At 40.6% G+C, this 246,277-nt stretch overlaps 2 protein-coding genes and 1 non-coding gene across 6 annotated transcripts in view; 1 reads left to right on the forward strand and 2 right to left on the reverse strand.

Annotated features, from left to right (window-relative positions):
- LOC121283481 (coronin-6-like) overlaps positions 1–36,616 on the reverse strand; it is a 304,125-nt gene extending 267,509 nt beyond the window's left edge. Inside the window, exon 1 of the mRNA XM_041198102.1 lies at positions 36,481–36,616. The gene's annotated coding sequence lies outside the window, so the exon portion shown is untranslated. The remainder of the gene's footprint in view (positions 1–36,480) is intronic.
- A 28,106-nt stretch (positions 36,617–64,722) lies between these two features.
- On the reverse strand, positions 64,723–243,293 carry ssh2a (slingshot protein phosphatase 2a). Of its 4 annotated transcripts, none has more exons than XM_041198101.1 (15): positions 243,047–243,293; positions 189,360–189,403; positions 121,634–121,737; positions 118,265–118,329; positions 109,879–109,997; positions 98,961–99,026; positions 97,191–97,256; positions 95,804–95,998; positions 88,879–88,972; positions 87,144–87,272; positions 84,949–84,995; positions 82,130–82,276; positions 79,590–79,790; positions 71,313–72,171; positions 64,723–70,232 (listed from the first exon to the last, which is right to left on the reverse strand). In XM_041198101.1, exons 1-15 carry the CDS (start codon positions 243,107–243,109, stop codon positions 68,130–68,132), a joined length of 4,302 nt encoding a protein of 1,433 aa, XP_041054035.1. In that variant the 5' UTR covers positions 243,110–243,293; the 3' UTR covers positions 64,723–68,129. The 4 variants fall into 4 exon arrangements, with proteins under 4 accessions (XP_041054035.1, XP_041054034.1, XP_041054032.1 ...); XM_041198100.1 differs by having other exon boundaries at positions 98,961–99,029; XM_041198098.1 differs by lacking the exons at positions 189,360–189,403; positions 243,047–243,293 and adding an exon at positions 148,721–149,681.
- Positions 191,175–191,290, forward strand: LOC121283660. Its single transcript, XR_005944309.1, has one exon. It is a non-coding gene; the product is annotated as a U5 spliceosomal RNA (small nuclear RNA).
- Positions 243,294–246,277: the final 2,984 nt, after the last annotated feature.

Here is a 246,277-nt window from a genome sequence, read left to right on the forward strand (position 1 = left end):
ATGTGCTCAAGTCTCTGGAGTGGAGCCTACGATCTACTGACTCAGAAAGGAGAGTGATAGCACCGAGCCACAGCTGATATCTTTACCTTAAAACTATTTCAAAATAGAACACCAGTTGCACTATTGCACCAGAGTTACAATTTTACACAAGGTTTGGAAAGACGAAGGGGTGGGGTGTGGTTGGTGAAAGGGGAGCCTTTCTGTTCCTCTGTTGCCTAACCCATTGCGTAGTCCAAGTACAGGAGCAATAGGATCATTTTCTCAGCATGGCTGTGCCTGCCAGGGTTACAGAGACAGACAGGACTGTGAGCAAATGGCGCAGTATAATCATCTCAAAATTAAACTTAGGGGAGTGAAATCAGAAAGCACTTCTTCACACAAAGGGTGGTAGAAATCTGTAACTCTCCAAAAGGCTGCGAAACTATTATCTGAAACTTACAGGGCTGAGATTTTTGTCGGGTAAAGATATCAAGGGACATGGAGCAAAAATAGGTTAACAGCATTGAGTTTCAGATCTGCCACAATCTAATTGAATGACAAAACAAACCCATGCATCTGAATGACTTCAGTCTAAGGGGTTAATGTCTCAAAAGCACCAGATAGAGTAAGGAGAAGGAAGATGAATATCATGCAAATCAAACCAGAAACTACAATCAACACCATAGAATGCATGATTTACCAAAACTCCAATCAGGGGAGTCAGTGTAGACTCGTGACCATAATCACAAAGGTCAAGCTTTGGGAAAAAACAACCACGATTTTATCTAGTAAAGACTGAAACGGAATAGTGAGAAGAAACAGAAGGGCTCTCGTATCTACAAGATGATGATCATCAATGGAATGGACCAACTACCCAGACAATCAGGAAGACAACCTAAACAGAGAGCCAATAATCTTTGACGATTCACATGCTGCTCTACCAACTTCTAGAGAGAACATGGAGCACTTGAATCCTCTGAAAGAGCTGAGAACAAGGTTGGGGAGATTGGTGAAACCACCACCAATGGTTATTTCTGTGAACTAGAGATGAAAAAAAGAGACTTTGGGCAGGGGTGAATGTAGAATAATGTAAATAATGTACTTAATGGACTCAGAGACTTGGGGGGAGATGTAATGTAAAGAGTTAATGTTAAATATGTAAATAGACAGTCTAAATCAGTGATGTAAGATCTCATAACAATAGAGTATGGTGAGAGATAGTTCTATATGAAGCCTTGTACTGTACATGGTTAGTAAAATGAGCAATAAAAGGTAAAGTTTACTAACAGCCTTGCCCCCGACAGTCTCCGTCAACTCTGACTAAGGACAACTATGTCTAAGACCCACAACAACAATAACAGAATGACGAGCTCCTGTTACCAGTTTAGTTTAGTTCATTTCAAAAATCTTGAGGGAGGCCAAGCAACTATTTACATTTTTAAATGCGTTGATTGAAACAAGCTTAAGCCCTTCAAAATAACAGCCAACAGAAATGAGAAACTTGCCTACATGCTGGAACTCAGTAGAATTCAGTTGCATGTACAGGGCTACAGAGCTTTGCAATGCATCTGCAAAAAAGAATTGGCTTAGCACCCACACTACTGCATCCATTGCTCCACAACGCCAAGAATCCATTGAACATCAAGGTGCTGGAATAGTCATTAAGATCATTTTGGATGAGGAAGTCTATTCATCCTAACTTGATTGATCAATTCAGAGCAATTGTAATGCCCCCCCCCCCCAACTTCCATCAATATAGCATTCAAGTACTTATTTTGGGGGTTTTTCGCTTCCACTACTCCATCTGGGAGCTTATTCCCCAAGTTAATCTATCTGCATTTGAAGAAGAATTTCCTTATATTTGTTCCACAAGTACCCTTCTCTAGATTGAACCTGAGTCACCTGAATAACATGTGCTGTGGATAAAGGGGAACCAATGTACTGTACTTAGATTTCCAGAAGGCATTTGATAAGTGCCACATCAAAGGTTATTGCAGAAAATAAAAGCTCATGGTGTAGGGTGTAACATATTGGCATGGATAGAAGATTGGCTGCCTAACAGGAAGCAGAGAGTTAGCATAAATGGATAATTTTCTGGTTGGCAGGATGTAACGAGTGGTGTGCCACAGGAATCAGTGCTGGGACCTCAACTGTTTACAATTTATATAAATGACCTGGATGATGGGATTGAAGGTTGCCAAATTTGCTGATACACAAAAGATAGGTAGGAAAGTAAGTTGCAATGAGGAGAAAAGGAGGCTACAAAAAGATATAGATAGGTTAAGTGAGCAGTCAAAGATCTGGCATGGAGTATAATGTGGCAAAATGTGAAATTGTCCATTTTGGCAGGAAAAATAAAAGAGAAGCTTATTATCTAAATGGTGAGAGAATGCAGAGCTCTGAGGTGCAGAGAGTTCTCAGTGTCCTAGTGCATGAATCACAAAAGGCAAGTATGCAGGTACAGCAAGTAATTAGGAAAGCTAACAGAATGTTATTTATTATGAGTGGAATTGAATACAAAAGTAGGGAGGTTATGCTTCAATTGTACAGGGCACTAGTGAAACTACATTTGGAGTAGTTTGTATAGTATTGGTCGCTTTATTTAAGGAAGGATGTAAATCAAAGCAGTTCAGAGAAGATTTACCAGGCTAATACTTGGAATGGGTGGGTTGTCTTATGAGGAAAGGTTGGACAGACTAGGCTTGTATCCACGGGAGTTTAGAAGAGTAAGAGGTGACTTGATTGAAACATAGATCCAGAGGGGTCTTGACAGGGTGGATGTGGAGAGGATGTTTCCTCTTGTGGAAAAATCTAGAACTAGGAGTCACTGTTTAAAAATAAGGGGTCGCTCATTTAAAACAGAGATGAGGTGAAATTTTTTTCACCCAGAGTGTCATGAGTCTTTGGAATGCTCTTCCTGAAGAGGTGGTGGAAGCAGAGTCTTCCATAGATAGATTCTTGGTAAGCATGGGGAGGTTGTGGGGGGGGGTGGTGGTGGGGAGGTGGTGGTGGTGGTGATAGGTTGGGTGCAGATTTCAGGTTACTATCAGATCTTATTAAATAGCAGAGCAGGCTAGAGGGGCTGAATGGCCTACTCCTGCTCCTTGTTCGTATGCTTGTATTCTTCATCCTTTGTTTACAGTAATATTGAAGGTTCTAAGCCCTTAACAATCTTACATAATCACTCAGATGACTCCTTTACAGGCCCCAATTTCTCCAGCCTTATTCTTCATAACTCATCCCCCCTGACTTAGCTGTGAAGCTCTTCTCTGCCCTCTCTCCATCACTTCATCTCTCTTGTTTCTTGGCGACCAAGAGCTGGATTGGGTATTCAAAGGGCAGTCTGACTAGAGTGTGATAAATTTTGATCATTACATTGTTGGACTGATGTTCTATCATTTTGGCTGTGAAATGCATTGATACTATTTTGTTGATTGCTGTTGTACATTTGTTAGATAGATTTAGTCGAGTCTTCCAGGTTCCTTTCAATGGTGATGTTCAGCAAGGATTGACCTCTGTAGGTAATCACATTAATACTTATAATCATCATGTGATGGGTATTATTGAATGGATTCCCAACATCAATGACTTCCATAAATAATGTTTTTATGACTATGAAGAATAAAACTACTTGCAACTCAATTTTGCAAATGAATATCTAGGCTCAGTCAAAGTCAGTGATTGCAATCTTTATGTAATTATGTTTGTCTATAACCTGGCACTTCTAGACTACTCAATACTGGGTCAGTATCTACATCATGGCAAAATTCATTATAACAGTGAAGTAACCCTAATGGAACAAAAAAATGATCTTTTCCCATTCTATAAGTATATTCTTAGGAGAAGATATGGAATGGGAAATGTTTAATCCACTGATATTACAATTTAAATAAAACTTTGTAAAAACATTTAATACAAATCTATCCTGATACAGCGTACCTTGCAAAATCATTTCATTTGCAGGATTTGCCAAGTGCTCATAAGCCATGTGCCAGCATCTCTTAAAGTGTAACAATATCATCTCCCACTTGGGATAGCACAAAAAAGAAAGCACCATTGTTTCAGTCAGCTGTCCAGCACAGCCAAGAAACGCTGCTGCAAGGAAACAGTGAAGAAAAGCCCTACAAATGTTGGAAATACAAAGCAGGTCCATAAATAGTGGAGCAAACACAAGTTAACTTTCCAGGTGTCGACCCTTCATTAGAGTTGAAGGTCCCAAAACTGGCTAATTTCCTGTAAGGGCGATATTGGTGATGAACAGTGTCAATCAGGCTAACATGTGGCCTTGTAATGGGATTATGCCAAAATTTACTGCAGAACCAAATTAGATTAAGCATGAGTTTAGCACTGAATCAAAAGTGGTGCAACCAATGGCTATTTCTACAATATAAGATGGAAACAGCCTCCCATTTCTCTGTGTTTCTTGTGCTCTGTGCAACTGGGAATTTCCTGTCTTTTATACATTACATCATTGCTTATTTGTATCCAAAGTAAACAGTTACATTTAGGGATATGCTCTAAAGAGCTAGTTAAAACAATCCAATGTTTAGAAAACCAAAGCACTAATGCCAATCGTAGGAACAGGCATTGGCCATTCAGCCCCTCAAGCCTGCTCTGACATTCAATTAAATCATGACTAATCTGTACCTTAACTCCACATCACCAATACTCTTTCCTAACAAAATCTACCAGTCTCAGGCTTGAAAGTTCCTATTATCACATAATCCGTTTCTTTTGAGGGAGAGAACTGCAGATTTCTACCTACCCTTTGTGTGCACGAGTGCTTTCATACCTTGACTCTGGATTGTGACCATTCTAACTTTATGACATGTCCTCCCCATCCGTCGGAGGTAAGAACCTACATTTATCTTATCAAATTGCGGTAACACTTAAACACTTCAATCAGGTCAGCCTTTCTTCTTCTATACTCAATGGAATTCAAGCCGCTTAGCGGTCACCATAATTCAACACTCTAAAGCCAGGCTACTATTCTGGTGAATCTATGCTGCAAACCTTCCAAAGTCATTATTTCCTTCCTGTGTTGCGGTGTCCAAAACTAAACACATTACTTCAGATGGAATCTGACCATGGCTCTACACAACTGAAGCATAATTTCCTCCAATTGTAATCCAGCCCCCTGGAGATAAAAGTCAACATTCAACTAGCATTTTTGATTTTTTTTTGTACCTGTCTACCAGCTTTAAATGATTGGTATACTTGGATTCTCAAATCTGTACAGTTCCTAGTTCCTAACCATTTAGAATATACGCCGATTTACCTTTCTTACATCCAAACCTCACACTCAATGGATGGACCAACTACTTTCTTTCCCCTGCCTGTCATTTTTCATATGTAAATGCCATCTGCCATAGTTCAACCCACTGACTGTCCCTGCATAACTTCCTGCTCCAATCTACACCACTTAATGTTCCTTCTAATTTAGTGTCATCTGCAAACTTGGATATACAAATCTCTATTCCTTCATCCAAATCATTAATAAATATGGTGAAAGACTGAAGCCCCTAAACAGGTCACTGGATAACACCACTTACCACATCCTGCCAAACGGAGTACATACCCTTTATCAGCATGTGCTGACAAGTGTGCATGTGCCTCTACATATGCTAGTATCAAGAGCAATTGAACATATGTTTAAAAAGCCAAGAACCCTATAACCTCACATTATAAAGTAAAATAGTTTCCTCCTTTTTAGATTGACAACCTGTCAACTATTGTTAATAGCATTGAACAGTGTACAATTCCAAAAAAAAGTTTGAAATATTCAGAGTTGTTAAAATATAAAAACAGAATGCTGAAATATAAAGGTAGGATATTCCTTTTACAGCTTGTTTCACTGTCTCGGGTTGATTGTTGCTAATTCTGAATTCTTACAGGGCAATTGTTGTTGCACGCATCAATCCTATTTCCTGTGGAATTCTGCAAGGTACATCTATATCCCAATAAATTATTAATTTAAAGATATTATGCTCATTTAGAATATTTTTTTACAAAATTGGGTTCCTGAGCTGCACGGTTGAACAGTGACAACTGTTTGGAGCATTCGACAAGCCCATTTAGTCTGAGAACTGTTGGACCCATTATGCCAGTGTGTTATTAAATATTATTCCATATACGTCCATGGTAATAATTAGTGAAATTCTGCTACCTGCCAAAGCTCTCAAGTAAAGCTTGAGCTCAAACATCTGCCAATATGTCATGTGGACAGCAGAGAAATATAAGCTCAGAGGCCATTGTTCTAAAAGTTCAGCAGCTTTACTTTAGGTTAAGACAGTTATATGTTCTCCCCAATCACTATTACAATCTTATAAAACATTTAGGCTACCAGCATATACAAAATGGTAGCAATGCCTCCAAATGCCACGTTTTAACAAATCTCACTATTTCAGAGTGAAAAAAATATTGCTTTGTATTTTCTTTGCCAGTTATGCAAGATAACATCAAACTGCTTTCAGAGCCATGCATATTTCAATAATGCGATAATACACTGTCAACATGACTGTACTTGCTATAAACATGTATTCTAAAGTTTTCTAGATGAAAATGTTTATCAACACCATTGTGAATGATTGGCGATAATCATGGGGCATTTTAATCTGCGTATAGACTGGGAAAATCAGATGAGCGTAGGTAGCCTAGATGAGAATTCATATAATGTTTTCAGGATAGTTCTTTAGAATGATCCATTCTGTCACCAACCAGAGAACAGGCTATACTAGACCTGGTATTGTGCAATGAGATAGAATTAATTGATGACCTCATAGTGAAGGAGCCCCTAGGTAGCAGCGATCATAATATGACTGAGCTTTACATTCAGTTTGAGGGAGGGAAGAGTACTTTAGACTAGTGTTTTAAACTCAAGTAAGAGCAATTATAAGGGCATGAAAGCACAGCTAGCTAAAGTGAACTGGCCGATTAGGTTAAGGGATAGATCAATAGAGAAGCAGAATACAGAGAATAGATACATTCCAATGAGAAAGACAAGTTCCAAATGGTTAACTAAAAAAAAAATAAGTAACATCTCCAAAATAGCTGTAAATCAGGAAACAGAAGGGAGGAAAGTACCTGGGAAAACTACAATTACCAGGGAAATGGTACTGAGAAAATTGGAGGAGCTATGGGCTGATAGGTCCTGGGTCCTGATGGACTTAATCTTAAAAAAAGTGGCTAGTGAGATAGTTAATGCATTGATTTTAATTTTCCAAAATTCATTAGATTCAGGGAAGATTCCATTAGATTGGAAAATGTAACTCCTTTATTCAAAAAGGGAGGGAGACAGAAAGCAGGAAACTACAGGCCAATTAGCGTAACATCAGTTATAGGTAAAATGTTAGAAGCGATTATTAAAGACATTATAGCAGGCTACTTGGAAAAATTCAAGGTAATCAGGCAGAATCAAAATGTTTTTGAGAAAGGGAATCATGTTTAAGCAATTTCAGAAAAAAAAGATTTTGAAGGTTTTCATCTTGCACTCATTAGGACACTTTGCAAAAATACCAATAAAAGGGGAAAACAACAATTTATACCATATGAGAATAGAATGCTGATTGGTTGGCAAGTGGACTTTGGTAGAGGCATTGCCATAGAGAATGCAACAATTGATGGCGACTGATAGTTAACTGCTGAACATTGTTTGAAATTTAAGCCAGGCAGCTTGACCTTGATTGTTCAAGGCATTGCCCTGAGGAATGAGTCAGCGATTGGCTGTCACTTATTTTGTTTAGCTGAAACAGGCGCAATGTGTGTGTATATGTTCTTTCTGTCTGCAAAGAACAGGGCTCGTGTATTAATATATGTAGCTTCCAGTACACACAAATGTGCTGCACTGCAAGCCTGACTGAGAATCTTAAATTGGTTGTCAACGAAACTTTTAGCACACTGAGAGTTATTTAGCAAATGTTCTCCAATTGTGGAATCACATTTAACGTTGGACACTATGTTTTGAGTTTTGCAAGCAAGGGCTAGTTGGGCATGGTCTGTTCCTTGCCCATTGTGAACAGCGGCTGGAACGTGCTGGTTGATACAATCCACCAGTCTTAGGGATGTACGGCCCTACATAACTAGCATCACACTGGCACTGAAATTCTTATACCACATTACTCATTTCTCGCTGTATATCGCACAAACTCATGAACTTTCAGCCCTGAAAAGTGCCCAGTCTGCCTCAGATTACCCTGGAAGGTCAAGGTATCTCAAAAATTTGAGCGACAGGTAAAGCTAGCCATTTCACACCGCCACAATGTAGCAGCAACACGAGCGGGTATTCGCCACTAACAGGATGCTGCTGTCAAGCCAAAAAGGTGTTCTGCCTATTACACAAATGAGTAAATGCCTCTACCAATCAGAGTCCACTTGCCAACCAATCAGCACTCTCCCCTCATTCAGCAACACAAACACTCTACCACCAAACAACTACAAAGGGGAACCAGTGGATGCAGTGTATTTAAGTTGCTAGAAGGCATTTGATAAGGTGCCACATCAAGGGTTATGGCAAAAAATAAAAGCCCATGGTGTGGGGGGGGGGTAACATAATGGCATGGATAGTCGATTGGCTAACTAACAGGGAACAGAGGGTAGGGGTCTTTTTCTGGTTGGTAAGATGTGACGAGCGGTGTGCCACAGGGATCAGTGCTGGGGCCTCAACTTTATACAATTTATACAAATGGCTTGGATGAAAGGACTGAAAGTATGTTGTTAAATTTGCTGATGAGACAAAGGTAGGTGGGGGATGGTAAGATGTGAAGAGAATACAAGGAGGCTACAAAGGGATATTGATGGGTTAAGTTGAGTGGTCAAAGATCTGGCAAATGGAATATAATGTGGGAAAATGTGAAACTGACAGTCTGACTGGAAAAATAATAAAAGAAGCATATTATCTAAATGGTGAGAGATGTAGAGCTATGAGATGCAGAGGGATCAGGGTGTCCTAGTGCATGAATTGCAAAAGGCTAGTATATAGGTACAGCAGTGACTAGGAAAGCTAATAGCATGTTATCATTTATTGTGAAAGGAGTTGAATACAAAATCAGGGAGGTTATGTTTCAGTTATACAGGGCATTGGTGAGACCACACCTGGAATACTGTGTACAGTATTGGTCTTCTTATTTAAGGAAGGATGTAAGTGCGTTGGGAGCAGTTCAGGGAAGGGTTACTAAACTAATACCTGGAGTTAGGTGTCATATGAGGAAAGGTTGGGCAGGTTCAGCTTGTATAACCTGGAGTTTAAAAGAGTAAGAGGCGACTTGATGGAAACATATAAAATCCCGAGGAGTCTTGACAGTGTTGATGTGGAGAGGGTGCTTCCTTTTGTGGGAGAATCTAGTACTGGGACCACTGTTTAAAAATAAGAGGTTGCTCATTTAGGACAGGGATGAGGAGAAATATTTCTCTCAGAAAGTTGAGAGTCTTTGGAACTCTCTTACTCTCTTGCTTAAAAGGCAATGGAAGCAGAGCCTTTGAAGATTAAAGATAGATTCTAGATAAGCAAGGGGGTGAAAGGTTATCGGGAGTAGGCGGGAATGTGGAGTTGAGGTTGTAATCAGATCAGCCAGACCAGGCTCAAGAGGCCGATTGGCCTACTCCTGCTCCTGATTTGTATGTTCGATTACATATGCAGTCTGATTTTGGGCGAAGTTCAAAAGCTTACTGTTGATGCACTTTATCACAGAAAGTGTTCTTAAGTTTGTGAACTCTTCATTAGCCATCATTAGGTCTGTGCAAGTTCAAGGTGCTGGCAGAGTGCTAATAAACAAAGCTGCTGGTCAAGGTTCTTTTTTCAATGCAGCAACTCTTCATTTAAAAGTTGCCAACACTTTTACATAGTCACTTGGAGAGGTACAATGCTGACTGGAAAGCTAGTCTCAACGTACAGTTTCAGCAAGTTAATTCAAGTATAGTGCTTATGCAAAGTCACAGGTCTGAAATGTTAAGTGCTACTAGACCTGCTGAGTATTTACAGCATGTCCTGCTTCAATTCAAATATAGGTTTATTTGCACCATCAATGTTCTGTATTTCAAAACAAAATGTTCATGATTTTTCCTGTTATTATTATACCAAGCATAGTTAGCCCATCAGCGCCACTCTGGCTCAAGGGCCAGTTGGCAGCAGTGATCAAACAAGCATTAATACAGCAATTGATTTTAATGGTGGTAGCGCTATTGGCACAGAGCTTGCTGCAAAGATGATGCTGAATTCACTGGAGCTCACCATGATTAATGTGTAAATCGTCCAGCAACTTGTGGTGAAGAAGATACCCTGTGAATTCCAAATCTCTGAAAGTTGCCTCCCCAAAGAAACAGCTCACCACTAAACTCCCATGATTTCAGGGAGGGTCTCAAGAGGCAAATGACCTAGGATATTATGATCTGGTGCAATGAATGGTGCAAGTCCCCTATGCCTGTGGTTTTTACTCCAAAATACAGTCTGTAAAATATAGCTGCACCATTACTGTGGTGACATAAGATCACATGAGAACAGAGCATGGAGAGACATGGTTCTATGTAGAGCTTAATGTAGAAACCACGTTCTAAATAGATAGCAAACTCTCTCGTTTATTTAACATTACGCTAACAGTATCACCTACAGCCTTATCAGTAAAGTCCAGGATCATGACTACCACATACCAGACCAAAACCACCAATGGTGGCAATGGTTAAAAACAATGAAAGGAGCATCCAGTGAAGAGCCCAGCAACTGGAAGGAGCAACGATTGGAGGACAAGGACATCACGAGAAAAATCTTCAAATGTACTCCAGAACAAGCAACAGTAAAAAGGAAGGGGGGAAAAGTCCTACCTTTACCAGAGTGCATCAACCATGTGGGAGGCTCAGATCAGGCTGAGAAGTGGCAGAACTGGTGCTGCAGGTTCACCAGGTACAGGCCAGCATTGGGACAAGCAGAAAAGACTAGCAAGGAACAGGTCAGTACTTTACTATATGCCAAAGTCGTGCAGACGCTGTAATTGTCGGACAGGGCGTAAACAGAGGCACAGCATCATATGAAGCAGTTACTAAAGCCTTCAATCCTTACCTTAATCTTCAGGAAAACCACCATCATAGAATAATAGAATAGAATCAGAGGAATGGGTTAGAGCACAGGAGCAGGCCAATCATGTCTATGCTGGCTCCCTGAAGGAACAATCCACCTGGTGCCACTCCCCGCAGCCCTGCACATTCATTCTTTTCAGATAATAATCCAATTCCCTCTTGAATGCCTCAATTGCACTGCCTCTACCAGAGAACAAGGTGCACTCAAAGACTGAGGGAGAGCATAGATTCCTTTATTAATGAGCTACATGGATTAGCAGAAAATTGTGAAAGTGGAGCCTTGAAAGACGAATTGATTACAGGTTGCATTGTTGTGAGAGTCTCAGAAGAGACACTTTCCAATTTTTTGCAGTCGTGGGCAGACTTGACCCTATCGAAAGCAGTACAGATAGTGAGACAGGCAGAAGACAGAAAGCAAAATAAAACTTTTATTCGTGGTGAAAAAGAAATCGCGTGGAGAATACAAGCTGATACAGTTCAGTTTATAGCATTAAGAAATTGCAGCGTACCTAACCCCAAACAGAAAGAGGAGAGATTGGTAGCCACCATCATTCAGCGTTGTTATTGTGAGAGGAAGGGGCTGCATCAACGTGAAGATTGCTGTGCCAAAAATACGGAGTGCCATTTATGCAAGGAGAGAGGCCACTTTAATCAGTTTGCCTCAGCAAACAGCTTTTAACCAAGCAATTAAAAGGAAAAATAGACAAGATCATGCACCATTCAGGAAATTGAAAACATTCGAGAAATTGAAGAAAAAGAACCAGAATTACCATTTTGGGAGGTCACCGGATCAAATGGAAACTATAGGAGCGCAGATAGTATGGTCAATGGACATGAGCACCGAAACAGGAATTTCAATTCTTTCAGACAGAGAGAAGTGGTCAAGACCAGAAATACTCCAGCCGTTAACCGTGAGACTCCATGGTCCAGGGTGGATTCAGCTGAAAGTCAAGGGATAGTTGGCTGCTCGACTTCAGTATAAAGGAAAATAAATCACAGAAACCTTGTATGTGATTCACAATCAAGAATGCTCACTATTAAACAGGAAGGCTTGCACAGATTTACAACTGCTCTTTAAAGGAGGTTAATTGAAAAATCTAGAGGGACCAGGTGACTATATACAAGGCAAACAGCAAATGACAGCAGATGTATTGTCACACCTTCCTGTTGGGAAACCTGAACAAAAGGGCATAAATCTTGCTGAGGAGGTCTTGTCATACAGCTCACTCAGAGGAAAATTCTTACCAGCTAGACATGGAAGCTGCACAAAATACAGCAAGCACAGAAAATACTGCAAAAATGGATGGCCACAATATGTTCCTAACAATATCATCCTAAAACAGTATCACAGAATCACACAGTGCAGAAGAGGCCCTTCGGCCCATCGAGTCTGCATCGACACATGAGAAACAACTGACCTACCTACCTAATCCCACTTACCAGCACTCGGCCCATAGCCTTGAATGTTGTGACGTGCCAAGTGCTCATCCAGGTACTTTTTAAAGGATGTGAGGCAACCCGCCTCCACCACCCTCCCAGGCAGCGCATTCCAGACCATCACCACCTTCTGGGTAAAAAGGTTTTTCCTCACATCCCCCCTAAACCTCCTGCCCCTCACCTTGAACTTATGCCCCCTTGTGACTGACCCTTCAACTAAGGGGGACAGCTGCTCCCTACCCACCCTGTCCATGCCCCTCATAATCTTGTACACCTCGATCAGGTCGCCCCTCAGTCTTCTCTGCTCCAATGAAAACATCCCAAGTCTATCCAGCCTCTCTTCATAACTTAAATGTTTTATCCCAGGCAACATCCTGGTGATTCTCCTCTGCACCTTCTCCAGTGCAATCACATCCTTCCTATAATGTGGCGACCAGAACTGCACACAGTACTCCAGCTGTGGCCTCACCAAGGTTCTATACAACTCCAACATGACCTCCCTACTTATGTAATCTATGTCTTGATTCACAAAGGCAAGTGTCCCATATGCCTTTTTCACCACCCCACTAACATGCCCCTCTGCCTTCAGAGATCTATGGGCACACATGGTCCCTTTGTTCCTCAGAACTTCCTTGTGCCATGCTGTTCATTGAATACTTCCTTGTCAAATTACTCCTTCAAAGTACTTCAAGCAACACAGACATCTCAGTAATGTGGATGATTTATTAATCTACGATGAGAGGTTGGTCATACCAAGAGTCCTCAGCCTCGAAATCTTTCAAAAAATATACCAGGGACATGGGCAGTACAAAGTGCTGTACTATGCCATGAAATTCAGTTTGGTGGCCAGGAATCTCAAAATGACTAGAGGATATGATTTCGAGCTGCATCACCTGTGCAATCCATCAATAGGAGCACAGGGAACCTTTGATGGTGTCATCATTTCCATCCAGACCCTGGGAACATCTTGGAATAGACCTATTCAAGCTCGAGGGGAAGACATTCCTCATATATGTTGACTGTTACATCAGGTGGATTGAGATTAAAAATTTTCATGGAACAACCTCAGAAGGAGGCATCAATTCACTGAAAGAAATTTTTGCCACACATTGCATTCTAAATCTTGCCGTTTCAGACAATGGTCCACAGTTTGTGAATGAAGGATTCAAGAAATTTACAGAAGGCTATGGGACTTGTCCACACAACTAATTCGCCCAGGTACCCACAAGCAAATGGGGGAGCGGTCGAGCAAGGAGGAAGAATGGTTAAAGCTTTGTTGAAAAAGCATGGTGACCTTAACTTAGCACTGTTGAGCTACTATTCCATGCCATCACAGAATGGATCAGCTCTCAGAACTACTGATGTGAAGAAGATTACACACACAACCTCTTGTTAACGCATGTCTGAAAATCTCTGACATAAAGAGAGTAAGGGAGGAGGGAGATGATATCGTGCGAATCAGGCAAAGAATTACAACCACCACCATAGAGTGCAGAAATTGCCAGAACTCCAACCAGGTGAACCAGTCTGGATTAGAGGCCAAAATAGAATTGGCCAAGTACTGGAAAAGACAAGAGGTCCAAGATCTTATCTTGTTGAGACAGAGAACGGATAGTGAGGAGAAATAAAAACATACTCATATCAACAAGACCACCACCATCAATGGACTAACTATCCATATGATCAGAAAGACAACCTGAACATAGAACCAATAGTCTCCGAAGTTTCACAAGCTATTCAACGGAGTTCAAGGGAGAGCAGGGAGAACCCAAACCCTGTGCAACCTCAGAGAGAGGTCCAAGCAAGGTCAGGGAGATTAATGAAACCACAAAGCTTATCTCCATGAACCAGAGATGAAAGCAGAGACTTATGGGGAGATGTAGTATAAAAGGGTTAATGTTGAACATGTAAGCATATAGTCTATATCATCAGTGATGTCAGATCACATGAGAACAGAGCACAGCAAAAGATAGTTCTATGTAGATCTTAGTGTAGAGACTACCTTGTAAATAGTTAGCATAATGTGAAATAAAATCTAGAGTTTGCTAACAGTGTATCACCTTCAGCCTTATCAGTGAATCGAGGACCACAACTACCACTTACCAGACCAAAACCAAGAATAACAAATTAGATCAGTACAACTCTGCAGGATGTTCTGGGCCATGTTAATATGCATCATTTATTAGTTCTGAGGAAAAAAGGTCTACATCTGAAATATTATCCTGTCTTTTTCAGATACTGAAAGCTGTACAGAGTATTTCCAACATTTTGTTTTTATTTCATGGTTTACAGTATCAAGGAACAAAGGCAACCTGCACCACTGGTATTCTGCTTATTATTCTCTGCATTGTGTTAGTGGCAAATTCACATGATTTTAAACAGAATTGTACTCCAGTTCTCATTCCCCACTTGTTTTTTTCCCCCCACTGTATTTGATTCTGTAATTTGTTTTATAAGTTCTGCTGGTATCCCCTTTTAGGTTGGCACGTTCCATGTAATTTGCCCAAAAGAGAACCTCTTTATTGTCACACACTTCGAATAGGTTGCTGCCTCCAATGTCAATAAAAATTCGGATCATTCAGAAAGGGCCATTAATTCTAAGCACATTCAAAGAGAAACGACAGGTCAGGCTAATGTCTGTGACCTATTTTAGTCCGATTATGCTGTAGATATTTGCGGACAATGATTCCTCCTGAATTTCCTGTAAGGATTTTAATAGTTGTTTTTCTGTAAGTGGCCCTTTGTTCTCATTATTGAAAAGATGAGCTGGCAACCCAATGACACATCAAAACTATCGTGGTCAGCTGTGACTCAGAATGCTACCAACCCACTTGCCCCTTCCTCCCTGGCTGATCGGTTGAAGCTGTTGTTCACTTCCTTCCCCCCTCTCCTACGGCTTATCCAGTTCCCTAAAAATCCACATCATACCATTTTACTAGTGGATGTTAACAAACAAAACCAAGCTGTCCCCATAAAGTTTATGTCATACTGCAATGGCCTATTTACTGACTGTCCCATTTCTAAATGTGCTTAAATTTATGACAGTTTAGGTGGCTTTTTTTTTAAGTACACTGAATTCACAGGTAAAATCACTAGGAAAGGGATACTGCAATTTCAAACAAACTTTTCCTTATCACCATCACCTAGAGTCATCTAACAACTCTCACATACTGGCTAAACTAGACTGTCAATACTGCTAAATGCTGCAGGTATGTGATAAGGATTTTGTTGACTCTTGGCAGTGTCCCTCTTGGGCAAATGAAGTGGACAGCGCAGCAGTACAATGTAATATGGAGTAAGAGACAGCTCAGTTTAATGTTGCCTATACCAGTAGATATCTATCAATCTCCCTGGAGGAAGAAAAGCTTAAATTATGTTTCCCTGGTAAGAGGAAGTCTAGAACTTTAACTTCATAAAGTCAAATATACTAATGCCTGCACAAAAAAAAACATGCTTTTCTGCTAAAATTCTAAACCTTAAAATGGTTATAAAAATGCAACAAACTGTAACAACTCTGAAATCATTAAGTATATTTTGAACCAGATTATTTTTACAAAACATCTAATTAGTTGAGCAAAATGAGAGAAATTTAGCTGAACACAATAGTAACCTTTAGTATGCTAAGTTATTGTGTTTGTACAGCACAATAAAAGCATTACAGAAGGTAGGGTTCATTGACAAGGTTAGCAAGCAGTGAGATGATAGTCTGCTTGGTCACAGCACCACAGCTATACCAGAGAGGCAATACCCAAAAAGCACCCACAATCCTGCTCAGCAAAAACCTGTGGTTGACCTGAACCCACGTTTACTTAACATTACAATCACGTTCTGTGACTAAAGGACACAACTTCCCCATGTTAACCAAATCCAGCATTGTGCTATTCTTATAAAATCGTATATCATCCTACTTGTTGTGAACAATACTACAGGACACCTACCAGTAAGGATTCACAAAGTAACAGTGTGGCACCACCTTCTCAAAAGCCTGGACTGCCTGAATACATTGTACAAATAATTTAGTATGTAACACAAACACAAAACTGTACCCTGCAACAACTCAAATGTTCCCTATCTGATTGAAAATATCCCTCAGGTTAGATCTGAACTGTAGCCCAGTTTTCCCATACCCCTCGTCAGACCAAAGACCCTATCTTGTGTTTAGATCCTACCAGCAGTCCGTGTGAAATAACTGAACTCTTTCTCTCCATTACACAAACTAAACAAACCAGGGCTAAGCAGGCACACGAGGGATATGGACAGCGAAAGCGAGAGGAAAATGAGGAAGAAATAACAAAAAGCAAAAGCTAAATACAATTGAGTTTACCACGATTGACTGTGGATGTGGGTTGTACATTTGCAGATTGAAATTGTTTGAATCCTTAGGCATCACAAAAAAAACCCCATTCAATACAGAGTGCTTTTTTTTTTTGCCAATTCATCCCCTTCTCCCACCCTGAAAGCATTGTTTTCTTTAAACTGGAACATGATTCTGAAGCATCAGCCATCATTCTGTGTTTTAGCCTGTGGCAATTTATTCACTCTGCAAGTCTCCACGCAGAAGCTTCTCAATTCCATTGCTCACACAAACACATTCAGGAAGGTGGTTACGCCAAGCAGAAAGATAGAAATAGAGGAGCAGAAGTAGGCCATTCAGCCCTCACATTTGTTCTGCCATTTATTTAAATCAACACTATTTACCCAACTTGCCTCAAATCTCTTGACATTATAAAGTCCTACTGACCTCCATAATGAAATTTGCAAAGAATCTTTTGAGGGAAGGATTCCAGATTTCCATTATCCTTTGCATTCTGATTTCACTCCTGAATGACCATCAGAGGAAGTAGTTTTATTTTATTCATTCATGGGATATGGGCATCGCTGGCTGGACCAGCAACTATTACCCATCCCTAATTGCCCGTAAGAAGGTGGTGGTGAGCTGCCTTCTTGAAACATTGTAGTCCATGTGGTGTAGGTCCACCCACAGAGCTGTTAGGGAGGGAGTTCCAGGATATTGACCCAGTGACAGTGAAGGAATGGTGATATATTTCCAAGTCAGGATGCTGAGTGGCTTGGAGGGGAACTTCCAGGTGGTGGTGTTTCCTTGTGCCTGCTGCCCTTGTCCTTCTAGATAGAAGTGGTCATGGGTTTGGAAGGTGCTGTTTCAGGAAGATTGGTGAATACCTGCAGTGCATCTTGTAGATGATGCATGCTGCTGCTACTGTGCGTCGATGATAGATGGATTGTGCGTCGATGGTGGAGGGAGTGAATGTCTATGGATGGTGTGCCAATCAAGCGGGCTACTTTGTCCTGGAGGGTGTCAAGGTTCTTGAGTGCCGTTTTTTTGTTTTAACTTCCCTAAACTACTAACCCTTTGGTAACCCATCTCTTCACTTTAAGGGTGGTAAAACCTCATTATAAATGCATGTATACAAACAGGCCCCAAGACTTGCTGACTCCATCTCACAAAACTCTAAATTGAAACCAGACCCAGGTTTCACCTTTCTTAACACACATAGCTTTAACCTTAATTTATCATTTTTTTTTATATCTTGTTCCTAACACCCACAAATACAAATATAACTTACTTAAAACTATCTCTAGTTCCTAACAAAATGCATATTACCCTATTGGAACAGCTTTGAAAAATTACTTATAGCTGCAAACTACTCACCTATTTCTTTTAATACTCCCCCAGTGGAAACCATCAGTTCATTGTAGCTTTGTCTATAATCAGTCCCAATATTTTCTCCATTGCTTTTCTTCTTGTATTAAGTCCACTAAGTTACCCCCTTGACTTAATTTGACATTCCCTTGTCTCATTAATGATTGATTTTCTGGTCCCTAACTCAGAGTATGTGTAGCGACTGTAGCTTGAAGACTTATTATACTGTGTAGTGTCACATGACAGCATGGGCAAACCAGCCCTAAGCACCGGGGGCCTTAGGGGTGGAGTTTGTGTCTGGTCGTGGATCTTGAGGGAAGCATGTAACTGCTGTTGAAGCCCTGTAATGAAAGCAGTTTGGAAAATCAAGTCCATAAAAACAGGCGACGAAGATAAATTAGTTCTGGAGCTGTCCCTCGCCCAGTGAAAGCGAGTATTTTGTTTTAAACAGAAGAAAGGGAAAACATACTCATCAAGTATGCCAGTTTTTGGCAGGATCAACCCCTTTGACTCATCCACAGAGGATGGGAGTCAATATACTTTCTCCGAGTAAACAAAATAACAGTGGAGGAAAAAAGGAAAGTGTCTAAGCATCTAAGGGAGTAAAACTTATAATTTCATCCGTAGTTTGGTGGCCCTGAACGCTCCTGATTTGAAGGCCTTCGGCGATTTGGTATGCCTCATAAAGAGTCATTATCAACCCAAACCCTCCATACCTCATGCAGAGGTTCAAATTTAATTCGCGAGTGAGGGCCCCGGGGGAGACCTTAGCAACATACGTAGTGAAGTTGAAACAGCTAACTGAACATTGTGACTTTGGGGAGACCCTAAACAATATGTTAAGGAATTGTTTGGTCTGCAGTGTGCACAATGATGCCATTCAACAAAGGTGATTAGCTGAAGTAAATATTGATTCTAAAAGAGCATTGCAAATAGCACTGGGCGGCATTCTCAGGTCTTACAGGGTGTACAAACTGGCCTTGTTTCCCAGTCGGGGTAGGAACAGACTGTCAGGCGTGGTGCGAACAGCAGGGAGTCAGTCACAAAGCAGGAGACAGCCTCTGCTACCCGAAAATTTTAAAAATATGCAGGGAGACAGCTCAGCAGCAAATCTGAAAATGAATCGTTACCGATGTGGAAGTAACCATATCCCTGAAATTTGCTGTTTTAAAGAGGTGGAGTGCCATAAAAGAGGGAACATACTAAAGCAATGTAAAGCAAGATTAAGATAGGCTGCCAGGCAGCAAACTAAACTGATCGAAGTACATAATGTGGAAGAACCAGAAACCACTAATTCCGATGTTTATTCTCTATTTAAATGTGAAAGTAGGGAAAGCAGAGCCAATCACTGTTATAATGGAAAACTTTTGATTATGGAAGTGGATACCAGTGCATCAACCACTATAGTGGGGGAGCACACATTCAAATATCTAAACAAGGGCACACAACAATTGAATATGGAGCAGACTTCAGCCAAATTGAAAACGTATACTGGTGAAGCCATGCGAGCGAAAGGTATTACCACTCTAACTGTTTATTACAAGCACCAGACAAAGCACAGCTCCCTGTGATTGTACTGGAAGATGAAGGACCAAGCCTTCTAGGTCATGGTTGATTAAAAGAAATTAAACTAAATTGGTTTGAAATTTTCCAGCTGAGAGGTGGAGAACTGCCAGAGCTGTTAAAGAAATATGACAATGTTTTCTGAGAGGAACTGGTGAAAATCAAGGGCCTGCAGGCTAAGATCTATGTTGACTCTGAAGCAACTCCTCATTTTTTTAAAGCCAGGCCTGTCCCTAATGCCGAGAGAGAAGGTTGACACTGAATTGAACTGCTTAGAGAAGCTGGGTATTATTCAGCTGCTTTCAGAACAGCAGCATCCATAGTCCCTGTCTTGAAACTGGATCAGACCATCTGTATTTATGGGGATTGCACTCTTCAAACTTATTAGTACGCTACAGCCTGACAAAAGAATTGGTGCTAACTTGCGATGTCTCCCAGGAGCCAGTCCCCGATGAATTGAAGCCATTCGTCACTCAAAAGAATGAATTGAGTAGCCTGATGGTATCCTATTATGTGGTGCACGAGTCGTTGTTCCTTCACAAGGAAGGGAACCACTCTTAACTCAGTTGCATACTGCGCATCCTGGAATTTTCAAAATGAAAATGCTTGCAAGGAGCTGTATCTGGTGGCCAGATACTGACAGCGATGTAGAAAAAATGGTTAGACACTGTCTCCGGTGCCAGCAACTGCAGGAGTTGGGTATTGCAGCCCTACTGCACCTATGGGAATGGCCTGGTCAACCCTGGGTGAGACTGCATATAGATTATGTAGGTCCATTTCTAGGGACCATGTTTCTACTAATAATTGATGCACACTCCAAATGATTAGACACGTACGAAGTTAGATTTCCAACATCGGGGCAACTATAGAAAGGTTACACCAAAGTTTTTCTATACATGGATTGCGAGAGGTCATTGTCTCAGACAACGGTACTGCATTTACTAATGCTGAATTTCAAAGATTCATGAGCCTAAATGGTATCAAACACTTAAAGACAGCACCTGATCAATTGTCATCTAATGGATTGGGCGGAAGCACAGTCCAAACTTTTAAAGTTGGGATGAAAAATTATTGGGAGGATCATTGGAGACTAAATTTCACATTTCCTGTTTCACTATAGAACGACCACTCCACACTGCTACAGGTTCAACACCTTCAGAATTACTTATGAAATGCCGCCTTCATACGAGATTAAGCCTGGTACTTCCCAACTTGGAGGGGAAGGTAGAGAACAGCCAAGGGAATCAAAAAGTGACTCATGATTTGCATTGTCAAGAGCGAGAATTTACTGTTGGTGAAACAGTATTTGTACGAAATGTCGGTGGTGGATTAAGCTGGTTGTAATAGTTTCTGTGACCAGACCGTTGTCATACTGCGTAGAAGTGGATCACCCGAAAACACGTGAGAAGACAGGAGATACCCTAACAAACCAATGCTTCGCCTGTAAACCATTGTAGAACCTATGATCTCTGTTGTGATTGATCAACCAAGGGTAGACATACCAGAAGTCTCTGTTGGAGTGGATAACACTGAACTGCCTGGGCCTAAGGAGGTACCTGATGTTGCTGCAGTTCCAGAAAATGAAGATTCAATAAGAGATTCTAAAGTCGTGGAGCTATGATGTCCCACCTGGATCATAAGAACATACGAACATAAGAAAGGAGACCATTTGGCCTCTCAAGCTTGCTCCACCAATCGATAAGATCATGGCCTCTTGTGTTTTGATTTCCACATTCCCATCCTATTCCCGATAATCTTTGATTCCCTTGCCTAACAAGAATCTATCTACCTCTGACTTAAAAATATTCAATGACCCCCACCTCCATTGGCAGAGAGTTCCAATGTCGCATAACCCTTAGAGAAAACATTTTTCCTCATCTCTGTCCTAAAAGAATGACCCCTAATTGTAAAACAGTGCCCCCCTAGTTCTGGCCTCACCCATAAGAGGAAACATCCTTTTGATGTCCACCTTGTCAAGGCCGTTCAGGATTTTGTATATTTCAATCAAATCACCCCTCACTCTTTTAAACTCCAGTGGAAACAAACCCAGTCTGCCCAACCTTTCCTCATAAGACAACCCACTCATTCCAGGTATCAATCTAGTAAACCTCCGCTGAACCGCCTCCGACACATTTACACCCTTCCTTAAATAAGGAGACCAAAACTGCACACAGTATTCGAGATGGGGTCTCATCAATGCCCTGTATAACTGAAGCATAACATCCTTACTTTTATTTTCAATTCCTCTCATAATAAAGGATAGCCTTCTTAATTACTTGCTGTATCTGCATACTAACATTTTGTGACTCATGTACTAGAACACCTAGGTCCCTCTGCACCTCAGAATTATGCAGCCGTTCTCCATTTATGTAATACTCCGCTTTTATGTTCTTCCTGCCAAAGTGAACAACTTCACATTTTCAAAACTTAACATTCCAAATGGTTAGACGCATACGAAGTTAGATCACTGACGTCAGGTGTGACTATAGAAAGGATGCGCCAAAGCTCTTCTATACATGGATTGTCAGAAGTCATTGTCTCAGACAGCGGTACTGCATTTACTTGTGCTGAATTTTGAAGATTCGTGAGCCTAAGTGGTATCAAACATACAAAGACTCATCTTTGCATCATCTGTCGTCTAACGGGCTGACCGAAAGCGCAGTACAAACAAGATCAGGAAACCACCCGAGAGACTGAACTTATAATTTCATAACCCGTGTATATATTTGTAATGTCGTGAATGTAGCTATTCTTGTAAATACAAATTGCAAAAAAAAAGGGGAGGAATGTAATAACTGTAGCTTTAAGGAATGTAGCGAATATACAATAAAGACTTATTGTACTGTGTAGTATCACGTGGCAGTGTGAACGAATCAGCCCTAAGCGCGGTGAACCTGAGAGGTGAAGTTTGTGTCCAGTTATGGATCTTGATAGGTCTGTCCTCTCATATCATTGACCAAATGGCCATTCTTCACATGCAAGTCTGCACAATGAATGTTGGCAAACTATTCCACTCAGTGGGCATCACAGAAGAGCTCAATCCTGTCCATAATCAACGTCCACACATGCACCTCGTAACACGCACATGAAGACCGCAGCCTCTTAATTTCCCCATCACTTGCACAGGAGCATTGACACCTATTATGATTCACCAACTGTTGTCTCAGCTGAGTTCAGCTAATTTAGTTCAACCAATGATCTTCCTGACAATGTACATATCACCTTAATCTACTGGGTCATTGTTTGCTGTACTTTCCCTCCAGAATCAACCTACATGTAATGTTCAGTTGCAGCGCACCTATTCTCATGTCTATCAACAATGCCACTCACTACAGAAAGGTCAGATATTCTTCTCTCCTGTATTAAAAAGATACCATAAAGTTCACTGTTTGCACAGGAACAAGTTTAGATTACAACACTGAAATTTTGGACCTCTCATGCTGTTCCAAAACAATCAGCTGCAAGAACCTCCAAGGTGTAAGAGGGGAATACTCTAATCTCAATCGGATCTGCGTGGCACAAAATTAATCCCATTCATCAACCGAATGATATTCTCTCATGTGAAGTCTTAGGGAAAGGTGTGTTGACGCTTAAGATTTTAACGCAATTAATGCAAAAGGTATTTTCCCCAACTTTGAATTTATGTAACCTTTTCTCCAGCTGCTTTTAGCTTTTGTCTAATCGATAATTTGACTCTGTCTCCACTAAAAACATAAATATTAGATGCTGCAGAATATTTTCCACTTACCAGATTCTTGCGAAAGGTCCCACTAAGGATCTTCACGCAAACTCACAGACCTGCCATTGTCACATACGTTTCTTGATTCTCCTAAATCCAAAGCATCTCAATTTATCAAACCTGATCCAGAATCAGTGTTGCACCAGCATCATGTCAGGCATGATGTCATCCCATTGCTGATAGGGTGTCTTGAATTGCTGCTATCAAAATGGAGGGCATGCCAATTGGGTAAAACTTAGCATCGTTGTTCTCATTTGAAAGCTTAACATGCCTGTACCAAATCCTGCTGTGTGTTATTTTAACAAGGGCATTAACTCACTTAAAAGTAATGCATTAATCTTAAACAAATTAATACCAGCATTAAAGTAACAGAGTGAATTGTGGTGTGAGTGCATTTGGCATTCAAGATCACCAATTGTAATTTCTGCACATTTGTTCCAAGTATGGAAATGTCCACAATTCGAGTAACTGTGCTGAAATCACAGCTTTTTTCCCCAAATTGTTACAATAGGAATTTTGGTGTGAAGAAGCCCATTTATGAAGAAAATCTCCTTTCAAATCTTTTTTGAGTTCTATTGTAGTGATCGACTTATTGATGAATACGGCTCTCGAATTTCTGTAATAACATAAAAAGTCTATGATTTGACAGGTACTCTTAAGAAACTGATCAGAAATAGACACAGTGATCATCAGCAAAACGGGCCGGCAATCTGCAGATATCATTAAATAAAATTGCAGGTTTGAATTATATTAACCATGAGTCCCAGGTCTTTTAACAGAATCACACACACATAAAAGCAGTAAGCTGCTAAATAATAAACTGGAGTAGTTCAATTACCCATCTGCAAGAAGAACGCTGCATGTTAAGCAATTGCCATTGTGTAATTTTTTTTAAATAGTTGATGAAATAGCTGCGTGGATAAAATTCACAAGCAGGCAAAGTAGTACCAAGTATTTATAGCACAGAAACAGGTCACTTGGCCCATGTTCCATGCAAGCCTCCTCCCACCCTTCTTCATCTAACCCCATCGACACATCCATTTACCGGTATTCCTCTCTCTCCCATGTGCTTATCTAACGTACCATTAAATGCATCTATGCTATTCACCTTAACTACTCCATGTGGTAGTAAGTGCCATACTGTAACCACTCTTTTGAGTTAAGAGGTTCCTCCTGAATCCCCTATAAGTCTTAAGAGTGCCCACCTTATTTTTTTTATCACCTCTAGCTCTGGTTTTCCCGCAGTTAGAAACATCTTCCCTATGCCTAGCCTATCAAACCCTTGCATCAATTTGAAGACCTCCATCGGTTCATCCCTCTGTCTTTTTCCTAGGGAAAAGAACCCAGGCCATTCCATCTTTCCTGATAATTCTGTTCTGGTATTATTCTACTAAATCTTTTTTTACACCTTCTCCACTCCTCCACATCCATTGTATAAGTTGGAGAACTGAGCTTTTCACAGTAGCCCAGTATGGTATAACAAGATTCTATGCAGGTGTAACATTTGAGGTCAATTTTTCAGGGGTGGGCATATTATACACCATCCCCAGTAGAAAGGTCAGCGATAATATGTTTGAGGTGGCCTTAACAAGGTGAGAGTGGGACTTCTGCCCCTCAGGGACAGAAAGTGTAGTCCTAGTGGCACCGGAATGCAGTAATGGCCACTGCTGGGACCATAAGGGAATCCTGAGAAGATCATGGAGACTGGACTTGTAGGGAAAGGATCGGGGACCCTGCAAGGGTTGGTGGGTGGCTGGTGGGTGGTTGGTGGGTTGGGGGTGGTTTCAGGGGTTGCGGGTGGGGTGGAATTCAAGAAAGCAGGGCAGGAGACACAAAGTGGGATTCCATATTTGGGGGGGTGGGGGGGTACCCCCAATGGACATACCACCTTCTTTCCTTCCTTTTATTCTAGCTGGGAAAGTAGCAGACAGGCTGCTTTCCATCCGCTTTCCCCAACTGACCTTATTATGGTGGCGAAGACAGGAAGAGGTTTCTAAGAGGCCATTAATTGGCAACTTAAGGGCCTTAAAAGGCTTACAGATAGGTTGGCTGGCTGGCACTTCATCCACCCACTGTGAATTTTTTTTCATTTATTCTTTGATGGGATGCGCGTGTCACTGACGAGGCCAGAGTTTGTTGCCCATCCCTAATTGCCCTTGTATTAAATGGTTTGCTAGACCATTGCAGAGGGCAGTTCTGGAGTCACATGCAAGCCAGGGCAGATAAGGAATGCAGATTTCCTTCCCTAAAGGGCATGAGTGAACCAGATGGGTTTTTACGTCAATCGATGATAGTCTCATGGTCACCATTACTGAAACCAGCTTTACATTCCAGATAATTGAAGTCAAACCCCACCAGCTGCTGAGGTGGGATTTGAACCCATATTCCCAGAGCGTTTACCTGGGCCTCTGGGTTACTAGTCCAGTGACTTCGCCACTGTGCCACCATCTCCCCAGCTCAGGGGTGGGTGGGAATGCAGTGAGCTAACCACCTATTTTACTTTACGTGATACACCCCCCTCCCCGACCTTCATATATACCAGCAGAGGGAGTGTAAAATTCCCCTCATTATTTCAATTCTATCTCTCGCGGAATGAACCCCAGTGTTTTGCTTGCTAGGTCCTATTTCCTTTTCACTATTATAGATGAGCTAAAAGTGATGTAATGCCAATAAAAAATGTCAACAGAACACCGGGAGGGTTCTACATGTATAAAAAGGGAATTATTAATATTAGCAAAATGTGAGGAAAAACTAACTCATTTTGCTGTTTGGTTCATTAATAATGAAACTGCTAAACTATCCAATGAAAAAGTGAGTATTTTAGTCTGGGTCAAACCTGAAATTTGTGAGTTTAACAGAAAAAAAACAAAAAATTTGAAGTATCACCATGTTAATTAAAGAAAGAAAGGTACAAAGGAACCTTCTACCCAATAGGATGAGCATAAAATTAAAAAAACTTGCATTTATTTAGCACCTTTCAACACCAAAGGACATCACAAAGTGCATTACAGCCAATGGATTAGTCATTGTTGTAAAGATAGGAATCACACCAGCCAACTTACACACAGCAAGTTCCCCCAGACAGCAGGGTGATAGATAATGTCCTTGGCCTAACCATCTTCAGCTGCTTCATCAATGATCTTCCTTCCATCGTAAGATCAGAAGTGAGGATGTTCGCTGACGATTGCACAATGTTCAGCACCATTTTTGTCTCCTCAGATACTGAAGCAGTCCATGTCCAAATGTAGCAAGGCATGGACAATATCCAAGTTTGGGCTGGCGAGTGACAAGTAACATTCGGGCCACACAAGCACCGTTTCCAACAAGAGGGAATCCAACAATCACCCATTGACATTCAATGGCATTACCATTGCTGAACCCCTACTTAGCATATTGTTGCTGTGTTAGCAAAAATGTAACATCATTTATGTACTTCTTAAAATCTACAACTTTCTTTCATGTCCATACTTAGTGCCTGGTAGTATTCAACAACAACTTGCATTTATATAGAGCCTTTAACATAGTAAAATGCCCACAGAAGAGTTCTCAAACAAAACATGACACTGAACCACATAAGGAGATTGGTATAATATGCCTAAGGGATAGCGGCCTGTCATCACTAGAAGGGAAGTGGGCCATGTCATCCAGTCTCAGTTTCACTTTGGCCTCTGAGCAGAACACAGCACAACTCTGATGTTTTCAAGCTTTCCATCCATGTATAGATATTATGCTCCCAGTCTAAATAAATGAACCCACAATGAGTTTACTCAATCCCTTATATCGTTATAAAAATACAACATGTACACAATGCTGGTGAAACAACATTGCAGCAAGATTAAGTATAGGTACAACATGGTGAGTAGCCTTAGATTGTGCTACATGGCATGAGACGACCCTTGACATTTTGGTCAGGCTGCAAACAAGTTCACAGCGTCAGAGAGTGTTGAAATCGCTGCACGGTAACTGCATAGAAAAGCTTTGAAGACACGGTGCTGAGATAGTGCCCAAGTAAGGAGCTGGTAAGCAGACGGATCCCTTGTGGTAGGATTGCAGTGCAGTTCAACCAGTGGGACAGCGTGTCGAGAGGACCAGCGCCAGGTTCGCTCAGTGGGAAAGGTGAGTGACCAAGGTGTGGGCCAGATTGACAGCGAGCAACAAGACAGCCAAACAAAAAAAAAACGAACAAACAAAGCCATCATAACAAGCAGGACCAAGAAAGTTGTGATTATTACAGGTGGCTCCGGGAGTTGCTGAACAATAAGTTAAATAGAACAAGGAGGAAGGTCAAAGGGATATTGTCAAAACATCCGCAGAATTCCCCAGATTGAATTGGGATGCAGCTGACCTACTATCCAAATTCAAAATGTTTAAATAGCGTACAGAGCTGTGGATTCTTGATTCAGGAGTGTCTGAACCAGAAAAGCAAGCCATCAAAATTCATCTAGTAATTGGGAATGAAGGTCTACACAGGCTGCTCATGTCAGGATTAACAGCAGAAGAACTAAAGGATCCTCAAAAGATATGGACTACATTGGAAGACCAGTTCAGTATCAAGTTAAATTTCCATATTCATCAACTAGAGTTCATGTTCTTTGGACAACAGCCGACAGAATCCATATACTTCATCAGCAGATGCAGAGAAAAGGACATATATTAGGATTTTTCAGAAGCAGAGCTAGTAGACAGAATTGTTGAGTTGGTGATCGCACCCACTCCCATGGAAGTATTCCCGAAAAATCTGCTAGACAAGCCCAAAAGTTATAGCATTGAAGAGCTACTCAAGGATGGCACAAGTATAAGGTGGTCCTCGCGGGTTGACGAAGTTTACGGGCCCTACGCAGAACCCCAATTGCTGATGCACTCACTAGAGCACCTAAAGTTAGTAAGAGATGTGGAAGGTGTGGCCTCCTGCAGCTTTCCATCAATACTGCAAGGCATGTGGCAGAAAGGACCATCGGCAGCAGCAGTGCACTAGAGCAATGCAGCTACAAAGAGCCGTGCATTGATCCAAACTGACCATACACAATAGGTACATTCAAGCAATAAGAACGACCATCTGATATCCCATAAGAAACACAAACTTGAGGTGATTGACAAACCAGAGAATAACCATGATGTTCATGACGAGACAGAGCGGTCAACGTGGGTTTCACAGCAAGCGCATGGAAAATAGGGCAGATAACCAAAAGCTTGGTCAAAGCTGGGTTTTAAGGAACATTGTAAAAGGAGAAAGGGAAGGATGGTAAAGAGGCGGAGAGGTTTAGAGGGGGAATCGGGGCCCAGGCAGCTGAAGACACGACTGCCAATGGTGGAGTGATAAAAATCAGGCATGCTCAAGAGGCCAGAATTGGAAGAGCATAGCCATCTTGGAGAGTTGTAGGGCTGGAGAAGATAACAGAGATAGGGAAGAGTGAGGCCACAAAGGAATCTGAAACCAAATTTTTAAAATTGAGTCATTGATTAAGCAGATATCAAGGTACGTCAGCAAGCGCATGGGTGATGGTGAATGGAACTTGGTACAAGTAAGAACATGGGTAGAGTTTTGGTTGACCTCAATTTTGGGGAGGGTAAAACATGGGAGAGCAGCCAAGAGGGCCTTAAATAGTCAAGTTCAGAGATAACAACAGACATGGATTCAGTTATCATCGTTGTCAATCTTAGAGGGGGCGGTTCATGATCTGGTCTTACAGATGCTGGAGGCAAGGCTGTGGGTAATCACTACATTTTTCATTGAATATTATGCTAACTATGAACAATACAGACTCAACACCAGCCTCCAGCTTTTTAAAATTTGTTCATGGGATGTGGGCATCATTGGCTAGGCATTTATTGCCCATCCCTAAATTCCCTTGAGAAGGAAACTGCAACAGTCCATGTGGTGTAGGTACGCTCACACTGCTGTTAGGGAGGGGGTTCCAGGATTTTGATCCAGCAACAATGAAGGAACAGCGATATAGTTGCAAGTCAAGATGATGTGTGGCTTGGAGGGAAACTTGGAGGTGATGGTGTTCCCATGCATCTGCTGCCCTTGTCCTTCTAGGTGATAGAGGTCACAGGTTTAGAAGGTGCTATCGAAGGAGCTTTGTTGAGTTGCTGCAGTGCATCTTGCAGATGGTACACACTTGCCACTGTGCACCAGTGCTGAAGCGAGCGAATGTTTCAGGTGGTGAATGCGGTGCCAATCAAGCATGCTGCTTTCTCCTGGATAGTGTCGAGCTTTTTGAATGTTATGGGAGCCGCACTCATCCAGGCAAGTGGAGAATATTCCATCACACTCCTGACTTACACCTTGTAGATGGTGGGCAGGCTTTGGGGAATCAGGAGGTGGCCTACTCTTCACAGAATTCTGAGCCCCCGACCTGCTCTTAAAGCCACAGTGTTTATATGGCTGGTCCAGTCAGTTTCTGGTCAATGGTAACCCCAGGATGTTGATAGTGGGAGATTCATCATAGGTATTGCCATCGAATGTCAGGGGAGATGGTTAGCTTCTCTCTTGTTGGACATGGTCATTACCTGGCACTAGTGTGGTGCGAATATTATTTGCCACTTATCATCCCAAGCCTGGATATTGTCCAGGTCTTGCTGCATATGGACATGGACTGCTTCAGTATCTGAGGAGTCACACACGGTACTGAACATTGTTGGCAGATGACTGCACATCCCCAATTCTGACTTCATGAAGGAGACATGTTCATTGATGAAGGAGCTGAAGATGGTTGGGCCTAGGACACGACCCTAAGGAACTCCTGCAGCGATGTCCCAGAACTGAGAAGATTGACCTCCATCAGACACAACCATCTTGGTTTGCCTCCAACCAGCGGGGAGTTTCCCCCCTGATTTCCATTGATTCCAGTTTTACTAGGGCTCCTTGATGCCACACTTGGTCAAATGCTGCCTTGATGTCGCTCTCACATCACCTCTGGAGTTCAACTCGTTTGTCCATGTTTGGATCAAGGCTGTGATAAAGTCAGGAGCTGTGTGGCCCTGGCGGAACCCAAACTGTGCATCAGTGAGAAGGTTATTGCTGAGTAAGTGTTGCTTGATAGCACTGTCAATGACACCTTCCATCATCTTGCTGATGATCGAGAGTAGACTGATGGGGCAGTAATTAGCTGGGTTAGATTTGTCCTGCTTTTTGTGGACAGGACATAATTGGGCAATCTTCCACATAGCCGGGTAGATGCCAGTGTTGCAGCTGTACTGAAACAGCTTGGCTAGGGGCACGGCAAGTTCTGGAGCACAAGTCTTCAGTACTATTGCCGAAATATTGTCAGGACCCATAGCATTTGCAGTATCCAGTGCCTTCAACCATTTTTTGATATCATGCGGAGTGAATCAAATTGGCTGAAGACTGGCATCTGGGATGCTGGGACCTCAGGAGGGGGCAGAGATGGATCATCCACTCGGCACTTCCAGCTGAAGATGGCAAGAACTCACTCTCTCGCCACGCTCTGTTGTCATGTGATCTTACATCACTGATGATGTAGACTATGTTTACATATTTAACATTAATTCTTTATACTACAGATGAGGGTTTCAGCAGCAAGATGAACTAAGGTAGGGGCAAAGTCAGGCAATGTTACGGAGTTGAAAACGGGTAGTTTTTGTCATGGCACTGATATATTGTTGGAAGGTCCTCTCTGGGTCCAATAGGACACAATGATTGTGAACAGTCTGATTTAGTCTCAGACAGTTGCCAGGAGGGATAGAATTGTTGGCTAGGGAATAGAATCTGTTTCAGGGACTGAAGACACTGGCTTCAGTCTTTCCGATATTTAATTGGAGGAAATTTCTACCAATCCAGTACTGGATGTCAGATAAACAGGCTGACAATTTCAAGGCAGTGGAGGGTTCAATGGAGGTGGTGGGTATTGTTAGTGTATGGAAAGTGACGCTGTTTACAGATGATGTCACCAAGGGGGCCAGCAGGTACATACAAAATAGAAGTGGGGGGGGGGTGGGTGCCAAGGATAGATCCTTGGGGACACCGCAGGTAACTGTATAGGAGTGAGAAGTCAGAGCAGGTGATTCTCAGGGTACAACTAGATAGAAAATAATGGAACCGGGTGAGTGAAGTCCCATCCAGCTGGATAATGGTGGTGTGAACAAGATGGTGTGGTAAACCATTTCACAGGCAGCAGATGGGTAAAGAAGGATAAGTAGGGATATTTTACCTTTGTCACAGCCACACAGGATCCCATTTGACTGAAGGAGCTGCTTTGATACAGTAGCAGGCGCAGAACCTGAAGAGGGATTCAAACATGGAGTTGCAAGGAAAAATGGGAGGCAACAACACGTTCAAGGCTTTAAGAGGAAAGGGAGGTTGGGTCACTAGTTTGCAAAGATGGATATTAATAAACAATCATATTCAAGTATCCTTTAAATTGCACAGTCGCTTAGATCTCCCACTGGATGTTCAGAGCTGGGACAGAGTTTACACTCTCAGTGACAAATTGCCATGCTTGTGGTCATATTTGGCAGCTTCTGTCTTTCATAGAAAATGACTGTAATGCTCCATTATAAAGGTTACCAGTAGATATAAGACACGATCAGATAAAACCCTTGGGAAAGAATTAGGCTACACACTAGGAAATATTTTGTTTCGTAGTCTCATTGTCATCCAGAACAGATCAGTGAAGCATGTGGAAGTACAAATTCATCGTAGTCCCTCAAAAGGAAGCTGGGCAAGATCCTGAGAGTTAAGGATAATTCCATTAATACAGGCAAGTTGCAGGTTATCTGGGACTACAAGGATTTCAGTTTCTCTGATTTACTGCAGCTTTGCGTGATCACTGGGAATTCTCCAGAGTATTTCCTAAATTGGCCTCAAGTTTTTTTTGGCATCTCTCAAGAATTGCCAAGATTGATGACGGGGGGCAATTAGGGTTGATTATGAGGGGAGGTTTGTTAATGGCATTAAACCAAGCTTTTCCCTGTTTTGTGCAGCATTAATCTAATGTTGTGAACTCCACAGCTACATTAATATTCTTGTTAAGTTCTTCCATAGATTTTTTTTGTAACTCCAAATGACTATTTTTTGCCAGTACTTCATGACTAGCTATTTTTGCATTACTGCCAACAGATACAAAAGCCCTGGGATCAGATGTTTAAAATCCATGCATTCTGACAATTCCACTTGCATGGTGTAAATTGGAATGAAATGGGCATTCCTCTCATATTTTGCAACCCCATCATGTCACCACCCCCTACTAAATTTGGGGAAGGGGGTGTCAGGGAACCATACAGCAAAACTACAAATAGCAGATGTACCACTGCCAATAATTTGACACCATAAGACCATAAGACATAGGAGCAGAAGTTAGGCCATTCGGCCCATCGAGTCTGCTCCACCATTTAATCATGGCTGATAAGTTTCTCAACCCCATTCTCACGCCTTCTCCCCGTAACCTTTGATCCCCTTACCAATCAAGAACATATCTATCTCGGTCTTAAATACACTCAATGACCCGGCCTCCACAGCCTTCTGTGGCAATGAATTCCATAGATTCACCACTCTCTGGCTAAAGAAGTTTCTCCTCATCTCTGTTCTAAAAGGTCTTCCCTTTACTCTGAGGTTGTGCCCTCGGGTCCTAGTCTCTCCTACTAATGGAAACATCTTCCCCACGTCCACTCTATCCAGGCCTTTCAGTATTCTGTAAGTTTCAATCAGATCCCCCCTCATCCTTCTAAACTCCATCGAGTATAGACTGAGAGTCCTCAAACATTCCTCATATGTTAAGCCTTTCATTCCAGGGATCGTTCTCGTGAACCTCCTCTGGACCCACTCCAGGGCCAGCACATCCTTCCTGAGATACGGGGCCCAAAATTGCTCACAATATTTTAAATGTGGTCTGACCAGAGCCTTATAAAGCCTCAGCAGCACATCCCTGATTTTATATTCTAGTCCTCTCGAAATAAATGCCAACATTGCATTTGCCTTCCTAACTACCGACTCAACCTGCAAGTTAACCTTAAGAGAATCCTGGACTAGGACTCCCAAGTCCCTTTGCACTCCAGATTTCTGAATTCTCTCCCCATTTAGAAAATAGACACCTTCCCCAACAAATGCTTGGCTTTTTGATGCAGGAAGATAAGGAGTGCCATCAAATGACAAGAGGTGGTTTTTAAATTTTGACCTGATGGCAGGGAGCCGTGGACACAGGCAGCAACGTCAAATATTCAGGTGCACACCGCATTTGATTTTCCTACTGTTTAAATCGTTGACGGGGAAATTGTGCACTTTGCCCAATACACACCATCAGGACAATGCTCAGTGCTCTTAGCAAACCATCAAAAATTTACCCCACAGATTCAACTCAGTTAGTAGCACTCTTGAGTCAAGCAGTGTTGGTTTACACCCCAACCTAGGTCCAGAGCACTTTATCTAGGCTGTTACAGATGGAATACAAGACTGGAGCACAAGAACAAGTAAGTCTTGCTACAAATGTATAATTTTTGGTGAAAGCACACCTAGAGTTTCTGTGACAAAAGCATAAACGCTGGTAAAACTCAGCAGGTCTAACAGCATCAGTGGAGAGAAAAACAGAGTTAATGTTTCGAGTCCATATAATATACGGACTGGAAACGTTAACTCTGTTTCTCTCTCACCACAGATGCTGTTAGACCTGCTGCATTTTACCAGCACTTTCTGTTTTTGTTTCAAATTTCCAGCATCCACAGTATTTTGTTTTTATCTTAAGAGTTACTGTGTGCAGTTTCGGTCTCTATTTCTATGGAAGGATATAGTTAGTTACCTTGGAAGTAGCACAGCAAAAGTTCACTAGATTAATCCTTGTGATAAGGGGTTGTGTTATGATGAGAGGCTGAGTAAACTGGGCCCATATCCTCTGGAGTTTAGAATGAGAGGTGCTCTCATAGAAACATGCAAGATTCTGAAAGGGCTTGACAGAGTAGACACAGAGAGGTTGTTGGCTGGGGAATCTGGAACATGGGGGCATAGTCTTGGGATAAAGGGTCAATCATTTAAGTCGAGATGAGGAAACATTTGTTCAGAGGACTGCGAATGTTTGGAATTCTCTACCCCAGAGGGTTGTGGATGCTCCATTGTTAAGTATATTCAAGACTGGGATAGATAAGATTTTTTGATCTCTCAAGGAATCAAGGGTATCGGGGACGGGCAGGAAAGTTGGGCCGATGGAGAATATCAGCCCATGATATTGAACGGCAGGAGCAGCCTTGAGGGGCCAGATGGTCTGCTCCTGCTCCTATTTCACACGTTTATATGAATCCTTCGTAGGAGGCAATTAAACCAAGACCTCGTCTGCCTGTTCTAGAGGTTCAAGCAGTTATTAAAGATCTACTGCATTATTCACAAACTCCACACTCTTCTCAGCCACTTGCATTTGTATTGATGAAAGCTCATAGGCCTGAAACATTAACTCTGCCTCTCTCTCTCTCTCCATGCTGCTTGACCTGATGAATATTTCCAGCATTTCTTTTTTTAAATTTCAGATTTCACGCCCTTTTGCTTTTTGTTTCCAGATATAATGCAACTTGTCACTCATGTCATTGTCCTTTCTGGCATAATGCTGTGTGCAAAATGGCTGCTGTATCTGCTGGCATAACAGTAATTGCATTTCAAAGTTCGTGACTGCATGGGTACATTTCTCAAGAGGTGTTTGATAAATGGAAGTCCCTTTCCCACCCACCTCTGCCTGGATGTAGCTATTCCAAGTCTGGTAAACAGGACGAACAAGAAGCTTTAACCATCACACTTTTAGAAAGTTGTATGCGCCAGAACAATCTGCAAACCGTGACATTGCAAATCCCCCTCACCCAGTCACTCTGAGGAAGGGTAACCTTGTTTCACCGAGAGAAGAGTCGGGATTGGACCCTTGACCTTGGTGACCAAGGATAAAGAAAAACTGTACTGATTGCAAGTTACTATCAAGCAGATCATTCATCCTCCCTCCTGATTTACAGGTGACAGGGGGAAACAGCAGCACTCGCGCGAACATCTAATTGACCCTCATTTCCCATTAAAACTCATTTCAAGAGATGTACCAGGATTTAATACGAATATTTACATTATTATTATTTTTTTTAAATGAAGGTGAGGAGCCAAACTAAATACTGAGTGAATCCCATAAAACGCTGAACTGATCTAAAGGTTACGCCAATGTTTTTTAAAAAAAAACTACATTTTGGCGCAGCGCTGGCGACTGGGAGTTCACGAACATGGAAGTCAGTCACCTGCCAAGGTTAAGATCCCCCTGTTTGTTCCTCCAACATAAGAGGGGGAAGGCTGGAGGCTGGGGGCTGGGGATGGGTGCAGTGTCTCAATTCATTTTGCGAGATCAGAAAGAAACTGTCCTATTCTCCACCTCCCACCCCCACCCACCCCCACCACCAGCCCACCACCCCAGATTTGACACAGTTGCCGCTCAAAGCGACTGACAGCTGGGGCTCAACTTGCTGTCTGCTCTGTTATTGAAGGCGACAGCACCCACCAAACCATAACATGAAGCGGCTACGTGACAAACTCTAGAGAGAAATGTCCCCACCCCCCCACCCCACCACCCACCCTGAAATAACAGACTGCAGATTCCACCCACCCACCTCAGTGTTGGTAATCAATTCATTAAACAATAACTATGCTCACTGAAGCTCCTTCTATTTTTTTTATCACTTTAGGTAAAAGCCCCTCGCCCGCCCCAGTGTAGAGATGAGAGGTCAGCTTCCAAATATAGATTAAAAAAAAATCATTCCAGTGCAGGTCCTGTGATCGCACAGACCCGGGACACCAGTTCTAGAGCAATACATCGGTAAATGAAAACACCGAAACAATACGACGCTGAGCCTCGGATTTTGAAATCAACATAAATTGACAGGTTTAGACCTCTGCCCCGAATAGAATGGGCTGCAGGGTGAGATATTTATGTCTGCTATTTCAAATGGTAACTGAATGAATATCGAGAGGGGAGAGGGGGCTTAAAAACAGAAGGTGGAGGGGCAGGGGGGGGGGGAAGAAGAGAAAAAAAAAAGAGAGAGAGAGAGAGAGAGAGGTTGCACTTACCAAAGTGAGAAGGAGAAGTAGCGATCTGTAGAAATGCAAGGAAGGGTTTGGTCCAGGAACTGTAACCCAGTCGCAGATAGAGAGGGGGGAGAGAGAGAGAGAGAGAGAGAGAGACACAGAGTGCACGGAAAGTGACGAAGAGGCTCGGCTGAAATGTGTCGGGGAATAAAATATGCAGAGGGCGTGAGAGAGCCCCGAGTGCTGTCTGTCTGTGTATGTGAGAGAGAGAAAGAGAGAGAGAGGCTGCTGAAGAGGTAGAGTAGCTGATCCGAATTGCTACTTCATGAGGTTAACATTCCTTTAATAAACAAACAAACAATGAGCACTCCCACCCGAATCAAACTTCCCCACCCCCCCCACCCCCACCCCCCGAAATATTGGTTTAACACAGCATCAAGAAGAAGGGGAAACGGGAAGGTTATGGGGCGGATGAGCCGCTCCTCAGAGACTGCAGGGATACTGCGCAGCTTCTGCTGTTGGTCTCAGAGAAAGGAGACGCTCAGTTGGGCAGGAGCAGGGATAAAATCAGGGGCTTCTCGTTTGCATTAAGCGTCCACGCTTGAGCAGGGAGGGAGGCAGTTGTGAATTCTAATCAGCAATTTTACTGTTTCCAACCCATGGGTGTGGAAACTGAGGCGGAATTTTCAAAGTGCAATGTCCCTTGCATTGAGATGTTGATGCTGAAATTGGGTTCCAAAAGCTGATTGAAGTGTGAGAGGCTGAAGCCGTGTCAGTCGCCCGCTGTGTGTGAAGCAACGCCTGTCCTTAACGAGTCGGATTTGGGGTTTTTTCTAAGTTCATCTTGAACGCACAGTTGGCAAGGGAGACGATGCAGCAGCTACACCACCCATCACTGGACTATGGAAACAGCCAGCCATTAAATTTAATGGAGCCGCGGACTGGTCAGTGTGTCGATCGTATTCAAGGCCGAATGTGCAAATTTCACCCCTTTGTTTTGTTTCAATTTATAATCCATAAATATCAACAATTCAAAACTTTGACCAGTGAGGAAATCTGCACCAATCCAAACAAAGGAAACCAGCAAATCACCTGCTCTTTTTCCAATTGGAATCCAATGCTCGAAATCAGGTTTCAAATATATAAAGTACCACATTTCATTATCCGATTATTGAAGTTACCTATGGCATTAACTTTTGTGGTTTTTCATTTCCTTTGCTAATATTTTTCCTCTTCATTCTCTCCCTGAAGCCTGGAGCTAATATTTTGGCCATAGAACTGTCATTCTTTCATTGTATGGGGTTAACTGATTCCACCAGTGTCTACAATTTTCACTCTGAGGGTGTGCAGAGTGAGGGATTCCCCAGTATGATTCGATTCTGTTGTCTTTCTGGTGATGGGTACCATGCCCACACTGGGGTTGTCATCTCTGCTAGGGTACATTCCTGGTGGATTTCATCACATGACAGCTGCCTCAAAACACCCCACTCTCACACTCCTCCACCATTGGTCCCTCCACAGGGCACACTGCTTATCCATTTGGAAGGGGGCACTCTCTTGGTTACTCAATTGGATTAATTTTGACTGTTGAAACATCCCTTTTCTGCCATCTTCATTTTTCTTTGCTGCCTGACCACTGGACCACCCCCAGCCCCCACTTTCCCCAGTCACATACCCCAGGTATAAACCCTCCGCCCAGCACTGACAAACCAGAAAAGCCCCTCCTAATGCTTCCATATCCCAGCCCATCTCCAGATTCAGGAAGTGATATATACATCACACATTTTTATCTATAACCTAGACATTATACATATCTAAATGACACACATTCTTCACATTTTGAAGTGTTGTACCTTGCTGCATAAAAGGAATCAAGTAATATCTGTAATGAGGCTATGCTCCTTTCTTTTTGAACATATGATTTTTCTACTTACTGGAAAATTTGCAATTTGAAATGAGAGAGAACAAACTGCTTAAAAATGCAAGGCCACCTTCCAAGGTGAAGGTGAAAAACAAATGATCCTCAAGGAAGTGTGAAGAGAGAGACATTTCCCCTAATTCAGAGGCCCATCAAAACTTATCACCTAAGGAAGGGACATTAAAATGTGAAGTGTTGGATATTGAAACAATGGCTGCCACAGACAGACCCACCTAAAACCCCTTGGAAATACACAATGGGTGAAGTATTTCAGGCCAGTGACTGCAGAGAGATTGCAAGAAAGCTTTCAGCACTTGAAGCAAGCTGAGGGCTGCTGTTCTCTCACTTTTGGAACAAGTGTATTATCCAGTTCGGAAGCCAACATTACTAAAAATCTAGCAGCGAAACGAGATCTCATAATAATTGCAACATCTTCTATATCTGACCACATCTGCAAAACCAGCTTATCCAAATCAGCCCCAACTTTTAAGAATCTACACCTCAAGGACAGTCAAAGGACACTTAACCATATATTATTTTTAACATTTTTTTTATTAGACTCTAACTTCCCTTATTTCTGATACCTATGTGTGACATTGTGTTTTGATTATTTTTCTTGGGTTTAGTGGTTAATTAAATTTGCTTTTTCTTTGACTCAAGAAAAGTTTGTTTGATTGACTCCTTATTGCTCATAGCTTAAGTAGTTAAATACATTTGGATTTGGAAAAGGCATATCTTCATGAAAAAGAAACTTAACCCCTTATTGTGACCAACCAAGGAGGCTTATTAAAGGGGAACCAGTTCATCTCTTCTCACCTGGTTGTAGTATAGCTTTAAAAGGACTAACCAAAGTTCCAAATCACAAGTTAAGTATCATACCATGGAAAAATGCAGAAGGGATAAAGCAACCTGCAACAAGTCACTCTGTGGGCTTACCAGTCATAACAGTGAATGGTGTGATATTGAACCATACAGGTCAGAAAGGTTTGATCTGTCCTGAGTTAGCTGTTGTTAGTCGGAGCAGTGACGGAAATGCTGCAGTTGGACTAAGTCTGAGCTTGGGAAGGGGAAAAAAATATCCAGGTTTCCTATTCCAGACAATTATCTAGTGAACCTCATTGGAAACTGTACATTGTGTAAACGGATTGGGTTTTGCTGTCAAGCCAAGAACCCCTCTTATCTAAAACAAAAACAGAATTACCTGGAAAAACTCAGCAGGTCTGGCAGCATCGGCGGAGAAGAAAAGAGTTGACGTTTCGAGTCCTCATGACCCTTCGACAGAACTTGCGTTCGAGTCCAAGAAAAAGTTGAAATATAAGCTGGTTTAAGGTGTGTGTGTGGGGGGCGGAGAGATAGAGAGACAAAGAGGTGGAGGGGGGGTGGGGGTGTGTGGTTGTAGGGACAAACAAGCAGTGATAGAAGCAGATCATCAAAAGATGTCAACGACAATAGTACAATAGAACACATAGGTGTTAAAATTAAAGTTGGTGATATTATCTAAATGAATGTGCTAATTAAGAATGGATGGTAGGGCACTCAAGGTATAGCTCTAGTGGGGTTTTTTTTATATATAATGGAAATAGGTGGGAAAAGGAAAATCTTTATAATTTATTGGAAAAAAAAAGGGAAGGGGGAAACAGAAAGGGGGTGGAGATGGGGGAGGGAGCTTACGACCTAAAGTTGTTGAATTCAATATTCAGTCCAGAAGGCTGTAAAGTCCCTAGTCGGAAGATGAGGTGTTGTCCCCTCTTATCTGTTGTTATTAGGGGGAGGAGAAGTTTACACTCTTCCCAGAATCTCTTAGGCCATGGCAGAGGAAGGAAAGAAGAAACACAAAAAAGGGAAGGAAGAAGGACTTGCATTTATACAGCATGTTTCATGATGTAAGGACATTCCAAAGCGGTTTTGCAGCATGAAATGCTTTAGAAGTGTAATCACTGTTACCGTGTAGGAAGGACTCTGGACTTGGGCCCTGCCTATCCAGGAAAAGTTCCTCATGTTTTCTTTGTTCCCAACAACCATCATGGAGTTTCAGGGAGAGGTACATCTTTATTCATTACCCCCAGCCTGACACTGTTATTGTCATTTCATTCAGAATAATTAACTTAAAAGGTTTAATATAATCAATGGAAGATTCCAACTCTCGTCACCTCACTACCAAGCGACTGGCACCTCTTACAATGCAGATAATGTGGAAGCATATTTGAATACAGTGTTTAAATGCAATATTTAAATCCACATAATTAATATAATATTTAGTCAGTGCGATAGAAGATATACCCCTCTTTGAATAGTGGTATATGTAGTTTATTTCATTAGTAAATAAAATGATCATAGTACATTCATTGCTGTTACTAATGGACTGTGTAGTGTTCAAAGTCAGAGTGAATTGCTTGTTTCATTACTGCCTACTTCATATCCTCCATATCTTTTTAATTTTGAATTCATAGGAACATAATATAAGAAATAGCAGCAGGAATAGGCTCTTTGTCTCATTCAATATGATTATGATTGATCTTCTTCCTCAATTTCACCTTTCCACACTATCTACATATATCTTGATTTTCTTACTACTGCAAAATCTCTTTCACTCTCCCATGAATATACTCAATGACTAAACACCCATAGCCCTCTGGATTAGAGAATTCCAAAGATTCACCACCCTCTGAGTGAAGAAATTTATCCTCATCCCAGTCCGACATGACCAAAGTCTTATTCTGAGACTGTGACCCCTAGTTTTAGACTGCTGAGCCAAGGGAAACATCCGGCTCCTAGCATCTACCCTGTAAAACCCTTTAGGAATTTTATATGGTTCAATGAGATCACCTCTCTTTTCCTTCAACTCGGGACTATAGACCTCGTCAGCTCAATTTCCCTTCACCCTCATCCCAAGAATCGGTCTAGTAAACCTTTGTTGGACTCCCTCTCTAAGGCGAGCCTATCCTTTCTTAGGTAAGGAGACCAAAACTGCACACAATGCTCCAGGTGTGGTCTCACCAAGTCCCTATATCATTGCATTAAGATGTTGACTGGAGGTTTGTGGCTCTTGCTGGTGGTGGGAGGGGCGTTTGATTAGGCGGGATGGTAGCGTACTGGAACCCAGCCACCTCACTGCCTCCACCAGAATTAAGTTCTGGGCGGGAAGGCCCATTGTTGACCTTTGCACCCCACTGCAAATCAGGTCCTCGAGTGGCAAATCAATGACCATTTAAGGGCCTCATACCGCTGCCACTGGTATTGACTCAGCTGCAGGTGAGCCTGTCAACATGTGACATGCACGACGGGTAAAATTATGCGGCCAGCTTCTCACCTCGGGGTGGGGGAGGAGTGCCCCTTGATCAAAGGCACTCAGCGCCTGATCAAGGGACTCAACACTGGGAAGGGAGGCACGCTGACAGCCAGCTCCCTGCCCTCGCTGCCAATCCCCCTGCACCCTCTCCCCAGGACACCGGCTCCGTGAAACCCCCACCTCCCCCCCACATCCCACATTACATATCTGTGGCCTGAGTCACTCCACGGTCCTGGGACTCTGGTGCCTATCATTCCGGCGGCAGCAGCAGCAGCTGCAGCCTCCCCAGTGGTGCTGCTGATCGCAGGAAGTGCTGACCTCTGATTGGCCGGCAGCTCTCGGTAGGCGAGGCTTCTGCCCCAGGGTCTTGATTCCACAGGAAGGCCCATCGCTGTGCTGACCGCTGCCTGATTGGCTTGTGGTTTGTTGGGCCTTCCCAAAAAGAGGTAGCGTGGGTCTCTCGCCGGCTCTCTGGCCAGCAGGTGAGGCCCAAACCACCTAAACAAGATTCCACCTGTCTTTACTCTTACTCTCAATCCCTTTGTAATAAAGACAAACACACCATTTTCTTTCCTAATTGCTTGCCATACTTTTAGTTTAACTTCCTGTAATTCATGTACAAGGACACCCTGATCTCTTTGGATACCAACACTTTCCAGTCTCTGACTTTTTAGAAACTATTCTGCTTTTCTATTTTTCCATATCATATTCCATCTGCCACATCCTTGCCCACTCACTCAACCTGTCTATGTCTCCTTGCAACATCTTTGAGTTAGCCTCCCATCATTAGCAAATTTGAATACATGACACTTGGTCCCTTCATCCTGGTACCTAGCTAAGGGTCAAGCACCGAACTATGAAGGAATTGTTTAGTTCACTGGCACAATCCTCTGTGTGTGAGTATTGTACTTCTGCAAAATATTGTGCAATTTTCATTATTTTCCTTAATACCTGTTCTTATTAATGGTGCAAGTTGTTTGGGAATGGAAAACGCAAACCTGGTATATGATCTGAAATTGAATAGCAAAATTAGAACAAGAAATCATATATTCAACTAATCAAAGTTAAATATAGAATGTCAAGAAATTCTTCTTTAAACAGAGTGATCAAAGTGTGCAACAGTCTTCTCATAAGAGTAGTGGACCAATTGGACTATGGAAAGGGTGAGAGAGGGGAGGTGTAGAATTTAAGATCTTTCAGGATGAATGAACCAAGATGGGACATATAACCTTTCTCATCTTTAACCATCTTGTGATTACCCTGATCTAATGCCATAAAATCGTAAACTGTCCCCACTTCGTGGCAGACAGCTGCTCTGAAAAGTTTGAACATGATAGCAGAAAATTATACCAAGCCATATAGGAAATTTCCAAAAAGGTGAATAGTATTAAACTACCTTTACATATCATAAAATTAAACTATGCTTGAGAGTGTGTCTATCACTGGAATTTAGGGATTCAGGTAAATAATGATTACTGAGGATTAATACAGATTTTTCAAGTTGTATTGAAGTACCAAGGGAATTCCTATGATTGTTTTGACCTTGTATCGAAAATTATGGCTAACTCTGAAGTTGAATTTCAGCTTTGAAATGTTGTTCCACTATGTATCCCCTGTTATGGTAATTTTTTTTAATGAACGTGAGCTTCCCATATCCTCTTCCTTCCCTCAGCTTCATTAAAATTATAAATTGCACTGTGCATATTACCAAAACTTAATTTTAAAAGTTATGTGAGAGGCTAGCTCCAAGTAGGCCAGTGTATGCCTTGCTGAGCTGAAAATGGCAAGCAGGATTATCACTGTAACATACTTAGTACTTGCTAATCAAACCAAGGACACTTGGCTCAGGACCTCATGTAGACTTGCTCCAAACATGGACAAAAGAGCTGAATTCCAGAGGTGAGATAAGAATGACTGCCCTTGACATCAAGGCAGCATTCGAGTGAGTGTAGCAACAGGGAGCTTTAGCATAACTGACGTCAATGGAAATCAGGGGGTAAGTTTGGCTTTAGCCAGCAGAAAGCTAGGTACAAAGAAAGATGTCATAGCTGTTGGAGGCCAATAATCTCAGCCCCAGAACATGGCTGCAAGAGTTCCTTAGGATATTGCCCTAGGACCAACCATCTTCAATGAGCGTCCATCCAGCATAAGGTCAAAAATGAGAATGTCCACTGGTGTTTGCATAATGTTTAGTACCATTCAAAAATACAGAAACTGAAGCAGCCCGTTATATATGCATTGATACATAACAAGTAACATTTGCACCACACAAGTGCCAGGAAATACCTTCTCCAACAAGAGGGAATCTAATCATTTCTTTTTGACATTCAATGGCATTACCAGCACTGAATTCTCTATTGTCAACATCCTGGGAATTTTCATTGGCCAGAACTGAACTGGACCAGCCATACAAATACTGTGGCTGCAAGAGCAACTCAGAGGTATCTAAGGCAAAGCAGCCCCTTTGATCGGCACCTCGTTCACCAGGTTAAACATTCACTCCCTCCAGCATAGTGCAGAGTGGAGCAGTGATTATCATATACAAAGTTCACTGCAGCAACTGACCAAGTCTTCTTGGACAGCACTGCCTAAACCTGTAATCTCCGTCACCTAGAAGAACGAGGGCAGCAGGCGCATGGGAACATTACTGCCTGCAAGATCACCTCCAAGTCACACAACATCCTGGCTTGGAATGATATCGCCGTTCCTTCACTGTCACTGAGTCAAAATCCTGGAACTCCCTCCCTGACAACACTGTGGGTGACTACACCGCGTGGACTGCAGCAGTCCAAGAAGATGGCTCATCACCACCTTCTCAAAGGCCAGCAACACTCACATCCCACGGATGAATAAGATAAACAGGATGGATAAGTGTAGAGAAAGGAATGCAGAAAATGTCAGATTTGCAGTTATGAAAGAAATGCTGGGTAGCAGTCAGGAAGTCTGTAAAGTGTACTGGCAATTGTATAGATGCATGAACTGCTGAAAGGTTGCGTTTGGGGAGGGGTAGCTACCCTTGACTACACTGTCGCAACAATTAAATAGGATGTGAGACCTACAGAACAGTGTCAGCTTGGTCAAAAATTGCAGTGGGAAAACCAGATCTACTTAATTCTAATTTTTGTGAAATGAAGTATTGGAAAAAACACAAGCTGATTGCCGGCAGCACAATATCCCATGTTCTGGAGGGAAATAAGGAGAAGCAATAATGGAAAGAGTTGTGCATCTGAACTGGATTCCACACGAAGGTGTTCTGTACTATCTATCATCGAGATAAGAATACTCAATCACATTTGATCGCCCAGAACTAGTTAAGCTTCAAAATTGAAAGGGACTAAATTTCAGAATAGGAGAAGGGTTGGAATACAGTGCAATAGAACTCAATGACCGCACTGTAAAGAAAATGTCAAAGAGAATTTGCAATCAGATTAAGGCAGTTCAAGGTAAGAAATGGATATAGTTGGAACTACAAGATGCGAATGACGCTGGGAGGTTGCAGTGACTGCCCACCTTGGTAGCTGACCTTCTCATTGAATTGTTGTAGTCTTTGTGGAGATGGTACTCCCACAATACCTTTAGGCGAGGGATTTCAAGATATTGTCCCAGTGATAATGAAGAAGTGATGATAAATGCTGAAGTCAAAATGAGGGGAACTTGGATTTGATGGTGTTACTACACCGTTACTTCCTCGATTATAAAAATGGCAGGACAGAGATGTGGCATTGAAGAAGACTTACTGAGTTGCTGCAGTGTATCCTGTAGATCATACATACTACAGGTACAGTGCATTGGTGATGGAAGGGGTGGATATTGAGTCCAAAGGTAGGGAGGGAAATCAAGCCATTTGCTCTTTTCTGGATGGCGTTGGGTTTCTTGACCATTTTTCCAGTTGTTCTACTCCAGGCAAGTGGTAAAAATCTACCATGGTCCTGACTCAAGCCTTGTGGATGGTGGAAAATGACAGCTATGAATGGTTGGGTGGTGAAGTCACTCACCACATATAGCCAGCCTTTGTCCCGCTCTTGTAAGCACAATGTTGATAGGGCTTGTCCAGTTCAGCCTCTGGTTAGTGGTGAGTCTCAAGATGTTGATGGAGGAGAATCCAGCAGTGACAGGGCTTCTTACCAAGAGAATTGCTCCACTGTATTAGATGCAATGCTGACAAAATAATTGTTCTTTATTAAATGCCCTTGACCTTTTTGGAAATTGCTGACCAAAAGTCAGAAACTATCACAGAGGTCTTACTTGAATGCCTTGATAATCATGTCTTTGATGGCGTGTATGTGCAGAACAATTTGGCAGTGATAGTGCTAGTTCAGTGCTAGGCAGAAAAGCAGCATTTTGCCAGCATCTTTGAGATAAATAGCCAGACATTATTACATGCCATTGACGCATTCAAAAGGTTAAATTAGCTGTCGGAGGTGCTATTAATGTGAATGGGTTCAATCATTTTCACATATTTAGAGGTAAATTTTGCAATCTGTAATGTGATTCAACTAAAGATGGCAAGAATGTGCTACAGTTATAGTCTTACTACTAAACAAAATTGAACATATTATAAGAACTAGATGAATTGCATATATTCATGTTTCACAGCTCATTCTGCATGGAATAAATTTGAGCACTTCAGGCTCATTTTCTTACTGCTTCAAATAAGGAAAAGAGACAAACTGAAGACAGAGCTACACAAAAAAGAACATTGACAGGACTGCAGTCTCCAAAATCCATCACAGGATTTTGAAATTAATATGTGGTGTCATTTTATAATTTTTTTCTGCTTTCAGAGTTACTATAAAAGCAATAAAGTACATCTATTTATGTCCAACAGCTACTAAGATGCACAGTACAAAATATCAAGACAGTGAAGATGAACCTAGGCACAAAGATTCCAGAAGCAAAAACTACAGCTTTAAAAAATGGAGCTATTAAAAGTCAACTGACAAGTGTCTCTTCTGTCTCAAATAGAAAACATGCTGACTTCACCCATCTTGATAAACTGCACAAGAACTCAATTATTTGCCATTCTTGCAACAAGGACAAAGAAATAATGGAGACAGAGAGCATTTTATTGCTGAGGTAATGAGACACTGCAAATACATTACTGGCTGCTAACTATTATTGTGTGAGGAACAAAAATTGTGCAAAAAATTTAAACTTGCTTTACAGATGGTTTAAAAAATACCAGTTATGTCTTCAGAGAGAAAGTGGAGTTAATTGTCTTAGGAGCTTCTGCCATTAATTAACAATGTAAGGATAATACAGCCTTCTATGGCTGAGTGTGAGCATGGCTTTAGCCACACGAACCTAATTTATCACCACAACATGGCCTATGCTGCAATCGGGTTCTATCTTCCCTGACACTTCTCGAACTCGAATGACTCTCATACCTGGAATCCTGAATACTTGGCTTTGACATTATAGGGGATGATTTTAAACTAATTTGGCAGGTGGGACGCCCGCAGGATTGGGTGGAATGCTGAATTTACACCCCACTCAATATTACTCATTCACGTCAATGAAAAGTAAAATGGGATGGGTTGTAAAACTAACATTGCATCCCATCAGTTCCCCGACTGGCAGCATAGAACTAAAATTAAAGTTAAAATTGCCCCAAGTGGGCAGGGTGCCAAAGCAGTGTTTCCAGCCTGGGAAGTGAGATTAAAATTGCCTCCCAGAATTCGGAAGTTACATTCAGACTGGTTATCACAGACCCTGTGGAGGTTCATTTGAACAGTAGCTGTGTGCCTTGTATACAGTTTGTTTTTGTAGATAACGTTTTCTCATAATTTCCTGCCGTATTGTGTAATATTGATTGTATAGTTTATTTTGTAATATGTAGGTGAAGTTAATAAAATGTATGTACGTGTAAGAGCCATGCTGTCAATTTGGAATTGTTTCATTGTGAGTTGCTTGAGATGGGCCAACAATCCATTGTGATATTTTCTTGCCCGTCAGAGTTTTCTTCCACTTCCAATTTTGCCACTAAGCTGCTGGATATCTGTCAGGTAAACTATGAATCATGTAATAACTTCAATGGGTTGCTCCATTTAATTTATAAGACAGTGTTATAGAACGCACAGAATAAAACATATATAAAACTGCTTTCAAGGTTCGTTTCTGGGCTTAAAATATATCATATTTGGTGAAAACAAAGTGTTGTCAATGTCATCTGGCTCCAGATTGTATCAGATCATTGAAAAATGTCCCAGCCTGTCAGTCAATGTGCATCATATGTAGAGTTGGACCTCATTGGTGGGTATTAACCTGTTTTCACCAATAGCAAGAAAACAGGTTGTAGTGGTGTGTATTATAATGAACAGTGACAGTACTGAATGTGGCAGTTTGAACTGAAGTGCAAACAACTGAAGTGCTGTTATATAAAGTGAGTTGAATGTGGGATGATTAGTTTTCACCTCACTAAGTGTTACAGGAGAATCTCAGACCTTGTATAGAGAATCGTACAGCACAGGAATGAGACCATTTGACCCATCATGCCAATGCCATCTTTTCGAAAGAACTACCCAAATTATCTCACTGCCCTGTTCTTTCCTCAGAGCCTTATAAATTTCTGTCTTTTCAGTATAAAGCCCTCAGTTACTATGCAGCGCTTAAGTTCAATTCAAGGATTAGGCTTCCAGGGGAGACAATAGCTGACTACGTTGCCATTTTAAAGGCATTAATTGAACATTGAAATTTGGAACATCCATATGTTGAGAGACCAACTGATGTGCAGGATTGGAGATGATGCTGTTCAAAGGCATTTGCTAGCCAAAGCTAATCTAGACTTCAGTAAGGCATTAGGATTAGTTCTGTCGAAGGGTCATGAGGACTCGAAACGTCAACTCTTTTCTTCTCCGCCGATGCTGCCAGACCTGCTGAGTTTTTCCAGGTAATTCTGTTTTTGATTAGGATTAGCCACAGCCATGGAGAGCGCTGTTAGAAATTCAGGAGCTCTAAGAGATACACAAAATGGCACCGTCCATTTAATAGAGCGGGACAGACCAGCGAAAACCCAGGACCCTGCAGAAAGGCGGGAAATGGCCCCTATGTACAGATCAATAAAAAACAGCTGTACCACAGTGACAAGCCACAAAATGAATGAGAGAAATGCATCCAGGCATCCAGTGGGCGATCGACAATTCAAACAAGACAAATGCTTTTTCTGCCACCCTTATGGTCGCACACTGCAGCATTGCAGAGATAGGCTGACACAGCCCTTTAAAGGCAAAGGGAGGAATCATGAAATATGTCTCGTGGAAGAACCAGAGGAAATAGAATCAGACATCCATTCATTATATAGAACCGATCCAACCCAAGTGGAAAGGATGTTTCCTCTGGTGGGTGAGTCCAGAACTGTTTTAAAATTAGGGACAGAGATGAGGAAAACAATTTTCTCTCGGGGGGGTTGTGTGACTTTGGAACTTTCTGCCTCAGAAGGTGGTGGAGGTGGAGGTGGGGGGGTCATTGAATATTTTTAAAGCGGAGGTTGGTAGATTCTTGTTAGGCAAGGGAATCAAAGGTTATTGTGGATAAATGGAGATGCAGAATTCAAAATACAGACAGATCAGCCATGATCTTATTGAATGGTAGAGCAGGCTCGAGGGGCCAAATGGCCTACTTCCATTCCTATTTCTTAGGTTTGTACATCCGTATGTATGAAACCTGTGATTCTTGAACCCTCCCAAATTCCCGACTCTCTGGCCTCCCCCATACAATTCTGGCTAACTGTTCCGACAGCAGCTGGTGAGGTCCAGAAACTAAACCCTGGAAATAGCTTCTGGGGGTGGAATCCCTGATTCTGTGAAACTCCCTGTCACTCCGGGAGGATTGGGAGTTCTAAAGACACAGTCTGCTTTCACTTGCTGTGCACAAATTAGCTGCCACATTTCTTACAACAGTGGCTTCGCCTCAAAAACAACGGACTGTTATGTTCTTTGGGACACCCTAGGCACTATATAAATGCAAGGTGTTTCTTCCCGTCCTCGTTCAAGGGATTCTAGTTATTCCAAATATGGATAAAGTGTCCATTGCATCTACACTGTTAACAGAGACCGTGCAAGATAACAGACTTAGTGAAAACAAAAGAAAAAAACTAGTCAATATAAAATCATTGTTGCTTGGACAGAGATTTAAAGCAACCGAGCTGAAAAGAGAATGTACATTTCTTCAAACTCTTAAATTCCAGCAAATGGTTGATACTGGAAGGCTTTGTGGAATGAGCTTCAGCTGCATCAGTAAGTAGAAAACCAAGTGCAAAATTGGGAGACCCAACATGGAGCAAAGTCAATGGCACTAAATAAATTATTAGAAATTTGGTGGCTCAGATAAAATGTTTGCACAGAGCTTATTAAGAAATGTTTTCCCAGAAAGTTGTTAATAATGTTCCAGATAAGACCAGTGGAAGAGACTCATTGGACAGCGCCACCTCCTGATGCTAATGCACATTACATTAAAATTTCACATCTCCTCCAAAGGCACCTGTCTAACATGATTTGAGGGGTTGCAAAGCAGCCAGATTGGTTAAAGGAGGGATAGCTTAAAATATATTAGTTTACAGGAGATACCCAGCATCTGTGGAACCATATCCTAGCATAAGTCAGCACTTCCAGGAGAGAAGGTGTAATTTATTTTTGAAACCGTGCGTATGAGAACTTTGGTTTTTTGCAAAGTGCCTTATGGAAAGAGTCAAGTTCCATCCTTCCTCAAGCTGATCAAATGATTGATCCTTTGAAAGACAGAAAGAGTTTATTTGCAAAGTCCCATCATATAATGGACTCTTTTCTCATTTTCATTTAGCAGAACCCATCTGCTGCACCGATTTGTTTATTTTTTCCATTTCCCGCACCAGATTTCCCAAGGCTTCTTAAGGATTGCAAGTGAGTGCCAAATGTGTAATATTTTGGCTTATTTGTGCCCATTAGGGACTGGATTGAGGCTGCCCAGACTCATTTTAGCACAGGAGCCTTAGAGACAACAAGTCGAAGGAATTTTGATCTCATGAGTCTCCAGGTCAGATTTGAACCAAGATCCTGAAGGTAAAATGCCAGTGTGAGTACACGGTGCCACTCCAAATCCCATGGATTTGCTGACAAATGTCAAAATATAGTAACTTATTGATACACTCATTATTGGTTGTGACAAATGCAGTTATGTGTCACCTAGAGTAAGGCCTGGAGAAGCAAACAATCCATAGCATTAATATAGAATCCAAAGTATCCTCTACTATTATGTCTTTGAACTGCCTTGATTGACAGTTAAGTTGGAGGCCTTTGGATGGGGGCTGTGGGGAGAGGGGAAGATAAATGGCAGGTTTTCTTCAAATGTTTAGCTTAGTTTTGTTTCCATCTGAAAAAAAGTCTGGAATATTACCTCACCCATGCCTAAACCTCACATCTGGAACCATACAAATGATTTGCAGGTTATTGGATTATGCAAGGAATATGGTTTAATTTTAAAGGTTCATATACTTATCTTCCTGCTTTTGTTACTTCAAGGCAATTGCAATGCACTCCTTGCCATCTCCCACATTCAACTCTCTGTAAATCTGAATTCATCCAAAACTCTGCTGCTAGTCCAACTCACGTCGAGTTCCATTTACCCATCACCTCACTAACCTATATTGGCACCCGTTCAAGTAACACCTCCATTTTAAAATTCTCATCCTTGTTTTCAAATCCCTCCATGTCCTCACCCCTCTCCATCTCTGTAATCTCCTTTAGCCCCACAGCTCTCCGACATATCTATGTTCATCTAATACTGACCTCTTGAGCTCCCTGATTTTATTTCCTCCAGCACTGGCGGCTGTGTCTTCAGCTGCCTAGGCTGTAATCCCTGAAGTCCTCTCCCTAAACTTCCCGGCTTCTCCTTTCTCCACTAAGATGTTCTGTGAAGACAACCTTTTCGGTCAAGAATTTGGCCATTTGCCCTAAAATGCCTTCCATGCCTTGGTGTCAAATATCGCTTTACATGCTCCGGTGAAATACATTGGGACATGTTGTTATGTTAAATGTACTATATAAATAAGTTGTTGTTGTTTTTGATTCAACTGTTGTTCTATATGTATTAATGCTATCAAATATCCTGATGTGTTTCCTTTGCCTCGATGAAATTACTTTACTTGTAAATAAATGCAACTAACATGCTTTAACATAAATACTACTTTCAGGCAACATGGTATATTCCATCATTTAGAATGGATAGAAGGATGCGTCAACCCAACCCCCATGAACACTGGTTTTTAACCTTGCGGTAAAGGGCTCATTAATAAGCGTTCAGCATATTCTCCTGGTCACAATAGACATACAGTTCTAAGTCTAAGATCATTGGAGGCATGTGTCTGCTTGTCAAAGCTGCCTTTCCCTTCTGAATCCAAGTAAAAGATGTTAGATGTTAGCTTGAATTGTCAAATAATCTATGATGGAAAATTCCTTTTCCTCTTGTGAAAATCACAGCTCAAAGCAACTATTTTTAAAGGGCGTTCTGGTAGCATCTGTGAAGGGAAAGACAGGGTTAATATTTCAGATTGATAACTCTGTTTCACACATGCAGCCATACTTGATGACTATTTCCAGCAGTTTCTGCTCTTATTCCAGATTTCCAACATCTGCAGTATTTTGCCACAGGATGTGGCCACATGAGTAATGGCAATTAATTGTTCACTAATATCCATAATACTACTGCTAATAATACTTGCACAGTTCCAGACATTTTTTAGTTGGCTACGTACCATTTTTTCAGGAGGAAATAAACAACGGCCAAAGTGACCCTCTATCTGACTAACCTGACCTCTACTTAATGACTCACTGCTCAATCAACACTACTTCTCACCACTAGCACGGCTGAGATCATAATTTTATTTTCACTTGCTAATTTTTTATCCCCTCTCTCCCTTAAATTTAAAGCATTGATTGCCAGGATACCTCCATCCAAGTGACCATTATTCATGAAGGAGCCTTATCAGTGAGCTATTTAATCACAGAGACCATCACCACCATGCACAACCCTGTCCTTGCATCTTGCACTTCCAGAGAGGCTCACAAAGCAACACGCAGTAGCAGGAATTCTGCCTGGTTTTTCCTCCCTTAACAACTGCAGTATACCTATCAGTGCCTCATCTGATAGTAGCTAAATAGGCACTAACCAGGGATCAACCCTGGGAATGTATGGTCCAAACAGTTTGGTTAAGCCCTGAATAAACTTACAGAGCCATTTGGGAGAGGCTAAATTGATTGCTTATAATGACCACACTCCATCATTCATCTTTGAAACTATAAACTATGTGCTATAAACCATTAATAAAAATGGGACTGCTAGCATGCCCTTAAATTATCCCCAAATAATTTCTGTCTTGTGAAAAGTTCAACCTCCTCACAAGTACTTTGGAAAATCGGAATATAATTTTAATATTCAGCAGCAATTAAATGTCACAAAAACATTCAATCCTGATATCAAAGTACTTTTGGATTGTGCCTTATGTGAATGAAATTATTTTTCTTAACTGGCATTTAGAATGACATAAATACCATCCAGGTTTAATTAAATTAAATCATTCTGCTGCAGGAAAGTTAGGTAAATTCATAATAAATTGCCCATGCCATTGACAACTGTGATGAATATAAAATTTAAAAAAAATATGATAGCAATAGAATTAGGAGAGAGACTCCATTAATTTGCTCCACATGACCATCCAGTGGTCAGTGCCTGGAACTGCATTGTGACAGTTGACATAGCAAAATTGAATGGAAAATGTTGGCATAGAAATTTAAAATGATAAATGTTGATAGAAAAACATGACTTAAAATCACGATAGCAGAAAGTAAGATTTGTAACAGCAAACGTTTGCCTTACAAGATTTTTATTAGCATATATTTACATATCAAAATATTTCCTTTAAATTTAACCTAATGGCACTTTATTCTTGATTTCAATGACAATTGCTCCATTGAGTAGCCTGAGAAGACTGAGCATTCATCACTGCAGTATACCTGAAGTAGAACTCCAGATAAATATGAATAGTTCACACTCACAGAACTCCTTGTCTAAGTATGGGAAACGTCGATTGCTTTATCATTAGAAATCTAACGTGCAACACCAAACTTGAAGGGTGCCTTTGCCTCACTATCATCCAGTTCACAATTCACAATAGCTAGCACAGTCTGTAATTATTCTATAGAAACATCCCCAGAATTTCAGACTGTAAATAAGCTACCCACTTTAAAAATAAATATAAAGTGAAGGGGCGCACAAGTTATTTTTGTTTGATGTAACCTGACAGATTCTAAAATCGTTTGATTCAGCCTAACTCCTCCTCATGTGAATTCCCAATCATAATTACTCCACCACTGGTGGCTGTGCCTAGGGCCCAAGCTCTGGAATTTTCTCTCTACACCTCTCCACCTCACTTTCCTCCTTTAAGACACTTCTTAAAACCTACCTTTTTGACCAAGTTTTTGGTCATGTGACCTCATATCTCCTTATGTGGCTCACTGTCATTCTTTGTTTTATAATGCTCCTGTGAAGCGCCTTGGGATGTTTCATTATATTAAAGGCGTCACATAAATATCAGTTGTTATTATTGATGGGCTAAGTGTGTGTGAATGCAGTCTTCCTGTACCAGCTGAGGCTCAGTTGGTAGCACTTTCATCTCTGAGTCACAAGACTGTAGGTTCAAGTCCCACTCCAAACATGAACGCCAAATTCCAGGCTGGCATTCCAGTGCAGTACCGAGGAAATGCTACACTATCAGAGGTGCTCTCTTTTGGGTGAGACGTTACACAAAAGATCCCATGGCATGATCTTGAAGAAGAACAGGTGAGTTTTCACTGGTCCTCTGGCCAATATTAATCTCTCAATCAACATTACAGAAACAGGTTACCTAGTCATTATCACATTGCTATTATGGGAGCTTGCTGTGCACACACTGGCTGTTGTATTTCCTACATTACAACAGGGACAACATTTCAAAAGTATGTCATTGGCTGTAATACACCTTGGGACATCCTGAGGTCATGAAAGGTGCTATATAAATGCAAGTCTGCCTTTCTTTTCTCAATTAACATCATAAAAATAGATTATCTGATCATTATCGTTATCATGTCACTGGACTAGTATTCCAGAGACCCAGGGTAATGCTCTGGGGACATGGGTTCTAATCGCACCATAGCAAATGGTGAAATTTGAAATAAAAATCTGGAATCAAAAAAGTCTGATGATGACCATGAAACCATTGCTGATTGTCATAAAAACCCATCTGGTTCATTAATGCCCCTTGAGGGAAGTAAATCTGCTGTCCTTACCTGGCCTGGCCTACATGTGACTCCAGACCCACAGCAAATGTGGTTGACTGTTGCCCCTTGAACAAGGTCAATTAGGGATGGGCAATAAATGCTGCCCTAGCCAATGATGCCCACATCCCACAAACAAAGAAGTAATAAGTATTACTGTTGTGGGAGTTTGCTTTGCACAAATTGGCTGCTGTGTTTCCTGTATTACAACATTAATTATACTTCAAGAAGGACTTCATTAGCTGTGAAGTGTTTTGGGAAGTCCTAATGTCATGAAATGTGCAAGTCTTTTTTAATCTCAGATTGGCTTACTTTCCTTGGTGTCACAAAGCTATTAAGGCATTTAATATTTTTGGAAAACATTTTTCTTGTCAAATAGAGGTTTAGTCTGCAGATGTGTCTTTATCGGATTAAAGCCTGCTAGTCTGGGTGCTTTGATGGGTACTAGTTTTGATATGTAAGAGAGATATAGTGCATTTGCATTTTTTGAATAGAGCATTCAAGAAATGGGGTGAAAACTGACGCCTATCTAGCAGATACCAAGCAATATGTTTACATTACTAATAAAATTGGTACTATGAAAGGGGTTTTATTGTTAGGGAGGTTTAGTTCAGAGGTTGTTGATCTAATGAGAATTAACATTCAAAGGGCAGTGATAGGTAGATCTTTAGCAGTTTTCAGGTGTGCAGAGCAGAGGCAATGTGAGATCAAAAGGCAGCTGCAAGCTTCTAACTGGCTCCACAGGAACCAAAGTAAAAAGAACCTCATTTTGAATTCGTAAGGTGGAAATGCCTTATCTAGTGTCTGGTAAGTCTATGGGTTGCCGTTGCCTTAATGGGAATTAGTTAAAAGTTATGATGGTAGTTTGTAGCTATGTGTATATATATTTTAGCCATGTGAGTTCTGCAGGCAGCTGTTAGTATTTCTTACTTAATAGATAGACTCTAGGGAAATATTAAATAAATTACCATAACAGTGTTTCATAAGCTTACAAATGGAGAAACGTTTATTGAAACCCTAATATGCTATTCTCCTGAAGCGTTTTAACTAGGATATTAGCACATTTTTAAAAACGGGTTTACAGCTTAGTAGAGAAGCTATGCATAATGTTTTTTAAACATGGATTTTTTTAGTATCTTAACAGAAACATGTGATCTAATTGATATACGGTATTTACAAATTACTGGCTCAGATAATGGATGAAAAGTTTATAATTACTTTCATTAATTTTCCACTTGCGGTTTAATTCATCTTAACTATATATATCAGTGGTGCTGTCAAGATGTCCAACATGCACTGCTGGAAAAACATCATCCCCTTTGTTCCAAACTTAATTTAATCCTAAAACACACAGTGCAAGCAGCATGAGAGCAACTTTATTTTTCACATTCTCTTTCACATATCAAGTCAACCAAATGGATCTGGCAGTTGTGAGTTTGCTTTTGGGGTGGTGTCAGTGAATTAAAGTACAAATTAAAGCAAGCCACCTCGCAGAAATGTGTTTACAAGCGAGGATGACTGATATGCTACAACCCCACTCGGTTGTAATTGTTCCTCCTTATTACATGCTTTTCATGTTCACCCATCCTGCAAGAGAGAATCAAGGGTTTTGCTGACAAAGAACAAAGTTTATTTAATATTGAAGAACACACCCTATTTCAAGGACAGTTTGCTACTGCTATTGAGAACGGGCATACTTTACCTCCTGTACAAAATCAGACATCTCAGACCAAGAGAGCAAATATAAGCAGATTGTGCAAGGATCAAATATAATGCATAAGCTTTATAGATTCTTAATAGGAAAATGTATTCCTATCGGTTAGATATTAAAGAATGTGAATTTTCAGGTACAGTCCCTACACCTAATGACTAGGCCTTCAAAAGATAAGCTCAGACCTACAAAAAAAAAACTGGCCTACAGTATCACCATTTTTCAAATATTGGAGGTGCTATATATTACTGTTTATTAACAAGACCTTGTACCTTTGTTCTGATTGGATTAGCAGTTCTACCATCCAGAATTGCTCATTTTCACTGTATCTGTACTTCAATCAGGTCAATTGTGTTTCCAGGACCATTTCAGCATGACAAAACTCATCAAGCACAAGGGTAACTGCTAATGTATTAAACATAAACAGACTCAGTTTTAAAGATAGCCTGAAAAGGGACTAAGCATTTTGAAATTGCTTTTCAGCTAAGAAAGCAATTAAATATGCTCTTGAATGTTAAGCACTGTGTTGTTCTTCACCTGCTGATTTAACTTGTTTCTGGTTATATTTATTCCTTCATAAACAATTCAAAGTTTAACCTGAAATAAATGATCAAACATTATCAGAGAGATTAGGATAATACAACAGACATTCCGTTAAAGTTCTAGTTGAAACCAAGTAATATACGAGAAGCCAATTCACCTTGAGGGCATTCACTACAGGCATAAGGATAGGTTTTGCTTCATTGGAGTGCTGCTTATTGGAGTTGTCTCTTATGATGAATCCAAGTAATTATTGTTGGAAGATGGCTTGAGTTAAAACTGTGTCCATGTGCAGAATTGAGCGAGGGAAGAATAAGGTTTGGCCATAATGTCTCCGGCAATCAATATTCATTCAAACGTTCACATGTGGATAATGAATTATGTACACGAGTATCAGATGTTTTATTTTGGATTGTATAGAATGTGTTCCGAGTTTAATTTGCATGATTAAATTAAGTTTATCTCTTGCATAAAATCAGTGATCCATCTTGTGAAATCATTTTCCATCAGTTGCCAGTGCAGCTCTCCAGCCAGTCAGAATTCTTGCTACTTCTATTGTGTGCACGCTCTTTGTTAAATTGAAATTGCTGCATCCCCACCGCGCCCTTCCCTCCCCCAAACCCCTTCCATATTGGCAGATGATGTGACACATATTTCTGACTTCTATTGAAAGATACTATCAGACTAATCTGGATATCTCTATTTTGCTTCAGCACTTTTAAGAAAACTACCCAGTAAATTGCACGGGTAACTTTGAGGTTTATTGGAGGAATGCCCTGTAAATTGCTGGAAATATGCTCAGAATGGAGTTTAATCTTGCTATGATTCCCAATCTAGAGCTCAACTGTTGAATTGAAGGCTGGGAAGTAGTGAGAGAGCAAGTTTTTCAGTAAGTCAGACAAAAGCCATAAAGCCTTTCACCTAATCAGGTTGTGTTTTTTTCAAGATAATTTCACGAGGAAATCTTTTAAATAGAGAGTTTTATTTATTAGTGTTAAAAACCATTGGGAGTCTCAGATGACAGAATAGCCGGAAGGTGACATAAACATTTCACAGTTTATCCATTTGTTAGGACACCTGTAAGTAGAATTTAGGGAGCTGGGAAACAGATTAAAAAACAAGACCTCAAAGGTAGTAATCTCTGGATTACTTCCGGTGCCATGTGCTAGTGAGTATAGAAATAGGGATGAGTGGCTGGAGAGATGGTGCAGGAGTGGGGGGCGGGGGGGGGGCTTTAGATTTCTGGGACATTGGGACCATTTCTGGGGGCGGTGGGACCTGTACAAGGTGGACGGGTTGCACCTGAACCGGAATGGGAACAACATCCTTGCGGGAAGGATTGCTAGTGCTGTTGGAGAGAGTTTAAACTAACTTGGTAGGGGGATGGGATCCTGAGAGGAGGTTCAGCAGGGGGAGATGCACAGCCAAAATTAGAAGAGAGAGCAAGTGAGTCTGGAAGGCGTAGAAATTAGAGGCCAGTTAAGGCACAAGGGAGTTTGACAAGGTTGGATGGTATTTATTTTAATGCAATGAGTCTGATGAATAAGGCAGATGAGTTGAGGGCATAAATTAGCACATGGAAGTATGATGTCATTGCTGTCACAGAGACATGGTTGAGAGAGGAGCAGGATTGGCAGCTCAATATTCCAGGATATAGGGTCTTCAGGCGAGACAGGGAAAGGGGTAAAAGAGGAGGGAATATTGAAATATTGATCAAGGAATCAATTTCAGCAGTAAGAAGGGATGACATCTTAGAAGGCTCCTCAAATGAAGCCATATGGGTAGAACTGAAAAACAAAAAAGGAACAATCACATTGCTGGGAGTGCACTATAGGCCTCTGAACAGTTAGAGAGAAATAGAAGAGCAGATATACGAGCAAATTTCAGAGAAGTGTAAAAATAATAGAGTAGTAATAGTGGGGGATTTCAACTTCCCCAACATTAACTGGGTTAGTCATAGTGTGATAGGTTTAGAGGGAGCAGAATTCTTAAAATGCATCCAGGAGAGCTTTTTAAGTCAGTGCGTAGAAGGTTCTGGACCTAATTTTAGGGAATGAAGCCGGGCAACTGATAGAGGTATCAGTGGGAGAGCATTTTGCAGATAGTGATCATAACTCCGTTAGATTCAAGGTTGTTATGGAAAATGACAAGGATGAGCCAGAAATCAGAGTTCTAAATTGGGGGAAGGCCGATTTTAATAAGGTCAGATATGATTTGGCCAGGGTGGACTGGGAGCAGTTATTTTTAGGTAAATCTGCGTCAGAGCAGTGGGACTTATTCAAGAAGGAAATAGGGAGAGTACAGGGCCAACATATTCCAGTAAAGACAAAGGTGGGACCAACAAATCCAGGGAACCCTGGATGTTGAAGAATATACAGGATTGGTTAAAGAGAAAAGGGGAGGCTTATGGCAGATACTGATGGCTCAAAACAGCGGAAGCCCTAGAGAGGTATAGAATGTGTAGGGGTTAATTTAAAAAGGAAATTAGGAGAGCAAAAGGGGATATGAAAAAACATTGGCAGGTAAAATAAAGGAAAATCCAAAGTTATTTTACAAGTACGCTAAGAGTTAGAGGATAACTAGGGAAAGAGTAGGGCCTATAGTGGTAATTTGTGTATGGAGCCGGAAGATGTTTGTAAATGAATACTTTGTGTTGGTGCTCACAAGTGAGACGATGTGGGTATGGAAATCAGGCAGAAGGACTGTGATATAATTGAAGAAATTAGCATAGAAAGGGAGGAGGTTTTCATTGGTCTGGCAGGCTTAAAAGTAGATAAATCTCCAGGCCCAGATGAAACGTATCCCAGGCTGTTGAGTGAGGCAAGGGACGAGGTAGCAGGGGCGCTGGCAATAATTCTCAATACCTCTCTGGCTACAGGAGAGGTGCCAGAGGACTGGAGGGCAGCCAATGTGGTACCGTTATTCAAGAAGGGAGGAAGGGATAAACCAGGGAACTACAGGCCAGTCAGTCTAACCTCAGTGGCAGGGAAACTATTGAAAGCAATTCTGAGGAACAAAGTTAACTTGGAGAGGCAGGGATTAATCAAGGACAGTCAGCATGGCTTTGTTAAGGGGAGCTCATGTCTGACCAATTTGATTGAATTTTCCGAAGAGGTGACCAGGTGTGTAGATGAGGGCAATGCGTTTGATGTAGTCTACTTGGACTTCAGCAAGGCTTTTGATAAGGTCCCATATGGGAGACTGATAACAAAGGTAAGAGTCCATGGAATCCAAGACAATTGGCAAATTGGCTAAGTGGCAGGAAGCAGAGGGTGATGGTCGAGGGGTGTTTTTATGACTGGATGCTTGTGTCCAGTGGGGTTCCACAGGGATCAGTGTTGGGTCCCTTGCTGTTTGTGGTATATATAAATGATTATAAAAAAATATAATATATAATCTTGAACGTAGGAGGGTTGATCAGTAAGTTCGTGGATGACATGAAAATTGGTGGGGTGGTAAATAGGAGGATAGCCTTAGATTACAAGAGAATATAAATGGGCTGGTCAGATGGGCTGATCAATGGCAAATGGAAGTTAATCCGGATAAGTGGTAGGTGATGTACTTGGGCAGGACAAACAAGGCATGGGAATACACAATGACTGGTAGGACCCGAGGATCAGAGGGACCTTGGTGTGCATGTCCACCGGTCCCTTAAGGTGGCGGGACAGGTAGATAAGGTGGTTTAGAAGGCATAGGGGATACTTGCGTTTATTAGCCAAGGCAAAGAACATAAGAGCAGGGAGATTATGCTGGAACCGTATAAAACGCTGGTTAGGCCACAGCTAGAGTATTGCGTGCTTATAGGAAGGATGTGATTGTACTAGACACTGCAGAGGAGATTTACCAGGATGTTGCCTGGGCTGGAGAGTTTTAGTTATGAAGAAAGATTGGATAAACTGGGGTTATTTTCCCTGGAGCAGAGGAGATTAAAGGGCACAGATTATGAGGGGAATAGATGGGGTAGATAGGAAGGAACTTTTCAGGAAGGAAATTATATAGCACATAATTATATCAAAAACAGATATGCATATTTCATTACAAATTGAATATTCTGTTGATGTGGATCAATAACCCGGAACATAGATTTAAGGTAAGGAGCAGGAGGTTTAGAGGGGATGAGAGGAAGAATTTTTTCACCCAGAGGCTGGTGGGAATCTGGAACTCACTGCGTGAAAGGGTGGTAGAAACCCTCAACATTTAAGTAGTATTTGGATGTGCACTTGCGATGCCATGGCATACAAGGCTGTGGGCCTAGTGCTGGAAAATGGGATTAGAATAGGTAGGTACTTGTTTAACTGGCGCAGGCTCGATGGGTCGATGGGCCTTTTTCTGTGCTATAGACCTCTGACTCTATGGCTGTAAGGCCACTGTAAAGTGAAGCCAGGTTGTCTATAAATCCATGTTTCAGAGCCACAAATGCCCCCCAAGATACTTACATCAGGAAATTGGGAAGTTTGACACTAGGAGAGGGGTGAACTCTTCATACCTATGCCTCACCTCAGACTGGTATATCAGAGGCAATTTCTCTTTAAATTATACTAAAATACAGGGTTTAACTCACCTCTGGAAAAGGCTGTTACAAGCAGAGTAACATTTTTAGCAAACTTCAGTATGACTGATCATAACAATGTAGGAACAGAATAGACAATTTAGCCCCTTCAGCCTGTTCTGTCATTCAATGGGATCATGGCTGATCGACAATCTTATTTCACATAGCTGCCTTTGCCCCATATCCTTTAATGCCTTTGGTTAATAAAATCTATTAAGCTCAAAATTTAAAATTAACAATTGACCTTGCATCAATTGTTGATTGTGGAAGAGAGTTCCTAGCTTCTACCACCCTCTGGGTGTATAATGTTTTCTAATTTCACTCTTGAAATGTCTGGCTCTAGTTTTTAGATTATAGCCCTTAATCCTCGACTCCTCAACCAATGGAAATAGTTTCTCTATCTACTGTCTTTCCCCTTTATTTCTTGAAAACATCAATCAAATTGTCCCTTAACCTTCCAAATTCCAGAAAATCTAACTCTAGTTTGCATAATCGCTCCATGTAATTTAACCCTAGGATTCTAGGTATCATTCTGGTAAACACATGCTGCGCTCTCTCCAAGGACCAAAATATCCCACCTGAGGCATCCTGCAGAGAATTGCTCACATCACTCCATGAGTGGTCTAATCAGAGCTTAGTATAGCTGTAGCACAACTTGTGCTCCCTTGTATTCTAGTCATAGTTATTATGGCATTGGAGGCAGCCATTTAAATCCATGCCAGCTCTCTGTACAGCAATCCAATCAGTTCCATTCCCCTGCCCTTTCTCTGTAGTTCTGCAAGTTTCTCTCAAGTGCCCGTCCAATTTCCATTTGAAATCATTCATTGTCTCCGCTTCCACAACCCTCATAGGCAGCAAATTCAAGGTCATTATCACCTGTTGTTAAAAAGTTCTTCCTTATATCCCCCCTTGTATCACTTACTCAAACTTTAAATGTGTTCCCTAGTCCTTTTACCCAGCTAATGGGAACAGCTTTCCTTCATATGCGTTATATAAACCTTTCATAATCTTATACACTATTAAATATCTCCCCACAATTTCCTTTGCTGCAAAGGCAACCTCAGTTTCTCCAAACTAAACTTACAGCTAAATTTCCTCATCCCTGCAACCAATCTGGTAAATCTCCTCTGCATCGTCTCAAGGACCCTCACACTCTTCCTAAAGTCTGGTGACCGGAACTGGACACAATATTCTAGCTGTGGCCTAACTATAAAGTTCAGCATGACTTCCCCATTTATGTACTCAATACCTCTGTGGAGTCCAAGATCCTTCATGTTTTGCTAACTAATGTGTCGTTATGTCCCGCTACCTGTTAAGATCTGAGTCCCCAGGTCCCTCTTTTCTTGTTAAATCTCTAGAACTGCGCCATTTAGTTTTCCTTATCCCTTCTGCCAAAAAGGAGTGCCTTGCACTTCTCCGTATTAAATTCCATCTGCTGCTTCGCTGCCCATTCTGCTAGCCGATCTATGTCCTGTTGCAGTCAATTGGTGTCATGCTGATACTTTGCCACACCTTCAAGTTTGGTATCTCTGAGAAATATCTAGTCCTCTAAATATAAAGAGCAGTATTGAATAAAGCTTTCAGATTATTTTCTGTACACATTCATGACAGTTTCATGATTTTTAACCGATCTTTGTATGTGGAACCCCAGGTCTCTTTTGATCTCCAGTGTTTCTAGCTTTTCATCATTTAAAAAGTACTCTGTTCCATCCTTTTTAGGTCCAAGGGATGACCTCACAGTTGCCTACGCTCAAATCCATTTGCCACAATTTTGCCCATTCACTTAATTTGAATCCAACAATGGTTTCAGAGCAGTAGTTAGTTGGTGGAGCTGCTTTGTGGAATGAAACATTCTAGTGTTGCGACAGGAGACCAACATTGCTCAGAGACTACCAAGAGGCCTCGATGCCAAAATTGCCAGTTTCCAGCAGTTCATCATCAGAGAAAGGCAAAAACATGAGTTGGATGGATAAGGATGGAGTGGACTTATGGATTAATATGTGTGGAATATGTGGTCCAGTGGCCTAGGTAAAGAACACAGCTTATTAGCGCGGGATGAGATCAAGAGATGGCTATGAAGAAATAATATCCACTTTGCAGTTATATCAGGGAATCTAACGTCCATAGTCCAGCCTTTGGATGTAGAACCATAGAAAAGTTACGGCACAGAAAGAGGTCATTTGGCCCCTTGTGTCTGCACCAGCTGAAAAAGAAAAAATAGCTGGCCATTCTATTGCCACATTCCAGCACCTGGTCCATAGCCTTACAGCACTTCAGGTGCTGATCCAGGTATCTTTTAAGAGTTGAGGGTTTCTGCCTCCACCACTAAGCCAGGCAGTGAATTCCCATCATATTTGCAGTGACCACCTAAGTTTGATCAATGAAGGAGGAACACAAGGTGAAAAGGGGTGACAACGAGTAGATGATCAGGCAATGAAGAGCAGAGTACACAAATTGGGCGGTTGCAAAATTGTAGGGAATTTCGCAGCCATGAAGCAGATGACTGAATGAGGTTGTTAATGGGTGGAGGTTGGTAATGAAAGCAAATTTATTACAGAATAGGCAAAGGAGCTTTTCTAGGAATTTGTGTAGGGTGGAGCTCAGGAGGCTACTGAGTGTTGTAGAGCTTCAGCTTGGAGGTGACAAAAACCGTGTAGGTAGAGTATGCATAGTTGCATCAATATTATGGTGGAAATGGGTAGTTTTTGTCATGGAGTTTGAAGCTTAATGCAATCAGGATGCAAAGATTGTGCAGCTTGAATGAGCCAACAGGAAGATGGACAAAATAACAGCTAAGGTGTAGTGCTTCTGATGAGAGCCAAATAGGATAGCTTCAACCTTGCATATGAAACTTAATTAAGTTTTAAGCATCTATTAATCTTCACCCAGAGTGACATGTGAAAGTGTTAATTTGGAGATATGGAGTTATATGCTACCAGCATTTTATCTTTTAAATTTAATTAACAGTCTATATAAGCAAAAAAGAAATTCATCCTCCAAAATAAAAATTTATTAATTTTGTAACAAGAACATTGTACTTCATACAACAGTGCATTACTTCACATTAAGCAACTTAGCACACTTGCAATAAAAAAATTATTGTACAGTGGAACATCCCATCATGAAAAATAGCATACAGTGACAATCTAACATGAAGTGTAGGACCAGTGACAGAAACTGCAAATTGTCAAGTAGACTGATTAAGCCTCATGAAGTTAAGTTATGAAGTGAAAACTACAGTCTGTGCAACAGAGCCTGTGGAACAAAATAAATTGTCAAGTGTTTCTACTTGATCTATTGTAAATGGTTTGTTCAGATTTATTTGAAGGCACTGTCATGACTTGTGCCATAACAAATACTCCGTACTATGATAGACTTGAAAGATGGTGCCATACGGCGGAAGATAACGTACTAGATTTTTTTAAAAAGCTAGGTATTGTGGTACTCATACTACTGTATTACAAAAACAGACTTAAAAATGAAGTTGTATCCATACAGCACATGCAGTCACATAATTTACATTTTTGTTTGAACAAACAATGGTGTAAAAATCAGTTTCACTAGTATGAACCAAATGTGAAACCTGAATGCCAAGGCAACAGACGGCACACACACAGCATGTAGGGTACAGCTATAAGTTAAGAAAATGTACAGCTCAAATATTCACAATGTAAACAATATAATAACCACATTTTAAAAAGACCACATATAAAAATGCCCTTTAAAAGTTGTTGAACTGCAGTGGTTTGAAAAACAAATTCCAATAGCAGGCTCCAGACTCATGACATCTGTATTCAAACTGAGCATCAATGTGCTGTCTGGTCCTCCTAGCAGATAATTTCACATCATGTTCCAGGCAAAATTCATTTGGTTATCAGTCTAATATCTTCCTTTAATTTACAACGGAAGCCATAATTAGACAAAAATGGATATACAGCAGTACTAGGAGCTTGTGGAGATTGGAGTTTTTAAAAACAAGTCAGTAAAAATTGTAAACGCCCTGGTTAATTTGCTACGCTTTGAAAGCAGTGATTAATTGCATGATTTCGGGTTAGGACAGACAGGAATCTTGATCAGGGATCTTGAAATCAAACCAAACAGACTCAACAACAGCCCAGCAGTCTAAATGAGTGCGCAAACCCATCCTAACCGGCTCTACGTGCTACAGGTTGCTATGACTTGAGTTGGGTTCAGTACTAAGGTGAGACACTAGATGAAATGGGACTGCCGGCAAGGTAGAGTGACCAAAAAAAATGGCATAATCAAGCTGCTCGGCCTGAATGGTCATCTGCTCATAAAAAAATATGTAAGTGATAATGGTTAAAGGCAGCACAGCCTTCACCCACTCTCCCAACTGGGAGGAACTGGCAGCAATGTACTCAAGGAAAGGGAACATGAACAGAGAAAACTGTATTTCGCATATCTTTTTAAAAAAAAAGCATGCGATGTAGATTTCCAAAAACACAAAAGTGGCTCTCTTAAGTATAGAGAACAAATAATGCTAGTTTATAACTGGAACCCAAAATTCCATTGTTTTACTCTTTTATCATGATTTAAACATAATTTTTAATGAATGTTCCAAATATCTTGTGTTTTAGACATTACAGCTTTTTCCACAATTATTTCTCAAAGTGATTGAGATTTGTTGAATCTATTATAATGCTTCTGCTTAGTTTTTGTGCCAGTTACACAGCATTTTAAATTATTAAAAAGATACACTTATCCAGGATATCCCAGTTAAACCCAAGAGCACATTAATAATGACTACGATAAAATGTAACTAGTAGTTCTGCAGGAAGTTGTGTTTGTTGTCTAAAATTGGATAAACAATTTAATGTATGGAATATGAGCAGTGCTTACAGCTTTTATTACACCAAGTATAACTGTGCAATTTTTAAGAGGCGGGGCAGAACAAGACTACATGAGAATGCAGGAAAACAGTCATATTTGCAAACTTTATGTACATGGGAGAAAACCATTATTACAAAAATACTACTGATATTCTCAACTTATTTTCCACAAGTTTCCAGTACAACTTCTAGCCTAGGTATCGCAGTACTATCGGATGAAGCAATGTTAAATTATTCCTAGTAGTACGAGTGTCTATTGACCCAAGTAAAATGCTGACGTTCCTGCTGCTGTAACCAAATTGAAGTAAAAATAGATGGCATATTGTAATTAAAATAGTTCCAGTTTAAAATAAGAATTGTTGGCTTTATCAAATGTACTCCCAGGCAGGGTTGGGGGGTGGTGGGGGGGGGGGGGGTGGTGTTGGTGGACAGGTGAAATGTTGAATATTATACATGTAACAGGGATGAAGACAGCAAATTTAGATTCACCCCTTCAACAAAATACAAATACCATACCAGCAATTTATAAAACTAAAAAAAATTACAAGTTTTCTCTCTTTAAAGGAGAAATCACATTAGAAGTGATTCCCTATTAAAGTTGGTTACACGGGATGAATTCAAGTCCTTCCATTGGACCAACAGATGGCACTTTAGGGGTAGAATACACAAAAAGAATATAAAGAAAAGGCATTTGTTACAAAGATTCCCCTTTAAACTGATGTGGAAGGTCTTATCAAAAGCCCACTGCAGTGTTCAAGTAATAATTCACATTAACCCTGAATGTAGACCACCTTAAAATGAACACACAAACTAACACAAAAACCATTTGTAAACCCATTTCATTGTGATGGAAAATGAGAAGAGTTCAGCAGGTCAAAAATATTGCAGCTAACAGTCTCTGTACAGCCCTGCGAAGAGAGTTATCTCAATTTTACTTTCAGCAAGCTTGGGGATGATTAAGGGATAGTGCAATCTGGATTCTGTTTTATACCGTGTTTCACTATAACACAAGGGCTCAACAGCCATTTTTCACAAAACTACACAAGTATTTTTGAGGGGGAAGAAAAGAGAAACCCAGAATTGTATCAGTAAAGGTATTGATACTATAAAATCATAATGGTCAGTATTTTCTCTGAGCAGGAGGATTAGGTTAGGTACATAATGTATGGCAGGAAAGAATGTTATTTAAAAGCAAAAGGTGACATCACATTTGTAAAATAAAAAGTACAGAACTTATCACATAGAGCAGTTTTTCCCTGATTTCAATTAGAGGTATGTTAAACAACATGTTGATTAACTGCAAGCTTGTTCCGTGTTAGCTGGTGTGCTCTTTTAAATAAGATCTTGTAGTTAAAGGGTTTGGTTTCACACAATTTTAAGTCGAAACCAGCTACAGAAATAAAAAAAAAAAGCCAGAAGTCCAAGGTCTACATGCAGTCATTGAGAAAATAAAACCCACATTTAACAGTATATAGAAAACAAATTGTAAAGTGCATGTTCCTTTGAAAAACATCTGCCTCTCATAGGGAAGCCTAGCTTTTGGGCTTAGGGTCACATGGTATTATATAAAGGATTGGTTGTGCGTTTTTTCTCATTAGCCGTTTTTAATCGCTTTAACGAATGATTTCTATGATGGTGCTGTCGAGGTGCTATAGCTGTCAGTGGGGTGGGACAGGGTGCATCTGTGTCAGAAGGGGAGGAAGGATTTATCTGTGGAAGATTCTCTTCTGTATTTGCCAGTGGATCCTCTTGAGTTGGCTCAACTGCTTTGGCGTATTGAATTAAAGGCTTCTCTACAGGCTTGCTTTGTACAATACTTTTTGATGTTTTAAGTTGCTCTGCAAAACACATTGTGGGCTGATGACTTTGCTGGAGAATAGAGATGGAAACACATTTCTTTTTGCTGGGCTCATCTTCCACAGCATACTCAGTTCTATATTCACTTCGCACAGCCCCCGGTGTGTTCTGGATAGAGTCAGAAAATGCTTCGCAAGTCCCAGAACTATCCAAGCCTTTTTTAAATAAATCATCCCTTGAAAGCTCCAGGTAACCCAGTTTAGCAATAGATGCTGAACGTTTCATCTGTGATGGAGTTGTGAGGCCTGCCTGCCTTATCTTAGCTTCAATTTCCTTTGATCGCTGATTACTAACCCCCAGGGTACTGTTAAGATAAGTTATGCCGTCATTGCTGGAGCCATAGCTAAGATCATGATTTGAAAAATTTAACATCCCCTGCATTTCTCTGATGCTTTCATCAAATCTGCTGAAACTCAACTCTAAATCCTCATGACTCAGCAGAGTAACGCAGCAACCTTCTGCTCTTTGCAAAGATGTCATTTTGGTGTCAGCTTCCTGAAGCCCCGAATATTCCTTACCAAGGATCTCTGCATCAGTATCTGTACTCGACTCCGTGACGCCTTCAAGGTGTAGTACAGGTGTTTGACACTCTGAGTCTTTTAATGGCAAACGTGTTGCGTCACTGACAAATAAAGCAATTTCATACTCTGAGAAGCTGTCAAGCTCTTCTGAAGGACTACTAGATTTGAAGGTCTTTCCTTCAATTTCTTTGTTGTGGGATTGGGCCAAACCTACAGCATCCAATAATGGTAATAGTTGTGGCTGGCTTGGAGCATCAGTGGTTTTTACTTGTATTATTTCAAGATCATTTGCGGACTGTATGATAGCCTTATCTTCCTTTCCTGAAGATTCATCTTCAATGATGATCGTTTCTTCTCCTGCCAAGGAAAAGATATCATTGTCTTCTTGAGATGTTGATGGCTTAAATACATGGGTGTATTCAATGATTTCAATTTTCTTTGGAAGCTGGGTATAAGAATCCAGTTCCTCAGAGCTTTCAAAAGAGTGAAGTGTCCTATGTTCCACAGCACTCAAAGAGCCCGGTTCAGCTTGTTCCATTTCCAGCCTTGATCTTAATGGATGTTCTATCTCACGCACCTGCGAGTCTGAGACCGGTTCTTGATTTTGAGATACACTAAGCTCGAATAGCAAATATTGGTCTTCAGCAATCCTTTCTTTTCCTTTATCCTTGAATAAAGATAATTCAGGAGAAATAACCTCACTCTTATTTGTCACCACAAATTCACCAGCTGCAGCTCCATCAATTCTGGAATTTTTACGGATTGGTAATGTTACCAATGATTGATGCTCTTGCTCTTGTTTTAAACGTTCTTCAAACTCCTGGGTTGCACGTTTTACTGAGCCAGGACACCATTTTGGCACCTGTTCTTGACCTGTGCTTCCATCCTGTGCAGACTCTTTAATGGCTGTCTCCTGGTACTCCTCATAGCTCTTGGCTGTTAAATGCACCTGATGACATGTATTGTCCTTGGCTTCAGGCAAATCACTGGCTTTTTTGTAATCATTTTCAGCAACTAAAGAGCTGTTTGCAGAAAGGTTTTTTGCAGTGTTGCCGCTTTCAGGAAGCCAGTGGAAATCTGCTGGTAGTTCATGAACTGTATTCCTCTTTGGTGTTTGGGTCTGGTTAGTGGCGACGCTTTCCATCTTGCTTTGGCACAAGCCTGAACTCTGGCAGGACTCTATTCCTGTCACTATTTCTTTCACAGAAATAACATTTAATGACTGAGACCTCGTTAAGGAAGACTTCTTGCTGGATGATTTTGATATCAGATTTTCCTGTGGAAAGGAGAAAACAAAATGAGCACAACCATATATATTTTATTGATCTCCACGTAAGTGAGCAAATCCCCAGAGAAGTAAACACCTTTGATGATACATGGAAAGGGATAATTTTCAAAAAAACTTTACTCTTTACCACAAAACATGCAACAATAAATTACCCGATGAATTACAAAATACTCAAGTAAAAAAATTAGTATCTATCTTGAAATTTCAAGTTCTCTTTCTCACTGCTCCACCCATTAACATTATAAACATTATCCCAGATGGAAGAAAAACAGAATTCTTCTTTCCCAAGCACTCTTCAGAGTTGAATGGTGGAAAATTGATCAGTATTAAAGCTCACAAGATTAAGTTGTCATCAGTAGGAACTAGGACGGTACCATACATGAATGTCTATTAATTTATTTTTGATGGCCCTATTTCTGTGCTCATGGCAAGATATGAGAGTGCTATCGTATGGAGCAGCTTTCCGTAGTTGCCATCTATTGGCAACATTAAGCGCTCTAAGGAGTGCAGCCTTTAACAAAAATTGTTCTTTGTTCACTGTTTCCAACGTGGTCCAAACTCCAACCTGACTAAGTTACTGCCAACTGCACCAATGTTGTATTTTTCATGTCCTAAATTTTTGCACTCTTAGAACTTACACCATTGTCAAACGTGGGCAGTTTTATCCTCTAGGCTTACAACCAATAGGAACATCGCCTAAAGTAATTTCATACATGTGGCAGAGAGAAAGAGAGACTTGCAATTCAGCAGTCTGGGGTGGATTCAAACCCCATTTCTAGGAAATGGGATGGTAGTGCTCCAGCCCAACAAACGTCGCCAACATATTTGGCAACTAACCACACTGGAAACAGAACTAAGTCAGAACAAAAATATAATGGAAGACAGGTGCAATGTGAACAAAGATGATAATGCTTGAGGACAAACATAATGCATAGAAATTAAATATGTTACATTTTATTGAAATAGCACCTGAAGCCGAAATATTTTAAAGGTCTATGGGACATTTTGCTCAGTTCATCAGCAGTTACTTTCAATAAATTGCATTGGCAAAAAGTGTAGTATTGTTACCTTATTAGATGCTGCATCATTATCCATACATTTATCTCTTGCATGAGCCACGTTATCCAACGAAATATGTTCCTGGCCATTTGCAATATGCTGCTCTTTCTCAAGGGTTTCCTGTGGAGCCACTTTTGTGGCACAGTATTTCCCTCCACCAAGCTCCTCAGTTTTTGAATGTGATTGGGCTCGAGCCCCATTCTCCTGTGAAAGCTCAATGAATTTTTCTCTGGCACTGAAGAAGTCAATTCGATCAGTACTTAAGTTGCAAATTCCAGCATCTACATTTGATGGTGAGACTGGAGAAACCAGTTCCTGTGAAGCTTTATGATCTTCTAGCAGGGGTGTAATTTCAAGTAATGGCGCTGAAATGTTGTTTGAATTTAAACTAAAATCTTTTTCTGATTCATCTACTTCTAAATCAAACACCACCAAGGAATGATCAGGTGAAGAAAAAAGTCCATTCAGTGACAAAACTTCTGCTGGTTGGTTAGAGTGGCAGCCTTGGAGGGGAAGAGTATCTGAGCTGCAACCTGCACAACTCTTGGAGGTCACTGATACTGGCATTGTTGCAGAAGAGATGTCGTTGTGCATGTCATCGGGGTTACATTTTAAAGGTATTTCATTCTCTGCACTGATTCCAAAAGTTAACTCATTTTTTTCCTCATGGACTCCAGGTAAAATTGTATCTAGGACATCTGAAAATTGGGGCTGACATAGATGTTCAGTAAGTGGATCAGTTGGCATTTCTGTAGTGGAAGTACTGTCCCTTCTGTTTAAGTCAACAGTAGATTTAGTATTACGCTCACGGTGATCAGAAAGGTCACTATCAGAGTGTGATCGCCATAGCTTATTGTGCCGCTGCTTGCTGCATTTAAAAGATAATAAACAAGAGAATAGTTTCAATAAAAGTGCTTCTACTGTGGCAAAATATTCTAGGTATTTTACAACATGTGGTTATATAGTGCCCAACCACAGTGAAATCCTCAAACATTCCACCAAATTAGTTTTCAGATGCAGTCACTGTTGTACAGACTAAGTACAGCTTTCCCCAGCAATATCTAACCTCAGCCTCTCGGAAATGTCCCAAAACAATGGACCATACAATAATTACTTAGAAATGTTGAAACTCTTGTTACTTATATAAATGCATCTTCCGTTTGAGCACAAGATTCCTCAAATAACAAAAAAGAAGCACCCATTGATTTATTTTTAGTAGATGGAGGTAGGAATGCTTAAGTTTGCTAACAACTGAATATACAGAGAGTGGGTCAGTTTAATTTTCATTGTTTGAAGCATAGCACCACCAATAATGCAGTACTCCTCGAAAACTACGCTGGAGTGTCAGTCTAGATTATGCACTCAAATCCTATACTAGGGGCTTGTACCGGCAACCTTCTAATCCAGAGTAAGATGAGAGTTCAAGCCATTGATTCAAGTTGACAATGGAGTAAAGCAAAATAGTTTCAAGAATCAATCCAAAGTGCAACTAAATCCCATTGCCCTGAACCTTTTTTTTGTGTGGGTACAATGTCATGTCGTCTGCAGCAACCAGACAGGCTGAGTTGATGCCAGATTTACAGAATCAACATATTTTTCCCCCTCTACTGCTCCCCATCATTTGTTTTCTATTTAGCTGGAGACCCTTGGGGACAGTCCCTGGCAAGTGACAAGTTTGGTGGGTTGGGGGGGGGGGGGTTGACAAGATAGTAAATACAACTTAGTTCAAAGTGAGGAAACAAAACAAGCAACTCAAAACGATTAGGTTTATTTGCAAAAAGAAAAGAAAAATGGACTCCCCAAATCTAATTTTGGAGGAGGAGCAGGAACAATCTTTTGATTAGCCATTAAAAAAATTATAGTATTTGCATAAAATTCTGCAGGATGAAGGACTGATTTATTATACAAGCCTCATTAGAAGGCCGAAATGATCCAAAGCATTTCTAACGCACTACTAAGCGTTGACTTCTTTACAGAATACCTGTTGATGCTAAGAAAATAAAGCAACCAGATCATCCATATAAGTCCCGCATCTGTAGATGGAAAGATGTAAATAGATTATATTAACCCTAAAATATACTACTTTTTGGGCACACTTCTTGTTAATTTTGTAAAGAATGTATAAGCAGTTACTGTAGTCATACAAATGAGACTGCCTTTGTGCATAAAAACACAGCTATCAGTATTAATGTGAACAATGGGAAAACAAGAAAATATTACTGCTGCTATTGCTGGCCCAGAAAGAGTTCAAAAAGGCACTTACCATGTGGAGCTGGCAGCTTCACATTCCTTTTCCCATGCCACAACAATGTCCCAGCTGTGCTTTTAAGAGCCCAATTTAAATAAGCCAAGTGTCCTGCCTGACTCCCTATCTGTCAATGTATAAAAAGCAATAGGTGCATACAAAGTGTTGGATATGTTTTCCTTATATTTAACTCTAACCACCAACCACCACTCCACACCCTCTCTCACCTGTCATGGGGGGATTAATAGAGGCTGAAGTGTTCAGAGGGGAATATGACAAATGTTATTATAAGCAGACGATATCACAAGTTTTCAAGTGCAGAAATCCGGTGACACTCCTACTTAGAAACACTGAAGTACTGCATAAATGGGCAAGTATAAACAGGAACAAACTGAAGCGCAGATATCTGATAAACATCAATCCAATATCACATCTCTTATATTCACACCTGTATTGCAAAGAACAATCGCCTAGATTTGTAAGTGACCAGAGTGACTTTTTGGCACTTCATTATCTTTGGTGTTTCACAATGTAGCCAAATGTGAATTTCTCTACGTAACATTTCTGACTTTTAACAGTAGATACTATAATTACATTCTAGTGTATACTAGCAAAGAATGGTAAGCAGGAAACTAAAAGCTTACAATCCTGTAGATATTGCTAAAACAAATCCATAAAAAAAACACATATTGCTCAAAAATATCAAGCCTTCTTTTCCTGTTTGATATTTCTTCAATTGTACTATTACACTGTTGTTGCCACAGTTCCAAATAAGTCGCATCAAAAACCTAAATGATTATAAAATATAATTTTCTAATCTAACATGTTTGTTTAATAGTACTGTAGCCCTGTTCATTGAAGTACTTGTATAATTGCAGGTTGTTTGTATTAGTATCATCTTTCCTGTTATACAATAGTGACTATTTTGGGATATGAAATGATATTTATGTGATGGAGACAAGTGAATTCAAATACTCAGCAGGAAAACAAAGTTCAGTGGTTTGTAATCTAATATGTTAATCACAAGCCCTCCCTGTGATGATGCAACATAGTTAAAATTCTTCTGTAATGAAACATGGTTCTAGACAAATAAAAACACCTCAACAACAAACCAAAACAATCTTTTGGACTACTCTCATGTAGTTAGAAAATACAGCCCAGAATTCAAATGAGAAATGGAAGCATCAGAAGTGCAAAATACAAAATTGCATCGAGAAATGGTGGCTCAGCAAGCTAGATGATTATTCTGATCCATGTACAAAAGCAATTAAAGGTCATTTCATCTCCCTTCTAAACTTGCATTAAGCTCGGCCCCGGAAACAAAAACGGAATTAGAGTCCAAACTCCCTTTCATGACTATGCTTTGCTGCTGCACAGCCCTTAGCCATGATGCATCATTTACCTCAAACCTTTGTTTCATCTTTTTCCACCTTCAAAATGCCTCAAAATTTAACACTTTTGTACATGTTCTTTCTGTCTGCAAAGAACAGGGCCCTATGTATTAATATATGTAGCTTCCAGTACATGAAAATGCACCATACTGCGGCCCGCCTGACAATCTTAAATTGGTAATAAAAACAGAATTACCTGGAAAAACTCAGCAGGTCTGGCAGCATCGGCGGAGAAGAAAAGAGTTGACGTTTCGAGTCCTCATGACCCTTCGACAGAACTTGAGTGAATCCAAGAAAGGGGTGAAATATAAGCTGGTTTAAGGTGTGTGTGTCGGGGGAGAGAAGTGGAGGGGGTTGGTGTGGTTACAACCACACCAACCCCCTCCACTTCTCTCCCCCCACCCAAACCCCCCCCACACACACACCTTAAACCAGCTTATATTTCACCCCTTTCTTGGATTCACTCAAGTTCTGTCGAAGGGTCATGAGGACTCGAAACGTCAACTCTTTTCTTCTCCGCCGATGCTGCCAGACCTGCTGAGTTTTTCCAGGTAATTCTGTTTTTATTTTGGATTTCCAGCATCCGCAGTTTTTTTGTTTTTAATCTTAAATTGGTCATCAGCGTAATTCTTAGCACACTGAGGATTATTTAGCAAATGTTGTCCAATCGCAGAATCCATCTAATGTTGGACACTGTTTTGAATTACTCTGATAACCAATTTAAGATTGTCAGTCAGGCTCGCGGTGTGGCACATTTGCATATAATGGAAGCTACATATAATAATACACAGGGCCTTGTTCTCTGCAGGCAGAAAGAACATGTACACACAGTGCACCTGTTTCAGCTAAACAAAATAAGTGACAACCATTCAATGACTCATTTCTCAGGGCAATGCCTTGAACAGTCAGGGTCAAGCTGTCTAGTTTAAATTTCAAACAATGCTTGGCTGTTAACTGTCAGTCACCATCATGGTGCATTCTCCATGGCAACACCTCTACCAAAGTCCAATTGCTAGTCAATCAGCACTCACTTCACATACAGTATACATTGAATATTGGTATTTTTGCAACTAGTCCTGATAAGTGCTAGATGAAATGCTTCGACATGTCTCTTTTTTCAGCAATACTCAAATTCTTTACTACAGGATTATTCGGCTTTTCCATTGTTCCTACCATATTAGACAACTTCATATTTTCCCACATTATATTCCCATCTGCCAAATTTTGCCAACTCATTTAGCCTATCTATCATATCTTTGCCAACTCTGTATCCTCCTCGCAACTTGTTTTCCAACATATTTTTGTATCATCAGGAAATTTGGCTATAATAGTTGGTCTCTTCATCCAAGTCATTAATACAGATCGTAAATAGTTGAAGTTCCAGCACTGATCCCTGTGGCACTCCACTAGTTATAGTTTGGCAACCTGAAAATTACCCATCTCTCTCAACTCTGGCTAGCTAACAGGAAACTATCTCTATTCATGATAATACATCATTCCCAACACCATCTATTTTATATAACCCAACATCCAGAATTGAATTGGCAGCTCCAGACACATTATCTAACACCTTTTTGCACTTCATATTGTTTCTGATACAACTTCAGCCTGTAATTGTATTCATTATTTTTTAGCATAAATACCTATTACCTTATATTATTTAACAAGGTGTCAGAATGCTGCAGCAGTCCACAGGGATAATTGGTGTTATACAGTACAAGTAAGCCAATAGAAATGCCATTTACTGTTTTGGAAAAACAAGAATAATTTTTAGCTGTTAACACAGGTGTTCTGTAGGATACTATGGATGAGCACAACTACAGTATTTTACCATTTCTCTATTTGTAAGGGGGCTACAAATAATGTTTACTCACAATCTCCATTTACAGTCAAAAAGCAGTAACTCAACTCTCAAAATCTTCTATTTCAACAATAATGTACCATAATTATGAAACCATATTGAGCTCAAGATTTACAGTTTATATTCCACTGCCAATTAGATAATGCAGATCTTAAGGTCATAAGTTTACTACTTGTACTGTAGACAGAAGCTGGTCTTTTAATCATAAGATATAAAGAATGACTTAGTCTGGGCATACTGTAACTGTCAAGATAAAAATAAAAATTAGGGTTTCAAATCTTAACTTTGATTGCTCGTGATGATATTTAATTATTAGTTTTTCCAATTCAGGCAAAATAAACAGCTATCCATTCTGTCAGCTTGACCCTTTGGTTGGATATTGAATCATTATAACCTTAACACTATAAGGTGATGTGAAAATATACCCAAGATGGATGACTTATTTTCCCTTTGTTAATTGATGGGAATGTTCTGACAATTCTTGGATTGCCTACAGTTTCATGTGAGGATTGAGTATAGGAAACGGAATGCTGTATAGTATAATTTTTGATAGTTAATAAAAAGTGCTTAAACTTCCAAGCATTGAATTTACATCATTTTCTTCAGTTTATAAAAAACAGGCATTTCCTGTTCTATTAGCACAAAAATATAAACTGTGAATCAAGATACAAAAACACAGTAGAATTAGAACACACCAAAGTGCAAAACAGTTTCTCCTATGTTATTCTTCCAAGCTTTCATGGAATTAATGAAGGAAAATTTGGACTAACATTTATCATTTAACAATTAAACTCCATGTAATTTTTCTCACCCATGATATGGAAAAGGTTGAAGTGTTTATAGTATGAAGTTAATTAAATTAAGATATTTTCAGGTAGATTAACAAGTATTTTTGAATATATTAATGTAGCACAAGCTTGACCCGATTATTGACTTAGAAGCAATATGAGTTCATTTGCACGGGGCTTGATTCACCTAAAGATACATTAAGATGAAAACCTGTATGAACCCTTCTTCAGAATCTGTCCTGGAACTAGAAATCAATAGCCCATTGTACAGGTCAGTGAAGCCAGTTCAGTGAGCATGGATCACTATCTCCTAATCCAAATAAATGCTGCAAAGCCTACTGTGCCAATACGAACAAATCTCACCCTTACAAAATTTTGCCACTGCAAAAGCACTTGGTTTGTCTTCAGCGACAAAGAGAGTGTTAAAAAAAATGGCGCATTAGTTTCATCATTAGGCTTACTTAGTACATTGATACAAAACATATAAATAACAAAGAGATTGGTTTGGGGGGGCGGGGGGGGAGAGACAAAAATCACACATAACCGCATATGTTTTGTGCAATGCTCCACATTACTTCTATTATACAAAACAAGTGACAGGATGGAATACTGATATCTATTTCAAGCTACTCTTCTCCAGGCACAACCCAAGCTTCTAAGAACAGAATCTAGTAGGTTTGTGTACTTCTAGGTGATGCTCTTAGTATGAAAATAATACATGTCCACTTGAACTGTCATCTTTAAACTGGGCCACAATACACCAATGGAGGTCAGCATGATGCCTACTAAATAACATTAGTCCTAACCCAAATTCCTGCAATAACCAAAGTTGCAAAATGGATAATATTTAATGTTTAGGAAGGTTAATTAAAATAGATTTACACAAAAGATGATTTTGAGGCACTAATGATTAAATAATTATATCAGGGGTAACAGTGGCAACAATGCTCATGTGATTTAGTCAATATGAAAGAAATGAGAAAAATATGAAGTGGATAGTAGTAAAGTGTTTGGTTCAAATATTCCAATAACAAATTAAGACAAGTATTCAGGTATGTGCGTTTCCTGGAGGGGAAAAAACCCAGAAAATTTCAGACAAGCCAAATGAGTGTCAGCTAATTTTTTTTCAGCCAGTTGCTACAAGACTTAATATATTATTGTTATATAAATTGGGTGGAGTGTGAATGAAGAAAATGGGCCTAGGGAGCAAACTAATTTTAAAATGAACCAAATTCAAAATTTTCTCCACTTCTATTGTTTAGAACTGTCTTTCCTAGAAGATCTTAAAACAGCTTCATGTTCCACTACACAGCAATCTTCCATTTAAAATACAAATGGTCAATTATACTGTATACATTCAGTAACAGAAAGCCTGTGTGTTTTAATCAGAGGTCTTGGGTAGTAGATCACAAATCACATCTTTTTACAACATAATATTTTCCACGAATAAAACAAAAATGCAAGAACACGTTGAGTACTGCAGGGCACAATGAGAATGGAGGCTGGAGTTCACGGAACTTGCCCTTATTTGTGGTTTGCTCTGAAGGAATTTAATCATTACAATCTTGTATTTCTATTTTCGGAAAGGTCACTCCAATAAAACCAGTCAGAATGGGAGACCCTGGTTCAAATCATAATTTGGTTTGACATTTCCACTCACAGTGAGTTGGTAATCTCACACCTGGTTTGTCTGGTTGAGGACCGTGCAGACACAAGGTGCGCAGCTGACTAGGAGAGAGGGAAAATTGGCAGTGGCTCTACCTTGGGTTGCACTGCAGCACCTGGTTCTAGAGCATCATCAGTGGAAGTCGTGGAGATGTACATGGCTGCCCTGCCTGCCGTTCTATCAGACCCAATCCAGTGTGTGTGTGTGCACCAGGAGGTAAATAGAGGAAAGAAAATATGAATCAAGAAAGTAAAGACAGAGACAAGACATAGCACACATCTGATATTGCAAATTAAGGCTAACCGAAAAAGAATTATCCAAGATATTGCACCCACCTAGCTAGCAAGATACCCTGGTACTCTTCCAGTTGTCTCATGAAGCTGATGTTAGGTTTTGTAACAGTCCGTTTCTCCTTCACATAACTGTAAGCTTTGTCCAAGTTCCAGCCGTACTCTTTCATTGCATATGCAATCACTGTGGACGCAGACCTGCTGATGCCCATTTTACAGTGAACAAGACATTTGGAACCATTTTTTCTGATGGAAAAAGAAATACATGTTCAGGATCAAAATTTTCCTAAGTTAAGTTTGAGATGTTGAGTCTTAGGAATATGGCATTTATAGGAAGCCTTCAAAACTTAACTTACCAATTTATGCAAAAACGCATGTCCACCCTGTACAACAATGGGAATTTAACAGTAAACCCAAACATGTTCCATACCTTCAGATTTAAAGCTTGTTTAAATACAGGCATATTTTAAATTTGGTATAGTATTTTTCATAGCATGATTAACTATATTAATTCATATTTAAATCTTATTTTGAAATATCTTGGAGGTTTGACATTTTTTTTAAAATTTAAATGCACATCCAGATAACTACAAGCAAGTCTGATAAAGATGCATACCCAGTCACAATCTGTTCCTGATAATTGTAGTTAGTACAACACGTCTGGCTAAATGTAGAACTCACCATACATAAAATAATTAGTGCATTAGAATTTTTAATTCATGACATGAAATGGATCTGCATTCATCTTTAAAATTCCAATTTATCTTAAAAAAATGATTTCAGAATAAAAACTATTCATCTAGAATGGCTTGCTGCTTACATTGGAAACTAAATATTATTTCAAGATTTCTCAACATTTAGTTTCCTTTCCAAATAATGATTTCTAAAAATCTTAAGACACTTTTAAGTCCAAAGTTTTGTGCCAAATGGCCTGGGTTCTAATGTTCCAAACCAGGAAGGACCTTGAGGAACAACATATTTTAAGACAACACATGATATTAGATTTTAAAAGTTTGAGCACTGGAAGGACCTAAGTTCTGCTAATATTGCAGTTTCCCATCTGGTTTATATGAAAAGGGAGAGATATAAAAAGTATATCATTCATATGAATTCAATTATGTGTTCATTACTAGACTGTATTTAATAATCTGTACAGATTAGCTACAACTTCCCTTCATGGCAAGGCATCAAATGATAAAATGATTTCCCCAAATTATAACATTTTTCACTAGAAATCCATAATATGGGAACCAGCCAAATTATCGATTGCAGCAAGATGGTTCTGTTAGATTCTACATTTCCTATAACAACTTTGTAATTTAAAGATGTTTAAGTTCTCAATTCCACATCAACCCACAACAGTTCTTCCATCCCTGGTTTATGCGGGCAACGTTTGTTTACTCAATATCCACTTCATGATTATGTTTGCTGAAACTACACCGTTGACACCTTTGTGAACACAAATATGCAGAAGCACAGATGAATAGGCAGCAACAGTCTTGGTACTTTAACATCAGAGTCTGGATCTGCTTATTAATTTTCTGAATACAATGGAAAGTAATTTGTCCAAAACTACATTCTCAGAGTCATTTGGACAAATATCATATTTATGATTCATATTTATTATTCAATTATTATTTGCTTTGAAATGATCAATTACTCAGAATCAAAGATCAACAACAGCCAACAAAACATTAAATGACATGAAATTCTGCACATTAAACTCCAGGATTTCTACGAAATGATACATCACATCACTTGGAAATGCATGTGATTCTAGTGTCAAATTCAACACAAAACTCAAATATTGGTATGATGCCTTCAAAACATCATTCAGTACCAAAGGTTTTGAGTTGGCAACTCCCAAAAATGTACTTTTTAAGTGAGGTGGCACTATGGTAGGTGTCTTTATAGAGGTTGCAATTTTATCTCAGGAATCCAAAGTTAAACAAAAAGAGCAACACATTATTGAAGTCCCTGAACATTTTGGTACAACTATTTCAAAAAAAAAAGCAGCAATAAATGTCTACAATTGGAAAACTTCACATTTAATTTTCTTTCCAAGCTTTCATTACCTCAAGTTATTACAACTTGAATCATGGCGACTTGAACCAGAATCCCAACTGATCACATTTACAGTATGGAATGTTTCAGAACTAACATATACTTGGACCATTACAATTTTTACTGCAACACGGTGGTCAAATGGGCTCCTTCGGTATTGTACAATTCTACGATCAGTATGATCTCAAAGACCTTTTCAGGCTTCTTTTAAAACAAAATGATTTGAAAGCCAGACTGAGCATTCCAACATGTGTTTTCATATCATGTAATAAAAGTAAATACGTGCTACATGATAAATAAAATAAAGCTAAATTTATGCAATTACATTGGGTGGGGGGAATCAAAACTAAGAAAACTGTGTATGAACTGGTCATTCTGTAAACTGAAGCTTGATTGGGAGGAGTCAGGCCATCTGTTTCCACCGGACAATGCATATACAATGTACAGGTTTTAAAATTTAAAACAAGCACTATATTGATAAGAACCACCAACACCAGAGAGATTTCTATTTAATTACGTACTTTGCCTTAGAGATGAATTTGTATGTATCATTCCAATATGCAAGAAGATCTGTAGCTTCCTCATCATATACCCTGATATTATGGTACTCAAATATTCCTGGGAAGAAGTTATCAATTTCGCGGGTGATGTTCAAGATGTACCGAATCCTAAATAGAAAAAAGAAATTACCATGTTAGGATCGGCTATTGCCATAAAAAAATGTTTAAATTAAATGCAACTTCCACTATAAGGTCTACTGAAATTTTAAAAGTTAATTTTTTTATGAATGAGAACATAAATATATTTTGCAGGTTTTCATCTTGTAAGAGAATTTTCTCAGATGGTCATAGCACAATGCAGTACCAAAACAAACATGATTGGCCTGCAGGGGGAGATATAGACATTATGATAAAGTACAGGAGGAATTAATGGGTTAGATATAACCATTGTAATAAAAAACAGGATTAATTAATGTGAAAGTTATTGAATATGAAACGAATACTGTTTGCAAATGAAAAACTTTCAGCCATCAACTTTATAGGGGAATATAATAAACAAATGTTTGCTTGCAAAAAACTAAACCTGCCCCACATATATAAATAATATTTGTTCCATATTTATTCAAATGATATAAATATCAATGATGACAAAATGTATTCCAACACTGAAACTTGAGGAAGTCAAAATGAAAAGTGCGTGAGCTTCTGGCCCCATTGAGGACAATGCCATCAGATGAAGCATCAAGTGAAAACAATGTGTTTCCGCACTGGCAGGATAAATGAAAGCAACAGAAGAATGAACAAGCTAGGCTGTTCTTGCATACATTCTGAAAGCCAGCTCAATGGAAACATCCTCAGCAGTCTCTTGTCCTTTCTTTTAATTGGTGAATACAGCTAATTATATTCCTTTTAATGTTTACACAATAAAACAACTTCAACATAACGATTGCAGTCTGCAGGTGAAAAATTAGAACTTCTCTGACAAGTATAACATCTGCTTTAAAAAAGCTACCAATAAGCTTCTCCATTGCTACAACACAAAAGGAAATATAAATAAAAAAAATTAATAGGTTATCATTAGTGAAGGTAGGTTTAAAATATGTTTGCAGCTCTTAAAATCAGCATGTTTCCATGAAGGAAAATAAAATTCAAGGATGACGTGCAAGGCTAGGGGAGAAGACCTGGGAGTCGCACTAAGTAAATTTCTACTTCAGAAAGCCAGCACAGACATGACAGGCAGAATGGCCTCTGTGCTGCAACTATTCTGTGACTGTGGAAAGACCCAATAATGCTTTACGTGGCCTCGCCAGAACGCTCACCCAGCTGCCTGCCAAAGACTTTCAAATTTGAATCTCTTGGACTTAACAGAACAGAAATGAAGAGTTTATCAAGCGCGGTGACAAGGCTGAGAGAGTAATGGTTTTAATGGGGAAAAGGGCATCAAAAGTGGTGGAGAAAATGTGATATCAGTAGCCACAGAAATGTCATAATTAAATGTGGACCAAAGGCAAGATTATTAGGAATTTGAAAGTGCAGTGGTAATTGACTTCGGAACATAGGAAAAGAAGTAGGCCATTCAGCCTGTCAAGCCTGCTCCACCATTCAATTAGATCATGGCGGATCATCTACCTCAACACTACTTTCCTGGGCCATCTCCATATCCTTTGATATCGTGAGTCTCCAGAAATCTATCGAATTCTGTTTTGAACATGCTCAATTGAGCATCCATAGCCCTCTGGGGTAGGGAATTCCAAAGAACCACCACCTCCGAGTGAAAAAATTCCCCCTCATCTCAGTCTTAAATGGCCTACCCCTTATCCTAAGACTATGTTCCCGGTTTTAAATTCACCTGCCAGGGGAAATATTGTCTACATTCACCCTGCCACGCCCTGTAAGGATTTTGTAAGTTTCAATGAGCTCACCCCTCATTCTTCGAAACTCTGGAAAATACAGGCTCAGTTTCCTCAGCTTCTCATAAAACAATCCCGCCATCCCAGGGATTGATCTGGTGAATCTCTTCTGCACTCCCTCGCTGGCAAGAATACCCCTCCTTAAATAAGGGGACCAAAACTGTACACAATGCTTCCAGGTGAGGTCTCGCCAAGGCTCTATACAACCGCAGCAATACATCTTCACTCCTGTTCTCAAATCCCCTTGCAATGAATGCTAACATAACATTTGCCTTCCCAATTGCTTGCTGCACCTGCATGCTAACTTTTAGTCAGCTGTGAACAAGGACACCCAGGTCCCTTTGGACACACACACTTCCCAATCTCTCACCATTTAAGAAATATTTAAGAGTTGAGGAAGTATTATTTTTCCAGGGACAGTCACAGAAAGGAGTGGGTTTGGGAAGGTGAAGAGGAGCACGGGTAGAGTGCGATACAAGAAAAATAATGAGATATTGTGTCAGCAGTTACAATGGGAATCGTGTGGTCACATGAGATGGCAAGACTTAGGGATTAGGGAAAGGAACCAAAAGTGCTTCAAAATTTATTTTTCCTCAGGATGCATATTACTATCTGGTTTTCTCAAATATTTCTTAAGCAAATTCTGAAATGCTCTAGATTACTGGGAATCAAATTAAATAGTTTTCATACAGAGAACATAGCCTAAAACTAATATTGGGAAAAATACTTTATATAAAGGTCAAGAATTTGACACTTGGGGCTATCCATACAAAAACTTGTTAAGCACATTTTAAAATGAGCAGATTACAACAGCGAAGGAAATGCAGTTCTTCAACAGACTAAATCTTCTGCTCTTTACATAATGCTGGTCAACAGTTAGGGTTGATAGCTTGGCAAAACTTATGAGCATGTTTCATTAGAGGGCCTTACCCTCGGCTCTGCAAATCTTCCAAATTGGATGCATTCCACTCCGAGCCCTGCAAACAGAGATAAGCTGGCTAAGGTTCAGGTGTAACAGAATAGTCCAAACAGACTCTATTGATATTCAGCACAGAAACAAAGCAGCTCAGGTACAGGTGGAAGTTAAGTTTTTCTACAACACCACCCCCCAAACACATGCACTGATGCACTTACAAGCATTTGCATTTGAACAAAAGGGAAGCTAAGCTTCCGACAAACTTGTACCCAGGTATATCAAAGTCTAGAATAATTAGGTTGGCATATTAGAAGTTTGCTGTATTGGCAGTTTTTTTTAGTTTCTTCCAGGCAAAAAAAAAACCCAAATAATTAAATTAGTGATCTTGGCTAACATTACAGAGGGGTGCTGGCATGAAGTTGATATTGTGCGGGATGATGTAATACTATCAACTACTAATACGAGTCTTGTTTCCTTAAGTTTTACCGCTAAAGTGCAAAGTTTGACACACAAGAAAAGCTGGCTTGATGGGAAGCCACAAAATAACAGTGACGTTGAAGAATGCAGAGATGTCTGTGACTCATTCAGTCACCGTCCCACATGAAAGAGTACTTGCACAGGTGATTCACCAGGGGAGAGAGGAAGGAAGGAAATGCAATAATAGAAGAAGAGTAGGACATCTAACCCCAGCCAAGCAGAAAAGGGCATCCATTGGTTTGAGGTTATTTTCTGAATGAACTGACAACTATGTGGTCTCAAAAGGTCACAGATTAAGATGAATTTACTGAGATTCTTTGAAGTAATGTTTATATCTTCCCAGTAAAACAAATTTTCTTTGACTTTAAGGGCAGCTGACTATTGTCTATCCTTATAAGGCTGGCTGCAGTTCAACATAAGCAGGCAGCAGCTGGCCTCATGTTGTGAAACTTTACTACAGGAAACCTAGTCAGGATAACTTTAAAAAGAAATACTCCCAAAGGAGATAAATCACAGCAGAGATAAGTCGCAAAGAAAATGCATTTATGAAACTTTATAACTTACTGCATTCACAACTAATGCAAAGCGGATAAACAGTCAGTAGTCAGCCGAGACATAGGAAAAAAAGCCATACGTTCACATAGCGCCTTCTCACATGCTTGGGATGTCTTAAAGAACTTCACATCCAATGTAATACTTTTATCATTATTGCTATTAGCACATCTTGAGATTCCTCTGGAATTACTCTGACAATGTTCTAGATTTGACATAAAAGGATGAAAATGTAGCCACTTTAAGTTCTGTCCTTAAAGACCCTCCAGCCAAGTTGGTAGGACAATGTGCTACACCATAAAGTGGCAACCCAACAATTTGTATTTTTATGGTGCCTTTAATGTAGCAAAAATTCCAAGGTGCTTCACAGGAGCATCAAATAAAATTTGACAAAAGTGCCATCATCCTTCTATCTACATGCAGCAAATCAAATCCATTGGAGATTGGGTAGAATCAAATGGTGCGCTTTGGCTGATGGTTGAAGAAGTCAGAGAGATGCAGGTTTGGCTACAATTACTGATATGGTTATTAGGTAACGCAGGTTGTCCTTTCTGTTGCCAAACCACTTAGCCGCTGAGGCACAAGGAGACAGGTTAGGGCAGGTGGTCAAAAGTTTGGTTTTAAAGAAGCATCTTTAAGGTGGAATTTTAGGGAATTCCTGAACCTAAGCTATAGGGCAGCTGAAGGCAGTGATTAAAATCAAGGATGTATACAGAAATAGAGAAGGGAGGCAAGGCCATAGAGGGATGTGAAAACAAGGATGTGAATTTTAAAATTGAGGCATTGCTGGACCAGGAGCCAACACAGGTTAGCATGGGGTTATGGGTGAATAGAACTTGGTGCAAATTAGAGTACAGGCAGCAGAGTTTTGGGTGAGCGCAAGTTTATATACCTAATACTTCCTATGGTCTCAGGCTACCACAGGGAAAGAGGATCAGTGAAAGGGAGCAAGACTTCTAACTGTGCTTTAAATAGGAAACTGAACTAATCACATTTGGGTGAAGGTAGTTGAAAACCAAAGCTATTTAGAAGCCAGCACAAGGGAGGCCAATTGTGATTTCCCTCTCTTCTGCTCTCCTTAATTCCCCATCACTCATCAGTTAACAATGATTTCTGCTACCATGCTCATACCCACACGAAATAGTGAACAGAGGACAAATATCAATTATAATGATCATACCAGGTAGACATGCTCAAATATCTCGGTTGGATTGTCCATCTGCCTCAAGATTACAATCATCTCATTATCAATGTACTCTTTAAATTCTCTCAGGTTACAGACCATTTGCATCTCCAATTCTGTGCGAATCTGTAATCAGCATAACAATTAATTATTGAGACCTATACATTTTACATAAGACAAAAACCAATCAGCAGTTAACGCAAGGTCAGAAAATTGTTTACTACTAAGCAGACTAATGAAACATCAGTTTTAATGGGTAACCAATCTATTTTAAAAAAGTTTGCAACCACTTTTTTCTAGACTCATATTTCAGAATGAGTGTTATTAAATGGAAATTGTACATCAGCTCTGGAGGGTGAAATTGAATACAACCTCCAAATAGTTAAAAATAGGCAAGTTAGAGACAGGCAAGCGTACAATGTCAGTAAGAATCTTCTACAAAGTAAAGAAGCATAACGCATTTCTGAAATTAGAGCCAGAATTTTACCTTCGGCGTGCAGGTGCGCACCTGACACACCGGAACGTAATATGACGCACAATGACGTCAGGCATGTGTCCCGATGTCATCATGCACTCGCACGACATTTCGCTCAGCGGGCACTTACTCGCCAGTGTTGGCTCCATGTCAGCCAATAATTGAAAGGCCTATTTAGGCCATTAATGGGCTAATTAACTTGAGATTTACTCTGCCCGTCCAACCTAATGGCTGGCGGGCAGGCAAAAAGGCCAAGCGGCCTTTACATTTTTTAGGAAACCTCATCCACGATCGGGATGAGGTTTCCTAAAGCTAGTTAAATAAAACGTTTATTTAGAGAATAAAAACATGTCCCATCTCATGTGACATAGTCACACGAGGGGACATGTTCCATTCAATTTTTATTGTATTTATTAATTTTTTTAAAAAGCTCTTCAATCTCCGAGGCAGCTCCGTGCCTCAGGGAGATTGATGCGCTCTTTCGCACGCATGTGTGGGCAAGGCCCGGCTCTTCCTCCTTCACCCGCACGCACAGGCAGCGCTCAACATTGCCGCTCACAGTCCACGTAGGGCAGGCCTTAATTGGCCCACCCGCGTGTAATCGCGGTGCGGAGCTGATCACGGGCAGCAGTCAGCTCCCCGACCGGCCCCACCAAGGGCAAAATTCAGCGCCAGGAATTCCAATCTATTGGACCTTCATCACCATACACCTCAAATTGCAAAATATTTGGGTTTTGAGAAGTTATCTTTCCAATTTGTTTGCATTGTATTAACCATACCATACATTCCTATAGACAGATGTTTAATTAGTAATGGGTTGAAAGGTTATGGGGAGAGGGCAGGAAATTGGAGTTGAGTCCAAAATTAGATCAGTCATGATCGTAATGAATGGCAGGGCAGGCTCGAGGAGCTGAATTGCCTACTCCTGCTCCTAGTTCTTATGTTCTTATACTCAATCAATGAATGAATGTTTCAGTTCAGAACCTATTTTGAATTCTGAATTACCTGGAAAAACTCAGCAGGTCCGGCAGCATCGGCGGAGAAGAAAAGAGTTGACGTTTCGAGTCCTCATGACCCTTCTGTCGAAGGGTCATGAGGACTCGAAACGTCAACTCTTTTCTTCTCCGCCGATGCTGCCGGACCTGCTGAGTTTTTCCAGGTAATTCTGTTTTTGTTTTGGATTTCCAGCATCCGCAGTTTTTTTGTTTTTATCTATTTTGAATTCTGTTGATTTTCTTCAATAAAGGGTATACCTACCTCTTTTGACGTGACATTCTCCAAATCCATCTGCATCATTACCTCCCGAAGTTTTGTCTTGATTAGCCTTTCTGTCCGTTCTCGCTCTGTGGGTCTGTAAATGGCACAAATACTATAATTATAGTATTACTGGAAAGAAACATGATAAAACATACAAGTCAGCTTTCAATTTGAAGGTCATATTTTCCAGTCAACCTCAAATAACAGTTGCTCCACAATACCATCTTTTTTTAAGAACACATGATTATTTGTTATTATAATTAACAAATTACAGGATCCTGAAAGGGCAGGCAAAGTGCAAAGAGTTCCAGGGCAGGACAATTTTCACATGTACACATGAACTCTCATCATTTAACAGCAAAGCTCAATTGCAAACAATCTTCATAACCTTCATTTTATCAACAAAAAAATGCTCCTTGGAAATTCCTTTTAAAAATTCAATTAATCAAAACACTAAAATGTATTAGTTAAAAACAATTTCCCAAGTTGGAGTCTTTAAGATTACAGAAAGTATATGGGCCTTTATTACTGCGAAGAGGTTTCAAGCAAATCTATATTTCCAGTCTGTCACTCAGGTGAAGTTTGTTGAAATTAGTAAATCCAAAAGGTGTGGATAATTTGCATCAGATGAATATCCAATTGAGGTAAAAATTACTCATATAATGGTCTGCTAATTAACTGAATTTTATATTTAAAGTAACAACTTGCATTTACATGGCATCTTCAATGCAGAAAAGCATCCCAAGGTACAAATTTGCAAGGTAAACAAAGACACCAAACCAAAGATCGAAATATTAGCAACAGCTTGGTTGAAGAAAGGATTTTAAGGAGGATATGGAGGTAGAAAAGCAAAGGAGTCAAGGAGAGTCAATTCCAAAACAAGAACCCTAGGCAATGAAAACATAGTTGTCAGTGGTAGGGTCAGGGAGGGAGAATAGAGCAAAAAGCTAAAATCAGAGTAACAAGCGTTTGTGGGAAGGAGGTTGTAGAGTTGGAAATTAGAGAGATTGTGAGGGATAGGATCATGGAAGGGCTGAAACACAAAGAGGAATTTTAAACTCCAGATTTTGAGGTACAGGGGTAATGTAACTTTGGCAAGGGCAAGGATGATGGGCGAGTGCCATCTGGTGTAGAGTAGGGCATGGAGAATTCAGGCCAGTTCAGAGAACATTGGAATCTTTGATTCAGGAGGTGACAAGGCACAGATGAGCTTTTCAGCAGCAGATGGGTTGAGGTAGCAGAAAATGTTACAGATGTCAAAGTAAGTAGTCTGCTTCTTATTACACTCCTGTGAAGTAGCTTGGGATGTTTGCCTGCATGATATAAATACAAATTGATGTTGCATACTTATCTGGTCCCTGGACAGAGTAACCACAATGGTTTAGCGCTTCAAAAAAGTTACTTCATACGAACATATGAAATAGGAGCAGAAGTAGACCATTCGGCCCCTCAAGCCTGCTCCACCATTCAATAAGATCATGGCTGATCTGTTTGCGTTTTGAATACCTTATTCTCATCTACCCCTGATAAACTTTGATTTCCTTGCCTAACAAGAATCTAACTAACTGTCTTAAAAATATTCAATGACCCCGCCTCCATCACCTTCTGAGGCTGTGTTCCCCAAAGTTGCACAGCCCTCAGAAAAAATTCCACATCTGTCCTTAAAGGGCAACCCCTAATTTTAAAAGTATCCCCATTTCTGGACTCACCCACAAGGGGAAATATCCCTTCCACATCCACCTTGTCAAGACTGTTCAGGATCTTGTACGTTTCAATCAAGTCACCCCCTCCAGAGGAAACAAGCCCATTCTGCCCAACCTTTCCTCATAAGACAACCCATTCATTCCAGGTATCAATCTAGTAAGCCTCCTTTGAACCGCCTTCGACACATTTACATCCTTCCTTAAATAAGGAGACCAAAACTGTACACATCATTCAAGATCTGGTTTCACCAAAGCCCTGTATAACTGAAGTATAACATTCTTACTTTTCTGTTCAATTCCTCTCCTAATAAAGGATAACATTTCATTAGCCTTCTTAATTACTTGCCGTATCTGCATACTAACTTCTTGTGACTCATGCACCAGAATACCTTGACCCCCCTCTGCACCTCGGAATTTTGCAGCCATTCTCCATTTAACATTCTGCTTGTTTATTCTTCCTGCCTAAGTGAACAACTTCAAATTTTCCCGTCATATACTCCATCTGCCAGTTTTTTTCTCATTCGCTCAACCTATATCCATCTGCAACGTCATTATACCCTCTTCACAACATACTTTCCCCACCAATCCATGTGTCTATGCAAATTTAGCTACCATGCCTTTGCTCCCCTCTTCCAAGTCATTGATATAAATTGTAAAACATTGAGCCCCAGCACAGACCCCGACAGTGTATCACTAGCATTTTAACTATTATTCACACACATGGATGAAAGGTAGCGGGTGAGATTTAGCATGAGTCCAGAGGCCTCTTCGATGCACAGTTATACTAAAATATTTAAGGACTTGACAGGTTTGACCTATGTCATTTTCCAATTTTTCCACCATTTTACCACTGAATCATTCATTGAGCACTAGTTTTAATTGGATATCTCTCTTATAATCATAGTACTGAACTTGAATACTGATGAAAAAAGACATTTTGTCAAAGCATTTTGTCTTGCACTCATCAGGACAAATCGCAAGAATACCAATGTCAGGGGAAACAACAACTTTATACTGTATGAGAAGAGAGTGCTGATTGGTTGGCAAGTGGACTCCGATTGGTACAGGCATGCTAGTGTGACACTAGATAGGTAGGCAGTACCTTCCAAAGACTGGCAGATTGTATCAAACAGCATGTCCCTTCCGCTGTTCACAATGGGCAAGGTAAAGACCATATCCAACCAGCCTGTGCTTGCAAACTTAAAACAGTGTCCAACATTAGATGTGATTCCTTGATTGGGCAACATTTGCTAACTAATCCTCAGCATGCTAACAATTATGCTGACAACCAATTAAAAAAAAATCAGCCGGGCTCGCAATGTGGTGCATTTGCATGTACTGGAAGCTACATATATTAATACACAAGGCCCTGTTCTCTGCAGACGGAAAGAACAGGTACACACATTGCGCCTGTTTCAGCTAAACAAGAGTGATAGCCATTCGCTAGTTCATTCCTCAGGGCAATGCCTTGACCAGAGTCAAGCTGAGTTAAAATTTCAAACAATGCTTGACAAGTACCTGTCAGTCACCATTAACTGATGCATTCTGCATGGCAATGTCTTTACCAATCAGAGTGCACTTGCCAACCAATCAGCACTCTCTTCTCATGCAGTATTAAGTTGTTGCTTCCTTTGACATTGGTATTCTTGTGAATTTCCTGATGAGTGCAAGACGAAAACCTTCAACAGGATATCTGTTTTAAACTGCCCATATTTACGGTTGTCAACTGTGATTAAATGTATTCCCACATGACTTGCCTCCACACTCCAGCTATTAGTCAGCCAGCACATCCATCCTTGCGATGCACTGTCTTCCCTTGCCAATTCGAAAGCAAAAAGACTTCATTACCCAATTGAATGATGCTTGACTAACAGCATTTTACCCCCATCTTCAATAATTTTATATCTGGTAAAGAGAAATGTTCAAAGAAAATGACAAAATTAATGTCCCAATTATTTTTCTTCAGGGCTGCACATAGCAGTGTCGTGGAGATGGGCCTTCAATTCCTGGAGTCTCCAGGCCAATCCAGGAGGGTTGGCAACCCTACCCATATTCCCAACTATCGATGTCACATCTGTTCACCTTCCATAGAAAGGTTGTACCATCAGCTTCCTAATAAGGAAGCAGCTAGATGGTGTCTGCATGTCATGCTATCTGCAGTGCCCAAATTCTTATCACGGTTAGTAAAAATAGTATTCCTAATCAGCAAAGACTGTCACAGCTGAGAGCCTATTTTCTGGACCATTAATATCAGAATGGTCAGCTGCAAGACATGAAAGTTTTTGATTATTAAAAATGACCTGATAAAACAATATGTTGAAGCAAAAATTAATGCATCTAAAATAAATGGAGAAGAAAAAAAACTTCAACTAGCAATGTTTTGTCTTCTTCCCAGCTATTTAGTTTAGGTTTACTAAAATTACTTTAATAGCCATTTTGTAAAATATTAACAAGCCTAACAGAAAAAATTAAGACACAGATGCTTAACGGATATTGGTGGTATCACATGGCTGTATTTTATTTCTATTTGGTCAGATTGCTGTACAAGGTGTCGGTGGACACGTAGGCGAAGGACAGGACATTTTTTTTGGATATACAGTGGGAAGCAGTTTTTACTTTTAAAACTAAATGGCCAATGCCTATTATAGAATTCTTTTCCTTCCAGGATTTCCCCCAGACGCATTGTATGTTGGCCTGGTGCGTCGAATGGGAATGCTACTAGGAAACCAAAGCAAGCACAACTTGTAGTTTAAAGTAGCAGATGACGAATTCAAAACAATTGGTTGAGCTTGCACTGTTATGATCCTGGACCTGACACCTCCAGGTTTTTGGTACGATCCGATTAGGGGCTAACAGCTTTTTGTTTAGACTAGACAAAGTTCAAGATCCAAGACACTTGCTAAGAGAATAAAGCCACAAGATTCCATGGGTTTTGAACAAACAGAAATCAACTTTACTATACAAGGTCAGAAAGATAAAATAGTTTGCAATATTTATCTTATACTCAAAAATATTCAGGGTTAAAATGAAGTGCGTGTGAATTAAGAGGCAAACTGTGGTCAAACACTACACCATAAATGACAGATGCGACCAAGACAGATTCCATGAATTTCTCAACAACCCACCAGAGATCAGTAAACACTGAGTCAATCAATCTCGTTGAAATTCCGTCTCTCTCACGAGGGATTCCAGTCTTCACCTTTTGACAATCTCGCCTTGGAATGCTCTCCAAATGTCACTCCAACTTGTATGGCCTCAGTGATGGCTCAGCTCGCAGGGTATCAACCTTGTCTCCCGAGACTCCGTTCTCCTGGATTCCCAAGTCTCCATTCCAGAACCAACTCTCAAGCACAACAGTTCCTTGGCCACACAAAGCAGAACATCACTGCTCCAAAGGGTTACCTTTGCCCCAACATCCAAAGCATGGAGTCACCAACCTTCTGCTGCCTTTACGTTCAGTGCTTCTCCCAAGACCCCATTATTTAAAAAAGCCCTTTTTCTGCTTGAAGCCTTTCTCTTCTTAACTGGGATTCTTCTATGGGACTTCTCTCTGTCCCTCCGATGGTTCCTCTCCACTGTCTCGGGGCCACACCGGCTCCCATGATTGAATTCTCACGCTGTTATTCCACGCAGGTGCATTGCTGTCAGGATGGCCAAGCCCTTTAGCCGCAGGAGAAATCCAGAATTGGGCAGGCGCAGCTAGACACACTGCCACACAATGCACATGTGCTGAAACTCATGGCCTGCTGGGGGTTTTAGTCCTCAGCTTCCATGCAGGAACACCTCCCACCCTAGCCCACAAGAAAGCCAGGTCAGCTTCATGACTGCATCCATTGGTAACTGGCCAATGATTACTTCTGCATTCCAGAATTAGTTACGGGGGAGAAAAATCTGCTACAAATCAAACACTGAAAATGCTGGAAATGGACAGCATATTCATCAACATCTGAAACAGAAAGCTAAGTAAACTGGCTTCTGATGGTGCCTTATGCCTGTATAACAACCACTGTATTTCAACATGATTCATGATATGTGCACTTTGTGATGTTTTGAACAGTCAAGATATATGGCTTTAGAAAAGAAATTTTTTTTAAGCAACGCTCGATTTTAAAAATAGCCATTTTTGTAGAAGCTTCTCCCCTTGCACTCATCAGGACAATTCATAAGTCAGTGTCAGGGGAAACAACATATTTACACTGTATGAGAAGAGTGCACTGATTGGTTGGCAAGTAGAGTCTGATTAATAGAGGTGTTGCTATGGAGAATGCACCAGTGGATGGTGACCGACAGTTAACTGTCAAGCATTATTTGAAAGTTAAACCAGGCAGTTGGACTCTGATTGGTCAAGACATTGCCCCGGGGAATGAACCAGCAAATGGCGTAATTTGTACACGTTCTGTCTGAAAAGAACAAGGCCCTGTGTATTAATATATATAGCTTCCAGTACATGCAAATCCATCACACTGCGAACCCAACTGACAATCTTAAACTGCCAGTTGCAGTGCTAATTTTTCCTATGTAGTTCTAAATGTACCCATATTTTGTCTAAATATTTGCAAGTAATGCAATAATTGCAAATAAAAATGTAATTGGTTTGACTTTGGGAAGACAAATAATATGCCTCATGTATTCAAAAAAAATTGTACAAAATAGTTTCTGTTATCATATTTCATTCTTCCCTTTTATCTCAATGAAAATACATAATGATTGTAGCCCCCTCATGGTACATTCCAGTTCAAAATAAACTCCATAAGTAATCTGCATGGACTAAAATTGAAATTTAATAAACAAATCATTTTCAGTCTCATCAGTGCTAAAGATTTCTCCTTTTGATGATAGAATTTTCAGGATAGAATTGCACCGATATAAATGTCTAAATGTGAAAATCAAACTTCCTCTCTACTGGAGCAATTAAGTGATAATAGAAATGATGTTGATTCAAATTCTTTAATATGGGCTGCCTCAATTGACGTTGACGTTGACAGCACTGAATGAGGCAAGAGATTCACTGTGCTGGTTTTGGCTGGAAAAATCCAAAACTAAATCCACTGCCATGTTCTAGGAATAAGTAACAGGATTGGCCACTTAGCCCCTGAAGCTTGTTCTATCATTCGGTGGGGTCACGTTTCAATGTCAAGTAGATGTTAACTTATCCCCATAACACAAAGGTTTTTTACAGGATGCTGCAGCCTCAAAAAATAGAGTAATAGGAAAATACATACACATCAGTAAAGAGGACAGGTGAATCAGAGCGATGAGACTGCACATCCTGCATAGCATTCCACTCATTAATGAAGGCCTGGTTAGAATTGATGCGGCTCTCATAATAACTAATCCACGTTAGGTACAGACTCCCAGGGTAGTAGTTGTGTGTCCTGGCAATCTCACAGGCTTTGTGTAAACTCTGCAAAGCTGACCTGAAAATAAAAGTAATTCTCACAATTGGTGTCACAGATCAAGAGTTCTTCTAAAGGCTATTCTGTTTTTAGGAAATTAGGCTTTTTTTGACAGCAAGGATAACGACTCATTTGGCTATACGTCTACCAAAACAAGTACACCAAGTCCCATTTTAAGTTGCCCAGTTTTAAATCATTCCACTGAATAAAATAGGGCTGGTAAGCACACATAGCACTGGGATTTCTGTTTCAGTGCCATTTCACACAGTAGAGTCGGTGGCCAGATTGGTGACATTTTGGAGCTGCTCACCAACCCTCCCGCTCACTGATCCTCCCATTCACTGCATCTCTCCCGTTCATCGACCTCATCCTACTCCCAGCTTCCTTCCCGACCCTCCCACTATAGCTCCTCTTGCTCGCTTCCTCCCTCTTGTGGCCGCTTTCCGAAGCCCTAGCTCACAGCCAAGGTTCAGGAGAGGGAAACAGCTAGCGAGAGGGAACAGAAAGGCTGGCAAGCAGATGGTAAGTAGAAAGAGTACATTTTAAAATTTATTTTAGAAGTTATTTACAAATATAGGAATATACAGTATTTCAACCTGTAGGTTATATTGGCATTTTTTTTTTTTAAACGCAATTAGTTCCACAGAAGCCAACTACAGCTTTTACGTTGATTGTAATGGGAAAATTTGATTCAATTAACATTGTTCCATTTAAAGTTGCACGTTTCAGGAACGCAACTATAATGCTGAACGAGGAATTACTGCACACTTACATCATGTTAGAATGAATACTGCACTTTTACATTTGCTTCTGATGCCAGATGAAAAACACACTTAGGAAACATGAAGTTTCTGGATGCAACATTGAAGAAAAATGCACAATGGGCTATAACTGTTTCAAACCAGTCAGAACATAGCTAAAATTCACAAACAATATGAACTTCTGGTCTTCACTTGCTTATGGGATTTTTTCAACCAAACTATCAGAGTTTGCTAGCTTTTGCTGTGCTTATCTTCTTCACAATATCTCTTTCTGTAGTCACACAAAATTATGCAACTGTTTTAATACCATTTGCATGTTATTTGAAAACAAGGTCATCTTTTAGCTGAAACAGGAATGGGGCTTTAAACTTCATTAATAAACTGGCGCTGGAGAAAACCTGCAAATAAGTAACAAAGAAACCTGCAAATAGTAATGTTCAGGAATTTCTTACCACATTGCTTGTACAGAAACAGGCTTGAAGATGTGAATTCTGTTCACTGTTGATACGCTGAATCCTCTTGAGAAGGAAAGAAAAGCAGAGAAAAAAAAAACATTTGAAGTTGCTATCAGCAATGCTTACAGAAATAAACAGTGCGGTGGCACTGGGCACCACAATATGCAGGAAGCTCTGGAATGCAATCATGAGGAAAATTCAAGAGGGCTGGGCACTTCTGTAGTGGATAATAATCAAGAAAGTTACCCTGAGTTACAAATTTAGATAGAAATTTAAAGGAGAGAAAGCAAGAGAAGAAAAAAAGTGAGAGGGTGAGAGAAAGAACACAAAAAGAGCAGAGGGGGAAATAATGAAATGGATTTTGGGGAAAACCACACGCATAGAATGCTTTTTAAAAAACTTCATAAAATGACCATTTATATTTACCATGACTACATAGCAGATGACTTTCATTTATCTGGTGTACACAAGGAGGTAAAACGACTGATTAAACGTCAGGGTAGCAGAACAAAAATGTTAGAACAAAGCAGTTAAGTTGTTTATTGTTGAAAATGGTCCTGATAAATTCTGTTGGCAGCAATTATGTCATAAACGCAATATGGCAATGTGACAGTTCTTGCATTGTTATGGACAATGGGCTTCCGTTGATGGAAGATTACGAAGTGAATGCTGGTCACATGATACAGTTCCTGAACTACTACTGGTCAGTTAACGACACAATCACAGAGCTCACAACACAGAAGCAGGCCATTTGGCCAAACTGATCTATGCTAGTGTTTATGCTCCAGATAAGTCTCCTCCCATCCCTCTTCCTTTAACTCTATCATCATTTGCTTCCATTCATTTCTTTTATGTACTTATCTAGCTTGCCCTTAAACGTATCTATGGTATTCGGCTCAATGCTAACTGTGGTAGCAAGTTCTGCATTCTTACGAAAGCTTTGAATAAAGAAGTTTCTCTTTAATTCCCCATTAAATACTATATTTATCAGCCCTAGTTTTTGTCTTTCTGCATGAAGTGGAAGCATCTCTGTATCTATTTTATCATATACTCCTTCAGAAGTTTAAAATTGCCCCTCAGTCTTCTCTTTTCTGCAGAAGAGTCCAAGCTTGGTTGACCTTTCCAGAAAAGGATATCCTCCTCTGGCCTGGTATCATCCTTATGAATCATTTTTTGAATCTTCCCCCGTTTCTCTGCATCCTTTTTGTAATATGGAGACCAGAAATGTGCACAGTATCTCCAAGTGTGCTCTGACCAAGAGTGTTTATTAACTAAATATTATTGGTAGAAAATATACTGAATCAATAAGACTTCAAGAAAGTTAATTCTGTAAATAATTGAAACTTGAGCATAAAGCTAGTAATGACCACTTATTTCAACTGTGGTAAAAGTAAATTCCCCTCACCCCCAATGGTGGTTTTATTTCTAAGAATTCCACTGCTCTAGAGAGAGAGCCTGGGCAGTTATACAAGGAGGCTGTGACAGAGGAGGGCGGTGATTAAAAACAAAGGAGCTAAAACCAAGTCTGTCCTCATCCAAAATCCACTTAAGCAAACTTCAATCAAGGGTGGTTGGTTGGGCAGAAATCCAGGCTGATTTTTCTTGTCAATTTTTCTTAGGTTCCTTTAATACCAGCAATAACAAATGCTTTTCCTTTGTGTTGTCTTGAAGGCAGTAGCTTGGAACAATTTTACTACTTGGCACGTAGTACTGAATTCCCAAGGTTTTATTATTTGAGATTAAATGTTAGGTACCTAGTGTACTTACCCATCGCCATCCAAATGGATCAATGTGTCACTCCATAATGGAAGAACCAGGCCCATTGTGCAAGTACTGCTGCAAAGATAATGTAATCTAAAATTAGTATTGTTTTGTATACTTTGTTGCACAGTGTTTTATACAGATGTTTTCAGCATAAACCATTACAGAGAAGGCATAATCAATATAAATCATTCAACTACATATAAATTGGAACTGGAGTAGACCACTTGGACCTATAAGCCTGAAGTACAGTCTGTACTCAGTTTATGTACACTTGGAAAAAAAAATGAAAAATGTATTTTAACTTACAAGTATTAAACAGTCTTTCTTGCGAAAAAAAAGCAATAAATTTGGTAATGGGCTGAAACATCTTGCACAGTGTTAGTCACAATAAGTGATTGTCGCAGAAGAATGAGTCCAAAGCTAGTCTTTTACCTCAAGCTGCTTTATTCTCAAGGCAGCTCATGAGTGCAGCAGACTCTTCAAATCCCTTCCACATTGGAGTGTTACAGCTGTACCCATTTAAGGGGAACCAATGCCCATCACCTGTCTTAACAAGCAGTTGTCTGAACAATGTAATTGCCAGTCAACAAGATGATTGTTATTGGACCTTGACAATGTAATTACTGATACATTGACACATGGTACATGTTCTCCTCTTTCCCCATCCCGAATCATCTTCCTTCTCCTCCCTCGCCCTCCTCCCAAGCAGATATAGATTTTGCTTAAGTTGAGGAGGGAGGAACAGATTTGAAGCTCTGAATTGAAAAGTTCTTTATTGTGTTTTTCTCAAATCCTCTGTTCTTTCCCTCCCATTCTTTCTAAACACCTCAGTATATATGAAAAGGATAAATCAACATTGGTTATTCATCTTCAATAAAGCAAAAAGGTTCATTAAGACCCAGAGTCAGTTATCAGGTTTGCTGCATTCTTAATAATACAGCTGACCCACAGCTGATAAGTAGGATTAAGTTATACAACGTGCAGTTTTTTTCCCCCCAAACACTTTGGTTGCAATACCAAATCATGTTCCTCATCTTCAAGAACATTCAACCATGTATATAGCTAAAATCAGCCTGAAGTTTGAAGTATGCAGATGTGGCAATCTCTGACCCTCTAAATATATTACGGGAATACCAAGTTCCTGACTTGAGCATACAATTGCCATTCGTCACTGGATCAAAAATCTAGAAATTAATTACCTAATGTGGGAACACTTCACAGGAACTGCAGCAATTAAAAGGGTGGTGGTTTACCATCATCTCTTAGGGCAACTAAGGACAAATAATAAATGTGCCCTAGCCAGCATCACCCACATCTGTGAACATATTAAGGATTTTAAAAAGTATATAGGTTTCAGTTTTTATTTTTTTTAAGGACTACTGTATCTGTTTACTTTTGATTCTTGTGGTTTTTAATGAATTATCCACACTCTTGCCAGTTTTACTTCTGTTAAAGCAACAAGCATATAGCCAAAGTTAAGCTGGGGGCTTTACACGCAGCAAAATAATTCCTGTGAGCCGCACTGAAGTTACATAAATGGGTATGAACTTTGGTCTGCAAAAATCATGGCAGTACATAACATTCAAGGCTATGGGCCAAGCGCTGGTAAATGGGGTTAGGTAGGTAGCTCAGGTGTTTCTCACGTGTCAGTGCAGACTCGATGGGCCGAAGGGCCTCTTCTACATTGTGTGATTTTGTGATACGTCAAACTCAAGTCTTCAGACTCATCCTGGATTCCTGAGTGTTTCATTTCAGCAAAAAAAACCACTGAGGACAGATAATTTGTCGGGCTCAGGAAATAATATATAGAAGTACAGTAGAAAAAACACGGATCAGATTCAGCCAACCCTCATCATCCCAGTAGTATCAATACTAGTGGCAGCAGCAGACATATTTTGTGGCAGAAACACAACTAATGATGAGAACTATGAGCTTGGTACCTGACTGTCACAGTGGTATGGTTGGATCCTCAAATATATATTTTTAAATCTTCAAGGTGAAATCAATTATACACAAGGTTAAATATTTGTCTTGCAGAATGAGCACAGTTGGTGAGCTTAAGCATGTAAAAAAATAATTTAAGGCAGGCAAACAATATTGCTGTTCCTTCACTGTCACTGGTTCAAAATCCTGGAACTTGCTTCCTAACAGCACTGTGCATGTTTCTACAACACATGGACTGCAGCGGTGCAAGACGACAGCACGCCACTGTAAGGAACATATCTTTTTATTTCTGTTGGACTGTGGATTAGAATTACAATGGCTGCAGGATGAAAGACATGTCCACTGTATATATATCTCATCCTGTTCCAATGTTGCAGTCCTGGAACAGAGCATGCCATGAAAGACAGGATGGTGCCAGAAAAGAGTCCTGGACCAACGGAGCTGCCTGACAATAGCATTTTAATTGGCTCCTGACCAGGAGACCAGGGTTTTGTGTGGCAAAAGTGCAGCAGAAAGCTCCTGGCCTGCAAAGAGAAAACATCTAAAATCTCTCTTCCTCATATCTCTAACCTACTCTCTATCTGAGGAAACCCCTGTAAAGAGGAAAAGGAGAAAACCACTGTTGAAGACATTGAAAAGCAAGTTCTCAACCAGTGAACTAAATACTGAAAGCGCTGGAAGACCACCTCGCATCATCAACAAGAATTCAAAGAAATTTGGAAGATTTCGATCAAAATCAACCCATTGAATCCTGTACTCAGAATTGGTGCGAGTGAAGTTTTATCCCACCCTTAAAATTCATGTTTTGTATGTCTTGTGTGTGTCTTTGTGTGTCTATGGATTTAAGAAGGGGGTAGAGTTTAAGTTATAGCGTTCGAAGTTAGCAGTTCATATTTCTTTCTTTTGTGAATAAAGACAATTTGTTCAATAAACAGTTATTTACTTATTAAGGTTACAAACCTGGTGCTCATACTCTATTAACTTAAATTAAACAGTTAGGTAGAATTGGGGCAATCTGGTGGTTTGGTCAAACTTTTCACATTTGTCATGGCTCGGGGAACGGCGGGGCTTGATATTAGTCTGCTATCCAAGTCGTGACAAAGTTTGGGGGCTCGGGTCCGGGATATTTTGGAACAAAGGGCAACGATGTTTTGGGTGTAGATTTAGCAAGTAATAAAAGCTGAAAGGGAACACCAGGTTTGTACTATCAAAAATAAGATAGCACTGGAAACTGCTAAAGTTTTCCTGCAAGTGGAAGAGATGTCCCTGATGATTTTACAAGGGTTCCCAAAAGCCAGGTTAATTGAATTAGCAAGTAAATTAAGAGTAGGATTACCTGCCAAAGCTAGGAAGGCAGAGATAATAGAAGAGATGGCACAGCATTTGAAATTGGAAGGAATACCTGAAACACCAAATTCTCCAAGGTGCGGTTCATTGGAAATGGGATCAAATTCAGTTGCAAATAAAAAAATTGGAACTAGAGGCATAGAAAAGGAAAAAAAAAAGAGCATTTCTAAGGGAACACGCAGAAAGGCAGGAGAGAGAAAGAAAACAAGAAAGGGAATTAGAAATAGTGAGGTTAGAAAAGGGGGAAAAGAGAAAAAGAGACAGAGAATTCCAGCTTAGAATGCTGGCAGTTAAAAAATGAGACACCAGTAAATGAGCCAGGACTTATTTCCAGATCAGAGCCCAGTGAGATGATGTTTAAATTTGTGCAGGCTCTTCCGAAGTTTGAGGAAAAGGTGATGAAGCATTCTTTATTTCATTTGAGAAGATAGCTAAACAGATGAACTGGGCATTATGCATGCAGAGAAAATTGACAGATAGACCGAAGGAAATTTATGCTTCACTGACAGAGGAGGTTTCTAGAGATTATGATGTTGTGAAAAAGGCCATGTTGAGTGCATATGAGTTGGTCCCTGAAGCATACAGACAAAAGTTTTGAAATTTAAGGAAACAGTCTGGGCAAACTTACATTGAATTTAAAAGGATTAAGCAAAATAGTTTTGACAGATGGATACGAGCACTAGGAGTTGAAACTAACTATGAAGTTCTCAGAGACACCATTCTCTTGGAAGAATTTAAAAACTCCCTACCTTCTGTGACAAGAACCCATGTTGAAGTCCAAAGGGTTGCAACTGCTAGACAGGCAGCAGTAATGGCTGACGATTATGAGCTGATCCATAAAACTAAACCTTTTTCCATCATCCCCATAAATTTGAAAATAATAGAAAGTGGGAGAGTGAAAGGAAGGCAAGTAGCCAGGCTAAAGAATGGATAGCTGGGAATACCTTGAGATCTCCTCCCCAGATCAGGAAGGAAGGTACTGAGGGTGGAGGTGAAATTCGAAGGCCTAAATGTTTCCACTGTAATAAAGTGGGCCACATTCAATCAGAATGCTGGAAGTTGTGAGGGAAGCCCACGGGACTTATTGGAGTTCGTAAGAGTAAATCCGAAAAGGGAACTCAAAAACAAAATACCACAGATCAAATTGTAGCTTCAACTACAAGGGTCTGGAGGTAACCACTGCTGTGAATGCAGGTGAAGTGAATAAGGTAGATGAGAGGTATAAAGGGTTTTTGTCTAAAGGCAGGATAACCCCTTTTTCATCCAATGATGCAGCTAAACCCATAACTATGTTAAGGGGCACAGGAGCTACTCAAACTGTTTTGCTGGAGAAGGACGTAGTTTTCTCTCCAGAGAGCCCAATGAAAGCTAGAGTATTGGTAAACGGGATAAGTGGAGAGTATAACCTGGTTCCACTGTACAGAATGCAATTGGAATGTGATTTATTGTCTGGATCTGTGGTTGTAGGTGTGGTTAAGAAATTACCAGTGTATGGAGTTGAGTTACTCCTGGGGAATGATTTGGCAGGAGTGAAGGTTGTAGCTTCACCCATAATTACAGAAAGTCAGAGAGAGACTAAAGAGATGAAGCAGTTACAATAACAGGTTCCTGGTATTTTTCCATCGTGTCTGGTGACCAGAGCAATGGCTAAACAAAATCCACCGCCAGAGGTCAAAGTAATACCACGAGCAGATGTTAGAGTAGCCAAAACATTCTTTAAGGATGAGTATAATTCAACGTAAGTGTTTGAGGCTCAGAAAACAAATCCAGAGTTAAACAAGTTAGCACAGTCAGCTCACACTGAATCTGAGGCGGAAGGAGTTCTGGAGTGTTATTACATTAAAAACGGAGTTCAGATGAGGAAGTGGAGACACCCTCGCAGACTACAGATGAGAATGGACGGTTGTTCATCAGATAGTGGTACTGCCCAAAAACTATAAGGCGATATTGCGAGTAGCACATGAAATCCCTATGCAGGACACGTAGGAATACGGAAAACCCAAGCATAAATAAACAGACATTTTGCCTGGCCAAGGCTTCATAAGAACATAGTGCAATTTTGTAAAACGTGTCATACATGTCAGGTAGTAGGTAAACCTCAACATGTAATCAAACCAGCACCTTTAATACCCATAGCAGTTTTTGAAGAACGAGTCAGTCGGGGATTAGTAGAATGTGTAGGACCAATACCCAAAACGAAAGCAGGACATCAGTATACCCTTACAATAATGGATATGACAACTCAATTTCCAGAAGGTATTCCTTTAAGGCCAATCACATCTAAGGTGCTAGTGAAAAAGTTAACTCAGTTTTTCACTCGTTATGGCCTACCATTTGAAATAAAATCTGACTAATGTTCTAACTTTATGTCAAAAATTTTCCAGGACATAATTAGTAATTTGGGTACAAACAACTAAAGTCTACCACCTATCACCCACAGACACAGGGAACTTTAGAGAGACAGCATCAGATTCTCAAAACCATGATAAGACTTATTGCCATGAACACCCAAAGGATTGGGACAAAAGATTAGTTTTCTTACAATTTGCTACTAGAGATTCTCCAAATGAATCTACTGGATTTAGTCCATTTGAATTGATCTATGGTCATGAAATAAGAGGCCCATTAAAAGTGATTAAGGAAAAGTTCCTAAAGCAGAAAGACAAATCCTCCATGTAGGACTATAATTTCCATGTTCCTAGAAAGACTTACAGGAGCATGTAAAGTAGCACGAGAGAACTTGAAAATTTCCAAAGCCAAAATGAAAGAATGGGCAGACAAACATGCTACAACTAGAATGTTCCAAAGAGGAGATAAATATTGGTATTATTACTTTTGCAGGGTGAACCCCTGAAAGCAAGATTCATGGCCCCTATAAGATAGTTAGGGAAGTTAGTAAAGTAACTTATCTGATTGATACTCCTGAACGTAGGAAGAAGAAACGGTTATGTCACATAAACATGTTGAAGCAATATCATTATTGAAAAGATGATAAGACAGAGCAAGTGTGCCAGATGGTAGAAGTACTGGAGGATGACAGAGACAATAGGGGCAAGGTAGAAGGAGAAGTAGACAGTGCTCAAAGTGAACCTCCTACAATTCGACTAGCTAATGCGACAATACTGGGAGAGGTAGACACTGTGTTCTCTTATTTAGAGGAAGGACCAAGGGACGATCTAATAAGGTTACTGAGGGAATATAAGGGAATTTGTAGGGATACACCTGGATGTTTCACGTTAGCTAAGCATGACATGGACGTAGGAGACTCAGTACCAATAAAACAACATCATTATCGGTTGAGTCCAGAAAGACAAGCTCAGTTAGAAACGGAGGTCCAATATATGCTGGACAATCAACTGATTGAGCCTGGCCAAAGTGGCTAGAGTTCACTGGTAATATTGGTTCCTAAGCTAGATGGATCCACTAGATTTTGTATAGACTAAGGAAACTGAGTGTAGTGACAAGGACAGAATCGTACCCAATTCCTCAGTTAGAAGATTGCATTGATAGGATTGGCAGTGCCCCATTTCTTTCTAAAATTGATCTATTGAAGGGGTATTGGCAAGTGCCATTAAGGTCAAGGGCTAAAGAAATATCTGCCTTTGTTACACCAAGTGGGTTGTATCAATACAAAAACAAAAATACCTGGAAAAACTCAGCAGGTCTGGCAGCATCTGCAGAGAGGAACACAGCCATCGTTTCGAGTCCGTATGACTCCTCAACAGAATCAATGTCTAGTCGCGTGGTTTGGGTTTAAAATGCCCCAGCTAGGTTTCAGAGACTTACGAATCAAGTTGTAGCTGAAGTACCTAACTGTGTTGTTTATTTAGACGATGTTGTAATATATAGTAACACATGGGAAGAACATATAAAGCAATTAGAGGAATTATTTAAGCAATTTCAGTTGGCTGGCTTAGTCATAAACCTGGCCAAAAGCGCATTTGCAAAAGCAAGGGTAACTTACCTAGATCACATTGTCAGACAAGGGTAAGTGTTGCCAAGAACAGCAAAAGTGAATGCTCTAACAGAATTTTCCATTCTCAAAACTAAAAGAGAAATCCTGAGATTTTTGGGAATGTGTGGGTTTTATAGTAAGTTTGTGCCTAACTTCAACACAATAGCTGTACCTCTCCCCAATTTATTAAGAAAACAGGCAAAAGTGGTATGTATGGTCAGCAGCCTTTGAAAAGTTGAATGCAATCTTAATAACTGAACCGGTGTTGGCTGCCCCCGATTTTACCAAACCTTTTAAAATGGCAATTGGTGCTAGCGACGGGGGTAGGTGCAGTCCTACTACAAGATAATCAATTAGGGATAGAGAAGCCGGTGGGGTACTTTTCCAAGAAACTAAATGAATATCAGGGGAAGTGCTCTACAGTAGAAAAAGAAACTCTAGCATTGTTGCTATCTCTTCAACACTTTGAAGTTTATGTCCAACACGATAACAAAGAAACATTAATCCTACACTGACTATAATCTACTAGCGTCCATTGAAAAGTTTAAAACTTGAAATGCGGACTGCTTAGATGGAGTCTATTGTTTCAACCATTCAATGTAAAGATTGTTCACATTGCCGGTAAAGATAACGTGACCGCAGGTGCATTGCCTCAGGTGTAAAATACTAAAATAAGTTAGAGAGGTAAGAAATGCTGAAGATTGTAGAAGGTGGAGGAAGGATGAATGAAAGTAAGTCTCGTGTTTTGTTGTCCATGTGTCACATACCTTGTGATGAAATGCATTTTTTAAAATGGTGTTTCATCTCTTTTAACGGTGGAGGCATGTAAGCAACATACCTTTTGTTTCTGTTGGACTGCTGTAAAGAACATATCTTTTTATTTTCTGTTGGACTGTAGCTTAGAATTACAATGGCTGCAGGATGAAAGACATGTCCACTGGAACAGGACGAGAGATATATACAATGATGCAGTCCTGGAACAGAGTATGCCAAGAAAGGCAGGATGGTGCTGGAAAGGAGTCCTGGACCAAGGGGGTGGCCTGACAACAACATTTTAATTGGCTCCTGACCAGGTGACCAAGGCTGAGTGTGGCAACAGTGCAGCAGAAAACTCCTGGCCTGCAAAGAGAAAGTATCTAAAATCTCTTTTCCTCATATGTCTATAATCTGCTTTCTCTCTCTGAGGAAACTCTGAGGAAAAAAGGAAAAGGGGAAAACCACTGTTAGAGACATTGAAAAGCAAGTTCTCAACCAGTGAACTAAATACTAAAAGTGCTGGAAGACCACCTCGTGTCATCAACAAGAACTGAACGGAATTTGGAAGACATCAATCAAAATCAACGCATTGATTCCTGTACTCCGGAGTAATGCTATTGAACTGTTTTATCCCACCCTTAAAATCCATGTTTTGTGTGTCTTCTGTGCGTGTAAGGATTTAAGAAAGAAGTAAGGTTTAAGTTATAGTGTTCGAAGTTAGCAGTTTATATTTCTTTCTTTTACCACTAGCCAAGGACAATTTGTTGAATAAAGTTATTTATTTATTAAGTTTACAAACCTGGTGCTCCTATCCTGTTAACCTAAATTAAACAGTTAGGTAGAATTGGGCAATCTGGTGGTTTGGTCAAACTTTTCACATTTGTTGCGGCTCAGGGAACAGTGGGGCTGATATTACAGTGCACTATCCCCAGTTGAGTCGTGACACCACCACCTTCTCAAGCGCAATTAGGGATGGGCAATAAATACTGATCGAGCATTCCATGAACGAATAAAAAAAATTCAGCCAAAGCTGCAATGTGCCAAAAAAAAATGAACAAACTTATTCTGAGCAAACTCCTAACTATTATCTCTTGCATTACTGTTACACCTGAATCCACAACTTTATTTTTCCTCAGTAGTAGCTCGCCTTAACATTAGCTTCACCCAAAGGCCAGGCAGTATAAAAAGAACAGGGGTTTGGACGTGATATTTTTAAATATAGATACCTGCGGTATGCAGAAAATGTTTGAACCAGCATACTGAAAGTGTAAATGAATATGCATTTTTGCAGTTATATCGAATGATGTATAATTTAACATAACCACTTATGCAGTCCTGATTTTGGAAACCATGTTCATTCATTGTGATCATTATGCAGCATTGTTAGAGAGAGCAGTGGGGCAGGGAGCAGGGAGACAGTCAACACAAATAACTTGTGTTGGACTGCACCAAATGACCTCATGGAAAGTTTTATAAAAAGCTCCCAATGATCAGAGATTATTCTTAGGCCCTCCCCCAGCCACATGCTTAAACCATTTCTAATTGCACCCTGTAGTAGGATGGCACTCAAGAACCGCCGTCCTCAACCATGGAACTATATAAAGAGTGTGTGTTGTTTTGTTTACATAGCAACAAGCAGACATAAATCAACATAAACCTGATAGATATAATGCTAGTTATTTACTTCATCATAAGATTCAAAGTTTATTAGAGAAGTGTTGCACATTGTTACCTTGGGAAAACAGCCACAGCAGGAAGATCTTTAAAACAGTATTTTTAGCCTTATGACAGGACATCATTGATAAAAACCTCTATCTGTCCACTGACAATGAAAGCCTACAAGTATGCAAGGGACTCAAGCTGCTATCACAAGGCAAGGCATGTTATTCGAATGAGGTTACTTATGTCATGTGCGATTTTTACTTTTTTTCTCATTATTTAACATAAAGATTTCTTCTGTAGGTATCTTTTATTGGTGGTATTTTGACCTAGCTTTTTGAAGCAATATTTAGCATTTTTACAAATAAAGGTTTACTGTTCACAAAGATTCAGTGACAATAAGCCAGTTAACATCTTTAGGCTCAGACTCAAGCTGCTCCAGTTGTGTTTCTTGTATAGTATACCTAAAGGTTATTTAACTCATTACAGTAATCTCATCATAGATTGGCCCGCATCCAAGTATCTTGGCAATAGCCTTTTGGACAAATTTAATTCTATTAATTGAGAGATGCTACAATTTGAAAATAGATACATCAGAACAAAAAAAGAAACAACAAAAATGTTAAACAATTGCTGGCTAAAAAGAATGCAACATGCCCAGCAGGTGAGCAAGTCTAAATAAACTATAGAGAGGGAGGGGTGGGGAGAGGTGGACAAAGACAAACACAATGAACCATTGTGCAAGAGGGACAAAAAGAATCAACCCCAGGCCCATTTCACCATAATCCAAACTAAGTAATCAGCCAAAGTTTTAGCAGGATACTTTTAGTAATCATTGGCAATTTAAAAAAAAGAGCAAGTGTGATATCCAAATGATCCAATACTAGCTGAAATCACAATCATTACTTCCAACAGTATGTTGACTTGAAAGTATATTAAATCATGAAACAAATCATTTTATTAATAAACTCTTAATAACAAAAACATTCCCTGCATGAGTAAACTAATTTAATTAATACAAAAACAAGCATCCTGTAACAAACAAGGAGTCAGTTACAAGATAGCCACTCCAGCAGAGAGGTCACATACCTTATGGTTAATCATGTTATCTGAATCCTTCAAAGTAATTATTTTGTGTTATGTATTTCAGAACTTATCATTTCAGTCTTGTCTCTTCACTATATTAAACAGCAATAAAAGTTCCATCACCAATTATGTACATTGGTAAATGGCAACAGTCCAAATATGACGTTTTCTTACCTATCCTTGAAGAAATCCATTCCTAAAACAATACTTTCTTCTGTATCTTGTCTGCCATTGGTGGAAACTACCACCATGTACCGCGTTAGTTCCAGGTACGCACTTTCCAATCGCACAGCCTGGAATTATTTAAAAGAAAATTTTCTCAAAAAAGTTCTGACATTCCAAGTCTTGATCCAACAAAGACGACATATTAAGTCAATTATTACGTCCTCTCCCAACCTGGGGATAACTGTCAGTATTTATTTCACAGAACCAGATTGTCTAAAAACATAGCAATATTTTCAAGTCAATACCTGAATGCAAGTCAAGTGAAATGGGAATGCCTATAGTCAAATGACCATAAATACAAGCTAGTTTACAGCGATTGCCAGTTGTACAATCCATTAACTGGATTGATCGTTGTTAACATATTAAAAAACCCAACAAATTCCAGTGCAATTTCTGGTAAAACTGAACCTACATTTTTGTTCATTGACAATGATAAACAGGAATTCACACACATGGATGGCTTTGTGTACAGTCAAACATAGGAAATAGGAGCGGGGTAGGTCATACATTCCCTTGAGCCTGCTCTGCTATTTAATAAGATCTGATAAGGCTGATCTTCAATCTCACTTTCCCGCCATAACAACAAAGCTTTAAATAAATCTGCAAACACTGTTCTATAAACAGTGCAAGTATGACTGGATGGAGCTTTTGTAAACCTGGCCTGTTACAGACCACTTTTGATTTCAATTTTTGCGCTGGGACTGGAAGAACAAATATGTACAGGCAAACACAATCCTGGATTTTTTTTTTTCTTTATTCTTTCATGAGATGTGAGCATTGCCAGCAAGGCCAGCATTTGTTTAAATGCCCATCCTCAATTGCTCTTGAACTGAGTGGCTTGCTAGGTCATTTCAGAGGGCAATCAAGAGTCAACAAAATTTCTGAGAGTGTGGAGTCAAATGTAGGCCAGACCAGGTAAGGGTGGCATATTACTAAACCAGATCAGTGACAACAATCAATGATAGTTGCCATGATCAGCTGGGACTAGCTTTATATTATAGATTTTAATTCCATTTAAATTTCACCAGCTGCCATGGTGGAAAATATCCAAAAAACATGGGGATGTTTTTAAACCAACCTGCATAGCAGGTAAAATAGCCTCCAAAAACTTACCAGCCCATTCCTTCTCATCATGCTCAGTATAATCTTTCAATAAAAAAGCAAGGGTCCAAAAAAGGGTAAGTTATGCTAGGCAGAGCACTCTTTGGTTCCCACAAGGATAATCTGCAGTCCCAGTTTCCTTCCCCCCGACCTCACCTCTTCCTACCCATGAGATGTTACCAAAACTATCCCCTGCAATGTAACTGACTGCCAGCGGGTGGCCTAATCTTTGCCTATCAGCAACTGGCTAGTTGCCTCTTAGATGACTGTCTTGAGATGGCTAAGGGGATCAGGCCTGGGAATTAAGATATTCCAGGGTTCATTTGTGTACTATCTGGAAGGGGTGGGGAGGGGTGGTGAATGTGTACACACATCTGTGTACTCTGACACCCTCCATTAAAATTCTACCCACATTGCTGTCTATGGTTGAAGTACAAAAAAATGACTTGGCAACGAATTCACTTTATGAACACCTGCCACATCACAAGATTTATTGTAAAATGCACTTAGTTCTCCCAAGAGTAATTGCAAAGTAAACTTCCTAAACATCCATACAGCAACAAGTGTTATTTTTAGCTATCTATTACCAATAGCAATCTTTATACTGTGCTATGTTTAAGAGAATCAGACTAGTACATTTAAATTTATAAGAATGAATTCTTTGTGGAACTTATGTAGATGCTCAGATCATCCAACTTATTTTCACTCTCTCTTTGGTCTCGCTATAAACCATTTCTCAAGCTGAGGGAGCAAGGCAGCTGTTTAGACAATGATTCCTGACATTGCTGATCTTAAGCTGTTCGCCAAGAGATAGAAGAGATCCCTGCTTTTAATTCCCCTTAGAGCTTAAAAAAGATGTTGCACTGACATATCGCCTTTTACAACCTCAAGTGAAGTCACTGTTACAACAAAGGGAAATGCAATAGACAAGTCTGTGTTCAGCAAAAAGCCACAAACAGCAATGAGCCCAAGTGGACAAATAAACTATTTTAGTGCTATTGGTTGAGGAATAAGTATTTATCAGGACAGGGGCAGAACTGCCCTACTCTTCAAATTCTACCTTGGGTATGTTAAATGCATCCAAGAGGGACTTTGATTGAACATTACATACAAAAAGACATCTCTAACAGTGCAGTATTCATTAGGTATTGCACGGGAATGTTAGCTGAGATTATGTATCCAAATCCTAGAGTGGAGCTTGAACCCTTAACCTTCTGGCTCGAAGGCAAGAGTGCAACAACTAAAGAAAGGCTGTTACCTGAAGTTTTCCTCCTCCCCACATCATGTGGAAGTTCTCCTGCTTAATACAGAGGCCCTAAAATGTCTAGACAATGGTACATGATGGTATCAAGACAGTAGAAAATTAAATAAACTGACAGCTGATATAAAACATACACTATGATTTTATAAGAACTAAATTAAAGGCTGCACAAATATATGAGAACTATTCATTTAACATCTCAGATGAAATGGGTGAATGTTACAGTTCCCACTCCAACTAAATTCTTGGTAGCTATGCAGTCAATAGTTCACTACTTGCGCCATTAGTTTCCACGACCTTCCCTATCCTAACCACATAAATGCTTGTAACTACTATTCCTGGAAAGGGGAAGCTGTTAAAGCAGATTCACACATTTTCCCTTTACCAAAATGGTAGCCACTCGCCATGACTCTGCACATTTGCAAACAATGAATAATAATTATGCTTATACATGTATAGTTCTCACCTCACAGCTCCAGATCACCAGAAAAAGGGAATACATTTTTAGGAAAAACGACTTGTTTAATTTGGGTGCAATGTACAGGTGAGGCTTAATCTGTGTTTGAATTTTGTTAGGGAACAGAAGCTGGAAGGTTGTCTAGCTTGAAAGTGGCAGAAGAATCAACAGTGGTCCTCCACACAGTCTTGTGCCAAAGAAAGCAACCAGTAGATTAGCTTGGAAGTATTGAAAAGTAACCAGAACAAGGGACTGAGGCATCCATAGTCAAGAGATGGTAAACGAAAGCTTTACCTCTGGGAATAGCTGAAGTTAAAGATAATTCTCCAGGGGATTATGGCACACTTATAGGTGGTCCCTACAGTAAAGTAAACAACTTTAAGATTGAAGTGCCTTATAAGAGGTTTCCTGGGGGAAGTAAGAAGTAAATCTGAGCACATAACATAAGTAGCTATAAACTATACGGTTAATAATGTTCATTTTGTTTAATTCTTTTACATACTATAAAGTTTGTTTTGTTTAACAAAAAGTGAAATCTTATGGCATTGTTCTGTTGGTTAAAACGGGGTGTTCAGATATCTCTTTAAATGTTGACAGTCCTTAACTGGATCGTAATATTTCAGATCGTCATTTCAAATCTTGTGTGTTAATTAGTTGGCCATCAATCTTATTGGCACAGACATTTTCAAATAGTTCAAAATATATTATACATTATGCAAAGTTTTCTCCACCTTTCTTATACCACAGTCTCATTTAAGAATATTCCAAATGTCAGCAATTAAAGTGTGGATGCCAAATATTCCATACTTAAGAGTAGACTGAATGCAGTACACACACTTTTATTCTAAAGCTAACAAATTAAATTTATTGATTGTAAATGTCATGCCTTATAATGAGGTCAGATCAATTTATGGTTAAGCATAGGGCAGAGTAGGGAAGCTGCTCCTGTTGCAAGGTACTGTCAATGCAGCCTCCACATCTAAATGGCACCTCAAAGAATTTCAGTAAAACAGCTGGAACATTGTTTGTGGCATTTCTTTGAAAGCAAGGACACGCTATATGAAATCTTTTCCTTGTACTGGCTTCCAAGGCACAGTGCATCCCACTTTAAAATTGCTTGCCATAGTTTTTACTTAAAATGCGTTTATTCATGGGATGTTGACATCACTGACAATGCCAGTATTTATTTCCCATCCCTAACTGCCCTTGAGCTTCCTTCTTAAACTTCTGTAGCTTGTTTGGTGTGGATATACCCAGAGTGCTGTTAGGTAGGGCAGTTCAGGATTTTGAATGAACATTGAAGGAATGATGATATTTCCCAAGGTAGGATAGCGGGTGACCTGGAGTGGTAATGTTCCCATGCACTTGTTGCCCTAGTCCATGGTTTGGGACATGCTGTCAAAGAAGCCTTAATGATTTTTGTCAATGCATCTTGTGGATGGTACTTACTGCAGCAACATTATCCCGTTGTTGGAGGAAGTGAATGCTTAAGGTTGTATAACTGTATTCACGGAAAATAGATAATAGGGAAAGTAGCGTGATTTAGTAGATTATTATATTCTTACTTTCTGTACTTAAGGAGAGTATATAAAAGAACAGGGATTGAAATAAAGAGGAAAACAATCAGCTTATTACTGCTGCCAGAAGTACCATTAGCATACAGTTTTCCACAATATATTGCAAATTCCCTGATAAAATTATGAGCTTAATTATAAAAGCAAATAATATACTAACTGAATAGTCAAAAGAAAGAACAATTGCTGTGAGTCTGAAACAAAAATTGTAAACATCTGTTAAAAAAATTCATTTCTATAGTGCTTTTCATGGCTCCAGGGTGTCCCAAAGCAATTTACAGCCAATGAAGTGCTTTGGAAGTGTAATCAATATTGTAATGGAGGAAACACAGCTGATTTATGCTCAAACTCCCACCATAGGATTTGTTTTAATTAATCACATCAGTTGTACAGATAACAATTAAGTGTTGCAGAAATGATATCATTACAACCAGTAATTGTGCAGTAAAATTAAATGCCAAAGATGATTTGCCTTTTGACTAGGTTTTTTTTAAGCAAACCAATTAGTTTTATTATGCAACTAACATAGCAAAAGTGTAGCTTTAACAGTGAGGAAAGATTTGTAGCCCCAAATCGTTGTATAAGAGAAAATGCAGAACAGAAACAGATTTAAAGAAAAATCTGTACAGATCACAATAATTATTTTGTGTCTAAAGCATTAAATATGTTTTTGCTACATTATATTTTTTCTTGGAGACAATACACCCACAACTTCTGAATGGTTTTAAATGCCCCGGAAGAGCAGATACTAAATGTTGAATCAAAATATTATCAAACATGTATATCATACCATGGCTAGCTTTCATAGGACATTTGTTTTGAGGGTATGTGGGGAGGCAGGAAGAGACAGTCTACAATAGAAGGTGAGTTAAGTTTTCCATGCAGTCTTATTAGGTTCAAATCACCTTTCATGTGTTTATGGGCATAGCTAGATCCACAGGCTACTGTCAGTCTGCAGCAGATTATCTTCAATGCCCAAATAGCTAACTGTTGGTAACAGACCCTCAACTATAGTGTAGGGAATCAAATGCCAAGAATTGCATGCAATATTATGATGTAGCAATGACACTTGTATAAAGTGACTGGGTTTCAAATTACTTTACATGTGAGTCATCATCCCCTGCAGTTTAGGCCTTTGTGAATTTGGGCTGCTGTGTTTTCAATCATCCAGCATGGAGCTGTTGCAGGTACAATGTAAAACATGCAGTCAGAGAAGCGAATAGGAACTAAGCACAAAGCAAGCCCCATTTACTGGAGTGATTGAATTTTATTTTCAATGAAATTCAAGCATTCAAATACTCAATATCATCTGTAAACAAGAGTAAAAGACAAAATTAAATTTAAATAATGTCTCTTTTTTAAAAAAACTGTACAAGAAGCAATACAGTAAAATTAACACTGAGTGAAGAGATAATTGCACACATTTTTAAACACAGCGGACATTGTGATTTATGTCACATCCTAGGTCGACTATAATTCTGGAAGTAAACTCATTAACACATAACTGAATGTTGTTTTGAAATTTTGTGGAAAAGTAAAAATTGCCATCAAGTACACTTCAAGGTCTTAGGAAGTAGAAAACTACTGTAACTTGCTGAATCTCTTTAAAAATCTCTGTAATAGCACCAGTCATTGCAGTAAGATCACCTTTTCTAGATCAGAATCACAGTGCAGAAAAGGGCCTTCGGCCCATTGAGTCTGCACCGACACGTGAGTAACACCTGACCTATTACCCAATCGCATTTACCAGCACTTGGCCCATAGCCTTGAATGTTATGATGTGCCAGGTGCTCATCCAGGTACTTTTTAAAGGATATGAGGCACCCGCATCCACCACCCTCCCAGGCAGTGCATTCCAGACCGTCACCACCCTCTGGGTAAAAAAGATTTTCCTCACATCCCCCCTAAACCTCCTGCCCCTCACCTTAAACTTGTGTCCCCTTGTGACTGACCCTTCAACTAAGGGGAACAGCTACTCCCTATCCACCCTGTCCATGCCCCTCAATCTTGTACACCTTGATCAGGTCGTCTCTCAGTCTTCTCTGCTCCAACGAAAACAACCCGTCTATCCAGCCTCTCTTCATAACTTAAATGTTTCATCAAAGGAAACATCCTGGTGAATCTCCTCTGCACCTTCTCCAGTGCAATCACATCCTTCCTATAATGTGGCGACCAGAACTGCACACAGTACTCCAGCTGTGGCCTCACCAAGGTTCTATACAACTCCAACATGACCTCCCTACTTTTGTAATCTATGCCTCGATTGAGAAAGGCAAGTGTCCCATATGCCTTTTTCACCACCCCACTAACATGCCCATCCACCTTCAGAGATCTATGGATACACACGCCAAGGTCCCTTTGTTCCTCAGAACTTCCTACTGTCATGCCGTTCATTGAATACTTCCTTGTCAAATTACTCCTTCCAAAGTGCATCACCTCACACTTTTCAGGGTTAAATTCCATCTGCCACTTATCTGCCCATTTGACCATCCCATCTATATCTTCCTGTAGCCCGAGATACTCAAACTCACTGTTAATCACCTGGCCAATCTTTGTGTCATCCACAAACTTATTAATCCTACTCTCCACACAGTCATCTATGTTGTTTATATAAACGACGAATAATAGGGGACCCAGCACAGATCCCTGTAGTACGCCACTGGACACTGGCTTCCAGTCACTAAAGCAGCCTTCTGTCATCACCCTCTGTCTCCTACAATTAAGCCAATTTTGAACACACCTTATCAAATTACCCTATATCCCATGTGCATTTGCCTTTTTTATAACCTTGTCAAAGGCTTTGCTGAAATCCATATAAACTACATCAATTGCACTACCCTCATCTACACACCTGGTCACCTCCTCAAAAAATTGGCAGGAAGAATAAAAAAGAAGCACATTATCTAAATGGTGAGAGACTGCAGAGGTCTGAGATTCAGGGAGATCTGGGTGTCCCAGTGCATGAATCACAAAAGGTATATGCAGGTACAGCAAGGAATTAGGAAAGCTAATAGAATGTTATCATTTATTGCAAGAGGAAGGTTATGCTTCAGTTGTACAGGACACTGGTGAGACTACATCCGGACTACTGTGTACAGTATAAGTTGCCTTATTTAAGGAAAGATGTAAATGAGTTAGCAGTTCAGAGAAGGTTTACTAGACTAATACCATGAACGGGTGGGTTGTCTTATCAGGAAAGGTTGGAAAGCTTAGGCTTGTATCCACTGGAGTTTAGAAGAGTAAGAGTAAGAGGTGACTTTACTGAAATCTTTAAGATTCTGAGGGGTATTAACAGGGTGGATATGGGGATGATGTTTCCTCTTGTGGGAGAATCTAGAACTAGGGGTCACTGATTAAAAATAAGGGAACGCCCATTTATGGCAGAGATAATGGGAACATTTTTCTCTGAGGTTAGTCAGTCTTTGGAACTCCCTTCCTCAAAAGGCAGCAGAAGCAGAGTCTTTGAATATTTTTAAGGCTGAGATAGATAGATTCTTAATAAACATGGGGGGGGGGGGGGGGTGAAAAGTTATCTGGGGGTAGGTGGCAGGTTACAATCAGATCAGCCATGATTTTATTGAATGGTAGGGCAGGTTCGAGGGGCCAACTTCTGTTCCTAATTTGTGTTCCTATGAAAGTGCCTGCTTCACACCCTTACAACTCACCATATAATAAATCTACAGCTTCAGTAAGGGTGAAGGACAGTCAGTAGGGTCGAATTAGTGAATCAACCCAGTGTTTTTGTACACTTTCTGGTGCTCAATTCAAGGTCAAAGTTGGTCAATGTCCTGCACAGAAGTTAACCGCTCATCCCTCAGTTATATGTATGGTAGATAGGAATGTGAACAGATAATTCAATTTCTTTGGGAAAATTTCTACAGATTTATTCAAAGGCATAGTTCTGAAATGGCAGAGGAATTTGCATATACATGAATAACTCACCAAACGGATGTTATCTTCAGGTCTAAGGAGGGTAAACATTGCTTGGAGGTGTTGTTGAAGGTCACCTTGAAAGAACAAAAAAAAAATCTGTAAGGAGCTGGATATAGGAAAGTGAAAGAAATTCAGTCAATAATCAGTTCCAAGTATTTGTGATAGCTCACTGAATTTCGGTTACCGTCATCTCTCTGATCACTGATGTATATACATGGCCACATGTGATTCTTCCACATTGGCATAACTGAGCATATTTTCCCATTTGGAGATAGATAACGCTTCAATCTTAATACTTTTTAATGCACACACACATAGATCTCCTATGGCCATGCACAATTTTAGATGAAATGAGGGAATAATTTGACCAGACACACAGATTCAATTTAGTGCTCATTATAAAAATAATACATTTTGTCCTTTTTTAAAAACTTCTATAATAAATCCTTATGTTTATCATTATAATGGAAACTTGTCATTATTACCCTTTCCTATGGCTCCATTGTAAATCACAAACAACACTCAATTCCTAAGATGCTGTCAATGCCAAGAAAACTCTTAACACAGAGACTATCCTTGCACAACCATGGAGAGGTCACTTCATATTTGTTCCCCACAGCTGCAAGAGATGCCACACAATATCTTTCGGAGACCAGAATCCAAAGAGTGATTAATTTTTGAAGAAATCAAGCAAGGGCCTTCTATTACAAGGTGTTAACAAGTTTAATTCCATAACATTAGGCTATCCCAGCAGTTGCAATAATCATTTATGACAATTAGTTGCTGTTTTATTTTTCTGGCAACAGCACTCAGAAGAGAAAGCAAAAAGTTGGATACTTCTGTTTTTGGGTGTTGTGCACATCAGGGAAAATCAATTCGTAAAATCTCATTTTTACACACTGCATAATGAAGAAACCAGATTTAAGTCAGATTGATGGGCTGCAAATGCAGAAACTGACCTCACTGTTGTGCATAAATTAAAAATAAAATTGAATATGGAATTAAAGCGGGAAATAGGTAATTACAAAATGGAGAACTAGGGTGTTGCCAAAAAACACACCCTAGGTGATCACATGTCCATGGGCACAGAGGTACGTTTCACACAATATATCTGCTCGTCTTCATTGAGATTGTACAATGCACCCAAATATTATTGCATTACATTAGGAAATTATACTACATTAGAAACCTGTTCTTCATTGTTCAGGCTGTGTTCATTTCTTTGCCAACAGATATTTAATAACAGAATTGAAAGCATCCCAAATGCTGCTTTTGCTAACATGGCACTTAATCTTTTAAATTTGATCCTCTCCATGATGCAAATGTTTCTTCAAGCTGGGATGTAATCTCACTGTGCACAAAATATTTCAATTCATTAACTCAATTTAAAAGGACCTGCTTTGTGAACTAAACGTAATAAGCACTGAAATGGGAAAAGTATATGGTATTCCAGCTCCACATCTCTTTTATATAGAACAATTTATTTAACACTTGTGTAAATGCACCCATCAGATTATAATATAAATAATTATTTTACAAGGCAGTCCAGCAAGCACTTAAGTGATTAATGCCAATACATGCCAAGTAATACGGAATGAAATATGGGTAAAGATAGGAATTGATAAATTCCCTCCCAATATCAAGCTCAGGAAATAGATGCAAGTTAAACAAAGCTGGCAATCTCATTTGTTGATGTGCCTTGAAATACACTAAAATAACAGAATAGCAAACTAGTAAGTGCTGTTCTCCAAGTGCTTAGGGCATTAACTGTTTTCGTCTGTCTCTTTTAATTTGCAGAGAGACTGGACACATGGAATACTTTATCAGATTAATTGGATGCCCAGATCTATGCCTTTATTTGGATTTTGTTATATTGCTCCCTTTTTTAGTGAATAATTGGGATTTTGTTTCTTAAAAAAAGTTAAGAGGTCTCTACTGAGATTGCAACAATGCAAATAGAAAAAATCCTCTATACCCGACTCAATACCAGAAAGGCTAGAACTAAGGGATTTAGTTTGAAAATAAGGAGTCAGACATTTAGGACCAGGGGAGGAGAAATTTCTTCATTGTGGGTTGTGAATCTTTGGAATTCTCTTTCTCAGAGAGCTGTGGATGCTCAGTTGTTGAGTATAATCAAGGTTGAGACTGATAAAAGTTTTGGATACTGAGGGAATCAAGGGTTAAGAAAATAGTGTAGAAAATGTGAATCTTGTTTTTTTTCTATACTTTGGGCTCTGAATTCTGTGTGTGTTAAGTTTGCTTTTGTTAAGTATAACTTTTGTTGCTTAACAATTTGTCCTGATACCACTGCATTAAGTGTCTCCCTGTCCAAAATTTATTGTCTGGTCTCTAATACTCTTACAATAGGACAGGAAAATGGAGTTGATGCAGAAGAATAGCCATGATCTGATTGAATGGATCTAGTGCTCCTATTAATTATGTTATCCAAGTTAAAAACAAAAATATTGCAAAAATCCTGCATGGCTTAACGTTGAACAGGCTGTAGTTGAAACTATACTACAATATACAATAGATTACAAAATAATGGAGAATATGCAGGTTTCAATTGCAACTGGAAGTGCAGTGGTATTGCTATAAGGCATATTTCAAATTACAGCATAGAACTGACCAGAATTTGTCATGAAGTCATCAAAATTCTTTCAAAGAAACATTGTTGAGCAATGCAAGTGTTGTTTTACAGTGACCAAAGCAGATGAGGAATCTTGCAAAATTATCATGACTTTCATCAGGCCATTTCTACAGCATTTGCACTGAAGTGAAAATTCTCACGCTGCCCCCCCCCATAATTAGAGCAGAAGTACAAGCTTACTTCCTTATTTCAGTTTCAAAAATTACAGCTGTTCCACCACTCATCTCAGACGTCCAGTAACACCAGTTCCCCATGATGAGAAAGTTAAATGCATATAGCTAAGCACATTAGGATTGTCAATAATTAATCCGTGCCTTGTTAAATCCTGACCTGAACAGACATGGAAGCCTCAACCACACCTACTCAGAGAATGCTGGGGAAAACATCTGTGCCAGCTTGGAACAGTGCTAATCCAGACCAACTGGAACGGAACACAGAGCAAGCCAGCAATTTACTGTACTGTCAATTTAACTGTACTCTTTAATTCAAGCCGCTTTACAGATACAACAAAATGAAGCATCCATTGTTTATTTCAAAAAAAACCTTTGCACCAGTTCCATGCACCAAGAGAAAAACAATGTATTGGTGTGAATGTACATGAAACAGGGAAAATGTGAATCTACTGTATCAACTTTGCTATGTCACATTCATTGATTTTTTTTTAAAATCCAGCTTTGCTACAATTCCACCCCAAAAAGGTAATTGATTCCCATTTTTAGTGCACGTACCTGCATGTTTATTACGCCGGTGACTGATTCTGGGTGCAGTTGAGCCATTTCCTCGAGGCAAGAACAGGGCAGCGCCCTTTACAGTCAAGAAGCTCTCACTTATGCTGTGAAAATGAAAAACCAATGTTTATTGAAGTAAAATAAACTAAAACATGAACATCTGAGCAACTGATTCAACAATATATTAATGAACTACGGATACAAGTAGTTAGTTCTACTGGATGTAGGTCACGCTAGCTGATTACAAGTACATATGACGTATACAAGATAGAACTTCTCTACTTCCAACTGCAGATTCAGTGAACTATGTATGCCTCCTTCATTAACAAAGCAACCATGTAAAACAAGCCCCCTCATTGGGATGCATTGGGAAATGTAAAAAAAAGAGGGAAGGACCTTTAAAGAATTGTCCCGGTTCTTAAACACATGATACACTAAGCACATGCTGAATTAAGTTAACTCCAAAGGTTTGATGTTACGGCTTTCCCAAGCTATGATATAAAGATGATCAGAAAGAAGTGTTGGATGAGTCTCAAGCATGACTTCAAATACAATGTGTATGAGTTTCATGTGACAGGATATTACTATTAAAATTTGAAACACTAAGGTTACAACAGAAATGTACCAGTTAGAATAAAAAGTAATCGGAAAGAAAAATAGGGAAAGGCACGAGTTTTCCTGAAACTGGTGAAAAAAATTATATAAAATTAAAGAAAAAATTGAAATTTGTTTCGATGACTGTTGCAGTGAGAATATTTTTTTGTAACATCTAAACAACTTTATTATTGCAGGAACAGGTTACAGGCTCACTGAACTCAAAAAATTATTTCAGAGAGATTACAATTTCCCTGGACATGTCAGCAATACATATATGATGAAAGAACTATTTGCATCCAAACAGGATCCTTATCTTTGAAACACATCACAAAGTACTTCACAGGAGCACAATCAAAAAACACATGCTGAACCAGGGAATGAGATGTTAGGAGGAGTGACCAGAAACTGACCTCGACAGATCAGTAAGGAAATGAAATTCATACAAAGAATAGTAGATTAAAGTAAATGATGACTTAAGCTATTAGCTTCATTACCTGCAAATTGACATTAATTCAGTTAAAAGGAGAGCAGCAATGATGGCCTTTGGTACACATGACAGTGCACAATTGTACAGTATATAATATTAAACCCAACAGACTGGAGAGGAGATAAAAAGGTGTTCATGTTTAACTCTGATGGTGTGAACACATCTAATACTACTTTATGAGAACATGCAGTATCTGTCAGTCTTGGCTGTAGAGTAGATCACTAGCCTGAAAGCCACTAGCTTTTCCCCCTGACACTGTGAAAACAGGAAAGTAACCTGCAAATTTAATGAGCAGAGGGCATTTTGAAACAATAATTCTTAAGAAGACATCCCACACCCTCTTAAAGCCTTTTCAGCTCAGGTCAATATCAGCAATCAGTATCTGGATAACTGATATACACCAACATGAAAATATTGAGAACTAAGTGTTTCTTGCTCCATTCGAAGCACAGCTTCAGACTTTCCCCTAAGACTTGGGAGTGCAGTAATTCTGGGCTGCAGATAAACCAGGACAATTCTTTGAAGTACTGAAAAATTTGCCCTTTCAGTGTTCAGATGTACATTAAGCTTTCATGGAAGGTGTCACACCTTCCAAAAGCTGGAAGAGTGTAAGTTTGAACATAAAAAAGGCCGATGTTTGAGTTTTCAAACAGTTTGTTTTAAAGGAGGACAAAAGAAAACACTTCTGTCATAGCAAGTGCCCTACAAACCATTTTAATACCAAAAGATCAGCAAAATTATATGAATGATAAAATTATATTAAATGTTCTATGAAATGTATTGATTGCAACTTTTTATTTAAAGTTTGAGCAAAAATTAATTGAAATCCCAAAACAATACTGAAAATAGTCAACTAGAACAATAGTGGTTCCCAGAACAAAGAAATTCCTTGGCAGGGTTAGAAAGAATTTGAGAGATAACTGTTTCAGACTATTCCAAAAGTGAACCTGCCACCGCACCCCCCCACCCCTGCCGCCAATCGAGACTCCCAGTTACAGTGACAGTAGACAAGACAGACTCTCTTATGTGATGAGCCTATTCCTACAGCATTTATTCTACAAAGTTTCAAAATGAATGAGGAATTCAATAGATGTCATTTCCCAATAACAGAGAATGTATCAGCTCCCACATTTTTGAAACAAAAACAGAATTACCTGGAAAAATTCAGCAGGTCTGGCAGCATCGGCAGAGAAGAAAAGAGTTGACGTTTCGAGTCCTCATGACCCTTCGACAGAACGTCAATTCTGTCGAACGGTCATGAGGACTCGAAACGTCAACTCTTTTCTTCTCCGCCGATGCTGCCAGACCTGCTGAGCTTTTCCAGGTAATTCTGTTTTTGTTTTGGATTTCCAGCATCCGCAGTTTTTTGTTTTTATCCCCACATTTTTGAAGCTGCTTCCATTAAAACACTCAGAAGATTGAGCTTCAACATATATATTACATGGAAAGCTAGGACCTCAATTGGCAAGGTATGCAATATTGTGCCATCTCTTCACATTTCAAATTGTGAACTGCAACTTTGACCACAAACCACAGTTGTAAGCTTTGATGTCATACAGGATTTCACTTCTTTTCAATTCTGCAAACTGACAGAATTCTTGTAAACATGCCCTTTCGAAAGAGCTTGTGTTCGGAAATAAATTGCAAGAGATTAACAAGTCGCAGGCTTTCATATATCTCAGTGCACATGAATTAAATAGAGTAATGATTCTCATTCAGCCTCTTAAGGAAATCAAATTTTGAACGGCATTAGAAGAAAATTAAGTTTAAGGATTAACCCACTTTTTAACCTTGTTAAAATAGGTAAGAGTAGAATGCATTCAAGGTCCTGTAGGTGCTACTTGAAGGACACGGTGTTTTATCCTTGTCCTCCTAAAATGCAACAAATAAAATAATTTGCAGCCTAATTGCATTTAATCTGTATACTCCAACGAACATCAGGAATTTCTATTTTCTGATACCACCTTCTCAAGGGTAACTAGGGATGGGCAATAAATGCTGGCCCAGCCAGCGAAGTCCGCATCCTGTGAATGAATTTTTAAAAAGTGGAACCATCTGCTCCTCTAGCCGAATATGTTTAATGCAGGCTTGAAACTCTTGCATGCTCAAAATATTGGCATAGTTAAAGGTTACTTCTCTTTGACAATTTACTTTTCAATGACGTCCATTAAGTACTGAAGTCAATAGATTAATATGGTCAATTGATATTGAAAATGCTGATAGAGAGAAACAAAATATAAAAGTCCTTCAAGCCTATTCCACATTCTGGTACATCATGGCTAATCTGTATCTCTGCTCCAGTAAAACCTCAAGTCTTCCATATTCACAAAGATAAAAGCAAAATACTTCAGATGCTGGAAATATGAAATAAAAACAAAATGCTGGAAAATCTCAGCAGCATCTGTGTGGAGAGAAACTGAGTTAACGTTTTGAGTCCATATAACTCTTCTTCAGAAATACTAGAGAAACAAGGATCTAGTGAGAAGGGGGAATTGAAGGAAATTATTATTATTACTAAAACAAAAGTGCTCGAGAAATTAATGGGACTGAAAGCCGATAAATCCCCAGGGCGCGATAACCTACATCCTGAGGTACTAATGGTGGCGGCCATGGAAATAGTGGACGCGTTGGCTGTCATCTTCCAAAATTCTGAAGGCTCTGGAACAGTCCTGGCAGATTGGTGGGTGGCAAATGTAACCCCACTATTTAAAAAAGGAGGGAAGGAGAAAACAGTGAATTACAGACTGGTTAGCCTATCATCAGTTGTAGGAAAATGCTGGAGACTATTATAAAAGGGTGCAATAACGGGACACTTAAAGAAAAAAAAATCAACAGGATTAGACAAAGTCAACTTGGATTTATGAAAGGGAAATCATGTTTGACAAATCTGCTGGAGTTTTTTTTTGAAGACATAGCTAGCAGAATAAATAAGGGAGAACGGGTAACCGGTGGATGTGGCATGTTTGATTTTCAGAAAGCTTTTGATAAAGTCCCACATAAGAAGTTAGTGTGTAAAAGCAAAGCACATGGGATTGGGGATAATACATTGGCATGGATTGAGAATTGGTTGTCAGACAGGAAACAGAGAGTAGGAATCAATGGGTCTTTTTCAGAGTGGCAGACGGTGACTAGTAGGGTACCACAGGGATCAGTGCTTGGGCCCCAGCTATTCACAATATATATCAATGATTTGGATGAGGGACCCAAATGTAATATTTCCAAGTTTGCTGACGATACGAAACTAGGTGGGGATGTAAGCGATGTGGAGCATGTTAAGAGGCTTCAAGGCGATTTAGATAGGCTGAGTGGGTGGGCAAATACATGGCAGGTGCATTATAACGTGGGTAAGTGTGAAATTATCCACTTCCAGAGGAAAAACAGAATGGGAGAGCGTTACTTAAATTGTGATAGATTGGGAAATATTGATGCACAAAGAGACCTTGGTGTCCTTGTACACCAGTTATTGAAAGCAAGCAAGCAGGCGCAGCTAGCAGTTAAGGTGGCAAATAGTACGTTGGCCTTCAATGTGAGAGGGCTTGAGTACAGGAGCAAGGGTGTCTTACTGCAGCTGTACAGGGCCTTGGTGAGCCAACACCTGGAATATTGTGTGCAGTTTTGACCTCCTTACCCAAGAAAGGATATACTTGCCATAGAGGGAGTGCAGCAAAGGTTCACCAGACTGATTCCTGGAATGGCAGGATTGTCATATGATGAGAGGTTGGGTCAACTAGGCCCGTATTCAATGGAGTTTAGAAGAATGAGGGGGGATCTTGTTGAAACGTATAAAATTCTGACCGGAATGGAGAGACTGGATGCAGGAATGATGATCTGCTGAACCTGCCTTGTGTTCCTTCCAAAGTCAATATATTTTTCCTGAGATGTCGTACCCAAAACTAAATGCAGCACTCTGGATGAGATCTATTGAAGCTCTGTACAACTGAAGCCTTATTTAGAAACATAGAAAATAGAAGAATGTGCAGGTCATTCGACCCTTCGAGCTTGCTCTGCCATTCAATATGATTATGCCTAATCCTCTAACTCAACGCCATACTCCCACTCTCGCCCCATACCCCTTGATGTCATATTAAGAGACATGTTCTTAATTAGCAAAAGAATGCCATGAAGACTAAGGGTACAGAGGACTTTTTTGTAATTTAGAATGCTGCCTCTAGCTCCACAAGGGACAAAATATAAAATAAAATGAAATAGAATGAATGAGAGATGATCAATATAGGATGTTCAACTGAATTTACAAACACTAGAAAAGACAGCAAACCATATAAATAATAGCTACTATTTTTGATGCAACTCTCTCATGTACAACACAAAAGTGACTCAACCTGGAATGCTTAAGATTTCTTTTTCTATTCCATGTGACAATATTCCAAAATACACTATTGTGGGGTGGACCAGGAAGGAGCAAGAGGGGGAAAAAAGCATACAAGTAAAATAATTCTTGGCAATCTATGAAAGGAGCCAAATTATATGCGAAAATTAATAAACTGTAATGTCCTAGTCTTGTTACAAATTGCTAAAGAGCAGTCATGTTAGTCAATGAATTAATGCTTCTACACTCCATAGTTAAGTACAATGTTCTCATTATAATGGATATTCTACTACCTGTATTGTAACTCATGTGCCTCTGTGCTCCATATTTCAAAAATTAACAGCAGCATGTTCCAAAATTCGACTGGAATGAGGAGGAAATGCACACCATTACATTAATTTAAAATATTTTTCATGGTGTTGCCAATTAATGGGGGAATTAACGTTACACCAAACCGCTGGCTTCAATTTTCCCTTTGTGAATCTAGATTTTATTTAGGCTTTCGGGTAGACACTATGCAGCAAATATTTATTTATTTTGAACCTTCGCCATTACATTATGCATAGGTCTGGAGTAAACTCTTGCGCCCATGCTTGATTAAGCAAACCTAGAAGGAAAAATTAAGTGCACATTACTTGTAATAAAGATTGAGCTGCAAAGTCAACACAAATGCATAGCTATGGAATGAAAGGAATCTTTCATACATTTTACATCAAACTTTGTTATAAAAGGAAAGCAACTGCTATACACAGACTTTATTGACCTTTCAGCCATACTTTCAGGTACATTGAGGAGATGTCTGCCACTCCTTATATTACACTTTCAACTACTGAAGATTAGTCTACCAAATTACAGTCCTCATTAAAAAACATAAGCAACGTTCCCCTTGAAGGAAAATGCTAGAATTCTAAGATCCCATCTGCAACAATTTGTAAATAGGGGTATTCCTGCTTATCAAGGCTACATAGCACCATCTTGACTCAAATTTCCTCCTGCAACTGTAGATTTGTCAATATAACACAAACTCCAATGGAACCATTCTGATATTGGAACTGCATATATTACAACCTGGTCAAAGGAAAAAAAATCCTAGCCTCAGATTCTGTGTAGAATCTCTCAAAAAGAATGAGGGCACCATTCAAAAATAAGCGTACTTTTATACTTTACTTCATTAACAATCACTAAGAGATATAGCCACAAAGATTGCTCAATTGTCACTGAAAAGATTATGTGCATACTTATTTTTACATTATTAAACCTATTTGTGCAATTCATCTGGAAAAATGTTTTCAAGTGTCGAAATGGCCATGACTATTCACTGGACAGGTGCCTTTCATTCCATCATAACTTTTGAACAAATGATGTTCAGAAATTTGTTGGTAATGCATTGTGCCAAGTTGATTGGATTTTTCAAATTAGTACAAACACCAGTATTAAATCGGCATTACTTCATGTCTCTGATCAGTAGCAGAATGATGACACAATTAATAACAAAATATAAAAACCTCAGAAAAAAATTGACACGGTAACCTTTATTTGCCAAACATTTTTGGCATACCTCAAAAGTCTAAGGAAAATGTTTACTAAATAAGGCATATTCCAAAACATTGAATATACATAGACAAGTTATAATCGGGTCACTAGCATTTTGAGCTTTATATGTAGTAGTATAGAGAACAAGAACAAAGAGGCTATGATAATGTTGTAGTTGGCAATGGATAAGCTACAGCTAGAGCGTAGTGCTCAGTTTTGGGTACCCACAGCGAACATGTAAATTCACCAGCATGATGTGTGTGCTGGGAAACTATAGCTAATGAGAAAGAAAACTAAGATTCTGGAAATGTTTCCACTGGAGCAGAGAAAGCTGAGAGAAGATTTAAATAGCTTTATATGTTTTTCATATGGTTTTAAATAATAATGGGATTTTGATGGGGTGAAATGGAAGAAACCATCTCCTCTGGTTGAGGAATTAGTGACAAAGAGTAAACAATTCAAGGAAGGGTGAGGAAAGAAGTTAGAGAAAATTTCTTTACGCAGAAAGAGCTTGAAATGCTTTGTCAGAGGGAGTGGTTGAGTCAGAGATCATTATGTATTTTAAGGGAAGAATAGATAAGCACTTGAGTAGATAATGACATATGGCTTTGGGGAGAAAGCTGGACTGGGCGATTAGTTTTGGGTTACTCAGGCAAAGACCTGACATGGACAAGATAGGCCAACTGGACTCTTCCCGTAAACTTCTATGGTTGTATTAATCTCTAGGGCTATGAGTATGATTATACTGGACTGCATTCTAGCCAGTAATAATCAATAAAGTGAATGAAAGAAAAAAAGTTGCTTTTATACCACTTGTTCTGCATCAACAGCAATGGATTAGGAAGTGTGGCGCAAAGTGTGAGCCAGGTTGTCTGACACTGTTGCTTTTAAACTGGTTTTGTCATCAGGTCCAAAAAAAGGACAACAAAAAAGGAAACTTGTTGAATTTGCTAAGGCAGCTGACATAACATTTTTCTACTTTTCTGGAAGAAAAATGCAAAGGCATAGTTGGGATTTATTGGAATAGAACAATTCTGCTATGATTTGTGACACTGTTGTTATACAGATTGGGCTGGATCCGTTTATACTTTTACTGTTCTTCCATCTATTTACCATTTTCCTACATATAAACAGGTTTTGTTTTTAAACTATACAGCAAATACATGATCATTTTATTTTTGTTGACCAAATTATTTGATACTGCAATATCTGTCAGGATGCCAGCCTTCACTAGAGCATTTGGGCTTTCAAATGTTTTATTTGTTTCAAAACTTAGGGGTGTTTTTTTTTTTAAATCAATAAATAAAAAGGGAAGTTCATATTTTAGAAACTCAACTTTAAAAAAACACTTCAGTCACAGCTTCCGATACTCATTGTACAAAACTTCTTTCTCCTGTGTGCAAGTGTTTGATTTAAACTGTTGGTAACCAGGTGGTTTGGAGTTTTACTTGCATTGATGAAAAGCTACTCCTCTTTATCTGACCCGCTGGTTCAGCTCAGAGTTTGGCTAAAGTGAACAAAGGAAACAATTGCACTGCTTGCCACTTTAAAAAAAGCGCATTCTGGTTAGTCTCTCTCCTTTCTCACTTGGTGTGTCTGAAATGGAGAACCAAGAATTCAATCTGTGGGCCATAATAGTTTAACTTGCCTAATCTGCAATCTCAGAATTTTATTAGTGATGATAGTGCTCATGAAATTGCTCAACATGAAAGCAGATTGTTTCGGTTCTATCCCACAGAACAAATGAAAATCACCAGTTTTAATTATAATTAATTTACTGCTCTGTTAAGTCATTTTAAAATTTTAAAAAGGCCATTGCACAGCAGTTTGTCAAAGCCGGTTCTGCTCTAAAGGCAATTATAATAAACAGTTTCACAATCAGGTTTAGGCAACAATACTATTCCAAGGAATAAATGAGAGCAGTCTCTTTAATCTCAGTGAAACATGCTCATTCATCCCATTTAGGAGTTGATATCAAGGGAACCACTGGTAAAAAGAAAATTTAAAGCACTTTCTGAGAGGTTATAAAATTTACAAACTGAAATTAGCCACTGCTCTACTGATTCAATTAAATAATTCACAAAAATGTTTCTGAAACAAGAGTACAGGATTGAAACCAGGTTCAGACAACAGAATAGAAATGGCAAGTCTGGTAATGAAAGAGCTTTATAAAGATTATAAAGGAAATGAATGCAAATCAGGAGCAAGTAAATTCAGAACAGCTATTAGGAAAGCCTTGCTACTAAAATATATATTTGAATTAGTCTATTAATTGAGAGACAAAACATTTGGAGTTATGCAAAACCTAAATTAGATCACACGCAATGGGACTACTAATGTGCCAGAGGGCTAGAATTCAATGTTCAAACAGCCTTTTCCCTTCCCAGAATGTTCTTTCATTCTTCTGCATTTGACTGGCCAAATGGCCACTCATTAGCAAAGTATTTTCAGAAGAAAAGCCTTTTAGTGGAATTCATTCACAGTAAAACACAGTAATGCCATTTGTATAATTTTCTGCAGGGAAAATTAAAACTGCAAAGCGGACAGAAAGAATAAAAAGCACAGAAAGAAGGGTACTTCTCATAGTTCATTGGATGAATCTGGTGCGGTCCAGTCTCTTCGGAAGTGCCTAAAATTAGCTGGTATAATGCAGAGTCAGTACATGTGCAGATCTATCATAGGCATAAAGACAGCACAGAATTTAAAAATCACACAGTAAAAACAGCTAAACAAGCTGAAAGCTGTGCAGAGATATTATCCCTATTTACTGGAATACTCAATCTCATGGGTCTAAATGCCCAATCTTGGGTCATAATTCGCTGCTGGCTTTCCGTGCCTGTCACATCAGCAGTTCACTAAACATCTGCTGCAACACCATCATCAAATGCAGAGCCAACGATTGTCAAACTACAGCATACCATCCTGGCTGAGGAGTCCCTCAGCCGGTTGTGGGGTGCTTACAGTGTCTATTTCTACATCTCCAGTAACATGATACATTAGGACATTTATGCAAGAGGGTAAAGAATGGCAACACTACTAGTACAGGTTTTGAAAGAAATAACCTATCCTTCACTACCAAGAAATTCTATGTCCAATGTGTGCCCAGAGCTAATATAGTTGAAACTAATCATCTAGGACATTGCAGTGGGTATGAAAGTTTCACATTAGCTGAGCAGAAGCAAACAGCATCACTCCTTAAACAGTGGTTATTTTAGTAACTTGCACATAGGGACACAGCTTTTTATAGCACATGCTCCGGTTTATCGTGCCCTATTTAACTATTGCCAACTGTATAGGCCATTTACATGCAAGCAGCATGGCTAAAATTTCAAACCTCATACCATTCAGCACAGAAGGGAATTCAGGTCAGCTTGCTAACAATGTCCATCAAGGCCAGACTGACTATATATAGGAAGCTATCTCCAGAATTTTATAGTTGTCAAGCTGTGCTCTACATGTTCCTCAACTGGTCACTCATAGAAAAAGCCTCAAACCTGCAGGGTAACTTGGACCAGGAACAATAATGAAAAGAGACTTGGACATTTTTCTGATACAATCATAGTTCCCTCCAGTTTAGGTTAAAATCATTAATCTCTTTCCACCATTACAATTTTCCAGGATCCCGATGAGGCAACATTACAGGATATGCTACTCCCAGTTCAGAAACTGGCAAACCTTCAAAGCACTGGCTAAGCTTGGTACTGCAGTCCTGATTCTGCCACAAAAAAGAGTCCGTGATCTACAATTTGTACTAGAGTATTTATATTTATAATTCTACAAAACAAATTAGTTCAGACAATTCCAGATACACTATTTGCCCATCACAACTCCAATACAGAAAGTTTGTGTGGAAAGTTGAAATCTAGGCCCTGCAAAACAAAGTGCAGAGTCTGGTTTTGATTATTTTGGCATTGAAGTTCAAAAGCTCGGTTTTCGCTTTCTTACTCAATTGAATGGCCTAATAATTTGTTTATCCAGAACACTTAAAATTTTTGAAAAATCCAGATTGTTACAGTTTGTGAACACACACTAAAATCACAGATATTATAAAAAGAATTGTTATTTTCATCATTTTTATAATGGCTTCCATTCCCCTTGCATTAATTAATTTTGTTTTTGATTCCTCATATGAATATTTATACCTGAAATAGCACCAAACAAAAATGATTCATCAACATAAAGGGGTATTTCTCCATAATTCACAATGTCTATATTTTTAAGTATGTTTATATAGTAAACTGCTTCTGTGATGCAAGTCATTTCCATCGCTTACCAGCATGGTGAGCTGCATTCCTCACTACAAATGAACTTTGGTTTGAAATAGATGTTCGAACTAGATATATGTTACTAAAATGCAACAAATGTTTCAAAAAAACATTTAAAAACTGTAACCAGAATAAGTATTTCTAAGTCAGTTTCAAACCTGCAGGGCAGGTTGAGAAAGTGGTTAAAAGGGCACACAGTGTTCTGGGCTTTACAAAAAGAGGTACAAAAGCAAGAAAGTCATTTTGCACCTTCATGAAACTCTGTCAGCCTCAACTGCAGTGCTGTGTCCAGTTCTAGACACTGCATTTTAGAAAGATGTGAAGGCTAGAAAAGATTTATAAGGATGGTTTCAGGAATGAGGGACCTTCAGTTAAGTGGATAGATTGCAGAAGCTGGGGTTGTTCTTCTTAGAGAAGGTTGAGAGGCGATTTGATAGAGGTTCAAAATCTCGAAGGGTCCAGGTAGATTAGATAGAGAGAAACTGTTCCAATTGGCAAAAGGGTCGAGAACTAGAGGACATCAATAAAACATGAGGCATGGTGTCAGTGGCCACAGTCTTACTGGAGTAGCAATCCAGAGGCCCAGGCTCTGAGCACCACAGCAGCTGGTGGAATTTAAATTCAATTAATAAATATGGAATTAAAAGTTAGTCTTAGTAATGATGACCATGAAACTATCATCGATTGCTGTAAAAACCCACCTGATAAACTAATGCCCTTTAGGGAAGGAAATCTGCCGTCCTAACATGGTCTGGCCCATACATGACTCCAGACACACAGCAATGTGGCTGACTTTTAAGTGCCCTCTGAAATGGCCTAGCAAGTCACTCAGTTGTATCAAACCACTACAGAAAAGTCAAAAAGGAATGAAACTGGACAGACCACCGAGCATCCACCTAAGTACCAGAAACGACAACGGCACACCCAGCCTTGTCAATGCTGCAAAATCCTCCTTACTAACATCAGGGCGCTTGTACCCAAATTAGGAGAGCTGTCCCACAGACCAGACAAGCAACAACCTGACACGGTCTGTAAGGTATGATTCCATGAGTATGACTATGTCCGAGACAGCATCATCACCATCCCTGTCCCACTGGCAGGACAAACCCATCAGAGGCGGTGGTACAATGGTATACAGTTGGGAGAGAGTTGCCCCAGGATTTCTCAACATTGACTCTGGACTACATGAAATCTCATGGCATCAGCTCAGGCATGGGCAAGGAAACCTCCTATTGATTACCACCGACTGCCCCCCAACACCACACCCCCATCTCAGCTGAAGAATCAGTACGTCTCCATGTTGAACACCACTTGGGAGAAGCACTGAGTGGCAAGGGCATAGAATGTACTCTGGATGGGGGGCTTGATAATCACCACAACCGTCAGGGCCCTAAAGGGCATAGTTCTAGACTGAGTCTGTAGCAGGTGGTGAGAACACCAACAGGAGGGAAAAATCTATTTGACTTTGTTGTCTCCAATCTACCTATTGGAGGTGCACCTACCCATGAAAACATTGGCAGGACTGACCACCACACAGTACTTGTGGAGATGAAGTTCCGTCTTCACATTGATCATGTTGTGTGGCACTACCACCGTGCTAAATGGGGTAGATTTCAATCAGGTTTAGCAACTTCAAACTGAGCATCCAGGAGGCACTATGGGCCAACAACAGCAACAGAATTGTTTTCAACCACAATCTGTAACCTCTTAGCCTAGTATATCCCCCACTCTACAATTACCATCAAGCCAGAGGATCAACCCTGGTTCAATGAAGAGTGCAGGAGGACATGCCAGTATATAGTGATCATTGTATCATAAGGTCTAGGCTAGCTATGACAAAGGACAAAGAACAATTCAGAGTAAAAATAATTAAGTGCGGGAAGCCAACTTCAATGGTTCAATGGGGTAAGAATGGGTCTGGCCCAAATAAATTGGAGTCAAAGGTTGGCAGGAAAAATGGTAGCTCAACATTGGATTACCTTCAAGGAAGAGGTAATTCAGGCACAGACAAGTTATATTTCCTTGAAAAGGAAAGGTAGGGCAAACAAATCCAGACCTCCCTGGATGACAAAAGGGAATTAGAAATTCAGATAAGGAAGCAAATGTATGCTTATGACAGATATAAGGTAGAAAATACAATTGAGAACCACACAGAATATAGAAGGTTCAGAGGGAGGTAAAAAAAGCAAATACGAGAAGCAAAGAGGAAATATGAAGACAGACTGGCAGCTAACATAAAAATGGAACCCCAATGTCTTCTATAGGTATATAAATAGTATAACTGTGGTTAGAGGAGGAGTAGGGCTGATTAGAGACCAAAAAGGGGGATTTACACACGGAAGCAGTGGGTATAGCTGAGGTATCAAATAAATACTTTGCATCTGTTTTCTTAGACTCAGGGGTGGTGCCAGAGGACTAGAGAATTGCAAACGTTACTCCCTTGTTCAAAAAAGGGGTGTAGAGATAAGCCCAGAAACTGCAGGCCTGTCAGTTTAATTTTGGTGGTGGAGAAGTTACTAGAAACAATATTTATGGACAAAATGAATAGACACATCGACAAACGTAGGTTAATTAGGAAAGCCAGCATGAATTTCTTAAGGGAAAATTGGGTTTAACTAACTTGCTGGAGCTTTTTGAAGAGGTAACAGAGAGGGTTAATGAGGGCAATTCTGTTGATGTGGTGTACATGGACTTCCAAAAGGCATTCAATACAATGCCACACAACAGACTTATGAGCAAAGTTATAGCTCATGGAATAAAAGAGAAAGTAGCAACATGGTTATGAAATTGGCTGAGTGACAGGAAACAGTGAGTAGTGGTTAATGGATGTTTTTCAAGCTGGAGGAAGGTTTGTAGTGGAGTTCCCCTGGGGTCAGTGTTTGGATCTTTGCTTTTCCTCATAAATGTTAATGACCTAGACCTTGGTGTACAGGGCACAACTTCAAAATTTGCAGATGATACTAAACTTGGAAGCGTTGTGAACTGTGAAGAGGATAGTGTAGAACTTCAAAAGTACGTAGACTAGTCAGTGGAGTGGGTGGACAAATGGTAAATGAAGTTCAATGGGGAGAAATGTGAAGTAATTCATTTTGGGAGGAAGAACAAAGACACAAAAAAAGGGTACAACTCTAAAGGGGCTGCAGGAGCAGAGGGACTTGGGTGTATATATGCATAAGTCATTGAAGGTGGCAGGACAGATTGAGAGCACAGTTTAAAAAGTGTACAGTACGTTAAGCTTTATTAATAGGAGCATAAAGTACAAGAGCAAGGAGGTTATGTGGAATTTGTATAAGTCCCTAGTTTGGCCTCAGCTGGAGTACTGCATCCAGATCTGGGTGCCACACTTTAGGAATGATCTGAAGGTACTGGAGTGCAGAAAAGATTCACAAGAGTGGTTTCAGGGATGAGGAATTTCAGTTATGAAGGTAGAGTGGAGAAGTAGGACAGTTTTCCTTGGAGAAAAGAAGGCTTAAAGGAGATCTGATAGAGGTATTCAAAATCATGAGGGGTCTGGACAGGATAAATAGGGAGAAACTGTTTCCACTGGTGAAAGGATCAAGAACACAAGGCACAGATAAAAAGTAATTGGCAAAAGAAGCAAAACTGACATGAGAAAAAAACTTTTTCACACAGCAAGTGGTTAAGGTCTGGAATGCACTGCTGGAGAGTGTGGTGGAGGTAGGTTAAATTGAGGCATTCGAAAGGGAATTAGACCGTTATTTGAAAAGAAACAATGTGCAGGATTATGGGGAGAAGGCACTAAGTGAGCTCCTCATTCAAGAAGCCAGTGCAGCCATGATGGGCTGAATGGCCTCCATCTGCACTGTAAAAATTCTGTGATTCTATGATAAGCACCAGCAAACCTAAAAATGAGGCATCAACTTGACGAAGCTACAACACAGGACTACTAGCGTGCCAAAGAGCAGAAGCAGCATGTGATAGATAGAGCTAAGCAACCCTACAACCAGCGGGTCAGATCAAAGTCCTGCGGTCCTGCCATATCCAGTCGAGAACGGTTATGGACAATTAGGCTCCATAAATATCCCCACTCTCAACGAGAGGGGAGCCCAGCACTGAGTGCAAAAGGCAATGCCGAAGCATTTACAACCATCTTTGGCTGGAAGTTGAAAGTGCCTAGTGGATGATCCAGCTTGGCCTCCTGCAGGAGGTCCTCTGCATCACAGACACCAGTCTTCAGCCAATTCGGTTCACTCCACCTGATATTAAGAAATGGCTGAAGGCACTAGATACTGCAAAAGGCTATGGGCCCTGGCAACATTCCGGCAACAGTACTGAAGATTTGTGGTCCAGAACTAGCCGTGCCCCTAGCCATGCTGTTTCAGCACAGCCACAACACTGGCATCTCCCCAACAAAGTGGAAAATTGCCTAGGTGTGCCCTGTCCATTAAAAACAGGACAAATCCAACTCAACCAATTACCATCACATTAGTCTACTCTCAATCGCCAGCAAAGTTGATGGAAAGAGTCATCAACAGTGATATCAAATGGTACTTACTCAGCAATAAATGCTCACTGGCACTCCGTTTGGGTTCTGCCAGGGTCACTCAGCTCCTGACTTCATTAAAGCCTTGGTCCAAACATGGACAAAAGAGCTAAACTCCAGAGGCGAAGTGAAAGTGACTGCCCTCGACATCAAGGCAGCATTTGATGTGTGGTGTCAAGGAACCCTAGCAAAACTGAAGTCAATGGGAGTTGGAGGGGCAACTTGAGATTAAGAGTCATACCCAGCACAAAAGGAAGATGGCTGTCCTTGTTGGAGGTCAATCATCTCAATCCCCAGGCCACCACTGCAGGAGTTCCCCAAGGTAGTGTCCTTGGCCAACCACCTTCAGCTGCTTCATCAATAACCATCCCTCCATTATAAGGTCAAAAGTGGGGATGCTCACTGATGAGTGCACAACATTCATTCAAATTTGGGCTGATGAGTGACAAACAACATTCACCAAACAAGTGCCAGGCAATGACCATCTCCAACAAGACAGAATCTAACCATCTCCCCATGGCATTCAATTACCATCACTGAATCTCCCACTATCAAAATCCTGGAGGTTACCATTCAACAGAAATGAACTGGATCAGCCATATAAATACTGTGGCCACAAAAGCAAGTCAGAGGCTGGGAATTCTGCAGTGAGTAACTCACCTTCTGACTCCCCAAAGCCTGTCCACCATCTACATGGGACAAGTCAGGAGTGTGATGGACTACTCTCCACTTGCCTGGAAGAGTGCAGCTCCGACAACACTTAAGAACTTTGACACCATCCAGGACAACACGGCACACTTGACTGGCACTCCATCCACCTGCTTAAGCATTCACTCCCTCCACCATTAGCACCCCTGTCCATCACCTTAAACATTCACTCCTTCCAGCACTGATACACAGTGGCAGCAGTATGCACCATCTACGAGAAACAATGCAGCAACTCAACAAGGATCCTTCGACTCCACCTTCCAAACCTGGGACCTCCACCATCTAGAAGGACAAGGGCAGCAGATGCATGGGAACACAACCACCTGCAAGTTCCCCTCCAAACCACTTACTCTCCTGGCTTGGAACTATATCGCTGTTCCTTCACTGACGTTGGATCAAGATCATGGAACTCCCTTGCTAAAAGCACTGTGAGTGTACCTATATCACATGGACTGCAGTGGTTCAAGGCAGCAGCTCACCACCATCTTCTCAAGGGCAATTAGGGGTGGGCAATAAATGCTAGTCCAGACAGTGATGCCCACATCCCGTGAAAGAATAAATTGAAAAAAAAAGTGAAATTAGTAAAAACATTTTTGTGCAGCAAGTGGTCAAGACCACCTTTTGAGTGAGGTGGAGGCAGATTCAATTGGGGCTTTCAGAAAGAAATTGGAAAAGCATTTGATGAGATAAAAACTGCAGAAAATTACAGAGAGTGGAATGGAGTTGTTTCTGCAGGGAGCTGGCACAGGCACAATCAGCTGAAAGGCCTCCTTCTATGCTTTAACTATTTTATAATTCAGGGTTCCTAAACGTGCAATGTCCCCAGTGCCTTTTCTTGGTTACTGCAATTCTTATTGCTTTTTGCAAGTGAGTTAACAAAAAGAACTGTGAACATAGCTAATTGTATGCTTAAAGTAAACAGGAGACTGGTTCCCTTTTCTCTTATTTTATCAGTTAGCTAGGCGGTTACAACATTGTACAAATGATCTTTCCACAGCTGTAACAATTATGGAAACTGTTGTTTTTGGGTTAGTATTGCTGTCTTGTGTTTTTACATAAATTGTTGTAACAATTGGCGATTCTGTTATAAGTCAATTAAACTTGATTATGTTCTAGAGAAAAAAAATGAAAGAATGTTAGAATGCACTAAAAATAACTGTGGAGGTCCAGCTTCTCCTGGTTAAGGAAGATATTGGCTCAGCTCCACTCAGACAAAATGTATATTTGGTTTAATGTCAGTAGTGAAAGCAAGGAGTGTAAAATAACCACTAGAAATAAAGTATTTCCAATTGAGCCTTTAGCAACCAAAAGCTTTACTACGAATACTTGGAGATATACAAATGGAACAGCTGCACAACTCATGGCAGCAGTGTCTCAATGTAGTAAATCTTGTGCACAGAAATAAAAAGTGTATAGTATAAATGTTAAAGGCTCCACAGCAGCAGTAGGTAATGCACCGTTACCCAAGAACTATGGATATTACCAAAATGAAGAGAAAAAATGTAGTTTGGGGAAAGAAGTGCAAATCGTGTGGTGAAACAGGAACAATTTATACAAGATCTCAATATTTTGGTGATATTAAAATGTATATTGATTGCTGGCTTAAGAATTTACCTATAAAGCTAATTTAGAATCAGGATCAGTCAACAGTCCAGCAATTAAGCTTAATTCATTTTCAGTCACATGTACAAAAATCTCAACCATGCATTTACAGAAAATATTATGGTCAAGGAGAAAATTAAGTGATTTATTTTGGGTCTGTATGCAAGTAGTGGTTCGGTAACTGTCTGAACTGCTTCCACTATGAATCCATGGCATCTGACTCATTTATACTATGGGGCAAACTCTTTCAAGCTGAAAAAGCTGTGCATACAAGAAGGTCATTTATTTGGGATTTCATTTCTGACTCATCTGATCTTTTCTGATGCCTGCCTGGCAACTGGAAAACCACATCAATAGCCTTTATGGACAGGCAGCATGTTCAGGCTGCCTCCAACTGGAAAACAAATGGTAACTGCACCATTATTTGCACTGCTGCATTGTTGTTCACTGCCACTTGCAAGAAACTGGATAAAACTGCCTCTCAGGTGGAAGTCTCCATGGAGTTGTGCTACTTTATTTATTTTACCACTGCGGGAGCTTCAGTTTGTATGTATCAAACATAGAACTCCATGAAACTAATGAAGCTTCTTCCTTTGGCAATGAAAGGTGCTTATTCCTTTTGCACATATGGCACTATGGCATCCTCACTGCAAGATAAATAAGAGTGCTGCTACTTATGCAGATTCCAATACCTTTAGGATCTAAAATACCTTTTAGATGACACTTAGCAGCATTGCCAGCACAACTCATTTCCTGAGTCTTACACAATGGGTAGTAATCTCAAGTAAGCATGTTGAATTTGCTAAGAAAGAATTCAACTCGAAAAACTGATCTTCCAATCATTGCAAATCCAAGATTACAGATTCCTGCACGAAACCCACCACAGTTTGAAAGCTTTATATCGCTAGCAACTCACTTTAAATGAGAAAGCAGCACTAAAAAGAGTAATGCCACGGTTGCCACAGAACTAGTAAGATGGTGTGAGTATACCAACAAGCCAGTAACAGGTTTTCCCTTTGTCGTCTGCATGGACCTTCTTCAGCCACTGAGTTTGTCTAGTGTCCAGAAAATGAATTCACAGACTGCAGTCTTGTTTTTGTGCTGACGTTTCGAGTCCTCATGACCCTTCGACAGAACTTGAGTTCGAGTCCAGGAAAGAGCTGAAATATAAGCTGGTTTAAGGTGTGTGTGTGGGGGGCGGAGAGATAGAGAGACAGAGAGGTGGAGGGGGTTGGTGTGGTTGTAGCGACAAACAAGCAGTGATAGAAGCAGAATATCAAAAGATGTCAACAACAATAGTACAATAGAACACATAGGTGTTAAAGATAAAGTTGGTGATATTATCTAAACGAATGTGCTAATTAAGAATGGATGGTAGGGCACTCAAGGTATAGCTCTAGTGGTTTTTTTTTTATTTTATATAATGGAAATAGGTGGGAAAAGGAAAATCTTTATAATTTATTGGGAAAAAAAAAAAGAGAAGGGGGAAACAGAAAGGGGGTGAGGATGGGGGAGGGGACTCACGACCTAAAGTTGTTGAATTCAATATTCAGTCCGGAAGGCTGTAAAGTCCCTAGTCGGAAGATGAGGTGTTGTTCCTCCAGTTTGCGTTGGGCTTCACTGGAACAATGCAGCAAGCCAAGGACAGACATGTGGGCAAGAGAGCAGGGTGGAGTGTTAAAATGGCAAGCGACAGGGAGGTTTGGGTCATTCTTGCGGACAGACCGCAGGTGTTCTGCAAAGCGGTCGCCCAGTTTACGTTTGGTCTCTCCAATGTAGAGGAGACCACATTGGGAGCAACGAATGCAGTAGACTAAGTTGGGGGAAATGCAAGTGAAATGCTGCTTCACTTGAAAGGAGTGTTTGGGTCTCTTTATGGGGTATGTGGAACATTCCTTTTTGCAGTCCTACTCCGGCCCCCTTCCACAACTCTTTCTCCGGTACATCGATGATTATTTCGGTGCTGCTTCATGCTCTCGTCAGGACTTGGAAAAATTTATTAATTTTGCTTCCAATCTCCACCCCTCCATCATTTTCACGTGGTCCATCTCTGACACTACCCTTCCCTTCCTTGACCTCTCTGTCTCAATCTCTGGTGATAGACTGTCCACCAATATCCATTACAAACCCACCGACACCCACAGCTATCTCGACTACAGCTCCTCACACCCCACTTCCTGTAAGGACTCCATCCCATTCTCTCAGTTCCTTCGCCTCCGTCGCATCTGTTCCGATGATGCTACATTCAAAAACAGTTCCTCTGACATGTCCTCCTTCTTCCTTAACCGAGGTTTTCCACCCACGGTCGTTGACAGGGCCCTCAACCGTGTCCGGCCCATCTCCCGCGCATCCGCCCTCACTCCTTCTCCTCCCTCCCAGAAACATGATAGGGTCCCCCTTGTCCTCACTTATCACCCCACCAGCCTCCGCATTCAAAGGATCATCCTCCGCCATTTCCGCCAACTCCAGCATGATGCCACTACCAAACACATCTTCCCTTCACCCCCCTTATCGGCATTCCGTAGGGATCGCTCCCTCCGGGACACCCTGGTCCACTCCTCCAACACCCCCTCCTCCTCAACCCCCTCCTATGGCACAACCCCTTGCCCACGCAAAAGATGCAACACCTGCCCCTTCACTTCCTCTCTCCTCACCGTCCAAGGACCCAAACACTCCTTTCAAGTGAAGCAGCATTTCACTTGCATTTCCCCCAACTTAGTCTACTGCATTCGTTGCTCCCAATGTGGTCTCCTCTACATTGGAGAGACCAAACGTAAACTGGGCGACCGCTTTGCAGAACACCTGCGGTCTGTCCGCAAGAATGACCCAAACCTCCCTGTCGCTTGCCATTTTAACACTCCACCCTGCTCTCTTGCCCACATGTCTGTCCTTGGCTTGCTGCATTGTTCCAGTGAAGCCCAACGCAAACTGGAGGAACAACACCTCATCTTCCGACTAGGGACTTTACAGCCTTCCGGACTGAATATTGAATTCAACAACTTTAGGTCGTGAGTCCCCTCCCCCATCCTCACCCCCTTTCTGTTTCCCCCTTCTCTTTTTTTTTCCCAATAAATTATAAAGATTTTCCTTTTCCCACCTATTTCCATTATATAAAATAAAAAAAAAAACCACTAGAGCTATACCTTGAGTGCCCTACCATCCATTCTTAATTAGCACATTCGTTTAGATAATATCACCAACTTTATCTTTAACACCTATGTGTTCTATTGTACTATTGTTGTTGACATCTTTTGATATTCTGCTTCTATCACTGCTTGTTTGTCGCTACAACCACACCAACCCCCTCCACCTCTCTGTCTCTCTATCTCTCCGCCCCCCACACACACACCTTAAACCAGCTTATATTTCAGCTCTTTCCTGGACTCGAACTCAAGTTCTGTCGAAGGGTCATGAGGACTCGAAACGTCAACTCTTTTCTTCTCCGCCGATGCTGCCAGACCTGCTGAGTTTTTCCAGGTAATTCTGTTTTTGTTTTGGATTTCCAGCATCCGCAGTTTTTTTGTTTTTGTCTTGTTTTTGTGTTGTCCCAATGCTATGGAGTCTGTCCCACAGAATAAAGAGGATGGATTTCACCGCACTGCAAACACCACTCGAAGAAGTTGTTCCTCCATGTAACGGACAACATGAAATTAAGTTAGCTTGAGGAATTAGAGTATCTAAAGTGCGAGGCAGCTAAATTATAGGATAACTGTTAATTCTGCTGCTTCACAAGGTTAGTCAAAATGACATTAATTGATTCTGAGTCAGAAGCATTCCTGCCTCCAAGTCAGACAGTTGGAGATTCAATTCCAATTATGAATATAAGCAAATAATCTAGGGAGGCCCACAATGCAATATTGAGAAAGCATTCAATTATTGGAAATGTTGTGTGCCAGATAAGACATTAAATCAAGCCCTTATTTAATGACTTAGGCAAATGTAAAATATCCTAAGAGCAGGGTGTTTTCCTGATGCCCCAGCTAACATTCTCTGCTCAACCAAGCCACCAAATATCTGACCATTTTCCCATTTGCTGTTCATAGGACCTTGCTCTGGATAGCTTGGCTGCCAGGGTTCCTAAAATAACATGAATGACTACAACCATTGGATTATCTTTGAAGCACAAATTTTAGGGCATTATGAGAATGTGATCAGTTCTATATAAAGGCAGGCTCTTTGTTTATCACTCAACCTAACTTGAAAATTTGTTTAGTTCAGTCCATTGACATTGTCTGGCTCAGTAGGTCCACCTAGCCAATTAGATCAGCATGAACTGTGTAAAGAAGAATAAATATAATCTGACTACTCAGGCAAGGGCAATAAGCCTCCAATCCTATTTTATTAAATTAGTTCTGATGGTTAAAAACAGACTCTAATAGCCTTACAGTCTAAATTAATTATGCTCACAGTTTTTAAACAAAGTTTTTTCGCCAAAATCCTAATCTATTGCATTCTCAACCTGTCTGCAGATTTTAACCCAGTTGAATGATGGTTTGAATCATTCTCCAATGCCTCCCCATTGTCATCCAGTTGGGTGGGACTGCACACACCTGGTTCCATTCTTATCTAATCTTAAGTCACGGTATCATTTACAATGGCAGTTCTACTTACTCCTGTAAGGTTACATCTGCTGTCTCCAAGGATCTACCCTCCTATTTCTCATCTACATATCGACCCTCGGCAACATCATCCATAAACAGTTCTTACATAAATGCTGATGACACCCAGCTCTATCTCACCACCACCTCTCTCTGCTTCTCCTTAAGTGCTAAATTGCCAGACTGTTGGTCTGAAATTCAGTATTGGATGAGCGGAAAGTTCCTCCAATTAAATACTGCAATTACCAAAGCCATTCATTGACCTCTGTCCCCACCACAAGCTTCATTCCTCACCCTGGCAATACTCGGAGGTTGAACCAGACTGTTTGCAGCCCTCATGTCACATTTGACACCCAGACGAGCTTTTGATCACATATCCACATTATCACTAAGACTTCATTTTCCACTTCCGTAACAATCTCCTGACTCTGTCCCTGCGTCAGCTCACCAGCTGCTGAAACCTTCACCCATGCCTTTGTTACCTTCAGACTTAAGTATTTCAATGCACTCCTGCCAACATCCAATGTTCTTCCCTTTGTAAACTTTGAGGTCATCCAAACTCTTCTGCCCACGGCCATTAAGCCATGTTCACCCATCAGCCAAATGCTCGATGACATACGCTGGCTTCCAGTTGAGCAAAGTTTTTTTGCGCAAAAACTTTGTTTAAAAACTGAGTCAAATCCATCCAATGGCTTTGTTCCTCTGCCTCCATTTTTTTCCAGTTCCACAATGAGGTTTCTGTACTCATCCAATTCTGGCCTTTTGGGCACTCCCGTTTTGTGGCCATGCCTTCAGCTACCTAGGCCCCAAGGTATGGAATTCCCTCCTTAAACCTCTCCATCTCTTTTTCCTCCTTTAAGAGACTCCTCAAAACATGCCCCTTTGACCAAGCTAAAGTCACCTACTTTAATAACATCTTGTGTGCTCAGTGTCAAACTTTATTTTATAACACTTCCAAGTACCACCTTGGGATATGTTATGTTAATAGCACTACATGAACACAAGCTGCTGTTGAAAGGACATTTACCTCAATGAACAAATGGTGCTTGTAATTAAGCACTTACATTCAGGGTACTGGTGTCGATGTGGAGTAGGTAAAGTTTGTGCAGAATTTCTCCAGTTGTGTGTAAAAAACAATGGAGACCAGTCAAAATATATTCGACCACAACAGTCGTGCTTCCACCACTGGTCAGACAGCAGACCCGTATTAGCTTTAAGCACTACAAATAGTTCCAAAATTCACTTTCACTAGGATTGCTTGCATGCCAATATGCTTAAGTGAAAATCAATATAAAACCCTTTGCTTGCTAAATCAAACATGCATATTTACAAAACTGAGAGGAACAATGAAGAAGTAAACACTAGCTACCAAACAAGATTAACTTCTAGCCTCCTGTTCAACTTTGTTTATCTGATATCCTTCCCAAGATATGTATGAACTAAATGAGGAAATTCTTAGCCATTTTCAATATAATTAAAAACCTTCAACACAATCTGCATCAGCAATTTTATTCCAAGTGCATGCCCTTCTCAAATTGCCAAATGCAGAACAACCAACGTTTCCTCTTGTAGTATGCCAACTAACTTCTGATTTGCAACATTATTAATAGAGGGCTAGATGATCAGTCACAGGTTGCTGAAAAATAAAATGGATTCATAATCTCAAAAAAGTTAAGGAAGAAGTTAGATGGTTAAATAAAGCTTACCATTTTAAGATTTTGGCACAATTCAAGGCCAGTAACTGGAGACTCAAAGCAAAAAGAACTTGAGGACTTACAGGAATACCAATTCATTTTTGCAAAGTAATCTTGTGTGACCATCAACAAGAGTAGCAGTGTAAAGCATACCAAATACCTGAGGTGCGAGACTTCTTCCAGGGTGTAGAGTAAAACTAGCATCAGTTAAAGCTGCATTTATATTGTCCCAAGGTCATGCTTATGGTGCCAGCTCCCAACTTTTTTTTAAATAAAGCAGATCCAGGCCTTCATGAATCGCAGAAAGTTTAATTCTGGGGGAAGCTGGATGTGCAATATTTGCACATCAGGTGCCATGGACGCACGTCTGAGTGTAGTACAAAAGCAACTAAATTATAGAAATTAAGATTACCAATGCAAACTGAAGTAGGAGAGCAAGAGAGCCAGAGTGAGTGAGCAAAACGGTCAGAGCATGCAAGTGAGACAGTGGAAAGGCACTTTCCTAAAACATTTTACAGCCAATGAAATAATATTTGAAGCGTAGTCATTGCTGCCATGCGAGCAACCAACAGTGCTACCAATTGGCGTCCTGCTAGATCCCAATAAGTACAAGATAATGATCAGACAATTTGATAGATGAATAAATATTGGTCAGGACACAAGAGGATAAATTCTCCTGTATTTCTTCAAATAGTGCCAAAAGCTGGCAGTTCCAATAGGAAAGCAGCCCCTCAAACTACACTGAAGTGTCAGTCTAGATTATGCATCTGAACCCACAATCTTCTGATTCAGAGGCAAGATGATTCACTGAGGCAAGGCCCACATCTAAGTTACAAATGGAACAGGTAAAGGTCTGACGAATTTCAGCTGAAGTGTGAATCAATCAGTACAAAAAATGACATTAAAGAATTCTAGAACATATTTTTAAGAAGCAATTAGAAGTTCTCACAATGTCTTGACCATATTAATCCCTCAGCCACCAAAAATTTAAGTGGTCATTGAGGTCTTTCATTATTTATGGAACCTTGCTGTGCATAAATTCACAGAATCACAGAACTGTTACAGTGCAAAGGAGGTCATTCGACCCATCATATCTGCACCGGCTCTCCAAATGAGCATTTCATCTATTGTCATTCTCCTGCCTTCTCCCCATAACCCTGCACAGTTGTAACTTTTCAAATAGCATTCTAATTCCCCTTGAATGCCTCAACTGAACCTTCCTCCACCACACTCTCAAGCAGTGCATTCCACTGTCCCTCATGTCGTTTTTGCTTCTTTTGCCAATTACTTTAAATCTGTGCATCTTCATTCTCGATCCTTTCATGAGTGGGATTAGTTTCTCTCTATTTATTCTGTCCAGACCCCTTGTGATTTTGAATACTTATATCAGTTCTCCTCTCAGCCTTCTCTTCTCCAAGGAAACAGTCTTAACTTCTTCAATCTATCTTCATAACTGAAGTCCCTCATCCCAGGAACCATTCTTGTGAATCTTTTCTGCACTCCATCCAAAGCCTTTACTTCCTTCCTAAAGTGTGGTGCCCAGAACTGGGCGCAATATTCCAGCTGAGGTCAAACTAGTGTCTTATACAAGTTCAACATAATCCTCCTTGTTTTTGTACTCTATATCCCTATTAATGAAAGCCTGGGATACTGTATGCTTTATAAGCCACTCAACCTGTCCTGCCAACTTTAATGACTTATACACATGTACACCCAGGTTCTTCTGCACCGGCACCCCTTTAGAGTTGTACCTTTTATTTATTATTGCCTGTCAATGTTCTTCCTGCCAAAGTGAATCACCTCACTTTTCCCCGCATTGAACTTGATCTTCCACCAATCCACCCATTCCACCAAATTGTCTATGTCCTTTTGAAGATCCACACTATCCTCCTCCTCAGTTCACAATGCTTCCCAAGATTATGATCTGCAAATTTTGAAGTTGTGTCCTGTACACCAAGGTTTAGGTCATTAATATATAATCAGAAAAAGCAAGGATCCCAACACTGGCCACCTGGGGAACTCCACTACAAACCTGCAAACATCCATTAACCATTACTCTCTGTTGGAGAATTGGCTAATACCTACAAAATAGCAAAAGCTTCTGAAGCAATTAACTGTTTATGAAAAGTTTTTGGCAATTTTAATAACTTGAAATGCTTGCTATTTGTTACTCAATATTGACTAGTTGCAGATGATCAGTATTCAGAATACCTCATTTCTAATGTGGTTTCAAAACAAGAGGCATATTCATGGAAGATTATGAAGTTGATTACTGGAGGAAGGGGAAAAGGCTTAGAGGGGGACAGGAAAAAAAAGTTTCCTCACTTAGTTAGGAAAAGGAAGGGCCAGTCCTTAACCACTCAACTGCTCTTCCTGGCAGATCAATTAAGAAGTGGCATTAATGCCATGTGTGCAATTTCTATCCAAATTCAGGACAGCATGAATTGGGAAGCAGCATTTTGGAGAAGAGATTCCATTTCTCTCATAACATTACTCAGTGCATTAATATTTAATATATTACTTAAGAGACAAGACATCGATATGATGGCAACAATTGCTGCAAGCGTGGGATAAAACCAAGCCAGCAGATTTGTGTCACCGAACACGTCGAATTACAAGTTCAGTGCTGTAAATAACCCAGCAGAGTGGATTTTTTAAAAAGGCGTACAGTGGATGTAATAAGTTACTAGGCACTCTACACAGCCAGTGCACACTTTATACACGGTTGGAAATATTGTACAACAATACCAATTTAGGGTTTTTTGTACTTACAGGAGGTTGATCTCATTCTGTGAAATAACCGCATTTTCTGAGAAGTAAGGGGTCATCTTCGCGCCATAGCAAGAACACCAGCTCGCGATCTCCGCCTTTCCTTCACTTAAGATAGCGTCCAGAGTCATCTGGACACTTAGTAATTGAATATATATATTTTTTAAAAAGCTATCTGTCCTTAATTTCGCGTTCGATCCCAAAGAAGAAACCCATTTAAAATGTTAAAATCGAATCAGAAATCGTTAACTTCTCGTAGCACTGGAAGTCAAATCGTGTGAAGGAATTAACAGAAACTGTCCTGTAGGTTAGGGTAGGAAGAGCTATTTGCGTTTTATGGGGTGGACTGCATTACTTCGTCGTACTGAGTGCAAGTGAAGCTCAAGGACACAATTATGAGGGTGTAAAGCGATGGGGCTTTCGGATATACTAAATACTGAGCTCTGACTGTGCCGGCTCAGCCTCCTCCAGCTCTGCTTGCGGTGCTGCAGTTCCAACGACGAAAACGCGTCGAATCACGCGGCTCGCCTGTTCATTATGAAACGTCTATTAACATTAGACTGGGAGAATCGCTCGTTTCTAATTTATCCCATCTGCTCCTCTCCTACTATTCCGCTCTCAGTTTGTGCTAGCCTAGCCGTCCCCTCTGCCTCTTCGCTCCCTATATAAAGCCCACGCTGATCTCACAACTTATCCGCTCTGGTTTCCCGGTCAGCTGGTGCATAAGTACAGCGCACTTCCTCCAGCGAGCTGGGGACACCCAAGGGTTTATCAGACAGCCAAGCGGCAGCGCTGCAAACCCATCAAACAATCGCAAAAACTCACTCGTGTATCGTTTTCATCCTTAAATATTCACTTGATGCCAAACCATAACCTTAGGTAACGTTTGCTTTTCCCAGTACAGGAGTTTATGTTATCGGGATAACTAATTTGCAATCACTTCACGTTTAAAATGCAACCAGTAATCCTTTAATCATTTGCTTTTATTAGAGGAGTAAGTCTCAATAAACGGTACAGTTTAAACAAAAACAAATCTTTAATCTCTATTTTATATCCTCTGCCTATCTGATCACATTTCTTGGGAGACCAGCTGAGAAAAAGGTCAGTTGTCTCTTGGAATTTTTTTTTTCACTTTTATCTTCAGCCCTGCTTGAACACCCAAATGACCCAGCTGAGATAGGCAGCATACCTCCTGCGAGATAACGCATGCAAATGTCAAATATTGGAAATTAAAACTGGTTCTTACCCCAATATTCTATTTCATTTATCTTGGTATAGCATATTTCTATTTCTTAAAAAAAAAGTTTCTGGCTTCCCTAAAAAGGCATTGCCTGTGTGGTTATGACTGACGAACTAGAACGGTAAATAATGATAAAGAGAAAAAGATACTTTTTTTAAATCAAAGCTTTTCATTGCACTCATTAGGGCAATTCACAAGAAAATCCTATTGTCAGTGAAGCAACATATTTATACTGTATGAGAAAAGTGTACTGATTGGTTGGCAAGTGGACTCTGGTTGGTAGAGGTGTTGCCATGGAGAATGCACCAGTGGATGACAATTAACAGTTAACTGTCAAGCATGGTTTGAAATTTAAACCGGGCAGAATTGCACCTGTTTCAGCTAAAAAAAAAATAAGTGAAAGCCATTCGCTGAGTCAGTCCCCAGGGAAATGTCTTGACCAGAGTCAAGCTGCCTAGTTTAAATTTCAAGCAGTTAATTATCAGTCACCATCCACTGGTGCATTCTCCATGACAATCCTCTACCAATCAGAGTCCACTTGCCAACTAATCAGCACTCTTGTACAGTATAAGTATGTTGTTTCCCCTGACATTGGTATTTTATTGAGCATTTTCTTGAGAATTGTCCTGATGAGTGCAAGACAAAAAGCTTTGACAAAAAAAGTCTCTCTTCTTCAAGGGTACTCAAGTTCTGTACTACCAAACAACCAAACAATAAATAATAGGTGTGTAGTCTGTAAGCTGCATTTACTGAGAACAATGGTAGGGGCTCGCTGTTTGTTAATATCCATACAGAGTAGAAATCCTGTTGAGGTGGGCGAGCAACTTAGCAGGTGTGCATTTGCTGAGAGCTGTAACCGTGAACCTGCACACAGGTGGCTCAGGCCATAGGGTCATTTTCTACTAGGATGAAGCAGAAATGGAACTTGGCAGCCCTCTGATAAACTGAGCAGCCCTTTTCAGGACCACACTGCTCATGTCCCTAGTTTGAGGAAGGGGCTAGAAAAGGTGCCCTAAACATTGTCTGATGCATCTCCCTGGCCAGCAGGCTGCAGCTGGCACAGGTTTTGCTGTCATGAGCCACCTCGTCAGGAAATTAATTTGCCTCCCAAGGATGCTAACGATTGTCTGATGGGGCTTAAACTTTTCCAACAGGCAAGCAACTCTCTTTATTGCATATGTCCCTATTCAGATCAACCCTGATGAAGTTAAAGATAAATTCTATGATGACCTGCATTCTTTGATTACAACTGTGCCAAAGTCAGGCAAGCTAATCATTCTTAGTGACTTAGTATGATTCTTGACCAGACCCGTGGGGTTTTGTTAAGATTTGGTTGGAGCCAATAACATTTTGTTTAAAGTAGACAAAGTTTGAGAATCAAGACACTTCAGTAAATAAAGCCACAAGATTCCACAGGGTTTGAATAAACGAAAGTAAATTTTACTATACAAGGTCTCACAGATAAAACAATATCTATCTCATACTCTAGCGTTTAGGATAAATATGAGATACATGTGAATTAACGAGCAAACTGTGGTTGAACAGACCACAGTACACAATAAATGGCAGACGCAACCAAGACAGGGTTCATGGATTTCTCAATAACCCACTCAGACATCAGTGAGGAGGATGTCCATTTTTTTATTTGGTTGGCCAGTTGCAGCGATCCTGGGTGAGCTTCTCCCAGGTGTTGAAGTCAATATCAACTCTCCTAAGTGAAGCCTTCAGAGTTACCTTGTTGTGACTGTCTCAATATGGTATGGATACTTGGCATGGCAGCTCAGGTGAAGACTTCATTGTCTGGTATTTTGTCCTGCCATCAGATCTTCAGAAGCTTCCGAAGGCAGTTCAAATGTGAGTAATTGAACTTCTTGGCATGACACTAGTACAGTCCAAGTTTCAAATGCGTAGAGTGGGCAGGACTATCACTCTATCTACTTTCAGTTGGATAGGCAAACTTGTTCCCCTTTGCTCCCAGACTGATGCTCAAAGTCTGCTGAACCAGCAACACATCCAAAACTCATTCGCCTGTAGTATCCAATCCTCTTTGCAACAGAATGTTCCAGGCGCAGATCGGCCTTAGCAGTCACCCACATAGCCACCAGAGCCCCAGATGATGAACATGGCCACCTTCACCTCGAGGGACGAACAAGACTATGCAGTGTTCAACATAAGTGCATTTATGTGGAATTTAAACGAGGGAGGGCTCAACTCATGTCCAAGAGGACAGCAAGGTGGGGGAGAGGAAGTGGGAGAGAATGAGGGAATAAACGGAAAAATATTTATTTTTAAAATTAAGAGATGCGATATAATACTATGTACTTTTTCTCTCACACACCAACCCAGCTTTTTAGTCTCCAGCTGGAGTCAACAAAGTGTTATGGTCAGAAAGCCAGCCAGTGTCAACATATGATTCAACAAAGGTCATCACAGCTGAAATTGGTGTTGTCCACAACTGATTACACGCGAAACACGATGTTTCCGGCAGGAATCACGACAATGATCGGGAGAGGGATTTCTGGAAGATTTTTGTTACCCAGCCCCGGAACACTGAAATGAATGGTATTCATCCCACTGTTGCTTTGCCAAGAATCTATTAGCTCAGCATATTGTGTGATGTATTTACACACTGGCTGTCCTTCCTGGAATCTTTTTAAACTATAAAAATATTCTCAGGAAAAATATGCTGTCAGCATAAGTAATTTTAGGGGAAATTAATCACTTGCAGTAGCTTTTAAGATATTATTTATCTGACACATGAATATGCACATCCTTTGAATGTACTCACCAGCCAGTATAGACTTTGATATATTTACAGATTAAAAGGAAGCTATCTTTTACAATCTTATCGTCATTGAAACACAACTAGATTATATGCTTTGCAGAGATGCACTTGGCTACTTTCTCACCTTGAATGAAATCTGTGGAGTCTTATTTGGAGTCCCTCAAATAAGATTTGCTAATTATGGTCCCCTAATAAATTAACAGTCAGCAGTTCCTCCTCCCCTTAGAACTACTTGCTGAAGGGAATTAGTATATATATTACAGAACCACAGAGGTTTTCAGCACAGAAGGAGCCCATTTTAAACATCATGTCCAGTTTGGCTCTTTGCCACAAAATTTCAAAACTTTCATTGCTGCCTTACTGTCTTCCCTATATATTTTTCTATTTCATGTGCATATCATGTGCACTCTACTTCAAAGTATGCATATGATCTATACCTCAACTAATCCTTATGGCAAAGGATTCCATCGTCTCTAATTTCTCTTCTTCCCTCACTGAATAAAAATTTTACATCAATTCTTCAACACTGATTTTACATCAGAGGAATTGATCTCTTCTTATCCACCTTATTAATGCTATTAATTTCAAAAACTATTCTTCCACCTTGCTGACAGGGGAAATAGTCTGTGCATTTCTAGTCTTTCCACACAACTACAGTTCCTCATCCCTCATATCAACCTGATGAATCTATGCTAGTGGTTCCCAAACTGTGGGTCACAACACCCGACGGGGTCGCAGAGGTCACATTTGGGGTCACGAGCTCTTCCTCCTCCGATCAGCAATGGGCACTGTGGAGAGGAGACGAGCCAGTCTCTCGGCTCTGGCAATTCACCTCTGAACCTAGTGGATCAATTCTGCCAAACAGCAGAGCAGACTATGAGCTCAAAGTGCTCTTTAACTTCAGAAACACTTTTAGCAGTGAGTTCAAGTGGGCCAGAATTTGTGTGTGCCAACTTGGTGCAGTTAAAGGTAGGTATAGACTGACTGTGACCAGAGTGCAGGAAAAACCAGAAGGGCATTCAGCGGAGGGTTAGTGGCAGCTTCAAACTTTACTGTGTTTCTGCTCCTGCCTGCCTGTTGTACAGGTTCCTTACCCTGGGCAAGCAACTCTACTTCACAGGCACTGGCAACTAGGCCCAAAGGGGGAAAAAGGAACGAGGGGCTGATGAGCAAGTATGTGTGGGGTGCGAACAGGGGCTGCTGAGTGTGTTTGCATGGGGAGGGAAGAAGGGTTGCTGAGTGAGTAGGGGGAGGTGGGGCTGGGAAGAGGCGCTGATATGTTTGCATGGGGGAAGGGGGAAGAAAAAAGGGTTTTTAAAAATGTATTCTTCATGAGATGTGGCTGTCTCTGGCAAGGCCAGCATTTATTGTCCATACTTAATTGCCCTTGAATTGAGTGGCCTGCTAGGTCATTTCAGGGGGCAGTTAAAAGTCAAATACATTGCTGTGGATCTGAAGTCACATGCAGGCCTGATCAGGTAAGGATGGCAGATTAACTTCCCTACAGGGCATTAGTGAACCAGGTGTTTTTTTTATGATAATTGATGACAGTTTCATGGTCACCATTTATGAGGTTAGCTTTCAATTCCAGATTTTATTAATCAAATTTAAGTGTGAACCCAGAAGATTAGCCTGGTTCTCTTGGATTACTAGTCCAGCTGAGAATTTTTTTGTGTGTGTGTGTGTGTGTGTGTGTGTGTGTGTGTGTGTGTGTGTGTGTGTGTGTGTGGGGTGGGGGGTGGGGGGAGATGAAGGGTGATTACAATGTGTGTGTGTGGGGGGATGATGGGAAGAGGGGGTTCACTGAGTCTTCCGTTACCGGGGAATATGGAGAACTTCGCTAAAACCTACATGAGCACCTAAAATAATAATATTTTTATAAGATACTTCAAAAACACAGATTTTCTTATTTATAATGTATTATTATATGTTGATTGATAATAGACAAACTTTAATAATGATATACTGAATGTTACTATACTGCTTTATTACTGTTTTGTTTTTGCTGGCATCTCCAGTCATATTAATTTTCAAATATTAAAATAGGATCACATTGGAAAATTGTTTATGAAGCACTGAACTATACTATACACTCTCTGTGAATTTAGTGTCCTTTCTAGATGGGGCTCCTAAAACTGCACGTAATATTCTGTGAAACCTAATTGTTAGCTGTAAGGCACTTTGGAACACCCTGTGCCTAAAGGTGCTAGTGAAATGCAAATTCTTATTTTATCAGGTTTACATTTACATTTTCATGACCTCTTTTCTGTTGTGCTTTATGTTCCTATTTACAAACCTCAAAATGTTACATCATGGCTTTGTTTATGGCTCTATTCACTTGTAAACAACTTTTAAAAGGAATTTTCTATCTGTATCTCTGTACTGGCATTCCTCTATATCCTTTAGTGTCATTCCAACTTTTTCTGTTTTTGTTGCATTTTATTTTATCTCGCAAATTATATGATCTTCAAATCAAACAGCAAAAATAAACCGGTTGGTCAAATAACAATTTGACCAATTAAAGAGCAAGAAACAATTTATAATACTTCTGAGTAAACAATGTAATAAAAAAAACTGGCAGGAGTTAGAGGAGATGAATGTGGTGAATGCCTTCATTTACAAAGTTAAAAGTTCCAACAAAAAACAAAAACATGAAAACTAAACTATAAGCTCCCCCCACCCCCAATAAGATTCTGACCACTTACAGAATACTAGAAATGTAAGGCATGTACAAATAAAAAAATGTTTTTGACTAGCTTCAACTATTTGGAACTGACAGTCAATTCAAAATAAATCTTTTACACATAATAGTTGCACTAATGGCACATTTAGTAAATAATGTACAAAGGGGCTGGTGCAGTACAAAGTAACAGTGACCCCCCTCCTCTGCATATTCAGCAAGGTCTTGATATCATTTCTAAAATGAAGTGTACAGAATTGGACATTGTTACTTAGCTAAGACCTAACCCAGATTTATAAATGTTTACAATAGCTTCTTTGCTTTTGTACTTTATGTCACTATTTATAAAGCCAAGGATCATGTATGCTTTATTGGCCTTATCAAAATATCGTGCCACCTTCCAAGATTTGTGCCTGTGAAACCCTAGATCTCTGTTGAACATTGAACCATTTAATTGGTATTGCTGCTTCTCATTTTCCCTTCTAAAAGCTTACACTTCACTTTACACTTCTCAGCATTAAATTTAACCTGCCATGTGTCCTCCCATTTCATCAGTTGGTCCATATCTTTCTGAAGTCTGCTACTATCCTCTTCACTCTACCTTGTGTATGAGCTTCATGTCATCTGCAAACTTTGAAATTATGACCCCTATATCCATGACCAGATGATTAATATATATCAAAAAAAAAGAGCAGGGGTCCTGATACCAATCTCTAGGGAACACCACTGTGTACTTCCCTCCAATCTGATAAACAACCATCCACCGCTACTCTTTGCTTTGTGTCTTTTAGCCAATTTTGTATCCTTGCTCCCACTGCTCCTTTAATCCCACGTGCTTCAACTTTGTTAACAAGTCTTAGGTGACAAAGCATCAACAGGGGAGTCTAACCACCTCCCCTTGACATTTAATGGCATTACCATAGAAAAACTTACACATGGGAGGAGGCCATTCAGCTGATCATATCCATACCACTACTGAATGTCCCACCATCAACATCCTGGGGGTCACCACTTTACAGAAATTTAACTGGACCAGCCACATTAATACCATGCCTATAAGAACAGGTTAGAGGATGGGTATACTGTGGCAACTAATGATGGATCCTATTGCTTGAACCATGATACATTCTGTTATCACTACACTTGAAGAATACTGCTTGGACACCATGAAGCAGTCTTGTATAAGTTACAAGGAAGTTTTTATTAACAAAGCTGAACTATGTATATATTTACAGTAGGTACTAGGTTCTTACACGTTGCTACTCATCTCTAGACTAGCCCTAGATCATGTGCCTTCTTGCATTATCACGTGGGCGGTACTGTATTCGGTCTCATGTTAACCATTTAGGTGCCAGGTCCTCCTACAAGTAACACATCTCCTGACTCACCAAAGCTTGAACAACCATATACAGTGTTACGACTGAGATGGGAAGAGTATGCATATAATCTAGCCCCACTACTCCACAGGCCGTACCATTAATTTAAAAGTTTAATTTTCTCACCAAAACAGCCAATCATCTATTTCCCCTACTGGTGCCCAGAATAAAAGAGTCTTCAACCAGACTTCTTTCAATAAATTCAGAATGATTGTTTATTATAAAACAAAATTCTTTTAACAAGTTGCAAGTACTGGTTAACGCACAATTGTAACTGGGACGTATAACTATCTCTTCCATAAAAGTTCCCCCAGCACACACACAAAAGACAGATAGAGTCTCTCTGCAGAGAGACTTTTAAGGGCTTTTGAGGATGGGCGTTATAAAATAACGGATAAAGTTTGCAGGATCTTAACGTTCCCTCATGTGAAGATGGGCTGCTGGTCCTGGTGGATGTCTGGAAGTTCTCACCAACTGGTCTCAGCATTGCAGGTCCAAATGCAGACCAGCCTCACTCAGATGAGGGTTCTCTGGCTACAGGTTGACAGCCACACTGTCAAGGAGATATAATAATATCTATAATGTTATTGGAAATTATCTTAAAATAGAGTTTAGTGGTGTCTGTGTCTACGTATGTGTGTGTGTCTTAATTGGATTAAAGCAAGCTGGTCTAGAGCCTTTGATGTATAGAAATAGGTTTGAAATGGTAATTAGGTAAACACAGGGAAGTTACAAGATGAAAAGGGGGCAATTTGCATTTTTAAATAAACCATTCAGAAGAATGGGTGAAATATCACACCTAGCCAGAAGAAACTAAACAATGTGTTTATTTTTTCCAAAGCTTACTAATAAAATTGGTGCTATGAAAGGAGTTTTATTGATAGAAAAGATAAAGTACAAAAGACCTACAGATACGAGTGCATTCAAAGAGGAAAATATGTATAAAGGAAGAAAAGGCTATAAGTAAAGGAGGGGATTCCAAGATCTAAAGCCTCCAGCCTGTAAGCCTCAAGCCGCTGTCTGCAAGGACCCAGAACTGAAAGAAACTCATTTTGAGTTTGACTGTCCAGGATGTGCTTTGCCAGGGGTCTGTTCTCAACGTCAACTCTTTTCTTCTCCGCCGATGCTGCCAGACCTGCTGAGTTTTTCCAGGTAATTCTGTTTTTGTTATGTGTTTTACAGTTGCCTTAAAGGAAGTATCACTGAGAGTCAAATTAATGAGGGGATTTTTTAGAACTTATCATAGTAATTTGTAGACATATGTATGTGCTTACAATCTTATAATTAATAAATGTTTAATTTAGTTTTATAAAAACCTCTTGAGACTTGGTGGTTTTATGATGACTGAATTCAAAGCCTGCATCTCGAAACATACAATTTGCAAAAATTAGTTATGACAGTTGTTCCAGGTTTCCCTCTGGGATTTGAACAACTCAGCATTTACCATCACTGTGTCATAATACACACACAATTGCGGGCAAGGTAGAGAGAGAAAGAGAGCCAGTTGGGGTAGCCTTCCTTCCTCAGCTTGTTCCCCAACAAGGCTGCTTTCAAAACTAGGAGCTTCACAACGTAAGGCTTTTTCCTCTCCCATGTGATTTCCAGCAAGTTACCAACCTTTGTCTTTTCAGTTTTTTCCCCATCAATTAAAGTGATTGCTGTTCAAAACAACCAACCACATCTTCCTCAAGTACCATAAAGGTCAGGTGATTTCTTGGAAGAGGCCTGCTTGCTGACATTTCCAAGGTGAACTTATGATTTTTTTTTAAAAAATCCCAGGTTAGCATCCAAATGTACGGACGATGCCATGTTCTTCCATTTTGTAAAAGAAAATTCAGCCTTGAGAGATATGATTCTAACACAAAGCACAAATCAGCAGTGTAGTGGAATACTCAACACTTTCATCATAAGTGTAGCTCCAACAATACTCAAGAAGCTATACACATCCAGGACAAAGCAGCCCACTTGATTGGCACTCCAGCTTTAAACATCGGGAAGGATTTTCCCCTCTTTGGGCGGGCACGGCAGGCATAGCGGGCACAGCGGGTGGGTCTGGGAACGGCCTCGAGACCGACTGCTGCCCTCGATCGGGTGCCAACCGCGATTTCACGCTGGCTGGCCAATTGACGGCCAGCCTGCATGAAAGGCATGCTAAGAGCCTCAGCATTGCCGAGGTGGAGGGGCAGGAGGCGCGTGAGCACTGAAGTCTGCGCAGGGGAGCGCGCACTGGCAACTCCCTGAAGGCACAGGGCTGCCTCAGGGAGCTGACGGATTTTAAAATGAAAAATAAACTTTTTACATATGAGGTAAACATGTCCCTACACGTGACTCAGTCACACGAAGAGGGACATGTAAAATAGGATGTTAAAAAATCTTTCTTGTCTTTTTAGTAAGTGTTCGCCCGCCTGCCAACAATGGTTGAGCAGGCAGCGAAAAATGCAACTTAATTACTTAATGGTCTTAATAGGCCTCTTAATTGTTGGCGGGCACATTGCTGCCCCTCGTGCATGCCCACCGACTAAATGATCGTGAGAGCGCGTGATGACGTCGGGACGCTCTCCCAACATCATTGTGCATTATTTCACTCCTGTTTGGGTCAGTGCGCGTCCACCTGCAGGATGAAAAATTCTGCCCATTCACTTCCTCTACCACATTTGAGAAGTTATGTCAAGACCTTGGGCAGTATGCATTGGTGGTATACGAGAATGGTGTCAAGGATAATGGACTTCAGTTATGTGGAAAGACTAGAAAAGCTGGAATTGTTCTTCTTACAGCAGAGGAAGTTAATGCAAGATTTAATAGATGTGTCCAAAATTATGAGCAGTTTTGAGTGTAAACAAAGATAAACCATTTCCTGTGGTGGAAGGGTCAGTTACCAGAAAACACAGATTTAAGACAAAAAAAAAGTGGGAGGAAGTAAGGAACTTTTAAGCACAGCAAGTTGTTAGGACCAAAAATGTGCTACATTACACTAAAAATGGTGGTGTAAGTTGGTGCTCAAAGACCTGGAATAAAGCATTAATCAATACCTTCAATAAATATGTGCAGAAAAGGTGAAGCAAAACCAAAACAATGATTTTATTCACCTGAATTAAACAAACTAAAAAGTAAATTCTCTAATTCTGTATTCCCATCAGCATGGAAGCCATCAGAACTAGTGTTGCTGCCTTCTTTATCTTTGACTTGCGCTTACTTCAAGTTTAGCTCCTTACTGAGAATGGAATCAACGAATACCTCACATTTTAACAAAAAAGAAAACTTCCTGATTTCATTACCAAAGAACACCGATTTTCCGAATTACTCCATTATTAAACAAACTTATTGAAGTTTTCATGATAAAGGCAGTACTATGGAGAAAAGTGATCCTAGAAATCCATCTCCTGGATCAGTGTTGGGTTTACGATGAAGCAGAATGACTTTCCGCTCAGCAAGTTTTTGATATGATGAAATCTACACTTTGATATCCATTTTCAGTTACATAGCATGATACCAACAGGCCTAACATTGTTTTCATTGAGCAATAGGGCTATGCAGCATAACATTAGTACACAAAGTACTTTGTAACAGGATCTTATGTAGGCTTGATGATGACATTTCCTGACAGGCAAAAAAGTAAAACTTAACATCAACATGCTTGTAACAAAGGGTACGATGGGGTCAAGAACTTCCTGTCCTCTTCCAAAACACATATAGAAAAAATTAAAATTAACTTTTGATTATTTTGGTCAATATGTACAACTAGGATTAGAAAAGTTTGATTGCTGATAAATTCATGAGTTAATTTGTGTCATAACATGTGGTCAATCTGAAGGCTCCTGACAGCACCATCCACATCACCACTAAGCTGATATTAGTCAACTTGCAACAAGCCAAGAATCAAATTTAGGAGATTCCTGGTTTGAATGCCTCAATGAATAAGCTTGGATACTAGATAAGCTTGTTATGTAGGACATTGCTATGTTTTCTCTAGTTTTTTTGATGCAAAAAATTGCAACAAGAATTAACTCATTATTAATGTATGGTATTTTAACTGGCTGAAAACAAAAGCCTTTATTGCCAGTTTCTAGTAAGTGAAAACCATCTTTTTTGCACTCAAGCTGAATCAAATTACATGAAACTTTGGTATTTTGTTCAATCCAATACTGAAGGTCAGATCCACAATTCATTGATCAAAGGTAAGTTACTTCCACCTCCACTACTTTCCAACTGCAACAAAATCTTAGCCAGATCTTTCTGAACTCCAGATCCAATTACTCCAACATCCTATTCTCCAATCTTCATAAACTTCAATTTGTCCAAAACTCAAGTGCCAGTGTCCTGTCCAACACAAATTCTCACTTATATAACACTACCACCCTCATTGACCTACATTATCTCTATATCCCTAAAACACATCACAATTAAATCCTCATTTCCATCTTCAACTCCCTCTACTGCCTTTCCCCTATTAGGATCTGGTTGGGGACCAGTAACTTTTTGTTTAAAGCAACCAAAGTTTGAAATCCCAGTTATCCACTAAAAGAATAAAGCCACAAGATTCCACTGTTTTAAACAAACAAAATAAACTTTACTATGCAAGTCAAAAAAGTAAAACAATTTACAATATCTATCTTATACTCTAACATTCAGAATTAGCACGAGACAAATACGAATTAACAAGCAAACTGTGATCGAACACACCATAATGCATGTTAAATGGCAGATGTGACAAAGACAGGTCCCATGGATTTCTCAGCAACCCACCCAGACATCAGTGACCACTGTAAATCACAAAAAATCTCATAAAAGTCACAAGAGATTTCAACTCTTCACTTTTGAAGGTCTAGTCTCTGAATTTCCTGGAAAGCTACTCTGGCTAAGACTGCCTCAATGACTGCTCACTTCCCAATTGTTCAATTTTTCCTCCTGAGACCGGGTTCCACGTGGTTCATAAAGCTGCACTCCCACTTCTAATTACCGGCACAATTTCAACTCATCCACAGACTGCTAGCTTCACTGAGCTAGCACTACACCTGGGTTTCTCCGAACTCTAGTCTCCTGACTGTACCGATCAATAAGTGGCTCCCTGGGGCTTCTCATGAGCCCTAACTGCCTCCAGAATGGAACCAGCGACCTTCTGCACCGTCTCCCCAGGACTTCGCGGGTCCCTAATTACCTGGAACTTGTGAACAGCAGCACCTTTTTGGTATCTAGCCTCTTCCCCCGCTTCAGAACATGCACTCTCCCAGCAAGCACACTGATAAATTGAAACCAGAGAACCTTATTAAGCTCCACCCATCTCCATGACAACGTCGCCTGTTCTGATTTATAGTCAAACTGACTTCCAAGCCAATTATCCCTCCTTTACAATTTCTCCAGCTAAGTAAGCCCACTTACTGTTTTATGGCTCCATCTCTTCTATCCTGACTCTATTAAACAAATATGGGTAACCTTCTGAACTGCCATTTTCTTTTAGGTATTCTGGCAATCTCTAAAGTATCTTAGCTACCATACTTTCACAACAATAATCTTCCCAGAAATAAATACTACCTCTAAAATATTGAGATGAACTATGAACTTGGTATTCGTACATCCCACTCTATGTTTCCAACCTCCTTCAAGCTTATAACTCGTCCTTAACCCTCCCATTAGTTTGCCCCACTAATGAATTTTCCTTCAACTCCCTCCACCCAACTCTAGGAACTACATCCCCAAGTCCCACCACCTCTGCACTTCCTTCTCCGCCTTTAAAAACCTGCTTAAGATCAATCTTCCCTACCCTGTCAAAGATTTCTTGGCCTTTCTAAAGTTAAATTTTTCATAATTGAACATATTATTCCTGTTGCAGCTAAATTATTGTTTGATATAGGGCTTGCTTGACTTCCTTGAAAGCTTTGAACACTATATATAAAATTATAAATTCAGGATGACTTATTGATTGCTTTTAATCTACTTTCCATCTTCAAAGGTTTCTGTACAAGCAGCCCTATGTATCTCTGTCCTTGCACTCCCTTTAAAATCTTGCAATCTATCTTTAATTGTACTTCCTTATTCTTACTATGAAATGTACCACCTCAGACTACTACGTTGAATTACATCAGTCATGTGTCTGCCAATTACAGCATCCTGTCTAACTCTGCCATCTTTGCTCATTTTTGTTTTCATTTTCTTCCCTCCCTCACCACCCCCATGCTCAATCACTATTTATTCTGAGGCACAGTACACAGTAAAAGAACTATGTAACACCTCTTTGGTGCTGATCACAGTAGATACCAGAGAGGAGAAGAACCAAGCACTTAAGTCTTTTAACACAATTTCTTTTTGGAAAAATCAGACAGGAAACAAAATAACTACGATCAACTAGAGAAATTAAAATGTTAAATAATTATCTTTTGACAGAAAAGTACAGAAAAGAATAGAAATGGAGCAAAATCAGAATAAGGTGAGAATTTAAAAGTTTTAAACTTTTTTAAAATTTGCTTTAATCAAAATTTAAAGTTAATTAGCATTAACTTTATATTTTAAATCAGCTAGTCTTATAGGATTAAAATTAATACAGAGGATAACTAAAGGGGGGAAAATCAAAGGTTTCCATTCTTGATTACTTTCCACTAATTCCTGGCACAACATGGTTATGATTCAGTAGGCTGCTGGTACACAACAGTTTAGCCTGATATAAGAAGAATGCAGTGCTGGGCAAGGTACAAGAGTGTATCTGATTTTCATGTAACTAACTATCCTCCTTTCATGTGAGTTAGTGATGTAAGAAAAGTGGGAGAGAGAAAAATGTGGGCAAATATTTAAAGAGAGACAATCGTACATTCATGTATTCCCCTTAACTAGTGCAATTAGGTCAATCTTACAAGATCACTTTCAGGATTGTCATAAAAGCTTTAAAAACAAGTGATTCAATATAAATTTAAACTTGACTCAATTATTGCTGAAATTAATCAGTGTGAGGTGACCTCCTATGATTTTACCATATATGGTGAGGTCCTATGTCATCACAGAGTTCAGACACTCCTTGTTTATTTGCATGAGCAACAGGTGATTATTGCCTTTCTGTTTGTGAAATAATTCATTTGACTCGAGGGTTTTCTCCCTTTGTGTAATATAGCAAGGAAGGTGTATACCAATTAATAAGTTGCTTTTAAATAAGCCAGAATGAACTTCCAGCAAGTTTATTGGGCCTTTGCGATCTCTCAATTTACGTTAAAATAGAAACTTCTTAATGGGGCCATTTCAGAAACAAAAACAAATCTTACTCCCTTCGCCAAATATGTGTTATTGAACACTACAGTTATAAATATGAAGATTTCATGGCCAACTTTCTTCTGTAGTGAAGGTAGCAGTGTTTTCTATCATTACTCCAGTGAAATTGACAGCAACTTCGAGGGTCCGGGCATGTGCAGAGCAACACAGAAATGCAGAAATTGCCGTCAGCAAGTCTAAGCTCCTCCGGGGGCTGTGTTTTGGAGTTCCCACAGGCTGCAATTCCCCCTTGCAATTATGATTTGATCTAAACCTCTACTTCCATGCTGGTGGTCTCACTGTAAAAACCTTTGAAAAAGTTGAACCTTGTTGAATAAGGTGCAACTGGGATTGTAACAGGATTACTGTTAAAAACTCACTTTCTGACACTGAAGAGCAAATTTTAAATACCTAAAGAATTGACAAATTTCTGCAAAATTATTTGAAAAGTCCACAGTCTTTAAAAAATTCTACTTTAAAATTTTGTTTATCTGAGCTTCCATCTTAAGCCAATCATAATCATTTACTTCACAATCTAAATATTAATTGAATTTAAATTAAGTTCTTTAACTTCCTGGTTTGTTGTGTGTGAAAAAAAAAGGCATCCCATTGATTTCGTACAAGATTTAACTGCTTTCAGGAGAAGGGGAAAAGCATGTCACAAAGATTGCTAGATCTTTGTGGGCATCTTTTATCAAGGTCAGCAGTGAGAGCCCTTGCTTCGCCACTGACCACAAAATTCAGGTCATTATTTATATGGCATTGTTATTTTAATTTAGGCTGGGTAAATGAATGTCATACAGCAGAGCTGGATCAGTTGGGTCATCAGTTCTTAAGATGTTCAACCAGACTTTTAAAGTTGAATACAAAACCCACTCCCTTTCTTTGTGTAATAGCAGACATAGTTGTCACTTTGCTGGTCATTTACTGTGCACTGCAGGCAATTATTTTTATAGATGTGAAACTGATTGAAGAGATGTGTTTATGAAGAACACATATCTCAGCATGTTTTCATTGACAACTAGAGATCAGATTAAAAGCAGTACGGGCTTTACTCCATTCACACATTGCCAGTACAAGCGTGATTTTGAACAGGCAAAAGCAACACATCTGCAAATGCTGGAAACTAAACAAAAACTGAAAATGCTAGAAACACTCAGCAGGTCAGTCAGCATTTATAGAGAAGTTAGATCTTGAAATGCTAACTTATTTGTTCACTGTAGATGCTGACTGACCATCTGATATAAAATTCAGATTGGATTAAAACAAGCATGGACTGCATGTGCAGCAAGTGATGAAGATATAGTTACTCCATTTCTTTGCCTGGAAGACTATTTGATACTGTCACAGTGACGAAGGACTGAATCAAAATACCCTGTATATAATAACAGCACATTAAGCAAAATCCACTCAATAATCAGCTATTCCAAGATTTGCTTGCACTGTTTACATTGTTAACCAAGCTTAATCCAAATCAGATGCTAGAATCCTAGCTCAGTATTCAAATCCATTCAGGCAGATTTCATGGGATCTGTGACCAATATAAACAGTGCAGCTCTATAAATACCATTTTTCCCCTCCCAAGTCTGTGGATCCTGGACTGTATGTGTCAGTCAGAAAGTGCATCAATGTGCACATATTTTAGAACTGTTGGATAGCAAGGAGGGGGCAATCACTGGATGGGCAACATGAAGGCACTGAAATATTTTGTACAGGCTCAGAATTTGGGAACAATTCCTAACCAATTTGTGCAAGCAGCAAGTGAATTGAAGGATGCAACAACCAATCTTCTTTTACTACTATCAAATTAAATGCAAGAATCGTGTCTAAAAAGCTATAAGCCTGAAGGAAGAAAACAAAGAAAAAGACATACCTCTATATGGCACCTTAAACTCTGAGAAATGTTCCATAATGCACAACGTAATGACTCGTGTAATATTCTCGTGTGAAACTATGTCCTCCAAAGAGCATTGAGTATTTTTTTGATTGGAGGTGTGTATACACACTTCTAAGTCACCACTGCATTTCCCAAAATATATATTATATAAAAATTGGTGTGTTTGACTATAGGAAAAACATCAAAACTTAAAGACAAAAAATGTGGAGTGTGGCTAACTATGAAGAGAACTATAAACACCCTGAGAAGGGCATAAGAGTTAGTAGATTGAGCAAATAGATGTTGGTTAACATTTAAGATTTGAGGGGATGCATTTGAGGCAGGAGGACAATAAATATGCATCAAACGATAAAACTTAAAAAGGAGCAGAAACCTGGGAGTTAAATATACAACTCTTTAAAAATGAGAGAACAAATTGTTATATTAAAAATGTATAAGGTCCTCGGTTTTATAAACAGGAGCAGAGATTACAAAAGCAAAGTGGTCATTGTAAATCTATGACAAGCATTTGATAGGTTGTAATTGGAAAACAGTGTTCAGTTTTGAGATTTCTATTTTAGAAATGATGTCAAGTCCATGGAGACAACACAGAAAAGAATCACTGAGATGATACAAGGGACAAAAGAGGCTTTAGTTATATAGACAGAATTTTCATTGGAACAAAACATAAAAGGTGATCTAACAAGAGTGTATTTCCACTAACTAATGAGTTTGTAACTAGAGAGCATAAATTTAAGATGGTCAGCGAAAGAACAAAGAAGAAGGGAGTGTGGTTAGTATAAAAAACGTTGAGTGTTATTAGATCATGAAAGAATACTAAAAAGTGAATCCATAAGGGCTCTTAAAAAGAAAACGTACAGAGAGAAAAGGCAGAAGCCTGGTACTATGGAAAGTTTTTTTTCAGAAAGTGGCACGAACACAATGGGATACTGCTGTAAAATTATGATTCTGGTGTTGTTTGAGGATGAAATAATGTCAAGATTTAGGAACAACTCTGCTCTTTTTCAAATAATTCCATGAAATATCAATTAACCATGTCAACCAGTAAAGCAAACAGAGACTCAGTTAATGTTTCACCTAAAGGGCAGCATTCCCATAGTACTGCACTGGAGTGTCATCCTAGATGTGCTCAAGAGCTTGAACCAAAAAACATCTGACTCAGCCAAAAATAACTAATTGAGCCAAGCTGACATGATTCCTGGTCTAAACTGTTCCAAAAAGCAGCAGTCTGTCATTAGAATGTATGGCAAATGAAACTGTGCCTCAGCAAATGTTCTAACTTACAAAATGCCTTTATCGTTTGTAAGTTACATGAAAGACACCGTGTACAGGAAATAATGAAGAAAAACCATGTGCGGTTTACCCTACCTCAATCTTGATCCAATTTGAATTCTATCCAAAAGTATGAGACGAGATTAAATCACAAAGCCTCCCTTCACCAACTTTCTTAATTTTGCATTGACGTTATTTTACTGATAGTAAATTACTTCAGTTACCTGTTACTATCGCTGCAGCCACCATATCTAGAAAGGAAGGGCTCACATAATATTTACAAGTCCAATGATTACAGGAGTACCTGTCTGTTAAGGAACAATAAATTCAGCACAGATAATCAGATGTATTTTATATTCCTTCAGTATGTGTTGTCAGCAGACATATCCATGGGTAATCTTTATAGTTCTGAACCCAAAGTCTAGCAAATAATCTAAGTTCAAATACAGTGAACAATTTCAGATAACTCTAGTCACCTGAACTGGAAAGTTTACTCCTTCATAAACCCCCTTTACCTCAAACCTCCCCCTCATTGCTAACTACACAGAATCACACCCATTCTTCACGTCACTGAAAATACACAATGACTCTCTAATTGCATGTTTATTGTTTGTGATACGAGGTGATGAGCCATAACTAAGCCCCAAATAATGGTCAAAACTTCCTACAGTATTTGAAACCAAACCATTCTTAGAAAGTGCACCCAGCTTCTTATGTATTTCCCCAACAGTTAATTGCCGTAATAAAACTGGAGTTGATTAAAGACTTGTAAATACAGTAAAGGAAACATGAAAACATGGACGTCCAATTCTTCTACACCTCCATCCCCCACTGGGATGGTCTGAGGGCCCTTAGCTTCTTCCTCGAACAGAGGCTCGAACAATCCCCATCCACCACTACTTTCCCCCGTCTGGCTGAACTTCTCTCACTGAACAATTTCTCCTTTAACTCCTCTCACTTCCTCCAAATAAAAGGTGTAGCTATGGGTACCCATATGGGCCCCAGTTATGCCCGTCTCTTTATGGGGTATGTGGAACATTCCTTGTTCCAGTCCTATTCAGGCCCCCTCCCACAACCCTTTCTTTGGTACATCAATGACTGATTCGGTGCCACTTCATGCTCTCAACTGGGCCTGGAAAAATTTATTAATTTTGCTTTCAATTTCCACCCCTCCCATCATTTTCACATGGTCCATCTCTGACACTTCCCTTCCCTTCCTTGACCTCTCTGTCTCAATTTCTGGTGATAGACTGTCCACCAAAACCCATTACAAGCCTACCGACTCCCACAGCTACCTCGACAACAGCTCCTCACACCCCGCTTCCTGTAAGGACTCCATCCCATTCTCTCAGTTCCTTCGCCTCCGTCACATCTGTTCTGATGATGCCACTTTCCAAAACAGTTCCTCTGACATGTTTTCTTTCTTCCTTAACCGAGGTTTTCCCACCCACGGTGGTTGACAGGACCCTCAACCGTGTCCGGCCCATCTCCCGCGCATCCGCCCTCACGCCTTCTCCTCCCTCCCAGAAACATGATAGGGTCCCCCTTGTCCTCACTTATCACCCCACCAGCCTCCGCATTCAAAGGATCATCCTCCGCCACTTCCGCCAACTCCAGCATGATGCCATCACCAAACACATGTTCTCTTCATCCCCCTGACAGCATTCCACAGGGATCCTTACCTCCAGGACACCCCGGTCCACTCTTCCATCACCCCCTACACCTCAACCCCCTCCCACGGTACCTTCCCATGCAACCGCAGAAGGAGAAACACCTGCCCCTTTACTTCCCCCCTCCTCACTGTCCAAAGGCCCAAACACTCCTTTCAAGAGAAGCAGCACTTCACTTGCACTTCCCTCAATTTAGTCTACTGCATTTGCTACTTCCAATGCGGTCTCCTCTACATTGGAGAAACCAAACGCAGACTGGGTGACCATTTTGCGGAACACCTTCGGTCTGTCCGCAAGCATGACCCAGACCTCCTTGTCGCTTGCCATTTCAACACCACCCTGCTCTCAAGCCCACAGGTCTGTCCTTGTTCTGCTGCAATGGTCCAATGAAGCTCAACACAAACTGGAGGAACAGCACCTCATCTTCCAACTAGGCACTCCACAGCCTTGTAGACTTAACATTGAGTTCAACAACTTCAGACCATGAACTCTCTCCTCCATCCCCATCCCCTTTCCGATCCCACTTTTTCCAATAATTTATCATTTTTTAAATATATTTTTCTTTTCCCACCTACTTTTAAATTTATTTTGATCTATCGTTTTATCTCTACCTTTTAGCCTATTTCGATCCCTTCCCCCCACCCCACCTCCACTAGGGCTATCTGTACCTTGCTTGTCCTGCTTTCTACCCTTAATGTCACCATTAGCACATTCCTTAGCTAATATCACCACCGTCAACACCCCTTTGTCCTTTTGTCTGTGACATCTTTGGCAATCTCTTCTTTGCCTCCACCTATCACTGGCCCTCTATCCAGCTCTACCTGTCCCACCCCCCTCAACCAGCTTATATTTCACCACATTTCAGTATTTCCTTAGTTCTGATGAAGTCATAAGGACTCGAAATGTTAACTGTATTCCTCTCCACAGATGCTGTCAGACCTGCTGAGTTTTTCCAGCTATTTTTGTTTTTGTTTCAGATTTCCAGCATCCGCAGTATTTTGCTTTTATGAAAACCAACTTGCTATTTATCACTCCACATTTGTTTTTCATTCAACATACTCATTAATAATAAGCCTATAGTCTGTCAGTCAGTCACATCAACCTGTTTCCTCTTTTTGCCACTGTGCTAGCAATTAAAACGACAGACTTTCTAATTAACAGGCTACTGGCCTTATAAGAATCAATGGTTAAATATTAAAAGCTCAAAAAATAGTTTTAACTCAAAAAGTACCTTTGGGAAGAAAATTGCTATATTACTTTGGAATTTTGTTCATGGATTTTTTTTTAAAAAAGTCTTTAAGTCATCATATCTATCAATTGAGATGTCATTTTGGGGCAAATGAGTTCTGTAATTCACCTTAGAACTGGTTCTGTAATTCACCTTAAACTAGTTAACTGGAGAAATATCACATTTAAGTATTTTCAGATTGATGTAAAACAGCGTCAGTCTCCTTTTGGTTGCATAAGTTGAGAGTCAGGAAGTGATCTGACTCCTCAATTCACTGGAGCAGGAAGTACAAAACCACTTGTTGTCTCATACTGCTTAGATTTTGCACTTGAGTGTTGGAAACCTACTCTACTGCAACTTACTTAGACTTAGAGACTTTCCTGTATCTGATGACATAAGGCAACAAAGCAGACATGTTTTTGTTTGTTTCCAAAGCTCATTTTTCCTGGAACAGGTCACTAACCTGTTGTCAGAGGCTATAGCTTGAGGGATGCCATTCCACATCAAGCAAGGCTGACCAAGAAACCCTCCCGCTTTTGCTGCATGCCGTAAGTGTATTGGAAAGATTCACAGGTTAATAATCAACCTGTTTGGCCACATTATGAACACATCTGCCATGGCCATCAAGTCCTGGCATGGAACCCTAATCTGGAGCTTCTGTCTCAGGGTCAGGGTGCTACTCACTGTGCCACAAGACCTAGTAAAAAACCACATTTAAATATAATAAAACAGTGAAACTCCATGCTTCCAATAGGTGGGGGGGGGGGGGGGAGAGCATATCCCAGTTTCCAAAAGCAGGAAAACATAAGATTAAAAGGCAGAATGATTAAAACAAAACACAAAACAATGCACAAGAAGTTACAAGTCTCTGCTTACATCCCACTATCGAAGAAGGTTCTTTCCATGATATAGTCTCTGAGGTACCTCTTGTCCACCGCCCCCCCCCACCTCAATCTGAAAGCAATGTAAGCATAATTTCAGATATAACTATCCTCCTGCTCAAGGAAACATGAACTTTCCTGCCTCCTTGACATTCAATCGAATTCTGTGAAAATATATTACAGTGTGTTTGTTTTAAAGTGAACAGTTTGAGGTTGGCCATGTTATCACTGCAGGTTCGAGGTGCTTTATTCTGTATACGCTGGATTGCAACAACAAATAACATCCTATGCAACTGCGACAATAGTAAACTGTCTCTTCTCATCCTTCTTGACTTGTCCTATTTCCACCTCTGTATCACCCGACCTTGCCCCAGCCTCAGCTCACCTGCTGCTGAAATCCTCAATCATACCTTTGTTACCTCTAATCTTTACTATTCCAACACATGACTGACATTCTATCCTCCGTAAACTCTAGTACATCCAAAACTCTGTTGCTTGCGTTCTAACTTCACTATCCTATTCGCCTATCACTCACGTGTTCACTGACCTACATTGGCTCCCAGTCAATCAACGTCTTGATTTTAAAATTTTGTTTTCAAATCCCTCCTCGGCCTCGTCCCTCCATCTCTGTGATCTCCTCTCGCTCCACAACATTCCAAGGCTTCTGTGCTCATCTAATTCCGGCATTGAGCCTTCCGATTTTGATCGCTTTGCCATTGGTGGCCGTGCCTTCAGTTGCCTAGGGCCCAAGCTCTGGAAGACTAGCCCCTCACACCGCTCCATCTCTCCACCCCACTTTCTTCCTTTAGGATGCTCCTTAAAACTGACTCCTTTGATCGGCTTACATGGCTCATGTATTGTTTACTAATGCCTCTGCAGCAACTTGGGACATTTTAATATGTTAATGGTGCTACATAAATGTAAGTTATTGTTGACTCGTTTGCCAATGTGATCTATAGTATCAGTGCATCATATGCAGAATACTTTGAGCTCCAAATTATCCTGGTTTAAATAATCCAAATAAAATCTCTATCATCTCTTTTGCGCGACATTTTCTCAGAGGTCAACATACAATCTTGATAGAGTTTATGCAGCAGATTACTTCGGGATTGTTCCACAAAATAAGCCTACCTCCCAACATATACTAAAATTATGTTACACCTTACTGGGTAGGCAGGTCACCTAGAAAATCTTACCACATGTGGTTAGGAATTTAGCAGCTGCTAACAATTGTCACTGCCAGTTGCGTGCGAACTGCTGTTTATTTCTACCTGGGTGCGGCGCTGCATAAAATGGGTTTCAGGCCTGGGGAAAATTAAGCTACCTATTGTTGTTACAGAATAGTGTAAGGAGCATAATTATAGAGCAGTCCCACCCACCCACCTACTCAGTTTTAGATTAAGTTAAGTGCAAGCAAAAGAAACAAGCAGTTTTTGTAGTGAAGATGGTGTACCCAAGAACTGCTTTGGCAGAGTCCAGGTAGAAGATTATCCGGCTGCCCTGACAATGGGAAACAATATGGAGCAGGAGAAAATAAAAATAAGACATTAAAATAAACTTTCAGAAAGTTTGTAATAAACTTATGAGGTCTTTGTATACTTAATCATAGTAATAAAGTGCAATGATATAATGGGTCAGATTGCTATTACTCAGTCTGCAAAGATTATTTAATTTACACACACAAAACAAACAGTTCTAACAACTGCAAGATCACATTATACAGTATCCTACTGCAGTTTGGATAACAGACAAGGAAGTCCCTGCACAAAATGGTATTCAATGGGGAAAAATTGCTTCTCCATGTTACAGACTGATGACTAACTATTTACATTCTTATTTGCTTACTGTTGCAAAACCCACAGTTAAAATGGAACACTTTTACTTTGCCCAATTTTCCATCCTTTTTTTCTGTTCCTCTCCCAAAGGCAATAATTTGCTTAGGTGCAGCTCCATAGGCATTGGCAGCCCTGTGGTATCTTGCCAGATATTTTCTTTATATATATATATATATATATATATATATATATATATAGACACACACACACACACACACACACACACACACACACACACACACACACACGAGCTCACAGTAAATGTAGACTATTCAAATGTGGGGACTGCCCAACGGTCAGGTGCTCACATTCATCTTCTTTGCCAACAAGAGTAATCGGATATGGATCAAAGGTGAAAATTTTGACTGATTTCTCTGCTCCTAACCAGAGGATAATAAAGTCAATTAAAACATTGGGTTAAGAGTGGGTCGTTCAGCCCTTTGAGCCAGTTTTACCATTCAATTACATCATGGTCAATCTATATCTTAACTACACTTACCCACCTTCATTCTTAACCGGTATACCTTTGCTGAACAAACCTTTGCCCAACAGTCATTCTCAGTTTTGAAATATTCAGTTGACGACCAGTCTCAATACAGCTTTTCTTTTGTGTTGGGGTGGGTCGTCAGTACTATAGTTACCATGGAATTAGAAGTGGTTTTAATCCTTCTAACATTGCCTGGATAACTTTTCTGCCAAGACAGCCAGAATCATCCAAAGTCTCCGATTTAAATTGGAATATCAGGTAGTTCCCAGTCCCAGTGCAGGGTAATTGCCCATTGGATGTTTAAACTTACCAAGCAAATGCCGTGCAGTCCTTGGTGGGGACTCCCTGAGGATCCCTCAGCACATCTTCTGGGGTATCTCTCGGGTAAGACCCCCAAGTTTGGAAGTTCTGGGTCAAATCTCTGACTTCCCTTACTGACCAAGGTTATTTAGTTACATAAGTAAAGCTCTTACCTTCTGGAGATATGTATAGATTTTGGCATTCTACCAAATACCTTTTTGAATATCTCCCACAACTCATTCAGAGTTTTACATGTTACTAGTTCTGCCCAGTCTATCTAGACAATTCCTGCTTCATTCCCTCCAAAGTCAACCTTAACAAAGACTTACCAAGGAAGAAGAATCATTCAAACTCAAAACGTTAACTCTGTTTCTCTCTCCACAGATGCTGTCAGACCTGCTGAGTTTTTCCAGCATATTCTGCTTTTATTACCAAAAGCTTGTTTCTTGCCCTACTCCCCCTCAAACGTAATACCAAATTCTATCATATTGTGGTCACTGTTAGTTAGGTGTTCCCTCACTGTAAGATTGTTGACGAATGCACGCTCATTATTAAATCTAAGATGGCTTGTTTCTCCTTTGCTGACATCCACGTTAAGATACAAAATCAGCCATGATCTCCTGATTGGCTAAACAGGCACGAGGGGCTGAATGGCTTATTTCTATTCATATTTTCCAACCAGTAAAGTCAACACTGACCAAAGATTTAATTTAACCTTGGACTTGGCTTGGCTATACAATTTAGTACTGATGAGCAAGTCCTGGATTTTTATTTATTTGTCCATGGGAGGTGTACATCACTAACTAGGCCAGCATTTATTGCCCATCCCTAATTGTCCCGAGAAGTTGGTGGTAAGCCACCTTCTTGAACTGCTGCAGTCCATCTGGGGTACGTATACCTGCACTGCCGTTAGGAAGGGTGTTCCAGGATTTTGGCCCAACGAAAGTGAAGGAATGGTGATATAGTCCCAAGTCAGGATGCTGTATGACTTGGAGTGGAACTTGCAGGTGATGGTCTTCCCATGCATCTACTGCCCTTGTCCTTCTAGATAAGAGAGGTCACAGGTTTAAAAGGTGCTGCCAAAGGAGCCTTGGTGAGTTGATGTAGTGATCTTTAGACAGTACACACTGCTGCTACGGTGCATCAGTGGTGGAGTGAATGTTTAAGGTGCTGGATAGGGTGTCAATCAAGCGGGCTGCTTTGTCTAGATCATGTCAGGTTTCATGAGTGTTGTCAGAGTTGCACTCATCCAGGCAAGTGGAGGGTATTCCATCACACTCCTGACTTGTGCCTAGCAGATCGTGGAAAGGCTTTGGGAAGTCAGGAGGAGAGCTACTCTCCCCAAAATTCTCAGCCTCTGACCTGCTATTATAGCCACAGTATTTATACGGCTGGTCCAGTTCCGTCTCTGGTCAATGGTGTTATAACCAGCTGAGAAGGAGCGAATTGGCTCCCCTCTATTCATCCTCCTCAGTTGGTCACAACAAAGGCTTAGGTTTCCTTTTCACAAGAATATGCCTTTTCCAAATCGGGTTTTCTTAAGTCAAAGAAAGAGCAAACTGGTGGCTGGCAGCCTTGCTTTGAAATACTTCACCCATTGTGTATTTCAGAGGTTTTGGGTGGGTCTGTCAGTGGCATTGTTTCAATACCAAATACTTTATATTTTTAATATCGCTTCCTTAGTTACAAGTTTCGATAGGTATCTGGATTATAGGAAATGTCTCTCTTCAAACTCCCATGGGGTGATTTGTTGGTTTCTCACCTTCGTCTTGGAATGTAGCTTTGCATTTTCGAGTAGTTTGCTCTGTTTCAGTTCAAATTGCAAAACGCCCAATCACTTGAAAAATCAATTTTTTTCAAAATTAAAAGGGCATAGTCTCATAACAATGGTACCCCCAGGAGGCTGATAGTGATAGTGATGCCTTATTCTTTCCTGTTTTTCCCAGTCAAGCATTTTTTTCCCCATAAATACATCGTTATATACACTGCCCAGAGAGGTCCTAAAAAGAACATGAAAATTTGAGCTTTTCCAAAAGAATAAAGGGCAGTAACTTGGCTATCGCACCATTCACAATACCAAGATGTCCCAAAGCATTTTACTGTCAATTAACTACTTTGACATGTAATAACTTTCATAATAAAAGAAAATACAGTAGCCAAATTGTGCACAGCAAGGTCCCACAAACAGCAATGCAATAAAAGGGCCAGATAATTGAATTTTGTGACGCTGATTGAGAAATAAATGTTGGGTGGAACACCAGTAGAACTCCCTTGCTTGAAGTAATGTTGTAGGATCTTTTAAGTCCATCTGAGACAGCAGGGAGGATCTCTGTTTAGTATCTCATCCAAAGAAAACAGCTTAATTTACCTTGTTGGCCAAGAAGCAAACTTAAACAAGTCCATCAGAGGGCACATAAAACAAGGTTTAATGAATTATATAATTCAAGATAAATCCTTTGGCAGCGCATGCAATAATGTATCATATTCAACGATGATCTAAGCTACTTAATAAAGAGAAATTTATGACCAATTTATAGACTAACTTTGTACATTTTTCCCCCCTTTAGATCCTATAAATACAAAACACTAGCTGAACTGCAGCCAATACTATGCTATTCTCTAAATAGGTGCCGGGAAACACAAGAATAGTAGCATGATTCAACCAGCTATTTTCCCTCCTTGAGGTTTGATGAGATCCAACTTACCTTCTCATGGGGCAAGGGCCTGGAACTCCAAATCCCGACAGGCCTCGGGAGTTTTGCACATGCATCAGCCGGGAGCAGGCAGCAATCCAAGTAAAGGGCTCAGCCATCCTGATAACTGTGTGCCTCCATAATATGGGGAAAAAGAAACAGCGCAAAAACTGGGTCATGTAACGCAGGAGCAGAGCACCGTAGCTGAGAAGAGTCCCAGGGAGGGGACAGGGAGAGATCCCAAAAGAGGGTTCCCAGGCATAAGATAGATATTATAAATTGTTTTATCTTTCTGACCTTGTATAGTAAAGGTTAGTTTTGCTTGTTCAAAACCTGTGGAATCCTCTGGTTTTATTCTCTTACTAAGTGGCTAAGATCTCAAATTTTGTCTACTGTAAATAAAAAGTTATTGACCCCTAACAGGATCATACAAAGAACTTGAGGCAAAAGCAAAATACTGTGGATGCTGGAAATCTGAAATAAAAACAGAAAATGTTGGAAAAACTCAGCAGGTCTGGCAACATCTGTGGAGGGAGAAACAGAGTTAAAGTTTTGAGTCCATATGACTCTTCTCCAGAGCGAAAGAGGAGTAGAAATGTGATGGATTTTATACTGTTTAAGATGGGATGGAGCAGGTGGAGCAAAATAGAAGGTGAAAAAAAATTTGACAAAGATGTCATGGACACAGGGCAAAGGGAGTGTTAAAGACTAAAGAAGATGCTGATGGTGGCATAGCGCTAAGATAGCAGAATGTGTTATTAGCAAAACAAGGGTCAGTGCTCTGTGAAAGCAAAACATAAAAACAAGTGACAGATGGCCCTGTGTGTGGGCCGTGGGGGCAGGGAAGGTGGGGAAAAGGGGTAAAATAAATAAATAAAATGAACAAATAGATAAAAAAATAATAATTGGATTTGAAAAAGGGGTAAAGAGGAGGAGAGGAGCTGTTGAATGCAATGTTAAGTCCGGAAGTCAGTCAAGTGCCTAATCAGAAGATGAGGTGCTGTTCCTCCAGTTTGTGTTGGGCTTCACTGGGACATTGCAGCAGGCCAAGGACAGACATGCGGGCATGAAAGCAAAATTGCATGTTGAAATGGCAAGCAACAGGAAGGTCTGGATAATTCTTACGGTCTGAGCAAAGGTGTTCTGCAAAGTGGTTACCCAGTCTGCATTCAGTCTCCTCAATGTAGAGCAGACTGCATTGAGAGCAGCGAATACAGTAGACCAAATTGAAGGAGGACCTCTACCTTGCAGAGGTTGAGTGTCAAGTCTCAGACACTTCTTCCTACCATCTCTTGGACTGTGACCCCGCCATTGAATATCAAGCCATCGTTTCTAGGACTGTCACTGACGTCATCTCCTCTGGAGATCTTCCCTCCATATCTTTCAACCTCAGTCTCCCAACCCCACATAGCCCGCTTCTACCTCCTTCCCAAATTCCACAAACATGACTGCCCTGGTAGACCCATCGTGTCAGCCTGTTCCTGCCCGATGGAACTCATTTCTTCCTATCTTAACTCCATTCTCCCTTTCCTTGTCCAGTCTAATCCCACCTACATTCATGATTCCTCTGACGCTCAACGTTATATCAACAATTTCCAGTTTCCTGGCCTTAATTGCCTCCTTTTCACTATGGACTTCCAGTCCCTCTACACCTCCATCCCCCACCAGGACAGTTTGAGGGCTCTCACTTCTTCCTTCAACAGAGGCCCAAACAATCCCCATCCACTACCATTCTCCACTGCATGGCTGAACTTGTTCTCTCACTGAACAATTTCTCCTTTAACTGGTCTCACTTCCACCAAATAAAAAGGTGTGGCTATGGGTACCCACATAGGCCCCAGTTATGCCTGTCTTTTTGTGGTGCATGTGGAACATTCCTTGTTCTAGTCCTACTCAGGCCCCCTCCAACAACTCTTTTCTCAGTACATCAATGATTGTATCGGTGTTCCTTCATGCTCTTGTCTGAACCCGAGAAAATTTATCAATTTTGCTTCCAATTTCCACCCCTCTCTCACCTTCACATAGTCCATCTCTGACACTACCCTTCCCTTCCTTGACCCCTCTGTCTCCATTTCTGGTGATAGACTGTCTACCAATGTTCATCGCAAGCCCACCGATTTCCACAGCTACCTTGGTTACAGCTCCTCACACCCTGCTTCCTGTAAGGACTCCATCCCATTCTCCCAATTCCTCCACCTCTGCCACATCTGTTCTGATGATGCTACTTTCTAAAACGGCGCTTCTGACATGTTCTTCCTTTTCCCTTACCCAAGGATCACCCCCCCCCCCCACTGTGGTTGACAGGGCCCTAAACCATGTCTAATCCATCTCCCGCAACTCTGCCTTCACCCTTCCCCTCCCTCCCAGAACCATGAAATGCTCCCCCTTGTCCTCACTTCTCACCCCACCAGCCTCCGCATTCAAAGGATCATCCTTTGCCATTTCTGCCAATTCCATCAAGATACTGCCACCAAATAAATCTTCCCCTTACCCTCTCCTGTCAGCATTCCATAGGGATCATTCCCTCTATGACAACCGGGTCCACTCCTCCATCATCCCAACTCCTCATTCCCTTCTCAAGGCACCTTTCCATGCAAAAGCAGAAGGTGCAACACCTGCCCCTTTACCTCCTCCCTCCTCACCGTCCAAGGCCCCAAAACACTCCTTTCAGGTGAAGCAGCACTTCATTTACGCCTCCTTCAATTTGGTCTGCTATATTCTCTGCTCCCATGTGGTCTCCTCTACACAGGGGAGGCCAAACACAGACTGGGTGACTGCTTTGCAAAACATCTTCACTCAGTCCACAAGCATGACCCAGGTCTTCCTGTTCCTTGGCATTTCAACACACTTCTTGCTCTCATGCCCACATGTCCATCCTTGGCCTGCTGCAATGTTTCAGTGAAGCTGAAGTGGATTATAACTCTAGCCCCAGTGGGAACTACCCTTGATCGGGAGCATTCCTTTAACAATCACCCTCAATTGAGTTCAAAGCAGCCACCTCACAGACACTTATTTTGGTCTGAGAAAGTGAACCACATCTCCCACAAGAAAGGTGGCAATCAAGAGATATTATGTTCTTCCAAGTAGCCTGTTAAATAATTTGTCAGCTAAGTTATGATTACCCAGATGTTATAAGGGTCTGGGGGTCTCTTCAAAAAATTGTACCTTCCCACTTTCAGAAAATACAAGAGGTGGGTTCTTAAACTGCATACTGAAGTCTACAAGAGACATTATATTTTACTAACTTATTTACAAATGTATTAAATAAGTATTTAACATTCAATACACTTTAAAATGGATAAGTACATCGCAATGTTAATTACTATAGAAAGATAAAAAAAACATGGTCTTAGTTCTAAGAGGGAGTCCAGTGAAAAAGACTTCAAAATACAATGCTACAATTAAAATTAGTTACCGATATCTATCAAATATTCAAAGTAATGTGTTATCTTAAATCCCAGAGTGGTTCAGTTGATGGGCAGTTGGACACAAAAGCTGCCTACTTTAAAATATCCAACCCCTTGACAAATGGAGAAATACTGGAGGGTTCTCAATACCCTTCTGCAATATCTCTGATTTTCTGAAAGGAAACTTGAACACTTATACCGTTCTAAAGCCAGTTACATCATCTTTAGCAGCTATGGGTGCTACCTCCTTGATTAGACTCTTCCTTGATTAGCCCTTAAAATTCACTATTGTCAAGTTGTTAAAATGGTTTTATTATATCAACGCTGTAGGCCGATATCTAGTCAACGTGTACTTATAATATGTTCTAATATCCTTCCTGGTTTCTTCCAAATGCTTCTATTTCTTCATAAAGTGATCTTAAACTTTTAATAGAAAAAAGATTTTTTAAATTGCTTTTTGTTCTCCAACTTGGATAGAGCTGCATCCCTTTAATATTTATTTTTATATCTGAACATGTCCAATTTTGATTCGCTGAGCTAAGTCTTAGGGATGTCTTCTTAATAGATAATGGGAATAATGCCAGGCTGTGCCATGAATAATCTTCCCTAAAGTTCCTTTGCTGGTGAATAAGGCATTTCACTTTTCTCTATTTCCAAAAAAGGAAAGAGGCCCAGTGATACCTAGTGGATGGTACAGGTGAGGTAACATCTGTTTCTAGTTCGAAGCAGAGCTGCAAGGCTAGTGCTGCCCATATACATATGTTTGTAGGCTTCTGGGTAAAAATGGCTATCCATGAATCTGTGTCAATTTTCTCAATTCTGAAGTATAATTTCCTAAATACATATGAATTCTACCTATTTATTTGTGTATTTCCTTCACAAAGCCCAATGAAAACTGGAGGAACAGCACCTCATCTTCCGACTTAGGCATCTTACATTGCATTCAACAACTTCAGACCATGAACTCTCTCCTTCTTCTTTACCTCTTTTTCAATCCAATTTATTTATTTTAAATCTCTTTTCCCCAAACACAGGACCATCTGTCACTTGTTTTTATGTTTTGCTTTCACAGAGCACTGACCTTATTCTGCTATTAACACATTCTGTTATCTTACTCTATGCCACTATCAACACCTTCTTTAGTCTTTAACACTCCCTTTGCCCTGCATCCATGATATCTTTGTCAAATTTCTCCTTACCTTCTATTTTGTTCCACCTGCTCCACTCCCTCTTAAACCATATAAAGCATACCACATTTCTACTTCTCTTTAGCTCTGAAGAAGAATCATATGGACTCGCAACGTTAACTCTGTTTCTCTCTCCGAAAAACTTTGAGGTCTGGCCTAGGGTCATAACAGTAGGGAAATCTTTGCCCCTACTTGAGGGCTAAATGGTGTAATAATATGGCATCTTTTCAAACGGGAACACATTTTAAGCCTTACAAATGAAATGAAAAATACCTTTTCCTGACTTTTGTCTGTTGTCACAGACTCAGTGGTAATGGAAGAATTCAGATAAATCAATTTTATTTTCACACATGAAATAGCAGTGTAGATTTTACATCCAATAGTTTTTTAAATGCAACCCAAGTCTGGAAAGAAGGGATGTTTGAAACAAGTATAAGTGACTGAACAAGGAGCGCCCCAGTTGCAACAAAACTTATTTGCTTGGATCTCGCAACCCCAGTAGCAGCAAATGCTGAGCCATTCGTCACTACTGAGGACTGCAATGGTACTGCAACTTCTGGTGTGCCTCAATGTGCTCTGGAGGAGCGCACACTGATGACCAGTTTGTAAAGGGGCAGGGACCTGTCATTTGGGAACTTGGGCTGATTTGGCCAGGGATTAAAATACTTCTTGCATGGGTTTGTTGCTAGGTACAATTTTTATTGCTTATTAAAAATCATTAAAAATTAACCGTCAATGATCTGAACACAGACCTTGACATCATGAGCTAAAGATTTGTTTGTTAAAAGGGGTGTGGCTTCACCACCTATGTGCTATGCTGGAAACTCACACTGCTTGTCCCAATTGTAGGCCCTTCTGCAGGGAGAAGAGGAAGTTTTCCCTCCAAATGATGAACCACCCTCTTCCATTTTCTCTCCACTATATTTGTGCCATCACTAAGACTGCCTATTTCTACCTCCATTAAATCACTTGACTTCACCCCCGTTTCAGTTCACTTGCTGCTGAAACCCTCATTCAAGCCTTTCTTACCTCCAGATACACTCCTGCTGGTCTCTCACATTCTACCCTCCATCATCCAAACCTCTGCTGCCCATGTCTTAACTCACAACAAGTCCCATTCCCTTATCAGCCCTGTGCTCGCAGACCAACAATGACTCCCAGCAAAGCAATATCTTGATTTTAAATTTCTCGTCCTTGTTTCCAAATCCCTTTATGGTCACACATATCTCTGTAATCTCCTCCAGCCCCACAACTTCTGACATATCAGCACTCTAATTCTGGCCTCGAGTATCCTCAATATTTTTTATTAAAATTGCTCCACCATTGGTGACCATGCCTTCAGTTGCCTAGGCCCCAAGCTCAGGGATTCCCTCCTTACATATCTCCACCACAATTTCCTGCTTTAAGACACATCTTAACACTGACCTCTTTGACCAAGCTTTTGTTCATCTGATCTAATATCCCCTTTTGTAGCTCTGTATCATTTTTTTTAATAATGTTCCTGTGAAGTGTCTTGGGGCATTTTATATTTATATGATGTCATTCTACTCAGACAGTATGATAAAATATGCACTAGTCTTCCCAAAAGTTCAAATCATTGGTTCACTAGCTGAACTCAGTGAGCAAGGTGCTTAAGGCTGCTCTTATGATTTTGTATTTGTGAAACTAAAAACCTATGTTTTCATATTTTACATGTGGCTAATAAGATTACTTAATTTACATTTCATTACATTTCCAGCCTTATCACTACGATAAACTAGAAGTAATACAGTCAGCACATTTTAAAATATCATGGTGCGGTAACGTGTTTATGGTTAGAAAACACTTCTCCATTCATATGACCCATCATACAAAAGCCAATGAAGACAGAGATTATCAATAACTGAATTATGTAAACTGTAATTTTGCCAAATTTTTTTGAGCATTCTTTAAGATTCTATCCTATTGTAGGCTATGAGCTATAACAAAGTCTTTGACTTTGAACAAATGTGTAGTTAGAGCTTTCCACAAAGTCAGAGTAGTCAAAAATCTTCAATTTTGAACCCAACCCTTGCTTTGGAGAAGCCACATAAACCCTGTTAAAAATGTGTTTTTCCATTCTGGCTTCCCTACTGGAAGAGCAACCTATACCCAAGTCCCACAGTGCTTCTGCTAACTTGGCTGGTGGAAAATGAGCAGGAAGTTCCAGGATGATTTATCAATTAATTTTCTTCTCTTCACTCAAAACTTGCCCAGAAACATTGGTAAAATCACAGTACATGATTCTTCAGGCATGTACCTGTACCCTACCACTTAATGACACACAATACTGTTACTGCATCAAATCAACTGATATACATGTCACCCATGACCAAAAGAGTAGGCAGGTGTCTTGTTAACTGTTATTCATGCCATATCACAAGGAAAAACTCAATAACATGTCAAAATATTAGACAGAAAAGTAAGTTTGCCAACTATTGAAATGTAAAGCAGTTATCATCCCATTTGCTGTAATTCATTTATGCTAAAACACAATGCTCCATTTATTTAATGTTGCATAATTATGGAAGAATGCCTCAGTTGCAACACAAAAAGGCCTTGGCCAGATGCAATCTTTCCAGGAAATGTACAATATGAGCACAGCTGAAATTATCCAAAGAATACAATTTCAAAACGAAAGGCTTGAAATAGATCTGAAATAGCCACAATAAAAATCATTTGCTGTAGTCCCTCACAGACTCATTCTAGGCCAGCATAAAATTAATTGTTGAAATTATAGGTACAGTGTCTCAAACTGGCAATCTCGGGACCGAGTCTGTGCCAGATTTCAGATCTTTCTGGCTTTTGGGTTGGGGGGGTTTAGGACTGGGTCGGGTCAGGTCAGGCAGATCAGGCCAAGCTGGGTCAGGTGGGGTCAAGGGTCACTTGGAACACTGGAAAAGACTGGCACGCTAAGCTGATAACTAGTCCAGTGCAGCACCTAGGCGAACAAGCTCCAAATCGTTGGAACTGCAGGCTGACAAATCTCAGAGTCCTGATGGGCTTCAACCTAGGGTCTCAAAAGAAGTGGCTAATGATGTAAATGAATCATTTGATTCAGGGAAGGTTTCATTAGAATGGAAAATAGATAATGTAACTCCTTTATTCAAAATGGAAGACAGACAGAAAGCAGGGAACCACAGGTCATTTAGCATAACATCTGACATTGGGAAAATGTTGGAAGCTATTATTAAAGATGTTACAGCAGGACACTTAGAAAAATTCAAAACAATCAGGCAGAGTCAACATGGTTTTGTGAAAGGAAAATCATGTTTAACCAATTTATTGAAGTTCTTTGAAGGAGTCACCTGTGCTGTGGATAAAGGGGAACTGGTGGATGCACTGATTTCCAGAAGCATTTGATAAGGTGCAATGTGAAAGGTTATTGTGGAAAATAAAAGCTCACGGTGCAGGAGGTGACATATTGGCACGGACGGAAGATTGGCTAGCTAACAGGAAACAGAGTAGGCATAAATGGGTCATTTTCTGGTTGGTGTGCCACAGGGATCAGGGGGCCACAACTTTTTACAATTTATATAAATGACTTGGATGAAGGGGCAGAAGGTATAATTGCTAAATTTGCTGATGACACAAAGATAGGTAGGGAAGTAAATTGTGAAGAGAACATAAGGAGGCTACAAAGTGACATAGGTAGGTTAAGTGAGTGGGCAAAGATCTGGCAAATGGGGTATATTATGGGCGATTGTAAAATTGCCCATTTTAGCTGGGCAAATAAAAAAGCATATCATCTAAATGGTGAGAGATTGCCGAGCTCTTGAGATTCAGAGGGATCTGAGTGTCCTAGTGCATGAATCACAAAAGGCTAGTGTGCAAGTACAGCAAGAGAATTAGGAAAGCTAATAAAATGTTATCGCTTATTGAGGGGGGAATCGAATATAAAAGTAGTGAGGTTATGCTTCAGTTATACAGGACACTGGTGAAGTCAAATCTGGAAGCAGTTCTGGTCTCCTTATTTAAGGAAAGATGTAAATGTGTTAGAAGCAATTCAGAGAAAGTTTATTAGACTAATACCAGGAATGGGCAGGTTGTCTTATGAGGAAAGGTTGGACAGGTTAGGCTTGTATCCACTGGAGTTTAAGGGAGTAAGAGGTGGCTTGATTGAAACCTTTAAGATCCTGAGAGGTCTTGAGAGAGTGGATGTGGAGAATTTAGAACTAGGGATCACGGTTTAAAAATAAGGGGTCGCTCATTTAAGACAAAGCTGAGGAGAAATCTTTTCTCTGAGGGTCATGAGTCTTTGGAACTCTCTTCCTCAAAAGGCAAAAGTGGAAGTAGAGTCTTTGAATACTTTTAAGACAGAGGTAGGTAGATTCTCAACAAACAAGGGGGTGAAAGGTTGTCAGAGATAGGCAGGAAAGTGGAGTGGAAGTTACAGTCAGATCAGCCATGATCTTATTGAATGGCAGAGCAGGCTCGAGGGGCCAAGTGGCCTGCGCCTGCTCCTAGTTCGTATGTAAGCCAATAAGTTATTTCACTCATTTAGTAAGAATTTAAATTCATGCATGGCAGCTTATAAAAATGTTTCAGACATCTCCAGTTTTCAGATAGCTGGATTTGAGAAGCTATACCTGTACTATGCCAAAAAAATGCCAGGACAGATCTAGAACAATTCAGAATGCACAGAAGAGTAAAATGCTGTGAGAACTTGGTAGATTTTCTGGTTTGTATTACTTCATGATTTACTTACAACAGCCATGTATCACTACAAGGAATTACATAGAGTCCATTTGGCCCAGATGGTCTGTTTCAGCATTTATGCTCCACATGAATGTCCTCCAATCCCTCTTCCTCCAACCATATCAGCATATGCTTCCATTTATTTCTCTCTCATGTGATTATCTAGCTTGTATCTAAGCTATTTGTCTCATCTATTTCCCATGGTAGCATGTTCTGCTTTCTTACCAAGGCTTTATATAAAGATGTTTCCCTGGAATTCTCCATTAGATTTATTGATTATTATTCTATATTTATATGGCTCCCCCCACCTCTACATTTAAAATGATGGTGACTTTGATAGAATGAAAGAACTTTCAAATCACCCCCACAGTCTTTTTTTTTTCTACAGAAAAAGAGCTCAAGTCTGTTCAACCTTTTCTAATAAGTAAATCTGCTCAATTTTGGCATCTTCCTCGTGAATCCCTTTTTTTTTGCACTCTCTCCAGTTCCTCTATATCCTCTTCATAGGTGACCAGAATTGTGCACAGTACTTCATGTGAGTTCTAACCAAGGTTCTACAGAAGTTTAATCTATCTTGTCTGCTTTTCAATTCTATCCCCTAAAGAAATGAACCCCATAGTGATGGTTTTGAAGTCTTATTGACCTGATTTGTGCAATTGTACCCTCTGATCCCTTTGCTCCTTTACCCGATTGAGGCTTATTATTCAAGGAGTATGTTGCCTTCTCATTCTTACATCAAAACCATGTTTAGACATAGAAACTGGCTTCAAATTCAGGATAAAGAGGCTGACTGGGTTGTCACAATGTGCTTTGTCCTCAAGCACTAGAACATGAGAGTGAAATATTCCTATTTTGTGCCAATTCTAGTGCTGTAAATGTTTCTTCCAGCACTCACTTTGGATAAATTCCAAATGTGCACAAAGAAATTATATTTTACATTAGTGAAACACCTGTGATAGTGTTCCATGAATTAGAAGATACACTGCTTTATAAACACTAGCAATAATACTTTATGTTTCAAGCAAAACTAAAAGAGAAAATCCTGTTGCAAGGAGCTCCTTCCACAGAATAGAGATTCTATGCCTCTGATTTTCTGCTTCACATGTTAAGCTGCCTACAAAAGGTATTTCCCTCCCCTTCACTCACAGCCTTAGGCATAAATTGGGTAGGTGTGGGGAAATGTAACTTCCCACCTGACAGAAACTGGGCAGGTGGCAGTTAAAATGGAGCATCATATTTAGCCACCAGTCTCTCCCTCCAATCTGACCAACTGCAATTTTAAACCACAGGTAACGAAAACACCCATCAAAAACCTGCAAGGTATTTTGATAAACCTGCAGAACAGAGCCAAACTTCCCCTAAGGTTTCCCCTGTCCTTGCCCTGTAATTGAATCTCTCTCTTGTTTTTCCTCCCATCTCCCTTTATGCCCTCTCCAGGCTCATCTTGTCCATGAGACAGCCCTCCAGCTCTCTCAATTCCCATTCCCACTAAACTATTGATCACCCAACTTTCCTTGCTGGGCCCTAAGTTAGTTGATCTTGTTGATGGTTCTCTCTCCTCAGATACTGTTCCCCTCCTCTTCAAATCCGCCATCATAAAACACTCTTCTCAAAGGGCCAACCCTTGACTCCTCTGATCTTGCAACTGTTTCATCTCCGCCTACCCTACCATCTTTTAAGTCCTTGAATGTGTTGTGTTGCCTCCCAAATCTGCTCCCATTTTTCTTGCAACTCCATGTTTGAAGCGCTCCAATCAGGGTGCTGAAATGACCCTCAAAGTCACAAATGACATCCAGTGTTCCTTTGACCATGGTTAAGTATCCCTTTTCATACTTCACAACCTGTCTGTAACCTTTGGCACTATTGGCTACTGCATCTTCCCCCCAGTGCCTCTTTTCCATTGCCCAGTTGAGTGGGGCTGCCATTCCCATCTATTCAGACATAGCCAAAGAATTACCTGCAATATCATCTCTTCCCACTCCCAAACAGTAACCTCTGGGGTCTACCCAAGGAGGGATTTCTTCTCTCAGATGGTTGTTAATCTTTGGAACTCACTATCCCAGATAGTAGTGGAATTTGGGTTATTGAATATTTTCAAGGCTGTTAAGACAGATTTTTGATCTACAAAGGAGTCAAGCAGGCAGGAAAGTTGAGTTAAGGCCACAGTCAGATCAGCCATGATCATAATGAATGGTGATGCAGGTTTGAAGGACCAAATGACCTACTCCTGCTTTTATTTATGTTAATGGGGCTCGGTGTCAAATTTTGTTTGGTATTGCTCCTACAAAGTGCCTTGGGGCATTTTACCATCTTAAAGGTGCTATTAAAATGATGTTGTTGACTATAATATTAATCCAAGGCCAGAGTTTGGAGTAGTGGTGACTTCCCAGCCAATCCAAAGCTGTCTTGAAATGGGTTAGGGGCACAAAGAGGCGCAGCTCTAGACCCCATTAGGAAATCTTGGGTCTTCATCTCTCCACAAGAGCAATTGGACATCATTAATCAAATAACCAACTTTTGAGCCACTTCAAATCCCACTGCTTGGTTAATTGCTCCATCAGAATCAGCCTTGTGCCTTCGATGACGTCACTGCAGCTGCTTCTAGGTAATTATGCTTAGGGCAGAATTGACAACAATATAGTACATGTAGCGCTGAGATGTCCACCATGATGCTTACCATTATGGCATTAATTACCAGAAAGCCCTCCAAAAAAAATTAATGGCCATTGCCAATGGCCAGCAGCCCTTCACTTTCTCTGGGTAAAACACCATTGTGGTTTTTCTGTCTTTAACAACAATTTGCATGTACCTGGACACCACCTGGCGGTAATGGACTGCAAAATGAAGTGTGTAGTCAATATGGGTCATGTGTTAAAGCTACTGGTACCAGGCTATACTCCAGTAGCAGATGTAAGTCTCAGCAGCAGTTGTAAATCTGCTCTCTTCCTTGACCATGTTACAGGGTATGAAGAAGCTAGGTTTGTCATTTCTCTTGTCCTCACATTCCAAGTGCGGTATCACGATTATGACAAAACAAAATAAATAATAAAAATTATGCAGCAAAAATTAATGTTTCATGGAAAACATTTATGTTTAGGGAACAGTGACCATATCATCATCAGATTTTGGTTCGCTATGGAAAAGGACAATCTAGATTTTAAAAAAATATTTAATTGGAGGAGAGCTAATATGGGTGTCATGGTTGTGACACTCCATAATGGTCTGAGATGTTTAAGTAGGAAACAAACTGACGGAAAAGAACCAATTTTGATGACAGTGTACTGCATACCAACTATGATGGGCAGAAAACAATCTCCCACCTCTACTCTGATATCAACCTGCTTACACTCACTATAGTGAGAGAGATTTTTCCCCATGTCAGAAACACTATACAAATGCATGTTGTTTATAGCTCAATGAAACGCACCCTGGTACTTAAGAGTTAAGAATTGAAAAGATTTAAACTGTCACGAAATATTTACTTTACTAAAATAATTCTAGTGTTTTGAATTTATTCAATATTTTGAGGATACCTTCTCAATAAGGTGCAAAACTGACATTTTAAAAATGATTCTTGCCATAGTGTAGAGCACTTATATTGGAGATTAATTTTTGGAGACTGTAACTAAGGTGCTGAAATTATACTCCTACACCTATGAAAACATCAAGGTGTTTGTAAAGCAAATTTTATGCACTTTATTTTTACATAGGGGTTCATGAATCAGAAATCAGTTGAAAAACCAAGTGCCAACTCTTACCTGCGTGGTTGGGATCTGCGTTCTTCTTCTCCACTGTCAGCCTCCTATAAGATTTTAAGAAAAGAAAAAAAAAATCATTTTTAAAAAATATCTCCACAAGGAATTTACTTGTGTTGGAATGAGACTCGACAATTGAAATAGATTCCTCCCTGGGCTGGAGGGGTTGATTGGCATCACATTAAAAATAATTAACAATTCCCACCAACTTGTGGGAGAACATAGGAGGAGGAGTGGGCCACTCACTCCCTTGAGCCTGCTCCACCATTCAACTGGATAATGGCTGATCTACTTCAAACACCATCTTCCCACACGATTCCTGTAAGCCCCTTCGTGTCAAAGGGAGAGAGATACAAAAGCTACATACAATAGTGATAATGGTGGAATGTAATTACCTTAACATAGACTAGGATAATAATTGTGTAAAAGGGAAAGGGGGAAAAAGAGTTTCTGGATTGTGTTCAGGATAATTTTCTTGAACAATATGTTTCTGGCCCAACAAGGAAGAGGGCATTGCTGCATCTGGTTCTGGGAAATGAGGTGAATCAGGTGGGTCAAGAGGATCAAGTGTCAGTTAAGGGGACATTTAAGGAACAGCGACCATAGCAACATTAGGTTAGCTATGGAAAAGGACAATCGAGAGCAAAAAAAATAATTGGAGGAGAGCGAATTTCAGTGGAGAATGGATTTGTTCAGGTAAATTGGAATCAAAGACAGGAAGGCAGAATTGACAGCCTTTAAAGAGGAGATTGGTTTGGGTACAGTCAAGGTACACTCCCACAGGGAAAAACGGTAGGGCAACCAAAGGCAGAGCCATCTGGACGATGATTGAGATAGAAAGTAAGGTAAAAGAGAAAAAGGGTGGTGTTTTGACAGTTGTCAGGTTGATAATACAAACAAGAACTAGGGTAACTATAGATAGTTCAGAAAGGAAGTGAAAAACAAAATACGAGAAACAAAGAGACAGTATGACAAGAGGCTGGCAGCTAACTTTGGAAGGAATCTAAAAGTCTTCAATAGGCATATAAACAAATAATAGGGTAATAAGGACGGGTGGGCCCGATTAGGGACCAGAAAGGGAATCTACGCATGGTAACAGGGGGCATAGCAGAGACACTAAATGAATACTTTGGCAGCAACCTCTTCCTCAGCAAAGCCAAATGCGAAGTCATAGTGAAAAGGAGATAGTTGAGATACAGGATGGGCTAAAAAATTGATAAAGTTGAGGTATTGGAAAGGCTGGCTGCATTTAAGTTGATAAATCATCAGGGCTTGATGGGATACACCTGAGAATGTGGAGGGAACTAAGGGTGCAAATCACTGACTACAATCTTCCAATCCTCTTAGATTACCAGAGTGGTACCAGGGGATGGGGGAAATGCAAATATCATAAACTCTTTGTCAAAAAAAAAGAACAAACTACAGGCCAATCAGTTTCACCTCAGTAGTGGGAAAGCTTTAAGAAGCTGATAATCCAGGATGAAGTAAACAATAACTTGGACAAGTGTGGGTTAATTAAGGAATGCATGCACAGCTTTATTAAAACTAATTGCGTTTTAATTAACTTGATTGAGTTTTGATGAGGTAATAAGGTTGATATGGTGGACATGGGCTTTTCACTCAGTGTCTACCACTCCTGCCTCTGAGTCAAAAGGTTGTGGGTCTTTGTCCCACTCCAGAAATTTGAGTAATGTGTCCATTTTAAGCACGAGGTGATGGTGTAGTTGCATTGTCACTGGAATAGTAATCCAGAGACTCAGGGTAACGCTCTGGGGACACGGGTTTGAATCCTGTCACGGCATATGGAATTTGAAAAGTATGCTCTGGTTTCTCTTCAGATCATATAAATCTTTCACCTTTTACTAAAGATTTCCATGGAGAAGAACGTTCAGAGTTTGAATTAACTTTTTGTTGCACTGCTTTTGTGATAGGGCGGACACTCCATCCTACAGGATGGAGCAGAAGAAGTTGGCGGAATGGCGAGCACGGCAGAGGAGCGACAGCAGGTTTCGGGGAAGGTGCGGGGTTTTTAAGCACCACGTGGGAGTGGCTGTGGCCCCAGAGAGATGAGGCAGAGTCCCGGGAGCGGCCTCAAGACACAGCTGAGAGCAGTGCAATTGAGGCCACGGGTCCAGCTGGGGAGGCCCAGGGTATCCTTCTCCCTCTGGTCTCTGTTCAGAGCCCGAGCTCAGCTACCTTCCTCCCTCCCCACAGCCCAGACCCGTGTCCTCTGCACCGTGTGCGCATCTGGACCCTCAGCACCTCCAGGAGCACAGCCTGAAAACTGTCCACCTCTTACATTCAATAAATAGGCTGAGAGAGTAGAATGAGGGACCCTAACTGTCCTGAATGTTCTAATTCAACATTTAAAAACACAGTTGAAAACTGTAAACATTAAATGTTAAAGCTTAAAAGGCATCTGATAAAGTGTCGCATATAGGCTTGCCAGCAAAGTTGAAGCCCATGAAATAAAAAGGAGCAATGGCAGCATGGATACAAAGTTGGCTGAGTGACAGGAAACCAAAGTGGTGGTGAACAGTTCTTTGGCAAACTGAAGAGAGGTAAACAGTGGGGTTCCTGGAGTCAGTACTAGGGCTCCTGCTATTCCTGATATAATATTATGACCTGGACTAGGGCGTACAGGACATAATTTCAAAAGTTGCAAACAACACAAAACTGGAGACTTCAAGAGGACATAGACAGGCTGCTGGAACGGGCAGACATATGGAAAATGAAACTTGATGTAGAGGAGAGTGAAGTGATACATTTAGATAGGAAGAACAAGGAGAGGCAACATAAGATAAGGGATACAGGAAGAGGAAGCCTGGGACTACATTTGAGCAAATCATTGAAGGTGGCAGAGCAGGCTGAGAAAGTGGTTAAAAAAAATATGGGATCCTGGGTTTTATAAATAGATGCATAGGAAGTTATAATGAACGCTTATAAAAAGTTAGTTTGGCTTCAACTGGAGTATTACCTCCAATTCTAGGGCAACCATACTTTAGGAAGGATGTGATAGTTTTATTTCGAGAATGGTTCCAGGGATGAGGGACTTCAGTTATGTGGCTGGACTGGAGAAGCTGAGGTTGTTTTCCTTAAAAGGGAAAGTTGAGAGGAGATCTGTTAGAGATCTTCAAAATCATGAGGGGTCTCGACAGAGTAAATAGAAAAAAAATCTTTCCATTGGCGGAAAGATCAAGAACTAGAGGACACTGACTTAAGGTGAATGACCAAAGAGTCAACGGCGATTACGAAGAAAAACATTTTGAAGCAATGAGTGGTTAGGATCTGGAATGTACTGCACGACTATGGTGGAGGTTCAACTGTGGCTTTCAAAAGCGAATTGGATAAGCATCTGAAGAGAAAAGAATTGCAAGGCAACAGGGAAAGGGTAGAGTAGTGGGACAAGCTAAATTGCTTTTGCAGAGCACTAGCATGGGCCAAATAGCCTTCTTCCATGCTATACCCATTCTCTGATTCTATGAAAAGGGTACTTATGCTGTTAAGTACCCCAGCTGAAACTTTCTATGGCAGGTTTAATGGGTAAAAGCAACAACTTCACAAACCCCATTGGATAGTCAAGAGCAAGGTGCTACTTTTTGCAAAGCTAATGGCAGAGCAGTGCACACTGTCCACCAATTTGTGGTGATTCACAAGGTCTCTCTTGCACACCACAAGGTGTTGGAGAATTTACACATTAATATTAATGAGCTTCACTAAACTGGGCGTTATTTTGGCAGCAAATTCTAGGTAAATGTCACCAGACCATAGCATGCACAGAGAAACGTTAAGAGCAGCTGCTGAAAAGCACGGGTCATCTGGCAGTAGCACGGGCTGTTGAGCAGTAGACCCACGTTAAAATGCTCTGCAAAGCACACGTGGCTAGAAAAAAAATTTACAACCCCCATTCCACCTAGAATCAATTAGTCTCCGAACCCCTCTCCCAACTGAGAAATCCCCAGGGATTGAAACTGAGATTTCTTTGGTCTGCATGGCATGTGACCAAGCAGGGCTTCCAGAAGTTCAGCCTAATTTATTTTGATTGAAAGACCATGATCACCACAGTAATAATCGTTTGTCAGAGGAGTACTTCTAAAGCACATAAGTACTTTAATAAAAACATTATGGGTGGGTGTTACAAGATTGGATTTGCTTGCCCTGTTCAGTGGAACAGGGGAAGTAGGAGAAGAAAAATTAAAATTGTTGAGAAGAACAAACAACAACAAAAAAAAAACTAGACCCTTCTGGTGTGTGTGTGTGTGTATGTGTGTGTGGGGGGGGGGCCCTATACATAATATTTCTTCACTCAATAATTAATGCTGTAGGTTACTTTTGTCTTTGGCATATCAAATTTTTACTTCATTATTTCAAACTGTTAGGACTGGCAAAATGGTTCATTTTAATAAATGCAAAGGGTGACCAGGCAGGAGTTGCAAAATGTTTGTAATGACAAGGCTCCACTACAGCTCTTTAAGTATTCATTCCTTACTACCAGATGCAAGGAGGTGAGAAATGTTGAGCACGAAAACCATGTTAAAATGCTCTGCAAACCAGATTTAACTAGAAAAGAGATCATAATCTTTCAAGTGCTTTTTTAGAAACTCCCAGATTTTCATCCCACAATGAGCCAGTACTTCCTAATAGCAGCTCACCCTCCCACTTATAAACAAATCCAACTCCCCCTCCACAAACAATCTCTAGCTTCCCTATCTTTCATCTCTCCAGTCCAGCTGAGAAGCAACTCATCCCTTCATCTACTTGCCCCTTCAGAAGCAATTCAAATGCCTTCCCCCAACCCATCTGTAACCCTATCCCTTACCCCCTCTAGCTCATCCCACCAGTGAAAAAAATGGTCTTTAGCCCATCGTTGCCCCCATCCAACAAGAAAAATTTGTCATCTGCTCCCTATGGCACTCACTCCTCCCTCATCCCCTATTGCTCTTCCTTCTTAAACTTCCACCTGTTCCCTCCTCTCCTAGTCTCAATGTGAAGAAAATGGACCAAGCCTATTGCAATTCCCCTTTCCCTGAAGAAAAATTAGCCAGTGCCACTCAATCTCTCTCAATTCTGGTTTGCTCCTTCTCTTTCCTTGTCCTCCTCCTCCATTCTTCCCATTCCCTCTCACCGTCTCCCCTATCTGGATCCAGTTATCACATCTTCTAACACGGCATAACCTAAAAGTTGCACTTGTTCTTGACTCCGTGTGTATAATATGGGAAAGATCAACAAGAAAAATAAATGAATAAACAAAAATCTGAAAGCTTCAACAAAAAACATCAGTTTATATTGGCATACCACAAGAGGGCAGCAATAGAGGCAATATATTTTCAGTCCCTTCCTTGAAAAAGACTTGTTTAGAAACATTTAATCACATATCTCAAATAGAATACGATGTTTTAAAACAGAAGGCCATTTTGCCCATCATGCTTGTACAGTGCTACCTCTGCATTAAAGTCATTTATTGTTATAATGTAATTTGCCTACATGTACATGTCCATAAAATATTTTTCTTCAAGTCTATATCTGATTCCTTTATAAACATAATTGATTCAGCTTTATTGGCCTGTTACTATTGCATTTCAGATTCTAATAACCCTTTGCATGAAGGCACATTTCTTCCAATTCCTTTAACCATTTAGAATAGATTGAAGTTTACACTTCTGATCAACCAGTGGATATAATCTCTCATTTAAATATTTGTAAAGCAAACATGCAGCTATTTTGATCACAGAACATCTTCAAAACAGCAATGATATGTGTGACCAAATAATGTGTTTTTCATGGCATTAGTTAAGGAAGGAATATCGGCCAAGATACTAGGAACACTCCCTACTTTGGATTGCACATGATCTTATGCATCCAAATATCAGCCTCCCCTTCACATGCAAAAAACTAATTCCTCGTTCACCCTACATTGCCTCTGAAATCTCCACTCTCCTAATTTTGAGTCCTGTGGAGAAGTACACCTCTCTTTTAACCCCACTCACCTGCTATCTCATGTGGCGTCAGTTTCAACTGCCACTCCCCATATAAACCACCACCCCCTCATCCCAGTCTTTACTGAGTTCTGATGATCTTCAGAAAAGCACACAGCTCAAAACATTAAAGAGGGTATTTATCTGCAAAGTCTACTTAAATGAGTAATTCTATCACACACATTACAATTGTAGGGCAATTCATCACAGGGTCAGGATTAGAATCACATTTATTCACTGGTACACATTAACTGGAATAGCTCATTTTATAGGAATCTCAAATTGCAGCCTTGGTTGTTTTTTCCCCTCTCCATCCCACCCTTCCTAAACAATTAAAGCAGTGCTTCCCAAACTTCTTCCCGGAATGACCCCATTTTAATGCCTCAGACTGTGAGAGACCCCGGAGTGACAAGCTGGTGGGGGTGGTTTCACAGTTGTTAAGCAGGACACTGGAGGCTTCAGTTGTTGAGTCGGGGAGATAATACTTCAGTTGTTAAGTGCTGATGCAGGGGTGGGGAAGCTTCAGTTGTTGAGTGGAGGGGTGGAGGCTTCAGTTGTTGACTGTTGGAGATGGTGGTGGGGGGTGGGGGGGGGGGGTGTGTGTGTGTGTGTGTGTGTGTGTGTGTGTGTGTGTGTGTGTGTGTGTGTGTGTGGCTTTAGTTCTTGATCCAGGGGCTGAGAGGACACAATTAAGTGAGTGTGGGGGATGTTGATGGAAAGGCATGGTTTCCTCAAAAAAAAAGAGCACCTATGAATTCATAGGCTTTTTTCCCCAGCTGCAATCAGGCCAGAGAGCTGTCCATTAGAACACCTCCCCACCAACGAAATAAACTTGAGCTTGGTTGTCAGAAATCAGTCCCTGCTCCAAGTCTGTCATTACTGGCATGACCCACAATTTGAGAAGGCGTGAATTAGAAACTAAACTGCTGGCCCAATTGAGGGAGGTGGTGGAGTAGTGGTATTGTCGCTGGACTAGTAATCCAGAGACCCAGGTTCGAATGCCACTATAGCAGATGGTGAAATTTGAATTCAATAAAAAAAATCTGGAATTAAAAGTCCAATGATAATCATGAAACCATTGTTGATTGTTGTAAAAACCCATCTGGTTCACTAATGCCCTTTAAAGGAAACCTGTCATCCTGTGACTCCAGACCCACAGCTATGTGGTTGACTCTTAAATGCCCTCTGAAATGGCCTAGCAAGCCACACAGTTGTAACAGTGAACAGAATGAAACCAGACAGACCACCCGGCATCGACCTAGGCACCAGAAACAACAACGGCAATCGCAGCCCTGTCAACTCTGCAAAGTCATCCTTACTAACAGCTGGGGGCTAGTGCCAGTCATCCTCATGGAATCATACCTTACAGATACCACCATCGCCATCCCTGGGTATGGCCTGTCCCACCAGCAGGACAGATGCAGCAGAGGTGGCAGCAGTGGTAGACAGTCAGGGGGGAGAAAAGAGGAATTCTCTAGGGAGTCCTGCGCATCGACCCTGGACCCCATGAAGTCTCATGGCATCCATGGGCAAGGAAACTTCCTGCTGATTACCAGATACTGCCCTCTTTCAGCTGATGAATCAGTGCTCCTCCATGTTGAGCATCACTTGGAGGAAGCACTGAGGGTGGCGTCAGCACAGAATGCTCTCTGGGTGGGAGACTTCAATGTCCATCTCAGTAACACCACTACTGACGGAGCTGTCTGAGTCTTAAATGACATAGCTGCTAGACTGGGTCTGCGGCAGGTGGTGAGGGAAAAACATACTTGTCCTCATCCTCACCAACCTGCCTGCCACATATGCATCTGTCCATGACAGTTTTGGTAGGAGTGACCACTGCACACAGTCATTGTGGAGATGAAGTCCCATCTTCACATTGAGGATACCCTCCTTCGTGTTGTGTGACACTATCATTTCGAACAGATCTAGCAACTCAAGATTGGGCATCCATGAAGTGCTGTGGACCATCAGCAGTAGAAGAATCGTACTCAGCCACAACCTGTAACCTCATGGCCCAGCATAACCCCGACTTTACCATTACCATCAAGCCAGGGGATCAACTCTGATTCAATGAAGAGCGCAGGAAGGCATGCCAGGAGCAGTGCCAGGCATACCTAAAAATGAGCTGTCAATCTGGTGAAGCTATAAAATGGACTAATTGTGTGCCAAACAGCATAAGCAGCAAGTGATAGAGCTAAGCAATCCCACAACCAACAGGTCAGATCTAAGCTCTGCAGTCTTACCACATCCAATCGTGAATGGTAGTGGGCAATTAAACAACTCACTGGATGAGGTGGATCCACAAATATCCCCATCCTCAATGATGGAGGAGCCCAGCACAGCAGTGCAAAAGATAAGGCCGAAGCATTCGCAACAATCTTCAGCCAGAAGTGCTGAGCGGATGATCCATTTCGGCCTCCTCCGGAATTCTTCAGCATCATAGATGCCAGTCTTCAGTCAATTCAATTCACTCCACGTGATCAAGAAACGGCTGAAGGCACTGGATACTGCAACGGCTAGGAGCCCTGACAATATTCCAGCAATAGTACTGAAGACTTGTGCTCCAGAACTTGCCATGCCCCTAGCCAAGCTGTTCTACCACAGCTACAACACTGGCATCTACCCGACTATGTGGAAAATTGCCCAGCTATGTCCTGTACACAAAAAGGACAAATCCAACCTGGCCAATTACCGCCCCTTCAGTCTACTCCCCATTATCAGTAAAGTAATGGGAGGGGTCATCAACAGTGCTATCAAGCAGCACTTGCTTAGCAATAACCTTCATACCGATGCCCAGTTTGGGTTCCGCCAGGACCATTCAGCTCCTGACCTCATTACAGCCTTGGTTCAAACATGGAAAAAAAAACTGAACTCTTTGCTGAACTCCCAAGGTGAGGTGAGTGTGACTGGCCTTGACATCAAGGCAATATTTGTCAGAGTGTGGCATCAAGGAGCCCTAGCAAAACTGGAATCAATAGGAATCAGGGAGAAAACTCTCCACTGGTTGGGGTCACACCTAGCACAAAAGGAAGATGGTTGTGGTTGTTGGAGGTCAATCATCTCAATTCCAGGATATCATTGCAGGAGTTCCTCAGGGTAGAGTCCTCAGCCCAACCACCTTCAGCTGCTTCATCAATGAATTGTAGATGTTTGCTGATGATTGCATAATGTTCAGCACCAGTTGTGACTCCTCAGATACTGAAGCAGTCCACGTCCAAATGCAGCAAGATGTGGACAATATCCAGGCTTGGGCTGACAAATAGCAAATTACATTAGTGTCACACAAGTGTCAGGCAATGACCATCTCGAACAAGAAAGAATCCAACCATCGCCCCTTGATGTTCAATGGCATTACCACCAATGAATCTCCCACTATCAACTTCCTGGGAGTTACCATTGGCCATAACCAAACTGGACTGGCCATATAAATACTGTGGCTACAAAAGGTTAGAGGCTAGGAATCGTGCAACGAGTAACTCGCCTCCTGACTCCCCAAAGCCTGTCCACCATCTATAAGGCACAAGTAAAGAGTGTGATGGAATACTTCCCACTTGCCTGGATGAGTGCAGCTCCTACAACACTCAAGAAACTGGACACCATCCAGGACAAAGCAATACACTTGATTGGCATCACATCCACAAACACTCACTCCCTCCACCACTGACGCACAGTAGCAGCAGTGTATATCACCTACAAGATGCACTGCAGGAATTCACCAAGGCTCCTTAGACAGCACCTTCCAAACCCACGACCACTACCACCAAGAAAGACAAGGGAAGCAGATAGATGGGAACACCATCACCTGGAAGTTCCCCTCCAAGCCATTCGCCATCCTGACTTGGAAATATATCGCCATTCCTTCACTGGCACTGGGTCAAAATCCTGGAACTCCCTTCCTAACAGCACTGTGAGTGTATGTACACCACAGGGGCTGCAGTGGTTCAAGAAGGCAGCTCACCAACACCTTCTCAAGGGCAACAAATGCTGGCCCAGCCAGCCAGTGATGCCCACATCCCATGAATGAATAAATTTAAAAAACTGTCCCTGGTACATATGGTTCCTTACCTAGTAGACAGCACCTAGTTGGCAATCAAAACTGCTCAGCCTAGTTCATTCTGAAAGCCACTGTAGCAATACAATCACTTGTCAGAGATACTCCTAAAGCATGTGAGCACTGCAATAATAATAGTTAGGAGTTCCAAAATTGGATTTGTTTACGAACAGAAGTAGGAGAGAATTGAAAATTGCCGAGAAGAGGCAGCATTAAAATAAATCTAGATCCTTCTGATCTCTGTGGCTCAGAACATTTTGGTCCAAATCTACCGGTCTCAGGATCGTTGGAGACTGACCCCGCAGAAGTCCTAACACGTTGACCTCTGTGGACCAAAGTAGTTTCACCTTGTGATGGGCAATTCTCCTGCTCCCTGGGACTCTCCACGAAAGTCTCCAACTCTTCCCCCACCCCCCCCCAAAAAAAATGCTTTGCCCTAAAAATGCACATCAACTCTTTATAATAAAGAAATTTTTTGTTGTTGCAAAGTAAAGCAAGGATGCATTGCGCAACTGATAGAACAATGCTCAACAGCTCAGCAGAAATGGCTTCAGTAGCCACATGTTAATTGCATTCTATGTCTTATCCTTCGTAAACTGAAGTCATCCCTTGAAGTCATCCAAAATTCTGCTGCCCATGTCCCTTGCACCAAGTCTCATTCATGCAGCACCCGGTGCTCAGTAGCCCACACTGGTTCCGGGTTAAATAATGCTTTAACTTTAAAATGCTCATCCTAGTTTTCAAATCCCTCCATGACCTCATTCCACCCTGTAACCTCCTCCAGCCTTACAATCTCCAAGATCTCTGTACTCTTCAAATGCTGACCTGCCAACGATTTTAATCACTCCACCAACTTCCTTGCCTTCAGCTGCCAAGGCCCTAAACTCTGAATTCCCTCACTAAAACCTCTCTGCTTCTCTCTCCTTTTAGTCCTTAAAGCAACTTTGACCAAGCTTTTGGTCATTTCCTAATATCTCATGTGGCTCAGAGTCAAATTTTTTATTGTATTACACTCCGTGAAGCACCTTGGGCTGTTTTCTCACACTGAAGGCACTTTATATAAGTACAAGCTGTTTTATCAGTTTAAATCATTTACTATGGGCTGCCAGTCGTATCTCCTTTCATTTATTTGAAATTTTACTTCCGGGAGTTTCAATGATTTTCTTTCACATACTCTTTGAAACAGCCACAACAAATGACCAAAAGATACATTAAGTTTAAAAAGTATATTTATTCTGTGTGTAGGAGAATACAAGAAGGCCGTCTTTTTCAAATCAGAATTATTTAAGTTATTAAGTTGGAAACAACGTAACCAAAGTTCAGTTCTTAAAATTAAGTCTGCAGAAGAAGATATACACCCTTTACAATCACTGTTCAGTATTGTGAGAAGCTTGCCGACAATTGCTGTAGCACTTTGTGTCACCCAGTAATTCTGGATTTTAACCACAACTTCTAGTGCACAATGCAGTTAGAACTGTAGTATTGATGGATGAAAAATTCAATAAAAGCTGTACAGGTAATGCAACAAGCAAACATAGGTTTATTTCAATAAACATTTCCATTAAAAAAAATTGAAGCTTAGTGATTGATGTTCTTGTAATGCAAAGCATACATCAAAATTTGCCAATCGAAATACTGCCCAAGAAGCTTTGAGGTAATAATTAGGATTATTGTGATGTGTGTCAAGCATGCAACTGTGGTATGATAATTAATTATTTTTCCCCCCAACATAATTGCATTTACATGGAGCTTTCCAAGATTTCTTTTCTTGTCCAAATATAAATACTTTTTCAAACTGGTCCAGTTAAATATCAGTAACTGCTGTATACAGAGGAGCTGAAGGTATAAAGACAAAGTATTTTTCAGTAAATTCAAAATTCTATGAGCAGGCTGGTTCTATTCATTATAAAATAATCACATCACTTGTGAAAGAACATGTGCCTCCCTCACGTCAACCTTCCGCTTCAGTATATCTCGAACAAAAGAAAATTCTTCAACATGGCAATTCTTTTCTAACAAACACAAAACACCCTTTGCTCAGTCCCCGAGGAACTGCTTGTCATTTTGGATCATTATAGTCATCAAGGCACCAGCTGGCTTACATTGTCTGTAAACCTACGTATTACAAATTACTTAACATATCAAACAACTAGAGGTATAAAAATTATTTTAATAAACATATGCAGCACACCAAATAGGCTTAAGCTTCACTCAAATCAAATGAAAAGAACATTAAATAAATTAGGTCAAGTTGTGGCAATAGAATTGCAAGAAATTTAATTAAATCACAGTATATAAATGAAAGCTCATTTTAATCAAAGTACTGGCATCATTTCATGTGACACTCATTTTTTTTTTCATTCCTGTCAGTGTTCTTCCTTCCTCTCCTGAACTGACTCCTTGCTGGGTTTTGGGTGCAGGGGCATGAGGTATTTCCCTCAAGGGGGCATTACTTGTGAACCTTTAGCCAATGTTACATTCTATTGAACACAGAAGGCATGAATCTGATTGTGATACTTTCTTCACCTGAAAGCCACACCAAAACATCCTATCTCAAGGGTTTTGTGAATAAGTGTTGTATCCTTATGATCAACACTCCTAAGATCAATTATCGTTGAACAGGTTGGTTCATGCTTTGTTGAATCCCATCTCTACAGTCTCTTACAATTCTCTATTCCATTTATCTTATCACCACTCTGGACTTTTGTGCCTTCATCTTTCTTTGCCACACCACTATCAACATTGCTTTCAACTGCTCTCCGAAATTTCCCCTCCACCTTTTCCTGTTGCACAACTTTCCTCCTCAAAATATCTTTGTTTCTCCACTTCTGAGTCCTCCTTTAAAAACTTCTTTGACCAAACCATTAACCTCCCCTACGAACCACTTCTGGCTCAGCATCCATTTTGTTTACATTTAACTGTGAAGTACCTTGGGACTTTTTTTTCCCTAAGAAAGGCATTATACAATTCCAAGTTGCTGTTGCTACAGTGATCTAATATCATTGCTATTTAAACCATGAGTGAAATGCTAAAGCAATCTTCCATAAATCTCAGCTCCTCTAAAATTTTACTCCCCAGATGCTATCCTGTACAAAGGCCAGTTCTCCCAATACTCCTGTCCTCGTTGATCTACATAAACATGTGGTTGCCCATTGCCTCAAACTTGAGGCAGTCATTTTTGTATTTAATTCCCTCTAACCCATCCACCCACCACCCCAGCTTTTTCTAGTTCTACAACTATATTCTGATCTTTGTTTATTTTGGCTCTGGTCTTGTGAATCCTCTCCATCCCTTTTGTTTCACTTTTCAAATGTTCTTCTGACTGGCCTTTGCCCCAGTCCTCCACAATCTATAATTCACTCCAAGCACAAAATTCCACACTTCTGCCAACTGTCCCCAAGCTATACTGGTTCCCTTGACCTCAGCGAGTTATCTTCACCTTAAATCTTACTGTAATTTCGCTCCAATTTTAATGATCTCCCTTGTGTGCTCCCAAGTTCACCATCTCATCTTACAACACAAAGCGTGTTGTCCTTTGCTTCATCACTAAAAGCTTCTATTAGCACAATATTCTACCCTCTGGACCTCATTCTGCCATGCCACTTCCCCTTTTGCATTCAAAATTTTTTGCTTCAGGAGTGGTTCTAGTTCACATTCTACTTCTCTCCATTTCGATCTTTCCCAGCTTGCTTAGTTTTCTTTGTTATAATATGCTTTGAGGCATCTTCAATATGGATATGAATTTTTTTGCTTTATGGTTTATGGCTACAAAAGGAAGTTAAAGTTCCTCCTTCACAGTGTTTCTCGACAAGTGAACCACTTCCCTCCGGTTTCTCATCCTTGGTCAGCCAAGGCAAAAAGTAGTCCCTGTAATGACTGCACATCTTTCACAGTTCTAATTTACACCACTTGGTTTTCTTCTTTTTCCTCAAGCATCCAGTGAAAGGGGACTAAATATTTCAGAGAAATACAATTCTACAAAACCCGTCTATGGACACCACTGCTAATTCACTTGCCTCAGCATTTTTGCTTTGGAGTGAATCTTGCCATCATATAATGTTCTACTGGTTCAAATGTAGGTGATAAACAGCTTCTGCGTAGGTCAAATTGAAAGGCCACAGGTGCAGACACTTCATCAAAACAGGGGAGCTCTGCATTGCCAAAGACACTTCAGGCAAATAGATATTATGCTTACATTCATTAAGAATATAAAACTCAACTCCAAAGTCTGATTAACCTATTAATTTTTCTCCTCTCTTCCTGAAGGTCCCGACATTGCTTGGGGTATAGCTTCCAAGGAACAATAGCAAGAGATATTCCCTTTTAAAGTTTAAAGATGGGCAGGGGCAGGATAGTGGAAGAGCAACTTGGGAAAATGTAAAAAATTTAGTCCCAATGTTTGGTTTGCTGTTGATGAAAATTGTTTATAACCATTGTTCACCTCTAAAGAGAGTAAAGTTAGGGGAAAAAGTTAGTGTTCAATATTCATCCAACCAGTTCAAAAACTAAACTGGCGGCAATTGCAGCATCAGTACCTTACTTAAGTGATAATTTTTCACATGTGACACAATATAGTGAGTGATGGTGAACGAGTCAACTATACTTTAGCCAATCCAAATTTTCCCCAGATATTTACACATGGGAGGACATTTTGCTTAAAATTAGTGGCTGTTCTGATGCTGGGGTAACATTGTCCCGCAATGTTAGCTCTAGGCGACCGTCCATTCTTGAGCTAACTTGGGTTGTCTTATCCTTGCAGCACATACTACACATTGTTTCTTCCAGATCTACTTTCACAGCTGCTTTTCATGACTGTAGCTGGTAATTTATGTTACTTTTTAATTTTCTTTAAATCAGCAGGTGCAGGAAGACAATAGCAGCAACCACAAAAATGCTGGCAAGGCCCAAACAACCCATCCTTAAACGGAGGGATAGAAGACATAACCATTCTTGAAGGTGACAGGAATGACTGTACCATTAAAAACTGTGCCGGGAAAAAACAAACATTCCTTAATAAAGATGCTTTAAAAATTGCTTAAATATATCCTTATATAAATTGTGTTTTTGGTATCCTTTTTGAAGTTGATAATTTTTCGATGTATCTCATTCAGTTTTCTTAATAGGCACATATTATAAAGAGAGCATAACTGACATTGTCCCTCCATAATAGATCCTTTGAGCTTAAATAAAAATGTTTGTCACACAAATCACATTGCAAAGGAATCTTTTCAAATGGTTTCGTGAAAAAAAAGAGTATTGTAAGTAACAGAAAATGCTGGAAAAACTCAGCAAGTCTGGCAGCATCTGTGGAGAGAGAAACAGAGTTAACGTTCCATGTCCGTATGACTCTTCTGAGCTCTAAAGAGTCATACGGACTCAAAACGTTAACTCTGTTTCTCTCTCCACAGGTGCTGCCAGACCTGCTGAGTTCTTCCAGCATTTTTTGTTTTTATTTCAGATTTCCAGCATCTGCAGTATTTCGCTTTTATTATGATGTTGCAGCTCAATGGCCGAGATTTTCTGGCCCCGGCGTGGAGTGTGAGATTCGGGGGCCCAACCTAAAGTCCATTGACTTTCGGTGGGACCGAACGATTCCGGTGGCAGACAGGGCGAGAAAATCCCACCCAATGTCTGCAGAGAGTCACAGACCAATTTGGAAGATTTACTGGCTCCTTAAAAGATGAGGGAAAAGATCAGCAAAACAATATAGCAGAAAACATAATTTTTTTTTTACACTTCACACTAGCAATCCTTTTGGAATAATTCAAAGGGAAGAATATTAATCTGAGTCCAAGGAGAACATGGAAAATAGTAATGAACTATTAATGAACTATATTAGAAAAAAATAGCGTGATAGAACCGTATTCATAAATAGGTTGGACCTCATCCAAGGATGCTTTATGAAATGAGGGCAAAAGTAAGGGCAAGTTACAAAATGTTTTGTAGTTTATTAAACAGAGAGGCTATACCTGAAAAGTGGAAAAAAAATGTTGGTCAAATTTTCCAAAAAGGCCAGAAGCATGACTAAGAACCAAAGTCTGTTATTTTATGTAGTGGAAGAAACAATGACATCTATTATAAAGGAAGTTTATCTTATGAATTAAGATATTTATTCTACACCAAAAATCGGGTTTTAAAGAGATCATGTAAATGAATTTACTGATTTTTTTTAAAGCAGGAAATAGAATAAATAGAATTAATGAATGTTAATGATGTGTTTAGTGTAAAATGATGACAAGTTGGTACTTAATTAACAAGATAGTTATGATTAAAGTAAAATACTTGGGGGATCAAGAAGCAAAGTCTTAGAGGGTAACCAATATTCAGGGAACCATGCTCCAAAAAGATGTCATCACTTTCAAGAGATATGCTAGAGTCAAAAGAAATTGGCCACAAAATGCTGGGTATAAGGTGTACTTAAACCTTTAAAAAGTTCAGAAGTTGAATGTTACAGTTTATAGACAAAATCAAGTATGCTGGAGATTAAAAAACACAGAATGTTCAGAGAATACTCTATGGAGGTGAATTTAATTTCAAGATGACAAATAAGACATGTCGTTAAGTGAGGAAAATTTAAAAAAAACAAATTAAAATAGTTAACTAATATGCAGTGTACTCAACGCATTACTGCAACTGCACAGACAAGTTTTTTTTTTATTCGTTCTTGGGATGTGGGCATTGCTGGCTAGGTCAGCATTTATTGTAAAACATTCGCTATCTAAAAGGGGAAACAGATTTAAGTCTGAAGAAATTATATGGCCCTACGAAATATTAATGAAACCACAAATTGGAGCAGTGTATCCGGATGTGGTCATCATACTTCTGAAAAAAAGCACAGTAGAAAAATAGAGTGGGATAATGCTGGGTTTAGATCACTTAGCTGGGAAGGTAGAAAATTAAACCTATTGCTTGGAAAAAAATGCAAATTTTCAAAAATGTGGTTGCAATGAAGTATTTTTATACAAAAATTGAGAATCAAGGAACGTAATTTCAAGTGATGAGGCCTGGAGCTAAAAGAATTAACTACAGAAATAATGCTTTCGTACTTAAACTATTTATTTATTTACTACGCAATGACTCTTAAATGTTCGAAGAGGAATCAATTTATGATTAAGCAAAAAGACAAAGAAGATATGGATAAAAACAAAAAAACTGCAGAAGCTGGAAATCCAAAACAACAACAGAATTACCTGCAAAAACTCAGCAGGTCTGGCAGCATTGGCGGAGAAGAGCACAGTTGACGTTTCGAGTCCTCATGACCCTTCAACAGAACTAGGTGAATCCAAGGAAGGGGTGAAATATAAGCTGGTTTAAGGTGTGTGTGTGGGGGGGTAGGTTTGGGTGGGAGGAGAGAAGTGGATGGGGGTGGTGTGGTTGTAGGGACAAGCAAGCAGTGATAGAAGCAGATCATCAAAAGATGTCACAGACAACAGAACAAAAGAACACATGGGTGTTGAAGTTGGTGATATTATCTAAACGAATGTGCTAATTAAGAATGGATGGTAGGGCACTCAAGGTATAGCTCTAGTGGGGGTGGGGGGAGCATAAAAGATTTAAAAATATTTAAAAATAATGGAAATAGGTGGGAAAAGAAAAATCTATATAATTTATTGGAAAAAACAAAAGGAAGGGGGAAAGAAACAGAAAGGGGGTGGGGATGGAGGAGGGAGTTCAAGACCTAAAGTTGTTGAATTCAGTATTCAGTCCGGAAGGCTGTAAGGTGCCTAGTCGGAAGATGAGGTGTTGTTCCTCCAGTTTGCGTTGGGCTTCACTGAAACCAGTGAAGCCTTCCGGACTGAATATTGATTTCAACAACTTTAGGTCTTGACCTCCCTCCTCCATCCCCACCCCCTTTCTGTTTCTTTCCAATAAATTATATAGATTTTTCTTTTCCCACCTACTTCCATTATTTTTAAATCTTTTATGCTCCCCCCACCCCCACTAGAGCTATACCTTGAGTGCCCTACCATCCATTCTTAATTAGCACATTCGTTTAGATAATATCACCAACTTCAACACTCATGTGTTCTTTTGTTGTTATCTGTGACATCTTTTGATGATCTGCTTCTATCACTGCTTGTTTGTCCCTCCAACCACACCACCCCCCCAACCCCGCTCTCCCCACACCCAACCACACACACACACACACACACACACACACACACACACACACACACACACACACACACACACACACACACACAAAGAAGATATGGATCTGGATTACAAAACCTAAAGATATGAATCTGGATTACAAATAAGAATAAAAGCTGGACTTGGACGACAAAACAACCTGGATGAACTGAGTTGTGCATTCTTGCTCCTACATTATAGTAGCTTTTAAACACCTGATGCAGCAACAATATACATGCCAGTGTAGTATAGAACCGTCAAATTGTATCCTATCCCTACAGAAAAAGAACACTTTAAGAAAACAACAAAAAAGCAGTAAAGTGCATTAATATTAAAGGGGTTACTGTGGATATTTTATGATAAATTAATAATGCTTTCAGCTGTCTAAATGGACAGTCATCTAACTCCAAAAAGCAAGTGGCTGATTAGTGCTCTACATCAATAAACAGTCACACCATAGTTCCCTATACAATTCCAGATATCAAACAGGGACCAGATGCATTACAGCAGCTTTTGCAAAAAAAGATGAGAAGCAGCTCGTGTGGCCAGTCACGATGTTGGAATGACCCGTGACACAAGGAGATCACGAAACAATGGGGCTTAAGAGCTCCATGGAGCTTGTTACATATTTTCTGAGAAAATATTCAAGCAATGTTTCATCATTTGGCTGACAAATATAAAGTGATAATAAGTAAGCTCGACAGTAAATAGCTGTGGTTTCATGTCAGATGCACGTGTTTGAAATCCCAAGGCTGAAAATTATTTGTTGGCGTTTACTTCACAGTCTCCATATTTCACAGTTCTGATTGACAACAGGAAATGTGGATGCTGTGAACATTAATAAAGACTAAATAAGCATCAATCCAGATCTGTGCCCATTTTTTTAATTACCATCAACAGTCCAGAGTTTAAAAATAAATTACTTTTTAAAATTGTAGCCCCCCATTAATGATCACAATCATAGCTATAAAGAACCAAGAAAACAGGAAGTATTTTCTTTGTCCAAAGTTTTTATTTTTTTCTTTTGGCATGATTTTTCTATTTGTCTGGCAGGCAAAGAAAGTGTTAAACTCTGTGCATAAAGTCATCTGCACATGTTTTTCTTTACCACCAAATGTTACAATGTATCCCCTCCCAATGGAAATGCATTTTACAAAAGTCCATTTGTGGTAAAATATGATCACCACAATTTAGTTCATTTTTTAAAAAGTGAAACACATTGTTTTACCATCTGAAGTGCCACAAGTTTACTTTTGTTACAGTCACAGAGGATGCAATTTCTGTTTTTATTAAGAGCCGTTTTGGCAATATGGCAGGGACGGAAACCCGATTGGAGGGATTCAAACATGGAGCTTCAGGAAAGATGGGCACGGATTTGGGAGGAAACAACACGTTTAAGAACTTTGGAGAGAAAAGAGATATTGGAGATGGGTGGTAGCAAGGACAGTGAGGTCAGGGGTTTTTTTTTGAGAAAAGTTGTGACAACAGCAGATTTAAAGGACAGATGGACAACACCTGAAGAGAGAGAACCGTTAATAATATTGGCTAAGATGGGAACCAAGAAGGGGAAATTGGCTGGTCAGCAGTTTAGTGGGAGATGTTTGAGGGAACAGGAGGTGGGTCCCATGGAGAAGAGCTCGGAGAGGACTAAGGGGAGATAGAAGAGAAACTAGAGAAAAATGGCAGGTTGGAGCTAGTGGATGGGATGAACGCAGCAGAGACAGGTGATTAATAGTGTTCATCTTAATGACAAAGTAGTTCATGAATTCGTTACACTCATTGTTGGAAGAGACATGGAATAGGAGTCTAAGACAACAGTTTGCAGAAGGGAAAAAAAAATTGCTGGGGTAGTATATTTGCATTCCAGGGTGATCCTGGAATATTGTCACAAGGTATGCACTAGTTATGCTTATAACCAAATTTTTAAACCCTGGAGTAATTAATCAATAATCTCTATAATATCTATAGAAGCTAAAAGCTACACTAAATCAATATAATCATTCCAACTACTGGCTGATCTCCATAAACTGGTTAGTTTTAACACTTTGACTTAAATGCTATCAAGCAGATAAAGAGCACCGTATAGAAGCATGATACAGCTTAATGACTAATAAAAACAGGGTGAAGCGCAGGGTGTCACATGAAAACTATTTATTAAGCAAATTTTAAAGACCAGTATTAACATTAGGCTGAACACTTCTCAAGTTATCCCACATCCTAAATCACAGCTCTCATACTATTTGCCCCTAAAATAGCACAGAGGAATTTAGCCTCACTGTCATATGAAAACCTAAGTGTCATGAGGAAATAATCAAAGACAACTGGTTAACGAAATGGCTAAAAAGAATCTTTATTATGTTGTTCCCTTTTTAATGATCCTCAAGATGTTTACTGCTACCAAGCAACTTCGGATGTACCACTATGTCAGATATCCTGCCTACCAAAAATTGCAGAAAACGAACATGCAGATTTGACATACCCCAAAGAAATAGTGAAGTGCCCACCTGAGATGGATGTTTCTATCACTGTGAAATCATATTACAAAGAAAATCTAGTAGATTTCCAATAGAAAAGAACTTTCCCCAATTCTCTGCAATAAGCTCACAGTTAATAATAGTGGAGCCAAAATAAACTAAAGGGTGCAATTGTCAGGAAGATAGGAATTCTCATAATGTTACTGGAATTTATGATAAAATAGTGGCGTGTTTGTGTGTGAGTGCGTGCGAGTGAGCGAGAGAGACTTAATTGAATTAAAGGCAGCTGATCTGAAGGCTTTGATGTAAACATGGGAGAAGTTTAGAATGTAGGGTGTAAAAGGGTATTTGCATTTTTAAATAAACCAAACTAGGTTTGTTTTCTAATGAGGGGTGAAATGTGTCACCTCGCCAGGTGAAATTTAGAAACAGTATGTTTATTTTCACCAACGGTTACAAATAAAACTTAGTGTTGAGAGATTTTTCTTGTCAGAAAGATAAAGTCCAAAGACAGTGAAACAATGGGAATTTGCATTCAAAGGGAAATATGTATAAAGGAGTGAAGGCTGTGGTAAGGCTAGGCATTGTTAAGATCTAACAAGTGTGAAAAACCTTCAGCATCTATGCCTCAAGCTGCTGTTTTCAAAGAACTAAAGTTAAGAAAACTCACTTTGAATTCAGAGATAAAAACAAAAAAACTGCGGATGCTGGAAATCCAAAACAAAAACAGAATTACCTGGAAAAACTCAGCAGGTCTGGCAGCATCGGCGGAGAAGAAAAGAGTTGACGTTTCGAGTCCTCATGACCCTTCGACAGAACTTGAGTTCGAGTCCAGGAAAGAGCTGAAATATAAGCTGGTTTAAGGTGTGTGTGTGGGGGGCGGAGAGATAGAGAGACAGAGAGGTGGAGGGGGTTGGTGTGGTTGTAGCGACAAACAAGCAGTGATAGAAGCAGAATATCAAAAGATGTCAACAACAATAGTACAATAGAACACATAGGTGTTAAAGATAAAGTTGGTGATATTATCTAAACGAATGTGCTAATTAAGAATGGATGGTAGGGCACTCAAGGTATAGCTCTAGTGGGTTTTTTTTTTTATTTTTTTTTTTTATTTTATATAATGGAAATAGGTGGGAAAAGGAAAATCTTTATAATTTATTGGGAAAAAAAAAGAGAAGGGGGAAACAGAAAGGGGGTGGGGATGGGGGAGGGGACTCACGACCTAAAGTTGTTGAATTCAATATTCAGTCCGGAAGGCTGTAAAGTCCCTAGTCGGAAGATGAGGTGTTGTTCCTCCAGTTTGCGTTGGGCTTCACTGGAACAATGCAGCAAGCCAAGGACAGACATGTGGGCAAGAGAGCAGGGTGGAGTGTTAAAATGGCAAGCGACAGGGAGGTTTGGGTCATTCTTGCGCACAGACCGCAGGTGTTCTGCAAAGCGGTCGCCCAGTTTACGTTTGGTCTCTCCAATGTAGAGGAGACCACATTGGGAGCAACGAATGCAGTAGACTAAGTTGGGGGAAATGCAAGTGAAATGCTGCTTCACTTGAAAGGAGTGTTTGGGTCCTTGGACGGTGAGGAGAGAGGAAGTGAAGGGGCAGGTGTTGCATCTTTTGCGTGGGCAAGGGGTTGTGCCATAGGAGGGGGTTGAGGAGTAGGGGGTGATGGAGGAGTGGACCAGGGTGTCCCGGAGGGAGCGATTCCTACGGAATGCCGATAAGGGGGGTGAAGGGAAGATGTGTTTGGTAGTGGCATCATGCTGGAGTTGGCGGAAATGGCGGAGGATGATCCTTTGAATGCGGAGGCTGGTGGGGTGATAAGTGAGGACAAGGGGGACCCTATCATGTTTCTGGGAGGGAGGAGAAAGAGTGAGGGCGGATGCGCGGGAGATGGGCCGGACACGGTTGAGGGCCCTGTCAACGACCGTGGGTGGAAAACCTCGGTTAAGGAAGAAGGAGGACATGTCAGAGGAACTGTTTTTGAATGTAGCATCATCGGAACAGATGCGACGGAGGCGAAGGAACTGAGAGAATGGGATGGAGTCCTTACAGGAAGTGGGGTGTGAGGAGCTGTAGTCGAGATAGCTGTGGGTGTCGGTGGGTTTGTAATGGATATTGGTGGACAGTCTATTTTTTTTCCCAATAAATTATAAAGATTTTCCTTTTCCCACCTATTTCCATTATATAAAATAAAAAAAAATAAAAAAAAAACCCACTAGAGCTATACCTTGAGTGCCCTACCATCCATTCTTAATTAGCACATTCGTTTAGATAATATCACCAACTTTATCTTTAACACCTATGTGTTCTATTGTACTATTGTTGTTGACATCTTTTGATATTCTGCTTCTATCACTGCTTGTTTGTCGCTACAACCACACCAACCCCCTCCACCTCTCTGTCTCTCTATCTCTCCGCCCCCCACACACACACCTTAAACCAGCTTATATTTCAGCTCTTTCCTGGACTCGAACTCAAGTTCTGTCGAAGGGTCATGAGGACTCGAAACGTCAACTCTTTTCTTCTCCGCCGATGCTGCCAGACCTGCTGAGTTTTTCCAGGTAATTCTGTTTTTGTTTTGGATTTCCAGCATCCGCAGTTTTTTTGTTTTTATCTCTGTGTTTAATTGACTGCCACTGCTCTTCAAGAAATGCCTACCTCCTTGAAGAAGTTCTGTTCCTCTCTGCGACAAGATTTCCGGATTTCTCTGTTGCCTTGTTCACCTTCATTGCTTTCCATTTCTCTCCTAGTGTTTGACAAGGTGTTTACTAAAACCCGCTTTCACAGCCATATCTCCTTTCTCAGTGACTGTCTCCGTCTCCGACTTACCCCACATGGATTTCAACTGAAATTCCACCCCTCATGTTTCGAACCCACCCAGGATTACAGGTATCTCCGGGACATAAAACGTTTCTCGGACTGCTGTTCCCGTCACATTCTGAAATCCACTCTCAGTGCCATGCGCCGCCATATGAACACACTCGACCTCTCCCTCCAGCAGCACCGCCGTACCCTTTTTCAAAGCTGCGCGTGCCCCCAGTTTCATTTTATCCTTCGGCTCATCCGACGCCTCAACAAGAAACTTTTTCTCTTTCTCTCAAGTGCTAAGGAACGCAAGCTCCAACAACTCATCGACACCAACACCCATCTAGGACCCTCCACCCCTGCCTGTCCCTCCGTCCCCACCCCATCTTCCAATCCCAACCCCAGCCGTGTATTCACCATACCCCCTGACCTTCCCCTCTCCGATGCTGAACGTTCAGTGCTCAGCAAAGGACTTAGTTTCATACCCTTACGCCCTCACCTCAATGAATTTCGGGCTCGGCATGATACTGAACTCTTCTTCCGCCGTCTTCGTCTCCGGGCTCACTTCTTTGGGCAGGAGTCCTCTCCCAGTTCAACGGATCCTTTTACCCATCTTCAATATTCTCCCTCCACCTGGACCCCTCCCTCTGGATTCTTACCTTCTCTCGATCTTTTCATTGAGAACTGTCGGCGCGACATTAGTCGTCTCAATTTCTCTGCTCCTCTCACCCATTCTAACCTGTCTCTCTCTGAACTTACTGCACTCCATTCTCTCAGGTCCAACCCTGACATTGTCATCAAACCCGCTGACAAGGGTGGTGCTGTTGTTGTCTGGCGCACTGACCTCTACCACGCAGAGGCTGAGCGTCAACTCGCAGACACTTCCTCCTACCTCTCCCTGGACCATGACCCCACCACTGAACATCAAGCCATTGTTTCCAGGACTGTCACTGACCTCATCTCCTCTGGGGATCTCCCTCCCACAGCTTCCAACCTGATAGTTGCCCAACCTCGGACGGCCCGCTTCTATCTCCTACCCAAAATCCACAAACAGAACTGCCCCGGTAGACCGATCGTCTCAGCTTGCTCCTGCCCCACAGAACTCATTTCTCGTTATCTTGACTCCCTTCTCTCTCCCCTTGTCCAGTCCCTTCCCACCTACATCCGTGATTCCTCTGACACCTTACGTCACATCAACAATTTCCAGTTCCCTGGCCCCTACCGCTTCCTCTTCACCATGGACGTCCAATCCCTCTACACCTCCATCCCCCACCAGGATGGTCTGAGGGCCCTTAGCTTCTTCCTCGAACAGAGGCCCGAACAATCCCCATCCACCACTACACTCCTCCGTCTGGCTGAACTTGTTCTCACGCTGAACAATTTCTCCTTCAACTCCTCTCACTTCCTCCAAATAAAAGGTGTGGCTATGGGTACCCGCATGGGCCCCAGCTATGCCTGTCTCTTTATGGGGTATGTGGAACATTCCTTGTTGCAGTCCTACTCCGGCCCCCTTCCACAACTCTTTCTCCGGTACATCGATGATTATTTCGGTGCTGCTTCATGCTCTCGTCAGGACTTGGAAAAATTTATTAATTTTGCTTCCAATCTCCACCCCTCCATCATTTTCACGTGGTCCATCTCTGACACTTCCCTTCCCTTCCTTGACCTCTCTGTCTCAATCTCTGGTGATAGACTGTCCACCAATATCCATTACAAACCCACCGACACCCACAGCTATCTCGACTACAGCTCCTCACACCCCACTTCCTGTAAGGACTCCATCCCATTCTCTCAGTTCCTTTGCCTCCGTCGCATCTGTTTCGATGATGCTACATTCAAAAACAGTTCCTCTGACATGTCCTCCTTCTTCCTTAACCGAGGTTTTCCACCCACGGTCGTTGACAGGGCCCTCAACCGTGTCCGGCCCATCTCCCGCGCATCCGCCCTCACTCCTTCTCCTCCCTCCCAGAAACATGATAGGGTCCCCCTTGTCCTCACTTATCACCCCACCAGCCTCCGCATTCAAAGGATCATCCTCCGCCATTTCCGCCAACTCCAGCATGATGCCACTACCAAACACATCTTCCCTTCACCCCCCTTATCGGCATTCCGTAGGGATCGCTCCCTCCGGGACACCCTGGTCCACTCCTCCATCACCCCCTACTCCTCAACCCCCTCCTATGGCACAACCCCTTGCCCACGCAAAAGATGCAACACCTGCCCCTTCACTTCCTCTCTCCTCACCGTCCAAGGACCCAAACACTCCTTTCAAGTGAAGCAGCATTTCACTTGCATTTCCCCCAACTTAGTCTACTGCATTCGTTGCTCCCAATGTGGTCTCCTCTACATTGGAGAGACCAAACGTAAACTGGGCGACCGCTTTGCAGAACACCTGCGGTCTGTCCGCAAGAATGACCCAAACCTCCCTGTCGCTTGCCATTTTAACACTCCACCCTGCTCTCTTGCCCACATGTCTGTCCTTGGCTTGCTGCATTGTTCCAGTGAAGCCCAACGCAAACTGGAGGAACAACACCTCATCTTCCGACTAGGGACTTTACAGCCTTCCGGACTGAATATTGAATTCAACAACTTTAGGTCGTGAGTCCCCTCCCCCATCCCCACCCCCTTTCTGTTTCCCCCTTCTCTTTTTTTTTCCCAATAAATTATAAAGATTTTCCTTTTCCCACCTATTTCCATTATATAAAATAAAAAAAATAAAAAAAAAAACCCACTAGAGCTATACCTTGAGTGCCCTACCATCCATTCTTAATTAGCACATTCGTTTAGATAATATCACCAACTTTATCTTTAACACCTATGTGTTCTATTGTACTATTGTTGTTGACATCTTTTGATATTCTGCTTCTATCACTGCTTGTTTGTCGCTACAACCACACCAACCCCCTCCACCTCTCTGTCTCTCTATCTCTCCGCCCCCCACACACACACCTTAAACCAGCTTATATTTCAGCTCTTTCCTGGACTCGAACTCAAGTTCTGTCGAAGGGTCATGAGGACTCGAAACGTCAACTCTTTTCTTCTCCGCCGATGCTGCCAGACCTGCTGAGTTTTTCCAGGTAATTCTGTTTTTGTTTTCACTTTGAATTCGACTGGTTCAGGGTATTGTATATCATTTTGCCTGGGCCTTTTAATGTCTGTGTGTCTTGCTGTTTCCTTAACGAAAGTGTAACTGGAAGTCAAATTAAGTAGGGGGTTTAGAAGTTATCATAGTAATAATTTGTAGATCTATGTATGTGTTTAAAATTATTTCTCTAATGTTTAATCTAGTTTTGCAAAAACCTAAAGGACTTGGTGGTCTTATTACTACTTAATTCAAGGCACGTATCTCGAAATTTATACAAATTGCAAAACAAATTGTGGCAGTTGTTTCAAGTTCCCGCTTGGGATTTGAATAACTCAGCTTTTACCATTGGATGTGCCATAACACAACTTTAAAGGGGATTCAAGAACAAAAAGTCTGGTAGGTTTATATACAGGTATCCTTGAAGGTGGCATGACAAGTTGATAAGGCTGTTAAGCCTTAGCTGGAGTATTGTGTCCAATTCTGGGCGCCACACTTTAGAAAGGACATCAAAGCCTTAGAGAGAAGGTGCAGATGAGATTTACTAGAAGAATACCACAGATGAGGGACTTTTGTGGACAGATTGGAGAATTATCTCCCTAGAGCAGCGAAGCTTGAGGGGAGATTTAATTGAGGCCTTCAAAATTATAAAGGGCTGTATTGGCAAGAGGGTCAGAAACCAAGGGCTCAAAATTAAGATAATTGGTAAAAACCAGAGGAGACGGAGAATTTTATTTGTGCAGTGGATTGGTATGATCAGAAATCCACTGCCTGAAAGGGTGGCGGAAGCAGATTCAAATAGTAGCTTTCAGAAAGAAATTTGATATATACTTGAAAAGGAAAAACCTGCACAGAAAAAGCAGTGGGGTGGCACAGGCATATTGGGCCTCCTTCTCTCCTGGCTGATTATTGCGAGGTGATAGGTGGCAACATTTTTCTTAGGTTCATGAAGTGAAACGCTATTCCATTCTCCAATAGAAATAATAAATGTAAACAGAATTTTAAAGAAATCAGTATGTTTTTCGGCATTGTTAAAGCAACAGTAGAGCCCTCTGAGTGTTAGAACTCCAGAATATTAACAGGATATGTTCAGCAGCTATTATTGATAGATCAACATGCCCACTGTTATCTCATGTCAGTTGAATCCAGTTGGGAATAAAAGTCAAAATCTTAAAAACCTCAACATCAGCTCATCCCAAAAAATTAAAACTCAAGATCATCCAAGTTAAAATTGACCAAGATTTTCAAAAGGAGCATTTCAGCAAAGATACAGCTTGAAAAGGCACCAACCGCAGCATCAATTGTCAGACATCAAGGTGTTTAGTGCTGAAAAATCATGAATTGTTTTCTATGATTAGGGTGCTACTATAAGTAAACACATGTAAAGTCCACGTTCTCCAATACAATCACTGCTGGACTGTGAATAACCATAATATTTAGTAACATATTAATATGGAATTGTAAATTACATGATGAATTATATTAAGCAAACAAGGGCAATTACAGTCATCTTAAATGGCAGTCATATTCACCATTACGACAAATGAACTCCCTTCCTCTTCCATGCCAAAGCAAAATCTGGCTAGACTATCTGGACTCAAGCCTTGCTGTGCTGGAAGCTCTGCCTGCTGAAGGCCAACCGACTTATCACATTTCCAATTTACTCACTGTCTTAATTTACTGCAAACAACATTTTAAATTATTAGTCTCTTTAAATCATTTATTGTGCAGTACCACACACAAAAAATGTTTTCTGTTATTTGCAGAAGTAAAGCTTTGCTCATAATTGCTCCAGTAATAACATTTTGACGTTGCATTGACTTTAAATTAGTAGTTACCTAGGAAACAGTGCTTAAGGCATCATTGAGCCAAAAAAGATTCAATCAAACCATGACAGTAACTACACTTCAATGAGATACTACAGCACAAGGATAACTGAACAAACATTCTTAGTGAAGTAGAGAACAGCTTTGTACAGAAATATATATTTTATTTTGTTCTTAGCTGTGTGTTGAGATTCTGCACCGTTGATCCTTATGTTATTACAGATTAACTGGGGAAGTAATCACTGTATAAATCTGGATCAAGGGTATTTTTATGCCAAAAAAAGAAATGCATCAACAGTTTTTCAGAGGATCCACTCCTGAGAAAAAAGCCATCTGGGCAAAATTCCATTAGCATTTGTAGACTTCCACTTTCAATTCTACACTCTCTTCTCCCTTAAATTAAACTATAACAGATAGGAGAAAGGACAAAGAATCTCAGCATCATTCTGAACAAAATTAACACAAGTATATATTCTTATTTGAATATATTCTCTACTTCACGAGGAAAGTTTGTTCAGTTATCCTTATGCTGTACTATCCAGTTGAAATGTGGTTACTATCAAAAGCATTAAAATAAATCAAAGGAATAATGACTAATTTTAACATTCTTTTAAATGCAGATTCTTTGTTGGGGATTTATATTGAAATCAGCAATATTTATTTTGTATTTGCAAAGTTAATAACAAATTGGTACAACAAGAATTCAACATTTCTTAGAATTCTGTCCTCCCTTTCCAGGCTCCTTCATAAAACACACACATGCCTGATTTTATTGGTGGGCAAGCACCTATTTCCAAGCCTTTGTAAATATTGTAGCTGGCTGTAAAGTAATGAAGAGTATGAAAACAAAAAAAATGCATTCACATATAGCATCGAGTATTGTAGGGTCTAAGGTTAGTAAAACCCTTCCCCAATTTTAAGAATGAAAGAATGAGGTAATGTCTTAATATTGCTCTTGAGCTTCTTTGGCAAGATGAATCAGCACAGATGGCACAAAAATCAACAGTCTGTGATGGAATTACCTATATTTTCCCCAGAGAGAAAGGAAATAGAAGGAAGAAAGAATATTATATTAGATCATACATTGTGCATATTTAACTCACGCATCGAAAGATGATCAAAGAAAGAATTTTAAAGCCCAAGTACCAATTTTTAGATATAGTTTTTTTCAGTACAAGGGGGGTGGAAACAAAGGGACTGATTAGCTCACTTGACTAGACGGTTTAGTTCAGAATAGCGCCAAAGGCACAGGTTCAATTCCTATCCTAGCTGAGGTAGAGAAATGGCTCAGGGTGATACATCAGCAGGCAATGACCCAAGAATTTGCTATCAGGCAGAGCACACATGAATGAAGGTGAAGTAATAAGAGCCTGAATCAATACTTTGAAAAGATATTTTGCTGAACAAATATGAACTCCGTATAACTAATGACATATCACCCCATCCTGACTTGGAAATATACTGCCATTCCTTCATGGTCATTGGGTCAATATCCTGGAACTCCCTAACTAACAACACTGTAGGAGGATCTTCATCAAATGGACTGTGGCAGTTCATGAAGGTGGCTCACCTCTACCATTTAATGGGCAATAAAGGCTGGGAACGCCAGCAATGCCTTAAACAAATGAAAAATAAAAGTGATTTGAAGAATAAGGGACATAAGCTTTAAGAAGGTTGGAAAGCTTGTTCCAAGAACAAAGAGTCAATAGTATGCTGGTTAAAATTTTTAAACACTTCAAACTACAATTAAGTTTCTCTTTTTTGTGCTAGCATCACTGCAGATAAATGACAATCTGAAATATTTACCCAAAGTAAACAAAGTTGCATGCTCTCATTGTTGCAACACTGCGCAAAACTATCACAAAACTTTGGCTACTCCTAAGTTAACTGATCTCAGAGCAGTGGTGGTATCAGTAAGGTTGATTGCAGAATCCCTAAGTGGGAGAGAGAAAACCTTAAATCAGCCTGAAAGCTCACATCTGTGGATATTGGATGAGAAGCTTGGGCTTGGCTGTGATAGTTCAAGTGATTCAGCCTTTGCACATTGCAAATGTTAAAAATAGTAACATGAGTAAAGTCATAATGGGCACTTTTGGGCAAGGTACAGGAGCACAGCTGCTAGCTATTGAACTGTACTCAATAAAGAAACCAATCCTTTCAGAAAGGAGGATATGGGAATAAAATTGGGCTTTGAAATAACTTTGTCTGGTATGGCTCATTGTAAACCCCAAAGTTATGAATTGAGATGGTATTGTCAAGTAATGAAGAAAGAATTCTGCACTTGATTAGCCTGTTTCATCATGCTTGACAAGACAACAGTATTACTAAGGACAAACATGAAGAATATTCCACTAACCCTAACACCATCATTTCCCTTGCTGAGATGAGCAGACATGCACAAAAGAAACAGATGTCAAATTACTGTAGCTGGTAGCCTCCAGGCTCTTCAGTATTAATAACAAATACATAGGACAAGGGCTTACAGGAAAAAGTTTACTTGTCAACAATGACCAAGTCCTACAAATAATTATTCCAGACACTAACCTAGCATTCCAAAGCTCATCATGATGGACAGGGCCACACATTTGGCATTTTACAGCTAACCTAACTGTTTAGTACTTGAGCACCATGGACCAGACAGGTCGATGAGAGTTGTCTGTGGTGAGTTGGGTGATTTCAGTGAGAATGGTAGTAAGGACATTGTACTTGGGTCTAAATGCCTAGGGTTAGATTGGATTATGATCCAGGGATCTCTGCTCGAAGTGTACACCAGTGATAAAACAAGTAATTTTGATTGCAATGTGCCTCATGTTTGAATAGTTTGTTGATAAGTCACTCTAATCAAGGTTCATGTTTGGAAATTAGACATTTGAGTAAGATAGCAAATAGTAATCACTACCCACACTTCATAGAATTGTACCCTATTAAAAATTATCAAAAAAGGAAAAGGGAGAAAATAAAACATGCAAAACCACCTCATTTTGTGGAGTCCCAACTACTTGGCAACCTGAAAAATTTTTTATTTCATTCATGACTCAATGTGTCATAGAAAGTTGATAGAAAGATTTACAATGTTCATCTTTGTGCAGGCAAATTTAAGCCTGGCCATAAGCTAACACATGTGTGACATTTTGAACTAAACAGGATGAGATTCTTCCAGAACTTTTGTACAGTGTTGTACTATTATAATGACTAACTCAGGTTTCAAACCGAACAGATTCAAACCAGTCTACAATATTTGCAGTTGATGCTCAGTTGATGTTAAGGAAAATTACATAAACATTCCGGGGGTTACCACTGACCAGAAACTTAACTTGACCAGCTACATAAATGCTGTGGTTACAAGAGCAGGTCAGAGGCTGGGAATTCTGTGGTGAGTAACTTAGATCGTGACTCCCCAAAACTTGTCCATTATCTACAAGCCACGTGTCAGGATTGCAATGGAATCCTCTCCGCTTGCCTGGACAATTGCAGTTCCATCAACGCTCAAGAAGCCCAACATCATGAAGGGCAAAGCAGCTTGATGGGCAGTCCATCCGCCACCTTAAAACTTTACTCCTTCCACCACCGACGTAGATGGTATGCAATGCTCCCACTATGCAAGATGTATCTGCAGCAACTCACCTAGGCTTCTTCGTTAGCACTTTCCAAACCCACAACCTCTATCACGGAGAAAGACGGGAAGCAGATGCATGGGAAGACCAGCACTTGAGTTCCCCTCTAAGCCACATACTATTCTGACTTAGAACTATATCACCATTCCTTCATTGTCACTGGGTCAAAATCCTGAAACTCATTATTTGACAGCACTGTGGGTATTCCTACACCACAGGGACTGCAGTGGCTGAAGGAGGTGGCTCACGACAACTTTCCCAAGAGCAATTAGGGGTGGGCGATAAATACTAGCCTTGCCAGCGACACTCACAACCCAACAACGATTAAATCACAGTAATTTATAACTGTGCTCTGGCTCTGTTTTTCTACCCTTCAACATTATTTTATGTTGATTTTTAACCTGTCAGTGGGTGGATTGCTCAATGTTATAAGATTTACAAACTGGCATATTTCAGTGTTGTAATAAACTACAGCGGCTATTGTTTGAGCAAGGATTAATGTGTTTTCGAACATAGCCTTCTCAGCCAGAATCATATTTTCTCTCCCGCTGGATCAAAGTTCCAGGATATTTGGCCTCCATTCCCATGATTTAGTAAAGTGGAGGCGGTGACCTGACTACTTACCCCTTTTTAAGTTCAAGTTCATGAGCAACAACACATTGAAAATGTTTCATTTGAAACAAAATAACCATCAAGTCTTTAATATTGATGCGACTTATTTTGCGGTCAACATTTTTTAAGCTTTCAAAGTTGAAAAAGAATTGCATTAACCAAATTTTGAATTACCTCCAAAAGGCTTATAACTGCATTTGATTTCATCATATTAAGCATAGAAGTACCTGTAGGAAGCACTAACAAGGGAGTAGGAGAATTAAATTCATGATTATTCAAGCTCAAGACAAAACAAATTTAAAATCTGGCACCTGCACATTAGGCTATATCTGTTTACACAAAAAGGGTACACCATCGCTTAATTATAAAAAACACTTTACGTTCACACAAAACATCTACACAAATAATGTGTGTTCATTATTTTGCTTCTTTTACAGAAAGCCAAATCTATCCATATCATTTACACAGTAATGGCATGTTACTGATCTGTTTGAACAGTATAGTACAAAGGCTAGGATTATGCAGGTGCCTTAGGTGTGACAGGAAATTGTGCTGCAGTTTGTAAGACCACAATAAACACAAACTAGGAGGAACTACAGCCACTAAAGTATAACAGGCATAAATAAGTAAATAACTTGTGCATTCAAACAGTAGCAAAAGGTAACTGCAAACACTTGAGGGGACAGAGTTGTAGTATGTCTTTTTACGCTCGAGAGCATGGATTCAAACCACCACAGAAGGGAAGATACAACTGCAAGTCCTTGCTTTTGTATAGGCATTAGGAACTTTTAAATGGCACTGGGTGATTTCAAATCAGTTTTCCTGTTCACACGACAGTAATTGTTTTGACAATTTGCATGTTTTAAGAAAGAAAACAGATTGTTCCTTGGTCTAATGAATTCAACCAACTGTGTATTAGATTATTGGACAGCGCACCAATCTGCAAGGTATCCAGTTTGGAATCTACAATTATAATAATGGTACCAGTGTGCTGAAGCTCTATGGAATCATGTCAGATTTTCTCTGTGGGGAAATATCTGATTGTCTGCAAAAATCTAAAGACTCTTTTTCTTTAAGGCATGGAGCACTGCATTTTCTATTAAATACTTTCCATGTTTTCTTTGTCATGCCACAGAACTTTAGACTTATTACACAACATATTCCAGCCAGTGGCTATTAAAAAAATGTAACATATTTGGAACTTCAAATTTGCTTATTTTCTTAGGGCCATTTTGTAACCAGAGATTTTCAAGAGGACGGAACAGGATATGCAAAAATAACTGGTTAAACCCAAGCCACTGGTGTTTTGTTTCTAGGCTGCTGTAAGTCAAAATAGACGGTGTGGCATTCTATGACAGTGGAAGGATGCATGTGAAAACATTACAAAATCTCTCAATACCTCAAGTGTGTTGATTCACCGAATAGAAAGATCCCCTGTTTGGTTCTTACTGTGGTTGTCACCTGATCAATCAGGGCAACTGTATGAGCACTGTAACTGACCTCAGCACAAAGAGTATGCAGAAAGTTAAATGGCTTCCCACCTCTGATTGCTATTCGGTTATTATATGCATTTGGTATTAGTGAAATTTAAACACATTTAAATCTGCTGAAGCCAAATTTTATGTTAAAGGACATCGTTTTCGGCAGAGAGCAGCAGGAAGCAGAACTGAAGTTAGGGAACACAACAGAACACAACACAACAGGATCCGAGATTGCAGCAGGTGCAAGTACACAGAGTTTAGCTTGAAGTAGAGCTGCACTGGAGCTGTACAACAGCCAAATTAAAAGGAGTCCCTTCCACAGCTGGCACAGATGAATAGCTTTGCCCTGAGGTCAACAGGTGGTTTATCCTTCCAGCAGGCTCTCTTTTCCGCATCTGGTCACATCTTTTGCCCTCTGCTTTTTCCACACCCTTCCTGACTGCTTGCCTCCATCATTTTGGTCAGAAGCGAGAGCTTCCTATGCATCTACTCTAGCCCCAGTCAACTGCATGTCTTGCCTGCAAACATCGTTGTATTGCAAATGTGGTTGATCTGTTGGCCTCGTACCGATAGCAAGCTTGCCGTAGTACACACATCCATTCGGTTCACATGACTCAGCCAACAGATTCACTGCTGACTCAAGAGGGCAAGTGTGCTGGAGGATTCCTGCACACTGGTGTACTTCCATATTTGGCATTTTGTCGTGCCAGGAGATGCCCACTACTCATCAGAGCCAACGGAGTGCAAGTTGTTCAGCCACTTTTCTTAGCTTGCTTAAATTGTCCATGCCTGACTGCTGTAAAGGTGGGTGCTGAGAACACAAACCTGGGACACATGCAGCTTTGTATTTTTGGTTAGTGCGCTGTTAGTCTACACTCAACTTTGACATGACAGCTGCGGCCTTGGCAATTCTGGTGCTGATTTCAAGGAACAGGTTGCTGGTAGCTGTTGATTCAAGGTATGTGAAGCTATCAACGACCTCCAGAATGGTTGTCAAATGCTGATGGAAGATGGAGCCTCTACACCCTGACCCATAACTTTGGTCTTCCTGGAGCGGATTGTCAGTCCAAACCCCTTGTGGATCCAGGAAATTGATCTACAAACTGTTATAGGAGAAAAAAAACAAAAAAACTGCGGATGCTAGAAATCCAAAACAAAAACAGAATTAGCTGGAAAAACTCAGCAGGTCTGGCAGCATCGGCGGAGAAGAAAAGAGTTGACGTTTCGAGTCCTCATGACCCTTCGACAGAACTTGAGTTCGAGTCCAAGAAAGAGTTGAAATATAAGCTGGTTTAAGGTGTGTGGTGGGGGGGAGAGAGAGAGAGAGAGAGAGAAGTGAAGGGGGTGGTGTGGTTTTAGGGACAAACAAGCAGTGATAGAAGCAGATCATCAAAAGATGTCACCAACAATAGAACAAAAGAACACATAGGTGTTAAAGTTGGTGATATTATCTAAACGAATGTGCTAATTAAGAATGGATGGTAGGGCACTCAAGGTGTAGCTCTAGTGGGGGTGGGGGAGAGCATAAAATATTTCAAAATACTTAAAAATAATGGAAATAGGTGGGAAAAGAAAAATCTATATAATTTATTGGAAAAAAAACAAAAGGAAGGGGGAAACAGAAAGGGGGTGGGGATGGAGGAGGGAGCTCAAGACCTAAAGTTGTTGAATTCAATATTCAGTCCGGAAGGCTGTAAAGTGCCTAGTCGGAAGATGAGGTGTTGTTCCTCCAGTTTGCGTTGGGCTTCACTGGAACAATGCAGCAAGCCAAGGACAGACATGTGGGCAAGAGAGCAGGGTGGAGTGTTAAAATGGCAAGCGACAGGGAGGTTTGGGTCATTCTTGCGGACAGACCGCAGGTGTTCTGCAAAGTGGTCTCCTCTACATTGGAGAGACCAAACGTAAACTGGGCAACCGCTTTGCAGAACACCTGCGGTCTGTCCGCAAGAATGACCCAAACCTCCCTGTCGCTTGCCATTTTAACACTCCACCCTGTTCTCTTGCTCACATGTCTGTCCTTGGCTTGCTGCATTGTTCCAGTGAAGCCCAACGCAAACTGGAGGAACAACACCTCATCTTCCGACTAGGCACCTTACAGCCTTCCGGACTGAATATTGAATTCAACAACTTTAGGTCTTGAGCTCCCTCCTCCATCCCCACCCCCTTTCTGTTTCCCCCTTCCTTTTGTTTTTTTCCCCAATAAATTATATAGATTTTTCTTTCCCCACCTATTTCCATTATTTTTAAGTATTTTAAAATATTTTATGCTCTCCCCACCCCCACTAGAGCTATACCTTGAGTGCCCTACCATCCATTCTTAATTAGCACATTCGTTTAGATAATATCACCAACTTTAACACCTCTTTGTTCTTTTGTTCTATTGTTGGTGACATCTTTTGATGATCTGCTTCTATCACTGCTTGTTTGTCCCTACAACCACACCACCCCCCTCCACTTCTCTCTCTCTCCCTCTCTCTCCCCCCACCCCACACACCTTAAACTAGCTTATATTTCAACTCTTTCTTGGACTCGAGCTCAAGTTCTGTCGAAGGGTCACGAGGACTCGAAACGTCAACTCTTTTCTTCTCCGCCGATGCTGCCAGACCTGCTGAGTTTTTCCAGGTAATTCTGTTTTTGTTTTGTTATAGGAGAACTTCAGTATGGGATGCCAGCCTTCAGCAAATAGCAACTCATGGCTCAGTGCTGGGTCTCTTGCTTTTTGTGGTGCACTTAAAATGTAGAGGGCATGATCAAAAGTTTTCAGAGGCCACAAAAATTGGCCGCAAGGTTGATAGTGAGGAGGGAAGCTGTGGACAGCAGAAAGCTATCAATGGATTGGTCAGGTGAGCAGAAAAATGACAAATGGAATTGAACTTGGAGAAGTGCAAGGTGATGCATCTGAGAAGGTCAAACAAGGCAAAGGAATACACAATAAATGAGGACACAGAAGTGTACAGGAAGTGGTGGGCCTTGGAGTGCACGTCCACAGATCCCTGAAGGTAGCAGGACAGTTCAATAAGGTGGTTAAGAAGGCATATTGAATACTTTCCTTTATTAACTGAGGCATAGAATTCAACAGCAGGGATGTTATCCTGGAGTTATATAAAACACTAGTTAGGGCCCAACTTGAGTACTGCGTGCAGTTCTGGTCACCTCATTACAGGAAGGATGTAACTGCATTAGAGAGGGTACAGAGGTGATTTACAAGGATGTTGCCAGGTCTGGAAGATTGCACCAAGAGGAAAGATTCGATAAGCTGGCGTTGTTTTCCTTGGAGCAGAGGAGGCTGAGGGGAGATTTGATGGGGGTGTATAAGGTTGTGAGAGGCCTGGATAGAGTGGTTGAAAAGGATCTGTTGTTTCCCTTGGCAGAGAGGACAGCAATTAGGCAGCACAGATCTAAATGATTGCTAGAGACTTAGAGAGGAGATGATTTTCACCCACAGGGTGGGAAGGGTCTGGAGCTCATGGTCTGAAAGGCTAGATGAGATAGAAACCACCAACTCATTTATAAGGTGTCTGGATATGCACCTGAAGTCCCATAACCTCTAGGACTACAAAGTGCTGGAAAATGGGATTAGACTGGGTGGCTCATTTTTCAGCCAATGCAGACACAATGGGTAGTGTGGCCTCCTTCAGTGCTGTAACTTTTTCTACATTTTCTAAATATCTGAAAGGGAGGTGTGTGCAGGTATGTAGAGATGAAGTGAGGTAGTGGTGGTATGCGAATTGCTCCTTAGAAGAGCCGTCATGGACAGGATGGGTCAAATGGCCTTCTTCTGTGCTGTAACGATTCTATAATTCTTTGACTATGACATTACGCACTTTCATCTTGATGCACAGTCTCGCCAAGTTGAACAGTTTGCCATCAACTCTGGGGTGCAGGTAGACACCCTCATTTGAGTCACCAAAAGCATACAATGGTAACACGGAGAAAAATATACCAAAGAGAACTGGTGCCACGATGTAGCCCTGCTTTACTCCACTGCTGATCCTGAAAGCCTCCAATGATGCACCATTGTAACAGGCAAAACCGTACATGTTCTCATGGAAAGAAATGATATCCAGGAGTTCAGGCCTATTTTGCACAGCCGTTTAAAAAGTCCATCTCTGCTGGTAAGATGGAAAGCCTTGGTGAGGTTTATAAAGGCAACGTAGAGTGGTCTGTGCTGTTCATGGCACTTCTCCTGTAATTGCTGAAGTGAAAAAATAATGCCATCTCTGAAGCCTCATTCTAACTCAGGGTAGATGCATGATGCCAGGTCTGCAATTTGGTCAGAGCAATGTGAGCACTTAATAAGGAGATGCCTCAATAATTGTTACAGTTACTGCAATCTCTTTTATTTTTGAACAAGCCATTTTTGCAGCATGCATGCCTTGAGGCACAAATCTTTTCTTCCAGCAGGGACAAAGGCATTCATGCAGCAATGCTGGGTTTCCATGCTTGATGATTGCAATGAAATGCCATCATTTCCAGGGACTTTACCATTGGCAAGATGGTCAATGACATTGTTGAGCTCTACTATGGTGGGATTGCTGTCTAGCTCCTCCATGACAGGAAAGTCTGGAATAGTGCTGAGAACTTCTTCAGTGACAATATTCTCCGTTGCCTTGAGATCGAGATAGTGCTCCATCCGCTTTCCATCTGCTTGCTCGGTTCAGTGATGATCATCTTTGCCTTGTCTTCAAAGGGGTTGATTTGGTTGCTGCTGGACCAATTGTTTTCTTGATTCCTTCATCCATCCCTCTAGCATCCCCAGGTTCAGCAGCACATTGCAACAGCATATATAGTTTCAACCAGCATTGATTGTTTCAGTGCCGAGCAGTCTGCTGACATTTGAGAGCATCCAGATTTTGTTTGCTAGAGACTGGCTTGTAGTTCATGAGAGCTCTCCTCGTAACCAACTGGCTCCATTTCAGTCCAATAAGCTTTAAACCAGTCAGCATTCCTCAGATCTCCTTTCCTGTACACAGTGAGACCAGAGTTATAGAAGGCCTTGCGCAAATTATCCCTCTTTGATACCACATTTTGGCTTTGGGCATTGTTGTCCAAAAGACCCTGGATCGAGGATGTTGAAGAGCTCCTGACTCCTTTCTGGGTCAGTGGTATAGCAAGTGTTGATCTGAGGACAACCTTTCTTCTTGAAGTGGTATAGTTTCCTTGGCTGAAGCCTGATCTTGCTACACACCAGGGAGTGGTCAATGTCAGAGTCAGCGCTATAAGAGCTAGGGGTGATGAGGACACTGTTGAAGGTGGTACTTCTGATAATGATGAGCTCTAGCTGGTGTCAGTGAAGTAACCTCTGGCATTCGTGCTCTATGCCAATCAAATGAGAGCTTATAACCGGTAACTGTTTCTTCTCATGTTGTGCCAACGTAAACAACAAAGATGGAATGTCCTCTCCAGGATGCAGACCTGGGCAAAGAGACCTGAGTTGCCCAAGCATCAGGAACTCCTCTCAGCATTGCTAGTACTATCCAAAGGAAATGACAAAACTGGTACTGTTTGGTACCAGTTCTGCTGCAGGAGTTGCCAGAAAGCTGCCTGATTTTCTGTCAGGGTTTACTCTGTCAGCCTTCTTCTCTCCTAAGACACTCACAAGGCAGGTGGCCTATTTACCCAAAGCTGGGGGTCTAGTTTATGGGCACCAGGGCATAACCACGCGTCCTAAGGGCCAGGTCTCCTCAGAGTCCCCTGTAGTTTAGCCAGGGGCCGCCAGGTAGCCAGCTGACATATGTCACCATGGGGAGGCACTACATAGCCCCTTCATCATCAGGCCCTATGTACTGGTAGGAGAGGCTTACGAACTCATTTTTTTTCTCAATAGTTATACAGCTAGCCAGCAATAAGAGCTGAAAACAAGAGGTGACAAGCAGAGTGGCCACTATGCACCACTCACTACATTAATAAACAAATAATGCATCGCATCAACTGGGAGACAGATCAGTTAGTAGCCATAATAAAACTTTATTCTATCAGTAATTTTAATCGAAAAGCGCAGTATGCAATCCACTAATTATAACTAATGACTTCTAACGAATTGAGAAATACAGATTACTGCAGGTTGCATACAAGCCGGCCTTTGAAGCATCAAAAAGTCCTTACAAACTTGAGGGTTCACTTATACACTGAGTATAGAATGTGAACAGCTAGTGTTTCTGATTGCCATTTTGAAATAATAAAAACATACAACGCTGGTAATTAAAATTACATCAATGCATCACATTTTATTTAATGAAATAACTCTACTAGCATAGCTTGAACCAAAATCATAACGTTTTAAAAACCCATCAAATTCATAGCCTTTGGCAATAATGCAAAAAGAGTTAATCGAATTCATTTGGAAATACTTTGGCTATGGCAGCATCGCAAAGATCCCATTCTGGATCAGATATGGAACTTATGGTTTCATAATCATCCCTCCACAACAAATCATCTTCCTCTCCATCTACTGAATTGGATATTCAAAAAATGCAGAATGATCTGAACATTTGGTGCTGGGTATATCAAAATGCATGGGCGTTTCCATCTATGCTGCTGATTTTCACATAATGGGCACGCTGTTGTCTTAGAATGAATTGCTGGAAACTGGTAATTTTGGCATCAAGGTCTTTCAGTAGTCTCTAAGGGATCTGGGTCTTCTGTCGCAAGACATTTTCATTCTATAAAGTGGCCACATCATTCTGTGCCGCTTCATGCTCTCATCTGGACCTGGAAAATTTTTATTAATTATGCTTCCAATTTCCACCCTTCCATCATTTTCACACGGTTCATCACTGACACTTCCCTTCCCTTCCTTGACCTGTGTCTCAATTTCTGGTGATAAGACTGTCCACCAATATTCATTACAAGCCTACTGACTCCCACAGATACCTTGACTATAGCTCCTCACACCCCGCTTCCTGTAAGGACTCCATCCCATTCTCTCAGTTCCTTCTCCTCTGTAGCATCTGTTCTGATGATGCTACTTTCAAGAACAGTTCCTCTGACATGTCCCTTCTTTCTTAACCGAGGTTTTCCACCCACGGTGATTGACAGGGCCCTCAACTGTGTCCGGCCTATCTCCCGCACATCCACCCTCACACCTTCCTCTCCCAGAATCATGATAGGGTCCCCATTGTCCTCACTTATCACCCCACCAGCCTCCGCATTCAAAGGATCATCCTCCGCCATTTCCGCCAACTCCAGCATGATGCCACCACCAAACACACCTTCTCTTCACCCCCCCGGCGGCATTCCGCAGGGATCGTTCCCTCTGGAACATCCTGGTTCACTCCTCCATCACCCCCTACACCTCAACCCCCTCCCATGCAACCACAGAAGGTGCAACACCTGCCCCTTTACTTCCCCCCTCCTCACCATCCAAGGGCCTAAACACTCCTTTCAAGTGAAGCAGCATTTCACTTGTACTTCCCTCAATTTAGTCTACTGCATTCGCTGCTCCCAATGCAGTTTCCTTTACACTGGAGAGACCAAATGCAGACTGGGTGACCGCTTTGCGGAACACCTTCGGTCTGTCCGCAAGCATGACCCAGACCTCCCTGTCGCTTGCCATTTCAACACACCACCCTGCTGTCATACCCACAGGTCTGTCCTTGGCCTGCTGCATTGTTCCAGTGAAGCTCAACGCAAACTGGAGGAACAGCACCTCATCTTCTGACTAGGCACTTTACAGCCTTCCAGACTGAATACTGAGTTCAACAAATATAGATCATGAACTCTTTCCTCCGTCCCCACCCCCTTTCCGGTCCCCCTTTTCCCAATAATTTATATATATTTTTCTTTTCCCACCTATTTCCATTATTTTTAAATGTATTCCCATCCATTTTTATATCTCTATCTTTTAGCCTATTTCGATCCCTTCCCCCCCACCCCACCCCCACTAGGGCTATCTGTACCTTGCTCGTTCTGCTTTCTACCCTTAATGGCACCATTAGCACATTTCTATGCTAATATCACCACCGTCAACACCTCTTTGTCCTTTTGTCTATGACATCTTTTGGCAATCTCCACCTATCACTGGCCCTCTATCCAGCTCTACCTGCTCCACCCCCCTTAAACCAGCTTATATTTCACCCCTTTTCTATTTTTCCTTAGTTCTGATGAAGAGTCATTCGGACTCAAAACGTTAACTGTATTCCTCTCCTTAGATGCTATCAGACCTGCTGAGTTTTTCCAGGTATTTTTGTTTTTGTTTTGGATTTCCAACAACCATAGTTTTTTGCTTTTATTTTTGCTTTTATCTTAGTGTATTTTTATCTATATTGGATAGAATGCTTATATAACTTAACAGTTTATATAAAAGAACATGGATTACTTTAAAGTGAACTAATAAAGGAAGACCAGGGGACACAAAATTAATTGAAAAGTAAATTTTACAGAATATATTAGGTTGATTTCCTTCACTGAACCACATTAAAAACTTAATGTTCCAGTTTCAGTGGATAACTGGCAATTACTCACCCTTGGCTCTATGTTCTTATGACCTCTGCTTAAAGTGCCTACATTTGGGCACCTGATAAGGCGTATGATCAAAATTGGGAGAAACGTAATCTACATATAGACTGGAAAAATCAGCTGGACAAAGGGACCATAGATGAGGAGTTCCTAGAATGTTTTTGGGATAGTTTCTTAGAACAGCAGATTCTGGAGCCAATCAGAGAGCAGGCTATACTAGACCTGGTATTGACCGAGAGAGTGGAGGCACTCCTAGTAGTGCATACATTTTGTTTAGCTGAAACAGGCACAATAAGTGACAGCCATTCGCTGGTTCATTCCTCAGGGAAATGCCTTGACCATTCACAGTCAAACTGCCTGGTTTAAATTTCAAACAATGCTTGGCAGTTAACTGTCAGTCACCATCAACTGGTGTATTCTCCGTGGCAACACCTCTACCAGAGTCCATTTGCCAACCAATCAGCACTCTCTTCTCATACAGTGTAAATTTGTTTTCCCTTACTCTATATTCTTGTGAATTGTCCTGATGAGTGCAAGATGAAAAGCTTCAACAAGATTTTATAATTAAAAGAAAATCTAATATTTGGCCAATCCCAGCTTGACTTATTCATAAAGTGCAACTCTACATCAAGCTTTGCAAAAAAACTATACTTCAATAACTTACTGATAAATCAAATCCTTCTTATGCTCTTTATTTTCCCCTTCCTGAAAACATGAGATCATCCTAACCACTTTTACATTCTGCAACATCAACTTGCACTTATATAGGTCATTTAACACAGTAAAACACCCTTAAGCATTTCACAGGAGTCTTATCAAACTAAATTCGGCACCAAGCCCGAGAAGATGGTATTGGGAAAGGTGACAAAAGGAGGTTTTAAAGAAAGAGGGAGAGGTAGAAAGACAGAACGGTTCAGGGTTGAATTTCTGAATATTAAGGCCTAGACAGCTGAAAGCACAGCTGCCAATTGTGTACTGATGAATATTGAGATGCACAGGAATCAGAATTAGAGCAGCAGAGAACTCAGAATGTTGTAGGAGATAAATGAAGCAGGGAGGGGCAAGCAACATATTAAAAAGCCCATCATTTAAATGTGCAGGTAATACAATTCCAAATAGAGCATTATTTTGCCTGAACAACAAAATACACTCATAGGTTAACCAATTTCAAAATAGAAACTGCGTGTCTGGATTCCCCGACGACTCAGTAAGTGAACATGCCAGATGTGATTCAAAGACAAGTGCACCAGGAAGCTAGTGGTGAGTTTGAACGAGATCAACTGATTTCATCCAACATGGTGCTGCCAGCATCAAAAACAGGCTATATTACCCCAAAAGAATTTCCCATGTTTGGGCTCAGCTGTGATATCTCCCTCTCCATGTCAAACAGACTACCAGCTCACTATTTGGACTCACTCTTCAAGAATGACAACTGGGATAAGATTCTGGTGGGCTTCTGGCAGCCTTGCAAGCTACTGGAAACATTTTACTAATTTAACGGCGCTTTATAAATACAAGCTGTTGTTGGCGCCTGGCAGAGGAGCCAAAAAGAAATCGGAAAATCTGTAGTATTGTGTTCAAAAATGAGAAATATGCAGAAACAAAAATTTCTTCTCAACTGTTATTTCAATAAAGTTTATATCATAAATTACTGTAATGTTGGTGCAACTGCAACCCTCAGAGAACTAAAGTCCTAGCTGCAGAAAACTTTACAGAATATGTCATTTTTTTTAAAAAGGCCACACGTTATTGCATACCTACAACATTGAATCCTGTGAAAAGCAATTCTCTCTTTCTACCAGCTTGTCCACAGATCCTATTCTAAATATGCACTCCTAAAGGAATTTATGATTCTTAAAACCCCTATGCACAGTTGTTAAAAAATAAATTAATTCATGGCACAGTGCTCAATTCTGATCCCATACAATCTGGTGAGTTTGAGCTCCTCGAAACAGGAATGAAGGGCAAAGTGGCACACCCTTCACGAGCACAGTACAAAAATTTCACTGGAAGCTGCATGCACCTAAACCACTCAAAAATAACTACACTCATTTTTAACCCACAAATAAAAGCTAAGAAAAAATTGACAGGTCACAAGCAGATGAAGAATATTAACTGTATTACAGCCAATCAAGAAACTGGGATTTACACTAATTATTTTGTTAACTAAATGATTAATAGTCAATTGCAAAACTAATGAAGAAAATTAGTATCATATCTCTACACAAGACAAGTTAAATGAGGGGTCAAATTGTTTTTGAAAAAAGGTCACACTGGAACTATTAGTACAGTTGTATTCACTACAATTTGAAACTCATACTCACCAGAGCAATGAGTGTCTAGCAAACTCCAGCTATACTACAAACTCCTTGTAATGTGAGCACAGGGGAAAAAAAAAAGTTCACTGGTTGCTGGTAAAACTTTTAGTGATAACAAATAGCCAACCAAACCCAATCTCTCTTCAGTCAAAATCAGCTTTAGCTCAAAATTACTGCTCTTGCCAGAGTCAAAGTTGTCGGTTCAAGCCCCACTCTGGATGTCTGAATACCATAACCTAGGCTGCAAGATTGATGCTCCAAAATAATTATTCTTTTTGAAACAAAGCTCGGGATCCAGATCCTTAGCCACAGGCAGTCTTTACTCCCTCTACTCCACTCAATCCTTAGTATCATTAGCATTCAGTGCTTCATCGGGTGACACACTGGCTGTGTAAATTCCTCTGTACAGACAATATGGCAGAATGAGCTGGTGAGGTTTAGCACAGAGATAAAAACAAAAAACTGCAGATGCTGGAAATCCAAAACAAAACGGAATTAACCTGAAAAACTCAGCAGGTCTGGCAGCATCGGCAGAGAAGAAAAGAGTTGACGTTTCGAGTCCTCATGACCCTTCAACAGAACTAGGTGAATCCAAGGAGAGGGGTGAAATATAAGGGCTTATATTTCACCCCTCTCCTTGGATTCAACTAGTTCTGTTGAAGGGTCATGAGGACTCGAAACATCAACTCTTTTCTTCTCCGCCGATGCTGCCAGACCTGCTGAGTTTTTCCAGGTAATTCTGTTTTTGTTTTGGTGAGGTTTAGCAGTTGTTCAAAATTAGGAGCTGTCTGGGCATCATTGGAATGGATGCTCTTTACCTCCAAGACAGTCTCTAACTGTGAAGTTCAGAAGCATCATGTTAACTGTGCAGAGATATTTGTAATGAAGAAATAACAGAATAAAATCAGATAAACTAGGGCATGAACCCAGGCATCAGACATGACAAAGGCACAGTCAGCCGAGTCAAACTTGCCAAGTCCTCTTCACTAGCATCTAGGAATGCACCACAATTGGGAGAGCCACCACAGACTGGTCAAGCAGCCGTATGGTAATCATACTCAGAGAATCATACATTTTGGCCAGACTCCTCCACCACCATCCCTAGGTATGCTCTGCCTGGAAGTCCTCAACATTGACTCCGGAATCTATTACATCATGACATCAAGTCAAGGAAATCTCCTGCTGATTAATACCTACAGTCCTTCCTCAAATGATGAATCAGTACTCTCAAATGATGAATCAGTACTCCTCCATGTTGAACACCACTTGGAAGACGCATTGAGCTTTGCTGAAGTTCAAATCGTGTCTTACAAGTTATCCGTCTCCATGAAGATCACAACAAAGGCTAAAGTTAAGTTTTAACTTCTATGTACTGATATCTAAATGATCACATATGACCATCTCCTCTTCAGGACGAGGCACTAAGGAATGGTAGCACCCATGCCCACTGTCTCAAATGGGTTCAGCTCAATATCAACCAGAGACGGAACCTTTCTGACTTGCACAGTGCAGTACCACACAATGAGTCCATTAGCTCACTGAGCCAATCCAGAAGCAAACTATTTCTTGTTATTAGAAGTTCATCACATCTTAGATTGACCTTCTGCACAATTGAGATTCAGCCAGATCCTGAGTGTGCCAATGTTTCACACTAAGGAAATAGAGGTGAGCACATGCAAAAGGAAAAACCTACTTTTCTGTTAACATTTATCCTATCCAGTTTCAAAAAGGTTTCAGTGTGTTTTGGATGGACAACATACAAAATTGTTCTGCTGGATACATTTGAGTGAACTTTAGCCATGATTATTGTTTCTTCTCAGTCTAAGCAGCACTCCTGTCCAATCTGAGTCAGAGAGCCCAAGACACATTATTTCTATTTTCAAGAAGAGACAACAGACAAGAAATAAGGAACTAAAGAAAATGCAACAAAGAGAAAGCCATAAAAGAGTGGCAGCAAGATAAAAAAAAGTACCCAAGTCACTCCAGCAGAGTCAAAACAGAACTGACCAATCAGAAAATCCAGAACACAAGATCTGTCACTGCAGAGTATGCTTGCCTAAATTTGACTGTATTCCATTACCTTTTAAAGCGTAAACATTTTTGTTCAAAATGTTTTCTTTCCAATTTAAAGAATCACTACTTTCAAGCTATTTACAGATCAGGAAATAAAACCAGCCAACAATGACAACTATGGTTACTTTTCATTATCTATCTTGCGTACTTGCAGTTGATAGAAAATTGCAAATTGTGGCCAGGATATCTGACAGCAGCTGAGTTAGAACTTTGCAAACCACTAAGTGGAAAGAAAGTTCTGCCAGCACAGGCAAGTTCCTGTTTGGAGCATTAGCAGTTAGTCAGTCAGAGAAAAATACAATTGGTCAGTTTCATCGCTGTTGCTGCCTTGAGAACCTCTGCCATGCCCAGGTCCATAAAAGGTCATCAGGTACAAATCTTCCAACTACTTGTCCATGTTTCAAGCCATTATTTGCAGCTGAGTGACTCCAAGGCCAACCAGCATTACATGGAATTTTCTTTTTAACTTTGGATGGCTTTACCTGCTTTGATTTAACTTTGAGACAGGTTTGGGTGGGTGATCCTTTAAGAGGTTGAATGTTCCCCAATTCTCACGGACCAACTTAAAATAGGATCCAGTAAAGCCTCAAGGTGGATCTTTACTCCCCCAGAAAGGCCCAAGTACATCTCAGTGTACTGCTGCCAAAATCAGGATTTCAGTCAATCGCGCTGATGTAATGGTAAAGTCGCCATTAGGTCCAAATTGCTTCCCGCACACTGCCAGAATATCTGATCCAGTTTTGTTCCTAATTATTTTTCAAAGGGCATTTAGACCATATCTGAAGTGCTATTTCTTGCATGGAAATAAAAGTGTACACAGCTGACCAGGTAAGGCTCCATCATGAATACTGAAAATGCATAAATAAAAACCTAACAGTTTTTTTAAAAAAAACTAAGCTTCCAATAGTTACTCCCCTAAAGAACCTTTTCTCACTACCTGATATTATCCTTCTATATTTGGAACAATTCATTAGATCCTATATTCAACATTGTAATGAGTGTGCTCATTTCCTCCATCTTTACCAGCATTAATGCACAATATATTGCATGTAACAAAGTTGTCAGTTTCTTTACTGGGATTTTGCTTGCTGCCAAATAAACAAATCCTTTTAGAGCTGTATCAGACTGGTTTAATTGCGCCTATAAATCACACTCCAATGAGCTCATTTTCTTTATATTTCTGTCCATTCATCCAGAACCTCCACAACTCACAGCAAAACATATACTCTAATCTGCAATCGTATTGATTAATGGTCCTTAAAAAGGACGTTCCAGCCCACTCCTCAGCACATAAATGACCAGATTCATCACAGCAGAATACAGTGGCAAATAACTCAAAGAATGATGGGTGATATCATTTTAAGCAGAGACATCAAGAAGCAGAAATTCCTCTGACTGCACACAAAAAAAACAGCATCATAACAAACACTGGACTAGCACCTCCTCCTCCTGCTAAACATACAAATTAGGAGGAGGATATTTGGCCCCTCTAGCCTGCTCTGCCATTCAATAAGATCATGGCTGATTGGATTGTGGCCTCAGCTGCACATTCCGCTAACCTTCCTCTGCCCCACCGTACACTCACTCAGGCCAAACTGACCCCATTCCAACCAAACACAAACCAAGCTATTCAGAATATAATCAAATTACCACAGCTACACTACATACACTTGGGGTGAGGTTTAACCACGGACAGTGAAACAGCATGTACATTAAGGATGAGACCAGACCCCTTCCTTAGGAAATTCACACGGATGGCAACAAACACTACAAGTTTATTTCACTGCCACGAGACCAGGCCCCAGCCAAACACTGCAGGCCTAAAATAAAAACAAACTGCTGGAGATGATCAGCAGGTCTGACAGCATGTGGAGGGAAACAGAGTTAAAGTTTCAAGTCAAATATGGCTCCTTTTCATTCTGACCACCACTGCCCCCAAACATGAATCTAAATGGACACTTGTACTCATCTCATCTCAGCAAAACCAGTGACTGAACTCTGGGCCTCCCTGGTCTGTACATTTAGTTTCCTATTGTGCATTTATCCATCGAATCACAAGAATGCGCAACATTTGAAGTTCTTGGAAGGTTACACAGACATTTTATCTTACAAGATGTGGATACTGCTGCTAATGGTATTTTTAAAAAGCCTTAATCATTTGAAACCTTTTCATGCACTATCCCACCAGTAGTCAGATCCTCATTTGTTCCTGTTGTAACAAACGTCAGTGATTGATAATACTGACTCGTTTGTAAAACAACTAAAATAAACTTAAAAGTATACCATCAGCAGTATATTTAATTTTCATCTATGTTTGTGTGCATATCCATGCATCACGTGGATCTGTGGTCAATAAGCATTTTGAAGCTAGATATGCAAACAATACTTTGAAAGTAAATATATCCATGCTGTGATATCAGCTGGTCAATGGCAGAACCAAAACCATTCAAATTTCTCTGGAATAGAGAAGGAAAAAAATTCAGCGGGGAATAGAGGGATACAGACCCCAGAAGTGCAAAATGTTTTAGTTGACAGGCAATATGATCGGCACAGGCTTGGAGGGCCTGTTCCTATGCTGTACTTTTCTTTGTTCTTTGTTGTTCTAGTGTTTTACTTTTGATCACAATTAAGGGATAGCAACTCATACATGTAATTTTTGGCATTAAGCAAGGTCAGGTTTGGACTCTATTGTGATGGCTCAATGACACTCCCATGTATAGATGGAAACACAAAAAATTGGCTACTTGAGAACTGGTATATGTATATGTATTGACATCTTTTGATGATCTGCTTCTATCACTGCTTGTTTGTCCCTACAACCACACCCCCCCCCTCCACCTCTCTGTCTCTCTATCTCTCCGCCCCCCACACACACACCTTAAACCAGCTTATATTTCAACTCTTTCTTGGACTCGAACTCAAGTTCTGTCGAAGGGTCATGAGGACTCGAAACGTCAACTCTTTTCTTCTCCGCCGATGCTGCCAGACCTGCTGAGTTTTTCCAGGTAATTCTGTTTTTGTTTTGGATTTCCAGCATCCGCAGTTTTTTTGTTTTTATCTATGTATATGTATTGGTATACATCACCTTTAAGAAAGGAATGGAAAAATGGAATTCTCACTCAACTCCCATTGAAATGTTAATAAAAGAGCTTGTGGAAATCATCAAAAATGTACATAGAACAGTGCAGTACATTTTAATGAGTATGATGATCAAAAAAGACACACTGAGTCGTAGTCCATGCAAGGTTGTTCTGCACTAATTTATTATTTTAATCCTTGAAAACTGTTACTTCCTGTTTTATGCAAATCCTGATTTTTTTTTTTGCCTTTGTATAAATTTGCTAACAATATTCTGGAACCAAGCTTGTAATGTAATTGTGACAAAAATGGTCAAGTATCTTCCTTTAAAATCTTTAATAATTATAGCTGCTAATTTACAGTGTTAAAATACAGTGAATGACCAACCTTAATTCAAAAACTGACCTTTCCCCCATGCCCTCTCCCCCAAAGCTATGTAGCTCAAATTAGCAAGGAGGGTCCCAAAGCTGAATTACTACCTTTTTAAATAAGAAATTACCCATCCAAATATCTTATGAAAATAACATTATATTATTGCTCATAAGTTAGTGCTATAGGTACGTAAACCCATATGTCTACACCCAACTTAAATTTGATAAAGAATCAAGAAAATTTCTGAAGTTTGGTGAAAACCCTTTGAAATGTTTTTCACATTATTGAAAACGCAAGTTAGAGCTCATGCAAAATGCTTATACAGCAAGAGAAAACTACTTAAGCTTAGTACAATCCTAAATAGATTTAAAGTTATTGAAAAAAATACAGTACATTTTAGATACAGGCAAGTTTGGATAATGTGGACTACTCTGATTGAAAAGTAATCAATTACGTGCTGACAGCAGCATATTTTGGGGGTGGGGGAGTTGGTCAAGATCTGATTAAGCACAGAACTGAAACTTGGTGTCACCTAATCACTGCTTTCTGTATTTCTCTTTTCAACCTTGGTGCTGTGCTCAACTGTAGGCCCTCATCCTTCACCTAAGGCACTTTTATGTTTAATTCCGCTTAATCCAGATTGATACCAAGCCGTGCCCTATGCATATATTTTGGCTTTTGTTCCCCAGTAGGCCTATTACAGGCTGATTTAAACATAAAAAGACCAATCTGGCTTTAGAAGCCTAGGGCAACAGATTGAGAGAGGATTTGTTTTATTCTTCATTTTGCCCCTCCTCCAGCATACAAGACACGTTAAGACTGGAAGGAGTGGGGACAAAAATCAAATTACAGCAACAACCCATGAAAGAGACACTAAGCTAGTCTTGCATGTCAGCATGTTTGCATTGGAAAGTAAGTACAAACATACAAAACATCCTCTGTGCCTTTGAGTAGGCCACAGGAAAGGTTCTGCTGGCAGAATGAACAACCAAGCAAGCAGTTTAGGGAACTAAATGGGTGGAGGAAAATTTAATGCAGCGATGTTCTACCCAAAATAACTAATGTTATCCAGATTAAAATACTTGCTCTTCATAGGAACACAAGTCTAGGTATGATTGCAATAAAGTGTTGTTGCCTATAATCCAATTTACTATACACTAGTCAGTAGACATCGAGCATTGCACTGTAAATACATAAAGTGTCTTGTTGCCAATATGATGATAATTCTACAGCGGTACTTGTATGTTTCTACTTACAAGGACTTTATTTATTTATGTAACAATCTAAATCTTCAGTACAATCAAACACTTAAGCACTGGATTGGAGGTTTCATTTGGTAGCAAAACTGTAAAGTAATTTGTAAAAAAGGAATAGGCAGATCAAAAATCTAAAATGTAGTGCGTATAGATTTACAACTAAAAGATTTTCAACATGTACTTAGCCAAATGTACACTGTACTCTAGATTCTATACTGAATGAAACTTGACACAACTACATTGACAGAAAACGAAATCATGATAGGAAATACTACCTTATCATTTCTGTCCAGTGACGTGCATAAAGTCTTAATTTTAACTTCGTTGCATTGACTGAAGTGATTTGGCAATATTAAAAGAAATTATATGTGGAAGCATCGTGTGACAACGATCAGACAGGCATTCAAATATAAAAATAAAAACAAAAAAATAAACATAAATTCAAAGCCGTATCATTACAATGTGCCCACACGTCCTTCTGGAACATGTTAAAACAATGAGGGACAAATCCTGCAAATCCATATTCCCTACAAGAGGTGCTCACTTCACGGGGCTGTGTGTGTGTGTGTGTGTGTGTGTGTGTGTGTGTGTGTGTGAGAGAGAGAGAGAGAGAGAGAGAAGGAACCTAACTCCTGTGGAGTGGCCACACGGTCAGTTCCAAGTGTTAACGACTGATGAAGACATGAACTGACACCAGCAGATTGTGACCACTGCGATTTAGGAATTTACCCACACACTGCAAAAAAAAAATTAAAACAGGGGGGGGGGCTTTTCTCCGAAGGAGGATCAAGCAAATAACAAATACAGGTGTAAAGAAGGGCTCAAGGTTTCCAGGGTTGCTATTTGGGAGGGAGGGAGGGGGGGGGGGGGAAAGAGAGAGACGGACCAACCCCTGTCTCCCCCCACCCACCCCCCCACACCCCCTGTCCCGTCCCCTCCCCCCACACCGTCCCCCCACCCCCCCACACCGTCCCCCCACCCGTCCCCTCCCCCCCCCTGTCCCCTCCCCCCCCCACCCGTCCCCTCCCCCCACACCGTCCCCCCACCCCCCCCCACCCGTCCCCTCCCCCCACACCGTCCCCCCGTCCCCTCCCCCCCACCGTCCCCTCCCCCCACACCGTCCCCCCACCCGTCCCCTCCCCGCACACCGTCCCCCCACTCGTCCCCTCCCCCCCACCCCACCCCACCCCACCCACCCAAGATGACAATGGAGCATCATAATTACGGGAAGGACGCCGCTGGTCACAATGGCGTTGGCAGCAGCGGGTTTCCAACACCAGCCCAGCGCTGCAGGACGTTCGATTCCCCCCACCCCCACCCCCCACCCCCCATAACTAATCCCGTTACAGGCGACGCATTTGGACAACATGCTCTCTCCTTTTGTCCTTTTTCATTTATTTTTTTTTAAAAAAAAATGTATATAATAAAAAAAAGGGGAACTTGCTGACGACCAAATGAAGTTTACATCCTAAATTGGAACACTGCACTTGCGATTAGCGAGCAGATACCCGCTCTACCTGGCGTGTATATATATATATATATATATAATATATAAAATATATAAACAATATATAAAATATAAACAATATATAAAATATAAACAATAAAATCACTTCAATTAGAGGAAAGTCGGGCCTATCCGTTGACAACCAGGAACCGTAGAGGAAACTCGAGTGAGTGAGGGTTTAAATTGCCGCCTAAATAGCCACCGAATGGCGGGGGGGGGGGGGGGGGGGGGGGGGGGTTAAATACATTAAAACAAGAACCAACGCGAGTCAATAACCCCGCCCCCCTCCCGGCCCGGCCCCGCCCCGCCCCGCCCCGCCCCGCCCCCATTTTGCAGCGGAGAACCGACTCCTAACGTTCCAAAACGTTTATTTTCAAACCCAGTGCGCGCGGTCGGACCCGGCAACGTATCCACGCCGCGCGGCCGGGAGCGGAGCCGCGCAGGCGCACTGACGCCCGCTCGCCCGCCCGCCCGCCCGCCGCGAGCCGCCTTCTGGGGACGACGCTCAGCGGGCTGACAGGGTTAGGTTAGGGAGGGGAGGGGAGGGGAGGGGAGGGGAGGGGAGGGGAACCACTCACCGAAACGCAGGGGCTTGAGGTGGTGCTGGGTGTCGGAGACCGCTGGACCGTTACGAGAGCCATCTATGGAATCCCATGCACGACAAATCTCATTCTCCTGCGAGAGGTGGCTGGGTTTGGCTTTTGTTCTTTTCTCCTCTCCTCCCCGCCGCCGCCGCCGCCGTTGTTTGAATCGATCCGTGACACGCAGCAAAACCGAGACACCAACGCCCTGCGAGCGCGACTCTGCCGCTTCCCCGACCCTCGGCGGCGCGCTGTCTGCGCACGCGCGGGAGGCCTTCTGCCTTGTCAACAAACCTTTTAACCCCTTCGGCGCCGGCCGGTGGGCAGGCGGGAAACCGCGGGAATACCGGCAACCAGGCGCAAGAAAAAAAAGAACCCGTCACGGCCCATCCATCAGGGGGGAAACAGAAGAAAGATCAAGTTGGAGGGGAGGGGGGATGAGGGGATGGGGGGGATGAGATGGGGGGAGGGGGATGGGGGGAGGGGGATGGGGGGATGGGATGGGGGGAGGGGGATGGGGGGATGAGATGGGGGGAGGGGGAGGGGGGGATGGGATGGGGGGAGGGGGAGGGGGGGATGAGATGGGGGGAGGGGGATGGGGGGATGAGATGGGGGGAGGGGGATGGGGGGATGAGATGGGGGGAGGGGGATGGGGGGATGAGATGGGGGGAGGGGGATGGGGGGGATGGGATGGGGGGAATAGGGGGGAGGGGGAGGGATGGGGAGGAGGGGTGGAGAGGGGGGATAGGGATGGAGAGGGGGATGGGGGGATGAGATGGGGGGGATGGGATGGGGGAAGGGGGATGGGGGGAATAGGGGGGATGGGGAGGGGGAGGGATGGGGAGGAGGGGTGGAGAGGGGGGATAGGGATGGAGAGGGGGAGGGGGATAGGGATGGGGAGGAGGGATGGAGAGGGGGAAGAGATGGAGAAGGGGGGGGTAGGGATGGAGAGGGAGGTAGGGATGGGGGAGGGGGATGGAGGGAGGGATGGTGGGGAGGGGGGAGGGAGGGAGGGGGGGGACTTCTGCAAAACCCTTTTTAAAGGGACAGGCAGTTCATTCTCAGCCCCTGTTCGCCACTTACTGCCGAGCACAACAAAGAGGGATTTAAAAATGTGTAAAATATAACTAACTGTTCGTGCCCAAGTTTCCACATGAAATAGAACTCCACCGTCAACAGTTGTTGAAATTGATGATATGAACCTTGGGGTGCTCACCCAGCTGACCTCAGTCAGACAAGTGGGTACCTCAGTCAACCCGAGTGTCCCAGGCTAGAAAAACCAGGGTTATTGCTTTTGGTTGTTATGCATTATCCCTGTTGGAAACTGATAAATATTAGTTGAAGACAAGAGTTGGATTCAAGTGTGCTATTACCCACGGTTCCATAGTCCACTGAAACTCACGCATAAAGATTAACCACCTGTGCAAAGTAAGAGTATCATTTGAACTGTACTCCATTACAGGAAGTGCATGAGTAATATAAACATTGAGATGTGTAATTATCCCTTACTACTGTTGAATAAAGGCAACTACAGAGGCATGAGGAAGGAGCTGGCCAGAATTGACTGGGAGATGAGCCTAGCAGGAAAGACAGTGGAACAGCAATGGCAGGAGTTTCTGGGAGTAATTTGGGAGACGCAGCAAAAATTCATCCCTTGGAAGAAGAAGCATACTAAAGGGAGGATGAGGCAACCATGGCTGACAAGGGAAGTCAGGGACAGTATAAAAGCTAAAGAGAAAGCATACAATGCGGCGAAGAGCAGTGGGAAACCAGGAGTTTGGGAAGCCTACAAAGACCAACAGAGGACAACTAAAAATGAAATAGGGAGGGAGAAGATTAAATATGAGGGTAAACTAGCCAGTAATATATAAGATTGTAAAAGTTTTTTTTAGATATATAAAGGGTAAGAGAGAGGCAAAAGTAGACATTGGGCTGCTGGAAAATGACCCTAGAGAAGTAGTAGTGGGGAACAAAGAAATGGCGGAGGAACTGAATAGGTACTTTGCGTCAATCTTCACGGTGGAAGACAAGAGTAACATCCCCAAAGTTCAAGAGAGTACGGGGGGCAGATGTGAGTATGGTGGTCATTACCGAGGAGAAGGTGCTAGGAAAACTGAAAGGTCTGAAGGTGGATAAATCACCTGGACCAGATGGATTGCACCCCAGAGTTCTGAAGGAGATAGCTAAAGAGAATAGTAGAGGCATTAGTGGTGATCTTTCAGGAATCACTGGAGTTAGGGAGGGTCCCAGAGGACTGGAAAATCGCTAATGTAACCCCCCGTTTAAGAAGGGAGTGAGGCAAAAGACGGGAAATTACAGACCGATTAGCCTGACCTCGGTCGTTGGTAAGATTTTAGAGTCCGTTATTAAGGATGAGATTTCAGAATACTTGGAAGTGCATGGTAAAATAGGGCAAAGTCAGCATGGTTTCATCAAGGGGAAGTCATGCCTGGCAAATCTGTTAGAATTCTTTGAGGAGGTAACGAGTAGGTTAGACAAAGGAGAGCAGTGGATCTTATCTACTTGGACTTCCAGAAGGCCTTTGACAAGATGCCGCACAGGAGGCTGCTCAGTAAGATAAGAGTCCATGGTGTTAGAGGCAAGGTACTAGCATGGATAGAAGATTGGCTGTCTGGCAGGAGGCAGAGAGTGGGGATAAGGGGGTCCTTCTCAGGATGGCGGCTGGTGACTAGTGGAGTTCCACAGGGGTCAGTGTTGGGACCACAACTTTTCACTTTATACATTAATGATCTAGATGAAGGAACTGAGGGCATTCTGGCTAAGTTTGCAGATGATACAAAGATAGGTGGAGGGATAGGTAGTATTGAGGAGGCGGGGAGGCTGCAGAAGGATTTGGACAGGTTAGGAGAATGGGCAAAGAAGTGGCAGATGGAATACAACGTGGGCAAGTGTGAGGACATGCACTTTGGTAGGAAGAATAGAGGCATAGACTATTTTCTAAATGGGGAGAGAATTCAGAAATCTGGAGTGCAAAGGGACTTGGGAGTCCTAGTCCAGGATTCTCTTAAGGTTAACTTGCAGGTTGAGTCGGTAGTTAGGAAGGCAAATGCAATGTTGGCATTTATTGCAAGAGGACTAGAATATAAAAGCAGGGATGTGCTGCTGAGGCTTTATAAGGCTCTGGTCAGACCACATGTGAGCAATTTTAGGCCCCGTATCCCAGGAAGGATGTGCTGGCCCTGGAGAAGGTCCAGAGGAGGTTCACGA

Source organism: Carcharodon carcharias, chromosome 10, assembly GCF_017639515.1.
Source record: "Carcharodon carcharias isolate sCarCar2 chromosome 10, sCarCar2.pri, whole genome shotgun sequence".
NCBI lineage: Eukaryota > Metazoa > Chordata > Chondrichthyes > Lamniformes > Lamnidae > Carcharodon > Carcharodon carcharias.

Excerpts from the sequence above, each read along its gene's own strand:
- ssh2a (XM_041198097.1), bottom strand. The coding sequence starts at position 148,848 with ATGACTCTGGACGCTATCTTAAGTGAAGGAAAGGCGGAGATCGCGAGC. Across the intron at positions 121,738-148,720 it reads CAGAATGAGATCAACCTCCT|CATAAGTGAGAGCTTCTTGA; the intron begins GTAAGTACAAAA and ends TCATTTTCACAG. Across the intron at positions 84,996-87,143 it reads TATTTGAGCATGTCTACCTG|GGCTCGGAGTGGAATGCATC; the intron begins GTATGATCATTA and ends CTCTGTTTGCAG.